This window comes from Alnus glutinosa, chromosome 8 (assembly GCF_958979055.1).
Source record: "Alnus glutinosa chromosome 8, dhAlnGlut1.1, whole genome shotgun sequence".
NCBI lineage: Eukaryota > Viridiplantae > Streptophyta > Magnoliopsida > Fagales > Betulaceae > Alnus > Alnus glutinosa.
Genome location: NC_084893.1, coordinates 201,626 through 478,260, shown reverse-complemented (window position 1 = coordinate 478,260; position 276,635 = coordinate 201,626). Strand labels below are relative to the sequence as shown.

General features: G+C 36.0%; 29 protein-coding genes and 1 long non-coding RNA gene across 50 annotated transcripts; 15 read left to right on the top strand and 15 right to left on the bottom strand.

Moving 5' to 3' along the window:
• Nucleotides 1-3,408: 3,408 nt before the first annotated feature.
• Nucleotides 3,409-5,578, bottom strand: LOC133875224 (uncharacterized). The gene has a single exon (XM_062313270.1). The coding sequence runs from the start codon at nucleotides 5,382-5,384 to the stop codon at nucleotides 3,720-3,722; it is 1,665 nt and encodes a 554-aa protein (XP_062169254.1). The 5' UTR covers nucleotides 5,385-5,578; the 3' UTR covers nucleotides 3,409-3,719.
• Nucleotides 5,579-17,852: 12,274 nt separating this feature from the next.
• Nucleotides 17,853-23,047, top strand: LOC133875710 (long chain base biosynthesis protein 2a-like). 2 transcript variants are annotated; one of them, XM_062313918.1, is made up of 12 exons: nucleotides 17,853-18,121; nucleotides 18,220-18,285; nucleotides 18,865-18,953; nucleotides 19,216-19,361; nucleotides 19,432-19,556; nucleotides 19,653-19,746; nucleotides 19,873-20,036; nucleotides 20,430-20,591; nucleotides 21,002-21,128; nucleotides 21,222-21,388; nucleotides 21,550-21,657; nucleotides 22,713-23,047. In XM_062313918.1, the coding sequence occupies exons 1-12, from the start codon at nucleotides 17,996-17,998 to the stop codon at nucleotides 22,806-22,808; spliced, it is 1,470 nt and encodes a 489-aa protein (XP_062169902.1). In that variant the 5' UTR covers nucleotides 17,853-17,995; the 3' UTR covers nucleotides 22,809-23,047. The 2 variants fall into 2 exon arrangements, with proteins under 2 accessions (XP_062169902.1, XP_062169903.1); XM_062313919.1 differs by lacking the exon at nucleotides 17,853-18,121 and having other exon boundaries at nucleotides 18,247-18,285; nucleotides 19,172-19,361.
• Nucleotides 23,048-26,190: 3,143 nt separating this feature from the next.
• On the bottom strand, nucleotides 26,191-27,778 carry LOC133874876 (uncharacterized). Its single transcript, XM_062312763.1, has one exon. It carries the CDS (start codon nucleotides 27,352-27,354, stop codon nucleotides 26,386-26,388), a length of 969 nt encoding a protein of 322 aa, XP_062168747.1. The 5' UTR covers nucleotides 27,355-27,778; the 3' UTR covers nucleotides 26,191-26,385.
• Nucleotides 27,779-28,047: 269 nt separating this feature from the next.
• On the bottom strand, nucleotides 28,048-34,977 carry LOC133874875 (sialyltransferase-like protein 2). Of its 2 annotated transcripts, XR_009901401.1 has the most exons (13): nucleotides 34,800-34,977; nucleotides 34,660-34,733; nucleotides 34,066-34,155; nucleotides 33,775-33,852; nucleotides 33,371-33,471; nucleotides 30,965-31,157; nucleotides 30,784-30,874; nucleotides 30,639-30,703; nucleotides 29,999-30,153; nucleotides 29,829-29,910; nucleotides 29,139-29,248; nucleotides 28,776-28,920; nucleotides 28,454-28,592 (listed from the first exon to the last, which is right to left on the bottom strand). XR_009901401.1 is itself a non-coding variant. In XM_062312762.1 (12 exons), exons 1-12 carry the CDS (start codon nucleotides 34,885-34,887, stop codon nucleotides 28,382-28,384), a joined length of 1,338 nt encoding a protein of 445 aa, XP_062168746.1. In that variant the 5' UTR covers nucleotides 34,888-34,976; the 3' UTR covers nucleotides 28,048-28,381. The 2 variants fall into 2 exon arrangements, 1 of the variants encoding a protein (XP_062168746.1); XM_062312762.1 differs by lacking the exon at nucleotides 28,776-28,920 and having other exon boundaries at nucleotides 28,048-28,592; nucleotides 34,800-34,976.
• A 9,151-nt stretch (nucleotides 34,978-44,128) lies between these two features.
• Nucleotides 44,129-46,898, bottom strand: LOC133875581 (transcription factor bHLH137). The gene is made up of 8 exons (XM_062313756.1): nucleotides 46,300-46,898; nucleotides 45,972-46,160; nucleotides 45,766-45,831; nucleotides 45,593-45,661; nucleotides 45,409-45,495; nucleotides 45,127-45,306; nucleotides 44,867-44,995; nucleotides 44,129-44,742 (listed from the first exon to the last, which is right to left on the bottom strand). The coding sequence occupies exons 1-7, from the start codon at nucleotides 46,669-46,671 to the stop codon at nucleotides 44,903-44,905; spliced, it is 1,056 nt and encodes a 351-aa protein (XP_062169740.1). The 5' UTR covers nucleotides 46,672-46,898; the 3' UTR covers nucleotides 44,129-44,742; nucleotides 44,867-44,902.
• A 16,969-nt stretch (nucleotides 46,899-63,867) lies between these two features.
• LOC133875365 (uncharacterized) lies at nucleotides 63,868-69,510 on the top strand. Of its 2 annotated transcripts, none has more exons than XM_062313477.1 (14): nucleotides 63,868-64,176; nucleotides 64,282-64,381; nucleotides 64,513-64,614; nucleotides 65,049-65,146; nucleotides 65,479-65,562; nucleotides 65,731-65,864; nucleotides 65,989-66,061; nucleotides 66,155-66,200; nucleotides 66,363-66,472; nucleotides 66,570-66,677; nucleotides 66,755-66,814; nucleotides 67,469-67,530; nucleotides 68,612-68,924; nucleotides 69,289-69,510. In XM_062313477.1, exons 1-14 carry the CDS (start codon nucleotides 64,087-64,089, stop codon nucleotides 69,481-69,483), a joined length of 1,575 nt encoding a protein of 524 aa, XP_062169461.1. In that variant the 5' UTR covers nucleotides 63,868-64,086; the 3' UTR covers nucleotides 69,484-69,510. The 2 variants fall into 2 exon arrangements, with proteins under 2 accessions (XP_062169461.1, XP_062169462.1); XM_062313478.1 differs by having other exon boundaries at nucleotides 64,075-64,210.
• Nucleotides 69,511-71,938: 2,428 nt separating this feature from the next.
• On the bottom strand, nucleotides 71,939-75,041 carry LOC133874658 (mitochondrial phosphate carrier protein 3, mitochondrial-like). The gene is made up of 6 exons (XM_062312532.1): nucleotides 74,478-75,041; nucleotides 73,308-73,669; nucleotides 73,173-73,216; nucleotides 72,579-72,793; nucleotides 72,348-72,472; nucleotides 71,939-72,218 (listed from the first exon to the last, which is right to left on the bottom strand). Exons 1-6 carry the CDS (start codon nucleotides 74,766-74,768, stop codon nucleotides 72,161-72,163), a joined length of 1,095 nt encoding a protein of 364 aa, XP_062168516.1. The 5' UTR covers nucleotides 74,769-75,041; the 3' UTR covers nucleotides 71,939-72,160.
• Nucleotides 75,042-77,302: 2,261 nt separating this feature from the next.
• On the top strand, nucleotides 77,303-88,156 carry LOC133874657 (coiled-coil domain-containing protein SCD2-like). Of its 2 annotated transcripts, none has more exons than XM_062312530.1 (17): nucleotides 77,303-77,815; nucleotides 78,241-78,410; nucleotides 79,572-79,647; nucleotides 79,822-79,863; nucleotides 79,963-80,025; nucleotides 83,005-83,054; nucleotides 83,135-83,162; nucleotides 83,531-83,605; nucleotides 83,727-83,837; nucleotides 83,916-83,976; nucleotides 84,245-84,361; nucleotides 84,470-84,588; nucleotides 84,891-84,960; nucleotides 85,572-85,613; nucleotides 86,643-86,683; nucleotides 87,236-87,362; nucleotides 87,787-88,156. In XM_062312530.1, the coding sequence occupies exons 1-17, from the start codon at nucleotides 77,441-77,443 to the stop codon at nucleotides 87,921-87,923; spliced, it is 1,704 nt and encodes a 567-aa protein (XP_062168514.1). In that variant the 5' UTR covers nucleotides 77,303-77,440; the 3' UTR covers nucleotides 87,924-88,156. The 2 variants fall into 2 exon arrangements, with proteins under 2 accessions (XP_062168514.1, XP_062168515.1); XM_062312531.1 differs by having other exon boundaries at nucleotides 77,676-77,815; nucleotides 78,245-78,410.
• A 1,437-nt stretch (nucleotides 88,157-89,593) lies between these two features.
• Nucleotides 89,594-95,919, top strand: LOC133875954 (dual specificity protein phosphatase PHS1). The gene is made up of 11 exons (XM_062314242.1): nucleotides 89,594-90,036; nucleotides 90,306-90,386; nucleotides 90,467-90,609; nucleotides 91,125-91,329; nucleotides 91,731-91,907; nucleotides 92,048-92,208; nucleotides 93,011-94,100; nucleotides 94,390-94,536; nucleotides 94,649-94,876; nucleotides 95,199-95,356; nucleotides 95,441-95,919. The coding sequence occupies exons 1-11, from the start codon at nucleotides 89,998-90,000 to the stop codon at nucleotides 95,805-95,807; spliced, it is 2,796 nt and encodes a 931-aa protein (XP_062170226.1). The 5' UTR covers nucleotides 89,594-89,997; the 3' UTR covers nucleotides 95,808-95,919.
• Nucleotides 95,920-98,403: 2,484 nt separating this feature from the next.
• Nucleotides 98,404-106,276, bottom strand: LOC133875446 (chaperone protein ClpC, chloroplastic). Of its 3 annotated transcripts, none has more exons than XM_062313587.1 (10): nucleotides 106,119-106,276; nucleotides 104,384-104,977; nucleotides 103,769-103,884; nucleotides 103,529-103,651; nucleotides 103,244-103,429; nucleotides 102,681-102,896; nucleotides 101,607-101,824; nucleotides 100,608-100,683; nucleotides 100,432-100,521; nucleotides 98,404-99,824 (listed from the first exon to the last, which is right to left on the bottom strand). In XM_062313587.1, exons 2-10 carry the CDS (start codon nucleotides 104,958-104,960, stop codon nucleotides 98,655-98,657), a joined length of 2,772 nt encoding a protein of 923 aa, XP_062169571.1. In that variant the 5' UTR covers nucleotides 104,961-104,977; nucleotides 106,119-106,276; the 3' UTR covers nucleotides 98,404-98,654. The 3 variants fall into 3 exon arrangements, with proteins under 3 accessions (XP_062169571.1, XP_062169572.1, XP_062169570.1); XM_062313588.1 differs by having other exon boundaries at nucleotides 105,985-106,241; XM_062313586.1 differs by having other exon boundaries at nucleotides 106,028-106,241.
• Nucleotides 106,277-113,613: 7,337 nt separating this feature from the next.
• On the top strand, nucleotides 113,614-117,891 carry LOC133875000 (transcription factor ICE1-like). Its single transcript, XM_062312966.1, has 4 exons — nucleotides 113,614-114,964; nucleotides 116,257-116,481; nucleotides 116,696-116,866; nucleotides 117,599-117,891. The coding sequence occupies exons 1-4, from the start codon at nucleotides 113,846-113,848 to the stop codon at nucleotides 117,680-117,682; spliced, it is 1,599 nt and encodes a 532-aa protein (XP_062168950.1). The 5' UTR covers nucleotides 113,614-113,845; the 3' UTR covers nucleotides 117,683-117,891.
• Nucleotides 117,892-119,638: 1,747 nt separating this feature from the next.
• On the bottom strand, nucleotides 119,639-125,195 carry LOC133874999 (auxin response factor 2A). 2 transcript variants are annotated; one of them, XM_062312965.1, is made up of 15 exons: nucleotides 124,592-125,195; nucleotides 124,381-124,493; nucleotides 123,973-124,068; nucleotides 123,779-123,835; nucleotides 123,530-123,685; nucleotides 123,363-123,447; nucleotides 122,947-123,037; nucleotides 122,697-122,861; nucleotides 122,322-122,441; nucleotides 122,151-122,226; nucleotides 121,901-122,072; nucleotides 120,842-121,791; nucleotides 120,572-120,762; nucleotides 120,271-120,465; nucleotides 119,639-120,009 (listed from the first exon to the last, which is right to left on the bottom strand). In XM_062312965.1, exons 1-14 carry the CDS (start codon nucleotides 124,725-124,727, stop codon nucleotides 120,315-120,317), a joined length of 2,559 nt encoding a protein of 852 aa, XP_062168949.1. In that variant the 5' UTR covers nucleotides 124,728-125,195; the 3' UTR covers nucleotides 119,639-120,009; nucleotides 120,271-120,314. The 2 variants fall into 2 exon arrangements, with proteins under 2 accessions (XP_062168949.1, XP_062168948.1); XM_062312964.1 differs by having other exon boundaries at nucleotides 120,283-120,465; nucleotides 124,592-125,194.
• Nucleotides 125,196-136,748: 11,553 nt separating this feature from the next.
• Nucleotides 136,749-139,446, bottom strand: LOC133875563 (uncharacterized). The gene is made up of 3 exons (XM_062313734.1): nucleotides 139,159-139,446; nucleotides 138,588-138,776; nucleotides 136,749-137,101 (listed from the first exon to the last, which is right to left on the bottom strand). The coding sequence occupies exons 1-3, from the start codon at nucleotides 139,408-139,410 to the stop codon at nucleotides 137,018-137,020; spliced, it is 525 nt and encodes a 174-aa protein (XP_062169718.1). The 5' UTR covers nucleotides 139,411-139,446; the 3' UTR covers nucleotides 136,749-137,017.
• A 1,092-nt stretch (nucleotides 139,447-140,538) lies between these two features.
• Nucleotides 140,539-144,720, top strand: LOC133875948 (pentatricopeptide repeat-containing protein At5g61990, mitochondrial). 3 transcript variants are annotated; one of them, XM_062314238.1, is made up of 3 exons: nucleotides 140,778-140,915; nucleotides 141,029-144,106; nucleotides 144,218-144,720. In XM_062314238.1, exon 2 carries the CDS (start codon nucleotides 141,063-141,065, stop codon nucleotides 143,760-143,762), a length of 2,700 nt encoding a protein of 899 aa, XP_062170222.1. In that variant the 5' UTR covers nucleotides 140,778-140,915; nucleotides 141,029-141,062; the 3' UTR covers nucleotides 143,763-144,106; nucleotides 144,218-144,720. The 3 variants fall into 3 exon arrangements, with proteins under 3 accessions (XP_062170220.1, XP_062170221.1, XP_062170222.1); XM_062314236.1 differs by having other exon boundaries at nucleotides 140,539-143,992; XM_062314237.1 differs by having other exon boundaries at nucleotides 140,539-144,106.
• Nucleotides 144,721-146,835: 2,115 nt separating this feature from the next.
• On the bottom strand, nucleotides 146,836-159,174 carry LOC133876541 (ADP-ribosylation factor GTPase-activating protein AGD1). The gene is made up of 19 exons (XM_062314830.1): nucleotides 158,925-159,174; nucleotides 158,224-158,300; nucleotides 158,007-158,107; nucleotides 157,510-157,580; nucleotides 156,173-156,235; nucleotides 155,204-155,248; nucleotides 153,999-154,064; nucleotides 153,824-153,871; nucleotides 153,639-153,734; nucleotides 153,504-153,545; nucleotides 152,007-152,222; nucleotides 151,708-151,839; nucleotides 151,381-151,605; nucleotides 151,120-151,206; nucleotides 150,707-151,045; nucleotides 149,581-149,726; nucleotides 149,411-149,504; nucleotides 147,423-147,916; nucleotides 146,836-147,329 (listed from the first exon to the last, which is right to left on the bottom strand). Exons 1-19 carry the CDS (start codon nucleotides 158,967-158,969, stop codon nucleotides 147,206-147,208), a joined length of 2,511 nt encoding a protein of 836 aa, XP_062170814.1. The 5' UTR covers nucleotides 158,970-159,174; the 3' UTR covers nucleotides 146,836-147,205.
• A 10,151-nt stretch (nucleotides 159,175-169,325) lies between these two features.
• Nucleotides 169,326-171,915, top strand: LOC133875019 (uncharacterized). 3 transcript variants are annotated; one of them, XM_062312997.1, is made up of 2 exons: nucleotides 169,326-169,674; nucleotides 170,990-171,915. In XM_062312997.1, the coding sequence occupies exon 2, from the start codon at nucleotides 171,040-171,042 to the stop codon at nucleotides 171,913-171,915; it is 876 nt and encodes a 291-aa protein (XP_062168981.1). In that variant the 5' UTR covers nucleotides 169,326-169,674; nucleotides 170,990-171,039. The 3 variants fall into 3 exon arrangements, with proteins under 3 accessions (XP_062168981.1, XP_062168982.1, XP_062168983.1); XM_062312998.1 differs by having other exon boundaries at nucleotides 169,978-171,915; XM_062312999.1 differs by lacking the exon at nucleotides 169,326-169,674 and adding an exon at nucleotides 169,766-170,548.
• Nucleotides 171,905-173,457, top strand: LOC133875021 (uncharacterized). The gene has a single exon (XM_062313000.1). The coding sequence runs from the start codon at nucleotides 172,064-172,066 to the stop codon at nucleotides 173,231-173,233; it is 1,170 nt and encodes a 389-aa protein (XP_062168984.1). The 5' UTR covers nucleotides 171,905-172,063; the 3' UTR covers nucleotides 173,234-173,457.
• Nucleotides 173,458-174,001: 544 nt separating this feature from the next.
• Nucleotides 174,002-183,047, bottom strand: LOC133875018 (uncharacterized). The gene is made up of 13 exons (XM_062312996.1): nucleotides 182,836-183,047; nucleotides 182,553-182,619; nucleotides 182,305-182,415; nucleotides 181,576-181,771; nucleotides 181,086-181,171; nucleotides 180,679-180,874; nucleotides 178,637-178,748; nucleotides 177,433-177,560; nucleotides 177,098-177,301; nucleotides 176,852-176,961; nucleotides 175,584-175,713; nucleotides 175,167-175,313; nucleotides 174,002-174,377 (listed from the first exon to the last, which is right to left on the bottom strand). Exons 1-13 carry the CDS (start codon nucleotides 182,924-182,926, stop codon nucleotides 174,156-174,158), a joined length of 1,800 nt encoding a protein of 599 aa, XP_062168980.1. The 5' UTR covers nucleotides 182,927-183,047; the 3' UTR covers nucleotides 174,002-174,155.
• Nucleotides 183,048-187,819: 4,772 nt separating this feature from the next.
• On the bottom strand, nucleotides 187,820-197,815 carry LOC133874814 (probable alpha-mannosidase At5g13980). Its single transcript, XM_062312676.1, has 30 exons — nucleotides 197,478-197,815; nucleotides 197,310-197,393; nucleotides 197,068-197,156; nucleotides 196,685-196,859; nucleotides 196,387-196,506; nucleotides 196,209-196,301; nucleotides 196,052-196,123; nucleotides 195,426-195,539; nucleotides 194,867-194,967; nucleotides 194,677-194,770; nucleotides 194,375-194,542; nucleotides 194,201-194,290; nucleotides 193,889-193,954; nucleotides 193,720-193,776; nucleotides 192,814-193,033; nucleotides 192,555-192,694; nucleotides 192,313-192,387; nucleotides 192,109-192,168; nucleotides 191,962-192,033; nucleotides 191,517-191,564; nucleotides 191,290-191,409; nucleotides 191,060-191,125; nucleotides 190,177-190,289; nucleotides 189,945-190,029; nucleotides 189,745-189,855; nucleotides 189,569-189,664; nucleotides 189,229-189,276; nucleotides 188,538-188,606; nucleotides 188,244-188,443; nucleotides 187,820-188,167 (listed from the first exon to the last, which is right to left on the bottom strand). Exons 1-30 carry the CDS (start codon nucleotides 197,676-197,678, stop codon nucleotides 188,164-188,166), a joined length of 3,051 nt encoding a protein of 1,016 aa, XP_062168660.1. The 5' UTR covers nucleotides 197,679-197,815; the 3' UTR covers nucleotides 187,820-188,163.
• Nucleotides 197,816-198,526: 711 nt separating this feature from the next.
• On the top strand, nucleotides 198,527-200,265 carry LOC133874815 (magnesium protoporphyrin IX methyltransferase, chloroplastic). The gene is made up of 2 exons (XM_062312677.1): nucleotides 198,527-199,196; nucleotides 199,641-200,265. Exons 1-2 carry the CDS (start codon nucleotides 198,630-198,632, stop codon nucleotides 200,046-200,048), a joined length of 975 nt encoding a protein of 324 aa, XP_062168661.1. The 5' UTR covers nucleotides 198,527-198,629; the 3' UTR covers nucleotides 200,049-200,265.
• Nucleotides 200,266-202,614: 2,349 nt separating this feature from the next.
• LOC133875986 (protein MHF1 homolog) lies at nucleotides 202,615-205,236 on the top strand. Of its 2 annotated transcripts, XM_062314278.1 has the most exons (5): nucleotides 202,615-202,838; nucleotides 202,966-203,037; nucleotides 204,017-204,097; nucleotides 204,723-204,917; nucleotides 205,019-205,236. In XM_062314278.1, exons 1-4 carry the CDS (start codon nucleotides 202,718-202,720, stop codon nucleotides 204,869-204,871), a joined length of 423 nt encoding a protein of 140 aa, XP_062170262.1. In that variant the 5' UTR covers nucleotides 202,615-202,717; the 3' UTR covers nucleotides 204,872-204,917; nucleotides 205,019-205,236. The 2 variants fall into 2 exon arrangements, with proteins under 2 accessions (XP_062170262.1, XP_062170261.1); XM_062314277.1 differs by having other exon boundaries at nucleotides 202,617-202,838; nucleotides 204,723-205,236.
• A 7,276-nt stretch (nucleotides 205,237-212,512) lies between these two features.
• Nucleotides 212,513-222,898, top strand: LOC133874620 (protein MEI2-like 1). Of its 6 annotated transcripts, none has more exons than XM_062312486.1 (16): nucleotides 212,513-212,528; nucleotides 213,014-213,083; nucleotides 213,729-213,882; nucleotides 214,058-214,103; nucleotides 215,344-215,688; nucleotides 216,259-216,689; nucleotides 216,785-216,943; nucleotides 217,110-217,226; nucleotides 217,306-217,457; nucleotides 217,770-217,852; nucleotides 217,948-218,373; nucleotides 220,212-220,860; nucleotides 221,531-221,615; nucleotides 221,703-221,771; nucleotides 221,922-222,101; nucleotides 222,190-222,898. In XM_062312486.1, exons 3-16 carry the CDS (start codon nucleotides 213,805-213,807, stop codon nucleotides 222,340-222,342), a joined length of 2,973 nt encoding a protein of 990 aa, XP_062168470.1. In that variant the 5' UTR covers nucleotides 212,513-212,528; nucleotides 213,014-213,083; nucleotides 213,729-213,804; the 3' UTR covers nucleotides 222,343-222,898. The 6 variants fall into 6 exon arrangements, with proteins under 6 accessions (XP_062168470.1, XP_062168471.1, XP_062168467.1 ...); XM_062312483.1 differs by lacking the exon at nucleotides 212,513-212,528 and adding an exon at nucleotides 212,600-212,917 and having other exon boundaries at nucleotides 213,020-213,083; XM_062312484.1 differs by lacking the exon at nucleotides 212,513-212,528 and adding an exon at nucleotides 212,600-212,917.
• Nucleotides 222,899-223,341: 443 nt separating this feature from the next.
• Nucleotides 223,342-226,272, top strand: LOC133874516 (APO protein 3, mitochondrial). Its single transcript, XM_062312352.1, has 2 exons — nucleotides 223,342-223,914; nucleotides 224,781-226,272. The coding sequence occupies exons 1-2, from the start codon at nucleotides 223,538-223,540 to the stop codon at nucleotides 225,673-225,675; spliced, it is 1,272 nt and encodes a 423-aa protein (XP_062168336.1). The 5' UTR covers nucleotides 223,342-223,537; the 3' UTR covers nucleotides 225,676-226,272.
• A 442-nt stretch (nucleotides 226,273-226,714) lies between these two features.
• On the bottom strand, nucleotides 226,715-227,816 carry LOC133875189 (uncharacterized). The gene is made up of 2 exons (XR_009901436.1): nucleotides 227,653-227,816; nucleotides 226,715-227,167 (listed from the first exon to the last, which is right to left on the bottom strand). It is a non-coding gene; the product is annotated as an uncharacterized LOC133875189 (long non-coding RNA).
• Nucleotides 227,817-227,919: 103 nt separating this feature from the next.
• On the top strand, nucleotides 227,920-233,691 carry LOC133875188 (uncharacterized). The gene is made up of 7 exons (XM_062313223.1): nucleotides 227,920-228,372; nucleotides 228,993-229,377; nucleotides 229,525-229,681; nucleotides 229,914-229,958; nucleotides 230,812-230,977; nucleotides 231,759-232,129; nucleotides 232,861-233,691. The coding sequence occupies exons 1-7, from the start codon at nucleotides 228,133-228,135 to the stop codon at nucleotides 233,177-233,179; spliced, it is 1,683 nt and encodes a 560-aa protein (XP_062169207.1). The 5' UTR covers nucleotides 227,920-228,132; the 3' UTR covers nucleotides 233,180-233,691.
• A 3,321-nt stretch (nucleotides 233,692-237,012) lies between these two features.
• On the top strand, nucleotides 237,013-245,269 carry LOC133874986 (protein BONZAI 1). 2 transcript variants are annotated; one of them, XM_062312948.1, is made up of 16 exons: nucleotides 237,013-237,406; nucleotides 238,058-238,105; nucleotides 238,567-238,715; nucleotides 238,812-238,860; nucleotides 240,995-241,051; nucleotides 241,337-241,525; nucleotides 241,620-241,742; nucleotides 242,247-242,308; nucleotides 242,391-242,499; nucleotides 242,587-242,701; nucleotides 243,513-243,589; nucleotides 243,673-243,810; nucleotides 243,907-244,071; nucleotides 244,326-244,439; nucleotides 244,597-244,693; nucleotides 244,788-245,269. In XM_062312948.1, exons 1-16 carry the CDS (start codon nucleotides 237,260-237,262, stop codon nucleotides 244,880-244,882), a joined length of 1,734 nt encoding a protein of 577 aa, XP_062168932.1. In that variant the 5' UTR covers nucleotides 237,013-237,259; the 3' UTR covers nucleotides 244,883-245,269. The 2 variants fall into 2 exon arrangements, with proteins under 2 accessions (XP_062168932.1, XP_062168931.1); XM_062312947.1 differs by having other exon boundaries at nucleotides 237,015-237,406; nucleotides 241,620-241,754.
• A 3,920-nt stretch (nucleotides 245,270-249,189) lies between these two features.
• LOC133874545 (ethylene-responsive transcription factor ERF114) lies at nucleotides 249,190-251,022 on the top strand. Of its 2 annotated transcripts, XM_062312395.1 has the most exons (3): nucleotides 249,190-249,271; nucleotides 249,348-249,663; nucleotides 250,291-251,022. In XM_062312395.1, exons 2-3 carry the CDS (start codon nucleotides 249,363-249,365, stop codon nucleotides 250,878-250,880), a joined length of 891 nt encoding a protein of 296 aa, XP_062168379.1. In that variant the 5' UTR covers nucleotides 249,190-249,271; nucleotides 249,348-249,362; the 3' UTR covers nucleotides 250,881-251,022. The 2 variants fall into 2 exon arrangements, with proteins under 2 accessions (XP_062168379.1, XP_062168378.1); XM_062312394.1 differs by lacking the exon at nucleotides 249,190-249,271 and having other exon boundaries at nucleotides 249,280-249,663.
• Nucleotides 251,023-254,450: 3,428 nt separating this feature from the next.
• On the bottom strand, nucleotides 254,451-259,286 carry LOC133874704 (mitochondrial import inner membrane translocase subunit PAM16 like 2). The gene is made up of 5 exons (XM_062312583.1): nucleotides 259,124-259,286; nucleotides 258,030-258,095; nucleotides 255,244-255,331; nucleotides 254,896-255,026; nucleotides 254,451-254,781 (listed from the first exon to the last, which is right to left on the bottom strand). Exons 2-5 carry the CDS (start codon nucleotides 258,030-258,032, stop codon nucleotides 254,653-254,655), a joined length of 351 nt encoding a protein of 116 aa, XP_062168567.1. The 5' UTR covers nucleotides 258,033-258,095; nucleotides 259,124-259,286; the 3' UTR covers nucleotides 254,451-254,652.
• Nucleotides 259,287-260,073: 787 nt separating this feature from the next.
• On the bottom strand, nucleotides 260,074-265,227 carry LOC133875694 (E3 ubiquitin-protein ligase ORTHRUS 2). The gene is made up of 9 exons (XM_062313899.1): nucleotides 264,646-265,227; nucleotides 263,886-264,418; nucleotides 263,098-263,223; nucleotides 262,355-262,454; nucleotides 262,208-262,269; nucleotides 262,030-262,132; nucleotides 261,620-261,764; nucleotides 261,145-261,359; nucleotides 260,074-260,862 (listed from the first exon to the last, which is right to left on the bottom strand). The coding sequence occupies exons 1-9, from the start codon at nucleotides 265,105-265,107 to the stop codon at nucleotides 260,365-260,367; spliced, it is 2,244 nt and encodes a 747-aa protein (XP_062169883.1). The 5' UTR covers nucleotides 265,108-265,227; the 3' UTR covers nucleotides 260,074-260,364.
• Nucleotides 265,228-272,234: 7,007 nt separating this feature from the next.
• LOC133875666 (uncharacterized) lies at nucleotides 272,235-275,300 on the bottom strand. 2 transcript variants are annotated; one of them, XM_062313867.1, is made up of 5 exons: nucleotides 275,081-275,300; nucleotides 274,865-274,987; nucleotides 274,664-274,735; nucleotides 273,849-274,481; nucleotides 272,235-273,087 (listed from the first exon to the last, which is right to left on the bottom strand). In XM_062313867.1, exons 1-5 carry the CDS (start codon nucleotides 275,201-275,203, stop codon nucleotides 272,824-272,826), a joined length of 1,215 nt encoding a protein of 404 aa, XP_062169851.1. In that variant the 5' UTR covers nucleotides 275,204-275,300; the 3' UTR covers nucleotides 272,235-272,823. The 2 variants fall into 2 exon arrangements, with proteins under 2 accessions (XP_062169851.1, XP_062169852.1); XM_062313868.1 differs by lacking the exon at nucleotides 274,664-274,735.
• Nucleotides 275,301-276,635: the final 1,335 nt, after the last annotated feature.

The window sequence follows — 276,635 nt, the reverse complement described above, 5'->3', positions numbered from 1 at the left end:
TCTGTTCAATTAAATAGATCGGATTATAATTGACCTATATAGTCTTATACTATTATCTCGACATAACACAACTTAAACCCAACGTGTAAACGTGAACAAGAACTCTCACTCCTAATGTTTGTGAATAGTTTCATTGTCGATTGGTTTTTTTTGGGTCATTATGCTTATCTGGACCACGGAACAACTACGGCCGAAGAGGCAGTAGTCTTCCTGTGATAAACCAGAAACTTCGATCCATGCCACCACATTAAGTCTACTTCACTCTTACAAGCTCGTGGACAGCATGGCCTCCCTTAACAATCACGTATCAACTATCAACAGCCTAGGCCTCAGGGCCGCACTAATTTCTTTCCTCCATCGTGAGTAGGGTTACCGTTCGCGTATTTGAATTTGAAAAATATCGAGATATGTTTATAAGACTATATAAATTAATTATAATCTAATTTATTTAATTAAATATGTTAGACCATCTCAACCATAGCCTATTAATTTCATGTCGAATTCGTATCAGTAGGTCGTGTAAAATATTTTCAGCCCTAAATGTTGTATGTTGAGTTTGAATCGTGTCGTGATCTGAATAAGACTATATAGATCAATAATAACCCGATTCATTTAATTAAACAAGTTAAATTATTTAGTCTTAATTCACTAATTTTATACTATATTGGTATCGGATTCGCAAGGTGTATAAAAATTTACCAACCCTAATAGGGAGTTATTATTTGCCTTGAAAATTCCGAAAATTAGTGCGATAAAACTTAAATTTATTATAAATGAGTCAAATAAATAACCTAACTCATTGGGTGAACTAGGGCCACCACAAATGGTAGTTTGAAGAGGCAATGTTTTTGAAACAAATTACCTACACAACAACAATTGTGACAAGCAAAAAGACGTTGTATAGCAAGGAAACAAGCACCGAAGAAAGTTATGGATTACACTACTTAAACAACTGAGTCGTAGACCCTATTTGAAAACTCTTTTCCCTAACCCCCAAAATTTTCCCCCCACCCGCTACTGAGCACTCGGCAGGCTTTCCCCAAATTTCTTTTCCATTTTATCCTTTTTTTTGTATTTTCTCTCACTCTGTTTTTTCAAAACATGAAACACCGAAATTCTATCTATATCCCTAAAATCCGTATGCATCTCCTTAGGATTGTTTTGCTGCAGCAGAGGAGGCTGATCACGTGGGAACAAAGACGCTCCATCAATGTCCACGGGTCCATCACCTACCCGTTTTAGAGTGCTGTAACTCTTTACTTGCTCAGCACTTTTTTGATTTCCATATCGACCGTGCGATACGCTTCGGTACTTTTTTTCATCCATCGTCTCACCCATCCCTCTATAATTTCGATTGGCTCTGGATTGGCCTTTTAAATTCATCTGACCCTGCTTTTGTGTAGGCATATTGGCATTCTAAGCCCAATATTCGTTTGCAGTTTCACTCTCTTTAAGTGCGCTAAAAAGTAGAGGATAAATAGGCACCAAGAGAAAGAGTGTATTTGCTGTATATATGCAGGATCTACTGTTGATCACATAATATTAATCTTCTAATCGATAATTGTTCAAAATATTAATCTAATAACCCATTTTTCACTACCTTTCTCATTCATGATTGCTTAATCCACATAACAATCCAAGGCTGCTTCATCCTTCATTTATAACATTATCCATTCAAACACATTTTATCTTCTCCTTGAAACAGAGTGGCACTGACGAACTATTTTCATATTGATAAGCAGTGGGTAATTCTGAACCATATGCACAACTTAAGGTTCTCTTTTACCAAAGACAGCCTTAATGAACCTAATATACCTTAAAGGTCATTTTCTTTTTTTTAATAAGTAACGCAATTCGTTTAAAAACCAAAAGACACACCCAAGTACACAAAAAAATATACAAGATAAGCATATAGCCAGAAAAAGAAAAGAAATCAAGAAAGGCATAAAAACTAGAAATATGAAAACAATCATAGACAATCATATATATATAAAGCATTTTTCAACTTTGCCATTGTCATCTCAATGTTTTCGAGGCTTCGATCATTTCTTTCTCTCCGAATACACCACATCATGCATAGCAGAATCATTTTTCAGATAACTTCACTTGGAGGATTACAAAACTTCCCTTTCCAACAAGCAGAGAGGTCTCTCACCCGTGAAGCATAACCCGTGCTAACTCAAATAATCCAAAAATGGAGCTCCATATAGTACTAACTCTTTTAACTCTTACATCTATATATAATGAAATGAAAATAAAAAAAATGGACCACTAATTTCTACGGTTCACCAGACTTGAGTTGTCTTATTTCATGTCCAACCAGGGGAGCGATATCTTCTCGTTTGGCATTGGCAGGGTCCAGGGAGGTCTCAACCAAACAATATTTTAAACACGCCCAAACAATATTTTAAACACAGGCGCTTACCTTAGAAGTGCAAATCAGATTTTGGGTAGATTTCTACTCCTTCAGGTAACTGCCAACACAATGAGTGCGATTCTGGGCAAAGCGTTGGACAAATGCACATGGTCAAGAACAAATGCACATGCATCAGACCCACAATTAGGTGGGCGGCAGAGGAGACTTATCAAATTACTAAAATAGTACAAATTACCAACTTATATGGCAAACCCATTAAGACATCAACGAGTAAATCACTTTAGGACCCAGAGCAAATTGCCAACTGCCAAGTAAGAAAAGGAGAGGAGGAGGTGACTAACTGGTTTCTGAGCCACAAAACTAATCAGAAATCATTAAACAACTCGTTTATCACATATGGGATATTTATGAAACATGAATTTTGGAAATGGCCCAAAAGCAAATTCGACCATCTTTTAATCTGACCTGAACTCGGAAGTTTGAGAAGCGCAACAAAACCGCTAATTATTGGATCCACCCCAATAAGAAAAAGGGGACTGATCCAGTGCAATGAAGCTGCCCATTGCATACCTCATCCGAAAAATGAGGTATGCAATGAAAATTGAAGCCTCTCTACAGCAGAGCAAAAGTAGGCAATAATTGACTAGAAGGCCTAATATTTCTTATAGATATCTGGTTTTAGTAAAACTTCTAACATTTAGCATCAATCATAAAACTAATCCAAAGGAATACAGAATGATTTCTTCATCAGAGCAAAAGTAGGCAATAATTGACTAGAAGGCACAATATTTCTCATAGAGATCTGGTTTTAGTAAACTTTTAACATTTAGCATCAATCATACTAACCAAAGGAACACAGAATGATTTCTTCCTGCATCAAGCATCTCATAGATAAAAGAAGAATCACAAAAAAGAGTGAGCAAGAAAGAGAAAGGAGCCCTGTCTTGTGAGTTGGGTTTAAAAGAACTCATCTAAGCCTTAATCCTTACAGATCAGTGTACATAGAAGAAATAGTACAACAAAAGTATGAGTTCACATATAAGACAGCACTATTATTTATTGAGTTTTGGGGTTAAAAAAACAAATAACTCCAATCCAGTTAGGTGATCATGTCTCTAGACAGAAGTATTCATCAACAATTAAGCTAGCAACATCTACATTTCTGCCTCAAATAAACATCGACTATGAACATTAAAACAGATTAAAAACAAAAACAAAAAAGTGAAAATAAATAAAGACAAACTGTTGTACATACAGATCAACGAATCATCCTCATATATTCCTATAAAAACAGATCTTGAATTGGTTTGGCGCCAATTCAAGATCACCTTCCATTCCATTGCTAAGGTCTGGAGAACACGCCCAAAATCTTCCCACGACCAAGGCTTTCCAATAGCTTCTTAGACCCCTCAACATCCATCTCAACAAGTTTCTGCAAGAACACACAAGCACCCGCAGCAACCATTTGTTTCCTACACGTCTTTGAATGCACAAGTGAGGCCAATAAGGAAACAGGGTATTTCTTGTCCAAATTCTGAACCAAAGGATCCAAAAGCTGGACTGCACTCACTACCCCCCTCTCATCCTTCCGGAAAACCTTCCTATTCCCCGCATACAACATCAAAATGGACAAAGCCTTGGCAGCCGCTTCTTTCTCTTCCACGGCCTTACCATCCAACATCTTGATCAAATGACCAACGCCCCCGCATTCACCAATCTCCTTTCGGGTTCTTGTGCTGAACCCCAGCTCGTAAACAGCACGAGCCGCCGCAACTCTCACCCCCAATACGCCACAATTCAAGACGCCCAAAAGCCTGGCTATAAACCCATCTGAAACAACAACTTCAGCGATTGGTTGGCACAAGGCTAAGTGCCTCAACAAGTCCACCGCGACCTCGAGACTCTGAACGGTAGTAGCCGAGTCCCAGAAATTCTTCAAGCACTCAACCCCACCTTCCTTGACAACCAAAAGCTTCAAGCTTTCATCATCAGAAACCAAATTGCACAAACACCCAATTGCGTTTTCTTGCGCTAATACAGTCCCCGAACTCGCAAGCCCCAAAAGAACAAAAACCCCATTTTCCTCAACGAAATTCTCTCTGATTTCGCTGAACACAGCGAGATTTCTCAGCACCCCGGCTGCGAAAGCCTGCGAACCGGGCGTGCCGGCCTGACAAATCTCTAATAGCGACGAAACCCCACCTCGAGACCCAATCGCCCTCGCGTTCTCCTTCGAAAAGGTCAGCGCTCGGAGAGCCACACAAGCTTGTTCCTTCGCGAACCCACTTCCCGAATCCAAAACTCGAAGCAACTGATTCAAAAGCAACAAACCCTCGGCCATCAGCACCGGTTTGCTACTGTCCACCATTGAAATCCTCGAGATCGCAACGACGGCCTTCTCTCTCATCTCCATGGAACTCGAATCGAGCAGACGAGCGAGCACGGGGACCATTCCCTGCGCCACAGCGATCATCACGTTCTTATCGTCCGCTTCGAGAAGCCTCAGCAACGAGTCTATCGCCGAGCTCTTGGAATCGGCGGTCCCAATCTGCAACCGGGTTATCAGATTCCTCGACTCGGCTCTCACGGCCTCTCTCTTCGACGAGGAAGAGCCCGTACCCGGAAAGCCGCCGTCTTGGAGAACCCCGCTCCTGATCAAAATATCGCCGTCCTTGACGTGACGATCGAGCTTGGCCAGGACGGAGTCGATGTCGCTCTGGGTCTTGAGCTTGCCTTCTAAGCAATCACGGGTCTGACATTTGTCGCAGAGCGAGACGGCGTCGTTCAGGGTGTGGGAAATTGAGTGAAGCAGGTCGAGGGAGAGAGGGTTAGTAGAGGAGGAGTCGGGGAACTCGGCGAACTCGGTGAGCTGGGCTTGGAGCTCAGTGAGCTTAGCTCTGATCAGAGACCATTTCCCTTTGAAGGCCTCTGCGTGTGGGATACTGTCTAGGAGGGACGAGAGGAGGTGGTTCGAGACGCTAATAGGGTGGCTTTCTGGTGCTTTCATGGCTGCCGAGGTTCGTTTTGAGCACACAGAGAAAGCCAGAAAAGAAAGGGATACAAGAGAAGAGAGTCACTTTTGTAGGGTTTAGAGAGAGAGAGAGAGAGAAATGTGTGTGTTGTCAGTTGTGTTTGGGAAACGACGACGGAGCAGCAAGGAAATAGTACGAAGAGAGAGAAGGAGAAGAGGAGACGCGACTTTCGAGCGTGAGCGTGAGTGGGGACTCGCACTTATACCCCAGTCCCTCAGCTCGCCCTTTGACTTGGTCTTTGGGTTCCCGCCGGTATTTACTCGTTAGTTTTTAGAGGATCATTTTCCTATCGATTAATATGGGATCTCAAATATTCAATCCTTAATTAATATCCTAAACTATCCTAAGAAGCTTGGATTTTGGGATTGAGAATAATAAAATATATATATATATATATATATATATATATATATATATTATTCTTATATGTATTTTTAAAAATGTAAATGCAAGTTACATATATTTTTAACTCATAAATTTTTTATAAAGCATATTTATATTTTAAAATATATATGATTTTTATATGTATTTTTAAAAATATATGTATTTTGGACCCAAAAGTACATGGTATCATTTTTAAATTTTTTAATTTCTCTACTCCTTTGCATTGTAAACTCGTGTCATTTTAATGGACTGGGTTTTATCCGTATGTGAATATACTCAAATATTTGTTCTATTTATAATTACTTCAAAAAATTTGTAAAAAATTTCTAACCCACTTACCCATTTTTTATTTTTGTTTCTATTTTCAAAATAAAAATATTAACAAACAAGCTAAACACACAATACTTTTTTTAAAAAAAAAAAAAAAATCACTTTGTCACATTAAAATAAATTTTCAAACAAAAAATAAAAAACACTAAAAAAAATATTAACAAACGGAATTATTATTATTATTTTCCCTACCATGTTCATTTCCTTTCAACCATTGGTGGGCCTTGATAAGCATTTAGCATAATGAGTGGACTAAATGCAAAGAGGAGTTCTTTTCGCAACTCTTGGGTATACTAAATAATTGGATGGATCAGTTAGTTTTCAATATGGATATCAACGTGTTTTGACCATTCATAATACAACTTTTTAACCAGAATTTTCCTCACAACTAGTAATGTGAACTTCGTTACATAATATTTTGTCATTTAAGAAATTTATATAATGTGATATATATTTATCATGGAACAATATATACACCAATAAATACGTTGAATATAATCTTGAACATAAAATAATTCATTTCCGTTTCAAGTGAAAAAGAGGAGGATCGTAATTAAACAATTTGTAAATCTGATGCAAACTCAACACGAAATTAATAGATTTTGAATAAGAGATTTGAACCATTTAATTAAATGGGTCGAATTAAAATTGACTTACATAAATATAATTCGTACTTAACACATAACATTTACGACTAACAAACTCGATACAAAATTAACGAATTAATATTAAAAAATTTAACTTTTATAACATTATATTCATGCATCCCCCAAAATGTGATCGGTGTTGCGGTAGAGCTAAGTTGACCGTGCAATACACGCAAAATGAATGCGCGTGAGAACTGGGAGTGCCTCTTTTTGAGCAAAATCGGAAATTGAGCCGAAAGGTAGTTAAGAGCTACAGTGGGGCCTATCCTTTTCTTTCAATAATACGTCGGGCCTTTTACAGGAGATGTATGTAGTGACAGGTCAGAGAGCGAAAGTTGCCAGGTACAAGTCCACCCTGCCTTTTCTCGCTGTCTTTCTACCCTCACAGGACACTTCATCACAGACCTCCCTTCAATCGTCGGATTACTGTGGTCCACGTTAGACAATTGGGCCGTGACCTGTCGGCGGTAGTTCTGAGTTTTGTGTTATGCATTTTCCGCTAGCCAACCATTTGCGTGGCATTTCCTTAGCGCGTAAAAGCACTGCGTCATGTTTTGTAAAGACAATTTCTTTTTTTTATTAATCTCTAGATTAACGTAGTAATCCAGATTTGATTGCAAATTAATAGGGTTACTTTTTTTTTTCTTTTTTCTTTTTTGACATGACCACGTAAGAGGGGATGAGGGATTCGAACTAGTGACCTCCGCTTCATGAGACATGGTCCTCAGCCGATTGAACTACCCCTTGAGGACATTAATAGGATTACTCAAATGATCACTATTCACTATTGTTATTAATTAATTAGTAGCTTATGTGAGATCTAAATTTATAAAAAGAATTGTAGTTCCAATTATTTTCCTTTGGTAAAAGAGTGCTAATAGCCTAATATCATATCACAACATTAATTATAAGTCTCTTCAAAATATATAAATAATTTTATCTAGACTTTATCTTATCAATCACTAAAATTTATATTATATTAACCATCCAAATTTGTATTGCTATTGACATTTATTTTTATAAAATGTGAATTTTCATGTTATTTTGTAATTAAAGAGAGGTAGTAAATCGTTGTCGATAAAACCTCCTTCAATCTTTCAATTTTCACCATTTATTTCAACCTCAAAGGATCTCCCATTATTTAATCAGAAAAAGACGAGTCAAATTTAAGCTCTAATACCCCAATGATTTTTCCTTGTACTTTGTATAACGTGAATGAGCCATAAGTAAACCTGATCGATGACTTTAATTAATGCACAATTTCGCGGCAGCAGTGAAGGAACGAGAAAGTGTGGTGGGATTTTATGGAAGGAATAATTAGGTTGGTTGGTCGGTCGAGTAATGTTACGACACATCATTATTAAATTTTAATATAATCATAATTTTAAAAATTATATTGTTTTTAGACCCAAAGAAAACTTCTAAAAGTACTCTTGGTATGTCAAGAAGAACAATACGCTAATCTATCAATTAATGAGAATATGAAGAGATCGAAACAAGGAAATATATGCTACGATTGATCTTAGTGCAAGGAGTTGAAATTGAAATCATGAATAAAATAATGAGATTACTTCATTTAAAAGTATCTAATTTTTATCATTTTTTATAAAAGGTACTTTAACTTCGAAACGTCTCAATTTATAGTATTTATTTTTCGAAAAATTTTAATTAGGGGTTATTTGATAAGATTTTTTGTTAAATCTTATCAAAATTCTTAAAATACTTCTATGTTTATTTAAAAAAAAAAAAAATCAAAAATCAAAAATTCAGGCATGGATTTTTTTTTTTTTCTTTCCAAATTCCTTTAAATTCTAAGCTCCTAGCAATTTTTTTTTTTTTTCTTCATAAAAAACAATAAATTTTTAAGAATTTTGATAGAATTTAACGAAAAATTCTAATGAATGACGTTAGAATTGAAACGTTTTTAAGTTCAAGTTCCTTCTATAAAAAATTGATGAAAATTTAATACCCTTAAATAAATATTTTTCAAAAACAAAGCTGATGCATAAATTTAATTATTTAATAATTAATATAACAGTTTTTATGAGTTTTGCGTTGACAACACGTCAGTTTTGCTCTCTCGTGAATTTATTTGAATTTTAGGCGTTACCTTTTTCAATGGATATTAAAAAGCACATATAATAATGAGGCAGTTAGCATGCATACGTAAATGTGAAGATAAAAAGCAAATTAACGATGTTGACCGTTTACGTACCAAAAGAAGGCGTTGAATACTTCCTCCTTGCGTTGAAGGTCAATGCATACAACCACGTCACCGTGATATTGATAAGACCGTTCGATCAATTGATTTTCTCTATTCATGATGGAGGCGTCATCACCTACTAAAGACAATTCACTCCAACGGTTTATTTGAATTATTTCTCTATTTTATTAAAATAATCAATTTTAAAATATTTTATTCATTTTAATTAAAAACTCATTTTACTAAAAATACATCAAATAAAACTCTAATCTCTATTTTCCATCACCACTAACACAGTATCACGGAAAAATCACCACAAGAAAACAAGTAATAATCATGAATCACAGGGGTTATTTTTTAGGATTGACGAAGGTATGAGCCAAATATCATTCCAAACTTAAAAACTCTACAAAAAAAAAAGGTTAAATAAAAATTAAATTTTGCTTAATGAAATAAACCAGTTGTACATTAGCTTTATATACAGGAGATGAACCCTTTTATTTTTCCTTATAGTATATTGTATTTTTTTTTACTGTCATTTTTCTTTTCAAACATTCTTTTTTGTTTTTTTTTTTTTTTCATAAGGACATTTTTCTTACGGTTGTATTTTATGATGGTCGTTTCATTAAAACGATCATTTTTCTAACTGTCATTAAAGTTCACTACTATTCTGCACCCTGCTATAAAAAGAATTGCAATTCTCGAACTGTTTATATTGTAGTGACAAAGTTTAATTAAAACTAATATCAATGAAATTTAAAAAAATTGTAAATGTTAATACAAGTTTTTTTTTTTTTTTGTGAAAAAGTAAAAAAAATAACTACTAATTAATTATAATCACAAGCAACCGTGAAAAAAAAAAAAAGAAAAAAAAAAAGGGAAAGAGAGAGGCCAAAAAGAAATATTAAAAAAAAAAAAGATGCATTTGTGAATAATATACCCATTAAAAAATCCAAGACAAACTTATTTTGCATTTTTAGTAGATAATGAGATAAACTGTTTTTTTATGATTTTGTTTAACTATTATAGCTAAAAGTGAGAGATGCATAATCCATTAGAAGCTAAATGAGAAAAGGGACATTGGAATATTTTATTTGTTGTTGTTTTCAATTCGATTAATTTTAATTTATTAGCAGTATTATACAAGGCAATCATGATATCTTTATATCAATTTTCTAGGGAAATTGTCTCATATTTTCTCAAACTTTGATCTAATTTTTTTAGTCAAGAGACAAGTAGATTATTCCGTTGTATTTTCTATCAAATTTTTAACAACAGAAATACCACCATTTCATCCCAAATTGTCACTTATCCAAAAAAAACAGATCCTTAATTATAAAATTAAAAACTTAAATCCTTATCTCTCACAAGACCAACACTTAGTGGGGCATGGGTGATGGGACAAATTTTTATTATTATTTTTTTTTCACATTTCTTCGTTAGATATAAAAAAAGAAAAGAAAAGAAGAAGAAGTAATTAAATTATTAAGCAATTAGTCCACTAAAATCTATGACAAGTGTTGCAAGAGATATTGCAACCCTCTTATAAATTTATATTGTAATTAGTGTGAAACTTATTACATCAATTTAGTCATTATAAAAAAATACAATCTCCTAACTTAAGACTAGTAGAGGGGTGCACATACCTTATGGTTGCCGTCCAATTGGGTGGAGACTATAAGTAGTTCATAAATTAGGTTTAAATTTTATCTTTAAGAATAAAGAGATGATATTTTGTTACCCAAAAACATAATTATTAAATTTTTTTTAAAAAAAAATAAAATACAAAGTCAGACCCCAATTTATTTACGGGGTTTTATATTTTGTTGTTTAATATAAAAAATAAAAAATAATAATTACATCACGAGGTTACAACTTACTACTATACATATCACATCTGGAATAGAATATGGCTGAAAAGACCAAATAAAAGACAACAAAATCATGCTAATAAATGACCCGCTTTTGCTTTAACTGCTGACCATTCTTTTTGAAGGGTTTTTTTATAAATCCTCTCTCCATCTGTCCATCATCACTTTTCCCTTCTAATGGAGAACAAACAAAAATAATGCCTTGCATTGGACATTTCCCACCATTCTATCAAAGTAGATCCAACCAAATGATCCCTCATTCCCTCCCATCATCATTTGTTTTAATTATTCAACCTAAAAATTGAAGTGAAATAACTGAAAAGTTTGAATGATACATGAAGTACTCCACAGCCGAGGGCCCAAGTGCACACTTAAATGATGTTAGAATATCTTAAGTAATACTCTTTTTGCATTCAAGTTTAACAAATATTGAAAATAAATATATATACATATAAAAGACATGAGAGCTCGGAGATGTGCGTGATTGGGTAGGCAGAATTTGCGATTTAAAAAAGTAATTTTTAAAAATGCAGTTAAGCGTTTGATAAAATTGCAGTTTGACCTTTAAATACAATAAATACATATACTTCATAAATACAATCAAATATATAAATATCCCATCGATATGAAATTCCTTAATAATTATAGATATTTCTTTGCCGTCGGAACAAACTTGATTGGAATGATGTTGCTCTTAACAAGCCCGGCCGAATAAACAACAATCCTAATGGCATTTGTCGGGATGTTAAAACCAATAATAAGTAGTACGAATTGCTTTATTTTCAGAATGATGAATAAGATGATGATGCATTAATGCATATTTACGCCAATTGCCTTTCAACTTGACCCTTCTTTTTTAAATTGATGCCATTTTCAGGAAATGATGAATAAGACTCGGATATATATATAGACAGGTTTTTGTAGCATCCTCTCACCATTTTTCTTCTGGATATTGTCATTTGTTTGTTTGTAAATTACAATAGAAAAATGCTAGAACTCATTCTACTGTTTTTTTGAGATTCTTTTTATGCTGATATGACACAATGTATTTTTTAATAAAAATAGGATAGAGAAATCAAACTGTAATTTTTATTTATTAAAAATAGAGTGTCATGACAGTATATAAAGACATTAGAAAAAGTTTTAACATTTCTCATGACAATAAAGGATTGGGATTTCCAAGAATCTCTTCCAAAGGGAAGAAAATTGTGAGAGGTTTATGAGGGAATCCACCTATTAGAACTAGTGTTCAGACTTGGGTTTGAAATTTTTGACATGACCCGTAAACTCGACATGAAATTAATGGGTTAAGTTTAAGGTTGGTTTTGACCATTTCAATTAAATGGGTCAACTTAAGGTTGACCTATATAGTCTTATTTTTATAACTTATACCCATACCTCAATATAATTCAAATCCGACATGTGATATTTATGGCTGTTAATTTTTTGACACGACTTGCGAACTCGACACGAACCTAGTACGAAATTAACAGGTTTGAGATGAAAAGTCTGACCCGTTTAATTAAATAATTTATGATTAATGTATATAATATTATACTCACATCTTGATCCAACCCAAACCCAACGTGCAAACATAGATTGTCTCCCTTTAGTTCGTATAGGTAAAAGCACTTATTCAAGGGATCCCTCAAGACTCAAGAGTCTCCCTGTCCGATTGTAGAGACACGAAATCCGAAAAGAAGATCCCAATCCCACAATAAAAGGGTAATGTTTCTTGTATATTGCATTGACCATTTTATCGTCGTTGGATGTGCCATATGTCACAACAACGTTAGTGTTGGGCAATTCTTGTTACTTGGTAGTCGGTACAATGAATCTTCCCACAGAAAGTTAATTTACTTAATTGTTTAAAGCTAGGTTGGAATATTGGAGCCCACTGGTGCATGGCAAAGTGTGTGAACAAAAACAAAGCTGGAATGTGAAAGTAAAACTTACTCCGAGGCCTTGGAATTTCTTCGTAACTTCTAATTGGACTTTCCGGCCTGTCCCAAGGCCTTTTGCCAGCTGCAGAGTGCAGGCATACGTACCTTCGTAGGCACGAAAAAGCTCCAATCACACGACAAAGCACGAAAAAAGCTCCTATAATGTTCACACATGGATGGGCGACTCAGGCCTTGACTTGTTTATAGTTCATATTTAATCATTTTTCAAGTGAATAATTAAGGGACCACTCAGCCAAATGATTGTTGAAAAGCCTAATACCTATTTGCTATAGCCTATAGCCTCACTGCATCGCAAATAATGGACACCGTCTAGAGATCACTTTCAAACAGTCTTGCATCAAAAGTCACTAAAAGCTTCAAAAAGGTAGGACTTCATAACCTCATAACACTTTCTATTGAGCTGTTGAGCATCTCTAGCTAGCTTTCATAGTACTATCTGATTTAACCATCGGTTCTCTCCGTCGGCACCCATCGCTCCATCCAACCGTGCAAAAAACTGTATCAACAAAGTAAAAATAAAATCTTAAGATTATTGGAAATAGGCCAAAAGATTGGCCTGACCAGTTAAATCTCGGCTTACCGGTCAAGAAAAATGTTGTCATAAACGGCGGTTTGAGGCAAAACTGCATGTAGGAACTCTAACTAGTAACTACAGTAGCAAATAAGCAAACTCGAGAGCAACAAAAGAAAAAGAGAGAAATGATAGAGAGGAAATACTTCGCTGTCCTCTCTCCCCCCCATTATTATTAAAAAAAAATAGATTTTAATTAAAAAGTAAAAGAAAAAAAAAGTGATAACAGGGTGTATTTTTTAATTAAAATTCATTTTTTTAATGAAAAGATGGAGAGAAGGGTCGGTCAAGTGTCTCGTCTCTATCATTTCTCAGAAAAAAATAGCACGAAACGGGCTAGATCGGAGCTGCTAGAGAAGGGCACCAATTCAGTGGTTCAGCTCAACATTTGAAACCCAACAAGGCATACGGCAACCAGCTTATAGGCCGGGTTTGTGACTAAGAATTTGGGCTCAATATGGTAGACAGCTGCCCGATAGATGAGCCAACGTGGGTCATCTTGGGCCAAGGCCGTGCTCGTCATGAGCTAATTGAGCTTCAGCGAGCTCACTGGAGTAGAAGACATACAATTAAAAACAAGGCCTTTTTTTTTTTTTTTTTTTAAAAAAAAAAAAAATGGAGGAAGTAAAGTAAAACAAGACTTGTCTACCCTAAATATTCAAATGTTAGACCTATTTTTCCTAAAATTGGAATTGGAATAAATGTTTTCAACTCATTCTATAAGAATGACATGTGCCATTTGAGCATGTGAAAATCGTATTTTTTTTTTTAAAAATAATAATAGGGGACAAAGTTAGAAAATTTTTTTTATTAAAAAAACATGTACATCTTACATGCTATTAAAAAAAGGGACATAGCCTCTAATGCCTAGCTAGTTTCTTTTAAAAATTTCATCTATGCAACTAGAGAGGTTAGATTATATAGGCCCAAGCCCAGTATTGAAACAATCGAGGGTATCATTAGAAAGAAAAGCACAAAAAAGATGTCATCTACAAGGGTGGAGATAATAGGGCTGATAATTTTTTTATACAACTTAGCAAATCAAATACACACTTAACACGAAATTAACAGGTTAAGGTTAAAGGGTCTGATCTGTTTACTTAAATAGGTTGAGTTTTTGTTGACTTATATAATTTTATACATATACCTTACACACAACTTAAACCTGACACAAAAACACGAATCATATCTCTAGAAAAAAAAAAAAAAATAGCGAAGGCAAGAAGTTTCTTGCACGCTAGTCTTACAACTAAAGCATGGGCTTTCTTTTTCTTTTTAGACTAATAACATTAAAATGGGCTTGTCAACTAAAACATGGGATTTCATTTATTAAAATTCTTGTTTTCTTTTTTTAAAGCAAAAAATTTAACAAACAATTTAAATATAAAATATTTATAAAAATACAAAAATAATTATCACATTTATGTTATATTGAAATATATATATATATATATATATATTTTTTTTCGAACTAAAAATAAAAAATAATCTCCAAAAATAACTTAATAAACATAGTGGAAATAAACAATGGTATTTTTTCTTGAAAAGGAGAAGAGAAAATGAAATAAAGTTGAATGCAAGTGAAAGAGGGGCTACTTTTTTAAAGAAGAAGCTTGGAATAATGCAAAGAATTCTCAAAGCCATGTGTCACTGAAAACATGATGTGAAGGTGACACAATCTGAAGTCAAACAGACAAAAGCAAACTTTTGTGCGGTAAAACTCCAAAAGCAGCTCTTTTAATTAGCAATGGAATAACGAGTTAAAAAGTGATCAAATAAAAAGTTTCCTATTATCTTCAAACCTCGAACCTTGACTGAATTCATTGAAAAAGAACTTTAGATCAGAGAATTTTTTGCATTCTTCAACATGGATTTTAGTAAGTTACACTACTTATGAGAATGTCAGCGAGCTACGCAGCTGGAAAAAGGATGGACATGGATATATAGGTTCCAGCTGACCAACTATTGGGTGCCCGGCCAAAACAACATGGAATGGACCACTTCGATCTTTAAACCCATTTTAAATTTCTGTTTTTTCTTTTTCATTTTCTTTTTTTTAGTTGGAGAAAAGAAGGTTATAAGAAAACAAAAATCAAGAGGACTAGGCTCGATCTCCAACAATAGGCACAATCTGAATTATTGGAAATGAGCTCCCCTTCCAAAGAAATTTTTTATAATCTACTCTAGCTATGTATTTTGGGTTAAACCCCATGAAATGGACAGCACAAAGCGAGATTAAAAACCACCAAAAGGTAGGCCTACTTAAGGTCTTCTGCAACAAGCAGCAAATTAATATCGGAGACTTAAAATTGATCTGAGTTCGTTGACGAGAATATTCGATTTGACATCCTACATGAGGGATGCCCGAAATTAATTAAGTTGAAACATGCTTTTACGTTTGAACCGTAAACAATGCTATCTTGGATTTTCAACCTTATTTTAATGCCGTTTAGCAATCGACACTATTCAAACGGCGCTAATCGAACAGTGTCATTTTTTTGGGCCATAAACAATACTAAACTTCCTTTTTTTTCTTTTTTTCTTTTTTTTTGGGTAGTGTCACCAAAGAATCCGATTGAAAATGTCTCAACAGCAAAAAAAAAGAAGAAGAAGCTAAGAAAAGGACACAGGAGAACCGATTAAAAGATAAGAGTATACTTCAATAAGAATTAGACTTTAATAATACTTTAGTAATTAAGAGGTTGAGGTCTAACGGGTCTACATGGAGAATCAAATATGATAAAATAAATGGTGAAAAGATGCGGATAATTAGATTGGACTTCGATGATCGATGAACAACAAGGTCAAATGAACTGATCATCCACTGTATGCAAGTTGCACGTGGGTGGTAACACACGGAGTCTTTCGCACTTTTTGACCCTCTAGAGGGAGATCTCTCTCTTTTCCCACAGTTTCCATCCATGCAGCAAACAACAATACAACATGTAGCAGTCCTAGCAGGATCAACATGATTGATGGGCATGGTTTTTGGTCCCTCGCTTCTATAAGGGAGAATATATTCCATCTGAATTTGATACGTACGGTGATAGTTGATTGTTTGCAACTACGAGATAACAAAAAAAGAAATAGGCAACAGATGAGGCAAATACATGGGCCGAGGGAAGCTAAATTCCTCAGTTAATTAATGGAACCTAATCCTCCACTTTTGGATGGCTATAAATACAGGTCTCCCAATGGAGCATTTGGCATCCAAATGAGCAAAAGAGAAGTCTAGTATGAAGATGAAAGAGCCATATTTGATAGCCAAGGATGACTTGCCTAAATTCACTGCATGGGGTGTATAATATATATTAGCCAAAAGCTAACCCTTAACGTGGTTTATAGGCGGTTTCCTTTGGCTAGTATGAATGACTCTTATCTTTCATGCAAGGCCTCTACTTCTGTATGGCTATGGCTATACATTTTTTAGATTTGCAAATGAAGAGCATTTGACCCTTCTCGTGAAAGGAAGAGAGGCCTTGTATGAAGATGGAAGTACCATGTTTGATAGCCAGGAATGACTTGCCTAAATCCACTGCGGGACATGGTTTCTAGGCAGTCTTCCTTGGCTTATCTGATTGGCACTTATCTTTCATGCTAGACCTCCACTTCTAGATGGTTGTGGCTATACATTTAGGTCAGCAAATGAATATCATTTGGCCAATCTTGTGAAAGGAAAAGAGGCCTTGTATGAAGATGAAAGTATCATGTTTGATAGCCAGGAATGACTTGCCTAAATCCATTGTGGGACATGGTTTCTAGGCAGTCTTCCTTGGCTTATCTAATTGGCACTTATCTTTCATGCTAGACCTTCTTCTTCCATGTCTTTATGGATGGCGCATGCACTTAGATCATGGCAAAGAATTAAGAAAGGTATGTATCTGAGTTAGGTTGAATGAGAATCATGTAGTTCAAGTAATTTGCACATTTTGAATGCAATACATCATATGATTTAACACTTATTACGGTAAGATACGTATATAAACGTTTTTTTATGAATTTGTAAGTCCGCATGATAGACGTATCAGTGTTACGTGGGTTGTTACATTAGTTTGTAAGAGATTGTAGTAAAAATTATAGTCCATCAAGCATTTTCCTACGCTTAAGTGCATGGTATGATCAAATGAGCATTTTCAATATCTAATTGCAATTTTTTCTTCAAATTTGATTGGTTCTTAGAAGCAATTTGTTAGGAATAATAAGATGGGAACATTGTTGGGACTTGTACCACAATGTAGGTGGGCCGAACACTTGTCACGTCACCCATAAGATCAAATAACCGGAATATTCCATATGGGCGGGCCTTTCAAGTGGGTCTCTCTCAGTCCGACCCAACCCACTTGTACTAGCCAGCCGAATTCCCCTCCTGCCCCGCCTGACCTTTCCAAGAACATCCGAAAAATACACAAAAGTCAAAAAGAAAACAAATTAATAACAAACAAAATTAAAAAATAAATAAATTGAAAGATCAAAACCGTAAGAGAGGATTGGTTCGAGCTGTGAATCTCTCTCTCTCTCTCTCTCTCTCATATTTTTGGAATTCCGAAAATCTCCCTTGCTTTCTCTTCCAAATCCAGCCATTGTTGGGGAGCTTGGAATCCAAAGAGAGGGAGAAAATGATAACCATACCGTACTTGACCGCGTTGACGACGTACTTTAGCTACGGCTTGCTCTTCGCGTTCGGCCAAATCCGTGACTTCTTCAGGAAGATCTTCGATTGGTGGCAAGCTAGCAATCTTCAGGTCTCCGTTATTTTTTCAAAGTTTCTGTTTGTAACGTGCTTAATTGAATATAAGGCTTGGATTTGATTGTCTGTGAGGTTGATTTTCTCTTTGTTCAGGGGTACGCGCCCATCTGTTTAGGACTCGAAGATTTCTACATTCGACGTCTGTATCTTCGTATCCAGGTAGTTATTTTGAATTCAATTATTCTCATTTCAATAATTTGTTCAAAATTCTAATTTCAATGTAAATTAAGTTTCTTCACGTCTCTGTTTTATAATGTGAATAAAATAGATTATATTTAGATTATGCGTTAGAAAGTTTGAAATTTGTTTACAAATTATTGGTAGCTGCTATTGAACTTGTATTGCAAAACCGTGTGGAAAATGGACAAATTTAAGTTAAATTTTTCTGTCAAAAGTAGGTCTTTTTGGATTTCTAACTAGAGTTTACAAAATTTAGACGGAATGAGGGTGCTATCCAAGTGGTAATTTGGCGATCGCATAAGTAATTTTTGTTGGGTAGCTCTATCTCGCAAAGTGTTACTAATAAGATTTGCAAGATTTGTTTTCCTTTCATTTGCTTCATAGACACAATCGGTAGACTTGCGCTGTTAATGACAAGTTTAGTATATCATTCTCAGTATTATCTCCTCAAAGGGATTTGTTTTTATTTATTTTTTATTTTTTAATATAATTGTTATAAAGGTCTTATATAAGTAGATTAATATCATACATATATTCCTTCTATCCTCCAATTCACAGGACTGTTTTGGACGACCAATAGCAAGTGCTCCTGATGCTTGGTTTGATGTGGTTGAGCGTTATTCTAATGACAACAATAAGACACTAAAGTGAGTCCTTTGTTATGTGTTTGGAAGCTTATAGGTTTATATCTAAAACCTGTTTATGCTTCGTCTTGTATTTTACGGTACACACGAAAACAGATGCACGATCATGCTCGTGCATGTGTGTGTTTTATTTTTTGCAGCCTTCAGCATCTAATACAGTTTGATATCATACAATGCATGAAGGAGTCAGTAAATTTTTTGAGATTTTTTTTTTTATTAAGATGCAGGTGTTTTCTGAATGATCTATTGATGGCATCACATGCAGGCGAACCACGAAGATAAGTAGGTGTCTCAATTTGGGATCATACAATTATCTAGGCTTTGCTGCATCAGATGAATACTGTACACCACGCGTAATTGAGTCTTTGAGAAGGTTCTCTCCAAGTACTTGTAGTGCTCGTGTGGATGGAGGTATGCAAATACCTCTGCAATATGTATCTGGTTATGTAACTGAGTATGCACTAAGGCCTTTTCTTATCAGGAACTACGACACTGCATACCGAACTGGAGGAGTGCGTTGCAAAATTTGTCCAAAAGCCAGCTGCCGTGGTCTTCGGCATGGGCTATGTGACAAACTCGGCCATTCTTCCTGTCCTGGTTGGAAAGGTTTGCACTTAAGCATTTGAGGATTATCCTATAATTTTCCTCTGTATTATTAGGTTGATATGGGGATTGCTTCTGTTAAATGCTCTTATCTGACAGGGAGGATTGATAATCAGTGATTCACTGAACCACAACTCAATTGTAAATGGTGCGCGGGGCTCAGGAGCAACAGTTCGAGTTTTCCAACATAATAGTAAGCTTTATATAGCACTGATTTTCCCATGAGCACTTCCTTGGAAATAAATGTATTGGTGTTTTCATCTTAATGATTCTATATGCCATCTTTTTGTTATTTGTTTTTTTTTAAAAAAAAATTTAGCACCATCACACTTGGAGAAAGTTTTGAGGGAGCACATTGCTGAGGGACAACCCAGGACCCATAGACCTTGGAAGAAGATTATTGTTATTGTGGAGGGAATATACAGCATGGAAGGGGAACTCTGCAAACTTCCAGAGATTGTTGCAATATGCAAAAAGTACAAGGTGATATTTTAGGCAGTATCATTTATACACCTGAGCTTAAACATTAGTATTCAATGTTTGACTTATTTGTAGAAAACTAAATTTGAATTCTTTCCCCTAATTTACGATGAATTACTTTGAATATTTTCCTTTTAAGTTTGACAAAGTTTGTAGAGAACTAAAATTTAATAACTTAACCTTTAAGTTATAAGTATTTACCTGGATTTTTGTGAAGTTTTCTTTCTTATTCTTGTGACGGGTAATGAAACAATTGGCTTCATGGGCAAGTAAATGAGTAATCACAATATGCAATTCATTCTGAATTTATTAAAATTCTACCTTTTTTTTGTCAAGGTCATCATTCTCATGAATAAAAGTTGTGTTTGACTTTAACTTTCCTTGTACTTGTTATAGGCATACGTCTACTTGGATGAGGCTCACAGCATTGGAGCAGTTGGAAAATCAGGAAGAGGTGTCTGTGAACTCTTGGGAGTGGACACTGCTGATGTAGATATCATGATGGGAACATTTACAAAATCCTTTGGGTCATGTGGTGGTTATATTGCTGGGTCCAGGGTTTGTTGCTTACACACCTTTCCTTGGTTTTGCTGACACGACTTTGACTAATTCAGTGTCAGGAGTCCTCATTAATAGGGGTAATAATCTAGTCGGCCCAAACTGACACTCGGGTTTTTTCCAACCCCATTGGATCGGGGTTTGGGTTCAGGGGGTTGGTAAACTCGACATACCCGACCCAACTAACTATATGTTGTATATATATATATATATATATATATTAAAAAAAAAATTAATACAATTTTAGCTTTTACCCCAACCCGAATTCGACAGACTTCTTTCATTTTTTTTTTTTTTTTGTGTTTCTTCTCATGGTTAATATCTATAAGCCTTGCAATAATTGGATCAAGCGAGTTATGGATGTTACTTGAGGCATATTAGTAGTTGTTTTTTTATTTGTCATTTTTCAGGAGCTTATACATTATCTTAAGTATACATGTCCGGCTCATCTGTATGCAACATCCATATCACCTCCAGCTGCACAGCAAATCATATCTGCCTTAAAGGTTATTCTTGGAGAGGATGGTACTAGTAGAGGTGTGCATTTGATTCTTGGTGTTTTCACTGGTGGACTTCAAGGGTAGATTTCTAATTCAATTACTTATGATTTGAGCCTTTTCTGTAATGTAGGGGCTCAGAAACTTGCACGAATACGTGAAAACAGCAATTTTTTCAGATCTGAGCTGCAGAAGATGGGCTTTGAGGTTCTTGGAGACAATGATTCTCCAGTAATGCCTATAATGCTTTACAATCCAGCTAAAATCCCTGCCTTTTCCCGGGAATGTCTCAAGCAGAATGTGAGTTTCTTTCTAATATTTGCATAGCTATCATTTCCAAACTCGTTAATCAATAATGTTTGTAACAGATAGGATTTTCTATATTGTGATTCTTTTTCCTTGTACATTTGTATTGCGTTCTTTTTGTTTTTACGACTGCTTATCAATGTTATGCATCACAGGTGGCTGTTGTGACAGTTGCTTTTCCAGCTACCCCTTTACTGTTGGCCAGGGCACGTATTTGCCTATCGGCCTCGCATACCAAGGAAGACCTTCTCAAATCCTTGGAGGTAAATTTCTATCTTTGTGTATGAAATTCATTTCCTTAGTTTAAAATATATATTCCTTTTGACCATGTCCCTAACCCCCAGAAGTTTTTTTTCCCAGAAACTGATAAGCCTATCTAAAGTGCACCACATCTAAAAAATCAAGTTGTGGTCGAATTGGAAGCAATGACTAATAAGATTAATAGTAGCACAGCATTGCTTTTCTTTAAGGCTTTGCAGTACACGAACTAAAATTTTAGCTTGATGTTGGTAACCATGGGGAATCTCCATTTCATTTAAATATTACAATTTTGTGTTGTTACTATTATTATTTTGGCCAGCTTATGTGTTTCTCTTGATATTTTTTCTTTTGTTAGATTGATGTTTCTCTTGTATACTTCTTGTGCGCTTGAGTTGTGCCTTTTGTACTTCTTAATAAATTGTTTGCTTATAATTTTTTTTTTCCCTTTTTTTTCTAGCTTGCATAAAGCATATTGATGAGCAATTACAATATAGAAGGCGAAGGGGTGGGTGGGGTCGGGGTAGAGGAGTTAGTTTTTGGTTGAATTGGTCAAAAAGAGTAATGTACGGTGGAAAAAATTGTGTAGCTGGCCCCTAATGCCAGGTTCAAGGCTTTGGTGATATTACTCGAGTAGCAGTAAGGAGTGTTTTAAAAAGTCTTACTAATTTGATGAAAGGGATCTTATACGGTTATATTTGCTTGTGCTTTGAAATTTTGTCTAAGATATTTATTGAATGACAAGTTCATGTTGGTGTTGTAATTCTTTCTACTTCTTGGGGTATGATAACGGACCGTGGGTAAAATAAAGAAAAAAAGTGTGCTATAATATTTATTTCCTGAAGGAAGGGCATTAATTAAACAAGGGATGCTGGAGAAAGAGTGTGGTAATGCATATGAAAGGATATTAGAATATCTTGAGCATGCTGTTTGAAGATCTGTTTGCTCATGTCTGCTCGTTTTATGCACGCACTATAGTTATAACTGTTCAGCGATTCAATGCATTTTGGTGTTTTCAGACTCTTAGCAATAACGTTGTTCTCTCTCTCTGTGGGGGCAGGTTATTAGTCGAGTCGGTGACATGGTGGGTATTAAATACTTCCCTGCGGAGCCAACGAAGCAGCAGCAGGAAAAGGGTATGATCAAGGTGGATTGAAGAGTTTGAAGTTTGGCTGGAGTAACATTGTTAAGCGTCTAAAAGCAGCTTTAGATCGGACTGATCGGACTGATGGTTAAGTATATCGTTGTAGCTGTTTAGTCGTGTGGAATCTGGAAATTCTTCCTTGTTTGTATTTATGCCCTTCCTTGAAGGGGGTCTTCTGAGTGTCTTCCTATATGTGTTCTTGATGGAATTTTGGTAATTTAATGTACAGGCATCGCTTTTAATTCTTCCCATTTGATTATCTCCACTCTCATCGATTCACATTGCGTGTTCTTGTTGAATCTCGAGGATATTTCCTTTCAGGTCTGACCACGACACAAGGACCTTGTAGACCCGACGGGTCATTGGTGGAGGCTCATTCCCTATCATATGCGGTTTGCGAAATGTTCAAAAGTACCTAACTCAGAAAAAATTTAGGAGCCAATCTTATGGTTAGAACTTAATTTTGTAGTTAACGGTGTAGATGACTCTATGGGATAAATATGTTGTATTTATACCGTTAGATGCAAAAACTTTAAATTCTAATTATAAAATAATTTTTTTTTTTTTTTTAAAAAAAAAACAAAATTTAATTTCAAATATAATAGTGAGGATTCTTGTACCAATACAAGTGCATAGTTGGCAGCATTGGAGAAAGGGAGTGGAGTTGTCTGTATGTAACGGTCCGTTTGGGTGTGCGATTTTGAAATTTGAATTCAATTTTTATTTGGTACACGAATTTCGAGGTAACGAAAATGTATTTAGATGATGAGTAGAATTTAAATTCTATTTGAAATTGTGTTTGGGTGAATATTATATGAAATTTTTTTTCATAAATAACCATAGTAAGAAATGATTGGAGGTATGAAACGTTGTGTATAATGATTAGTGTTATTAAAATTAATATGAAATAATAATTATTTATTATAAAAAAAAAAAATATGAAAAGTTATTATTTAATTTAAATAATTATTAACTTGTACCATTTTCTCCGTGCGTCAGACTAATGTGGATCTTGCCTTGGAGTTTGGCTGGTTTTTGAAATCAGAGAAAAAATGGGTAATTTTTCAGGTTGAAATTGGGTTGTTATTCAAATACCCAAATTTGAAAACAATTCGTATAGATTTTATTTTTTATTTATTTATTTTTCTTGTTTCACTTCCAAACAAACCATGAGTGCCTAAAAAGTACGAATAAATTGAAGAGGATCCAAATGCCTTCTATTAAATAGGTTTCCTGTTTTGCTGACACCTATTAACTGATATCCACCATTGAGTAGTGCTACCCATAAGGATGTATGCCTAACCTACTCAATCCATAAGGATGTACGGCTAACTTATGTGCCGACATCGAAGGTGGTGCGACCATTCCTAGAGGTTCGATCGAGGTGGTCAGCCACCACTAAGAGATGGGGGTCTTTTATTTTTGGTTGACATGATAATGTCGTATCAATAAATTTGTTTTTTTGGCTGAGATGACAATGCCATGTTAGCATTTTCAGAAGTCCACCAAGTGTCTCTACCATAAAATATATATATATATATATATATATATATATATATATATTATACTGATCAAAGCAAGTATACTTGTCACATACACCGTATACACGGTAAAACATGCCATTGCTTCATACAATACTAGAACAGCAAAATATATATATATATATATATATATATATATATATATATATATATATATATATATATATATATATATATATATATATATATATATATATTATACTGATCAAAGCAAGTATACTTGTCACATACACCGTATACACGGTAAAACATGCCATTGCTTCATACAATACTAGAACAGCAAAATAAAACATGATGACAAAAGAAATTCTCTTTGTCTAAAACCTACCTTTTAACTCATATCAAGGCCAATTCAACGAATTCGGATTCCAGTGATTGATTAACAATTCAGACAGAAAATATGAAAGAGTCTTGTAAAGCCTATTGGGCAGCCCAAAATTTGTTGAGGCAAGTAGGCCTTATATTAGCTCTCTGACATCTATGTCTCTATCCCAATTTTAAAGATAATTTAGACAAATACAACTTCTAAAATGAGAACTGAATTGCAATTACCACTAATTTACTAGACCAAGATAAAACCCAAGTTTCTTGATATGCAAATTAGAACCATAATATATGTATCTGCAGTTAAGTGCTTTTCACGTGTGACACTAAAAAATTAAGATGACAGGCGTTGCAAAGAAAGACAAGGAAACATGAGAAACAAGAAATTTAAGGAATATGGAAAGCATAAGATTCAAGCCTATCTTTTACGCAATACACTATTTTCTCTTTTGCAACTACTCAACATTTTTTTTTTCAAGTTCAAAATGCATATCATCAAAGGGACAAAAGAGCTATAAAATGATAGAAAAATAGTTTAAAATCAAGGATTACTAACTGAAAAATAAATACAAAATTGCATAACCAATTTTATAAAGTATAGAATTTTATTTTTTTTTAATTTTTTTAAAAAATAAGGTGTTCTACATTGTCTTCATTGTTAATGTGATAGCCCAAATTATGAAGGGATTATAAAGGCATAGTGTGCATATATATGCTAAGACCCATATTGGATGTGTTCTCTGTGTATATAAGCTCTATAAGGAATTCTAGGGCTCTCAATAGTCACGAATCCTTTTTGGGGGTATGCACAGATATAGCTAAGGCGTTCTGCATCATGACAAATAGTATCAAAACCAACTTATTAAAACCATGTAGAATAGGAGCACCACATTGAAACGTTGGCCTGTACAAGGAAATCTAGAACTATCACGTCCCACATCGGCAGTATAATAGCTAAAACTGGATAGCATAAACTAATGCGCCCCTAGATCAGGACAAATAGTATCAAAATCAACATAGTAAAACCATTTGAACAGGAGCACTGGAGAGCCAGCTTACTTAAGCCGAGTGAGCAGGAATACTGCAGTTCATTGATGGCTTGACGGGAACATCAACGAGGACGTTAAGAATTTGAATAGAAGATATTGTGATACCATGGATTACGAGGGGATTGTGTGAATGTGAACTGTGAAGGCATAGCATGTGTATATGTTAAATCCCACATTTGGTGTATATAACATGGAAGTGGACAATATATGCTATTCTAAGGGAGTCTCAAAAAGAGCAATGCTATTTTTCACACCAATTCATCACCCGGAAGTTGCTTAAAACATGCAAAGTCGGCCGGTGTGATATGGGAGTGAAGAGTAGCATTACTCTTGTTTGTTCTTTTCAAAACCAATTGGCACTGGATATTTTTTCCACATACTGTCTCACGCTTATCAATAATAGCCAGCACTTCTACGGCAAAATCAACAAGGCAATATATACCAGAAAAATGCACTTGATTAAAAAGGCAAGGCAATGGATACCAGAAAATTGCACTTGATTAAAAAGGCTGACAGTGCAAACAAGAAACACTAAACAACCTAATCATACTATCTCTCAAGAGTCAAGAGGAAAGAAACTAAAAGGCTCAAATTGGTTCAGATGTAATCTTACACTGCCATGGCTGAGAATTTTCCTACATTCACCAATACACATGCGCAGAAAGAACATTAAACTCAGGAAAACCCCTTTCCAAGCTTTTGAATTGCACAATACATTTTTCTTCTAGACCCGACGGCATTGATTCCCATATCCTTGAGATCCTCTAATGTCAACATGGGCAAAACTTCGTCGTCAACCTCATGGATTTCGAACACCGGTGCATACCGACCTAACCCTAAGCCGTTGAGCCAAATCCTCACCGCATCTTCTCTTCCATTCCCGTTCCCATGCCTATCACCACCACTCGTCCCACATTTCCAATCCGTATCTGACGGCCCCGATAACTCCACCCCATCATGGGGGCCCTCGGAAACCACTCCCCTACCCCTAATGGTTCTCCTGTAAAGCAAATCTCTCTCATTTCCATGCCCATCCAAGTCCACACCCAAATTCTCAAGGGAATGAATCGGGCTTTGCTCTTTCGATGGACTTTCAGAGTTTTCGGCATCAAAATCCCGATACCCATCATCGATATCCTCACCGCCGCTATATTTGTCATCCCCTTCAACACCAACAACAACACCACCGCCACCATCATCAACCCTGGAAACCCAATTGGATCGAACCCTTTTAGCCGTGGAGGCTCTTTTCTTGGAATCCTTTACCTTCCAGCTTCCAATTGCAACACTATCTAAGTTTCCCTCTTTGTCCTCCCCGTCTAGGGTTTCGGCAGAGCTCAAATGAAACAAAGGTCGAGTCTTGGAGGCTTTACCTGAGCCAATACTGGAGTTGTTGTTGTTGTTGTTGTTTGGGTCCTTCATCGCCAGCTTCCACTGCTTGTTGCTGTTGTTGTTGTAGGTGGTGATGGTGGCGGTGGTGGCGCTCCTCCGCATGTGCGACTCGTACGGCTGATCGCCCCCGATGTCGCCCAATCGGACGCTGGGCCTCCGCTGGCGCTTCGATCCGAAGGCCTCTGAAGAAACCACCGCCACAGCTCCGACGCCGTTTAGCTGATTCTCTGCTGACGGCTGTATCTCGGGCATTTGTGGATACACACAGAGAGAGTTCGAGAGAGAAATTCGATCCCACCACCGACACTGTCTATCTCTCTAACCCCAGTAGACTCTCCCTCTAGGGTTTGGGTATGTTTTTGTACATGGAGATAAATGCGCTGTGCATATACATCCAGAGACAGAGGTCACAGAGCGAGAGAGAGAGAGAAGATGCAAAGGGCTTCTGCCTTCTTTCTGCCCTCTGGGAACGTGTTTCGGCGAGACAGAGAGAGAGAGAGAGAGAGAGAGAGAGAATGGGACTGTGTGCTGTGGCTGTTGGGCGTCTGACGCGTGTCCCAGTTATGTGATTGGTATTTTTGTGCCTCCTTCAAAATTAGAATTAAGGGGGATGACTGATTGAGAGGAGTCTATATTTTTATTCCTATTTCCTCCATTCTGCCATTCCGGGTCACTTGTCCTCTTTAACTTTTCTCGTGGGTCACAGCTTCAAGGTCACAGATCAAGATAGATTTTCTCGTGGATTTTATTTCAGCCAGCTTACAACTGGCTGAAATAGGAAAGCGGGCACAAAAATGCAGCATCATGTACTCTGGAAGATATGTTGACAACTGATATAAAAGTTACAAATAAAAAAAAAAAAAAAAAAAAAAAATGTAAACTAATACAATTGACAAATTCGTTCTTTGCTTTGCTTTCATTTTTTTTAAAAAAAAAAAATATATATATATATATATATACATATATATATATTCCTTCAACACTGAATGTTACAAGATATATATATAGAGTTCTTTCCTGTCTCCTCACCATCTCATAAACATACGTTTGGTTGGACACCACCAGAATTAGAAGAAAAGCAAACGTATTCTCGACCTCCAATTGCCATTTCTGACTCTGGGGAATATCAAAACTTCGTTTAAACATGGGGGTATGATAAACCTTCATCGCCTTTCAACAAATTCTTCCATATATTGAATGATGCAACGTAGATTGGTCAGCAGCCATTTCTTCGTCCAATTGCAAACGTGTGGAAATAAACCAAATCACAGATCACTAGTCAGCTCTGTGTGATTCGATTTGCTGGCACTGTGCAAAGTGCCCCATGTCCGAGACTGTGCTCCAAAGGGTACATGGTTGTGCCCTTCACAAATTTTTGATGGTTAGCAGCAGCCTTTCTGAGGTTTGACAATGCGATAGGCTTTCTCTCAACTCTCTCCTTAATAATTGAGCATGCAGCTAATGGGTCTCCAGACCCTGCTCCAACCCTCCTACAGAAAATTATAAAAGAAGAGAAAAATATCATTCACCACATGTCCGATACAATAATTTTTCAACCGTAGAAATCTGGCTTGGGATTATCCTTAATCAGCCCCATCTACTCCTCCTTCAAATTAATGCACTAGAGAACTCAACCAACATTGTAGATAAAGATGCGAAAGTCGGAGTCTCACATAAAGTTATAAACTGGAGCATTAATCATATCATATTGGGTTGGGATCATTGAATGTTGTCAGTCTTCTCTACTTGGTGAGACCATTTCAAACAGAACCCTCTCAATACACAAACATGCCTCTCAAGTACTTAGCCATGCTGTGTCTGCAAGGTTGTCTAACTGTTAGTTGATGTATATTCCACTAATCATATAATGTGCCATAGCTTGCAGGACCAAGTATTGCAAAGGTTTATCAAATTATGAGAGAAAATAGAAGTAGCACAACTAGTTCATGACCAATCAAGCCAATCAATTATGGCAGCCTGTTCTCAAATACTGTATTCTCAAATTTAGAAACAGACTATAAGTTCAGTTCACTTACGTCAATAATTTCTCTGATGTGATTCTAGCGGCTCTAATTGTGCCACGGCTTGGTACCCATTTTACAACACGATTTGGATCAGCTCGCATGGGAGAATGGATTTTGATAAGCTTAACAAGCAGAAGAAAAAGATAAAAAGACAAAGTCAATGATAAAAAATAATAACCAATGAGAAGATTTCACTCATATCAGGAAAGGAAGATTGGGGTGTTTATACAAGTTGCAACGAGGAAAATTTTATTTGCAAAAATGATATTAAAATTTAGTTCTGGATATCAAGCAGTCACCATGATTACAATTCAGTAATCAACATATAACTGTTTGCTCGGTTACAGCATTGGATCCCAGATGGCACTATCCTATGAAAATCCGGTATTTTCTTTTATTACTTAAAAATATATATATATACAGCATTTTCCTAGGAAAGTGCCATCTGGGATCCAAAAAATGGGGGTCATTGACCCTATACACCACATAAGGAAAAAAACCTCCACCAATGCTCCATGACCTCTTAATTAGAATTTCTTCAAGCCTCCTTAACAGGTATTGAGCATTGGTAGTCTTTCTTCTCTCAAAAAAAGAAGAAGAAAAAGAAAAGAAAAGCTTATTCCGGTACCATTTTTATGAGGTTAAGATTAAAAAAACTACAGAAGTATCAGCATATAGAGAAAAGAAAAGCTGAAGACTTACTCCCAAACACTCCATCATTTGATAGTAAGCTCTACCATGCAAAGGAGTATGACCTTGTCGAGATTCGGAGAAATATCTAGTCCTGAGAATATTATAAGGCTCCCTGCTCAGGTAAACATTATCAAGTATATAAAATTGGAAATACCGACTGCTGAAAGAAATTTTTATACCATTCTTTATAACCGGGATCCACAGTGAAACCATACATATCTACGGATTCACAAATAGACAGAGCAAATTCAAGAGCCTTGAGCCCAGTTCCTTTTGCTGCTGAACCAAAGGATGCACCTAACATGAGATATACAGGATTTTTTATTGGAATTTCCTGCATAGATAGCCCCCAAAAAAGAAAACCCAAGGTTTCAGTAAGATAATTATCCCCAAAAGCAAGGAAGTAATGTCTCACAGTCCTATCGAGCAAATGCCAGAGCAACCATCTATTCTAGAGGGAATACAAATGAGCCAAGTTTCTACAAGTAGATGCAAGCAGAGATTTCGAAAATTGGTTTCCTTTTAGCAATAAAACTTTTCTCTCTGGGTTAAATTCATCAATTAAAAGCAGGGTCCTATAATATGGAATACATGTATGAACATAGATAAATATATGTAATTTTTAAGGGAAATCAATGTACATATAGCTATCATTTTCAATTTACAAGAACAATTAATTAATTACATTTGTAATTGATGATTTACGGCAACAAGAAATGTTTAAAAGGAAAAGTTCAAACTTAAGCAACAAAAATAGGAGACCAACTTCGTTTTTGTTTTGGTAGGATGAGCAAAACTAAAAGGAAACAACATACGAACCCGAATCATTTTGTTCATAATGTCATGAATTGTTGTTTTAATGATCAAGGCCTCCTTCCTCATTTCTGCAGAACCCATATCTTTAGTGTGCTTCTAGTAATATGTGACAGGCTTCACAAGTTACAACAAAGTATGGTGCTCATACCATCTAACTCCACAACTTTATCAAGAGCTTTGGCAGATCCCCTATTGAGGAGACGAAATGTACTCTTCTTGCCCACATAGTCTGAATAGTTCTGTAATAAATCAAAAATTAGAAAAGGTAGAACATTCATTAAGTGAAGTAAGCACCAGAATTTCTAAGATCGACATAGGAGCAGCTTAACCTGAATTGGAGCACCATTTTCTCTAATAACAGCATCATAACCATCTATCTCCTTCCCAAACCTAGTTTTCAGAAGATCTCCCGAGTTACCAATAACAGCGCACCGGCCAAATTGCCGTGGAAGATATGGAGGCATTTCAGGGAGTACCAGTGAAAGTTTCTCCATGCAAAGAGTCTTATTCTCACAGCGGTTGCTGCAACAGAGAATAAAACACATCATCTTGCATGTGGCTGTGAAGTTTCTCAGCAGCTTTAAAAACCCAATTTACACCAGACTATAAACGGTATATCTAAACCAAGTACCAGACTCCAGAGAACTTTCTATCAAGATTTTTCTTTTGTATTAATTTTTAACTTCCTCATGATTTATAGGTAAAGTACAAAGTAAGATGTCATTACACACATAAAAGTTAAACATTCTTTTTTTTTTTTTAGATGAATAAGTAAGCATATTATTAACAAATAAACCACCAAAACTGAGCAACTACAAACTCAACAAAACTAAACAGCCAACTGCAGCTAGACTATCAAAAACAACTCACAACTACAACAAACCAAGCTGCACCAAACAACAAGAAGCTAACACAACTAACTAGAGTTAGTTCAAAACAGAGTCATCTAAATTCCAAAGCTGACAAATCTGAACATTTTCTCTAGTCTTCTTGAAAGAACCTTTCCCAGAAATTCGGGTTCTAGCTTCCCAAAAGATCCTCTTGAGAATCTGCTCCTCAGAACTAGGAACACCACAATACTGAATAGCATTCCTAGCTTTCCATAACCCATACATTGCAGATCCAAAAACCAACCTGCAAAGAACCCCCAACATGGTTTTCTTCTTCCAATTTCTGCAACCCTCTGTCAACATAACCTGCCAGTCAAGCAAACAAGGCACACCAAGACACCTCTGCATAGAAGACTTAGGGTCTGTTTGGGTTTGCGATTTCAAAAAGTGCGATTTAAAATAACGATTTTAAAATGTATGATTTGAAAAAAATAATTTTTAAAAACGCAGTTAAGTGTTTGGCAAAATCGCAGTTTAGTCTTTAAAATCACGAATTTATCTTTAAAATTATGCGTTTTCAAAAAAGCATCATCTTATCTGCGATTTGAAAAGGCGGATTTTCTGCGTTTTCAAATCGCAATTTTTAAAAACGCAGTTTCCAAACGATCTATATTCTGTGATTTGGTTTAAAATCGCACTTATTGTTTACGAAATCGCAATCCCAAACGCACCGTTAAAAATTCTCGAGCTAAAACTACACTAAAAAAAAAGATGATCTCTATTTTCAATAACATGGTGACAGAAACCACAAAGAGGGTCTCCATTAAAACCCCAAACAAGAAGGCGATCACTTCTTGTTAACCGGTTTTGCACTGCCAACCAAAGAATAAAGGCATGTTTTGGAATAGCATAAGGAAACCAGATCAAATGCCACCATTCAACTTCAGATTTCTTATCCCTCAAGAAATCCCAGGTTTCAGAACTTACAAAAGAACCCTTCCTAGCAACCTTCCACATTGGATTATCAACAGCGCCCAAAGGAATTTCTGGTAGGCGACTTTGAATATCAACCAAATCCTTAGACCTGGCCAGCTTCCAGCACCAAATCCCATTACTCAAAACAGAAGAAAGTTTATAGTTTAACCCACTGCTTGCATCGTAAACAACCCGAAAACCATACCTCTCAATCAACACACCACAAGGATGCCAATTATCAAACCACAAATGAATATTCTGACCATCGCCAACTTCAAAAGAGATAAAGTTCCTAGCAACATTCCGAAGTTTGAGAAGCCTTCTCCAACACCAAGAACAATCCTGAGGAATGTTCACACTTCAGAAACTCCTACCTTTCAACAAGCACATTTTAATCCAAGCAACCCATATGGAACCAGCACAAGCAAATAAATTCCAGATATGCCTCAAAATAGAAGTTCTATTCCAAACTTCTAAATTCTTCAAGCCAAGACCCCCCTCTTTCTTAGGAAAACGAACATCACTCCAAGCTACTTTAGCTTTAGCAGAATCACTGCCTTTCCCATTCCACAAAAACCGATTAAACCTTCGGCTAATATCCCTAATAATCTTCTTTGGAAGGATAAAAATCCCTGACCAAAAAAGTTAAACATTCTCCACTACATGTAAAAGTCTCATACTATACCACATCATAGTTTTACTAGAAATAGTAATCCATGACATATTCACACAGCTCATGGGAATAATAAGGTTTTCATCATCATTCAAATAGCTCATGACTGGCTTAAATGAAAGTATACCAACTGCATCAATATTACATACTTCATAATACGGGTAGATACTTTCCTTTCAATATTTTCTTCTCATTTTTCATTTCACACAGAGAATAAAATAACTAACTGCAGTACCAGTCACTTTTAAACTACTCACAGAAGTATTCCCTTATTGATCCTGCGCCATGCGTATTCCTCCCATCCATTTGGTAAAGCATTAATGAACTCCTTGGTGAGTATTGTGGTACTATTCCGCACCTGAGCAATCAACTCAATTGCAAATCAAATGTAAAGCATACAAGGAAATCCTAAACAAACAAATTGAATAAAAAATAAAATAAAATAAAAAATCACTATCAACTTGACAATAATCTAGGTAAAGAGAAATGGGAACAACAGATTTAACATTGTTACACCAAGATGTCAGTTAACTAAATGAAACAGCAATTAAAAAAAATATCTCACTAAGTCTATTGTAAGCATATCTTGTCTCCTTCAAAATTAATGCATACAGTTAAATGGTAGGATCACATATTTTGGAATGCAGAACCACAAGCTCACCTGTTCCCATGTAGCGACAGCTTCGCACAAATTAAAATCAAATGATAACCCTTCTAGTTCACCAGTTTTAGGATCTCTCTGTTCACATACAAAATTTCCAAGAAACTAAGTCAGAGGAGAACAACATGCAGTTAATCAATAAAATGAAATACCAAATATCATGAAAATAAAATATTAAAAAAAGTTCATCGGAAAAATGACTCACATATTCCATATCATAATTTATACGTTTACAATCATCACCAGAAAATAAAGTAGCAAATCTGATGAAAATCTAAGAGAAGAACCTACCCATTTGGGGACAGTGTCGCTTGAGAAGTTTATCGTGACTTCACAATAATCTTCACCACCCACAGCTTGTAAACCTAATCCATTTGCATTCTGAACCAAGAATCAAGTTTCAGCAAATATAAAATTCACACCAAGCACAACTTTCCTACACTCAAAACATGTAGCTCACATAGATTTCTTCTTTTCTTTTTTTTCTTTCTTTTTTTTTTTATGATGAAGAACCCTCCAAGGCAGAACCACTTTGTATCCCCACCCCTGTCAGATAAACCTCATAACCATCTAAAGCGACCAAACAGATTTCATATCTACTAAACACACTTCACAAAGAGTGTAACCACCCAAAAGTCGAATTTTACCAGAATGCTTCAAGCTACTATAATTCTCACAACGTAACCTCATTTGCAACTAAATTCAAATGAAACGATTCCGTATCCAAACCCTCAATTAATCCAAAGACGATTTTAACAAGAAGCTAAACGAATTAGTAAAATCATTTCATTTCCCGGCACTATAATAATACAAATTGAATCAATTAACACCTAAAGCAATGCCATAGATTCATCAATATTTATTACCAAAAAACAAAAACCTCACCACACACTTCTGGAAATCGCTCTGCAAAGACTGCAAGGCTTCAAAATCTTCATCGGAAGGCTGATACTTGCCGTCTGTAGATAGCACATTCATCAAATTTGCACAAAGAATTAGCATACAAATACAAATGTCTTACGTACGGAGAGTGGAGAAACCAGTGATGTAGACGACGATCGCAGCGAGACCAGAAGTTAAAGACAACAACAAGCTCAGCCGCAAAAGCCTCATCAGATGCTAATTCACTTGCTAAGCTTCGAAAATCGAAGAATTTGAAGCTAGTCGATGAAGCAGTGGAAACCCTAGTTTTAAATTTCTGGATTGGAGAGGAAGGAGGTGTAAAGAAATCGGAATGGGCCATAGCCCATAAAGCTATTCACAAGCCAGACGATTATGGGCCCGCATTTGGTAAGTGGCAAAACGAATTCTTGTTGGGCTGGGCTGTTGGAGGATTCTCCCATTTTAAAAGAGATAAATAATTTTTCAACATCTCTTATATATTTTTTATATATATCTTTCTAAATCAACCATTAAATTTATTAAATCCACGTGTGAGTACATTTTATAGGACTAGAAGAACAAATATATATATATATATATATATATATATCCTACTTAAAATTCAAAATTGAAGGAGCCGGTCCTGTACTTGTGGTTGTGGTGCATGCCTGAATGGTCAAGTGGGCAAGTTGGACACGTGCAGGCAGACAGTACATTTTTTTCTGGCTTCTAATTCACGAGCATAAAGTTCTACTTGTGTTTTAGATTGAATTTGATTATTATATTGACACGACAATAAAAGACATAAATAAATCTATTGCCCAAAGGTAGATAGATGTATAAGATAATGTATTTAGAGCTCTTTTTTTCTTTTTTTTCTTTTAAATGCCTTTCAAAATAGAGTTTAAAAAACAAAAAAGTTACATTACCAACGAGAGTAATGCTACCCCTAAAATTCTTTTACAAGTTATTAATACGTGCTAACATGTGATTCGAACCACAAAGTTGCTAAACACAAAATTAACACCCTTCAATCAAGTTGTAAAAGAATTGTAAGGCTATTATTTTTCTAAAAAAAAAAATATGTGAAAAGATGGAAAGTAATGGCCATCATGATCATCTTTAATTAATGATTGAAAAAAGTAAAATTCCCAAATTCTCCCACATCTTGATTTTATGGATGCAATTCCAGAATTCCTCAAATTATAGATCTATTTTTTTATTTTTTTTTAATGAGATTTTTTTTTTTTAGTAATTTTTATGTCACACATTTATCTCACTATACATAGGATCTAGTAGTAATTGATTTTTTTTTTTTTTTAGCAATGACTGATCCAATGGTTATTACACCCCGTCACATCAGCATAATAGAATAAACAAGTGTGATGTACGTATAGCATTTCTCGGAGTTTTTTTATTTTGAATTTTTAGCAATACTACATACTAGACTCTAATCCAACCTTCATTCCATTGGGCAAACGTAGCCATGTCCATCTGTCATTGAATTAGTTCTTGTTAAAAAAAAAAAAAAAATCAATGGACTGTCATTTTAGCCCTTAAATAAGAATGTAAGAAGGTGTAAAATGTCGCATTAATTTTTTTTTACATTTTTTTTTTTTATTTCCGGTCTTCTCAAAAGCTAAAAGGTATGTATGAAAACAAGTGAGTGAGTGAGTGAGACCAAAAGTCCCCCAGTCTATTTTGGGGACAGCCCATGCTTTAGTTGCAAAGAGAGACATGGACAAAGCATCATATAAAATCAGTGTCACCTTCTACCTATCTCTCTCTTTCTCTCTCTCAACATGACCAAAAGGGACAAGGCAATTCAATGGCGATTCAATTGGGGCCCTGCCATATATACGGTCTTGGACGACCCCTTCATCTCCCGGTGGACCACGGCCCCACCGGCCTTAACCGTGGCATGCACCGCCCCCAACCATCGTGCCCATCGATGGTCCCTCCATAACCGTCTCCTGCATGGGACGATATAATTAATGGATGCGTATCAATATCATAATCCTACGTCGTCCTTATCTTTTAGCTAAAGCAACAATATACGAGCTAGAGATCGAGCATGCAAGTAGTAGATCGAGAAGACCTCCAGAAATTAAAATTCATTGTTTTTTAGTGTACTTAAGCTCAATCAAAACAGCTAGAAATATTACCTCAAACCTGGTTTTTTGTCTTCTTTCTGATGTTTCCGAGAAGGAGGACGGTTGATACATATATTATATTTAAATTCCGTGGAATGTATTAATTAAAATTCCATCTTCAAATTTGGAAGAAAATAAAAACTAGAAGGTTGTGATCAATAGATATCTATGATGTTCTGTACGTTGCATATATGGTACAGAAACTAATTAAAAAAAATAAAAAAATAAAAAAAAATAAAAAAAATAAAATAAAATAAAAATAAAAAAAGAAGAAGAAAGAGAGAGAGAAATTAAGAAAGAAAAGAAAAGAAAGATGGTATGGATATTTGTGAAGTCATTTTCCTTGGAAATTGCTTCAAGAGAAGCCTTAATATTCAAGTAATGCAACTGGTTCAATATTCACTTGGCTTTCTATGACTGAAAATGACTTGTAGTAGAGTTTGCTAGCCCATTACGCTATATGGAACCGTCATCAAGAAGTGATAATGAAATTAGAAAAAAAGAAAAAAAGAAAGTGATAATGAAAGTATCATTCTAAAACTATTCTGATGATTTTTCCTCCAAACAGTGAAGTAGTCATAGTCTCACAAATTAAATCTTAATCATTGCCTTGCTATAAATTTGAATTTTTTATTTATTTATTTTTTTGTCAAATACATTTGCTAAAGAACTATTACACAAAATATTGTGACTCAAGATACATATCAAATTAATTACACATATATTTGCATAGCAAATTATCAACCAACATCTCTTTGAAAAATGTTTGAAGTAGTACTGCAGCCTACAAATTTTTTACAAACTCGCGTAATAGCTAGTTTATACGTATGAGTATCATATGGCACAATCTGTGTAAAAGAAAAAAATAATAAAAAAATTTGACAGATAAATTTAAATATTGTTTAGTGAATAAATGTCATAGACCGCCATTTATAAAAGACTAATTGGAAGTGTTAGGGAAAATATTAGTTTTCTCCTAGTCTCGTTAAAGCCCATCAAAATTCATTTGGGCTCGGCCCGGTTCGAAAGACCCGACCACTCGAGCCCAGTAGATGGGTCGGGTTATCCGAATAACCCGCGTACGCGGATATTTCAGGATCACCGGAGAACTTAGACACACGACGAACGATGCATACCTAGATCGTGGGTCCAAGCCGCATCAACCACGCGCTTTTCATGACGGGATCATGCACCCGGATCATGTGCCCGAGATAATCGGACACGAAGCCTGGGGCGTCCGTACACCCGTGACTACGCCATCCTCAACTGCCGACCTCCCCATAAACCGGGAACTCTGAACATCCCAACTACTCTCCAACCCTTATTAATAAAGGGGTTTTCGCAAATGCTAAAGTAATTTTTATACTTCTAAAAATTACTCTGCTCATATTCAAACTATCATCTGATTTAATTAAGCATTGGAGCGGGATTGTCGGCGTCTCCCAACGCAGTTCTTGTTTGCAGATTTAAGAAGAGGAAGTACTCTGACGAATCATTGATCGACATGTCACCTACCGAAATACTGTATCAACAAGAAGTAAAAATTGTCACGCTCTATCTATCTCTTAAAAGAAAAATGTGTGATGATGTTGATCGATGTGATTTAATATAAAATTTAATGAATGGTTTGTTATTAAAAATTGCTAGAGAGTCGAGGGGTATATATATAATTGTATTCTTGTCAAATCGTTAATTTAATCAATCAATTAAATATCCTTCCAAAAAATTTGTTTGCATCCCCGACAGTCCGTGACCATGGAATCAGACCAAAAGCGCCAGAAACGCAGGGAGAATAAAGCGTTGAATGAAAGATAATCAATCCAAATGACTTATCATTAGCACTTAATATGCTGATTGTTTATATGATTAGGGTTGAAGTAACCTTTTCATCAACGTCTAATGGGTTGGTATATATAATTAATGTCGGATTAGAGCTCTAGTTATATTTTATTTATTTAGTACACTTGAGAGAGAGAGATCATTTTAGAAAATGCTTTACTCTTATAATATTAATTAAATTATTAAGTCTATTATTTTATATTAATTCAAACTTTTTGGATGAATTAACATAAGAAAAAAAAACTTTTTGAATAAGTGATAATTTATCATGCATGGTATTAGAGCAGATGTCTTGAATTCAAATTTTGTCTTCGTAATTCACCTCCAATTTTAATTAAACATTTCACGTGTTCGACTTCACTTATTGAGAGAGAGTTTGGAGTCACACGTGAAGGAAAGTGTTAAAATAGTCTTTAAAGGATTAAATCTATCATTTTCTATTAGCTTAAGCTTTTGAGATAAGTGATAATTTAACATTTACTATAATATCCTCAAACTTACATGTATAATGGCATGTCGGGGCAGTCAACATGCATAATGGCATATTAGCATGAGATGGTGACAACAAAATAGATAGATTGATGTACCATAGTCCATATGGTCCTATATACTCTTCTCACGTTGACAAATAAAAGATAATTTGAGGTTATAAATACATAACGTAGCTGTAATCCAACTAAAGACTTTGATGTATCATGTATATATATGTTTGTCATGATAAATCAATTGAAGTCTCTCCATAGGGATGCTCGCATGGCAAACACCCATTAATTTGATGTACATGTATGTATGTCTGTCATGATAAAGTCAATTGAACTCTCCAGAGATATTGCTCACTTGGCAATCCCCCAACAAATTGAGAGACCTGACATGGGTGGGTAGAAAAAGCAAATTAATTTACCCAATGTTTTAAAAGGCTCTTTAAATTATTATTTATTTTAAAATTTTCAATATATAAGAAATTGTGAATCTAATTATTTAATTTAATAATTTAGAGATCATTTCACACGGTGGGACGAGATAACACGTATACTATTTTAATTGAAATAAGAAGTAAATTGTAAAGCCAACATTCAAGATAAGGACCTTGACTTTGATACTATATTAATTAATTAACTATATGAAAAAATAGCACAGGGTTGGCCAAGGTAATGGTTACGTGAACAAAATGATTAAAAAAAATAGCATTAATTATTGTCTGTCTTCCTATATGATAAAAATGTATGTGAAGAAAGCTAGCACAATAAAGTGTGATTTAGAGCCTGTTTGAAATTGTGTTAAGAAGCTTAAAACACACTTTTAGTACATAAAAAGTTGTGTCGAGCAAAGACGGGTCCGTTTGTAAAAACTTATAAAACATTCATTTTTTTGCTATAAAAAAAGCCTAAAACTGTATTTTGGGGAAGCTAGACAATGAGGGTTTTTTTCTTTCTAAAAAACTATTTATAACTTTTTATATAGACAAAAGCTCTATTTCCTAACATAATCTTAAACAAGCTCTTAGTCTTTAATTGGCTTTTGTATGCATGTGATGAACAGCCTCCCTCAATCATGTGTGGGGTGAAAAAATGTCTTGGTTGTGAAATTTTACTTTATTGAACAACCGAAGAATTTGTCAGTTACACACTGAATCCTAAATCGAAAGAACCTACAAATAAAAGTACAAAGTGTCCCGCCGAGATCCAATGAGAGGTCACTTTAATGTTTAAGTCAGTAGTGTTTGAAAAATGTAATGAGATTAAGAAATTTGCATAAGAAAAATGTTTGTCTAGAATTGTGTGTACTCGTGAGTAAGCCCATTCTTTTCTCTTTATGGAGTGTTTAATTACCCGCACTTGGTTGTTTAGGGAGGGGGTCTATAGGATAATTGACTTGATTTTGTGGCCTCCATTCTGTTATGCAAACGTCTCCTAGCCCCCGAGAATAAAGGGGTGTTAGGAGTCTAGGTGGTAGTGGTCCGAATACTGTACACACAACGTCTCTCTATTGCTTGTACGCCCGTCCATCTGGGTTTGGCCAAGTTCAATCGATCCATAGGACTTATAATCAATAATGAGCCTCTTGAGGTTAACGTTGAGCCAGGGAGGCTCATTTCCTAGATGTTTATTCTTGGATGCACCAAACATTATGTTTTAGACAGTTTTTCTGCAATTTCTTCAATCCAATCTATTAAAATAACATGTGTTTGAAATGCATATAATTTTCACTTGCATATTACATACATTTCGTACACACATCAATATAATATAGTGGGTTGGATGAATTTTTTTCAACCCAAAACAAAGAAAAATTTTATCTTTATATATATATTTTTTAAAAATGTTATTTTACATTCTTTTAGCATATATACTTAGCTAACATGGCATACTCAATTCATCATTTAATTTTTTTTTTTCCTTTTTAATTAAGATTGGTCTGTGGGTGAATTGAGCATGTCCCATCATCAAAATGTGGTGGGAGAATGTAAAATAACATTTATCTCACTACAAAAAAAAAAAAGCAAATTCTAGACGGTTTAAAACCGTCTAGTATATAATGTCGCTAAATAAATTTCTGGACGGTTTGGACAAAACCGTCCGTAATTCTAGACAGTTTGGTCCAAACCGTCCAGAAGTAGTTCTGGACGGTTTTGCCCAAAACTGTCGAGACTTAATTTTTTTTTTCCTATTTCGTTTTTTTTTTTTTAATATATTAATTAGTTTTTTTTATATTTAAACTAATTAATATGGTCGATCTGAATGTTTCATACACCGGTCGGCGACAGAGAAGGCGAGAGGAAGAGAGATCTGGACGGCGACAGAGAAAGAGAGAGAGGAAGAGAGATCCGTCACCCACGCACACCGGCCGGAGACAGAGAAAGAGAGAGGAAGAGAGAACCGGCCGGATCTCTCTCTGTATCCGGCTAGAGAGATGCCGAGCATGGGTTTCGGCCGGAAACCCAGATGACCTCACCAGATCCAGCCGAAAATGTTGTGACAGAAAAGCCACGCACACCGGCGTGAGTTTGACATATACGACACTCCATCTCCGGCACTCTCTCCCGTCGTCTCGATCCTGCCGTTCCGTCGAGATCCCGCCGTCATGAGGGTTGTCGTTCGGCCGGTTGGGGTTCAGATCGAGGGGCTGGGGTTCACATTTGCATTGTATGTGGGGTTCAGAGCTAGGGGTTGTACGCCTTCTTCGCTTGGTGAATGTGCAATGTGGGGTTCAGATCGAGGGGCTGGGTTCACATTTTACTCATTTTCTTCTCAATCCGCGTCATTTTCTTTAGATGCGTTTAAGCCGTTGATAATGTTTCAATCTACAGCTGAGGGTGTCGATCCGCGTGTGACTACCTTATGAATTTCCATACGGTTTTTTCCAAACCGTCTGAAAATTTACATTTCTGGACGGTTTTTTTTCAAACCATCCATAATTAATATATATATATATATATATATATATATATATAATCCATTCAATTTTTGTCACCATTTTTTTTTAAAATATCATTAATATCAATAATTCCAAATGGTTTGAAAAAAAAATATCATTAAATATCATTAAACATCATTAAATATCATTTTTTTTTTTAAATGCATAGACGGTTTTTTTCAAACCGTCTATACATTTATGGACGGTTTACTCAAACCGTCCATATTTATTTATTTACAGACGGTTGTTTAAAAATCATCTGTAAAATTTTAATTCTAGATGGTTTTAGAAACCGTCTAAAAAAAATCGTTCATAATTGTCCTTTTTTTTTTGTAGTGTCTTATCCATATTTTTAGGGTTAGTTAGTAGTTCGCCCTGGTTGAGAGCAATAAAAGTAGATTGATGGTTAGAAGATAGCAAGTAATATGTTTATTCTAACATAATGGCAGGAGACAATGCCATTATGTGACTAATTAATCAGCATGGTGGACCCTAAAGAGAAAAACATGCATGGGCCCGGGGGACCCTAAAGAACAATATGATGAGTTGGTAGCCTACAAAGCATGGTTACAGCATTTAAGAATATGCTTACTAAGAATACTTTTACTCTTGTAGATGCATGTGTTCTATTGCAATCCAGTTTGCAGTCGGCAAATGAGAAATGTTTTAGATATAGATCATCACATAATTACTAGCTAGTTTAGCGGGCCATACGTCTCTTATTGACTTACTAGTCATGATTAAACAAAGAAAAAAAACAAGTTTAATTAAAGATTGAACCATCAATATATTAGATCTATGATTATTATCCCTAACCTTTTATGAACAGTTTAACATCGTCGGCACCCACTTTTCAAAGCTTTTGGAAGACAAAAATACGTTTTAGCTTGGGGGGATGCATTTTTTATTTTTTTTAAAAACGTGTTCTAAATGTGAAATAAAAGTGAACAATTTTAAGTATTGTGTGTCTTAGATTATTTGTTAATGCCTTTGTTTTGAGAAAAAAAAAAATTAACAAAAAATAGCCGACAATCGGATCAACCTGTGAAAGAGATTGGACTGGATATTGCAATCAAAGATTGAAATTTTATTTTATTTTTTTATTTTTGGACCGGATATAAAAGAAACCAAGTTAAATAAATTAGCATACATGTCTCCAATTGAAGAGCACACATGCAAATGATGGTCCCATTGATTGGTCAGGACATCGAAACATGTGGGTCAAACGTTAAGAAAAAGGGTGGAACATAAAACTCACATGGATTGTAATTATATACCGTGGTAGCTTAAAATATTAATGTACTTCCTATATATATATATATATATATATATATATATATATATATATATATATATATATATATATATATACATATTCCCCCCCCCCCCCCCCCCCCTCTAAATGTTGAGAAAGGACGGACCCCTCCTTTGTCTAACTACCTCCCTCGTCTATTCATACTTCTTATCATATATATATCAAGCAATTTAAATATGTTCATCTTGAATTCATTGCCCTTTATTTTACTAATATTATTCAGGACAAATTTACGTGCATATATATATGGCAGTATATTTTGTATTGATCACGTCATTCATATCATTCTATGGCGCTATAACCAAAGACTCACAATCTGACCATGGGCTTCAATGGTTAGAGACCTATGCCCTGAATAGTTCAAACGAGTAGGATGAGATCGACAAGGTGATTGTGTCGTTAGTGCAGGTGCGAAGGCAAGGCAGCAACAAAGGAGGTGAATTGAGACGCGCGGCATATATAATGAAAGATTTGGTGACATATATGTAAACAGTAAACTGTTATATCAATTTGTAAGTGAATTATAACGGCACCTAATGCACACGTACGTACTGAGTTTTGAGTTAAAGATAAGTTGATCATTTTATGACATATTCTCCCTATCTCGAGTGAAAATTGTCCAAAAACTCATTTTTACTTGGAACGGGCAGTTCTTTGTTAGCAGTTAGCACAAGTAACAAGAGAAAAACCAAACGAAAGGAGTGGCTGTGGCTGTGGCTGTGGCTGTGGCTACATATCATTCACATAATAATTAAGGAAGAAGAAATACTATATATAATATTTAAAGGAGGGTCCTTTCCACAACGGTTACATAGATGGGTAGGGGTAACTCACCCATGCAGAAGCATCAACCCCATAATAGTACAGCCAAAACACAGAAGATTCCACCAATAAATGCCTGTCCCAGTCATCTCAATACAACAGGAACAGAGATAACGGTAAAAGTAACTGTAATAACAGAATAACTGTAACCCACAAGAATCACTAGCTTTAATGACAAATGTTTATTTTATACATATAAATATATATATTTTTTCTGATGTCTCTAGCGTAACCACCACAAGCTCTTGGAATCTGTGCATGAGAGAGTTGGGAGGAATCGAATTAATAGACAGGAACAAATTAAGGATCTATAAAAGATCTGGTCTTATTTTGTCGGTTGTATACGTCCTTCATGTTCTTCGTCCATTGATTTTTCTACCCTTTATTCATCTTCAGACATCACTTTAATCCGATCGACATGGAGCAAGAACTTTTGGGTGAAGAAGGGGCCGGAAGGGCCCTCCTTTGGAACTGATGCTGCTGAAGAAAAGAGGTTGCATTTCTTCCTCCGGTTTTGGCAGTTGTTTGGATTTTCTTCATTATCTGGAAAAGATAAATCCACAAAAGTATAAATATATATTTATAATATTGCAAATAATTAAATGGAGATATATATTTTCATTGCTTATAATATTAATTTTCTATGAGACAGGATTTGAGGGCATACCGATTGTTGTAGGGCAGTTGATGTGTTTTACATTAATTAATGGAAGAAACACAAGTTGCTGAACCCAGATGGATTAAGAAACTTTTGTCTTTGGTCTTCCACATGATCACAGAATACACTAGCAATATCCTGAAAATGATGTGTTTGTCATTGTTAGGAAAATTTTAAAAAATTAAAAAAAAAATTAAAAAAATAAAAAAATGGGCTTTTTCTTATCTCATATTCTTTATTTATTAACTTTCCAATTGTAAAATATGTACCTGATCAGAGAGGCCATTTTCGAGTAAAATTGAAGCCGCAGAACTGTTCACAATAGGATAGTTATTTGCTGTTGTAAAGGCGGTGGGGGGGGTTGTATCAGCAAAACCTGTGGGCTGCAGGGAGGGGATGCATTGTGCCACAGATGGCAGTGCTGATGCCATGCTCGTCAAACTCTGAATCTAAATTCATGTCAAAGACGAAAATTTCATCAGATTTAATGGAGAAAATTGGGTAATTGCTACTCCATTAATGAAAGGCTAGATTTTCCCATCTATGCATACCTCTGGCCTGGCCATGAATCCACCATCTAGGTCCATTCCAAAGTCATAGAACATGGGATTCACCGAAGCAAGCTTCATTGAAAGGAACTGGTAAAATGACAAAAACAACATCGATCGGTTTACGTTTTTTTTTTAAGGGTGTTAATTAGTTAGGGAATAGCAAGAGAATTCGGTTTGGTGTTACCTCCACTTGATTTTGTAGGGACTGAACATAATTGATTATCTCATCCAACATGAGGGCCTTTCCAGCTACCTTTTTTCAAACCAAATCACATGAAGTTGTCAGAAAAAAAATACTTCTCATATAAAGGGGAAGGAATTAAAAGACAGAAATGAAGACAAATAACTGAAATCCACCTTCTCACAGCCAGGAACGAGTCGTTGTAAGATCTTCAGCCTCTGACTTATTTTCTCTCTTCTTACCTGAAATCAATTTACAAAGAAGATTTAAAATGAGACGTGTATATATGGTCATAACAAAATATATTTACTTTTTTGTGGGGATAACAGGCAATTGGCAATTGGCAATTTCCAGGGGGTGTTTAAGAATGCATGACTTGTACCCTTTCCGCAAGGCTGTGACTATCTGTTGCCTGGCCCCTCCTTGCTCTTACATGGATGTAACCTGTTGGAGGCTCTTCAGGAACTTTCTTCTGATCTTTCTTTTCAGCTTTTGGCTGCTTCTCCTCTCCAGCTTCTTTCAGGGCACCATTGCATTTCTTTTGTTTCTTGTTTTTCCCTTCTGTCGGATCCTAATAAAATGAGCATATAGTAAAGATCAAAAACCATTTTGATTAACAAAATAGGGTCAAAAGATTCAAAATCTTGAACAACAGTCAGAACCCACATGCGCAAGAATTGAAATTATATGAATAATTTGTTGTGGCCTACCTTAGATTGAGCATAAGTCATGGAAGCCCTGTTTCTGTTCTTCCTCTTCTTCTCAATGGGAGTCACCTTCTGAGTAACCTGCTCGCCACTATCAATCTTATCCACCACTGTTGAGGACTCTGTACTTTGTTTTTTGGCCAGAGAAGGCTCATTATCACTAAAAGCAACCTTTGAGCCGTGGTCAAGACAGCTGCTTTCATGGATTTTAACTTCAAAAGGAATCCCCTGCATAGGTTCAAGTGGATAAAGTGGAGAGAAACAGCTAGTGTTGATATTTTCTTCCATGAAGCTAGACATCTTAATATTAGGGGTGTTTGGCAAGAAAATTGAATCAATAGGAAAAGGGTGGTGTTGGTATGAAAAGGCTGCCATTTAAAAGCTCTGGATTAAATTGGAAATGGAAGTTATCAAGAAAGTGATAGAAGAGAAAGCTTGGCAGATGACACTTGAAGGCAGACAGAGGTAGCAGTCAAGAAAAGTCGGTCTGAGTCTGGCAAACTAAGAGGCAAGGTTTATTTATTTATATAAAGATCAGGAGAGGGAGAGAGAGAGAGAGAGAGAGAGAGAGAGAGCAGAGACTCTTTGCTAGTTCATTCCCATGCAAGTGTCTGAACATTTGACTGGTCTTATCTCAGCAATCATCTCTCTTTCTTAAATGAGTGTCCCCCCCCCCCCCCTCACTACCCCCCACAAAAACTGATAAAAATAAAAAAAAATGAAAAAAATGAATAGTTGCTGGGGAATGTGGGGTACCAAAGATCCAAGACTTCATTAATTTGGGCTAAGAAGCCCATTACTTTTCTTATTTTCTCATAAAAATGCTACACACATCCTCCTTCTACTCTCACATTCTTACTTCTTACGCTTCTTGTTGTAACTTTTAAAATTACTATTAAATCAAAATTTAAAAATAATTCACTTCAAATTCAATAGTAATTTTAAAGGCTACGCCAACAAATGTAAGAGTGAAAATGTGTAGCAATACTCTTTCTCAAATAGTGACTTGAAAACCTATCAAAATTAAGTGCTCGTTTGATTCACGAAATAGACCATTGGAATGCAATGACTATCCCATAGAAATAGTTATTACTTTGTTTTGTATGGTCCACAGGATTGGTCGCAGTCACCCACGTTTTCAAGTTTTTTTTTTTGTTTTTCTTCTTTATAATTTGAGTTTTTTTTTTTAAAAAAAAAAAGTAATATAAGGTTTTTTTTAGTAATTTTGATTCGATTCAATTCCAACTAAAATATATGTGTTGTCAACAAAATCTTAACTTTATAAAAATAGATGAATTCAATTATTTAATCTATATTTTAACAATAGTAGCTCAAACACACCCTTAATAATTAAGTAAGCTCTAACATATAAAATATTTAATTAAGATGAAAGATAAATTATACATAAATAAAGTTAAACTCAATACTTTTACTCCAATATTATATCAAATTAGCAGTTGTCTAAAAAACATGAACTTATAAAAAGTAATGTGTCGGCTCATAAATTATAATTATAGCTGGCTCACGACAATCATGAGTTGCAGACCCCTGTTTCTGGTAAATGGGAAACTTACTTTTGCTATGCTACTTTTTAAGGCTGAAAACATGCTAATTTGAAATTGGATTCTTGTGGAGAAAATGAAAAATGGTCCTAAAAATTAACAGGAAGCATCCTGGGAGCAAGCATTCAGGATTCAGGAAGCATCCCTGCCGGCTCCTAATAAGAGTTAGGAGAAATATATATCGCTCCTTCCCTCGTTTTCCAAGCTTGGCCCAACTCCACTCCAACTATAGATTTGACAGCCATGCATATATTGTAGATCCAGGAGGAAGCTTCTAATTAAATAGCATATTTGCATTGATTTAAACATAATTAGTTGTTAAAGTCTTGCATCAAATAATTAAAAATATTTAACATGTGATACCAGACAAAATTAACTGTTTTTCTAAAGATTATTTTTTAGGTAACTTTCATTTGATATATCCATTGAGACAAAGGTTAATTAATTTAGAAACAATTAATTAATATATCTCCATATATATTGCAAAATTCTATCAAAATTTAATTACTGACTATATATGGAGAATAAAAGGAGGATGAAAGCGTTAAATATTAATTAATTGACCCTTCTAATGAGAGAATATCTAAGACTCTTTTTGGGTAGAAACTATTTTATGATCTAAATTGTACTTTACAATATCTAACGATATACATTGTTTCATACTATTTTAAAAAAATAAATGTCATGGCAACGTACATAACATACATATACACGTTAATTAGATGCCATGAAACATAACCTGGCATAGATCATGAAATGGTTCAAAATACTTGAATACTTGACCCGATCAAATTGAACCCAACCAAAATTAGTCGGGGGCAAGAGTTGGTTTTGTGTAATCAATTTTATGACCGACCACAACCAACCAACTCAACCTACCCTTTAATATAATTACACATTTTTAGTCTTTACCCTCATTGATTCCTCCTACAAAACCCTAATTGCCCATAATATGATTTTCTTTATTTTACGGTTAATTAGCCTTATGAGCGGCCTCTCCACATCCCAGGTTCTTTCTCAAACACAAAGGTGATGGCATACAACTCTACATACGCTGGTAATTGTGCTGTCTTAAAACTCACCGGTCTTCTTTATGAGATAATTATTTTACGAAACTAAATTCGTAACGGGATAATTTAGATTCTTAAAGATAATATGAACCTAATCACAACACAAGATTGATTTTGATTAATGTTTCTTTTCCTTAATTTACATCCCTAAGAAAATTAAGGCCGAGTCATCAATCAAATGACTAGAATTAATTTATACTATTTCACGTGAAAGCAACGGCTAACAATGAAATAAAAAAAAATAAAAAAAATACTATTCTTAACATATATTTATTTTCACAAGTAAAAAGAGAACTGGAAAATCTTAATTCTACGGCCTTTTCGTGATAACAGTAACTCATAGAAATGAAATGGTTCAGAGGATGTCAAAAAGTGTAACCATTATAATTATATATATACATATACAAAAGAAAAGTAAGCCTGAGTCGATCCAATTAAAACATGTCACAAATTTGCTCATATATATTTGAATTTTTTTCCTTTTTTTTTCCGTAGTACCAAATTAAGGTAGCTTATATATATATATATATATATATTTCTGGAGCCCATATGTGTTGTCACGTCTCTTATAAGATGGTGTCCTATATATATATATATTTATATAATTGATACATGCACCTCGTCAAATCCGCAATATATACACGTACACCAATACCCAGATATAGCTAGCGCGCGTAGATCGATTGAGACAAATCACAATTCACAAATACGGATTTGAATTGAATGCCCTTACCCTTACTATGCATCGCGTACGAGCAATTCTCTGTTTGAACAGGTACTCCAACAGGTGCAAGGTTTAATGGATCATATATTTCACATTTATTAATGGATATGCACTGCATGCATTGAATGTGAAGTACAATTAATTACATCGATCCGACTCCCTTTTTTACAAATATTAATTAGGTCTATATTAGAGCATTTTCATCCTCTTACCATGATGTTATTTTAGCTACTCGGGATATTAAAGAGGGCAAATATAAAAAAAAAAAAAAAAATTTATACAAAGCAAAAACACAACCAGCAGACAATAAGGAGGAGATGAAACATGGAGGTAGATAGACGGATGCATAGCATAAATGTTCAAATTGCTTATCTGCTCCCTCCTTTCCTCATATCTGTTTTCTTAGAGATTTGATCGAAGCATATTTGCTAAACCATTCTCTCATTCATTTTTCCTTTCTAGTAAAAAAAAAAAGTCCAAACATTCACTTACAACTTTTCTTACAAAACATTTTTAAAAAAATAATAATAATAATACCGAGTCTTCTTTATCGTTATTTCATATCACTGAAGAAACTACCTCAATCTTAAAAAGATTTATCGAATATAGTTAACTTTCTTTTTTTTTTTTAAAAAAAAAAAAAGTTAAAATAAAGAGAAAATTTGTTGAATGGAATGGAAATGCGCATGGTTTAATTTGCTTAAACCAAGTCAAAGAACTGATACATATTTTTCTACTTATTTGTGTGCTATAAACATTTCACTATATATTATCTATATATTTCACAGAGAAAAAACATGAAAAAAATTTTCATTTGGTCACAGGAGAAAAGAACAGAGAACGGAGGCTACCATGATATGACACGTGCTCCAGTGAAAAAGTTGGAGGGTCCTCCCGTTCCTGTTGGATAACTGCCTCGTCAAAGTAAGTACGATCAAGTGTCGTTCACTGATCGTATGGTATCTTTCGGGGGGCTCTCTCTCTGTGTGCCATGAAAAGCAGCACCCAAGCTACGATTCAGACATTTCAAACGTCCTACTTATTAATGAATTAGGCCTCGTTACGAAAACTTTTGTTGTTTTTGACATTTCCACTGTCCTACTTGATGAATTGGGCCATGTTAGGAAAACTATTCTTTTTTTTTTTTAATAATAATAAAAAGTAATTGATATTTGATATGATATAAGTAAAAAAAAAAGTTTTGAATTATTTTGTAAGATAAAATAAAATAAAATAAAAGTTGTTAAAAAGTAATTGATTTGATATAAAAAAAAAAATTGTCAAAAAATGATTAATATTATATAAAAAATAAAATATTTTGAAGTTTAGTTTTTTTTTTTTTTTTTTTTTTTTTTTTTTATTTATATATATATATATATATATATATATATAGAAAATGAATGACTAGAAGAGGGTTTCTAAACATGGCCTTAGTCTCCACCGGCGGTGGCAGTGTAAGAAAATTCAGAGGGGGTCAAGACTAATAAATGTTGTGCTCATACATGAAAATCATAAAATAGAGTCGTATTAATCATATATATATATATATATTAATTATTGTAATGATATTAATCAACATATTGATTTCAAGTTTACAAATTATTGAGTCATATTATCCTGCTAATTTTAAAAGAGAATTTAAACAGGATAAAAAACATATTTATTATTATTTAAAAAATATATTTGTAAAATGGGAGGATAGAGATTATATTCAATTTTATAGGGTTTTTTTTTGGTTGTTGAAAAAGTGGCATAAACGTAAAAATAATTTTAAGAATTTTGTATTTAGAGTTGTTTTAATGCTTATTGTGTTCAAACATGCCATTTCTTTTTCAGAGAATTTCAATTAACGTGTCCATCAATAGCAATGACTATGGTTAAGAAATGTAATTATTTATCTGATCAATGAATGTCTAATTAAGATCAATTCTAAACATTTGGAATAAAAACTGATCTCATGACACCTTAATTTGTGATCCTAATACGTTACTCGCCTCATTTAGCAAATAGTACAAAAAAATTTCACTTTATTTTTACATTTTTTAATAACAATCAACATCAAAACATTCAGACTTTATTTCTTTTTTATATCACATCAATAATTTTTTATTACTATTTAAATAAAAAAAATACACTATAACACAAAGTTTTTTTTACTTTTCTATACAAATTTTTTTTACTTTATATAGCATCTATCACTTTTTACTAATTCTAAAATTAACAATCAACTATAAGGGTCTGTTTGAGTTTGCGATTTTTGAAAGTGATTTTTAAAAACGCAGTTAAGTGTTTGGCTAAATAGCAGTTTGACATTTAAAATTACAAATTAGTCTTTAAATTTTTGCATTTTTAAAAAAGTACCTCATAATATGCGATTTGAAAAAGCAGTTTTCTTCGCTTTCAAATTGCAATTTTTAAAAAATACAATTTTCAAACAATTTATTTTTTATAATTTAATTTAAAATCGTACATTTTATCTATAAAATTACAATCCTAAACATACTTTAGCTTGGCCAAACAAAGCCACTATTACATAATAAAAAAAATAAAAAAACCTAGAGCACCATTAATTTGCTACTAATTACGTACTGTATTCATAGCTAGAGTACGCATGGGACCAATGCGTGTCAATTGACTATGTTAGCATTAATCTCGGCAGTCGAGAACGGTATGGGACCAATGAGTGTCAATTGACTATGACCACAATTACCTCTATTCATAGCTAGCTAAGTAGACTAGTCAATTATATACACGCCTTAATTTGCGTTAGGCAGCTACTATACTAGATCAATTATGGGCTTTAAGAATTTTCACAATCCCTTGCTCGGATTACAGCCTGTCCCATCACGAACTCTCTCAATTGTCAGGAGATTTCCAATATATAGCAGGAAATTCCCGTTGAATTAATTAACTTCGTTTCACATGGAACAGTATATATATATATATATGGGACCATACCGCATGCGATTAAGCTAGCCGATGGTCAAATACTACGACTACGTACGTCCCACACCGATCAAATTCTACCTCGATCACCAAGTACCGACAAACAGCCAATGATCATTAATAACGGAATTATCGATTTTAGAGGAAAATTTGTATACCAACTCTACATTCTTGGTAATTAACTAGCATTGATGAACGCATTTTTGTTATGATTTTTGCATGTTTCCTGATCAGATCTCCATCTCCTCCTCCTTCTGAAGGTCCATGTAAAAGGGTTCTAAGATATTCTCTTATCGTACGAACGATGACTCATGAAGAGTTGAAAAGGTTTGGTGGGCGATAAATTTTGAGTTATAAAACGATAAGTTTAAGTGATGTAATTTTTTTATATTTAAATATTAATAAATTAAATTTATTTATATATTTATATATATTTTTTTAATGTGTCAATTAAAGCACATTCTTCTATTTGTAAAATGTATTTTAATTTTTTTTTTTTTTTTTTAGCTTATTAGATATGGAATGACTTATGACTTGTTTTAAAGACATGAAATAATAAGATTTAAAGAAAAATAGAAATAAGTAATATAATGATTGATTTGTAATAGAATATAATGAGGAAAAAAATTGTTGGGTATTGAAGACGCATCGAGAGTGTAATTCTATCTATTATGCACAACGCAAACAATGAGAATTTATACACTTTGAAGACTTTTCATATTTTTATAAACATCCAATTCAAAAAAATAAACGTTGGAGAAAAAATTATACACATTGGACTAATTTCATGAATGTGAAGATGGGGCTTTTAAAAAGAGTAAATAAGTGGAGTAATTCTATTAGTACATTAAATGTCTATCAAGTATCCATAAAAAAAATGAGATGACTTTTAAAATCACCATTGGACGTGTGATTGATCAAATGGTGATTTTAAAAGCCACCTCATTTTTTTTTATGGACACTTAATGTATTAATAGAATTACTCAAATAAGTGAGATTTTCCAATAATTTATGGATATTTTTTGAGACTTTCAATTTGTAATTACTTTTACCATGATTGAGGGCCTTAATTATAAACTATGTATTGAATTTTTACCATATTAAAGTCTTAAATTTTTTTTATGGAAATAACCTTTAATTATTGTACAATTTTTGAGTGGAGGTCTTAATTAAAGAATATTTTATTAATTTTTTTACCATATTAGAACTTTAAAATATTTTTTTGAGCTTTACTTCTTATAAAAATAAATTATTAATTATGAGCCTTAGACAACCGCCTAAATCACCTTAGACTTAAATCACCTAAAGCTCGAACTGCCATGCATGTGGGTGGCCATGGGTACATCAACGACAGTCAGCATGCATGCTTTGTTACAAGATGAAGACAAAAGCACTTCTCGAGCCTTCAGTCCAGGCAGGGTTCAATAATTTAGTGGAGCCTATATATCTTTTGAGAATGACAAGTCGACCACGCGCGTAAGACGGGTTGTTTGTTGACCCTTGTCCTGCATTTTTTCGGTGGATCCTATCTATGTTTCGATCCCTAGCTAGCTTTAATTAATTGTTGCTTGTTTTCATGTTTTAATGTGGAAATTAATAAGCCTAGCTTGGATATATATATATATATATATATATACATTTTTCAAGGCACTCGATCGATCGGTTGTACGTGAACGTGCAAAGAAATAATTAAGATGATTATATTAAAAGTCACGTCGTTTTTAGGTTCCAACTATACCTCTTCAACTAGAGGATCGGAACTAACTGCATGTGCATGCCAAAACTCAGAAGGATCCCTGGAAAGGTGGTATTGAAAGAAAGAAAAATCAGATTTTCTCTTTCAATGTTATTGGCCAGGCTTCTATCTAGCTAGCTGGCTTGTACTTGTGGGGGCGGGGGGACGCTGGCATGGCATGAATCTCGTGGAAGCTTTAACTTCGATCCCTTGCCCCTAATCGATCGCCGCCGGGACTTTGTAATGGATATGCTCAAGTACTCGATCCTGTTACTTTCTCACGCGCATTGCATGCATTGACTTCACATTTTTATTGAGTCAGAAGTTTGATTTCAAGTTCCTCAATCATGCTTAAGGAAAAAAAAAAATTATAACCCTAGCTTTGTTGTTGAGTAGTACTTTTCGACGTTGACAACTCATGAGTTTCCGATTTGGTGAACTTTAAATGTGTTTCAGGTGTTTGTATATCAAGACCTCCGTCACTGCCTCTTCCCAAATAGGTCGATAACAAATATGGTATGAAAATGTAATTATGTCATTCAGATTATAAAATAATGATAATAATAGAAAACTGTTAAGCTATTGGAACAAAAGCTAAATAGATTTCTTTGGTGCGGGAAGGATGCTAGAGCCAAAGCTAAAGTGGCTTGGGACAAGGTGTATGTTCCCAAGAAGGAAGGTGGGTTAGGTATTAAGAAACTTCATATTTGGAACCAAGCTTCCATGCTTCACCATGTCTGGACTCTCTTTGCGAAGTCTAGATCCTTATGGGTGGCTTGAGTTGAAAATAATTTGTTGAAGGGGAGGAGTTTTTGGCAAGTATCCATCCCCCAAAATTGCTCTTGGAGTTGGAAAAAATTGTTGAAGCTTAGAAGTATAGCTGAGCAATTTCTTAGCTTCAAAGTTGGAGATGGACGAAAGATATTTATGTGGTATGATGTGTGGCATCCTGGGGGTTGTCTCTTTGACATATATGGTTATTGGATGATTTATGATGCTGGCAGTGCAATTGGTCCTAAAGTGTCTTCCATTATTCAGGAAGGAGCTTGGTATTGGCCTAGTGCCAAATCGGACAGTTTGGTGCATGTACAGAGTGTTAAAAATAAGGAGGAGAAAACAGAGAGAAGGAATAAGAAGAGGAGAACACAAAGTAAATCAAAGGACTACATCTTGTCTGAATTCATTACATTCTTCAGTTACAAGAGGAATAATATATATAGAGATGTAAAGGGAACAATATCCCATAAGACATGGAATGAAATATGCTGGAAATATGGAGTGCGTGAATCAAGGGAGTTGGGCTGCTGTCAGGCGTGAAGCATGGAGCTGTTGTCTTTTGTCGGCTTGGAACATGGGTAAGAGCTGCTCAACTTGAGACGGTCTAGGCTGCGTGTAGAGTAGGGCCGGCAATTTTGACATGACACGACAATCCGACACGAACACGATACGAAATTAGCGGGTTTGGGTCATAAACGGGTAGACTCGTTTATGACCCGTTTATCTCATTTTGGCGGGTCGGGTCGCGGGTCACCCGCAGACACGATTACCTTTTTTAAAAAAAAAAAAATTTATATATATATATATTTTATTAAAAAAAGAAAAGAAAAAGGAAATGGGATTAGTCTGATTAGGTTGCCCTAACTTCTTAACTTCTTCGGTTTTCTTTTCTTTCTCCTTCACACCGCGCCGCCCCGCCCCGCCCCCTCTTCTTCCACTTTCTTCTTCTTCAACGCCGCGCCACCACGGCCGCCACCCCCTCTTCTTCTTCCTCTCGCTAGACCCACTCGATGTAGAGACGCTCTCTCTCTTTGGTCTCCTTCAACGCCGCCTCTTCTTCTTCAGCAATCTACATGTTAATTTTGCCATAAGTGGAAAGAAAACAGAGCAAATATTTTTCATCTGCAATGAGAATCTAGGCATCAGTTGCGTCACAGGAGATTCGTCGTGAAAAAGTGATGTTTTTAGAAGGAAGTAATTTTTCCAATGGAAATCTTGGTCTTGGGCCTTAGCTCTCTTTGCTCTAAGCAAGGGAGCAAAGGAGTGAACCAAAGACGCTGCAATTCTCTACCAGGTTTGTTGATGGTTTAATCTCTCTGTTTTAGAATTTACTTACTTTTCATTCCCATGGGAAAAAAGTTTACTTCTCATGCATTGGGTTTTTCTTTTTTCTTTTTTTTTTTTCCCAGAAAATTCAGAAGCATTTATGATTTTGGCAATGAATTAGGTCTCTGTATGGTGCTAATTATGAGTGTATAATAATATTTTACGCCATGTTACTAAAGATAAATTCGACCATATATACAACACAGCTGAAATTCAGTTGATCATGCATGGTATATAATCTCGAATTTCTTGGTAAAAATCAAAGAAAGTTATTTTTTTTTGCTATTTTTTTTTATTCAGCTAATAACCTGGTTCTCTGCCTGCAGTTTTTCTGAGTAATTGGATGACATGGTTCTTTAACTTTCAATGACAAATTTATAGCTGATTTTCATTCTGACTGCATTCAATTGTTGTATTGATTTTGCATTTATTCTCTTGATTTTGGAAGAGGTTGAGTTTAAGACTTTAAGTAGGGTGATATTTTTTTTCTTTTTCCGTAATATATGTTTGCAGTTTTTTTTTTTTTTTTTTTTTTTTTTTTTTTTTTTTAAAAAAAAAAAAAAAAAAAAAAAAAACGGGTCAAACGGGTCGTGTTGACCCGATTCAACCCATTATGTTAACGGGTTTCACGGGTCGTGTCGGGTGACCCGTGAAATTACCGTGTTCGTGTCGTGTCTGGAGCCCCGACTCGTTAACATAAACGGGTCGTGTTTTGGTCTATGCTAAACAGGTCGCGGATCTTAACGTGTCGTAAACGGGTCGTGTCGGGTACCCGTTTTGCCAGTCCTAGTGTAGAGTGGAGTGAATCTTGGATTGAGGGTCTGCTGTAGGCTTAATTTCATGCCTATCTTGAGAGTCATTTCCAGACGATATATATCTTATCCTCTAACACAGAGTAGACTTCTTGAAATCCATATTGGAAGAGAGGATATTCCTGTTTGGAGGTGTTCAACTGGAAAATACTCTTGTGCTTAGACCTGGGATCAACTTCGACATAGAATGCCGGAGGTTCAATGGTATAAGTTTGTCTGGTTTGCTTTGGCAATTCCTAAACATTCTATCATTTTGTGGTTGGTGTTTAGGGATGCTCTTATTACCAAGGAAAAGATGTGCACTTGGGGTTACTGGGGTCCTACCTTGTGCCTCTCTTGTTTTGCTTATCAAGAAAATCGAGACCACCTCTTTTTCAGGTGTAGCTTCAGTCGGTGTGTTTGGAGGAGTGTTATGGCTGAATGTTTGATATTTGACCCTCCTATGGATTGGGAAGCCATTGGTAGTTGGAGTGAAGTTCATTTGAAGGAAAGAAGTTTGCATGCTACCATCTATAGGCTCTGTTTTGAGGCTACTATATATCATCTTTGGAGGCACCAAATTAAATGACTTGTTGCATGGTAATACTCCTCGTTCAGAGGAGCTCTTGGTTTAGCAAGTGAAATGGGAGGTTAGATCTAGACTGATTGCTAGATGCTCGGCTAAGAAGATTGTTAATAGCATGTTGTTGGTTAGGAAATAAAATTTACAGCAATTACTTTTTGTGTAATTCTGTTTGCTGTTTCATTTGTTGGTTGTAGCTATTGTAAATAGTTAAAGGAATCCAGCTCTGCTAGAGTGTATTTTTTCGTTGTGTTTGGTTATAAAAGGTCTTATTTCATAAAAATTAAAAAAAAAAAAACAAAAAACAAAAATGATAATAATAACAAAAAAAAAAACAAAAAAAAGGTTGGGATGCTAATTAGCTAGCAACAATTGGACATGACCAACCATGGTTGGTACGGTCATGTCTCAGCCATAACCGTGGAATTGGGCATGACAACTTGTGGCACTGCAAAACAACTGTGAGTTGTGTTCACAAAATTTCAAAAAAAAAAAAAAAAAACAAGAATATTGTTTTATAGATTCTTAATTAGTACAAATCAATCACAAATTTGAGAAAATACAAAAATGTCGCTACAAGGGATTGGACAACCTTTTTAGTTGATAAATGGTGGATAAATTTAATTATCCCCCATTTCAATTAAAATTGCCCACATATTTTTTTTTATCTCACACGTAAAAGAGAATGTTAAAATGTTTATTTCCTATCATCCTAAACTTTTAAAATAAATAGTGATTTAAGATAATATCATTCAAACTTTGTTTATGTCATTCACCTCTCATTTTAATTAAATATTATAGGTGTTGATTCTCACTTATTAAGTGAGAACTTTGAGCCCATATGCAAAGGCGAATGAATATTAAAATATTAATTAAATGACTGAATTAATCATTTCTTATCCTCTTATCAAGAGTAGAATCAAACATTTTAGGAGGAGTACGTGTACTCCCTTCCTTTCTCTTTTCAATTATTTTGTTTTTTCTAATTAAAAAGAGAGCAACGTAAGTGATGACCACAAACACTCTCAAGTAAGACAAGATCGATCGAGACCGTCGATTTGAAGTGATAACAACAGCTTATTAATCGATAGATTGCGCAATCTCCAAGTTTTGTCCTCCATTATATTGCAGATATGCTCATGAAGGTAGCCGAGATACGTACACAAGTCCATCGTAGCTAGCCATGTTTATTTGGAGGTCGGTTTATCACTTTCCTCACATTTAATGTGGCCCCGGCCTCTAAATTGAGACAACAGATCGATTTGGTGTACGTGTGCTAGCTAGCTTCTAAAAGTTATAAAACAAAACGGACCGGATCGGATCGAGGAGGGCTAGCTAGCTAGCTGTGTTTTGAAGACGTTTTTGTTTTTGTTTTTGATTTGAAAAAGTGATCTGATCTGACGAGGGACATATATTGTAGCATGCATGCTCCGCCACCGAAAGAAGATAAAGTAGGGAAAACAAGCATGAAATTAACTAATTAAGAGAGTGAGTTGAGATCGAATGAGGTTAATAAAGGCAATAGGATCGAGGGAAGCATAAAAACAATTAGGAAGGTCTTCCAGGAAGTTGCGAGCGGGAGAATATGTGCGGGCATCGAGAAAGGGCACAAAGGAGGCTACGTCATTTTCTTCAAAGTCGCTTTCAATTCTTTGATCAGGGAGATAGAGTGGATCCAAACTTTGACGCGGTATCTTTTAACGCGTAAACACACATATATATATATATATATATATATTGTTGATATTCATATGGTGGCTGCTGATATTGATGACAGTTGATTTCCGAAAATATGAGGAAAAATTCCGTGGCACATCAAATTCATTCAAGGACGGCATGCAGCCGGCAGTACTTGCCTAGCTACTTGGGGTTCTTGTTTTCTGTACGAGTGTGTCTTATTTAATTACCTAAAACAAACACGTACACAACAGTAATGTGTGGTCGCCTTCGAAAACTGCGATAAATACACACTAGCTAGAATGAATATATTCTTAATCCCAGGGAATAGAAATGACAAATTTCAATCAGAATTAATTGAAATTTCAAGATTTGAAAGGGAATTACATGATCGATGTGGTCCATGAGAAGAGATCGATCTCCACACTCCAAGTCTCCAAGCATGCGAGCTTTCTTTTGATTCCTGCAACCCAAACAATTTGTGTGGTTTAAGCTAGCCATTAAAAATTATGGGTGCCCAAATTTAAAAGTTTTCATTTTTTTCAAAAAAAAATTTTTATTTTTTATTTTTTATTTTTTTAAAAAAGAAATTAAAAATCTTCGTTTTTTTTAATTAAAATTTTCATTTTAAATAATCATTTTTCGTTTTTTTTCAATTTTCTAATTTATAGGGATATTTTTATTTTATTAAAAAAATTCTACGGTCATTTTGTCCTTTTGCTGGTCGTAGAAGGACATCGACAATTTTTTAGTAATTTAGAAGGATATTGTCTCAATTGAAAGTGTGTAAAAATATTGTCATTTAGGTGATAGTTTGAAGGGCGTATGTAAATTTTTTCCTAAAAAAATTGAAGATGGTGGTTGAAACTCAATAATAAATGTTAACATGCAATTTGGTCTAATCATTAACGCTACTATCTTCTTTTTCTTTTTCTTTTTCTTTTTTTGTGTGTGGGGGTGAGGGGCACGCTTTCAAGTTCACTTGCGATCTGAATAGGCGTTCTTCCAAGCAACTTACCCACCACAATATCTTAAAAGCTGTCATTTATAACTGCCTCTTTCTTAGCCATTTTCTTGGCCCATTCCCAAATATTGTTGGATTTTATTTTACACCAATGTTTGTAGTGGAGTCTATGTTAGGGTGTTTCACCCATTTCTTTTGTATTATCATTTCTTTTATTAATACAATCTAATTTGTTCAAAAAAAAAAAAAAGGAGAGGATAAACCGGTCACTAGTTGGATTCGGATTTATAGTAACTAGCATATGACTCGCGTCATGCGCAGGTTTTTATGAATTAAAATTGTGTCATGTGCTAAGTAATAGGTAATGTACAAAGTAGTTTAACAAACCCAAAAGAAAATATTGTTAATAATTAATATATTTCAACTAATAACTAATGAATAATTAACAATTAATAAACCACCAAACATGAAGCCAAATATTATATTGCCGATATTATAAATATTGTTACCTTTAAATGGAAGTCAATATCAAATTAACTGCAACTTACACAACATTACGGAGGTTTGTATATATATATATATATATTGTATTGCACGTATAACATAAAAATAAATAAATAAATAAATAATAATAAAAAAAAACTACATTTAGAACAAAAAATAAGGACAAAAAAATGGAAACGTAAGAATTATATTTTTTATATACTTTTTCGGTTTCAATGAAATTGATAGGTATATGAAGAAGTCTGACAAAAATGAGATTTTTTTTCTTCTTTTGACCGTCCTTCACATGTATATCATAAAAGAAAATACTTTTAGCACAAAAATCAACAATAATATATAAATTAGAACATAAAATAAAGACAATAAATGAAAACAAATGATAAATGAAAAAAAGAAAAATACTCATATAGTATAAAAGTAATTGTCTTTTCCTTTTTTGTATATTTTCTCCGATTCCAATGAATTCATAGCTTTATAGGTATAGTAAGAAGTTATTTCTAATAGAGATTTTTTTTCCCGACCATCCTTTGAATATATAACGTTTTTTTTTTTAAAAAAAAAAAAAAAAAAAAACTACTTTTAGAACATAAATAAAATAATATATAAATTAAAACAGAAAATAAAGACAAAATATGAAAACGGACAACAAACAAAAACTGGAAAAATATTCCTATAATAGAAAAGGAACTGTATTTTTTGTATATAAATTAGAACATAAAATAAGGAAAAAAAAAAACTACTTTTAGAACATAAATAAAATAATATATAAATTAAAACAGAAAATAAAGACAAAATATGAAAACGGACAACAAACAAAAACTGGAAAAATATTCCTATAATAGAAAAAGAACTGTATTTTTTGTATATAAATTAGAACATAAAATAAGGAAAAAAAAAAATGAAAACGGACGACCAACAAAAAACGAAAAATACTCATATAATAGAAAAATATTTTTTTTTGGTATATTTTTTTTTGTTCCAATAAAATTCGTAGTTATAAGAATAAGTTCCGTCAAATAGAGAGTTTTTTTTTTTTTTTTTAACGATCATCCTTTGCATATATAATATTTAAAAAATTGAAATATATATATATATACTTTTAGAACATAAACAAAAATAATATATAATTATAACACACAAAAAAAAAAAAAAAAACCGATAACAAACTAACATGACCATAAAAAATAATGAATAAAAAAACCAAAAAAAAAGAGAGGAGAAATTACTCAAATAATAAAAAATAACTATTTGCTGTATATTTTTCCGATTCCAAGAAAGCAAACAAAAAATATGAAGTGAATGGGTACTCCAATTTTTGCTATAGGCAAAAACAAAAACCACTTATATGATAGAAAAAGGAAGTAAGAGTATTATTTATTCCAACGGAAAATAAAGACAAAAAAAGGAAAAACAAAACGCACTAATAGAAAATAATTGTATTTTATGTATAGTTTTTCCTGTCCAATGAAACCTTGAAAGCAATGTTGTGCATCAATTAAGTCTGTAAACAATGTGTAATAAACATTCAAAAAAAAAAAAGAATAATAAAAAAAAAGTAACGGTTTAAACTAAAAAAACGTTTTACCTCGTACAAAAAACAGCAACATGAATTTTTCTCTCTCACCATAATTTTACTGAATTCAATGTAAAATTTACAAAAGAAAAAATAATATATATAAATTAGAAGGAAAAAATAAGAAAATAAAAATAAAAACGAAAGGAAGAAGAAAATTATCGAAAAAAAAATAAAAATGAAAAATACTAATATACTATAAAATAAATATATTTTCTATATACTTTTCCCTATTCCTAAGAAATTGATAAGTATAAGCAGAAGTCCTATAAAATAGATATATATATATATATATATATATATATATATATATATATATATATATATATATATATATATATATATATATATATATATATATATATAACATAAAGCTACTTTTAGAACAAAAATTACAAATAATATATCAGCCGATGTTTACAAAGAGGTTACCTTCCTTTCCTGTTTGACTTTTCTTCACTGCAGTTCTTGAGTAGAGTAATCAATATTTCTTCTTGCCAATATATATATGTGAAATACAAAAGAAAATTTGTACGGTTATTTTGTTGTTTGCAAAAAACTCACTTCAACGTTTAACTAATAGCGTGCTTCAACGTTTCAGTAATTAAGAAATCCAGACCAACTGAACTCTGGAAATGGTTAATCATGACCTTGACCACTTTTCACGTGCCAAGGCATATCTTCCTCTATTTTTCTGCTCTTCTGTTTGGGTTTTTGGGAGGGATCAATTTCATGAGAGAGAGTTCATAATATCAAAACTGGAACATGTTCATTGCATGAAAATGACGTTCAGTCTCAAATTTACGTTTAATGGGAAGGGAAGCAATGTTTCAGGGAAAGTGAAAGTGTGAAACATGGTGTATTAAACCAAATCCGAAACTGACGTCTTGGGAAGAGAGAGTTTTAGCTGTTTTTAATTTAAGAACATTTGTCACATTTTTAATACGCCACTTGTCTCAATATTATGCATTCCTCTAAATGATTCATCTATTATATATATGATTTGTTGCCTAAATTGCTAGCAATTCTAACAGTAAATATGAGAGAGAACTCTTATGAGGTTCATCTGCACGAATAGGAGGACGGGCTGCCCTCAGACAAGTAAACCTTAAAAAAAAAACTATCTCACATTTACTATCCAAATTCTTAACAATTCTAGCAATAAAATTGTTGAGTATCTTTATTCTCCCTTGTTACTCATAGCCCATAGGTTTACCCCAAATGGTTTTCTTTTTGGTGAGGGGATTAAACAATCAATTAGAAAGAAAAGAAATGGATAAAATTCATCAGAATCATCGCAACCCAAACCCAAACCCAAACCGAGTCTTGGGTCTAGGTCACAGTGGGCCTAAAGTAAGGTCGGAATATCAATGTTCTGATAATAATGTTCCTACTTCCTAAAAATGCTAAAACCCTTGTGTGCCTCTCTCTCTTACTGTTCTTAAACCCTGATTTTTTTTTGATGAATAATTCTTAAACCCTAAATTCACGAACAATTGCATCCAATTCTTTTGTGGGGTTTAAGCCCATCATCACATGGTGAATTAGTGCCTCTCCAATGGCGATCTCGGGCTTAGGATTCGCATGCAGACCCAATTTCCCTCTCCGTCTCCCTTTCCTTCACTGCGTCCGCTTTCGCGTTCGCAGGGTAATCCTACACACATACTTCTATATATTTATCTGTAAGTATGTATCTTTGTATGTCCCATTTGTGGGTTTGCTTGGTTAATCATTGGTTTGCATTTCTGTTTAGCTTCGACTGAGTTCAGTGGCGGCAGTTGAGGCGGTTGATGAGCCGGAGTGTTTTACTACCCTCAAAGACACTCATACAGCCAATTCGGTTCATGGAAGAGGCAAGTAAAGCTTTTTGCTTTCTTTGTGAATTTGGGTTTTGTTATAGTTAAGAATTTTTATGAATTTCTTATTGCTTTATTCTGTTTTATGAGAGGTTTGATTTTTTTTTTTTTCCCCTTTTGGGGTGAAGTGGGTGGAGACTGGAAGAGGTTGAAGTCTGAAGAGCTTGGAATTAGTACTTCGATGATTGCTAAGCCTACGATAAAGGTTATGAATGGGCTCAAGAGAAAGGGTATCACTTTGCTTATAGATGGTTTTTATATAGAAGAATTGTGAAAGAGTCACATGTATGCTTTTACATTTCAAAGTGAATTTGATTTGTGTTGCTTTTAATGGAAAGTATTTACATTGCAGTTATGGGCTTAGCCATCTTGTAGTGGTTTCCTTGAAAGTTAACATTTTGTGAACCATAACCTTGGATGCTAAATGATATCCGCACAACATATATTGGTTATATTTCTCTTGTTTAACTGCGTTATGATTTTTTTTTTTTTTTTTGGTGTGTGTGTGTGTGTTTTAGTGGGAAACATTTAGATTTTTTTTGGGGATAAGACTTATGTTTTGGTTAACATATTTGTTAGGTATAATCCGTTATTATGAATGCGTGTTCCATGCGAATGGTGTTTTAACACTAGTTTTTTTGTTTTGTTTTGTTTTGTGTCTTAGGTTATGAGGTTTACCTTGTAGGAGGTTGCGTACGGGATCTTATCTTAAAGCGAACACCAAAGGATTTTGATATAATAACTTCAGCTGAACTTAAAGAGGTTGGTCTCAATTTCTACTCTCATCCTACACTGCAATGGTGTTGATGTTTTAAGTTATAACTTGCTTCGAATTTGATGCTTCTTGCTGCATGAAACTGTTTGTCATATACGGAGTGATAAGTTTCATAAGAGGCTAAGTATTAATTATGCATGGAATTTCATGACTTACATATATAGAGGATCTGTATCTTTGGAATTATGCAATCTAGGAAGAAACTAATTTTAAGTTGTGATTTCATTGTTCTTAAAACCTGAATTATGAGTGTAATTTAATGATAAAGTTTACAACGTAGACTTTAACATACAAAGATGAATGTTGACCTGATTTGCAGGTTATGAGAACATTTTCGTGGTGTGAGATAGTTGGCAAATGGTTTCCTATATGCCATGTGCACATTGATGATACCATTCTGGAGGTTCGTTATTTTTGTGTCATTCTAATATATCTTTTATTCACATGTTGAGAAGTTTGCTTAACCAGATAAATGTTTAACATGGTACCTGGCTGTCTTAGCAGATTGTATGTTATTAATACCTTGTTTTGCTTCTTATTTTAATATAACTTAATTGCCTGCCCAAGTTAGGTTTCGAGTTTTAGCACCCGTGGACGAAAGTTTGATCGGGACTTGGGTGATGATCTTGAAAGACCTCCTAGTTGTGACGAGAAGGATTATATTCGTTGGAAGAATTGTTTGCAGCGGGACTTTACAATTAACGGGTTGTTAATAGGACTTGTAACTTGAAATTCAAACCTTTCATTTCCTTTCTGTCTTATGGCTTTGAATTTATTTTCTTTAGCTTATTTCTTTTCATTACGTTAGTCTGCCTCTTTCTTATTGCAGGTTGATTTTTGATCCGTATGCAAGAATAGTATATGACTACACAGGAGGAATAGAAGATATTAGAAAAGCTAAAGTATGCATGTATTTCTTAACAGTTGTGGTTTCCTGAATTACTCTAGACTAGTTGGAGAAGTACTTTGTCTCACGTAGTCTTCTCTGGGTATAGGTGCAAACTGTGATTCCTGCAAGTTCTTCATTTCAAGAGGATTGTGGTGCGTTGGTTGTAGTGTTTCCTATTAATGATTTACTATATAACATGGAAACTTCTATACTTTCTGTATTTTTTATTTTGTGTCAAGAGGTTTGCCGGGGGTGGGGGCACACACTTTGAAGTGCTTGCTAAGAAAATGATGTCTAATGTCATATCTCTGCAGCTCGCATTCTGCGTGCAATAAGAATCGCTGCTCGTTTAGGATTTCGTTTTTCAAGGGAGACAGCTCATTCTATTAAAAATTTGTCTTGCTCAGTATTAAGACTTGATAAGGTAGCTAAAGAGCTCTTTACTTTCTCCTTTATCATTTCCTTGCAATTGGTGTACATGAAATTGTTCCGGCCTAACTTATTACTCATTCAATGTTTAGGCTAGGCTTATGCTGGAAATGAATTACATGCTAGCATATGGGTCTGCTGAAGCTTCTTTGAGGTTACTATGGAAATTCGGACTCTTAGAGATACTTCTACCCATTCAGGTATAGTTTGAGAATTAAATTTCTTTTGCTACTTGTCAGGCAGAGTATTGCAAGTTTAATATAGCTTCATATTGCAGGCAGCTTATTTTGTTCACCATGGTTTCCGAAGACGTGACAAGAGATCTAACATGCTTTTGGTAACTTTCAATGTGTGCCCTTTTGCGTATATGCTTCATGCTTCTTTTTTGATTGGTAATAATGCAACTTTTGCGTATGTGCGTCATGCTTCTTAAGAATATCAAATAAGTTTGTCTTGGGAAAATGCTAGAAAAACACGGTCGTTAGAATTTAAACACATTCTCTAGTTTTTACGTACTTTTTACAAATATCATAAACTAACAGCCCAATAAAGAGCTTCCCCAAGTTCCAATTACGAATTCAACTGATGACTTCCTCCACATGGCAATATCACTGCTTCATCCTTTTTATTATCAATATTGTCATGCAAGTGTCACAACGGGTTGCGATTACATTTTATGAAGATTTGCACGCTACCTTATTTGTATTTCTTGTATTTTCCAGGCCCTCATATTTCCACCATCAATAGTACATCCTGGATGCATGTATATTGGTTTTCTTATATTTTATTGAATCATTTCGTGCATGCTCTGAACACTCCTATTATGATACACAGAATGGGTTTGGAGTTTCTCTTCCTTCAAGTTTTGATTTTTATAGTATAGCTTTTAGTTGCATAAGTATCATAATATATGTTACTTGGATATAAATTCAAGAGGCCTGGAAGCTGAATAGCATGTAACTGACCCCATTTTTTGGTATTTCATTTGCAGTCTCTGCTTTCTAATATGGATAAACTTCTGGCACCTGACCGGCCATGCCACAGTAGCTTATGGTAAGCTTTTACAAAAGCAGAGTTTTTTTTTTTTTTTTTTTTTTTTTTTTTTTTTTTTTTAATATGTTATCCATATGCCATAAAATAGTGATACAAGCCATGAAGTATTCTTTCAAATGGCTGAAACACTTAAAATCATATCTTTTTTTGCCTGTATTCCACGATATGCCATTGTATTTGCATACAAATATGAAGCTTTGTGTATGAAGTTTGCATTTGTTTATAGCAAATTCTTTGCCAAATATTGTAGGTAAATTTTAAGAGAATTGCTTTTGTTATTTTTCCAGTAAGCTCTTGGGGCATCCCAGCATAATAGTCCTATAGTTTTAGGCCTTCTCCTGCACCATTTTTCAGACTTCCAATTTGACATATTCAGTATTGAAGCTACATTTTTTTTGCCTTACCATTTATATAATTGATCATATAGAGATTTTGTTGTTATATGCCTATAATGTTTCTTTTTTAAAGAACATTAAGGTGCCTATGCTTGCCACATAATCCTCTACAATGTAAAATCTCAGTTCCTGCAATTTAGACTCTGGCAATGGAATCTATCTACCAAATGTAGTTTCATTCCCTTGCTCACTGACTCATATTCTTTTAAAAGAAATGAATTTCTGTGGTGCTTCATTGTTCCTGGTGGATCTTCCACTAAATTCAATGATAACTGTGTTTCTCCACACTTTGAATGGTTTTTATTTAATTCTCTGATCAAGTGTGGGTTTTTTTTCCTATTTCTTTTTTTTTTTCCTCATTTGAGGTTATAAAAAGGAGATTAGGGAAATGTGATCCAAGTAGATTATGATATATCTCCCGTATGAGTAATGCTAGATACTATATTGTTATCTTACAATTGTCTAACAATGTTGATGTGACACTCCCTATTAACCATTGGATCTTTTTTCTATTTAATAAAGATTAATCTAAAGGTTAGGTGGAAGTGCCACATCAACCTTATTGAATAGAATTATAGCATCTAGCATTTCTCATCCCATATATATTGGGATACATGGAAATTCTTAGAATCTGATTAGAAGTTGGACTAACCAAGTAAAGACTCATGATGGGTTTACGCTTTCAGGGTTGGGATCTTTGCATTCCATAAAGCACTGTTCGATCAGCCTAGGATTCCTTTGGTTGTTGCTGCATTTAGCCTTGCAGTCCACAATGGCGGAGATATGTTGGAAGCGGTGAACATAGCAAGGAAGATAACTGCACCACATGATTCTAGCTTTCATGAACTATCAGAACCACAGAATCTTGACTCTCATGCATTAACAGATGCAGTTATGGATCTTGCAGCATCTGTTAAAGGCGCACTCTGTAAGATGACTGATGAGCATTTTGTATCTCAGGCAATGGCGGGTTACCCTAGAGCACCTTATTCAGATCTGGTGTGTATTTTTCTCTGTTCTTTTTCCTTTTTTTTTTTTTTTACTTTCCAGTTTTAGGGAATGGATTGCATTATACAGACCAACACTAGGATTCTTCCAAGCTTTGCAACTCATTTATATAACAAACGAGGAAGATCCCTTGTCCACGTTATGCTCTCATTTGACCTTATTCCTAGTTTCCCCCATCACCTCTACCAAGAATGTCAATTTTTAAGAGAAAGATGGCCTGAGACCTGTCACTTGGGTCCTTTCTTTACTTTTCTTTTCTTTTTTGCGTCTTGAGGAGCTTGGTGCGTTTGGACACATCTTAGTTTATTGGGCGATTCTAAACGTACACCTATTCCATTTCAATCTCAATTTGCAGGTATTTATCCCATTGGGATCATATTTAAAGGTGTGCAGGATTTTTGAGTGTGTGAAAGCGGGTCCTGAGAAGGGATTTGTGGCAAAGCAAGGCAGCAAGATCGACTATGAGTCCTTAGCTTTGGGAGGGATGCAAGAAGTACGGCATGTTTTTGCAAGAATTGTATTCGACACTGTATACCCTCTTAAGACTTAAGTAAGAACATAGTCATACATAAATAATAGAATAATGATTCAATGACTCCTAAATATACAACTTTTCACCACCTTGCCTATGTGGCAAGGTGGTCCCCCACAACTTTTTGAGTTTTTTTTTTATTTTTTTAAAATAAATTAAAGTGGGGACCACCTTGCCACATAGACAAGGTGGTGAAAAGTTGTATATTTAGGTGGTAGTGAATCACTACTCTTTTTTCCACGCGGAAAATAAGTCGTTTGGATTATAATAAACTAAGGTCCTGATTTTAGGGTGTAAAATATTTTGACTAAATCAATTTTTTTATTTTTTTTATTTAAAAAAAAAAAAAAAAAATGGCTACGTTTAGTCATTTGTTTGCAACCCTGAAAATGGTTCGAACATTTGGCTCGTATGAAAAATCGCTAAATATTTCTTATATCTTCATATAGAAGATATAATCTGAGAATCTACGAGGAAGAGAGAATGACAGCAAAAATGAGTTACTGAGGAAGAAAGTGTGAGACTAAAAGGCTTTCAGGGGTGAGATTGATTTACTATTACTTGCTCATATTGCTTGCAATTTGGGAATGCAATTCCGAGAGGGCTCCACACTTGTCCGAGCAGGTGTTCAGACAGCTCAAGACCTGTTCGAATAGGTGGGTTATACAAGTAGCCCTCTCATAATTACCTGTCCGGGGTGTGGGAAAGTAGCAGAAAATGATTCATGAGAAGCATAAACTATGTTACATCCCATAGATGTTATTTTATTTGGTCAACTGAAAATATTTTTAGGTTAACTATTATTTTAAGCTGCGCCAAAAAAGAAAAATCCAAAAAAAATTTTAGGCCAAAACAAATAGGGTCAAGCCATTCAAACTTGTATACAGATAGACACCACCGCAAACTATAGTTCCATTCCATTCGGCAAAAAAATAAATAAACTTGTCTTACTTGTCTATGCATGGTGTTTCGCTAACCTTGTTGTAGTACTTAATTAATTTTGACCAAAATTAGATAAATTATAAAAAAATATGGATCAATATTCAAAGATTCAATGACACGGCAAATAGTCTCACGCGAGTAAAAATCAAAATACTGAATTACTTGAAATCTAATTAGATAGACAATATAGACTATAGTTACATAAAGCATCACCGCCTTTGCACTTCACTAGCAGTAGCTACTAAACCCTAACATAAGCAAACCAGTGTGTGATAAAGCTTTCAAGCAGTTTAAGAAGCCTTACACATTCAATACCATCATAATGAACAAAGAAGAGCAAAGGCCTTTTTACTTTAATCAAAACCTAAGAGAAAAATTAAGATATATATTAAGGTCAGTTTGAGTTTGTAATTTCAAAACGGCTTGTGATTTAAAAATGCAATTTTTTAAAGACATAATCCCAAACAATACAATTTGTTAAGAATCACATGCAAGATTTTACTCACTTCATGACTGAAGAATGAAGTGGGTAGAAAATTGCTGATGAGTTGTCTTCCATCATTGCTTGAACTGCCATCATGAGTACTGGGAGGATTGGGGTGATCTCCTAGCCATGGTGAAATGAAGGAGTTATCTACTTTCAAGAAGGATGTCAGTGGTGGGTAATCCACCGGCTGTGGTCAATACCGATGCCGTTGCTAGTCTTGTTGGAGTTGATACAAATATGCCCGAATAAGTGCGCCGTAGTCGTCTTCTGTGCTGATTCCAGGACGTTGGTACATGGTGTTGCAGCCGACCGACATATTGCTATGTGTTACCGTGTATTTCGCAAAGCCTCAAGAATCACAACACGTACGGCATGTGAACCATTACGTCTGTACTGTAAGGGTGGCAATTCACTTTCTCGGAGTGTGAAACTTTGGATCATGTCGAGACGTGGATATAAGACTATATAGGTTAACTTTAACCCGACTCATTTAATTAAACGGATCAAACCCTTCAACCCTAACTCATTAATTTCTTGTTGGAATCGTGTCAAGTTTGTGGGCATTGTAAAAAATTGTTAGCCCTATTATAGGGAGTACTTGTTTGTATTTGTATTTTCTTTGTCACATTAGTAATTTGAGAATTGTAACCTCAACTCCTCAAGCCTTCGACATAAGGCTTCCTACCCACCCTAGTAGAGTTGCTTACTGGATTTTAATTTTTGAACCCGGGAACATTTAATTTTAATATGATGTTTTAAAAAACACCTTTGCATTTCGACAATATTAGTCACGCATACCTATTCTATTGCGAGGGACCTATTTTCTTTTCTTCGTGTTCGCGAGTTGAATTCAGACATTGTTGATGTATGGATATAAGACTACATAGAATCATAGACCAATCATAATCCGACCAAAGTAATTAAACAGACAAACCCTTCAACCCTAACCTACTAATTTCGTGCTTGGTTCGTGTCAGATGCATGAGTCGTGTAAAAAATTGACAGCCCTACTGAAAATGAGCAACAATAACAAACTTGGAAGAGTAGTGCAAAAACCACTCACAAAAAGTGGCATATTATATAAAATATACTCCTGTAAGGGAAACTAATCCCCAAAATTACCTAGTACCAAATAGGTACTATTGAGTTTGAGGATGAAATCAAAACCATCCCCGCGAGAATCAAATAAGGCAGGCATTAGCAACACAAATATTATTTCATCGAAAAAAGAAAAGAAAAAAAACCCCTTTTGTAACATTTGACTGTTCATGCCTTTGCAAGCGCTATGGCAGCAGGTGCAGGAGCAACACCACCAGTAGTTGACCTAAAAAGAATAAGTAGACACATGTCATGATTGACTTCCTTCGAGTGAACTATTCAAGCATGTTAGAGAATACAAGGAACATAGCAAAGCATAAATTAATCTCAGCAAATGCAAGAAAAAGAAACTTACAACCCAAAAGAAACTTTGACAGCATCATAAATTCCCCATTGGGCACCCGTGAGGGTTCCAATCATGACTATACGAAGAGGAAGGCCACGGGTACAAAGACCCCACAATCCCATCTTCTTCACAGCCTGCAACAGACAAATACAAAAAACAAAGTGAGCACATGAGAAGAGAGATATGTGCAAACATGTATATATATATATCCTTCAAGTCCTATGCAAAGAATTCACGCACATCACCGATAGTTGCATCCTTGGCATTGTTGAGGAAAGACACCAGATTGTCAGCAGGGTGTGAGACGATAGCACAGAATACACCAGCCACATATCCGCCAGCAAAGCTCACCCCAAGCTGCAAAGTTTTGCTGCACTGTTCTTTTGGGGTTGGGATGGCATACTTGTACATCATCTCCACAATAGTCTCAAAGGATACAAATTTCATCATGGTATCTGCAAAACACCCACGCTGATCATCAAAAACCTCATAATGAAAGGAATTAATAAGATTCAATTCTTCTTACAACCAAACCAATTACATAAGTGTAGTTTGATGGAGACAAAGAAAAAAGACATATAAAAAACTATACTTGCTACGGCTGGACACTTTTCACACAATAATCACTCTTGGATCATGCATCACATAAGAAACATTTCTTAAACTAGAAAACTACAAAATGTTTCAACCAATCACAGAACAAAAATAGCAATTGCACATATCAATATGTCCAAAGACCAATAAAACCAAAACTTTCTTGCATTCCTGAGCTGATAGATAGAATAAACCAGAAAAGTACAAGTAACACGAAACAATGGAAATGCTTCAACTTACATGGAATCTGACGACCCCAAAGAGGAACAAGCCCTTTGTACAAGCTGCAAAATCAAACAACGATAAAACTAAAATTCCAAAAGCGAGTAATTCCATACACATAACAAAGCAAAAAAGTTTTGCATAGTTCCATACCCAAGAACTCCTTCAGACTTGACGAACTTGGGAAGCCCATCTGATAAACCTCGGGCGAACCCAGGCTGTGTTTGGACACGAACTTTCACGGCCTCCATGGGGCAGAGGGCAACATCAGCAATCAGTTCAGCAGATGCTGAACCACTAAGATAGATCAAGGTTTTGTACTTGGCTGCAAACTCGGGCCCAGCAATGTCCGAGTAGGACTTCTTAAAGAACTCATAAAGTCCATACTTGAAGGCACCTTGCGCACTGTAACCAAGCAAAGTGGGCACCCAACCTCTAAAGAAACCTCTAACTCCCTGTTCCTTCAGCAAAACCCCAAATCCAGACGAGATGCTCTTATATTTCGCTGGGTCAATCTGCAAATTTTGAAAACACCAATCTAAGTCCAATTTCCAATGAGGCTGAGGGATATATTCATACATACGCTCAACCAACTCAACTAAGATATATAATATTATATATATATATAAAATATCTTTTCCTGCTTTGGGATTAGAATATTAACGGTCTAATTCAGATTCAGTAACATCACTTGGAACTTCAAAGTGTGACAACTTAACCCGTTTGACCCATAAAAAGAAAAGAAAAGAATAGAATAAAATAAAATTCTACGGCCTTAGCCGCCGCCGCCGCCGCCGCCGCTTCTTCTTGAAAGTTCAAGGGTAGAAAGAGCCTCATTTCAGTCTTCAGCGTTCAGAGGAGGCCAAACTTTGTGCAAATCCTATGATGGGTTCAACGGGAATTTTCAAGCCACCAACCAAAATATTTAAGAATCATTTACATATTATAGATTGAAAAGTCAAAACCCATTGAAAGATGCAATGCCCCTTGAAAGAACAACACCAATTTCACATACACACTCGCTTTCTTTTGTAAATTCGGATCTGATCACCTTCTTATATATGGGAGGACACATATCAAAGATTGTAACATAAAACAATAAATAACCGAATAAAGTCGAACCCAATCAATCTAATAATTCAGAATTGCATTTCCAATCACAAAACAGAACTCAAAGTCACAGATGATCCCATTAGTGACAAGTTATGAGTTTTCCTAACAAAATTAAGAAAAATAATCAATGAGCTAAAGCACATGTTTGAGACAAATAATTCATTAATTAATTAAAAATTAGTGGAAGAAAGAAAATGAGAGAGAGAGGACCTGCATGTTGCACTTGACCACGTCGAGAGGAGTGAGGAGCGTGTGGGTGAGACCACAGCAGAGGCTCCCACCGGCCGTACACACCGCGTAGAAAGCCGGCGAGTACATCTCGATCTTCTCCTTCGGTGCCGGAACCACAAAACTCTTCGAAGACGATGATGATCCATGAGGGCTCGTCGTCCTCAACGTGTCCAAATCGAACGGCCGCGTTTTCTTCAACAACGAAGAAGAAGAAGAAGAGTAGAGGAACGTTGGGATGAGAGACTTGCGAGAGTCATTGTGGAGAGACATTTCTGGGTATATATAGATTTTGGCGTTCGAGTTTCTGACTCTCTCTCTCTCTCAAATGGGTATGGTTCTTCAAGACGCTTTTCCCAGCTTCGCGCGGTTTCTCTTTTATAGCGCTTTCCCGGGAGAATTCGCCCTCCTGTGTTTAGTTGATTTACGGCACTGGAGCTCTCCCGGGAGAATTCGCCCTCCTGTGTTTAGTTGATTTACGGCATTGACTCGGTGACTCCTCTATTTAGGGAAAGAGAAATGCTTCTCCAAGGTTCCCCCGTCGTTGACTAGCTTTCGTTTCCTTCCCGTTAAATTTAGGAGATGGGGTTGTTTGGCAAAGAACATAACATTTTGGGTTGTTAGTTTTGAAATTAGTAAAAAGTAATGATGTGATATAAAATAAAAAGAATTTATATAAAAAAGTAAAAAAATTTGTATTGTAGTGAATTTTTTTATTTGAATAGTAATAAAAAATTATTGATGTGATATAAAAAGTGAAAAAAGTAGGAATGTTTTGATGTGAATTATTGTTAAAAAATAAAAAAGTGAAAAAAAAAAAATACAAAAATGTCCTATAAAATTTTTTATAAGACAAAAATATCTTTTTAAATTCGAAAAAATAAAATAAAAATAACAAGCATATTCCACTATGCTGATAGCGTACATGACCGGATCAAATAGCCATTATAAATATATAACAATGGTTGATCAAAAGATTATTATATCCTGTCACGTCAGCATAGTGGAATTAAAAGTAAGATAAATGTGTAGAGTAGTACATTACTTATTCCTAATTAAGCTCCACCAACATTATAACAATCTACAACGCTTTCATGTTGACGTTTACGGCACCTCACTCTATTACAGCTTTCACTTCGGACCTAGTAGTATTTTTTCATTTTGTGGCGGCTTCGCTAAGGCACCTGAAATATATTTTCACAAGTTTGCCCCATTTGAAATTTGAACACATGACAAAATGCATATTCTAATACCAAATGTTAGATGCCTAATGACCAATATACAAAGAACTTTAAAACTGATGGTTGAAAGTTTGCCCAAATCTAGCGTTTATATTATAAATTGAGCCCCAACAATATGATAACAAACCACCGCAGAAGATCGTGATTTTGATTATAATATTGCAAACTCAGGAAGAAGAAAAGAGAAATACGTATAAGTAATGATCGATTTATGTCAATTTAGGTAAGCAAAGACGTAAATCATCGTTCAAAGAACCTTCCTAGGCTGTTTAGCCTATCTGATTCTGACCCAATCTAATTCAATTCTTCAGTTCCACGTTATTTTGAAGCTTCCTAGAATCCTAGGCTGTTTGGTGTGGATTATATATATATAAAGAGAGATCAGTTGAATTCTTCCGGGTAGACTTTTGACCAACGCCATAAGCAATTGCTTGCTTCACGTAATAATGTTGCTTTTACCCATTGCCCAAATTAAAACTTCAACTCATTCAACTTTTTGGCAATTGCTGTCTGCTTCAAGCAACGGATTGATGGCTTGACTGTACATATGTAATCTTCGCTACACTCAACAAATGTATATATTTTCTTTAAGACATAATTTTAGGGGTGATATCATTTATTAGCTAAAGGCCCCTCGTGTCCGGTTAAACCCATTTAAACCTAGCAAAGCCCGTTACTCTATAGCTTATGAAAGTTTTTTGCTTTTGGGCTGCGTTGTGCCCGATGGATTTGCACTTATCGAGGGAGTCACCGATTGCCTATCAAATAAACAATAGGATCACTTTGATAATTGCATTAAGAGAGGCCACCACCCATGTCACAATAATTCGTATTGAGGATGTAGACCATCCGTGTAGTACATTCCGTATTGGCAGCATGTTTTTCAACTAGATGGCTCCACATGACATGGATTACTCATTACTACTCCAATTTGAAGGTAAACAGTATGAACCCTTATAATCCTTATAGCTTTTTTATTCTCCTTAGAACTCTTCACTGCCTTAAATATCCAAGTGTTCTTTGCCGATATTTTCGACAAGTTATTTTTGCTTGTTTTCTTCTTAGCATGTCTCGTTGACTGAATTACTGTACTATACAAACATTTAGTATTTTACTAATTATGGTGGTCCTATAAAAAAATCTCAATTCAACCCATTTTAGCTAACAAATAAGAAAATCCTACCCCTAGATGATATTCCCAACTTCATCCCAGCGAAGAAGAGGGTTGAAATCAGAAATTAAAAATTAGCATCGGAAATCTATATATATATATAAAAAAAAAAAAAAAAATTAGCATCGGATTTTCTGTTATTTTGACGCTGTTGTTTCGTATGTACTACACGAGTTTAAACCGTTTGATGAATATTCAAAGTTGACCCAACCGTAGTCACCACGCTGCCCCGCCACCAAATATTTCGGACCCACGCCTACTTATTTAACACGTCATCACATGCTTCAGATCCAGCGATGACTGGTGGGCCCCAATCCATCTGTCACTCATTCTCGCCCGCCCGCGGAACGCGCACCAGTGTCAACCCAAACAAAACGTTACCGTTTCTTCAACCCCACCCCACCCTTCCAAATCACAAAAGCCTCTCTCTCCCACTCCGATATTCCTTCGGCTTTATCGAGAAAATCTAGCTCCGATAAAATCTTGGCCTCACTCAAGAAGTACTACACACACATACATATATATATATCTATATGGATCGGAGGAGGCCTGCGAGTCCGGTGTACGCGCGGCAGTGGAGCGGGGGTTCGAGCAGCACGGGGTCGTCATCGCCGGCGATGTCTCCGGCGCACCCGAACTCGCGGCTGGGGCCCTCCGGATTCTCCACCGTCAAGCGCAACCAAAACGCCGCCGCTAAGGTCGCGGCGCAGCGCCTGGCTAAGGTCATGGCGTCGCAGACCACCGCTGCCGACGACGACGACGACGAGGAAGACGATCTCGACTTCACATTCGGAGCTGGGCCTCCACCTGCACCCTCATCTCACTCCAGCGCCAACTCTAATAATAATATTGGTAGTTCTTTTCCTGCGATTTCGGTAGCTCGGACTAATCGATCTCCGTCACCTGCGGTAACTTCAACAATCTGTGGTTCCTATAGTGTGTTCTTTAATCCATATTGACTAAATTGTTTTGAATTTGGATTTAAATGACTTGAAATTTTTAAGAAATGAAGTTTTCCATACAATTATAGTATTTAAGTGTGTTTTTCTTCGTCTTTTATTTTGAAGATTTTTGTTTTTGGAGATCCGAATGGTATCAACCTGAGGTGTTTCAGTGTTAATTTTACTAAAAAGATCAATTATGATCATAATTCTGTGTATGAATGAAATTTGAAATCTTCTTGTGATGGAGGTTAGGTATTTGTTCTTTGATGTTTGCAAATCTCTTTTCGAGTTGAACTTATGAACTCGGGCTTTGGTGGTGTGTGGTTGAGTTTATATGGTAATAGTTGGAGTGCGTAGGAGGCTAATTGGGTTTCTGGTATTTTAATTAGTTAGGTCGGAACTTAATAGAGCATGTTCCTCCGGTTCGCTCCACATCGACTGGAAGACCATCAATGTCAGTTCGTTCTACGAACTTGGTGCCACCCAGCAGATCCTCACTTAGAACTCCGATGAGCATACCTCCGATCGATACTCCTACTAGCAGGAACAGAGAGAAAAGGTACGTACGCTGTGTGTTTGTTGCTTTGGTGTTCTTGTACCATAAATAGCGAAAGGTTTCTTTAAATCTCCCTTGATTCTATTTGAACTTTGTGCACAGGCTGGTTATTAATATTTGTCATCAGTGGGGTAAAATCTCTGTTGAAAGTAATTCAGTGGAGATAGATAATGCATGGGAAACTTTGTTACTTATGTCATCACTCTAGTTCTCATTAATAATGTATTTTTTGTTTTCTACGATTGATGTCTTTTGTTTTTTGACCGAGGACTTAATTGTCCCAAGTCCTTGTCAAAAAGTACTTACTTAGGTAGTTGTTGCGGATGCTATAACATTGAGTTGGATGCGCTACCCTTCTCTCAATATGTCTTATACATGTTGATGGGTCAAACATCACTGATTAGTTTGTGCTAAGGCTAGTATTATTTCCACTTTGTCCGTTTAATAGATGAAAGTCTTACCATCTATTGTTACCATACCCTTGCTTTCTCTCCTAGTTTTAGTAGAATTACATGCTTTGTTGTGCCTTTGCCTGTTGGAATATCATTCTTTTGGTTGTTATCTAGTCGTAGTTATGTATCAAGCCTCAAAATGTTCCCCACATTTTTGTAAAAAAATCCTTATAATTTTTTATTTTTTATTTTTTTAAAAAAAAATCAAAATGATACCCCCTTAATTTTATTTTATTTTTTTAAAAAATATCATCCACCCACATTTAAAATCCCAGTTCTGCTCCTGCAGTCCGGGTTGCAATAAAAATTCAGCAACTGTTGTTTTCCCCTGCACTAATACTTTCTGATCCTCAACTCTGGTGCACATTACATGAGTCAACTTTTACAGCATCTTTGCTTGTCCCAAAAAAATTGTATAAAAGATCAGTTCCTTATTGTGATACAAATTATCATCTGCCAACTTTCTCTGCACTCTCTTTGTTGATTCTGGCCACCTACCAATGGTAGGTTGGGATCAACTTTTTCTATGTATCAATCACATATGTGGCTGTGCCCATGCTTATTTTATGTATGGAGGTGCTTACATATGTAGTAGGTGCATTCATCTGCTGTCTGATAAGAAGTTGACGAACTTTGTTTTCTAGGGTCTTTTGGTGGACAATTGATGTTATGCATTCTGTTGCTTAATGTTATTACTGGTCTAATAATGCAGGTTTACGCCAGAGATTGGACAACTCAACTTAAAAGATAAAGGAGATCAGCGTGAAGCTTCTGCAATTCGTGATGAAGTATGCCACTCACATCCATAAATTTCTGTCTAGATAACAGTAACAGATATCATTTGAAATATATTAAACGAAACCGTATATGGTTTACGCCAACTTTAAACTCAGTATTTTGTGGGATTTGAAATGTAATTCTTGAAGCAATAGTTTCAACGCTAACATGTATCGAAATTGCAGCTTGATATGCTTCAAGAAGAAAATGAGGATATAATTAACAAGGTATGCAAACTAAACTCAAAAAAAAAAAAAAAAAGAGTTGATTTTTTTTGCATATGTCGTATGTGACATATAACATTGATGCCTGAGAATGCTGTACAGCTTAGACTTGCAGAAGAAAGACGTGAGCAAGCAGAGGCCAGAGCTAGGGAGCTTGAGAAACAGGTCAATTGTTTTAGTCATTAATTGTTATTATTGTCATTTTAAATCAGTTCACCTTTATTTGTAAATTTGGTTTCATATATGTGGCATAGATTTAATTTTCATTATAACAGAAGGTTTAATTCCATTGAATCTCTGTTAGTTGATGGTTCAACTTCCACTGGCCAGGTAGAGATTAGTGAGCATATTGTACAATTTTATGACAAACTGTACTGCGAGCAATTCATTGGCGACCTAAGTTGGACGGCCTCTCTTTTGACTCTATTGGTGAGGTGGAGGCCAATTGGGTGGAAAGAGTGTTCGAGGAAGGGGAGGTTTTGGAGGTTGTGAAAGCTATGAAAGCCCCAGGCCTTGATGGTTTCTCTATGGCTTTCTTTCAAGCCTTCTGTGATGTTTTAAAAGAAGATATTATGAAGGCTTTTCATGATTTCCATGCTAGAGGGAAGTTTGAAAAGAACCTTAATGCTACTTTCATCGCTCTTATTCCGAAGATTTCAAGGGCAACTTCAAGGGCAACTAGCTTAAGGATTTTTGCCTGATTAGTCTAGTAAGCCGCATTTACAAAATCATTACCAAATTGCTTGCTAATAGAATGAAAATGGTATTGGAGAAGATTATTTCCAAGCTTCAGAACGCTTCCATCTAGGGAAGGCAAATTCTAGATCATGTTCTTATTGCTTATGAATGCCTTGATAGTAGAATCAAATCTAAGAGCCAGGTGTGCTTTGCAAATTGGATTTAGAAAAAGCTTTTGATCATGTTAATTAGGATTTTCTGTTGTATATGTTGAGAAGCGGTTTTGGGGGAAAATGGTGTTCATAGACAACTCATTGTATTTCGTGCACTCTTCTTTAGTAGTTCTTGTGGCTTGAGACAAGGGAATCCTCTGTCTACATTGCGGTTTGTCAGTGTGATGGAGGCTTTGGACATCTCTACAGCTATGAGAGTAGGTTTGTTGTCTCGATTTTCTATAGGGACTGAGAATGTAGGTGGGATTGATATTTCTCACATTTTGTTTGCAGATGGCACTTTAATTTTTTGTGGGGCAAATCCCGATCACCTCCGTAATTTGCTTTCTTTGTTTTGAATCTCTTTTGGGCTTGAAGATCAACTTGGCCAAATCAAAATTGGTTCTTGTTTGTAATGTCAATAATGTAGACGATTTGACAGGGATCTTGGAATGCAAAGTCTCTTATTTGCCTATGAAGTACCTAGGCCTTCCGTTGGGTGCGTCTTTTAAAGCCAAATCTATTTGGAATGGTGTTATTGAAAAGATTGAGCATTGGTTGGTTGGTTGGAAGCGATAGTATTTGTCTAAAGGGGGTTGGACTACTTTGATTAAGAGCACTTTGTCTAATTTGCCTACCTACTTTATGTCTTTGTTTCCTCTCCTAGTTGGCGTTGCCAATTGCATTGAGATGTTGCACCAGGATTTCTTGTGGGGAGGTATGGGAGATGAGATCAAATTTCACTTGGTTAGCTGATCCAAGGTATGCTCGCCACTCTCTGAGGGGGGTCTGGGGGTTCGAAATTTGATCTAGTTCAACTGTACCTTTTTAGGTAAGTGGTTATGACATTATGCTTATGAGAGAGCGGCACTTTGGAGATTGATTGTAGATTTCAAATATGGTAGTTAGTGGGGTGGATGGTGATCCAATGGAGTCAATGGGTCTTATTGGGCGGGTCTCTGAAAATTCATTAGGAAAGGTTGGGAGGTATTTTCAAGGCACAATAGATTTGAGGTGGGTGATGCTCCAAGATTAATTTTTGGCATGATGTGTGGTGAGAATCACCCCCCTAAAGGAAATGTTTCTAGAGTTGTTTAGCATTGCCTCCTCCAGGAATGCTTTTGTGGCTGATCACCTTCTATTCTCTAATGGCTCCCCTTAGTGAACTGTCAACTTTGCTGGAGTGGCGCATAATTGGGAGTTGGATTTCTTATGGTCATTCTTTTATAAGTTGTACTCCATCAGATTGAGGCAAGACAGTGTGGACAAGCTTCGTTGGAACCCCTCTAAGAAAGGATTGTTGATGTGAGATTGTTCTATAGTGTTCGAACCCCCCATGATAGCACTTCCTTTCCTTGGAAGTGTAATTGGCGAAGTAAGGCTCCTTTGAAAGTTTTTTTTTTTTTTTTTTTGGCTTGGCTTGGCTGGCTGCTTTAGGTAAGATTCTCCCTTTGGACAACCTAAGAAAGCGGCATATCATTGTGGTAGATTGGTGCTGTATGTGCAAGAGTGGGGAAACCATTAACCTTTTTCTCCATGACGAGATAGCTAGTGCCTTATGGAGCTCTCTTTTTGGATTATTCGAGTTTGCATGGGTCACGCCTCGTTGGGTGAGAGACCTTTTGTAGTCCTCAGAGTGAAGCTATTTGGAAAATAATTCTGCTATGCATGATGTTGTGTATTTGGAGAGAGAAATGACCGAAGCTTTGAAGATAGTGAGAGCACGCTGGCGGAGTTAAAGGCCCTCTTTTTCTATACCCTCTTCCAATGGACAAGTGCCTATGATTGTTTTCATATTTTTAGTTTTCATGACTTTCTTGATTTGTTTTCTTTTTCTAGCCAGGTGGGGGTGCACCTTTTGTTTTTTTAATGAATTTCTTGGCATAGGTATCTGTTCTTACCCTTTATTGTCGAACATATTCCTTGAAAACAGTTCAACATTTTATATAATACCAGCTGAATGCAAGTAAATTTGTTGGTTGTATTTTTTGCTGTTTGTATGTCCTGGAACTTGATATGCATTACCCTACCTATAAGGAAAGTGTCAACTTCTTGTACGTTAAGTATATATAGTGTATTCAAGTAGCTATTTGTTGGGCTGGTTGCTGTGTAAGTTGTCAGTCAGTTTATTTTGTCATCAATTTTAGTTCTTGTTCGTGTGTTCGTGATGTTAAACAAATTAGCACTGAAGTAATCTCTCGAAAAAGTGTTGGTGCTGATTTATCTCTGTTCATGTTGAATTCTACTTTTACAGGTTGCTACTCTTGGAGAGGGCGTTTCCCTCGAAGTCAAATTGTTGAAAAAGTAAATTTGGTTTGATCTGCTTTTGCCATTTTATAGTTTAATATTCTTGGTTTATAATTCTATGCATGATTTATCTGCAGGAAGGAAGAAATTTTGCGTCAAAGAGAGGTATGTGTGAAGAATGGATGTGGCATAAATATGACATTGGCAATGGTTGAGCATTTTATTTTCTTTGGTCAATAAACTTGATTAAACTTGCCGGTGGCCATTGGACCGATGGCATCTTCTCCCCCAAAAATAAGAGGTGGAGGGTGAAGTCATGGGTTTAATGTGTTGGAGTGTGACTTGTTTAGTACCTATTCAACCCCCCCCCCCCCCCCCCCCCCCAAAAAAAAAAAAAAAAAAAGGAAAAAGAACAAGTCACCATATGAGCTAGTTCAATTTTTACGAGGGCTGTATTGACATTGTGTCATAATTTGGGATACAATGAGCTCTTTGTGGCTGTTCTTAGACTGCAGAATACTTTTTTGTCACAGGCTGCTCTAAAGGCTGCAAAACAAACCAAGGATGGGAGGGATGATGAGATTGCAGTTCTTCGTACAGAAGTTGAGGTAATTTTTGCCGATAAGTATGCTCAGATGTTCCCCCGTTAAAATATGTATTCCTAGCCTTTCTTTTTTTATTTCCTGATTTAACTAATAGTTTCACGCCTTGCAATTTTGTTTTTATTAGAACTTAAAAGATGACGCTACAACAGCTCTGGAACACCTCCGAGAAGCAGAATCTGAAGCTAAGGCTCTTCGGACAATGACACAGAGAATGATTTTGACTCAAGAAGAGATGGTTTGTCTTTTGATAATCAAATGAGATTTATGATCATCTGTCCAGACTGCTAACTCTATTACTGAATCTGTTTTGTAGGAGGAGGTTGTTCTTAAGAGATGTTGGCTTGCTCGCTACTGGGGTTTAGCTGTACAGCATGGTAATCAACTTGTTACCATCTTCTCCTGATTGAAAGAGGAAATGAGTTGCACCTTACTTCAATGTGTCCTTGCTTGATGAGCAAGGAAAATGTTAGATTTACAACAACTGCACAACAACCTCTCACATGAGGGTGGGTCCCACACATTGTGGCCCACCCTCATGTGAGGGGTTGTTGTGCAGTTGTTGTGATGGTGTAGTGCAAGAATCAAATCCCGATGAGCAAACTGGGATGCATGAGCTTGATTGTAAAATTTCTTGTTTTGTAGGCATATGTGCAGATATAGCACTGTCAAAGCATGAGCATTGGTCGTCTTTAGCCCCTTTACCATTTGAAGTTGTCATTTCTGCTGGACAAAAGGCTAAGGAGGTTTCGTTGCATAGAGGCTAGTTTTCAGCCATTGATAACATACATTTTATTTCTGTCAATATCCATTATTTGATTTTTATAGCTCCCATCGAGTTAGTCTTTTACATTGTCTGAATTGGAGCAGGTGGCGATGATCCCGACAGGAGTAAGCTTGTCAGGGATATAAATGATCTCACAGGAGAAGGAAATATAGAGAGTATGCTTTCAGTTGAAATGGGCTTGAGGGAACTGGCTTCTCTAAAGGTCTTTTTTTTTTTCAATTACTATTATTGGTTTTAAAGCTGTGTTCACTTTTCTATTATTTGCTATTTCCTATGTAATTTTCCCTGAGATGTATTCTGTAAAGATAAGGTACATGTCGTGTGCCTTAAGGGTTGTTCCTTATCTAACATGGACTTTGAGACTCTTTTTCATTTTTCTTGTCATCATACGTTTTACAAGAGTTTTTTTTTCTTCCCAATCTATTCTTTTTGCTAAAAAAGAAAGAAAATAAAAAGGAAGGCCTACATACTTATAATACATTTTTGTATCACTGCTGTTTCAAGGTTGAGGATGCTGTCGTGCTAGCCTTGGCCCAACACAGGCGTCCAAATTTGGTTCGGCAGTCCACTTTAGGTATGGTCTTTTTCTATTTCATTTCATTCAGATTTTTTTTTTTTTGGCCTCAATGATGAATTCGGTTGCATGGCCTTCTTTAACTGCTCTATCTGGTATTAACCTTCTGTTGGTGTGTTTTCTTTTGATTTCAATGCTTCCTTAATTTCTATTTGAATTTTATTTTTTATTTTTTATTTTTTTTATTTTTTTTATTTTTTTTATTTTTTTTATTTTTTCGGTTTTTTGTCATTTGACATACGTAGGTTTACTTTTAGGCCCCTAAGTGGGTGTTTCTCTTATATATTCCCCGTGTAATTGGATTGCGCCCCTTTGCGCTTTTTAATAAGATTGATTTACTTAATAATAATAATAATAAAAAAAAAATTAGGCCCAGTACTGGGCTCTTCCAACTGATTAGCAGTGTTTTAGTTTCATATTATTCATGGCTTTTGTATTCATTTTCAATTTTCTAATCTAGATGCCATGTTTGGGGTAAAAAAGAATTCTTAATTAGATGCAAGTCTTTCATAGTGGCTACTTTGACAGAACTAGCACGTCATAAAAGATGACAGGGATAATAACATTGACATGATCCAGTGCTTATTTATCTTGTTATTTTTGAATTTCAGATTCCAAATCACCTGGTGATCCTAAGTTTATGGAGGCATATGGTAAGAGATGCTCTGATCTGTCATTACAATTACTTTGTGTTACACAATCATGTAAGAGAATATTTGTAATGGTACTGGCAGCGCTCATCTCCATTCCGTGATATCTTTACCTACCATTGATGATTTATTATTATTTTCTTTTTTCTTTTTCTCTTTTTTCTTTTTTTTTTTTTTTTTGGGGGGGGGGGTGGGGGTGGTGGGGGAGGAAGGCCAGCTGACCACAAATTTTATGTCAAATTGAGAACATATGTAGGGGAGAATTATGGCCTTGATCCTGCATTATAACATATACTGCATGTGCAAACATATTTTCATCTTATGGCCCCTCATATTCTTGAGAAGTGATTGTCCCACCCTTAACAATTGATTGGTTGTTTTGCATTTTCTATCTACACCAAACCAAAGTGATGTTGAGCAGACATTTCTTTGGTTGAGTATTTAGGACATGCAAATAGGGTTGTACAAGCGGTGGCAGGTAGCGGTTATTGCCTCTAATTGCTAACTACACCGCCTTAGTCGGTTAGCAGTTTTGAGTAATCACCAGTTAGAGGTTATTTAGTAACCACTTGTCAGGTGTGGGCCTTTTGGGCTTATTTTATACAGTTTTGAGATTGTTTTAGGCCTGTTTTAGTGTTTTGGTACGAAACCCTATACCAAAATGACGTCGTTTTGCTAAACTTATATATATATATATATATATATATATATATATAATAACTGCCTACCCTACCACCGCTAACCACACCGCCGTAGGCAATTAGCGGTTAATAACTGCCTATCTGTTCATTTCTACATACAAGTTTTCTAGCCCTGCAAGGGTGCATTAGTACGTCTTAAAGCAGTTCATTGACTATCACATGTGCGCATATTTTGACTATTTAGGCTTATATGTTGAACAGTGCATTGATTGTTAATTTTAGATTCTTGCATTTAGATCACAAGGTTATTTCATCATTTGTCCAAATATTGGTCGAACAGTTGATTGAAAGTGATGATGTTACAACTAATATTTGCTTTCCTCTCCTGCAGAATTAAGCGAAGAGGAGGCAGAAGATGTTCTTTTCAAAGCGGTAAGCTGCCTTTATTTATTTTCTTATGATTTCATTTGGTGCTCATCTTCACGATCACATTCCTTATCAAATAGTTTTTTTTTTTTTTTGGGGGGGAGGGGGGGCTTGTTGATAAAGAACCACTGAATGTGCTATAACAATAGTGCATAGACCACCATAGGTACTTAATGTTTAGAAAATTTTTGGGTCCTTTGGTGGAAATATTAATAATTTATAATTAACAAAATCCTTGACAACTGCCATTCACTGGAATTAATTTCCTTGATCTGACAATTTTTGAACTTTTTCTTGATTTATTTGTTACATCGAAGGCATCATTGACTATCTGAAAACTTGGTTACAATGTTGTAGAACTTGTGAGTTGTTAGTAGAGCTATTCACCTGCAACGCCTTGAAATGAGTTAGTTGTTCTTCAAGTGAAGGCTCCAATGTGATCATGGTTTCTAGACTTGTTACGTATTTTGGTTGTTGGTTTGTAAATTACTTCTATTTTGAATAAAAAACAATGTATGTGAGTGTACATTATTTTCAGAACTTAAATAATGTGTGCAGGCTTGGCTGACTTACTTTTGGAGAAGAGCTAAAGTACATGGTGTTGAAGAGGATATAGCAGAAGAGCGGCTTCATTTATGGATCAACCGTAGTGGGCAATCACCCACTTCACATGATGCTGTGGATGGTGAGCTTCATCCACATCATCACCCTCATTATCATCACTTCTTTGCTACCATGTTATACTACTTTAAACAGAGTAACAAGCCTAAATTTCACGTATAGAGCCCTATAACTTTGTGACGTAGACAGGCCGGGTTTGGTGCTTCTTCCTTATGAAGGTTGTAAGCATGAACAAAGTTGTTAATTAATCTTTTGGATTCAACAGCAAAAAGCTATGACATACTTCATTGTCACATTTTTCTTCGGACTACTTCTGGTTATACTATGAACAAATGCATCCTCTAACCTGTGTGTTAAAATTTACTTGTGAATTGAGAGTGTTTAATTCCTTTTGAAGTCAGTTATGCTTCTCTGTATATGCATAAGCTACACATAATTTGTCAGCTGATACGCCTAGTCTAATCACTTCAATGTGTGGTTCGTGGCAGTGGAACGAGGTTTATTGGAGCTGAGAAAGCTTGGGATAGAACAGCAACTTTGGGAAGCATCCCGGAAGGAGATCGATCAGCCTCTTTCTTCTGCAGCTGCTAATCACAAACCCAATGGAGATTCAGGGACCTCATGAAGGGTTGCACCTTGATTTATGGATTTTGTCAAATTTTTCATTATTTTTTCTTTGTTCTTTTTCTTTTTTACATATAGTTTTCACCCAGCTTGCTGTTATAGTTGGTCCTTATTCAAGATAACTAGAGACATTATTGTGTTACCGCCCAAGAAGAAGAAAGAAAGAGTGACAATGTGTTACCAGATGTAGCTGTGGGATTGTACTTAATAGATCAAGAAAAGATAATCAATCAAGTCATTGTGTGGAAAACCAAAAAAATAAAAAATAAAAACAGAACTATAGATCTGTGTCTCTGCCAGAAACATGATACGATTGAATGTTGACCGTGGCCGTGTGTGTCCTGAATCCAGCTATCTTGTTTGCACAGGGTAGAACGCAAGCCGAATTCCCCAGAAATTCTCCTTGCCATGTTGTCCCATACATAATCTTTAAGGAAAAAAAAGAAAAAGAAATCAAGCATTGAATAGGATTCACATCTAATGGCTGATTTGAACAAAAGATGGATGGGAGATGTACCATAACATAATAACATTTCTCTTCTTTTAAAGATCCAAAAAAAAAAAGAAAAGGCATATGGGATTTTTCTAAATAAGCACTTAAATGACTAAAAATATGGTCTTTTACACACTTTTAGCTATTTATGAGAACTAGAGAATATGTAGGCGAGTATGTTACTATACTTTGAAAGACAAGATTGACTAACCTCGCCGGGCTTGACCATCGGCTATGTTACTGATGCTTTTATTTTTTGTTCAATTACTAAAAACAAACAGACAGAAATTTTCTACAAAATAGGTTTTAGGAGTTGCTATAACTCAATCTCTAAAAAGTGACATGTCATTTAAGTATATGAATGTGATAATTGATCAAAAAATGTTCTTTAACACATTTTTAACATAAAATTTCAGAACCTATAATTTTCATATTTCACTTATTTTTTACATGGAAATTATGGAACCTTTTGCTAGTTAACCAGAAATTAACCTAGTCAACATCATATGAGTAATTTTTTTTTCCTTCTACTCAAATGAGGAAAGGGTTAACATCATATGTGTAATTGGTTACATTTCGGTTTGTTTTAGGTGTACGAAACGACCTCTAAAGTTTTAAACCTAATCCAAATTTAGGTGTATAAATCAGTTTTTAAATTATTCTTTTTTGTGAACATGTATGAGATATGATACATTGACACTCCAAGACATAATTCCTTACCACATTTATTTACATGGCAACTTTTACTTTTACTTTTTTTTTTTTAGAAAAAAAAAAAAAAACCCTAAAGCTAGCTAGGAGACCACATTATCACATAGACAAGATAGTCAAAAGTTGTGGCTTAAAATAGCAAAAGTTCACATCACCGCTACTTTTTTTTCTTTCAATTTGGCCTCCTAAATTGTAAAAGCTGGCTCTGCTCCTGTGTAATTGGATCAACTAATTGTATGTCACCATGTTTCTCTTACGAAATCATAGTGAATGAATTCCCAAACGATGATTGATAACTCTATTTTGATGCAATCATAGTTTTAAAGAAAATAACTCTAATAAAATAACTACTACAACATGCAATACGTGTTAAATTATATATATATATATATATATATATATATATATATTTTTCCCAATCTATTTGAATCCGATTTTTCAATATGAGAGCATGTGCGTATGTGTTTGCTTTCTTTCTCTCTTTCTGTATGTCGGCAGTATAATATATAGTTAAGAGGCTTTCTGATTAAAGAAAGAGGAAGAAAGCAAACGAATTAAGAGAACTCCGTGATCGACATGATTGCTCCGACGCCGGCTAGGCCAAAACGGAACCCCATCTTTCTTCTGCAGAGCCGGTGACCTCCATTCCCACCTGCATCAAGTCGCAGCCTCGCTGTATTGTATTACTTTTAGGTACGACTACGAGCGTGCACTGTGGCCACCACGTCCTTGGTAGTCCCCCTGAAAAAGCGTCACAACTCTCTGTCTCTCTCCTTCCCCTCAAAAAAGCAACTAGTACTGCTTTCCGTTCCTCATCTAAAGTTTGACTTCCCCAACCCAAAAACAAAAAGGAAAAAACAACCTGACAATTATGGCAAAAGAGCAAAGGCTGGACTCTCCCCCTCTCCAGGTAATATTACTAAACAAAAGAAAAACCCCACCAAAATGATAACATCTTGATGCAAAGCATGTGGAAGAGAACTTTTTACAAACACTAAAAGGAAATGTCCATAAGTTTGATCAAGTGATCAATCTTGGTTCATATTCGAAATTGCATCAGATCTCTAGTGTATAACTGCGTGTGGATCTAAGAGGTTTTCATTGCATCTAGACATAGACATATAGACATACCGAGGCTGTTGGATTTGGGTTTTGCTTGCTTATATGTGGGAATTGCAGGACAAGGAGGAAGAGAAGGAAGAACTGGACCCGGCATCCGACGAGCCTGACCCTCCACTGCCCTTAACAGTCACTTCCCGGGTCTGTCACGGATTCAATTGTAAAAATATGTCTTTTTTTTCTTCTAAGATTGCTAAAGAGAAGAATGTGATGAAATGCAGGTATTGTATATGTTGGGAGACATAACGGCGGGGCCGGCATTTAGGTTCAGCCAATGGCTAGATTTGGTTCGTAAACGCAGCGCCAGATATCGCTCCTCTGGCTTCCCCCGCCTCCACTCTATGCCTTCTCTTTCTTCTTCTAGGTAACTCAACTTCCTCTGCATTTTCATTTTCTCCTACTGCCTTTTTTTAGTTTTATTTAGTTATTTGTGTTAGAATTCGATGAGAATGTGATTTTATTTCTGTCGCAGAAGTATTGGGATTTTTGGGGAATGTCACTGACATAAAATAAGAAGAGAAGAATTTGATTTGTGGCAAATGAAGCATTCATTTTTTCAAGAGGCTAATAATGTTCATAGCAAATGTGGGGTTTTCAGGAGCAATGCAGAATTCAAAATTGGAATATTTTATCTTTCTTTGATCTGTAGTATATATTTGATTCTCTTTTTGCCATTTCATATCACTTTCAGTTGTAGCGAGTACACACTACGACTGAGATTACTCAATTAACAAAAAGAGTTACTTGAGACTATTTAACAAATTAGTAATGAACTAGCAATTTTCTCATATTAACTAGTTCTGTCCGTTTCTGTGTTTCGAGATGTGATCTATATATTTTTTTCTTCCTTACGTAGTAGTCATCATGATTGCAATTCAGTGCAGGGGAAGTTATTGTTGATTCAAAGAGTCCTCTGCATCCTGAGCAGACCACAGAGACTAGCTTGTGGGAGAGGCTTGGCAAAGTTGCTATGTTGGACATCGAGTCGAGTTCTTTCTCTTGGGACAGACTTTCTTCACTTCACCACACCGAACATGGTAGTAGCACCGAGCATTCTGAGGATGAAATGAACAAAGCCCTTGAGGTATGTGCATCTGATGAAAAGGATTCTTTCTTTTGTTCCCTAACTTTGTTTGTATAGAGTTTTCTCTTCTACTTTTTTGTTAGTGAAATCCTTGATTTACTTCCCTGGGAATTTGTCGTGGATTGAATTACCAAAACATCCCAACTATTAATAAAAGCTAGTAAAAGGGTACTTTCAGTTAATTCAATCGTGCCACCTCATGCTAGTCCAACTGTATGCCAATCTTTTCTAACTAGAAGAAAGCTATAGCATTTCCATTGTACGAGTTTGCAATATCTAACATGAATTTGTCTTTGTTCCACTTTTTCTTTTTCAATGTTAAAAATTTGAGGAAAAAGTATGTATATAATTGTTAATTTCTTATCTGCTACCTCAACTTCTCTTTAGTTTTGTGCATATAGGTCACTGTGAATTCTGGAGGAGTTGTCTTCTTTGCCCTGTTCAACCAGCCAGGGAATGATGATGCTTCTTCAAAGGAAGCAGCAGCTGTTATAAAGATATCATCATCAAGGATGGCCACACAATCTGAACGCCTTGGCTACGAATTTGCAAAGTGGTTAGGTGTCCGAACCCCACAGGTTATGCCTTCTCACTACTGTAGTTATGAGATATTAACCATCTTAGGCAATCAGACTATCCTTGCCTGAAGTAATTCTATAGGAAATTTCCTTTTTCTAGACTTTCTTTTTTGAAAATGCATTTTATTGGTACAATGTAGGCCAGAGTCATTCATAATTCTAGCCCAGAGTGGCTCCAGATAAGGGAAGCTGCAGAGAAAGCAAAAGATGCAGCAAGTTTAGAAGGAGACGAAGTTGGTGAAATGACTTGTTCAGAACTTTTGGAAGCACTTGAACTAAGCCGATGCCTCTTTTTTATGAGGTGCAACTGGAACTTGGATTAATTGTGAATGAGTTGTTATAGTGTGGCAGCATGGAAGATGTTTCTTTAGCAGGCTAAGACAAATAAATTGCACCTATTAAGTACTTATTGACCTAATTACAGTCTTTTTAAGGGTAGATTCGTTTTGACTCACTTGAGAGACTCCATGCTCTCTATCACGAGCAGGTTAGGTGGTGCTAAAGTTATGTGTTGAGCTGTTTCTTAGTGCACTCTGTCATCAAGGTGGTCTTTTTCTTGATTTTCATTTGAGCTTGAACTAAAAAGAGCACTTTCATGATGTGTATTGTAAAATCAGGAAGTGTCTTCCCAGATAGGGTTAACTGGTTCATGAATCAATTCTCTACATGTGCACAACATAATTAAAAGTTGGAGCCCTAGACAAGTGGTTTTGCTTGCTGGCTTGACATATGCTGGCAACATTTACCCTAGATTTCCCAGATGGAGTTCTCTGCTCCCCTTTTCCATATATCATATTGACAGCCTTATTTTGGATCCTTTAACCTGCTATAGCTGTGTTGGCACTAGAAAATCGTTGATAAAGCAGAGGAATCCTACACTTGGAGAAACAACTGTACACAATACCTATGCTGGTGTCTATGTAACATAGTTGACTGCAATTTGAGGAGGATCTCTTGAATAGAAAAAAGAAAAAGAAAAAGAAAAAAGAGAGGAGAAATCTCTTCATTTCGTAATGAATGGCAATGCGGAATATTTCCTATAAGATGACAATATATATATTTTTAATTTGGTTTCATTGAGACTGAATGCTTGGTTTTTGCAGTTACGTGCATGGATCTCCCTTACTAGAGAGCTCTAGTGCATTTGAGTCACGGGAATATGCTGAAAAAACAGCAGCAGCCCTTGGTAGGGTGTTGATGTTGGACCTTGTCATTAGAAATGAAGATAGGCTCCCTTGTCGTCAGCTCAGATGGCGTGGAAATTCTGCAAATTTTCTGTTGGCTGACAAAATGGCCTCTGCAAATATGGATGTGCTGGATGAAGCATTTGATTCTGCAATCAAGCGATACAGACCAAGGGTGATTAAAGCTCTTCAAAAGGAGAGAAGGGCGACTTCTGTTGACAGCAGATTGAGCCCTCATAATCCAGGATTGGTATCACAGGCCTCTGATCTTTCTGATATCATGGAATCACCAAAATCTAGCGAGATTAGCCTAAGAAGTCAGACATCAGACGAATTAGTTTTTTCTGATTTTCAAATTGTGGCTATTGACTCTGGTGTCCCTCGTCGACCTCCTGCTGGAAAACGTGCAAATGACCAGGCCAATTATCCTAAATTGGTTGAGTTACTACTTAATAGCTCTCAGTACTCCTCGAATCTACTACATGAAATAACAGGAGGGAAATTGGGATCTCCTCCATTAGAGGACGCCAACACAGCATCAGATATATCGGCAAATGAAATGCGTTCCGTTGTTCAAGAATTCCGTAATGGGTTCCGAGCTGCTCTTAGGGATCTGCAGGGGTTTCATATATTCCTACTAACACTTCATCAAAGACTGGACAGCTTGTTACGAGCATTTTTGAACATTATGAATAAAATATCATTAGGGGAGTCTGACAGAGAGGATTTAGTGGTTCCTGAGTCACCTTCACACGCTGCTGGAGCTGTTCATTGGCCATCACTGCCATGTAAGGAACGATTTGTGAATGATAACCATCCAGATTTCAGTGATCCAGAATTGCAGAGAAGTGCTCCAAGGCCGTCAACTTCAGGAAATAGAGAAAGCTTAGACTCCTGTTTTCCCATGTCACGAGAAAGTTGGCATGGAAAGTTTTACAAAGGAAGTGGGGAGCCTGTTCGTAGCCTTCGTTTGACCACAAAGCTGCGTGACTTCCATAAATTTGCCAAGGTTGGTAACTACTTGAAGCAAACTGAATTCTGCTTGATACTTGATATAGTTCTAGTTGAAATTAATTGGTTCATGATATGAAGCTGATACTTGATATAGTTTCCTTTGAATGTAAATAGAAAATATTTTGTATCTATATGCTGATTGACAAATAAACAAATAGATACTAAAAAGAGGAAATGAAATAATATTTTGTATTATGTGATATATTTGAGCTTTTGTTCTGTTTTAAGAATTATTTTGATCTACCTAATCCTTTATTCCTTGATTTTGCTATAACTATGCCCAGATTGATGCTGAGTCAAATAAAGAATTGGAACAGTGGAATGAAATGCTAAGAAATGATGCTGTTAGGCTCTGCCAGGAGAACAATTTCAACACAGGGTTTTTCGAGGGTGGTGATAATAATAGTGTTGTTGATGCTTACGAATTGAAGGTAATATTGTATTTAATTTTTTTATATGCAGACGTGAAATTATTTATTACTTTTGTTGATATGAGAACAATTTCCCCCTCCCTTTTCTTTCTCTCTCTAATGTAACTTTCAGGTCAGACTAGAGCATATTCTGGAGAGAATTGCATTGATATCTGAGGCTGCAAATACAGAGAAGCCGTCTTCAATTACAAGTAGCCTGTTCATTGGTGGGTCCTTGGCTGCAAGATCTGCATTCACACTGCAGCATTTAGGAATTACTCATATATTGTGTTTGTGCTCAAATGAAATTGGACAGTCAGATTCTCAGTATCCTGAACTATTTAAATACAAAAATTTTTCTGTAAGGGCCCTTTCCTTGCTTCTCTATTCCAATTTTTGGTCCAAATAATGTTACTGGCTCATTTTGCATCCAGCTAGATGCTGCTCTCTATCCCACTAAATACAAAAAAAGTACAAAATAAAAAAATCTTTTCTTGTTGACCCGTGTTCAATATATGACGCTTGCTGATATAATATGAAGTTTTAATGTATTTTAAGAAGCTTCGGTTTTGTGTGTCAGTAAGATCAGAGGCTAATTCAAAGTCTATGTTGATTATAGAACTCGATTTCCAGATGATGTATTGAAACTGCTTTTTAATGATTGACTACCAACCTTTAAACAGATACTTGACAGTGAAGATACAAATATTGGCAGTATCTTTGAAGAAGCTTCCGATTTTATTGATCATGTTGAACAAGTAGGCGGGAGAGTTCTAGTGCATTGCTTTGAAGGGAGAAGTAGAAGTGCCACGTTGGTGATAGCTTACTTGATGCTCAGGAAGTAAGTGAAAATTACTTCCTGCATGTTCTCTCGTTGTTTGAAATAAAATACGATTGTTGAAGGCTCTTCTTTTCTGTGATGCAGGAACTTAACGCTGTTAGAAGCATGGAATGCCCTCAAACGAGTTCACCGCCGAGCACAGCCCAATGACGGGTTTGCCAAGATCCTTTTAGATCTGGACCGGAATCTGCATGGGAAGGTTTCCATGGAGTGGCAACAACGAAAGCCGATGATGAAGGTTTGCCCCATTTGTGGGAAGAACGCCGGTCTGAGCAGCAGCTCACTCAAGCTTCATTTGCAGAAATCACACAAGAAGCTGTCATCAGGGAGCGTGGACAGTGCCATGACTATGGAAATTCAAAAGGTTTTGACGGCGCTCAAAATTAGCAGAGGGGGAAGTGTCAGCCCTACACAGAGGCAGTCTCATTCAATAATGGATGAATCGGACTAGCAAGCCTTTATATCAGAGCAGGCGAAACTGTGGAGATTAGGATATGTTTGTTTGTGTCTTTGTTTTATATCTTGGTTTTTTTTTTTTTTTTTTTTTTTTTTTTTTTTTTTTTTTTTTTTTTTTCCACACATACATTAACAAACATCTCAAACACTCTTCAAAATAGCTGGAAATACTATTTTTTTTTTTTTAGATACGTGAAAAAGAAAATACATCAACTAGGGTCAGGCGACCCAAAAATAAACACTATAAATACAAGTACGCGGAGGCAATGCTTCCGAAGATGTTGGCCTAATGTGTCTTGGCACAAATGCTAAGAAACCCCACTAGTGAAGGTTGTTAAAGGTATAATCGGTCTCAAAAACCGTAACACCAATTTCGTAATAATTATATGGGAAATACACAGCAAAACACTCGGAAATACAAAACAGGGAGAATAAAAACAACACAACATCTTGAATTCGTCAGGGAAGGGGCTGGGAGTAGCCAGTGCCGGCGTGTGTAGACCACGGGTCAACACTGGCAGACCTCTCCCAAGCCGTGAACGCTGCAGGCGACTGAAAACCACCAACAGCATAGGCGGGGATGGTGGGGAGGAGGAACGTTGACATCACGTGCCAGCGAGTGAGATTCACTTACTGGTGCATACAAGACACGCTCTGGTGCGTGGGTATCCGGAGGGGATGCGACTGGTGTCGGTAGAATAGGAGGACAGTGGCGATCACAATGGAGAGGAGTGTGTAGTGCTGAGGCTGAAGGAGGAGCAGAGATCTAGGTTTAAAAACTTCAACCTTTGATCCACACCAAACCTAACAGAAAACATGATGGAGAGCACGGTGGAGGATGGAGAAGACCCATGAAAGCTTCGTTGATAGGTAGAAAAGCAAAGAAACGGACATGGATAAGGCTAGAGCAAGCTCCAACAAGATAAGGGCCTCATCGGCAGTAGAAGCATGGGAAATAAGGGGGAGAAGAGGAGGAAAGGGAGGGGAGGGAAAATGGAGGAGAGAGAACGGAGAAAAGAGATTTTGCAAAGAAAATATGATTTATAGTAGGAAATGCTATTGAATGAGGGAAAAGTATACATACCCCCCTCAAACTACTATCTTATTGTCGATGTCTCTCCCAAAATAAAATAAAATATTGATCGAGTCAATATCCGTTCTAAACTAGCAAAAATTGTTAATGTCCTCCGAATGACAAATATTCTTCATTCAACTAAAAACTTAAACTCAGTACTCGTTATGTACAGTAAATCATAGATCTAGGTTCTGTTCTTTTCTTCTTCTTTTTCTTAATTTTACAGTCATCATGATAATCTGAACATCCTAGCTTTTTCTGGCCTTCATGGCCACAAGTTCAATTGCTTCAATGGGCATACAGACGTACAAAATTCACTTGGAAAAGACCAAAATCACAGCGTCAGATGATACTCCTGGAAATGCCGGTACGAATTTGTGATTGATTTCATGTCTGAGATCTTATTGAAGAAGAAAAAGAAACATCACCCCTTGAGCTTCTTTATATCTATGAGACTACCATTTCTGGTTTTTCCGTCCAGCTCGAATCCTTGAAACAGCTCAACGGCTTTCTATTCCTCATGAAATACTAAGCCTCCACGCCACGCACACCCCTCAGTTCCTTTGGCCAAAGAATGTCTTATTAGAAAAAAAAAAATTGCACTCATTTTTGTTTTTCTGACCGGCTTTTAGGAGGATATTGGCAATTTTTTATATATTTTTTACTGGCTTCGGAGAGGACATCGACAATTTTTTATCCGTTATTCTATGTCAGATCTTATTTTTACTTGTCCCAACTTTTTCGTGTCGTCGACGGTGTGTTTTTGGCCAGATTTTCATCGTCTTTTTCTTTGATTTTTTAAGCCAGATCTACACACTTCCGCCGACTTCTGCTAGACATGCGCCACCCAGCCGCGTTCCCCATCGTCCTCCACTCCTGTTGCCAAAAGCATCAGTCGTGTTGGTCATCGGAGCTTTGCGCGTGATCATCACATATTAGGGAGCCTTTGCTCTTTGGCATCACACGCCGCTTTTCCAGCAATTTGCAGCTTTCCGGCCATCTTCCTTGTCGTTGGCGTGGCCATCTTCCTTGTCATTGGCATGGTATTTTTTCTGGCTGTGCGATCTTCTTCACATGCTCTGTTAATGTCGGATCTTTTGCCGATTTTTTCCTTTAGTTAGATCCGCATGCTGCCTTTTTGATGCATGGATATTATTGGACTTTTTTACTTTTTAGCGTAAATCAACCCTCTTTTAATTCTAGTAGTGGTGCTTATTTGTTAAGAGTGGCTTCCAACGTTTGTTCTTATAATCTTTGAGCGTTTTTAGGTAGTTTGCTCTCAAATCAAAAATTAGTTCTGATTTTGTGTTTATGGAGTCTTTGTACACCTTAACCACTATAATCGGACCTTTGGATCCCCTTTTTTATCTGAATGCAGGTACTCTTTGTTTAAAAAAAAAAAAAAAAAAACCCTTAAAACTACCCGGCAGGAGGAAATGGAAAGAGATGTATCCTAAAATGAAAAAAATTAATGGCGACCAAGAATTCATTCATCAGTCTAAGTAATAGCAGATGATTTAATAAGAAAATCTAGATCCTTCATTACGGCCGGCAATCACAATTCTACCAGCACCCTTTGAATGCTTTTTGAAGGCTAACAACTAGTAGAGCCTAGAAACAGCAACAAATTGCTCGACAGCTTCCACTTTGCACTTACAACTTTCAAGTAGTCTTTTCTTTCAAGAAAAATAGACTACAACTATGATTCAAAAGAAAACAAGTACAAACATCATATCGGAATAAGTTGGTGAATGAGAATAAAGAGGCCTACTTTAGTGCCAACTGCTCAGGAGCACCGGTGCTGCCATTGAGCACTGTCACATTGCCATCTGAATCAACGTCCACAATAACTGAATCACCCTCTTTGATCTCTCTTGCAAGCATCTTCTCTGCCATGCTGTCCTCCAGAAGTCTCATTATGGCTCTTCTCAGAGGCCTCGCCCCATAGCTCGGATTATATCCTTCATCCACCACTCTATCCCTGAACCTCTCTGTCACTTGAAGCTCTATTTCTTTGGTCTTCAGCCTCTCAAACACCTCTTTCAGCATAATATCTGCTATCTCCTTTACCTCCAGCTTTGTCAGCTGCCTAAAGACAATCATCTCATCCAATCTGTTTAGAAACTCTGGCCTGAAATACTGTTTCAATTCCTCAGTGACCAAGCTCTTAATACGATTATAACTGCTGTCCTTCTCATCATAATCCAGGTCAAATCCTATCCGGCGGCCTCCTTTCTCAATTACACTACTTCCCACATTTGATGTCATTATCAGAAGAGTGTTCTTGAAGTCCACAGTTCTGCCCTTGCTATCTGTCAACCTTCCATCCTCAAGAATTTGAAGCATCATGTTAAATACGTCAGGATGGGCCTTCTCGATCTCATCAAAGAGTACCACTGTATAAGGACGGCGCCTAACAGCCTCAGTCAGCTGACCTCCCTCGGTGTAACCAACATAACCAGGGGGTGAACCAATGAGTTTGGAAACTGTGTGTCTTTCCATAAACTCACTCATATCCAGCCTAATCATGGCCTCTTCAGAGCCAAAGTAGTATGCAGCCAATGCTTTTGCAAGTTCGGACTTCCCTACACCAGTTGGACCAGAAAAGATGAAGCTGGCAATCGGACGGTTGGGATTCTTGAGTCCAACACGGGCTCGACGAATAGCACGACTAATGGCTTTGACTGCCTCATCTTGACCAATGACACGCTTGTGGAGGGTCTCTTCCATCTTCAGGAGGCGGTCAGATTCATCTGTTGACACTTTCTCAACAGGAATGCCAGTCCAAGAGGAGACAATATGTTGAATATCCACCTCAGTCACCAGAGGACCTACATCCCCAGCCTCAGTCTCTGCCTTGGTCATTTCCTTGCCTTTGTCCACAAGAGCTGATATCTGTGCCTTGAGGTCCATTTCTCTATCCCGTAACTCTCCAGCCTGTTCAAGATTTTCAATTGTTTGTAAGCTCAGGTAAGCCAGTAGATGAGAAACTAAGAAGGTTTTATGACTTAGAAGACAAGAAACTAAGAAGGTTTTATGACATATAAATCTCAAATATTCCATAAGTGTGACAATCATTTATATGGAAATACATTTAGGCAACGGTCAATATGCGGAATGGCTATTCCATTAGAAAAATGGAATACCTTCTATTGAAAATGGACAAAAGTTGAATGAAATCGCCTTGGAATAACCATTCTCATGGTCCATGAGGGAATAACTATTTCAAGTGTTAAGAGTATATGTATACTCTAACACCAGGGCTATTTTTGTTCCACCTTCTTCCATTCTTAACAAGGCTATTCATTTTTCCTAATAGAATAACCATTCCGCATACCAAACGTATCCTTAAACTATTCAGCATCTATCAGACATTCACTATGCTTACAAACCATGATATAATCTCAATTCTGGACATATTACAATGATCATATTTTCAATTTGGTTCACATTTCAGGGAAATAGTTGCAATATGCACGGTCATCTAAAATCTCAACTATGCAAAAAAATGCAGAAGTACTAAACCACAAAGATAACTTTGTACCTTCTCAAAGTCTTGGCTGCGAACAGCTTCATGCTTCTCCTTTGTGATCTGCCTGAGCTCTTTCTCAAGTTCTCTAGCTTCTTCTGGTAGCTGCAAAGAACATATCACATCAAGAGTCAACATAAAACGAGTGGAAGACAGGATGGATGGTGGCGGAAATGATATACACGCCATACCTGTGCATGACGGAGACGAACCCGAGAACCAGCTTCATCAACCAAATCAATTGCTTTATCAGGCAGAAAACGGTCACTGAAGTGTAGAGAATAATGTCAAAAATAAAATAAAATTTTAAAAAAAAATGTCCAACACAAATTTATTTTCTTCCATTATGCTATACAATTCACTGACAGGATATTCCTAAGCATAACTGACAATCAACTCCAATACCATCAATCCTTTTTGTTACAGGTACACCTCAGAAAAAATTGAGAATTTGAGGTCCTTAATTTGGTTGACAACCTCCACAATCATTACAAGCATACAGTATAAATCATAAAATAAGGTATATTCCCCTAAAAGTTCTCTAAAATTGTCAACTCAAGTCGTGTTCCATATTTGATATTTGTTTTTAGAGTAACAGTAAACAGCAGGGACCTATCATTCAGGCTACTTATCTCCGCCATAAGGCCCAACATAACATGGCAGTTCACTACAAGAATCCAGATTAAAACAATAAAATAGAGTGCAGTCAGCCCCTTGTGACCTCACCACATCAATCGAGAAGAAAACATATTCTGTAAGTAACTCTCATAAGCACATGCTAGTAATAATACCTCCCACAAAGCTTGACATAGCTTCTGGAGAGAGAGAAGAGAAAAGGGAGACTGAGGCAAGGACAATGTTGTTCAAATGCTAAAAATATGAAGTACAGCAGAAAAGCTGTCTAGCAAGCAGTTGGGCATATTGGAGGAATTCCAAAACTAATTTTCTTTCAATTAATGCTCCAATAGAAATGCCACATCAGATATTTAATGTACTTGCTAAAATCGGTGCTGCTTCAATTCATCAGCGGGTGTCTCAATTAAACATATAACAATCTTCATGACAAACATCATACTGAATTATGGTATTTCATTTGCAGCAACTTTTCAGTGGCAGTAAAATCATATTTAAGAATGAAAGCGCAGAACACGATGCTAATCCAAAATGGAATTATTCTAAAGATCAGAAACCTGATGTACTGGTAGGACAGCTGTGCAGCAGCCACTAGTGCTTCGTCTGTGTATCGGAGCTTGTGATGAATTTCATAGCGCTCCCGTAGCCCCTTCAAAATTTGTATGGTTTCATCAACAGTTGGTTCCGGCACTTTGACTGGCTGGAACCGTCTTTCCAACGCTGGGTCCTTCTCAATATGCTTTCTGTATTCGTCTAGTGTAGTGGCACCAATGCACTGCACCAAAAGACATGAAACTGACCAACTGAGACTTTGTGCTATACATCGAAGATATAAATTAGTAAGCTAATTTGAACATACTAATAGAGATGGGAAGGAAGCGCATAGTAACTAGTTCAATCTGACTGTAGTTAAATCTCCTGTAATAGTTGAAGTTCGCGATACTTCACCTTTTGCACTCAATGCAAAAGACAAAAACAAGTCCTAGCAAAGAAAAAACAAATCCCAACAAATGTGATGATAAGCTAATTTGACCACACTGACAGACTTGGAAGGAAGCTCAATTGTGACTAGTTCAATTTGAGTGGAGTTAAATCTCCTATAATAATTGATGTTCGCGAGACTTCTATTTCACCTTTGCAATCAATCAGAATGGCAAAAACGGATAATCATATTATAGACTTTTTTTTTTAAAAAAAAAAAAAATCCCAACAGCAGTAATGATCAGTCTCTGGCTCCATCATGTATGGTAGTATGTCAAGCAAACATATCATCTATATGAATATAAACTCTGACAATCTGGAAACCCAAACCAGTTCTAGCACCATAGCAAAGGAAAAGCCCAGTGCTCCACACAAGGCATGGGCTCTAGCACCATAGCAAAGCAAATCAGAAAAGTATAACTACAACATCTACACAAGATAGGCACCAATGAAGAAGTTGGCAATGACTTAAATAGTCAACATAAAGTCAATCTGAAGCTTAAGCCTATATAAGATACAGGTAATGGAGATCACCAATTTCTAGTTGCTTCCTCAAATAGATAATATATAGCACCCGAGAAGCCAAACCTATTGGAGGAACTTGATAAATAAAGAAACAAAGTCGATACATTCATTGACTTCCCATGTACCTGCAGTTCACCTCTTGCAAGAGCCGGTTTCAATATGTTTGCAGCATCAATTGCTCCTTCTGCTGCTCCTGCTCCAATTAAAGTGTGAACCTCATCAATAAAGAGTATTATCTCATCGCTTTGTTTGATTTCCTCCATTAGCTTCTTTAATCTCTCCTCAAACTCTCCACGATATTTTGTGCCAGCAACAAGAAGACCCATATCCAAGGTTATAACCTAAATTATACAAAGAAAAAAAACATATATAATACATTGTTTTCATGATAATGAGGAAATCAAAAGCAAGGTTAGCTTCTTGAACTGTTCTGCCTATGTATCAACAAATTTCTATGAATCTAGTACCCAACTCCATTAATTCATAAAATATCAAATTAAAAAACTAATATGCTTTCTACACAAACCACTTATACATAGGCCAAAGAAATTGCAGTCTTAACATGCTAAGGTGAACATGTTGAACTACATTTCTAGTTGTGCTCCACACCAAATACCCTAATCTTAATGTTTTTTTTTTTTTGAATGAATAATCTTAATGTTGTTAAGATCTAAGTGGGAACACTCACCTTCTTCCCCTCTATTGTTTCAGGAACATCACCAGTTGCAATTCTTTGGGCAAGTCCTTCAGCAATTGCTGTTTTTCCCACACCAGGTTCTCCAATAAGACATGGATTGTTTTTAGTCCGCCGGCCCAAAATTTGGGTGACACGTTCTATTTGTTGTTGCCTTCCAACAACAGGATCCAATTTACCCTGGAAAAGCAAGAGATGAGATTAGAAACTACCCTCTATATGAAAAAGTAGCACAATCATGATATATCAGAAACGAAATGAATGAGTTGTATAAACTACCTCCTCTGCTAACTTAGTCAGATTAGTCCCATATTCCTCCAGCGTTGGCATCTTATTGCCACTGCTGCCTCCTCCAACACCAGCACCAACAGCTTCTGTGCTCTCACCAACCATACGAATAACCTGCTCATTCCAGTTAAAGTTTTCTCACAGTTAATTTTTCTTTTTGGAATAATAGTCAGGGAATTCCCACAAAACAAACAAAAATGTGTTTGATGTAAATGAACATGTAATGCTTGCCTGGGTGCGGATGTTACTTGGGTCAGCACCTAAATTTTCAAGAACACGAGCTGCTACACCCTCACCCTCGCGAAGCAGTCCCAGAAGCAAGTGCTCCGATCCAATATAGTTATGGCCTGAGAAATTCATGAAATGAGTCGTTTTCAGAAAGCTCAGAATTATTCTAGATAAGCCAGTATTTACTAATCACGAAATTACCTAGAAAACCCTAAACCCCATTAGAGGATCAATTTAAGAAAGGGGTAATATGTTCCTGACACATACAATTACAATTGAGCTATTAGTTCCCAAAAATTATATTACTTTTCCATTTGGTATAATCATGTTAACAGCTGACAATTTCTGCATGATTGCACATCAAAAAAAATGTTTCATACACAAGTTAAGGTTTTACAAATTGAATAATAGCAGATTGACTCATTGAGGTTAAGGTTGACGAACAAAACCACATCCATTGCCGCAATTACATACAAAAATCACTGGAATTGAAACAGGGGCTAAAAGAAATTATAACAATTTTTGTATTAAAAAATAAAATAAATAAATTCCGTAAAAGTCGCTTGTGACAAGATCTAAAGGTGTTATAAGACACCCGAAGGAAGAAAAAAATGCTACCAAGTTGGCGGGCCTCCTCCAGAGAGAGTTCCAAAACACGCTTTGCACGAGGAGTGAATGGAATTTCCACAGCAACAAATCCACTACCCCTTCCAATTATCTTTTCCACCTCTACACGTGCATCTTTAAGATTGATTCCCATGGATTTAAGAACCTTAGCAGCAATGCCAGTGCCTTCACCAATCAGACCCAACAAGATCTGCTCTGTGCCAACAAAATTATGACCAAGCCGTCTCGCTTCCTCTTGCGCAAGCATAATTACTTTAATTGCTTTTTCTGTGAAGCGCTCAAACATTGCTCTTGCTACACATCTGCTACCCCTTCCTCGCAGAGAACTGATTGAAATTGACACCTTAGAAAGAAAATCTAGCTCAGGTCTCATCATAGTATCTAAAGCATTAAGACTTCGCAATCCTGAGAAGCCTGTCATTCTCAATCCTGGTGCTTGTAAACTAGACATCATTCTGACAGACCTTTTCTCTTTTTCAGATCCTTTAGATAGGCTAGACCTCTGGCTAGCTCTTAAACAAGGAATACTAGTATGAGTAGATGTTGATTGAACCAAAAGCCTAGCCATGATGCCGAACCACTACCCTGCATTTGGTGACGACACATGTCAGTCGACAATTTCACACGCTCATGCACACACACAGGAATAGAGAGAAGACGAAAGAACATATTTTCGGAATTCCAAATTTCCAAGAAAACTTTCACGATATAGAATATAGGATCCAACAGGCAGTCTGTTTAATAATGATTTGCGTTAAACTAACATGAATATCAGCTTTCCTCCAAAATATAATATGAGAATACAAACACTGCTCATAGTTCATGATTAGCAACCAAAACTCTTTTTGACAAATTGTAAGCTTATGCCATCAACAAAGTAATTAACTACAACGCCATAATAGAACCAGTTAAAACACATCAAACCTCACAGAAACTTACTGTTTAAGCACACCAGACTATGGTCAAGAAAAGGTAAGCAGTGATAAGGAACTGCGATCAATATGTTACAGAGTTCGCGTACTAGCCTTATGCAACATACTACCTTAACTCATGATTTTCAAAAAGGGGTCCTAGGAAATGATGATGGAAAATGCCAACAATGATGTTACACTGTAAGTAACAGATAAAGATAAACACCGTATAGATGAATAACAGAGATTTTAACCAACAAATTTATAAGCAAACATGTGCAGGCACTCAATCCAGTAAAGTTATTAGGCATTAACGACCACATAAGGAGTCTCTGCAGCTCAGGTGCACTCCAAGTTCCAAATCAAACAAGAAACAACTCTAAATCAATAGTTAGATCATGTGGCTCACGGTAACAACATACTTGTGAAAATAGCAAAGTTCGTCGAACGCAATGAATAGATGTAATTACAAACAATCTCATAAATAGAGCAAAATTAAATTCGAACAAAAGAAGCACACACCAAAGAGCAAACGTGTAAAACGGTAAACAAAGCTCAAATATCTACACAGATAGAGATATAACCAACAACATGAAGAAAACCCTAAAATTCCGAGGCCGAGAAAGGATCCAATTAACAAAGAGACAAAGACACAACCAAAGCCCTAATTCTGAAACGCACCGAATGAAGCAACCAACAACCCCCAGATTGATAAAACTCTCACCTTAAACCCTCTCAATGAAGTTCAAAAATTAATCTTTTCGATGAAAAAAGGAAACGAAAATTTGATATCAGAGAGAGAGAGAGAGAGAGACCTAAAACGTGTGTTTCTGTTTGGGCAGAGAGAAAAGGGAGAGGCAGGGAGAGGCCCTTTTCCCAAATGGATTGGTCGGCCAAGGTGAGAGAGAAAATAGAGATGAGGTTCGCGATTTGAGTGAAGCTACCAGCTCTTTTTATCAACGACGGTCCATCAGCATCCATGCACCGTCTCCTACCGAAGAATCTTCGTGATACTACTACTCTCACGGCGTTTCACCTTAACTAAATCACGGATGCCTTTGAGGCGTGCGATCCAAATACTAGTGAACGGTGAAAGAAATGATTTCCAAGTTGTGAAGAAATGATACCTGTAGCGTTCCCCACAAGCCTAATCTGTAAGTCAAGGCTGATTTGGGTCCCCATCGTGTCCCTAGATATTTTTTGTTGGTGACTATCTTGCCCTTACCTTGTACGCCTTGATGGCTTGATTCGTGGCCATGTACTAATGCATGGAGTTGGAGTTGGAGTTGGAGTTGGAAAATATCAAAATAGCGGTTGGTGCATTGGAATGTATAAGGTACACGTCTCTGTAGCACAGCCGTATACGAGACCGGTTTCTGAGATTTTTCTCTTTCTTTTTTCTTTGTCTATTACGGTCACTTTTCCGTCAAAGAGGAATAATTGTTACACTTATACTGTATAACTCTTGTACTCACACCAAAAACAAGGAAGTGGGGCTCAGTGTGTGGGTCTCGCTTCCTTATATCTGGTGTGAATGCACAAGTTATACAGGTGAAGTGTAACGATCATTTTCTTAATTTTTATCTTTATATCCCATCATAATACTTTTGTTGAATTCAGAACAAATAAATAAATAAATACCAAAACACTACTTCAATGGATAATAATCATTGATGCCCTAGGTTTTTTTGTTCACTTCTTTTTAAACAGAAAACAGGCCATTTACCAACAAAAAGGATTATGGAAGAGATCATCAACCTTGTAGAGTTGGAGTTTGTAGGGCCCCTCAATTTTGGCAAAAATCAATGAAGACAATATTGTGCGCAGGTTGGCAACCTTGAATTTGGCCTGGTTGTCATCGTAGCCACCCTGTTTTAATTTCTCTCCATTATATATTTATATTCCTAGGTTTCCATTCTTTTCTTTTTTCTTTTTCTTTTTTTTTCCAAGATTTTTGTTTCCCCCATTGACCTTTAATTAATTATAGCCAGAAAGACATTGATAGAAGATGTAAGCTGGGCCTGACCATGGGTCAAAATTTTGGAGGCCCACGACTATTTTCTCGTCTCAAGTCAAGTGGACAGCTGTTTTGAATCATGTACGTTGGTGGAGGAGTGGTGAAAGTTAATTAGGAAAAAGGAGCAAGAAATATAGAAAAGATTAGCTTTGCGTGTAGTCGATCTATAGCAGTCGCCGGTCAGTACTGATTAGAAAGTAATGGAATAAGCTGTTGACGCCGAAGACATACATACATCTAAAGAATCAATTAAGGAAAAGAAAGACGCATGTTTAAGTCGATCAAAGAAGTCAAGCAACGCATGTCAGAGTTTACTACACAAGTTTCCAAAATTCCGTTTGTGTTGTTCTTCCCTTTATATCCAGGCCAAATCGCAAGATGCTCAACAGCTCAAGCCCCCCAATTAATAAGCCTTGGGCTCGAGGCTTTGGGCCCAATTGACACCTTAAGGCCTATTTACTAGAAATGCCAAAAAGCTTTTCTCTTTACAAATGCTCTACTAACCCGAGTATCGGAGGCTTTTGTTAATTAGCTCTTAGCAAGCACCATTCTGATAGCTGTTTTCTTGTCTTGCAATTGGCCCGTCGTCAAGTCTTGCCGTGGGAAAACCCGCCTTCTGCTACACTTATATAAATATCGAAAAATGATTTCTACCGTCTCCCAGCACCCCTTGAGATTAAATTTTTTTTTTTTAATTAAAAAGTTGTCTCTGATATCATATCATAGACAACTTTTTTGATTAAAATCAAATATTTTACTTAAAAAAGGCCTGTTGGGAGACGGTAGACCGTTCCCTCCATATCAGGCCTTGTAGATATCATGCTGTTAATTATCTCTGCAGGCTTGGCTGATGTCTCTGCTTCCAGACTTCAAAGTGATAGTAGTAGCTTTTCTTGTCTCTTCGATCTCTTGCTTCTTGCTTATTGTGTATTTGTTTGATTTCTTTTCCTTTCTTCTCTGCTACAAAATAGCTTGAAGTAGCTCAATCCCAACAATTTCAACTTTCGAATGAATGCTGTCGCTGTCATTATTGCTATCCTTTTATTCCTTCTATGCAGCAGCAAAAGTGACTAAAAGAATTCGGGTGCATCGATCCTGACCATTGGACATTGAAATGGTTGGCATGCATGGCTAGCTGTAGCTCAAGGCAGGATGTTCGTAATTCAATTGTGTTTCCACAAAATTTAAGGGTAAAAAAAAGTTGTTATAGGAATATTCCACACACATATTTTAGATATATAGGATTTGGAAGGACGATAAGATGGGTTCAAGTTCAATATCTTCAACTCTTTAAGTGATAAATCGCCAATCTTGTTGTTCATATGATTCAGAATGAATGGCTCTAAATTGATAATCACTCAGTCCAGCTTACCTAGGTCATTCCTCTTTTAAACCAGAGCTATATCAAATAACTTACAATCATCATCATTTCAAAAATGTCGTATATCTTTGAAAAATAAGAGTATATATTGAATCACATTGAAATTTGTACAGGAATGGCTTATATATAGAGGCTATAGCTTGCAATTTTTTACATGACTTATGAACCCGACACGAAATTTGTGAGTTAAGATTGAAGGGTCTAACCCGTTTAATTAAATGAGTAGTTTTATGATTGATCTATATATATAGTTGTTATGTATGTTTGAGACATAACCTAACGGTTATGTTTGATAAAGGGTGTCAATGACCATGTTTGCTAAAGAATATAGAAAAGCGGCGGCTAAGGTTGCTAAAGAAGAAAGAAGAGGAAGGAAGAGAAGTATATTAATCACGAAGGAAGAGGCGTGGAAGAGTCTGGAACTTGCGGGATAGCTAGTGTAGAGATAATGCAAGACAGTCGTAGACAATGGCTGACTAATAATCCGTTTGGGTGTTGAATCCGAATATTATTATAATTTACTGTGAGAATTACGAGGTTTGATTTTGTGAGATAAAATTTGAAATAATTTGAAAAAGTTGAATAAAATATGATTTATTTTTGAAAAAAGTAGAATATTATTCAACTTTTTATTCGAACCAAGCACACCATAATAACACTGTGTTTTGGGAGGAACATGTGTGGACTAGAATTCATGGGTTGTTAGTTAGAATATGTTGAGTACAACAATAGACAAGCTAATTCTTTGCTTTTCTATGCTTGTCAAAATGAGAAGGCAAATATGAGAGGAGGGAGCTCAAAATGAGAAGTCTAATCTGGAAGCTACTCCTTTCTCCTCTCCCTTTCTCTTTCTACTTCTCGCTCTTACCCTCTTCTTTTTATTCTGGTTTTTTTGTTTGTTTGTAGGTGTTCTCTGACCAGATTAGCAATTTTGGCATCTCCGATATGCATTCGTCCATCTACTTCCATGTTATGCTATTCATCTTTCTCCCTGGCCGCTATTACTGTTTGTTGGTTGTGTTTTTACTTTGAATAAGAGTTTTCTTCTATTTAGATCTGTCTTCGTGGGCGATCTATGGGATGGAGGTTAGTCGGGTGTGAGGGGTTATCTCTCACAACCTAGATAGTCCGGTGTAAGGAGTTATCTCTCACGTCCAGTTTAAATAAAATTTTCTAGGATTTTCGGTTACCCTTGTTTTATATCTAGTCTGCTCAGAGCAGATCTACTCTTTAACTATTTTTGTACATAGGTTAGTGGAAGATAAAAGTTATAGATAGCTTTTTATTGTAAGAATTTTGTTCGTATTTATGATTATGTAACCTCATAGTATATGGCTATGATTTTGCATAACTTTATGCTTTGTGATGTAAAAGTTTTGTGTTCATGATCTTTGATTAATGAAATACTCAGATCTTTAATTCAAAAAACAAAAAGTTTAGAATCTATTGAATTGGTTTGGGAACATGCGTGGGCCTTAAATGGTGGTTTGTTCCTTAAATGGTGGTTTGTTAGTTAGAATCTGCTGAGTAGGTTTGGGCTTTATATAGCATTTAGGAAGTATGTTATGGGTATGAAATGACTTGAAGCTTGTTTGTATTTTTCTTTAGAGAATTAGGGATTCTCAAATATCCTCTTATGTTACTTATTTGCAATTCAATGATCAATATACAATCATTCATACAGTTTCTTCTCTTATATTCATAAATACATATGTGTTCATTAGAATTACAGTAGAGGAATATAGTAAGTTCCTTACAATAGTCTTATATACACATATTTTGACAATTAAAACTTGAATCCAATACACGATATTTAGAGCTGACAATTTTTGACACGATCTGTGAACGAAACACAAAATTAGCATATTAAGATTGAATGATACGTTTGATCCGTTTATTTAAATATGTCGAGTTATGATTTACGTATATAATTTTATACTCATGCATTGACATAACTCGAACATAAATTAGAGCCAACTAACCTAACTATATAAGGGTTAAGCTATAATAGTTTTTTTTTTTAAAAAAAAAAAAAAGGTACAATACTCTGCATGAGCGTATATAAACTAGCTAACACTATAAATATTCACAAGATGAAGGTCATGCTTATAACTTGTGGCCCTTGTTTTTGGATAATTCCAACCAGATGTGGAATCAACTTGCTTTATCACATCATAACAAGAGTACGTAGTACCACAATTTCATTAGGTAGCCAGGAAACAGTCATTTTCGCAAAGTGTCTGTAAAATTAGTTAGCATATATAAATATATATTCAATAGTACTGTTGCGTGGGGTAGCCCTTAAGCTCACGAGGCTAGACAAGAAATATTAAAGACAGCTTCCCTTCCAAAGCAGCCGAACTGCATCTCATTTAAGGATTCTTGTCACACCCCTCTTCGCTCCAGATCATTCTTTATAGTTAACATTTACTGCACTTAAAGGTGCATGGTACAGATTTCCACTTGTAATATTAATTAATGTGTAATATTATTATAGATTTCCAAACGGTGAGTGACAATATTTTTCCAAAGCAACGTACAGATTCAAATGTTACCGAGTGCAAAATGATGAACTTGAGTAAGGAGATGGGATGGGAAGTAACTGTCGAACAAAAGGAAAAAGGAGATCGAGGGGGCAGATAAAGAAAAGAAAGAGGGTAAGGTTTTGATTGGGTAGTAGGTGCGGTGAAGAGAAAGGCATCACGAGAAACTTGGGAGCCCCTCTAAAGCCAGCCAGCTCGATCTAAATGTTATTCCCAGGGCTGGCAGAGCTGCTTGTTCAATGCAGTCTCTCTCTTGAGCCTTGACTAATGAAAATCAAGTTGCACCAAGTACCCTTCACCTTTAACAATGTCTCAATCTTGTTAGGTTCTTGACACTGTCACTAATCTCCATCTCCAAGAGCTTTATTATGAATTACTGTATACTTCTTTTTTTTTTTTTTTTTTCAAAAATCGAAAATTTTAAAAGTTGCCTTCATGCACTAAACATAACAACAGCAAGAGTCAATTTCTTCCATTACTATATTATGCAGCTCGATCATTGTGACAATTCATATATGAAACATGAAAGCATATATGCATCCATATATATATAGTTATTGCAATGGAACCAGCAGCTGCCTCTATTACAATTTGTGATTGTATCCCATATGCTTAAACCCTAGCGACATGCAGTTGAAGTTTTTGGAATAAGTGATGGATATATTAACATGGTTTGAGAGCATATATATATGTCCTCAAAACTTCAGTTAAATATGGTAAGTACTGAGCCTTCAAACTTCGAACCAAAACGAGCGCTAATTAACCTTCAAGTCAGATTGAGAAAATTCCGAAATATCCTGAATTGGCCCCCAAGCCCAACAGAATGTAGCTTTGGGTTGAAGCTAGCTCTTAAGATGGAAATTAATTAAGCTCTTTGTTCCTAGCTAGCTCGTTTAACATGTGATTCTAGTTCTACTCACAAGGCATGCACCAGCAAAAAATGCTCATTATATTGTTTCAAATGAGCAAATGCAGAAAATGAGATTTATCATGTTGTGAAGAGGATAGGTGCTACTTGGGACCACAGCTTAAATACTCTTATGGTACGTACAGCACATTTTTGGCTTTTACTGAAATACAATCATGAAGATGCATGGGGTTATCAACATCTAAAGTCTACTGCTCAGAAGAAGAAGAGGAAAATTACTACTAATTAGCTAGGGATGGAGCCTGGAGGCTTCTGCATGGGTGAAAGCCAAATAAGAGAAAATAGTTAAAATCATATATATATATATATATAGATCTTCAGGATATATAGTCACATGGTGTGTTAAATAAAAGGGAAAAATCATTGTTATCATTTATTTGGCCGGATTCCAAAATGAACATGGCATCATTTGGGTTGTAAAAGAAAATGTTTATCGTCTGTTATTTCAAATATGTAAAGATAGATTTGCCTTTTGTCAACAGTACCCAATTAACCTCCAACAAAACCGATCCAATATTGAAATATATATATAGGTTGTAGTCTCAAAGATTCAAAATAGAGCCAAACAAATTATAAGAGAGTTACTTGGATGTAAATGCACATTGTGAATTGTAATCGAAGCCAAAGAGGCCGGAGAAGGGAATATAATTAGGCCGACATAATTAATTTGTGTACTTGAAAAACCTTAAGAGAGTTTATTGATCTGTCTTTTGTTTTGTTTTGTTCTTAACACAAAAATACTAACAAATAATTCAAAATATTCTTAAAAACATTAAAATAATTATTATCTTTATATCATGTCAGAATATATTGTCGAACAAAAAATAAAAATACATTTCATAACATATTGACTAAAAAAGCCAAAGCTTAATTCTTTGAGAAAAACAGTTAAAAGATAATATATATATATATCCGGGAGTGTAAGAAGTACTGCGCGCACCATGAATATTGCACCGATTTACAATAAGCTTGTAGAATTGAAAAAGTAACTTAAAACTTAATGTGGTAAGCATAAATAACAAATAATTTTCTGGTCCGAACTTTCATTTGAAATTAATTACGATGGAGAGTACTGGTTGGATCACTCTTAAAATTTTATATTTATATATTTTATATTTTTAGATGGAACATATGTCCTATTATTATTTGTTCAATGCGAGAGAGTTAGTTATTTGCCATTTATGATTTTAAGTCTCCTTTTAAATCTTAAGAAACTCATTGCAAATCGGTACATTTATAAGGACCGATTTTGCTTTTGAAAATATAAATTATTAAATAAAATAAAGATAATATCTTTAAGTTGTTTGTGTATGTTCCACGTGTGGCAATACAGAGTTAGAAGCACCAATTTAAAATGAAACAAGGGGTGGAAATTGAATACCCATAACATGATATGCTTATCCTAAACAATAACCATCAGATATGCATACAAGCAAGTATGGAAAAGCAGTGATTAGTGTAACGTTCGAGGGTAGCGTGTCGCGAACACACAGCCAGCCGGCCGGCCTTGTCTGAAAATCAAATCATTTGTACAAAAAGGCAAAGTCCTTTTCTTTTTCCAACGTAACCCATTTCTCTGCTTTAACTCCCATCCCCACCACCTCATTTTCCTTCAGTCTCCCGAGAAAAATCCCAAGCAAAGAAAAACCGCTGAAACTTTTGAAACAGCCAAGATGCTGTCCAGAGCAAACGGCATCCTGTGGATGGACGATAGAGAGGACCAAGACTCTGCTTCCTGGGCTAGAACCAACAATGATACGAACACCAACAACAATTGTGGTGTGGTGGAGAACAACAAGGACGAGATGGGTTCGCTCTCCACCTTCAAATCCATGCTGGAAATCGAAGACGAGTGGTATAGTATGGCCAATAATACCATCCAAAACCACACTGATATCAGAGACTTAACTTTCTCTCCCAACCTGGCTGACCAGCCAGAAAGCCTTTTGCTGAACCCAGTCGACTCGTCCTCTTCTTGCTCTCCATCGTCCACTGTTTTCACCAACCTGGACCCGTCTCAGGTACACTTCTTTTTGCCTCCCAAACCCACCTTGTCTTCGCTCATCAACGGCCTCCCTAGCAACCCTTTAGAGCACGGATTCGACTTGGGGTGCGACGTGGGGTTTCTTGAAGCCCAAGCTTCCAATGCTTCCTCTTTGCTGAACAGAGGAGGTGGGGTTTTGAGCAACTTCACTGATTTGAGCTCGAATTCTCATATGAACACTCCAAATTTATGCTTGGATCCCCAATTCCCCACGACCCGTCTGCTCAATATGCCCGAAACTGGTCCCGGGTTTGTGGGGTTTAAGGGTTTCGATGAGGGCTCTGGGAATGCTCTGTTCATGAACAGGTCTAAGCTTCTGAGACCCCTCGAATCTTTCCCTTCAATTGGCGCGCAGCCCACTCTTTTTCAAAAGAGAGCGGCTCTGAGGAAAAATTTGGCGATTACGAATGCGGTTGAAGGGGACAAGGGGAAGAGGGAAATGGGGGAAGAGAATGAGAGGAAGAGGAAATTGAGCAGTGGGGATGACGTGGAAGATGTAAGCTTTGATGGGTCGGGTTTGAATTACGATTCGGATGATTTTACGGAGAACGATAAGGCGGAGGCGAGTGCCAAGAACAATGGTGGAAATAGCTCCAATGCGATTAGTAATGTTACCGGTGGTGGAGGAGAGCAGAAGGGTAAGAAGAAGGGGCTGCCTGCTAAAAATTTGATGGCTGAGAGGCGCCGCCGGAAGAAGCTCAATGATAGGCTCTACATGCTGAGGTCCGTGGTTCCGAAGATTAGCAAAGTAAGAATTTTGTTTTGTTTTTTTTTTTTTGTTTTATTTTTGCAGTGTCTTCTCGTGAATTCGGGTATAATAAATTAATTTGTTTATGCTTTAGGTGCGCAGATTCATCCATCAATTTCTCTTTGTTTGAATGTAAAGTTAGCTTCTTTTTTGAGTGTTTGAGTAAGAAGCATCTTTTACAAGGCTCATAGAATTTGAATATAAGGTTGGCATTAATTTTTCTCACATGGACTCTGGTAGCGCTGCGTTCTTTTATATTTCTGTCACAATAATTTGTTGGACCACTGCCTTGAAATAAATTATTCTGTCATGTAACGCGTCTGTTGAAAGTGATAGAGAACAATCAAAATCTTGTGTTATTCAACAAAATTTTATTCATTTGATGAAGAGCGAATGCCAAATAGAGCTCTCTTGTCTCCCCTTCGGTGATCATTTCCTGTCCATTTCCTCTATCTTCCCTCTTCTTTGTACTCCCTCCAATCTGTTCAAATTATGTTCTCTGATCTAAATATTGTCATGGAATTTGTATACTGAGGTTCTTGATATCCCATGTTATTTTAGAGTTGGGGTTTGTAATTTGAAGTCTGAATTTGTTGGTTTCCTCTCCAAGGAGATAAATTTTGACCATTTATGGGTTTCTTTTAGGATGCCATTTTGAAAATGAATCTGATGAGAGAGAGAGAGAGAGTACACCCAATTTTAGAAAATAAATGTTAAATCACCACTTGTTCTAAAAGCTTAAGCTCATAGGTAGGGATAAATTTAATTATTTAATCAACACAATAAATAATGAAAAATGAACCCAAAGCTTCTGGATTTGAAAAGTCTCCGTCATCCATTCCATAAATTTGATGGAGCATAATGGCAAACTCAAATCTTTTGGTCAATTATACTGGTTGGTTCCTAGAATAGTTAGCAATTGTTAGTTAAAATAAGATAAATGATAGACTTGGATGAATATTTAAAATTTCCCGTACCTTTTCAAGTGGACTACTGGAATGAACCTAGCTTCCAGTATTGTTAAGATCTTAATCATAAAAAAATCTTGCAGTTAGGATGGACTTGTCTTAGGTTTCTATGCTAAGTAGACTTCCTTAAGATTCATTTGGATTGAAAGGCTTAATGGCATAGCTTCGTGAAGTGCTTAATCAAAAGTTGAGCCAACTTAAGTGAAAGATGGACCACACGGCTGTTCATAAGATCAACATAATAGATGTTTTTTGAGCTTTTTATTATTTGTGGTGCTTCATGAAGATAATATGATTTGATGTATGTTGTACTTGTGTTTACAGATGGATAGGGCTTCAATCCTTGGGGATGCCATTGAGTACTTGAAGGAACTTCTGCAGAGGATCAATGACCTCCATAACGAATTGGAATCAACCCCTCCTGGCTCTTCATTGACGCCTACTACAAGCTTCCACCCTTTGACGCCCACTCCACCTACACTACCCAGCCGTATCAAGGATGAGCTTTGCCCCAGCTCATTGCCCAGCCCAAATGGCCAATCTGCAAGGGTAAAAGCCTCTCTTTGTGATTGCAAATTTATTACTTTCTTATTTGTCCCTACTCCTAATGGGGAATATATGGTTCACGCATTCTTTTCTTCTGCTTTATGGATTTTATTTTTTTGGTAGTAATGCAGATGGGATGAGTTCATTGAGATACTTATCTATTATGGCTCATATAAGAACTTTCAGTGATACAGTTCTAGTTCTTCTGTATACACAGGTGGAAGTTAGGGTGCGAGAGGGAAGAGCTGTAAACATCCACATGTTTTGTGGCCGCAGACCTGGTCTCTTGCTGTCCACCATGAGGGCTCTGGATAATCTTGGGCTAGACATCCAACAAGCTGTCATAAGCTGTTTCAATGGTTTTGCTATGGATATATTTCGAGCTGAGGTAGAACCCCTTTCTGTCATAAATTCTTTAGCTAGCATTTAAAATCAGGATTCATAAAATGTTAAAAGGCAGCCCCACTTCCTGGTCTCGTTTTAGATTAGTCATATTCATCCAAATAAATTGAATTCAATGCCTTCCATCCAACTGGTAGTCTGACTCTTGCATGTCTCCATTAGGCCCACCTTAATTAAATGTGCACAAGGTGAGATGCTGGTATATTTTTAGCTTCTCTAGGAACATGCTAGTAATTTAGAATTATGGCTCGAATGGGATTCTCTCCATGGGAGCCATTTCATGTAAGGATTTAATATTGTTATATCTAATGATGTAAATAATGCCACATGATAAGTATGTTGGCACGCCATTCAAAAAATTTAAATGATGTGGCATCATTTATACTGTTATATGCCACAATACTAGATCGTGACTATGAAATGGCTCGTCTCCATTTTAAGTCTTGTAGTGCCTTAAGAAATATGTTAAAGGTGACAATTCATGTTCACGTGTCAGATTCAAGTTGTGTCGAAGGATAGGTATGAGATTATATAGGTCAATTATGACCCGATTTATTTAATTAAACATGTTTGACTTCTTAACCCTAACCCGCTAATTTTTTGTTAACAGTCATGTCAAAAATTATCCCATCCTTGCTATATTCTTTAGTAAAAATGACTTAAAAATTGTTGCTTTATAAGCACAGATGATAATGCTCATCTTTCACTTTATTTTCAGCAATGCAAGGAAGGGCAGGACGTCCATCCAGAGCAAATTAGAGCTGTACTTTTGGACTCAGCTGGCCTCCATGGGGTGATGTAGGTCGCAAATTACAGAAGTTCAGTTGTTTCTCTAAGACTGCAAATGTAATTTGTATTTCATTGCCCATAGTTTAATTAACTCCTACCTGTATTGGGGGCTAACTAGTAGATTAGCCTGTATCAGCAGGAAAGTTGGCCTTCAATTGCACCTTCATTGACTGAAAATCTGTAGCCACCCTTTCTCATCATTGAAATAATGCCCCTTTTTTATCCCCTTGTTTACTTAAAACACCAGCTGACATTTGGGAATCGGACCAATCGGTTCATATGCATGTTAATGGGCTCAAGAACAATAACAGTGCTGTGAAAATCTGCAAGCTGAAAGCGCGATTTTAGATAAAATTGTGAGAAGTGTCTTGTTTGAGAATGTGTTTTAAAAAAATGTCGGTTTGAAAATGTGTTTTCAAATTGTAGGTAATAGGAGCATTTTTTAAAACGCTTTTCGCCAAGTTAATGAGGTCCAGCTTGATCATTAAAAGCATCTGTTAGAGGTGGTTCTCTGTCTTAAGCCCGACGGTATAGGAGTTGAATCATCCTCTCTTGCTTGGTGGTTGTCTACCGACTACCATCGTTCACATTATTCTTCACAAAACTTCCGATGTATATTAGAAATGTTTACACACACTTAGAAATAATATTACATTAAAAGTAATAATAACAACATTTAGTGATTAGTATTATTAATATTGTAATATTGTACACCCAAACCAATAGACTTAAAACTTGGGGTAATGCGTAACATGTTATATCGGATGTCTCACTTAAAAATTTCAAACTTCATTGTCTTTTCAAATGTTGTTTCAACCGGCAAGTGGATATACTCTCCATATTGTTAGTCGAGGGTTTAAATCCTTTGATTTACCTAATCGGCTAATCCTAATGTATGGGAGCGGAACAACTCAAGTCAAGTGCTTAGAGTTTACAAGTGTGTTAATGTTACCACAGTATAATCCAATGATTAGCTCTTAGTAAGTTGTTACCCTTCTTTGTTATGGGCCTGAACAGGACTCCTTCAATATAAAACTGGATTGCAACAGTAACCTACAGGGTACTGTGAGGACCCAAAACAAAAAAGAAAGGCAATTGATCCCAAATTATTAGCCCCCCTTTTCATTTAGGCTCCACCATTAGCATTTTTTGTTAACTTAAGAGACAGAAAATACATCGTGTGACCCACATGTAATGTAAAATGTCTATTATACCCTCAACAAGATGTGTTAAATGCCAATATACCTTAAATTATTTTTATAAAATCCCTGGCTCTGGTCGTGACCCACAGCTTCCATATATGGAGACCCACAGTTTGGCCGAGGGTCCCTATGTGGAAGGGGCTAGTAGTTTTGGGAGTAAATTGCAAGTTTTTAAAGTTTAGTGGAGACATTGGGATTTAGGTATAAATTTGAGGAGGATAAAATTATAAATGTAGTTTTGGTAAAAATATATTTCACAAACACAATGAAGCTCCCATTTACCAAATAGATAGAGACTAATGAAAAAGGTAGGGGTTTCCCATTCACGTTGAGGATAAAGGAGTGGGAAATGTGTGCCCCAGGTTTAAATATACATGACCCACATCTAGTTAAACACTGGTTGTGGGATTAAGCCAAATGAGGCGGTCGATGGGTAACCAACCTTTGTAAGTGGGCACAGATTCCCTGGAGAATGTGACTCCCACGAACTGTCCCTGCAGTCCACATGCAAAGGACACAAGCACCTATCTAGAGACTAGAGGTGCTTCCAAAAGTGGCAGAAGTGGGGCGACTCTTCCCATCACCATCATACATAACCATCAATGCACTCATTATCATTTGTATATAGTACAATTTGAAAACATAAAATTTTTTCACAATCTGTTTAAAAACATTGATTGCATGTCAAATGCACTCTAAAATCAAAGGATACTCGACAGAAACGCACCCAGTAAATATAGTGCTCACAGTAATTGAAGATCAAAAACTTTAGAAAGCAACAGAATGAAAGCATTAGATAAAAGTCATCCGGCGCTGTATGTTCTTACTTCTTACTACTTACAGTAAAAGCTGGGGAGGCAGGGGTAATACAACTAACTATATACATGGTGGGGTGGTCTGAAATTGCAAGGTATACATATTTATGTATATATAACAACTGGACACCATAAAATACTAACCCCGCAACATGTTCAAAATTGGATACATATCTTTATATATTTATATATCATATGTGCCTTCTACTTCTGATTTCTGAGACAAAGGAGCGAGCTATCTAAAAAGTGGGTGAGACGCACATCCATCTCAATTAGTTCATATTTCCCAACTGGAATGGCTGTACAGCACTCTCCTCCAAAGCCTGCACCAAAAAATTGACAATGGAAGAACAAAGAACATATTATCTACCACCGCAAATCGGCAGAATAATCAGAAGCTTTGAAGTGACAGAAGTAATCACAATAAAATCTAATTGGACAGAAAATCGAGGCAAAAAGCGTGACCAAGGTCATTAAAGCATCCTTTTTTTTTTTCTGTGACACAAACATATTTCATTTTGGGACAAAGACGGCCTTGAGCACATCTATTTATTACCAAAGATATTAGCAAATTGAGCACGCACCAGGAACATTACCTAGAACCTCTGAGAGCCAGGCCTAACATTTTTCAAAGCGGCTGAGATTTCACTTCTTTTGCATCCCCGTCTTCAGCAACCAATTGATTCTCCCCACCCTTTGAATTTAAGGTCATTGGGTTCATCTTCTGGACCTCCTCTTTGGTGTAGATGAAAATCTTGCGAACCATGCCACAAAATTCCCTGATATAGACATAAGAAGCCACTAGTTATTTAAGACCTTAGTAAAGAAGAATGGCTTGATAGCATTCAGGAAGTCATATTTACAACAATAAAGAGAAGTCCTTACTGCCAGGGATCATCCCCAACGAGCATCATATCACCCTCATCATCCGTATATACAATCAGCCAATTCTTTTGGGGAGCCATCAATTCACCACCGAATTCAAACAACTGGTCTAATTCAGCAATCAGTTCTTCATAATTGTTAAACTTAGTTAGGTCCACTGATCGACCAAGTGCAATTCCCTGCTTGTGAACCTGAAATCAACAGGATTTGGTTGAACAAATAAGCCGAACTGATAGTTACAGATTGGGTTTTGGGTTGGGCGGGGATTACCTTGGTACAACTCCTAGTTGAACCGCCTAGTGCTTTGCCTTGCACCTCTCTTGAATGTTGCTCAAATGTTTGTACCGACTTCTGCTTCTCATTAAGAGGAAGTGGATTATCTGCCGATTTTGAGCCCCGTGACAGTTCTGACTTTTGATCAGATTCAATAGTATGAGCCTGGTGTGTATTATTAAGTATATGACCCACTGCCTCACTCATCATACTCCTACGTGATGCTACTGGTTCTGGTGTAACGGGATTACTGATGAGGGGTATGCCAAAGAGCTTGTAGTTCCCATCTTTGGGTTTCACAGATTCACATTGTTGTACAAACATGGGTTTTGGCATTAGCTCTCTTGAATGAGCAGGATTCTCAAAATGACATGGGGCTGGGGGAGGCATCAACCAGTTTCCTTGTGGGTGCTCCGCTCTTTGAGAATGAAGAATGGGATACTCTGTAATGCTACCATATCTAGTATTGCCTTGCGCTTGATAAGCTACATCACTACCTTGCACAGGACCCTTCAGATTAGAGTCCGACAATTTAAGCGAGAGACCAGAGGGCATTAAGGACCATGGGCTAGTAAGCAAGTTAAACTTGCCTTCCTGATCAAGTGTTTGTTTTCTTGTAACATTAACAGCTGCTGTAGCTTGATCAACAAATGATGCACGGGTACCATGCGAGGCATCAGCGTTAACCCCAAAGCCTGAAAGCAAATCCGTGTAAGTTGGCTCATGCCTCCCTGAGGACATCCAGTTCTCTGACCCAAATCTTCTTGATGTAGACACCACATCAATCTTTTCATCATCTAGTGATTGTGGCCATACAACAGACTTTTCAGCAGTGTCAGACTCATTGCTCTCTGCAAAATTGCCTCTCAAGGTCGAGAATTCTTGACCTTGCAAGACCCTTGAAAACCCACTTGTTGGTGAATGGTCTAGGGTCACTTTCGATGAACCTAATCAAAATGCAAGAGTTAAAATATATATATATAAACCTCGTATAACCCCCATAAAACTGCAAATGAAAAAGTAACTATTAGTTTCACATTGCAGATAAGATTGTACCTTCCCTGGTAAGAACAGAGGAGTCGGGAGATGAGGGCACCATGTTTGATCGCGGCCTCTTTGGCCTGGACATTGGAAGGGGATTTAGTGCAGCAGGAGCAAGTGCAGGCTCTATTTTCCAAGGCGACACTTTTTCTGGACGAGGTATAGTACTTGTTTCGTCCCATCTCACCTAGAAGAACATGGAAGAGTTCATTTTACCGTACTAAATGGCAGTAATACACACTACCATTAAAGACTTAAATACTACCTTGAGGCATCTCCATTTGGAATTTTTCCATCTGTTGGAGTCAGCATCTTCAACTCCAACTATGGTACCAGTAAACCTGTAAAATAAAAATTATAGGTCAGAAAACTTCATTCAGTCCCTAAACAGAGTAGAAATAGTGAAAAAAAGAAAGAAAAGAAGGACCGGCCATACCTTTGTTCAGGAGCTTCTTCACCTTCAAATTTCATTTTAAACCTCATTCCTATGGAGTATTTATTCTTCATAGACTCCATAAACTGGTCGTAGGGAACAATAAACTCAGCAGGGCTTGTCCTGTCAGAAACATTAATAAAAGCACTTCAATAAAAGATATCCAGAATTAGAAAGTTAGAACACAAGCAAGTAGGGTCAAATTTACCAAAAAAAAAAAAGTAGGGTCAAATTTAAAATCATTCCCAATTTTATGCATAATTAACTACAGCAGTAAATTTCATTCATTGCACCAATTCTGAAATGAAATAATAAGCTGTACAACATTAGAATAGGTAACCAACTTTCATGGCAAAGTGGACATAATTTAAACCACACCTGGGCTTGTAGTAAACAGTGAACATGGTTTTGGTCAAGATGGCATGCCACGCTGTGGCAAGGACACCAAGATGCATGCTGTGACTGGATATGACTGATGATGGAACATTACCCTGCTGTCTCATAGCACGTCTAACACCAACACGAAGCTCCCCATTCTCACCCCTAGAGGTAAAATATTAGTCCATTGTTAGACACAAGCAAAACAAGTGAAAAACTGGAATCTCATTTGCAAGAAGAAACAACAAACCTCAGAAATATAAATGCATCCCCAGCAACAAGCCTTTTGGAGCTAACAAACACACTCCAACCACTTTGAAGTAAGTGCCTTCGCGGTTGACCTGCCAGTCCGATTTCTCAAGTAAATCAATCAAGAAAGAGCTAGAGTACACAGTTAAGGACTTGTTACAATTTTATTTTTTTAATTAGTTAAGGGCTTGTTACATATACACCAAAGACAAACTAAATGATAACAACTTTTAAGTATGGTGTGAAAGATGTTCAAAGTTCAATCGCTACATCCAAAACCTTCCAAGCCCCCCTCGCCACAAGTAACGGTGCCACAGTGGTAATGGCAATGGGTACCCTAGGCAAGGTGGGAGTCCACAAATATTTATGAGTGGTAGATTACACTACATCATATGAAGCTAGAAATATAATTCTTACCACGGAAGATATGGCGGAATCGCCACTCATTTCCATGCAAGTCTTTGGCGACCAACTCCTGGGTCGGGGGCTGCCTTGACATGTCCTGTCCAAAAACAAGTACGATATAGTTTCGGCATATAAACTAATAACATAATAAGAATTATCAACAGATAATAAAGCCCAACCAATGGCGGGAGACATTCGTCCGCATGCCGTCTCAACACCGAAAATCCGCCATGAGTGCTCGTATCAGAGGCCGTCAGTGTCTTACAGAACGAGTGCACATGAAATCTTGGCATTGGAGGTGGTGGAGGTTCCTTCTCCACTGCATTCTCATCTTGCTGGCATAAAGAAAAAATCACATGTTAGAATGTCAAGACCATTTCACTTGCTCCCAAATCAATTTAAAGTTGAACCCACACCAACAAACTTACGTTTGCCTCGGGAATCAAGGTTACTTGTGCAAAGACCTCATCAGTGTCTGCTTCAGCCTGCAATTCGTTACCAAAAATAAAAGGAGACAAACAGTTAGCAAAGAAAAACTGCTTAGTACCAAAAACCCTCTAAGGCAGGTCCATAAAAGTGCAAAAGCAAATCAAACTTAAAACCCTAATGAGACAATCGCTACCTTCAGTTGCACATTAATGACCCGGCACAGGATCTTAGAAGGAAGATCGTACAAAGGCATCTGCTGGTCCGCCAATTGATTAGTAGACGCCTCCACCTAATTCAGGACACGCAAAAAGCCATCGATTATTACCACCTTCGAACAAAACCCAGAAACGGAAACACTAAAAACCATCAAAACCCCTTCAAATCACACCCATTTTCAGAAGGTACACAATTCTCAGCTGTCTCAACCGAAATTCAGCAGACCCTTCGTATAAATAGATAAATAAATAAAATTATGAAAGAAAAAAAACCCAAAGGGAAATACACTACACAGGAGAATGAAAATAATTTAACAAATAATTACTAGTACTCTGAATTAATTCCAGCTATCCCCAAAAATAGTAGCTCAGAGCTCGAAACTAACCTGCTCGATATGGCCCTGAGGAAAATAGAAGACACGCTCGTTTTCACGAGGTACGGTTACCAGTGGACCAGCACAAGCGTGCCAGAGCTCCTTGTAAAGCGCCGTCTCCGCATCTACAAAAACACACACACCAAAAGCATAGTCTGAGAAATCAAAACCAGATCATTACCGGTTAGGCCGAAATCTCAAACTTCTTTCGCCGGAATTTTACCTTTGCTGCTGCCGGAAAATGTGGAATGACCTTTGCTCCCTTCCGTGCTGTTTCTAACGTCGCTGTGGTCGCTATGACCTGAATTTCCTTTCACCGAAACCTCTGAAGACGCCATTTCCCTGTGCTCCCTCAGCATAGATCTCTCATCTGAAGAATTCTCAGCTCTCGCAGAATCGAAAATCTAATCACTAGAACCCCAATTCCTCAATCAACGCACAGATTCTTCGGTTCCACCATATCTCTCTGCTTTCTACTCGCTCCACATAAACACACCAAACCAACGCTTTTCTACACCAAGCACCACAAGTTCTTTCAATCACACCAATCTCTTTAAGCTTCCTAGCTCTGTCAACTCAATCAAAACCCTAGCTTCAAACCACAAAGCCAAGTTCTCTCAATTCACAACCAATTCTTTCGATTCAACCGTCAGTCTCTCCCTCTCTTTCTCAACTATCTTCCTGTCTCCCTAGCCAACACTCTCTTCAGCTACGAATCGCTTGCATGCGCCACATCCATCCCCTCTCTCTCTCTCTCTCTCTCTCTCTCTGTGTCTGAGCCAGAGGGACTTAACCAGAGTGGTCAAAACTGCTTGCAATGATTTTCAACCCGCGGTCAATTTCTAACCAGTCTCCGCGACCGGCATTCACCGGTGGATCGACCGGGTACAGCCGGTGGAAAAAGCGACCCACGATATGGGGCTAAATGAATAAAGGCGGCTCGGACAGTGGAAACGACGTTATGACGTGTCGGATAGTGGTTGGTTGTGGCAGGTAACGGCGTCTGTCCCAGGCGTTAGTGGGAACCAAGTTTGTTCTGTTTTTATGGGGAAATGGCTTTGTCGTGCTCTGAACGGGCAGGGTTGGATGCATGTGAGGAGTAGGGCCGTAGTGGAAGGGGGGGTGCGTAGTTAACACCCCCCCCCCCCCCCCTCAATCCCCAACAACTTTTCAGACATCAGACATGGCGCACGTTAACCATGGTTACTTCTGTAATTTTCTTTTGTTTTCTTACTTGTACAAAATGTGTTTTCTGTGGAACAGTGTTTGTCTCCCATTAACGTGTTTTTTCTCTTATCGCTTCCTGTATTTCTCCTGGTCATAAATACATGGGACTTCCTTTTATTCTTTTTTATAGATACGTAATATTGAAGTAAAGTCTTTGATTGGACCTCGAGGTCATGACTCATGTCAATTATATTATATATCTCCTTATAACAATTCACAACCAATTATATATATATATATATTCACATTTAATAATACAAATAATTCATCCTTAAGTTATATCTTGTTGTTCATTATCCTGCTTATTAATCTCACATGGAAAGTCAGATATATAGAACCTATATAGGGTCTACCATAGAAAAACGAGCATTATAAAGAATCACATTATTTTATTTTAATTATCCATTTTCATTGTTCAGTTTAAAATATATATATATTATCTACTTTTACTATTCTCAAAGAGAATAGATAATTATATTTAATTTTTTTATTAGTTTAATTTATGCATTATTGATCTATGATGCTCAATAAATTTGTTGGGCACCATAGCAGCTAACCTTTTTTTTTATATATCTAAAATAACGAGTCGAATGAAGCAACTTTTTTGCCCCCTCTTACTACAAACCTAGTTAAAATAGGATCCGACTTATGTGCAGTAGTAAAATAATTAAGGGTCTAGATTTAACCCAACGTTTTTTAGGCAAATGTTGTCATCGTGGAGAGCTGCTTTCCTTCTTCTCAATCACATGCATTTTTGTCCTCTCAGACCTCTCGTCCCTACTATTCATCTCCATTTTTACTATAAAACTAGTTAAAATAACTTTTGAGTAGTTTAGTGAGAATGCTATCATGTTAATTATTCAATAATTAAATTTAATTATGACTTACGTGTCAAGTGTCACGTGGACCGCACAAGTATTTTTCCTCGGGAGTAAATGTAATAAAATTAGTAGAATCTATCCCTAGTGAAATTGAAATTAATGGCTAGTTGATTGAGGTAACCACCCTAGTTTGCGCTTGTTGGGAGTGGTTGGGATTTTAGCAGCAAGGTTTAGTTTGGGGAACACATATTATAGGCTATTATTTTAGTGTTATGTACGTATCATTATATGTTTATGGACTTTGTGACCCTATTTAACTAACGACCCTGCTTACCACATGATTAGGGCATGGTCAATCAGGTACAATTAAATCCTGCAGTCTATTTGACTTTCAAAACGTTAACGTACCCACTGCGACAAGATGCATATATATTGCCTTTGCATGCCCCCTCCTTTAAACCACCCTTGACTGCTTCAAATTGGTAGCTTAATTGTCCTCGTCCTCGTTACCAATTGTTTTACGATTAATTTTGTATTTTGTTGCGAAAAGGATATTGGTAATATTTTTCAATATTTATATAAAGCCCACGAAGACGTAGCGATCCGCAAATGTCGTCGGCTTGACACACAACAACCCCAGATAGAGGATATCCCGTGATGTGACTATCTTAAAACATCTCGTAAAGGATATTGATGTCATACTTCCCGAGAGGTAGATACACCCCGAAAAATCATGACCGTTAAGAGTATCACAAAATGTGCGAGATCTTACTCCAATATGTTATGAGGGATTCGCGGAAAGAGTCCGCTCCGAGATTTCATTAGTGTCATTGTAATGTCTTAATTCCAAATTTTACGAAAGAGACTCTTATTATACTTGATTTTGGAGAAGATTCAAATTAAAGACAGCCCAAGCTGAACAAGGCTCATTGCCTATAAATAAGTAATTCGTACTATCATGTATCACTCTTCTATGATATTTGTGTTTTTCTATTCTATACGAATTGCTCTGCAAGATTTTGACTTGAACATAAGAGTGGTCGTATTTTGCAGTTATCGAACAAAGCCTTATCAAAGGCCACATGTCACCAATTCAAAATATGTTATAATAAAGGATTTTAAGAAAAAAATTAATTAATTAAATTTGAATCATTTTAAAAATTACAAAAAAAAACTGGTGTATATATATATATATATATATATATTTTTTTTTTTCAGAGGCTGAACAAAATGTCGGCACATATAAATATCGTGAGATGTTGAACGGAGAAGTCACGCGAATGACGCGATGGCGCAAAGTTGTAGTGGAGGGCGTACTGACTACTGCGTAGAGAGTTGGGAAGGGAAACGGGCGAGTGGGGCCGATGCGAAATGTGTAAAGAGCAGTGGTGTATGTATGGTGTAAAGCAACAAGTGGAGGAATCTGTGTCCCGGAAAGGAGGTATCATTTTCTGTATCCCTTCGAAACAGGCAAAGAAAATTCAAAAAATAAAAATAAAATCAGCCAACTTGTTCTCGACCTTACCTTTTATGGGTGGAAGATTTTTTAGGTCATTCAATAATTTACTTTACGCATGCACTCATGGGTTAAAGAATCTCTACCCTCTCTCTCTCTCTCTCTCTCTCCTCTGTGGGCTCCAAATTTATATTCATCTCTTTTCAACAACCCCCAAGAATCAACTTATTGTGTGCTACTGCTTACTAAAATAATAAAACTTTATATAACTATGGCAAGATTGAAAAATAATCTTAATTATATATAGTTCCATTAAAATGCTGCTCCCTTTGTTTTGTAATCAAATAATTTAACTGATATAGGCTTACGTCTTGTATTTTGTGCACGAATGCAAGCTGAAAATGATACATTTGTAATTGAAGACACGTAATGTAATATTTCTGGTTTGTATACTTTATCCACAAGTAATGAATACAAACGGTTCGAAGCCTAAACTATAATTATATTTAGTTACAAGACAAAGATTATGATTGATTTTAATATTTGGTTTGTAAAAGCAGATTTTTAATGATCTGACTCACGGCGGGTCACCTACATTAAAAAAAAAAAAATAATAATAATAATAATAAAAATATGATATCATCAAGGTTCAAATTGGAGTTACTACGATTGAGTTAGACATTTCCCACGTATGAGTAAAGCACGATAAAAATGAGTTGGTGTAAAAGAGCTACAACACATATGCCGTACCTTGGAACATTAGACACAAACGTGCTCATGTTTCAGCCAAGTATCTGTTGCCTGGGTGAGAAACTGTGACAACCTAGCTAATTGATGCAACATAAATTATTAAGATGCTCATTATTTCTCAATCGGTTCAAAGTATCATTTCAAAATTATATATGGATTTAAATTCGGGAAAAAATAAAGAACAAAAAAACTAGGAATTTACCTAATTTTGGCCGGCCGACATGTAAATGGGAAGTGGCATCAGTTTTGTAGTCAATGTAGTAAAATACTTGTTTGGACCATGGCATCCAAACATATGGTAAGCTAAACTTGTGCCACGTACCGAATAATCAACCCGCAGTTAAAAAGAGATGTATGGTGATGCTATGAATGACCCAATATCAAATATCAAATAATGTTTTATGGTTGGTCCACTGCACGGTACGACCCCTAAATGTCGAAGACATCCTTTCTTTCTCACTGAATCCTTTTGGGATGGCTTGAAATAAAATGATTTTTTCTCTTTCGTCCGTTAAAAAGATAAAATCTATTTTCAAATTAGGTTGAAGAAAAATTTATTCATAATATATACAATTTATTAAACTAACATTTCTTTTTAGAACTATTAACGGATCTAACAAAGACGGGAGGCTCCCTCCACAAAAAAGAAAAAGAAAAGGTTAAACATTTTTTTAGCCTTTAAATTTGTTAAAAATAATATTTTATATCCTTCTTTTTCTTTTATTACTTTGGCCCTTCAAGAAAGAAAAAAGAAAAATTAATACAATCCGACCCCTCTCAAGTTAAACTCTCTGTTCCATCTTAATTTGTTTAGAACATGTACGTAATTTTCATATGCTTATATATTTAATAGAACATATATACATGCATTTAAAAAATGCGTGCGAGACGGCAACAAGTTAATTAGACAATGATCATAAGAAAAAAGTTGTTATTTGACTTAGTTTACGTACACAATATTATAAGATACAATAAGGCTGTTTTGTTTTGTAGGGAAGCTTCTTCCGTAATACCTAGCAACTTGCAAAGACCCTTTAATTTGTAAAGAAAATCCTGAAACAAATGTTCCAGCTGCGCGCCTTGGCCTTAAAAACAATACGTAGAACCTGGTCGTTTGGTCCCTCGGTCCATCTTTGACGTAAAATTATGCCAAACCCTAAACAGTAAACAATACAAACTGGTTATTAATGGCCTCCCCGATGCAGAAGAAATAGCTGAGCACACTAAACAAAATAAAACCAATATTTAATAATGTTTTATTTGTTACAACAGTTGACCAAGTGTTTGCAAGATATCATAACAAAAATGCTTGTGAGTAGACCGACAGAAATAACTCCTGTGCTTGTAAGTTAGTTATAGTATGAATCAAATACAATCAAATCAAATTTAATTTGTAGGATATAACAATAATTATAATAAATCTCTTAAATCAAATCCCTAAATATTCTCTAACAAGATAAAACAAAAATGAGACAATAGTCCATTTTTACTTGATGATCGTCTTTTCTATTATGAATATTCCCTACATCCCACGACTCAAATCTTGGAGACGGTTATTAACACGGCTTAAGAAGGAATTTAGCGTGAACCAGTTGTTCAACTGTTCTCGGATTGGTTGGTTGATGGACTAAAGACCATGTCCACATGCCAACATTTTTTTTTTTAACTATTATTATCATAATATTTTATTTTTCAAAACTTATTACGGTATATATAATTACGGGGTGGCGTTCTTATAGTCTAAATTACGGTATATATAATTTAAAAATTTTAAATATCGTAACAATATATTTATCATATCACAAAATATGCATATTAAATTTATAAAATATAATATAAACTGTAAATTGCATAATCTCAATTTCACCTGCGGATTATACTAATTAAAGTGAGACCACCAAACAACAACCCCTAACCTCCCATAAAAAGCCTTAATTAATATGTGTATTTTCTCTTTTTGTTGATGAAACAAAATAGGAAAAGTGGCAGTGAAAAAGTCTTCCTATTTGGACGCGGGAAGGACACACGTGTGGTGTGTGGACGGGGGGAGGAGAAGATTGAAAAAAGCATCAGCGTCGGTAGAGTGTGACCCACCGGTGAGGCTTCTCCAATCGGAAAGGATAGAAGAAGAACTGGCCTGCCCATCGATGGGCCCTACAACGTGTCCCCCTAATCAGCTGCACCAATCCAAGTCCGTGGGTCCCGCCCTCTCTCTGCCCCCTCTCGTCTCAGCAACTTGGACAGTCCCTTAATCCCTTCCCCCCTGACCCCTAACCCACAGACCAAACCAATCTGCCCTGACTTAAATACCTTTATTTTCTTTTTTCTTTTTTCTTTTTTCTCATATTGGGTTACCACACTTGTTACTTGTTAGCCACACGGCCCACACCCGCTGCCAGTCCACGTCAGCCACTCGCAACCAATAGCGGTTACGGACTTGAAACGGGATTCTACTGTGGTTTAGGGGAATAAATATTATATATATATATGTTTGAATACGTGGAAGGTGGAGCTGAAATGGGTATTGAATCCGGTTGAATAGCTTTACGAGAAACTGACTCTTGTTGATGGGCAAATGAGGTGCATCCACGTAGCGATAAAGTCAGTTTGGGGACACGTGGGTCTCGGAACTAAGTGCCAGAACGGCCTTGGACGGTTTCGGATTTATTGGGTTACGTCCTAATCCGATCACGCACGTTGCGTGACCATGGTTAGGTGGGGGATGGAACGTTACGGCGTCTGACATCAAATACCGCCCTAACATTCTAACAACGTCATATTTATTTACTTTAAAACCAAAACACTTTTTTCTTCTTCTTCTTTAATTACGTTACATTAATGCTATAAAAACACTCTCATTTTATTCTTTCTCATCAAATCTCTAACGTGACAACACCACTTGCATTATTATTGTTATGAAGTAGAGTGAAAGAATTAAAATGAGAGTGAGTGGTCGGTATTAACAAGTTGGACGTCAGGGTGGTTATGGTCACTTGATGGTGGTGTAATCACCTTCAGAAATTTAGTTGGGGTAGCCAATAAACCTCAATACGTAAATAAGTAAAAAAAAAAATGAGATAATCGAGAGAGAAATATAGGAAGATGATTAGCATTTTTTTATTATTGTTTTCAAAGTTGCTAAAACAAAACAAAAAAAATGGTTAAGTGAACCGTCTTTTTCTCTCTACTTTTGTCATTTTCGTGAGAATTCTGATTGGCTATGTAGGGAAAAAAAAAAAAAAAATTATAACAACATACATGGTATTTACTCATAGTTTTTGGCCTCATTGTTGGAGGTTCGGTACTAATGATTTTGAAGTAGTGGTTAAAGTAATGATAATAATGGAGGCAATCGAAGCTATTTTAATGAATAAAAATAAGAAGGGGGCGACAATCCTCATTGGTGTTAGGAAAAGCAACAAAAAGAAGAGGCAAAGTAGTGGGCGTGAGAGGGTGAGGAGGGGTGCACAAGGATTGGTGTGGAGGGGTTATAGAGGACCGGACACTAATCTTGGCGATAAGATTCTTAATTATTAATTATTAATTATCATGGGATTAGAGGATTAAACTATACAAGTGGAGGCTTGCACGTCTGGTTTAAGTTGTAGGATAACAAATTGAGACAATTACGCCCCCTGGTCTTTGGCTACCCAATGTAATGTAGCTCCATCTAATTAGTTATTTTAGTGTAAAAATTAGTGATTCAGTTGTTTTTACAGTGTTCGTCAAATTTGAAAAAAAAAAAAAAAAAAAAAAAAAAAATCATGAAGAGACATGAACCGGACTTTAGAATGTAAATGCTTTGAAAAAAAAAATATTAAAAAAATCACTTTTTTTAATTAAAGTGGAAAAAAAATAGTTGAACAGAACATAAATTTTGGAATGCCACAGCATATGCTTTCTCTTTTGGTGGGTGGACTAGTGGGGAAAGACCAAAGGACTGCGTCAAATATGTCATAAAGGGCTAGAAAAATCAAGGAAATGGGCCTCCGTGGGTCCCAAAATTTTGGTGGGTGAATAGACAAAACCTAATATGGGAAATAACGAAGCTCCCTTCAAATTTACAGCCTCACCATATTCAACAGACTGGTGCATGCATGATGCATGTTCATCGCTTTGTGCTGTTTAATTACAATATGTATATATTTTTGTCAATTGATTGAACAGCCTGTGGAAAATAAATCTCACAATCTGGATTAAGTTGGAATCTTATCTGTTACTGTAATTAATTAAAACGACAACAATAAGAATATCGCGCTGACTAGGCTGAACATCCAACCAAACCGGGGCATATATGTCTACATGAAAACTGTTGTGAGTAATTCTACTTCAAGTCGAATTGTAGTAGTAGTCTTAATTTTGGGTTCAATAAGAACTTTGGTCAACAGTTCAACTCTTAGTTGAATGATGATATGACTCTCGGACCAAATCAAATTTCATGTACTCTTAGTTTAAGTGGGAGTAGAAAATCTAATTCATGGTTGCCTATTTGTTTATAAATAGACTCATACTTCAGCTATAAACTACAGACAAAATATTTTATGCATAGAGCATACTTTTCTCTCTCAAATACTGACTTAAGTATCAGAGTAAGATCCTTAAAAGGATCTCAAGAATGTACTGTTCACACCATACCGGAAACTGTCTTCCTTAATGAAGATAAAACCTTACTATTTCTGAAGATACGTAGAAAGTTCACAGTATTTGCGTATCATGTCACGTTCAAATTAATAAAATTTAAGAATTTTTAACCATCGTAACACACTTTGTACAATAAAGTTGATGTGAAAATGATTTTTATTTTTACTTTTTCTTATTTGCATATCAGTTTTACTATACAAAGTGTGTACAATTATTGTGCTGAAAACATTAGTCTATATGAATAGCACCCGCATTTATGAATTCTGACCCACATTAGTCGATATGAATAGCACCAGCCTTTATGAATTCTGACCCCGGCCGCCAACGAGATTCTTCTCTTTAAAAAAATTAATCATATTCCGAATCCATGGCATCATATATTCCTTTTTTTTTTTTTTTTTTTTTATATAAATAAATATTGTATCGATCTTCAAAAAAGGCTGAAACAAGCTATAAATATATAGTTATGTAAAATAATGAGAAAATGTCACCCAATTAATGCCCTAGCTTAATGTTTAATTAATTAGGTTGTGAACGTCGGAAAGAGAGAATTTGAATTTAGATGCTTGCGTGTCAAATTTGTGATAATAAAAGTATAATTTGAAAATAATTAAGCAACGTACAGTTCCCATAATTAATCTTATATATATATATATATTTGAAGCCGAAAACTTCAAGATTTAGATAACTAGCTAGACGTGTAACACACATTATTGATGCTTAATTAATTCGTTTGTACTAATTAATCAAACATTGACGGACGTGTTTTACTAGGTTTATATATATAATTATCTTGACTGGATTGCAACAACGTAATTCCAAAGAACGGGGCAGGGCATGCTTTTGCTTTGCAATTTGCAAATCATGTTTGTCTCGTGATATTCCAAAAAAAGAAAAACCCTAGAAAATATGAGAAGGATATCTTCAACTGATCGATCACCAAGCTAGCATGAGACAAATTAAGCAAATTAAGGCTGTGTATGTTAATGACTTTGTCTACTGATTAAGTTAATTAAATGACACCTAAAACTATAAAATTAATAATATTTGATCGATTTTAACTAATCAAATAATTTTGATTTTGTAAATAAAATCATAGAGAGTGCTTTGACATGTTTTAATATTGGAGCGAAAGTCAAGCCGAATTAAGGCACCAAAGGTTACGTTCATAAACCATGTACATATATATAAATAAAAGCTCACGTGTGACAAATGGAGGCACTGTCCCAACAAGGAAAACAGGTCAACAACAATGGTGTTAACGAAGAATGCTAGAGCATCTCCTTGTGTTCTCCTACAATGGCATAGATGTAATTTATCCAAAAGGACATAGATGTAATTTTTTTAATTACATCTATGTCATTCCAGGAAAACACCAAGAAAATACTAAGAGATGTTCTAGCATTTCTCGATTAATTCGGTCTTTAACCAATTTTCACATCAAATCAAACTCATAGGCTACGGTCATTAATCCTACACACCACGTGCTTATCATTTTCTGTGCTCATTATTTGATTGGGCCCGGTGGCTCAAGAGCTCGCTCCATTTATATTATTTGATTTAAGTATTTGTTTATTTTTTAATTCTTTAAGTGATTCGTTAGCATGTAAAAAAAAAAAATACACGCTTTTTTAATAGAATATTTTTCAATTATGTTACTGCTATTAAAAAAAAAATACGTGTTTTCCTACATCAATTTTATAAATTGAATCGAAGAAGATTTGTTTAACCCAGAGAAATAAAAACACTGTCCATCTATTTTGAAAGGAAAATGGTAATGCTTTCTTCTACTCAACGAAGAAAAGATAAGCTCGATCACTAGGGGCATGAGACATTTTTATTATTTATTTTTTCCGAGAAGATAAGCTCTAAGACATTGAAATATATATATATATATGTTTTGGGCGGCCGTTGATAATTAAATATGTTTGTGACAATGGCTTGTTCAGGTGCATGGTCGCATTACGAGCACAACAGCGTACTAATAATGCACAGAATGAGGGAAGCACACGACTTATAGCAAGAATGACAACATTCTACACTTAAACTTGTTCCATGGAAAAACATATTCCACCGCCCTGCGTTGTGTTTCATATTTAAAACTTGGGTAGGTGTCGGCTCCAACAGCGGCCATTGACGAGTCCTCTTGTACTCATCAAAACAATAGCATGCATGCATCTACTTCGTCAAGATTTTCGATCAACATGTCAGGTGGGCCACTGAACTTGTCATGGTAGATACTATGGGATCAAGTTTGAAATATGCACACCAATTCAATGTATGGGCCAGGGGACATGCAATCACTAAAAAAAATTGGCTTACAAGGATGTCGAGGTGAACCGGCAGGGAATACTTCTGAGGTCTAAATCATTAAGGACTTGGAAAAAATTTCCATTCATTGGGAGGAGAAAGCTTTGGATATGACCATGTCAAGTATCGCCCTTCGATTGGGTTGTCGTTCATAGAGGTAGATCACCGGCTCTAGAAATGGATGTTCCCAGTAACTACTCCTTTGTCGTGGGTAAGGTGACACTAAATGTCAATTGCCCTTGTGATGAAGGCCAAAAGAGTGGTGCTTCTATACTTGCTCCATTGTAAGTTACCTAGAAATTAGGGATGTACATGCTATGTAGTTATTTGTAATATTTGCAACCACAAAATACGGATATCACTTTTAGATATCCGTATCCATATCCGCATCATAAACATAATATTACATTCGTACGGTTATTAAATGTGGTCATCATTCGCTATAGTTAATGGACATTTGAGCCTATTTTAGTCTTTTGGGCCTCTTCGGGTTTCTATTAGAGCTTATTTTAAACTTGAAAATAATTTGGGCCGACTTTTAATTTTTTTTAAGCCCTAATATTTTGAAAATATGTTAATTTGACATTATTTTTGACTTTTTGTCAAAGGGTTATACGAGAAAGCAACACAACTAATCAAACCATCTACAACACCTATTGCACAATATAAAATATATATTATATAGAAAAACATCCGCATACCTTAAAAAAGTTATCCGCATATACGGATAGTGACCTTTGCTATCCGCATCCACGTTCGCATGTTCAAATTGTGAATGGGTGCTCACAGTTAATATCAATATGCATGTAAACCATTCTCGGAAATTCTGCGACCACATCATGGTTTGGGCCCTTTTTAGGTGGGAGGAGAAATTTGGTACTTCATAGCCTATTATGTTTCTTCTGCTGGAATGGAGTTGATGAGCCAACCTGGGTCTGGGCTGGTCAGCTTTTGGAAAGGGCTTCGTAGGTGGCTGGGCCTGGGGGGAGGTATCGTGGAGATATTATTCTACATACTCTAAACATGAATCTGATATGAATGGTCCAGATTGCCAGAGGGTGATCACTGCCTTCTAGCAGCTCACCGTCCAACAGCCTGACTTTGATGGTTGCCCTGTTCATTGAAATTATGCACAAAATATACAATACATTTTAGAAAAATAAAACATTTCTACATTGGCTTAGCTGATGTTATTGCGATTGGAAGATCTTTGTAGAATTTTTCTAAATATGTTCCCAACATTGACATCGTATCGTGCATACAAATGTTGAAATTCCACTCCTAAATCAGCCTATTTATGGAATTCCGAAAATGGTGCCCAATCTGCTTCCACACAGATGCCAACAGGAGATGGCATGGTAACTAATTTGATGCCATGGCAACCCATTTCCCGTTTTCCGTTTCTATCAGATTCATTATGTACATCAGGCATTGATATTTTAAGTCACTTGGAACTCTGTCTAACAGTTTCTTCAGCTCTGGCGAGTGCATCTGTGAGCACATCAATTGTCCAATCCTTCAAATCCTCCTGCAGAAAACAGGTAAACAAACATCAAACGTATGCATTATCATGTTCGTGTCACTATGATAAGGTGAAGAAAACATATATTTTCTTCGTGAAAACTACACAGATAATATGACTCAGTACACGCACAAGCACAGTGAAACTTTATTCAAGACAAGGAGAATTATTTTGTTCTGTAAACTTTCAGGAAATAACCCTCATAAAGGGTCTAAATTTGAGTGATCATGCAGAATCCTACATCTCTCACATGGAAACCGCAGGAAAACAGTTCATGTGCCATGACACCCACATATACTGGGCGGATAAAGCTTCATGAGTAAACATAATTTGTTTCTTCTTGATGCTAGGGGCTTCCTTGTATGGTATTGATTCTGTTGACACAGAAATATAAATGCAAGAAGATCCAAAGAGAAAGAAGGGACAATATGCAGTCAAAGCTGTAAATTATCAATGTAAAACGTCTTATGTTGGTGTTTAAGAGACATATGGTCGGGGTTTTCCACTATCCAAAAGTTAGAGATGTCTATCTCAACCATACTACTATTTTTATCCAAGAGTTAGAGACGTCTATCTCAACCATACTTCTCTTTTCTTTTTTTTTTAAAGTGTCGGCCTACACCATACTTGTCACAACTTCGTGATGTGGATGTCAAACAGTTCAGCAGCTGTGTGATAACCATGATAAAATCAAAATGATCACTATAGAGCATTCTATCTACCTAAGCTACGGCTTTTATGGGCTAGGAGAGAAAAACAGGGTACATGTATAAACGGATAAACCCAAGGGAACGAATTAGACAAGACATGAAAGAACAATTTGATAATGACGTAACGAGTTCGCAATTCCTTATAGAAAGCAAAAATTAAAACCAAACAAATTTCTTCATCCATCAAACTACTTAATAACCATTAAATACTGTAAGATTGACAGTACATTGTTGCTTATATGTAATCATTGCAATCCAAACTTTTCTTGCAAACACCCCCCCCCCCCCCCCCCCAACCAAAAAAAAAAAGAAAAAAAAACCCAAAAAGGAAAAAAAAAAAAAAAAAACCAGTCAGTATCAAGAAAACCGATTTGGCAAATGAATTTAAAAGGACACTGGAAATTCTCACATTCTAATAATTCCAGGACAGAATTATCAATTATGTATACATAAGAAGATCAAAATATAGCATTATTGATGACTTTGTAGAAGATGTATTAACCTGTACAGGTTTAAAGTTTAAAGACTACATAAAGCACTGCATTGGATGGTAAACAACCGTAGAGTCATATACAATCTCCATAAACAATGGATCATATAAAAACTAAGAAATTTAAACTTTAACATTCAGCAGACTCATCATTTACTTGAATGACGATATGTAAAGAATAACAAAGCAATAAAGATGTGAATGTAAAAGCCAGACTATGAAGAAGAAAAATTTGTGCACAGATATATTGCCAAAAAGAGGATATTAGATTAACAACTAGAAAGTGCCTCACCAAGCGCAATGGTTCTTCGGTTCGAATTCGAGCATTTGGTCGAGCGAGCTTGGATTCAAACGGAGTCCTGGGTCTCACTTCTCGAATTTCTTCCCACTCCTCACGGGTCAGCATCCTAACCGTACCTTGCCCTGCAGGCGCATTATTTATTTTCCGCTCAATCGTTTCTTGCGACTTCGACTCATCGTACTGCCACCCAGACAAGATTCAATCACACAAATCACTTTCCAATCTAAAACACAACAAAAGATAAACAGTAACGTCTACGTGGGTATTTAATCAAACGTTAAGATATGCCAACATGAAACCTCGACAACAAAGATACTAATACCCAACGTGGGCGCAAAATTCAACGAAGATTCAATAAAACTAACAATTTTCACAGACTAACTGCCTGTCAAAACTACAACAAGAGATAAGAGCAACATCTAGTTTGGTACATAATCAAACATGAGTTATGCAATAACATGTAACCCTCTCGAAAACAAAGATCAAATCTTTTCAATTAGTGCGAAACGAAATGAGAAATGGGGGGTTGGGTTCTTGTGGAAAATGAAAAAAAGAAGAGTACCATAAAAAGGATCTTAGCGAAGAGGGCAACGCCGACGACAGTGAGAATCATGGGCATGGAGGCGGTGTCGAGGTAGGCTTTGGACTCGGGAACTTCCACAAAGAGCTGGTCCTTCTCCGGGCTCTTCCTCGCCTTCCTCGTCCTCTCTAACTCCGCGATCTTCCTCCTCAAGCTTTCGCTTGGGCCGTCGCCGGACAGCGTGTGCAACTGTCTACGGATCTCCAACAGCCTTCGACTAAACCCCCTGTACATGGTTGGCTCTGATCCTCGAACTCTGAAACTAGGTGCAGCATTGAGCCATTGATATTGGTACACCTTCTTGGCTTGGGTTGGGCCCAAGGACTCGTGTCTTTTCTCTTTCTTCAATGGAAACACAAAGCAGGCCCATATCATTTTTCTCTGGCTTTCACTCTCAACACCAAGGTTGGCAAATTCGTTTTCACATATATGGTTTGAGTTTAATTGACAATATAAAATTATATAAGTCAATTATAATTTAATTTATTTAATTAAATGAATTTGTCCCTTTAATCATAATTCGCTAATTTCTTGTTAAATTCATGAGTCATGCAAAAATTTGCAAGTGTTAAATGTTACGTATTGAACTCAAGTCGTATCGAGACATGAATATAGGACTATATAAGTCAATCATAATCCAATCCATTTAATTAAACGAGTTATATCCTTTGACTATAACATGTTAATTTTGTATTAATTTGTGTCAAAAGTTCTTGAATAGTGTAAAAAATTACCTCATAATCTTCTATTAGCATTCACAATAGAATTTGTAATATCATATTTATTATCTCAAATTTTTTTGTTTCCTTAATTTATTACATTTCACCAAATTATATATTTAAACGCTAAATTTATATTATTTCATTAAAAATGATGATTACAACTTCACGACTCTTTCTATATTGGTGACTTTATAAAAAAATAAATAAATAAATAGAGATCATATTTTGCACAAAAGGATTGGATTGTTCAAAACTTGATGAAATAACTCTGTAACTTTACTTTCAAAACAATCTACTAATTCCAATCTTAATTTTCATTAAGCTACAGAAAAAACGTTTATATTTGCATCCTTTACTTTCAAAATCAAGTTTTAAGTTTTTTGCTTTAAAATTAATTAATTGATTTTCTTTTGTTTACTTTTCCTATTATATATTTATATCTTATATAATAATAAAATTATGACTTTCATAACAAATGGAAATTTCTTTTTTACAATTTTTTTTAAAAAAATAATAATTTATTGATACATGTGATTGAAAGATATTAAAATATTTTTGTTTAATGTGGTTTATCAAGAATAAATAATAATAATAATAGTCTTAATTTCTTTCGTGCTTACCCAATATCGCCATTAGTTTTTCTTCCGCTCCTTAGCTTAACAACAGGTGAACAAGCGAAGCTCCAACTCTTATGGTGTTATATACCATATTGTCTGTCTCAGTGTTTCTCCGATCGGAAAAGAAAAAATGGGTTTAATTTCACTGAGAAATTGCTGTACATTTGCACACCGAAATCGAAATGTTATCGCAAAAGCAAAAGCAACGAGACATGTTGTTAATCATCCCAAATCGTTCAACTTTTGCACCTCTCAGACCTCAAAACAAAGCGAGGAGGATACTGTCAAAGAAATTTTGGCCTCTCTCAAACAGAGCAACTGGCAGTACCTCATGGAGTCGTCGGGCATGCCCAAGAAGCTGAACCCAGAAGTGGTTCGGTCCGTTCTTTGCCAGAACCAGGTGAGTGACCCCAAACGCCTCCTCCATTTCTTTGACTGGTCCGCTTCTGTAATGGGTATTCCTCAGAATCTGAATTATTTTTCGATTCTGGCTATTGGTTTGTGCAATTCGAGGCTCTTCGCGCTTGCTAATGGCGTCCTGGAGCGGATGGTGGGAACCCGGAAGCCGCCGTTGGAAATTCTTGACTCTATTGTTAGGGGCTATACAGAATGTGGTGGGTCTAATGTAGTGGTTTTTGAGATTTTGGTTGATGCTTATAAGAAAATGGGGTTGATGAATGAGGCTGCTAGTGTGTTTTTGGAAGCTAAAAATGGTGGCTTTTCCCCTGGTTTGGTATGTTGTAATTCTTTGTTGAAGGACTTGGTCAAGTGTACTAGGATGGAGTTGTTTTGGAAGGTGTACGATGGGATGTTAGAGTCTAAGATAAGTCCTGATGTTTATACTTATACTGCTGTGATTAATGCGCATTTTAAGGTTGGGAATGTTGAGGAGGTTAGAAGAGTGCTTTTTGAGATGGAGGAGAAGGGTTGTAGTCCTAATTTGGTTACCTACAATGTGGTGATTAGAGGGTTGTGCAAAAGTGGGGCTGTTGATGAAGCTCTTGAGCTGAAGAAGTCCATGGCTGGGAAGGGGTTGGTCCCGGATACATATACTTACTCTTTACTTGTTGATGGGTTTTGCAAACAGAAGCGGTCGGAAGAAGCAAAGTTGATATTGGAAGAGATGTTTGACCTGGGTTTACATCCCGACCACTTTACCTGTACTGCTTTGGTTGATGGGTTCATGAAACAAGGTAAAGCAGAAGAGGTGTTGAGAATCAAGGACGAGATGGTTGCCCGTGGAATACAGTTGACTTTGGTGACATATAAGGTGCTTGTTAGTGGGTTCTGTAAGGTTGGTGAGATGAAGAAGGCCATAGCTCTTTTGAATGAGATGATTGCCATGGGGATAAAACCTGATACTCATACTTTTAACCTTTTAATGGATGGGTATTACAAACAGAAAAATATGCTCAAGGCTTATGAGCTGCTTCTTGAGATGAAGAAGAGGAACTTGGCACCCACAGTGTTCACTTACGGTGTGATAATAAATGGTCTATGCCGCTCTGGAGATCTGCAAAGGGCTAATCATGTTTGGGAGCAAATGATTGATGCGGGTATGAAGCCAAATGCTGTCATATACTCAACTCTAATCAAAGGCCATGTCCAAGAAAGCAGATTTGACGAGGCAATAAGGATATTTAAAGGAATGGGGGAGAAGGGCGTTCTGCCCGATGTCTTTTGCTATAATTCTCTTATAATTGGCCTCTGCAAGGCTGGAAAGATGGAAGATGCAAAGACTTTCTTAGTTGAAATGATTGAGGGTGGATTGAAGCCTAACGCATATACTTATGGGGCTTTTATTGATGGATATAGTAAAGTGAGGAATATGCAATTAGCAGATAGGTATTTCAAAGAAATGCTAGGTTGTGGTATAGCGCCTAATGATGTAGTCTATACGTCCCTGATTGATGGGCACTGCAAAGAGGGTAACGTAACCGGAGCCTTTTCAGCATTTAGATGTATGCTTGGACGAGGGGTCATCCCGGATGTCCAAACTTATAGTGTCCTCATCCATGGTCTCTCTAGGAATGGAAAAATTCAGGAAGCGATGGAGGTTTTCTCTGAACTCCTTGACAAGGGTCTGGTGCCTGATGTTTTCACTTACAGCTCTCTCATTTCTGGCTTCTGTAAGCAAGGTGATTTAGGGAGAGCTTTTCAACTCCATGAAGATATGTGCCAGAAAGGCATTACTCCGAACATTGTTACATATAATACCTTGATCAATGGACTTTGCAAGTCAGGTGACATGGAGAGAGCTAGGGAACTGTTTGATGGAATCTCAGAAAAGGGTTTGGCTCCTAATGGTGTGACCTATGCTACAATTATAGATGGATACTGCAAATCTGGAAATTTAACTGAGGCATTTCAATTAATGGAAGGGATGCCATCAAAGGGGGTTCCACCTGATTGTTTCATCTATTGTGCCCTTGTCGATGGGTGCTGCAAAGCAGGAAACTTGGAGAAGGCCCTGTCCTTATTTCAAGAGATGGGGAAGAAGGGCTTTGCTTCCACGTCTTCTTTCAATGCTTTGATTGATGGCTTCTGCAAATCCAAAAAGTTGGTGGAAGCTAACCAATTGTTTGAAGACATGGTTGATAAGCATGTGACCCCGGATCATGTGACCTACACAATTCTGATTGATTTCCACTGCAAGGCAGGAGTAGTGGAGGAAGCTGAGCGGCTCTATCTGGAAATGCAAAAAAATAATCTCATGCCAAATATTCTAACTTACACTTCACTTTTACATGGTTACAACAGCATAGGGAGCATAAATAAGATGTTTGCGCTTTTTGAGGAGATGGTGGCAAGGGGGATTGAGCCTGATGAAATAATATATGGCATGATAGGTGATGCTTACTGCAAAGAAGGTAATTTGATGAAAACTTTAAAGTTGGTAGATGATATATTGGTCAAGGGTGTGATCTTGAATAGTGATGTATATGATGCACTGATAGATGCCCTGTGCAAAAAGGAAAATTTTTCTGAAGTGTTAAAGCTACTTGATGAACTGGGAGGGCAAGAACTTTTTCTAAATCTTTCTACATGTAGAACTCTAATCCGCGGTTTTTGCAAAATGGGAGATATGGACAATGCAGCGAAGGCTTTGGAGAATATGATTAGATTTGGATGGGTTCCTGACTCCTGTTTGAGTGACTTAATCAATGAAGGCCACGATGATGTAATCTCTAAGAAATCTGTCGATATCTTGAAGCAAGCAGTATCTGGAGTTGCTTATCAAGCATAAGCTTAATTACTTAGAGAACTGGAATTTCTGCTCCTAGTGCTTCCTATCTATGGGTTCATGTTATCAAGTGCAGGTTCTGGCCTGAGTCGGGTGCTGAAGTGAATTAACCCGAAATTTGGTATAGCAGGTTGAGGTGACAGCGGATCTCGGTATCCACAATTTGCAGCTTCGGTATTGTGATAATCATTGTGGTTCTTCTGACCAAAGCAGTGGATTCGGGGCTTGGAAAGGTAGCACTGTTTTGTATCCTCTTTTGTTAGATAAAATCCTCAGTGATAACATTTTTCTTTTATGGAATGGGGTGGGTTTGATGACCATTCTATATGTTTCTTAAAGCAACTAAGGTGGGTTCGTTTACTATATTACTATGTATATCTGCTATATTTGAAGTCCCTTCTTCCGCTGCTCCTGAAAACTTGGATATATTGCTCTAATAGCTGTTTGATTTGGGACAGGTGGAAAGATGAGAAACGGAAAGGAAAGAGTTATAATTGGATAAATTTGGTGGTACGGGGTGCCAGCAACAAAGATGAAGGCAGGCTGTGATGATTGTGAGGGAGATGGATTGACTGGTGGTGATGGCAACATATATAAAACAATGAGGCCGATGAATTTGCTAGCAATACTTGCAAAAGTAGCAGCCAAAATCAGGAGTTGGCTTTTTCTTTCCTTTTAGTAAGAAAAGCTTGTTGAATTTGTGCGCTGGTCGTTATTACCATGAGAGAATTGAGATTCCTATTGATCATTCCTTACTATGTAGTTTCTTCCTTTGTAACTATGGCTGTTATTGCTCCAGGGGCTGATGTTGTTCAGCATTCAAAGTCGGTACATTTTATTTTTGTTTACATAATCTGCTTATGGTGCAACTCCTTGCCTGTTGAATGTCTTCATCACATTTGTCTGTTCAAATTCCATGGATTCTACAAGAACATCAAATTACAGGTATTGAAGGTTTGTATGTTTCGGTGTAAAATATTTTGAGTGCTGAATTTTTTTTTTTTTTGGGAAAAAAGTTGATATTTTCCGTTATTTGTTTACAATCTTGAAAACGGTTCGAAAAACATTTTTCGACATGTAGTTCGTACAGAAAATCTCCAAATATTTATTATATTTTCATATAATTTGAGGAGCTGCTAGGAAGAGAGACGATGAAAAGGAGTTGCGGAGGAAGTGTATGAGAATAGAAGGTCTTTGCGTTTGAGATTGAGATTCAATGCAATTGCATGCCCAAATCGCAAGTCCTTATAGGACCCACCTGCACAGGCATGTGTTTGGATAACCCGAGAGTTGCTCGGGAAGGTAGGTCATATAAGGGACCCTTTCAAAATTGCATGCCCAGGGTGTGGGAAAGCAACGAAAAATTATTTACACAAATGAGAATCTATTTTACACCTCGTAAATGTTATTTTTTTTGGTTAACTGGAAATATTTTCAAATTAGTCAATATTTTATATTGTGCCAAATACTCTAAAATAAGAAAAAACTTTTACACTAAAACAAACGGGCGTTAACTGAAAAGTTACTATCTATCCATGTGAGCTAGTAAAGATACGTGAGAACAGTTAATTGAAAACTCCTTCACCTCCGTTTCTAAATATTTGGACGCAAAAGTTGAGGTAGCGGGTGAATTAGACAGAATAACAATATAAAAAGTGTAATTGTATCTGTGCCAACTCAAGCGAGTTGATATTTTCCATAATAACTAAGGGTATACATGCAGGCAAATACTTACTGCTCGCATCCATACATGTGGATGCGGATTGCAAAGAGCACTACCCGCATATGCGGATATGAATAACGGTTTTAGGGTATGCGAATGCGGTTAATAACCACATACTCTTTTATATATTATATTTAATAAATCCACCAAAACGACGTTGTTTTGGTGTTTAATACCCAATAAAATTAAAACTTTCCACTGGGAGTGGGAAGTCTACACATATGACCAAAATGTGTAACTGTGTATGGGTATGTTCAATAAGAGATTTACTAGCTTTTAGAGTATTTCTGATTGTGTTATTTTAGATAAATAGCTATGTTTTGTGTTGTTTGATGCTGATCTTGTTATGCACATGTGCTATAGATGGTTTGGTTGATTGTGTTGTTTTTTTGTGTAACACTTAGACAAAAAGACAAAAGCATGTGAAATCAAAATATTAGAGCTTAAAAAAAAAAAAAATTAAAACAAGGCCAAAACATTAAATATTGACCAAAATTATTTTCAAAATCTTTTAAAATAGGCCATCATAAGACCCAAAGAAGGTTCAAAAGACTAAAATATGCTAATTACCTAATATGCAAATAGCGGATAATAACCGTAATATCTGTACAAATGTGGTTAATAAAAACATGATGCGAATGTAGATATTTAAAAGTGATATCCGCATTTTGCGGATACGGCTGCAGATATTGTAAATAACTGCATTTACATCCCATGCACACCCTTAAATTAATAACCGTGTTCTTTTTAGGTACAATTCTATTAATATTACGAGATGATCAATGTATGGGAATTTGATTCTACTTCATATTCATCTACATCAGTGATAATTTAGACATCCTCCATACTCATCTTCTACTACCGATACCGATCAACGTCGTTGATGATGATTCATGAGATTTTCAGTGGCTCCCAAAGGAAATAGGAGTTTTCGCTCATGATATATGAGTTGTCTCTGGAAGTACTAATTTGCATATTTTGAGGGCTCCATGAATTTGTAAGGGATCTAATAATAGTGGTTTGGGTTGTTGGGCTATTAGCGTCGGTGAGTCAAATTAGGGTGGTTGAGATAAGTCCTTATAAATAAGCCCATCTAAAGTTGTAAGAAAACTCGATTCTGGGAGGCCAGGCGAGTAATTCTAGAAGTACATTAAGTGTCCATAAAAAAATAAGATGGCTTTTTAAAATCACCATTAGGCGTGTGATTGATCAAATGGTGATTTTAAAAGCCACTTCATTTGTTAATGGACACTTAATGTACTCCTAGAATTACTCAGGCCAAGCACCTCGAATCAACTTACTGTAATTCATTTAAATTCAATACAGCTCATCCATTTCATTCCATATTGATCATTACAGAACCAATCTAAATACCATTTCATTCTACAAAATTACGTCATTTCCATTACAATCAAATTCCCAAATATAAGAAAGAATTGGTAAAACCCTAGGTCTGTTACATGATTGAACTGAAGCTCCTCATCCTAGCAAATATTAAAAAAACTGTAGTTATATACAAAAGTCGACCTGACCTTGTTACAATGACCTTCAAGCTTCCTGATTAACATAGCCTATATTAGCCCTCAAGCGGAAAACTGAATTAATATACACATGACCTAGTAAGCCATACTTGCCAGCTCTATCTGGACAACTTTTGGCCCTTCCCTCTAGAGGGAACCGTTTCTCAGATTTGAGAAGTACGTTTACATAAGTTATGCTCTTACTAATTATCATTGCCATCTATTTTCTCTGTTAAGAGAGCAAGGACATCACCGTCGAAGTTTGATTCTGATACAAGCTTTAGAGGGGTATTACCTTCCCTGTCGACAGCTCGCGGATTTGCTCCCCTGCAGATAATATTGTAGACATAAAAAGTTTGATGTGAACTGACAACAGTGGAACAGACCAGCAATTGCACGAAGCAGAAAACAAGGAATTACCTTGTAAGAAGAATTTTTGCAATTACAGATCTGCCAGTGGCGATACAATAATGTAGTGGTGTCTGACCTCTCAAATCAGAAGCATTTATGTCTGCACCATACTGTAATAGTAACTCCACCATGCCAATATCAGCAGTTTGGCAGGCCAGGTGAAGCAGAGAACAGCCCTCTAGTCTGTTCTCCGTGAGCTGATCTTCACTTTTACGTTTCGAATTCGAACTACTTAAGGAGGGTTTGTCCGAAGAATTACCTGCAATGCAATCAAATTTGTGGTCAAAGCTTTCCTGCTCTTCCAAATGCATTACTTTGGCCAAAGGTATGGACGTACTAATTAATGCTTGCCCATGAATGACATTGACATCTGCTTCAGAATTGACTATATGATGGTAAACTGCTTTCTTGTCGTTAGCATGGACACATCCCCACACCTGTTCTGCCACTGAAAGGAGGTGGTGATTGTCCTTAATCTTGCGAACAAAAGCCTTCTCTGCATACTGCAATTAGAGGAAACATCAGTTATACGTCTCAAATGACAAAACCTATCAGGTTATTACCATAGAAAAGTTTTTCTAACCAATAATGAACATTTTTTGAGAGCACACCATAATTAAACGTCACAAGTTACAGAATATTAATATGCACATTAACTATGAAGATATATGCGCACCAGATGAAAGTTGTGGTGTAATCAGTCTGTAGAATTAAAATTCTAATTCACAGAGGAAGAGAAACATTAAAGATGAACGAAAAAAATGAGTGAAGACAGCATCTTTACGCTAGATTTATCTATTTATCTAGAGTAAACAGTAAAAAGAAAAGAAAGAAAAAAACTAGGATGGATTAGAATTTAGAAGTCAAATGAGTGTAGGTAACCATGACCTTTGAAAGAGGCAACAGAATTAACAATCCACATTTGTAGAGCATAGGCCAAAAAAAGCACACAATGTTGACAGATAATACTGATAACTCTTTTGGTACTGATAATAGCATAGGAATAACGTCCACATTTATCCATCGATTACACCCAGAAGTGTTAAAATCAAGTTACAAATGCAGTTTCTTAACTCTCCCTGAGCAACACAGAAGATTGCGGGAAAAAGTTTACAAACTGAAACAAAGAATAATACAACAAATGAAGTACCTTTCATCAGGGCACTACAACCATACTTGACACAGGGCAGAGACCCCAAAGGCACTGCTTAGCCCTCAGGTGGACTACATGGGCCCTGCATTGGGTGGGGTCCAAAGACCTGGTAGAGACTCCATATGCCTGCCTTGGAGCCAAACTGGTCAAGCACAGTCCCTAAAGGGGCCGCCTGGTGATTCATCGGCTCTAAGAGCATTATAAATGATTAAATGTTGTTTTCTTTGAAGCAAGTTTTCTCTTCAAGAAGTGGGAAAAGTCTCTTCAAGGAGAAACATGGAGTGAAAAGAGAACTTCCAAGATTTTTTCTCAAGTTTCTTCTTCTTTTGGCTTATAGCTAGCTTTTTTTTCATATCTACTTCTCCTAGATCTACTCTTGCCACAAGCAAAAGACACGGATATATTGGTGTATTGAAGACTTAAACCACATTCCAGCGGTGGGCCCATGACAGGGCTTAAGGCAAGTATGGAAACTTGCTAATAACACTCATATGCCAATGCCATGGAAGTGATAGACCAGAAAATTAGTCATCTCACAAGGTTTGGCATCAGACAAATCCATGATCAACTTGATGTTCCAAATTCTGTGTCTCTCTTAAAGATCTCAGATGTAATTTCTTTTAGATATAAATGTCCTCTAGGGAGTGAACAATACGGAGGGTCACTTAATCAGGAATCACGTTTCCATTGCTTTGAGAGACTACTGCAGAGGTTTAAACGTGTAAGCTATTATAATGGAATATAACTACAGTACTCTAACTTAAGCAGCTCCGCAAAAAGTAACTAGCCATGTGCCATTTTTAACAGTATATAGGCCGAACAACTGAAATTGTCAGAGAATTACCTTTGTGTGAATGAATTTCTCTTTTACTGAAATAGGATCATCATGTCTGGGTTTTCTCAGAAGAAACAGGTCCTTTCTATCAGACTTGGAAACGCTACATGAAAAGAACTAGCAACATATTAACATACAAACAAATTTGTTTCGGTTGAATCAAGTTATGCATTACATACCCTTTACGCATTTCATCAGCCTGAAAAGTACTTTTTGAATGCAATAATTCCTCCCAAATTGAGTTTACATAGACATTGCCCAGTGACATGAAAAGATTTAAGACAGAAGGCTCCCAGACTTTTACATCAAGTGTCAATGATCTTACCTGCATCACAAATTATCCGCAAGAGCTTCATGAATGATCGAATGGAAGAAAGCATAACATCATTAATGAGAATGTGTATAAGACACAATTGAGATGAAGCCTGACAAAAAATAAGCCAAGTCCAACTCCTTCAAAATTACTTCCCCTGGATTATTTAGTTAACACACTAGGATTTGTTCAGGAATAATACTCTCAAGCTTGAAATATGTATGGCCTACTATATTTGTTAGATTTTTTTATTACTAGGGCATTTGTTCATATGAAGATGCTGGAGCCAGAGTCACAAATTACCTAGATAAGAAAATATCCAATTTAGAAGCCCAGAACAAGGCCTCTGGGTCCAACAAAAATTACGAAGACATTTCAGTCAGGGATAGTGAGCCCATGGTAGTCCTTCAGGTATTTAATTGTTATGCTACTGCAGCAGTAAAAAAATTAGTGCACTTTTGTCCTTTTGGTTTCATATAGCTAGATCAAAACAACAGTTCTGATATATTTTATCATAGGCTTGAGATTTAATATCGTTCAAGCTGTTGATGAAATTCTCTCATTGGAGTGTATGGGAGATTATTGGGGATTCACAGCTTATAAGTTTAGCTTGGATTGGTTGTTCTCTCGCATTTTTATTCTAATTTGCCTCTTTCAATCTGTTGTTCTTTTTTTTTTTCAAACCTATTTATTCACTGTGAACTAAACCAGACATAGAACTTTCATATAAAGCCACAAAAGCCCCAATGTTTTTCCCCATACTCCCACTATCAAACCCTAATCGGTCCTGCCATTTTCCACATAATAGTGCTGGAGGCAGGATCCTTCTGTGTGTTTAGTAAAATAAATTTTACAAATAGATTTTGGGCCACACACAAAGGTTCATAGTGCCTAGCCTCAAACTTCAATTTAGAACCACTGCAGTGAACATGACCAATAATCTTGCGACATTAAATGAGGTAACATTTTCAATGCAAGCCTGGACAACTTACCTTTGATATGTGTACACCAAGATTACGATGAACACCAGAACATTCAATGCATATAAGAATACCAAGGTTTAAGGATGCCCAATCTGGTTCAGGTGTGCCACAATCGGCACATTTGTCATTCCCGCGCACCCTTCTGAGCACATCAATTGGCTTCCCATTTCTCATAATGTTCTTATGATTTCGCAAACTTCTAGATTCACGTAACTGATTATTACAGGGGAATTTCTTAGATGTATGTCCCACAGTAGCTGTCTGATCAAAATTAGGAGAACTTTCTAATGAATCACTCTCACTGGTGGAGCAATGAGCATCCATTTCCAAAGGCCAAGTAGACAGACCCTAACATATAATGGGTTTATAATCATTACAATGACTATAGAAACGCAAATGTTTGCAAAATTATGAATATTTACCTTCTCAGGCGCCTGAGAACTCAGTAAGGAAGCAATTACTCCATTTATTTTTTCAATCCAGTCCATTTGATCCAGTGCATTCTCTGCCTGCATTGCCAAGCAAATAAATGGTGAAAAAGAAAAAAGAAAAAAGGAAAAAATAAATAAATAAACTCACTAGCCAATGAGTTAAGCAAGAATAAAGGTAAGGTTATATTAGTACCATCAGATTAAATAACGAGAAAGCTAATTATATGTTAAAAATGAATTTAGAAAAAGTACCTGCAGAGTGTAGTTCTTTGATGGTGAAATAATCCTGAAGCAGAACCTTAAATCCGACTGCTCTGCATCTACCTTAATTGTTGATGTCAGCAGGTTCACAGTGTGACGTGCAACAGACTTTTCATCATGCACACCACCATGGTAGTGAGAAGAAAGCCACCGACTTAGAAGCCCAGAACCACCTTCAGATGAACTATTCCTATGTGCAGAAGTTGGACTCCCAGACTGAAACAGTATTCTCAACATTTAACATGCTGTAAGGAAGACAAGAAGAGAAAGCATATCAAGTTCAAACCATCATAAGTTATCTTCTGGCTAGTGACTTACAGATGGCCAGTTCCATGGTTTGCGATAGTAATACAGCATCCCTCGACTATCAAGAACAAAAAACCTTCTTTTCCAATCACCCCTCAAGTTGGAGGATCGTTTTGAAAGATATCCTTGTCGAATTGTTTGAACCTGAAAATTTGTACTCTTCAGCTATAGAGATGCAGAACAAAGAAACTTTAAAAGAAAAAAAAACAAAAAAAACAAAAAAAAAAATTGTTCTGGAAACATATAGCTACTTACATTCATTAACAAAAGCATGTAGAAGACAAGTGAATAAACAACACGTCAGAAAATACCTTTCCCTGTGCAGCAGATTGCATCACTGTCTCAATCACTTTATGTGATGTCCTAGTGAAAGGTTGCATACCATCTCCATTAGAAGCACCATGATAGACATTCAAGGACTGCCTACATTGTCGATCAATCTGCCTTTTGTACTCTCGCATCCTTTCACTGAGAGATTCCTGCTCATAGTTAGAGCTTTCTCTTGACTGTTGTGCGTAAGCCAAAACCTGACACAACAGAACTGAACTTTGACATTTTTCCATAAAAAAAAAAAACAATAAAAGTGAACAGAAAGAAAACATATAAACCCTGGAAGAGAACCTTGTTGCTGCTAGTCAACCATGAAAACAAATCTTGGCCACTAATAAGAGACTACCATCATCCACTCCTAATCCATGTGGCTAAATATTGTGACTGAGAGGTTGGAGATAAAGGGAGAGTTTAATATTATCTTGTGAAGCTGGAGAAGTTGTTCTCCTGTCAATGTCAAGATTTTTCCTGTGCCAATCATTCCCTCATAAAAAGTGGCATCTGAAAACTCTTTGAAATTGGAAAAATTGTGGCAGTCTTTTCAATGCCAAGTGGAGGAACTCTTGTTAGTAATGCTACCGACTTATTACTATGGTGGCTCGCTATCAACTATAGGGCTTGAGTGCACCCCATAGTTCTTTCACATTTTAAAGCTTCATGAACTATTGAATCATCTACTTCTATAAGTTTATTAAGCATCTTGCTGTTATCCACTACAAAGGAGAAAGATGGCAGGATGTTCTCAAAAAGTAAAGCAAGTTCTCCTTTTTCCATTTTTGAAAGGACCTGGAGATTGGATCTAGCCATAAGAAGAATGCTTGGCTGATATATATATATATATATATATATATATATATATATATATATATATATATATATATATATATATATTTTACAAGTTCAATTAATGATTTTTCCATAAGCTTGTGCAAACAAGGTTTTTGGTATTAAAGGCAAGACTTTCAAAGCTCAAAACCTTTGGCTGTTTGTCAGGAATTGTAGAAAGAGAAGAAGCAGGAGAGACCTAAGACTCTAATATTTAGAGGAAGGAATTCCATCTCCTTAATGGGTTTCTGTATTCGAATGTTCTTTTAGGCATTTGGTCCTAAAGGAAGATACTTAAACAGCCTTCCGCATGCCAAGTTGCCACCACCTCAGAGAAGTTATGTACCAAGAGCATGTGTCACGTCAAGAGTCTGCCCAGCAAAATAGATGAAGAGATCTAATTCTAAACAAAATAATTAATATCCATTTTTTGATTAATCTTCCAGGGAGTGTACTTGTGTGATTTGTGAGGAAGATAAGCCGTAAAAATGATCCTGAGCTAGCATTGTCAAAAACAGGAGGGGCGTGATGTCTGTTGTAGCTACTTGATTCTTTTCTTGAAAGTTTTAACTAACAAACAACGCTGTGTTTATTATGCCAGATAATCCACATTTACTCTCAAGTTATAGAGAAAATATTATTGATAAAAGAACCTGATTAATAAAAGGCTCCATCTGCTGCAATAGCTCGAATCCCTGCAAGCAAAGAAGTAAAAGAAGCAGCAGCATAAATGTCTTTTTTCCACAGACGGACTAAATCAGTTGGTATCTTATAGTAATCTTATAGACCTGTTTGAAGTATCGAAGATGAGCATCCATCACACCACTAACAGCCTCCAAAAACTCAAACCTCTTTTTGGCCTCAACATTGGAAAGGACACTGACCTGGGAATGGACGTATGCTATATTAGTAAGCCTAACTGCTGTATTGCAACTATTTTTGAATCAAATTAACCTTGTAAAAAATAAGTTACCAGATTGAAGCGGGCTTGCTCAAATGAAGATCTTGCAACACGCGATTCCTGGAATGTCTCTCTACCAAAATTAGATTTGAAAGGATAACGGTTACCCATAGAAAATTATTTGATCAATATATGCGCCAGAAGGAACAGTACTATAAGTCAGAGATAAGAGTAATGTTGGATATACCTCCTCTATGCCTGCAGCAACATCCATCCTAGTGCTCTTCCTCAATGCCAGAAACTTCTCACGTGCCTGTGGCACAGATGAGAATTGGCATTATATCCACAAATAAGATATACAAGTATGAATTCAACAGCATCAACTTCATATAATTCTCCATACAAGTCAGCCCTCAATTTCTTTTAGAACACCTTCTGCAACTCTCAATTGAACCTCCAAAGGCTTATATAACTCATTCAGATGTTGAGTAAAAAATTTATCCATTTAGTAAGACGAGAATTAACTTAGGAATCAAGTCATTCAGATAAGATGGGAGGTGCGATCCAGGATTTTGGCTAGGAAAACGGTTCAGATTGAGGCAAAGGATAGTCCTCTTATTCACTGTTGGAACCTTCATTCACTTTTGTAATGCTTGGTTCTGTGTTGAGCTCGTGTGGGTGTCTTATTTTTTGCTGTTTGTCTTTGTTTTGAGATCTGGTTTGCTGATTCAGTAGTAGTTGTTGCTGCTTGCTGTGTTTTTAATTTGGTTGCTGGGTAGGGAATGTGATTCCAGTGTTTACTGGAGAGACTTTGTGTACTGTTGAGATTGAGCTATAAAAAGTCTATATTCATCCAAAAAAAATCAAGTCATTCTACTTCCTGTGAGGAAAGTAACCTGTAAAATAGTTGAGTATTAAATATATATATCAAACTGGAGTCGGGTCCTTTTCTAGCAATTCCTTCTCCATTTTTTATACTGGTTTGTAAATAGTGGTTTTTGTTCCGTAGTAAACAGTCTCAAAAATCAATTGTACGTAAATATTGCCACTGACTGGCATATTCAATATTCAGGGGTATCTGTAGTGGCTTGAGATGTCAAAATGTATACCAAGCTATTCAAGAAATCAATTCATATTTTTAGTTATTCTATAACAAGTTTAACTAAACAATGAACAAAGAATACAGTGATTCCTAAAAAATGACCACTTTAGATAATCATAGTCACAAAACCACTTTGCATAAGAAGATGAAAATTTGAAGAGAAACGACCCTATTATGAAGGGTAAAAGGCACCTTGCATGGCTGCAGACATCACGTCTTTAATGAAAGTAAAGATAAATCGAAAGGCAAGAATTACATTGTTTCAGAAGAAACAGTCAATAAGAATATAATATTCTAATATTGTGAAACTTGTTTAATGTTATTGTGAACTTTTCAGAAATGAAACCCACCTGATCATATGTAAGGGAAGTCTTGTCAAAGCGCTTTCGGGCTTCCTGCATGAATACAAGATTAGTTATTGCAAAATGAAAAATTGAATTTGCTCAGACATGTGATGCAGATAAGAGAAGGCGACTTCAATGGGTGGGCAATGAAAACATGCTGTTGAGCCAAACACCGGGTAATCTGAAAACCAAGGAAGGAATATACTCACATGCACAGAGAAGCACACACATAAACAAAGAAAATTTTCCCAGTGTTGTCTCATGGTAAAATTTTAGCCACATTGCATAAATGCACTAGTTGTGTTGCCTCTGACACCTCAACATCACAGGTTACCCACTGTTCTGATCAATGTCAAGTTTGAGAATGCCACACTCAAGTATAACACCATCCCAGAGTTTGTTGGTTATTGTGTGTAAGCTAGTCATTAAGAGAGTGGCATATTAGTAGGCAAAAAATGACTACTTAGTCTTAAAACATGATGAGATGTCATGGAAGACTATCAAATGACCAAGAAATCAAGAAGAAAAAAGATGGGGAAATTATTTAGTCAATTTGCAGTGTCCGCTGCCTTGAAACACAAGACACAACTACCAAGAATGCCATTCAGGCATCTGCTTTGGCCCTCATCTCCTATGGTCTGTCAAGTAGATGCAGATGAGACATTTTTTTTTTTCCCTTTTAAATCTATAAATCTTCCAAGTATAGGAGCAATTCCAATATATAGGATATATTTAACTGTAGAATGAAATATAAAATTCTTTAAATTTGTATTGCATGTATTCATATGCTAAAGCTATTACAGCAAACCAGTGGAAGTATGGCATCTCAATGGGAGGGGTGGGATTAGAGAATCAGTTCTTAAAGAAGGGGGGGTGGGGGACCCTTGTCTAAGCAATATGTTATGAATCACTCTGCTCGGATATTGATCAAACATGTCATTATTATATAAAGCACGTATTGTAAACAAATTATACCTTGACATCATGGAGGTCATCATTGACAAAGTTTACTAACCGATCATTTAGCATGTGCTCTACCTGGCAAAGCCAATTAAAGATGGTCAGTGAAGCACTATCAGATTCCCTATATCCAAGAGAAAAAAAATAGCAAGCAGTACATGTCTAAGATCACCATATCCAGATGACCACAAGGCCATAATCCTATAAGCTTTTGTACTCAGCAAATATACAGAGAAAGCATCTGTAAAATAATAATTAAATAGTGCCTCTATTTCTGATATCCTGGGACACAGTGATGGCGCAACCATTGCTTGGTTATGGAAGAAACATCCTCTTTGGAAGCCTAAGACCAAGCAAAACCAAACAAGGCGCCTTTTTGGTCCAAGAGCACGTGTCCATGGTAGTTAATTAAGTCAATAATATTTTGTGAAAAATATAAAAAAAGCCCCCTCAACTAGCAGTTATTTTCAAAAAAGCCCCACAAAGTGACACTTTGATACATCAAACTACCATTTTGTGGCAAAAAAGCCCATCCGATAGCGTTGACCGTTAGAATGGATGGAAAAACAACATTTTACCATAATCTTTTGAAAATACCCTCACTTTGGCAATTGAAAAAACCAAATTAACCCTTTTTAATTATTAATACTAAATTTAAATTAAAAAAATTAAGGTGGCCGAACCACCCTATGAGGGGGTGGTTCGGTCACCTAAATGAAAAGGGGGGGGGTGGCTCACTGGACACCCCCTGCAAGTTGTTACTTCAAGAAACAGTCATCATCACCATTTAACCCTATCTTTTCAAACTCTTATTCATACAAAACCTAACATTCTATAATCCAGATTCTTTACACAAACTCAAAAGATGTTGTCCTATGATCCATTGCCCTAAAATCCCAACTTTCAGCCCTACAGCCCACCACAAAGCACATAAACATATTTCTCTAAATCTGTCCTATGGTACTTAGTAAATGCAACTCTACATTGGCAATATGCGCTTCTCGAAAAGCATATCAAGGAAAGGTAAATAAGTAAGATGGTGGAAGGTAACTGGAACAAACATAAAAGTGCTGCTTGTCAAATTACTTTTGCTCTACTTACCTACCATTGCAAGAAATACCCACACCGTAAAACAATTTAAGACGGATAATTTTTAATGAATTTATGAGATAGGGATGACGTTATAAACAATAAATGGCATCAGGATCCTTCCATAATATTGTCCAAGTGGTAATTTTGGGCATACACTTAAATAGCATGTGTTAGCAACACAAGATTACATTACGGAAATGGGGTTAGAAGTGCGATGATAACATGCTAACAATTGAAATTACAAGCCCAAGAGTTACTACCTGTGACCGAAGAACTTCCTTGGATGTCCCAATTTCTCTCAAAGCAATTGTGAATTTTGTCATAACAGGGCCTAAGAAAACCAATATGAATTTCTCAGAATCAACAGCAAACAAACATATTGAGCTAATTACTATGCTTCTTGGAGAATTTTAGTAGTATTAGCAGTCGAAAAACCAGCACTATCTACAACAAAGAAATAAGGTACACAACAACCAGCCATAGAAGAATCCAGACAAACTTGGCCTCGCTTGTCAAGGGCTAGTGTAAAGCTCATTCACTAGCCTAAAAGTATGAAGCACAAACACAAGTCTTAGCTCAATCTCTGAATAATCCAATCTCAAGCACTGCAATGCAATGCATGGCTTACATAGGCTGAAAATGTTGATTAACTGCCAACATATATCTTCAGGAACTATTGCCTTAAGTTGGCAAACCACAAAAAGACTTTAGTTGTATAGCCATGTCCCGAGGCGAGAAAAGAAATCAAAGGACATACCTCCCAAAGCAACAAAAAGAGGATCGTAATGCCCTCCTCCAAAATTTTCTAGCGAACTTGCAAAAGCAATGTCCATATCATATCCCTCTCCAAGCCCTTCTCTGAAAATTAAAAACAGAGTTAAGCATATAGATCTTTCAAACCATGAGGCCTATGGAAAAGCTGTGATTTTGTTTAGTAGAACAGTCAGGGTAGAAAATTAAATTTTAAAACCCACGTATACTTTCGACATCCTTTGTAAAACTTTAAACATCTTGCCCTCAATAAATCCGCACTTTCTTCCAAGCATTGCGTCTGCATCACCAAACAATAATCTGTAAGTTCAGAGCTTTTAGCACGAACAGAGAACACAGACGCACATGGTACATGCAATGCATAACAATATCATAAGAAAAGGGGAAGGTTAGAGAAACTTAAAAACACAGAATCGCCGGGCTTCATACTTGTGAAACCGTAAGTGCCTTTATTTCACTGCTTAGCATTAGTTGGTCGTATTTTACCTTCTATATGGAACATATCATCCCCCTGCTTTAGGTTTTCTTACTTAGGGAAACAATTATGTAAAAGCATGACAATGAAGCATAAGGCTTTGGATAAAGCAATACTTGTCCTGGACTAGAAGCCCACAAGCTACATTGCCTGGTGAGCTACAACAAACAAGTTAAACCCATCAAAACCATCCTTATTCCTTCATGACATATCCCAATAACCACTTGTCTAGAGGAAACAAAAAAAAAAAAAAAAAAAAAAGGCTCTGCTAGCATCTAAAACCACACCATACGAGCGTTGAATCAACTCGCACCTGGGTATTTGTTATTTAGACAAGTATCGCAATAGGAGCCAATTTCTAAGAGAAAGAAAAATAAAATCGCCTAAAAATTGGTCAAGAATACGATTGAAGGGAAACATATGGAGAACCTGTTGGCGGAACATAGGCGAGTCGTCGAGCTTTGAGAAATGCATTTTTGGAGCAAATGGGAAATCTCTGTTTGCAGAGAAATGGGAATCTAATCTGGTCAGTTCAGACAGAGAAGAATGTTTGGTAATGGCGTGGATTGGTTTGTGGGGATTTAAATTGTAAAGAAAGAAAGGGAGGTAGTGAGAGGTGAGAGGTGAGAGGCGAGCGCATTTGGAGGACGTTTTTGGTGTTCATACTTTTAACTATACCGATTTTTAATGGCTGTCACTCCAAATTAATCTCGCCCGCCTTTTTTTTCTTTTTTCTTTTTTGTTTCTCTCTCTCTCTCTCTCTCTCTCTCTCTCTCTATTCATGCGACACGAGAATACAAATGGCATTGAACCCAAAGGTGTCGCTGCTTCTCTCTCCATTTGGAACTCTAATTGCTAATAAAGAATGGTATCTATATTATATTATATGTTAAAAACACAGTAAATTATAGATCAATTCCTAAGGGAAACTTCTTAACTTATAAATTATGGTGTTGATTTTAGATCCAATTCATTTGTTTCGATCCAATCTTATTTTTGGAACAAACCATAAAAAGAATAATAAGAATCACAAGAGAATGATGTATATCATATCTCTTAAATTTGTTAGTCTAAAACAACTTAATGCTGGTTTTAACTTTTAACACTACTAGCATGTAACCCGCGTCATGCGCGGGTTTTTACTACTTAAAACTGTATAAGAATAAAATTAGAAAGTAATAAATAATATTCAAAGTAGTTTTAAAAATAAATAAATTAGAATGCTACATTTAATTTTAAAAACAAAATAAAAATTTATGAATAAGAATGAAAATACATAAACATATATAGATGTTAATTCAATAGACATTTTACACATATATATAGGAATTCACAAAAGCAAAGAACAAAATAGTACACTCACATCATTAGAATAACTTGTATTCAATATTTATAAATTGGATAACCTGTATTAAAATGCTACATAAAATTTATCAAGTCTATAAACATGAAATTTGAGAATTTATAATAGAGAAATTGAAATATGTCAAGCATGATCGTCCTCATTGTCGGAGGACTCAGGCGGTGGTGAATTTGTCTCTTCCTGACACTCCAAATCAATCATGTGGTGAAAATTAATAACTTCATGCGTTTGATACAAGTGTTGGTAGCGACTTAGTGATATTACCCTCTTAGGATCAAAGGCACACACATGAGCGAGTCCCCTGTCTAATATCCCCTCTCGATGTGCCTGAACACGTCGTCCCCTCCCACGACTGACGCTAGGAGTCCTCACCGTGAAAGGACGCAAATGGAGGACTTCATATTTCTCGCAACATGCCCAGCGTACCAGACTGAGTAAGCGTCCGTTGGGATCTCGTTCATCTTTCTTATGATGTTTGTCTGCCATGCTGCAGTCCAAAATATAGATTAAAGGAACCTAAAAGAAAATGATTTCAACTAAAGAAAATCGCACATTAACCAAAATCGCACACTAACCGTAATAAAATAATGAATAATTAACAATTTATAAACTACTAAACATGAAGCGAAATATTATGAATATTGTTTTCTTATTATCGTATACATGGTACCTTCAAAATGAAGGGCAATATCAAGTTAGCTGTAACTCACAAAACATTATATATATTACTAAATTATATAATTATCAGCGTACATATTCTGCTTAATTTGTGATATGAAAATTGAATGACGTAAACTAAAAAAAGTATAAACACACGACTTCAAATTATTTAAGAATTTGCACGATTATTGCAAATTATTTTCAAATTAAGCAAAAGAAATCACATGTATTAAATATTTACATTTACTAAATTTAATTCAAGAGAACAATTACATAATATTGTAATGCACAAAATAGTGTAAAACAAAAAGAACTGGATAAAGACTAACAAACAAATAATTATCCATTTTATAAACTATTTTTTTTATTTATTATTTTATTTTATATTTTAATAATAGCCATCATCAAGCACACCCAATCCTTCTTATATATATATATATATAGACTTTCATAATATTAGCCGTATATGCATTCTTTTAAATTTACAAATTTAATGTGCCAAATGTAATAGTCATTTTCTATCTATCCAACAAAACTTAATTCATATAAATTTAAACATGTTAAAATATTTATTCCCGTAATAGTAACATAAAGGAATAGACAGACAAATACGATGTTTAAACATTCAATTGGTTTAAAAACTGAATAGACTGTTAACCATTAATTATCAACAATTCTAATGAAATGTTTTATACTTAAAAAGAGAAGCTTGACATTTTGCACCATGAAGTGACGTATGACATTTGGCATTTGCTTTCACAATTTAAAAATGAATAAAATAATAATAATAAAAAAAAAGTACATTTATTAAAACATTGATAGGCAACGAATATGAATCTATAATATTGTTGGTGTTATACCTATTACATTCCAAAACAATTAAAACCCATATATATAAGAACATTCGGAAAATGACAATACAAAGAAAAATAAATACAAAATAAGACAAAGTCTTTCAATCTAGATCTGCATAAATTGCATTGTGATCAAAGCTTGAAAGGAAGCATCAGATTGAAAATCAAGGAATTTTTTTTATAAAAAAAATTACAAAATAAAGCTTGACCCACCGCAATGTGTAATTCTGATTACAATATTGAATTAAAAAATAAAAAGTTTAAATGCATAATTAGAGAGCCATAAATAGGAAATGTGATTTTATAATGTAAATTTTATCTTGAAATTCATATAAAGATTATTCTTAAGTAGAGACCGGCCATTGCAATTTTGCAGAAGAAGAAGCCCAAAGGTCATTGGAAAAAAAAAAACAAAGAAAAAAATAAATTGTTCGATTAAAGATAAAAACAAAGTTTGTTTTCACTTTATCTAGTTTAATATAATTTAAGCAAAAGAAATAAATAAACAGACAAATGCGATGTTTAAACATTTAATTGGTTTAAAAACTTAATAGACCATTAATCGTTAATTAGCAACAATTCTAATGAAATGTTTTATACTTAAAAAGAAATGCTTGACATATGGCACCATGAAATAACGTATGGCATTTGCTTTCTCAATAAAAAAATTTTAAAAAAAATCCAAAAATTAATGCCTAAAAATTTGTGTAAATCATACCAATTGGTAAAAATTCCATAAAATATTCAAATGAATTAAAATATAAGACCATTGATTTTAGTTTAATCCACATAAATTAAAATACTTTAAAATCATAGTCCCAATAGGAGTAGTTTAACATGAAACGATGTATAGAGGGGAAAAAAAAAAAAAAAAAAAAGCAAGAAGAAAACCTGGAAATCAAGTGCATCACATAAAAGAAAAAAAAAATCCCATAAAACATTCAAATGAATTAAAATATAAGACCCTTAATTTCAGTTTAATCAATATAAATTAAAACATGTTAACATTATTGGTTTTAAATTAAAGGGAAAAGTACACATAACCCCCTCAAACTATCACCTCATTATCAATGTACCCCACAAATTACCAATTGTATCAATGTCCCCCCTTAAACTATAAAAAATGTCAATGTCCCCTTAATGACAAAAATGCCCTTCATAAAATTATTAAAAAAGAATTATTAAAAAAATAGAAAATAACAAAATTTTATTCCAAAAAAATAATAAAAATTAAAACTGTTTTTTATTTATTTTATTTAAAAAAATAATAATTTTCAGTTTTTTTTCCTTTTTTTCTTTTTTAAAAAAATTGTTCTTTTTTCGTTTTTTTAATTTAATAAAAACTGGTTTTTTTTTCATTTGTTTTTTTAAAAAAAAGAAAAAAGAAAAAAAATCAGTTATTTTTTGATTTTTCATTTTTTTTTCTTTAAAAAAATTGTTCTTTTTTGTTTTTTAATTTAATAAAAACTGGTTTTTTTTTTTTTCATTTGTTTTATTTTTTAAAAAAAATAAATAAATTTCTGTTATTTTTTGTTTGCTTTTTTTAAAAGAATAAAAAATTTGTTCTTTTTATTTGTTTTTTTTCGTTTTTTATTTAATTTTTTTAAAATAATTTATTTATTTATTTTTTTTTTTTTGTAAGTTTTTTAGTTTTAGTTTTAATTTTTTGAATTTATGAGGACATTTTTGTCTTATTCAAAAAAAATTAGGTTATTTTTGTCTTTTTGTTGATCTTATGGGGACATTGACATTTTTTGGTAGTTTAAGGGGGGATATTAACACAATTGGAAGTTTGTGGGGTACATTGACAATTGAGTAGTAATTTGAGAGGGTTATATGTACTTTTCCCTAAATTAAATGAATAGCAAGAATAAAACCTGGATTATGATTATCAAATATTAATAGACAATTAGTTTGAATATTTGATATTATTGGTGTGATACGTATTATATTTCAATATTAATAAAATCAATATAATTTTGAACATTTAAAAAATACAAAGCAAAATAAACAAAGTATTTTTTTTAATGGATACAAAATAAAATAAAATAAAATATTTCACTTAACATCTCATTTGGTGTTTGGAAAGTATTTATGTTCATTTGCTGCATAATAATGAAATAATTTTGTTCCTTCTTTTGCTTTTAAAAGTATAAAAAGTACTTACAAAAAATGCCTAAAAATATGTCAAATCACACAAATGAAAAAAAGAAGAAGACAACATTTCAAATAAAAACACCTCAACCAAATATTTCACAAACATAAAAGACATATTCATGTTCATGAGAGGGAATGGAGAGAGAAGGAATACCTTCTTTTAACATAATTTCATCGGAAAGGACGAAAGTTTTTGGTTCATTGAATTGTTTTCTGCTATAAGAAGCAAATTTTGGCGAGAACTACCCTTCAGATAAATTCGAAACTGACGTCTTGGGAAGAGAGAGTTTCTGTTGTTTTTAACTTAAGGACACTTGTCACATTTTTCAGATACAGTTATTAGTAGGTAAAAAAAAAACTGGTCGCATCTTTTCCTTTGTATTTGATTTCAAAAACAGTATTTTGTTTTATAGAATAAATCTGCACGCATGACGAGGTGGGTTAACGTTTTAAAGAGGTGGGTTATCCATGTTTAACACAAAAATAGGGGTTTTATTTTTTTTTTAGAGAAAAAATAGGGATTCAATTTTTTATTATAGCATGCAAATAGGGATTGAGTTTACTATCACATTTTAACACAAACTTAAACTCACCGTTTAACTTAAAATGAATATTTGGCAGCATTTTAGGACGCCACTTGTCACAATATTATGCATTCCTCCTACTGATTCCTCTATTATATATACTAGCTCGTAACCCGTGCTATCTGCGGGATTATTCTATATAATTTTAGTTTCATAATAATAATAAAAAAAAAATGGAAGAAGAGAAGCATAGAAAATATAGATAAAAAAATGAAAAACTGAAAAATACTAATATAATATAATAGGGACAAAAAATTTTTATAAGAAATTTTCTACAACTCACATTTTAAAAAGACACGTATCCTTTAAACATGCGAGAAGCACATGTTTTTTTATTGATGCTATTTTTTTTTCGTACATGCTATTTAAATAACATATGTTTCTCACATGCCAAATGACATATATCAATCTTATATGTGGATCGTAAGAAATTTCCTACAAACCGGTTCGTATGAAATTTCTGTTCATATAATAGTGTTATCTTTTTTGTATTACACAAAGTAATAAAAAAGTACTCAATAAACATAATACGCTAAAAAATCATCATATCCCGTACAAAAAACAACCATAGGAAACTCTTTCTCACCATCATTTTCTTGAATTTAATGTAAAATTTACAAAAGATAAAATAAGCGATTTGAATGAAAAATAATATATTAATTACATAAAAAAATAAAAAAAAATAAAATAAAGAAGAAGAAGAAGAAGAAGAGAGGAAATGAAATAAGAGAACCATAGAAAATATAGACAAAAAAAATGAAAAAAGAAAAATAATAATATAATAAATTAGAGTTTTCTTTTCCATATATTTTTCTGGTTCATATGAAACCTTGAAAATCAATATTATCTATTAATTAAGCACGTTAACAATTTGTATTATACATGGAAAAAAAAATCAATGAACAATGTAAATTAAAAAATCGTCATACCTCGTACTCAAAACAACAATTAATGTAAACTCTCTCTCTCCATGGTTTCTTTGAATTCAATGTAAAATTTAGAAAAGGAAAAAAAAAAAAAAAAAAAAGAAAAAAGAAAAAAGAAAAAGCAATTTGAACAAAAAAATAATATAAGAAACTCTCATATCTCACCATCGTTTCCACAAATTGAATGAAATTTTCAATAAAAAAAAACAATCAATTTGAATACAAAATAATATTTAAGTTAGAACAAAAAATAAAAATAAAAAACAAATATTGTATACAAATGGGTAAGAGATAGTTAGAGGATAAATGCTTAATGTACATGTCCCTATATTTTAACTCAACAGCATAAACAAAACCCAACCAACAAAACAATCCATCATATCCCAACCGTATATAATACCACTTCCTCTCAACTACAAAATGCTTTGTTCTATCGAAAATTATTAATAATATTAATATGGTTAATACTCTGTACCAAAAACAATGTAGCTCTCTCACTCACCATTATTTCTTTGAATTTATTGTCAAATTTACAAAAGAACAGAACCACAAACAATAAAAAGCTAAAAATAAAAAAATAAAACTTGAAAAATACTAATATATATATATATAGAAAAGAAGTTCATTTTCCATATACTTTTCCCGGTTCCAATAAAATTCATAAGTATAAAAAAAAAGTCCTATCATATAGAGATTTTTTCGACGTAAAATAAACTATTTTTAGAACAGAAGTTAAAATAATTTAAAAATTAGAAGAAAAAGGCAAAAAAAAAGAAAAGAAAAGAAAAGAAAAAGGAATTTGAAGAACATAACCACATAAAATAAAGACAAACAAATGAATTATTTACCATTCTCTTAGAACACTACCCCTGCAAACACATTTTCCAAAACCCAATCAAAATTAATACAAATTTAACAAAAAATTAATTGTCTTTTCCATACATTTTTTTTTCCAATGAAATTCATAGGTATAGAAAGAATTCTTGTTAAATAGATATTTTTTCTTTCAATCATCATTTCCATATATAACATAAGAGAAAATACTTATAGTACAGAGATAATAATTAATATAAAAATTAAAACAAAAAAATAAGGACAAAAAATCTGAAACACAAAATCAAAAAAAATAAAGACAAACAAACAGATTATTTACCATTCTCTTTTACATTCTAATGAAATTTATAGGTATAAAAATAAGTTTTGTCACATAGATTTGTTTTCTTTCGACAATTTTTCGCATATATAACGTAAAAGAAACTACTTTAGAAATAATAATACATAAATTATAACAAAAAATAAGAACCAAAACAAAAAAAAAATATGTAAATCTCTTTCTCACCATCATTTTTAGAATTTAGTGTAAAATTTACCGAGGAAATAATATATAAATTAGAACAAAAAAGGACACTAAAAAACAGAAGAACATCACTCGTAAAATAAAAACAAAAAAGGAAAAGATGAAAAATAGTAATATAATATAAAATAAATGTCTTTTCTGTGATCTTTTCTCAGTTTCAATGAAAAGAACAAGAAAAAATTGAGAAGTAGCGGATAAGAAGAAAGAAATAAACGGATCCGGCTTCCATGCTGTAGAGAAAAGTACCGGATGTCTGCTGTAAAATAAATAAACGGCCCAGATTCATCTCCAACATATTTTAACTCAAACGACGTCGCAGATAAACATTTAATAAAACACGCCTTGACGCCGTTTAAAAGGGAAGGAAAAAATACATTCGTTGCCTCCTTTCAAAACCCACAACGTCACTCTGTTGTCCCCTGTTATACCCAACCTAAACAGAGGCCACGCATGAAGTGGCACAATAACTTTCCCCGTAAACTACATATCTCAGGTCTTCGGTAGAGGCCAACTTTAGTTGCTTAAAACTCTCTGCATGTTTTATCTTGCTCCTTTTAACACATAGGAATGGGTCTTCGAATCTCTTCCAAGTTAGTAACCCTTCCATTTTAGTCAAAAGTCTCAACAACCAGACACATATATGATATAACATACCAAACAATTTTAAACCAAGAAACAACCTGCCCTCTCATCCAGAGAAAGATGAACCGTTTTCCCGTCCTCAAGAACGACCTGATTATCATACCCAAAAAGCTGGGTATACCCTTTATCAAAGGCCATGATTAGCAAATTCATGTGTGACAAGAAGCACTTGTAGAAAGCAGAAAACCATGAGAAGAAAACCCTGCTGAGGGCACCCCGTCTTCTTTCTGATCTTTCAGTCTATTTGGTAAACAAATCTAAACAAATATTATGGGTTGGTTCTTATTTCTGTGTTTGAGCTTGAAATATATATAGTTATATAACAAGGAACAAAAGGAAGAGTGTTGGGGAAGAAGAGAGAGGCTAATGTGAAGGAAAGACGAAAGGGAAGACTGAAGAGGAAGAGGTCCCTTTTATTGGTGAGTGACAGAGTGAGAGAGGTGTTGAGAGCTATTGAGCTAGCATACGTAGACAGATTTCTCTCTCTCTTTTATGTTCTTCAATTCTGAATCACAGTAATTGAAGTTTTTTATATTTTAATTCTTATCATTATCTCCTTCATTTCCTTTTTCTTTGTGATGGGTTTTGTGTTAGCTACTTATTAAAGTGAAAAACAAAAAAAGAAGAGTATAATTTTTGGGCTTGGTAAAGCAAAGCTTCAGTGTCAATGAATTGCTTACCAAGTATAAAAGAGGTAGACATGTTTGAGTAAGTTATTGATCTGTTGTTCAAAACGAAAACAAGTATTAAGGGCTTTTTGGCGGGTGTAAGTAAGTGAATACTTCTGTAAATAAGGAAGAAAATTCCATGAAAAGCTCTGTTGACAAAGGACGTGAAGCATGAAGTTGCAGCTTCATGCGTGCCTATGTCTGGGTTCTGTAGAACAACGTGGATGTATTTTTTTCTTCCCTTTGAAACGGCGTTAAGGTGTGTTTCATCAAACGTTTTTCTGGGACGTCGTTTGAGTTAAAATATGTTGGAGATGAATCTGGACCGTTTATTTATTTTACAGCAGATATCCGGTACTTTTCTCTACAGCATGGAAGCCGGATCCGAAATAAACAGGCCGTGAATATTGAACAAATGGTAAAAATATGTAACAGTGTTTTTATGTATGCAATGTTTACAATTAAGTGTTTACAAATGGCAGTTATGATAAAGTTAATTTTTATGGGAAGAAAAACAAAAAAAAACTGTATTTACACACAAATATGATACAATTACAAAAAAAACTAATAAATAACAGTGCAAACTAAAAAACCGTTATACCTCATACAAAAAATAACAATAGGAATCTTTCTCTCTCACTATAATTTTACTGAATTTAATGTAAAATTTACAAAAGGAAAAAAGGGTAAGGAAGAAGAAAATCCCAGAAAATAAAAATAAAAAACAAAAAAATGAGAAATACTAATATAAAATGGCAAAGTAAAAAGAGTGGCAAAAGCACTACATTCTTCTTCACCCTTTCCTGTTTGACTTTTGTTCAGGGTAATTCTTTGAGTAGAGAATATTTCTTCTTGCCAATATATGCGAAATACAAAAGAGAGTTAGTACGATTATTTTGTTGTTTGCAAAAATCTCATTTGAAACGTTTAACTAATACGCATTCCTCTGTTGCAGTTTTTGGAAGCGTTTTTTTTTTTTTTTTTTTTTTCAATGAGAAGCAGTTGAACTAATAACTAAACACATGAATGACACTTGTCTGAATAATAAGATGCCACTTGTCACAATATTATGCATTCCTCCTACTGATTCCTCTATTATATATACTAGAATTCTTGATTTGGTAACAAAGATAATTACAAAAAATCATATGCAAGAACACAACAAATTACAAATTAAGCAAAATAAAAATAAATAATCATATAATCTTGAAATACATATGATCCTCAGAATCTACAGACAAAGAAAACTCAACAATGTACAAAGACAGAGAGAGAGTACCTTTTGATAGATCAGATGCTAAGATAGTAAGATAGCAATGGAAAGCAATCAGTTTTTCGATGTATAGAGTGGTTTTGTAATTGCTATGGTAGAGGTTGAAATGATCTACACCTTCGTAGCCTTTGCCTTTAAATGTTTTAAGAAATAACCGCTTCAGTTTTTGAAACAATAGTGAATTTGTCTGCATTTTAAAAGGCGTTAAACTCACCTGTTGACATTGAATGGACATTTGTCTGCATTTTAAAAGGCCACTTGTCAAAATATTATGCTATGTTTTGAGTGATTCCTCTATTTTATATATATATATATATATATATATATATATATGATACAGGCTACCGATAGGAAGAGATATATATATATTTCCCTTTCTTGATTGTCATAATCTATCTGAAGGGGAAAAAACAATCTGATTATTACATTTAACAACTTATATATAATATTATTGACAAAAACATATATAACATTAAATCTACAAAATCTAATTATATTCGTATTTTAAATTTTTTACCCATACTTTCCATGACGTGGGAGTGCATGGTTCGCCATTGGAATAATTGTAGCAAATGCTACCGCGCGGTATTTTCAGAGTACCTCCATTGATTCCCTGTTTGACAGCTGGGCGCTGTGTACTCTTACATTTACTTGCGAGACGAGAAAGATCGAAGACGAGCTTGAAGATCAGAAAGGTAGGTTCCACCTGAGTTGCAACAGGCATTTTCTCTTTCCTTTTTGATGGGACTTTTTTTTTGTTGTTTTTTTTGGGTTCTTTTGCATTGCACTTCAGTTTAAGATTTCTGTTCTACTGTTGCGTTTTGGACAAGAAAAATCTCGTCTTTTTCATTTTTTGCAGTTCTTTTCTAGGACTCAATCGATTTTTGGTTCTCTCTGGGATCATTTGTATTAACTCTAGCCTCTAGGAGTTGGAAGTTATTGAGGGAGAACATTGCAAGGCGACCCTCATTCTTTTTCCTTCTGTGGGTTGTTTGCAGAAGTGGAGGATTAGGTTTAGGAGGACCCTTTGCGTTGAAGTCTGTGGGGGTATAAAGGTGATGATAGCTGTGTTTTCTGTCGGAGTGGAAATTATGGAAAGCAGACAACGTTTGTTTTTCAACTGTAGCTACTGTTTGAGAATATGGAGGGAAGGCATGAACAGTTCAATGCAATGTTCTTAATTCTCCAACTGACTGGGAGGAGCTGGTTGAGTTGGAAAAGCGGGAATGGAAGAATAAGTCTCTCAAGGCTAACATCTGTAGATTGGTGCTGAGTGCTACGGTGTACAATATTTGGAGAAACCGTAATGAGCTTAAATATGGCAATCATCCCAAAACAGAGGAGCAACTGATGCAAAAAATCTTCTGGGAAGTTCGTACTCGAGTCCTGGGAAAAGGCAGATTCAAGAAGATTACTGAGAATATGGATCTTTGTAGAAATTGTAGTATAAAGGAAGAGATCTTGGTTTGATTGTGTTAGATGCTGTCTTGTCCTTGCCTTCCAGTAGTTTTGTCTGGTTTATTCTGTAGAATCAGCTTGGCTCGGTTTTTCTGCAGTTTTACTGTTCACGTGAGTTTTGGCTTTTGCTCATGCAGTTTTCTGTTTAGAACAGTGTTTTGTTGTTTGTTGGGTGGGGTTTTGTTTGAGTAGTTGTTATGGTGTTCTGATACTGTCTGTAGTATCTTTGTAGTTCAGTTGTTTTGCTGATTTGTGTGTAATTGGTTTAGTTGTAATGAAAAGCTTATTCATCAACAAAAAAAAAAGAAGTTGGGCTTATTGGGAAGCTTTTCTCGTGGGGTTGCTGACAGGCAATGTAGACTGGTTCTTACTCTTACTTTTTCTTTTCTTTTCTTTTTTTCATTTGTTTTAATCTTTTTGTGTTTGAATCCTTTGGAGCCTGGTGGGGTTTAAAGTTTGTAATGCTGTGGTAAGCTTGCAAGTTGCAATGATTCATAAAATTCCATGTTCATTTTCTGTTTTCTGGGGTTTAAAGATTGATTTTCATTGCAGTATCGATACTTGGCTCATTTGGAATCACAGAATTTGGGGATATTTGGAGGATGCCAGACTTGGATCAAGATAAGGCGAAGGCTCTTCAAGAAAAGGGAGAGGCTGAACAAAAAATGATGAGTGGTGACTATAGTGGTGCGAGGGATAACTTACACAGAGCACAACAGCTTTTTTCAGCTATTGATGGCATTGACTCAATGGTGACTGTCTGTGACATACTGTCTGCTGCCAGTAACAAGTTTTCTGGTCAAGGAATTGATTACTACTGGGTTCTTCAGCTTCCGCCTTCATCTAACTTCTCTGATGTTAAAAATCGCTACCAGGGGCTCCTTGCCTTGTTGCAACCTATCAAGACAAAGTTCTTGGGCACCCAATTGGCTCTGAAACTTGTAGAAGACGCATTTTCCATTCTATCTAACCATGAGAAGCGTTCCATGTATGATTTGGAAAGGGCTGCAATTAGAGAAGATTATGCATCTTTGAATGTAAAAGATTTATTATGTCAACATATGGCAAGTAAGGAAACAAAAACTTTGGGTGGAACCAGCAGAGCAACGACGATATTTTCAGAAGGTATTGGAACTCTGGAATTCAAACTCCAAAACTTTGACGTTGATCAACAACATGGTGGAGTTATTTGTCGACAACCGCTCAGTAAGGTTTCTGCTGACTTGCATTCTAAAGGGAAAGTTGGAGCAGACATAGATATGTCTAGAGACAGTATAAATTCGTCAACAACATCACAACCAACGAATTTTCAGGAGAATTCATCTTGTTCTTCCATAGCTTTGGCACAGAAAAGCCATTGTCAGGACTTCTATAACTTTGAGAATGATAGAAAACCCGAGCATTTCAAGGCCGGTCAGATCTGGGCAGCTCAATATAGAGCAAATCTACCTAATAACTTTCGGTATGCTCGAGTCTGATTCCAATTCTGCAGGAGCAGTTCTCCTTACATGGTTAAAGCCAATCCCTGTTAGTGTTAGCGAGAAAAGATGGTGTGATGCAGGCTTACCTGTTGCTTGTGGGTCATTTGATTTGAATCCAGAGTTGTATAATGAGGAGAGCTGGCCAATGGTTCCATCCTACAAATGTTCATGGGTTCGTGGTGGGACAGATGAACAATTTGAAATTTATCCAAAAAGTGGTGAGATTTGGGCACTGTATAAGGATTGGAACCTTGATGAGTGGGTCTATAATCCTGGTTCTGTGAAAGGATGCAAATTTCAGTTGGTTGAAATCATACATTTTTCAAAATATTTAGGTTCAGAAGGTGCATGTTTGGTAAAGGTAGACAGTTTCAAAAACATTTTTGAGAGACAAACAATTGGAGGGAGTTCTGTCACTTTCCATATCCCTCCGGAAAATCTGTACGTATTCTCTCATAATGTCCCAGCATATAGGTTGAAGGGTGGAGAAATTGATAAAGTTGTTGAAGGGATGTTTGAGCTTGACCAGTTGGCTTTACCTGAAATTATGATTCAGGAGATTGACTCCCCAAAGGCACCAAAGAATTGGAATGCCGGCAGTTTTTCTAGCACTAATCCATTGGGAGACCATCCTTCCTTGAAGTCATATCCAGATGAGCAACTCCTGAAGCCCGGTTGGTCTTCAAACGATTTTGCCATTGGTCAGGTATGGGCTCTGTACAGTGGAAAAGATTTTTTGCCTAGGCAATACACCAGAATAGATAATGTGATTTCTGAGAGCCAAGTATGTGTGACTTTCTTAGAAGCTCTACCCACTTTTGACCATGAGATTGCTTGGAAGAAGGAAAAGCTACCAATTGTATGCGGGATGTTTGAGGTCAGTGGAACTAGTGTCAACCTTGAAATGTCACAGTTCTCCTGTTTAGTCGACTGCCAAAAAAGCAATGGCCAGACACCCTACAGAATTTACCCGCTAAAAGGTGAGATTTGGGCAATGTACAAGAACTGGAATAGCAATTGGAAGCACTCTAATTATGAAAATCACCAATGTCAGGTTGTCCAAATTGTATCAGACTTATGTGAGGGGGATGTGATAACAGTAGCTAGGCTGACAGAGGTGAAGGGTTGGCTTACTTTCTTCCATAGGCAACAAGTTGATGGGTTTGATCTGATTCATGTAGCTTCCAGAAAAGAGATGCTCGGTTTCTCTCATCGAATCCCTGCATTCCGAGTACCGGGAGTTGGGAGATATGGCATTCCAGAAAGCTCTTGGCATTTGGAACCAAATGCTCTACCTCCCAAGCGCAGGAACTGATTCCATGAGAAACCTCTTGGCATTGCAACACATGGTCTTAAACATGATTTCCAACCATGTGATGTGCTGTTCTCTCCCTCTTGTAACTATAGCCTCCGTAGATAAAAGGATGAAATGTGAAATAGGTGTCACCCCTTAATAGTATGCGGAACATGTTTTACTTTGAACAGGTGTTCTATGTGGACAGGTTTACCACTGATCAAACAACTTTACAGCGGTACAAATTCTCTGAGCTGTTGCAACTTTCTCAGCGACAAACACTACTGAAACTAAACTCTCAAAGCTTTTGCTTGCTTCCTTTTAGGCTCGTCTATGTCCTCTACAGAGCAAATTCTAAGCAATTCACCTATAGAAATTGGTAAAAAGCCCTGATTTGATCATTTTCCTGATCAGCCGAGCACTCTTCAAAACCAAGGATGAGCAGTTCCTGTCTCACAAAACCTACACAACAGTCGTGAGACATAATTGAAAAGGTAGAAACAATTTTTATTTTCTAGAAAAAGTAACTTCAGCTATTCCTGTGATCAACTGAGTTCTTATAGAAAGATTTACCTTCTTTTTTCCTTTGTTCTTACAGATAGAATCCAGAGAAAAAAAAAATTCTCTCCACAATTTAAAACTGCTAATAGAACCCATTTAAAAAATAGTTGGGTGTTACAGCCAATACAATAGTAACAATTCATAATATTTCAAATTTTATTCCCTTTTCCTCCACAGCAGTCAAACAATTGAAAGGAAGTTACTGTCTTTTTTGTTAACCACTGTTAATTTTAAAAAGTAAGAAGCCCAAAAATTTCATTGCACAATGTTCCAAAATTCAGCCAAAAAAAGAAGAGTAAAAAAAAATCTCAATCCATGTCAAGGCTTTAAATACAGTTGCAAGATTTCCTGAAATGTGAATCTAGTATAACCGGACGACAATTCATCGCCATAGCCTACTTATGAAGCCCTTCTTGTCTTTCTTCATCCTATTGTCAAGAGATGGGAAATCGATATAATTAAAGGCAAGGTCAAGAACAATCGGATTGCGAGGGATTGCTTGGAAGGCAGGAGGGAAGACTTCAATGCGCGAAGCACCTTTGACATTTGAATCACCAACTGCTGACTCATAACTGTCCAGTTTCTCAAGTAGGTATTTCTCCAACTGAAACAAATTGAAATCAGAATGTCACACCTATGCTAGAATATACAGGCCTACAAATAGTAGCATGTTTTCTTATACAGGCACTTCAAATATACTGAAGTATGTCCTGTTTGTTACACACACACACAAAAGAATATAAATAATTCACCTATCGCAAACAATTCTAGATAATATATTCCAACTGTCCTTTGGGTATCATTTGTGAAGGAAAACAACAATAGTATCAAAACAATCATTAAATGCTAAAAGAAATTCGTCAGCATAATCCACATAAGAGATGGTCCACACGCAATTGTTATAAACAATTACTAATTGCCTAAAGTTTAACTTGCTTTTAACAAGTTACTGAAAATCATAGATGCTACTCTTGTGCAAAGGTCCATTGTTCAAGGCTACTTCAAGCATAAGGACACCGGAATGGGATTTTACTGCTGTAACCATCCAAGATAAGGCCACTTCGACAACTCCAGATGGACCATTATAATGCACGAACCATTTTCTAGGGATTACATAGTTATTACAGAGAACTTCAGCATGTTACCATTGGTGAGAATGACTCAGATTTATGAATGCATACAAGTTTCAAGATTTCTTCAGAAGCCTGATTATAAACAGACAATCTCCTTATTGAGATGGAGGACACTGAGTATACAGTTCTCAAATATAGTTGACAAATGTAGTCCTCTACATAAAAGTCTGGCTGTCTTCTGAGAAAAATTAAGAAAATAACTAAAAAAAAAAAGAAAAAAAAAGAGAGAGAGAGAGAGAAGAGAAGAAGCTTAAAAGTACCTTCTTGTCAGCTACTGTTATTGACATATTAGAGATTCTTTTTGAGAGATTCTCAGGAGCCTTCACCTCCTCCATGATCCCTTTTGCATGCTCTATACAACTGTTAGATCTGCACTCGTCACACAACATCTTCAATTCTTTGATCATCTGTTATACAAAAGATAAAGAGGTATTAGATAGGGCATCAATAACAGAAAGATTGGTAATTTCAGAACAATCTTTTCATCTTTTAGGTAAACTGAGAGCAAAGGCCCAGGAGGAAACCAAATGGGCAAAGCCACCCAGAGACATTCGAGGAAGAAAGTAATAATAAGTTACATCAAAGTGGATGACAGCATTTGCATTTAAACAGTATAGATGTCAAGCATTTCATTCAATCGATGCAAGAAAGATTGATACCCAGACATATACACAAACCTCATCACTCTCATTCAAAGTCCGGAATTTCTGTAGGGCATCCTCAGCAAGAGATCGAGCACGAGAGTATAATGCATAGGCTTCCGCCCTCTTTCCAGCCAAGCTGTAAGATTTTGCCAAGTAGAAGCACCTGCCAAGAAGATGAGAGGCCCATGAATTAATTGGAGCTGGGAACAGCCAAAAAATGATTTCCAAAATCAATTAGAAGTGTATCTCAGTTATGTTAGTGAATCAGGCACAGCCTTATTAATTTTGAGCAGTAAACTGTCAACAGAATAACATTACAGGATTTCATATCTTCCAACTCCTAAAAGAAGACAAGGACATACAGACAAATTTGGTATTATAAATAGACATACAAGTCATTCAAAGTGCCAACTGCACTAAATAGTATGAAGAACCAATTTTTTACGTAGAATCTATGAATATTACCCTCTGGTTTAAGCTACGGCAGAATAGGGAAAACAGCGGCACAAATAAGAATACAGATCATGAATTATGTTCATAAAAAAGAATATTATAGTTGAATCTTTCAGAAAAACAAAATTCAACAAATACAAAATTACATGAATACCTTAACAATACCAAACAGTGCCAAACCAAAAATATGACACTCAGAACAAGACACCCTAAGCATCGCTCTCAATCCACTTAGAACTGATAATTGAAGGATCTAGACTGGCTCAATGGTCTCCTTATGCATGCTTACAAGGATAAAGCCTATGTTTCATATAAATATATCACATGCTCAAAAATTGTAATGCAAATATTTTAATATGATAGAGTGTTAAGAGGTTAAGAAACAAGTCCATCAGAAGAGCATAGCTGTAATGAGGATGCTACTATGGATGGCTCGAAAGAAAATGTCACAGTAAAAAAATAACCCGTTAAAGCAAAGGTTTACAACTACATCCACAAAAAGTTAAGTTTTCAAAAGAGCCTACAACAGCAAGGCAAAGATGGTGGGGATTATTGTCTTAAGACAAGATTGCATTGAAAAGAACAATTTCAAATTTTAAAAAGACATAGGTGCAACCCTTTAAATGGTTGCAGGACCAGCAATTCATTGAATCTTGTAGATCTTGTAAAATTTTTAGATTGTAGAAGCTTATAGGGTGATTGTCTCTCTTGTATACTTTTCGTGTACGAGAGCTTTGCCCTCTTCTTTCAATAGAATTATTATTCATCAAAAAAGTTGCAGGACCAGCAATTGAACTAAATAAAGCATGTCCAAGATCAGTAAAACAAAAAGCTCAGAGAAAGCAAACCTTTCTGCTCGGAAGGACAAGGTTTTGAGTGCACACTCTTCAGAAAACACCAATTCTTCAGGTTTTCTATCTCTTCCAGAACTGACTAAGTCTGAAAGATCAGCTGTATTCTGCCAAATATAACATCAATTATTCACAAGGTTTCTATTAATTGGAGGCTAGCATCTACCAACTTTAGTTGTACATTTTAAAGCATCATTATATGAAGAAAGCCTTGTCAAAAACAAATAAATAGAGATAGTTAACCTGTAACAAAAGATCATATAAGCGAACAAGCTCTTCAGGTTTAGTAACTTTCTCATTTTTGTCGTGACGCCTAGTAAGTTTACTCTTTGCCATGCTAACCAACAACTGGTTGCGCTCAATGGTTCTTTGTCCTAATACAGCACTAACAGCTTTATCGAGACCATTTAAGTCATCCTTCACGTTTTCAGCATTACCTGCACTGACCTAGAATATACAATGCATCAGGGAAGCAGTCAAAAAGATATAGAGTAGGATAGAATCACGTGTAAAAGATTAAACAAATGGACCTCACTTTTCGACAAAAACACTGACATCAAATAAGTAACTCTTCATACCAAGTCACTACGAATGCAGCTCCTGGCCTCATGATATGCGGTAAAAATTTTGTCAAAGATGGCTAGTCTTTTCTCTGCTGGGAGTGAATCTGCTGCTGGATCATGTAACTCTTTCTCCAATTCTTGAGCTGAAAAAGTTTGTCAGATAAAACAAAACTTGAGACTGTTTGAACTATAAAAGTAAACCAAATTTTGAGGGGAGAAAAAAAAACACAGGCATATAACCATATTTTGCACATATTTCATAAAAGTTGCAAGAAGCACCAGTTAAGAAAGACAAAAAGGTACAGTTTTGACAAACAAGATGGTTATGTAAAATGCAATCTTCTACAAGAATCCAATTGTGGCGATCTGTCAGAAGACTTATCGCAGTTTAAGTCAAAGAAGAAAAGTGATTGGACGCAGGCAAACTGCAAGAATAACGACAAGAGGCTAGTCTCAGGTTCCATTAACATCTGGAAGGTTCGCAGATTTCATACCAACATGAATCAGAAATACTCAAAAACAGCAAGCTGAATTCTTTATGACTGAATTTCTACCGGGTGTCCTAATCAATGCTTACTTCAAAACCTCTTATAGGCCAATTTCTGTAACTGAAGACTGCCAAAGAACTCAACCAAATCTTCTGCTATAGTTAAAAGCATAAAAACATGCAATGCTAATTCAACTTTACCAAACAGTCCAAACCAGACCTTGTCAAACACCCATACCGAAATTTCCTCATCAATAAACTTGTTCCAAACAAAATCACTTCAAAAAAAAATTCAATAAATTAAAATCTTAGAATTGACAATGTTTTAACGGAAAATTTTAACTTCAGCATGTCTGCTGAGATAACCTGCAAGCATATGGTTGTGGTGGTGCTCTATACATTTCACTCATGAGCCTAATAACATCATTTCCAGTGTACTACTAGTGGTGCAACAATGTATTAGTATTCCTAGTTATGACCATTCATTTGAGCACTGAACCAGCTAGACTCTCCTGTTCAGAAAGATTATCAACTAGACTTATCAGTTACCAATCAATAAAGGGAGACTACGAGAGCAAGCATAAACAACTAGTCATAAATCTTTTCTACTACATCATGAAGAATCTATACTCATGCAGGACATTTGATGAGACCAAGAGAGAAGACCATATAACAATATAACAATGTATTTACTCCAAAAGTATGGCACCATTCTCAATTGTTCTCACTTACCTTTTAAAATGGCAACCCGAGTTTTCGCATTGGATATTGGAAACCTATGACCAAGCCAATGAAACTCTGTCATGGAAGCAGCTTGTTGAGATCTTGCCTCTGCCATAACAGCCTGAAATCGAGACAGTGACAGGATAAAACAGATACCATTTTAGAAAGACTAATATCAATAACTGTTTTTATCACAAAAAGTTAAATCACCATAGCCCTTGCTCATGTTGAAATGAGGTGGGGTGGGGTGGGGTGGGGTTGAATTAGGTCTTACTTCCTATAAGCAAGCAGCTTAAGGGTTTTAATTTAATAACCGGTCTTTGATAACAAGTTACTACAAATTATTTCTTCCATTTCCTTCTAAAAACAAGTTACCGTAATTTATTAAGTTCAGCTTCTTCTTTTTTTTGGATAAGTAATTGACTCAAGGGGAGGGGGAAGAGTAGATTCAAACTATTAACCTTCACTTCATGAGGCGTAATCCCCATCCGATTGAGCTACCACTTAGGGTATTAAGTTCAATTTTCTGAATCAAGAAAAGAGAAGTGTATGCATCAAGTCCTTTATTAACTTTAAGAAAAACAGGATCACTGCCTTCTAGAAAAACTGAGGTTGGGAGTGCTTTAAAAAAGACCAAGGAAGAAGCTTAGAACACATTATCCAAACTACTTTTACAAAGAGGCATGTTGGATCAACTTATCAATCAAAAATCAGGTAAAACGGTCATAAATCACATTATGGTCACACTAAAAGGTGGCAGCGACCAGTATACTAAGGGTGGGTAGAAGTCTGCATATCAGAACCATGAAAGCTTCTGTTTTCTGATGAATCTGACTGCAATTGGATGCGGGGAAAATAAGCCAAAACACAGTAAACATAAAGCAGTCTGCCCTCAATACATCTAACAAAATTATACTTATATTGAGTATAGTTGATGCGTGAAATTTTCAAGGGATCATTGGAGCTCTAAGACCACTAGGTCCAGGGTATATGCCTCCCAACTCCCAAGCTTTAACATGATTCCTTATACAAAGTTTTATAACTAGGTTAGAAAGTTAAAGGGAAGCTCGACCGGATGATGCTGCACAATAGTGAAGGGCTGGACTCTTTTGGGCTGGGTTCTAATAAGCCCAAGCCCACTAAAGCAACAAAAAGAAAGATTTGAGTACTAAAAGCACAGACACAAAAGGAGGGGGCAAGGTCCATGGGTCCAGTTTTAAAGGTAAGGTTTTGATGGGTAACCGGCCCAAAGTCAATTCAGGTCAGTCCATGGGTCTGGTTTCAGAGAAGGATACGTGTTCTGGCCAACCTGGTGTTCCCGCAATATCATGCACAGCCGATGGGTCTGGTCCAGCAGTGTCGTCTGGTTCGTCTGTCGGTGGGCCAGTGACTGAGTCTTGTGGTTCAGACCAACTGCCTCAGGTGCATTAGGTTCAAGCCATGAATAGGCAAGGTACAGTTGGGGGTGTCGTCAGAAGGGGTTTTTCCTTGGCTGTGTTTCTGTAAGGCTGGTTGCCCTGGGGTTTTGGGGTGTATTGGGGTTGATCTCTCTTGGTCGTGAGAGGTTTGTTTGGGAGGTTTCTTGTGGGTGTCTTTTTTTTTGTGGGTTTTTTTTTTGGGTGGGTGTTTAGGGTGATGGAGCATCCTGTGGGGTTTTCGTTTGTGGCTGTTTTTGTTGGGTTTTCCCTGTTTTTTTGCTTTTTGTTTGGTGGTCCTTTTGTATACTCCCAGTGTACTTTAGGGGTGCCTTACGCTTTCTATAATATTTTTGTTTACTTACCAAAAAAAAAAACTAATGTCTAGGTTAATGATAAAGATAGACATTTTGAAGTTTATAACAGGGTGTGATAGCTACATGGGTGCAAGAGCATCTTGATAATCAGACCGAGTCTTGTCAACTGTTATATAAGGTACCAATCTTCCTGAAAATTAATCAATTTTCAAATGGGCAACAAGACACTTGATTATAGCCAAAAGCCACTGCCTAGATGACATTGAAAGAACTGAATATGCATCATTCATGTCTTACTTTTTAAGATAATAAAACTCACCTCCAATTTCGCTTTGAAAAGATCCAGGGCAGGACCTTCCATCTCTCCGATGTGTAGAAGTTCAGAGGCTTGTAAATTTGATTCGCCAATTTTGTGTAGGCAGTAACGAATACTAGGCTCTAGCTCCTCAACACGCTCTCGACACAAAACTTGATTTTCTAGGTCTCCATATTTGCCAAGTTCCTCATAAACAGCCCTATAAGATTATTACTAAAGTTAACCAGCCAAAACATGTATCACTGAGACAACAATAGAGAAGGTACAAAGTTTTGAAGTGACCAAAAAGAAACATCTCAGGGGATTTGCAGGACAACGCTCAACTCAACATTAAATTGATGGTCAAATTTGTTTCTAACAACAAAGTAGCAACAGTATATGTTGGTACATTCACAAAGACAAGGATGCACCTGGCACTTTTGAAATTCAGCAATGCTGTGTCCCAGTTCTGGTCTTGTTCAAACAACAAGGTTCCTTTCATATAGGAGGCATAAGCCTACATATTGGAAATTAAAAATTAGCAAAATGAAAATCGGAGAAGTCACGTAACACTTGATTAGCTGAAAGATAGTTCTCAAAACACAATGTATAAGATAGAAGAACCAAAGCATTCACAATCCAAAACAACTAGGCAGCAATTTGATGATCAAGAAAATATGGTAAAGAATTGATAGACAGACGAGAGTACATAGACAGCCTGTAGTTTTGAATTCCTGTATGGCTCACATATCATGCTCCCTTACTCATGACATTTTCAAAATCTTGTCCCCCCACACCCCCCCCCCCCCCTTTCCACCCCAACAAAATAAATAAATAAATAAAATCGAGATTTTCAGCTTTTAGTTGTTCACAAGCAACATTGTAAAGAAACTTGACAGTGAAACTATGTTGCAGACAGACCTCAGCTTCTAATGATGTTCTGGAATCTCCCTTGATTGCACACAACTGAGAAAACAGCATAGCCCATTTAACTGCCTTCCTCATCCTACCAATCAAATAGATGCGCTGACGTGCATTTGGACCATCTGGAAGCTGTCTCTTCTCCATGGCATGGCTCCAAGCTCTCTCTGCCGTATAAAGAACGACATGAAGAAACCTATTTTGGATTCAAATAATGTAAACTGTTAAACTTGGAAAATTTATTTTAAAAAAATAAAATTGAGAGTTCCCAAATTTTGTTTTTTCAACTGTTATAGGTTTATATGCTAGACTCATAGAGATAGAGCCATAAAAGTAGAAGACATCAACAATCAATCTACAGAAGCCCGAAACTAACGAAAGTTGTTTACATGTCATCAAAGTAAGCGCATGCCACTTTCTACTACAATTTTTTAATGGACAAAATAGTTGTTTCAAATTAGCAGAGCAAGCAACCACCATTAGCCCATTACATTGATTTAAGGACTTTTCTCGAACAACTTAAAATAAGTCAAATAACCATATTAAATTCAGTCAAATGTTTGAAAGTCAGTATCTAAAACTTCAATTCCTTCTCCTCGGGGACTTCTCATATCAACAACCAAAATAAGGGATTTATGAAAAAATAATAAACTTTCAAAAGCAAGCATTTTGAACCATGCGACTTTCAAACTAATTCCATTCAATGTAAACGATAAGCAATGTGCACACCTAACTTCAGTCACAGTTGATTCAGTTATGGCTCTTCGGGTGTATTTACCACGGCCATGGGTGAACTTGAGTGATTTGCACAATCTCCTCAAACGAGCCGTGCAATACCTCCTGTAAATCCAAAAAGATCATTCCAATCACCAACTTTACCCAGATTGATAGCCACAACTTCTAAGTAAATAAATTAGGAAAATACTGGCAAAAAGATCCTAAATGCCTGAAATCAGAAGAATCTTAAATGCATGTACCGATAGCGAGTGTAATCTCCGTGCCGCAATCCATGCTGCATCTGAGCAGATTTCAAGAGCTGCAACACTGAGAACAAATATGAGTCGAAGTCAGAATTTTTCTTATGTCACTATGTGTTTGGTTGCTGAGAAAATTAGGCAAAAGAAAACGAAGTATCAAAATGTCGAGCATTATATTGAATTAGATTAATTGGGGCAGATTAGGTTTTCTATTAAACAAATTTTGGGAGTGGATAACCAAGACGTTAAGTTTCAATCTTTTCTTGAATTGAGAAAAACGAACCGTTGATTGAGAATTTGGGGCTGATTTGATCGGCAACGTTGGGCTTTGAATTGTCGATTTCCATAGCCGACGCCTCGTTCTGCTTCCCCATCAAATTCCCTTTTGCGCGGTATGGTTGCTCCGACGAATCCTACGAGTAGAAAAAACCAACGTTGTTCCCTTACCAAACGTAGTCGTTTCTCTTCTCGTGGCCGAAACCAAACGTTAGGGTTTTGTTTTTTTTTCGAAATTCCCCACATTTAATCTTCTAAAATCTCTTAAAATAAATAAATATATATATACATAACTATGCAACAATATGGGGAGATATTATTTAAAAATAATATCACAATATATACCTTATTTTATAATATATATTATTAAATTTTATAAAATATATTCTTAAACGAGAATCGTGATCCCATTAATGTGAATTTATATCAATATAACATTGAATTTATATCAAAAAAAAAAAAAAAAAATTGCATTCTTTGTGTAGCGTTTGTGTTTCACAATTTATATCGATTAAACATAGATATATTCGCTAGAATGTGATGGTTTGGTTTTCCAACAACTATATTAAGAATAATACGGCTAGAAATTACATGTTTATACAATAATTATTTTATAACGATGTTGTGTCAGTCTCAATCAACTTTTAAATCAATTATTATTTTTAAAAACTCTTAGAAAACAGATCTAAGATAAGGAGAGAACATATATGCTCACTCCTCCTCTCCATTTTCCTTTATACTTCCCGCCCATACCTTCTCTCTCCCATATTGGTCTTTTCTTTTGCTTGCAGGTGTTCTCCAATCAAATTAGCAATTTTGGCATCTTCGCTGTGCATGCATCCATCTACCTACGTGTTGTGCCGTTCATCCCCTCCATGGTCGTTGCTGCTGTCTTTACTTTCAATAAGAGCTTTCTTCTCCATAGATCTGCACTCATAAACGATCTATGGGATGAAGGTTAGTCAGGTATGAGGAGTTATCCCTCACAGTCTGGATAGTTCGATGTGAGTGATTATCTCTCATAACCAGTTTAAATAAGTTTTTCTATGATATTTTGCTACCATTGTCTTTAATCTAGTCTGCTCGGAGCATATTTGCTCTTTAACTATTTGTACATGGGTTAGCGGAATATGAAAGTCATAGATAGTACTTTATTGTAAGAATTTTGTTTGTATCTATAGCTTTATAATCTCATAGCATGTGACTATGATTTTACAGAGCTTCACGCTTTGTGATGTATGAGTTTTATGCTCATAATCTTTTATCAATGAAATACTTATATCTTTCGTTTTTTTTTTTTTAAATAAAAAAAAAAAATCCAATAGTTGGTTAAGACTGCTATAACAATATTGTGAGACAAAAATGTGAGTCTGCAAATCCTGAAACCGCTCCTGGAAGATTGCCTTGATTACCCCTAAAGCCACACCCGAAAATTGAGCTCGAATCATCGTTACAGCTTCGCCGAAATCGGAGGATCAAAAAACGGCAAAACCGTTGATTCCCTTTCACCCTAAATCGTCGTTCCAGTGGAAATCCCTAGACCGGCACCGCTGCAAACAACCACGAAAATCATCGGAGCAAGAGATTTCGTCTCCAGCGTGGCCATCCAAACCAGCAGGGGCGGATCAAAGCCTTCTATTCAAAATCAACACTGTCAAGCCAGAATATCCATAGAAGAAACCAAAATCTTGGACCAGTGCGATTACATCACTGGCGTGACCATTCAAAACAGCAACGGCTTATCACGAACTCCTCGTAGAAATCATACACCATGCGCCACGAATCGAGAGAAAACATCCGCCTTTACGCCCTACCGATCTAAAAAACCACGTCTCCACCCCTGACCAGGACGAGAAAAAAACAACATTTCACCTCTTCAGTTGCCTAAAACCCCTAAAGAGAGAATGACAATCATTTATAAACAAGAAAACTACCACAGCCTACTAGGGAGGAGGGGAGCAGAAGCTCTTCTCCTCCATTTTCACGCTCAAAAGAGGTATTTTCCCAAAGAGGAAAAAATTGCCGGAGAGGGTGTTCTTTTCGCTTATCAACAATTAGCAACTTGTTGGCATTGCCACATTCTTAATCTAAAACTATAATAAACATTTTATCAACTGATTTCTAAAACTAAAGCGGCAGATTCATAATTATGGCAACGTGGCACTCTAAAGTTGGCACTTAACATTTCATATCTAAAACATTTAAAGGGTCTATTTGGCAAAATTCTCTAAAACAAATTTCTCTTCTTAAATTTGAAAACTCTTATAATATGTTAATTATTCCAACAGATTTTAAAATGTAACTCCACCACTAACGCATTTTTCAAAACAAATTACAAAACTCCTATAAAAAAAATATGAAAACACTTCTCACAAATTATTATTCCATAAATAAAATACAAATTATTTTTCAAAAAAATAACTAAATACATGGCCATTTTTTGTAGGTATGGACATTCCTTATTGCATATTAAAACAATTTAAATTTTCTATAAAAGCACAACATATGGCATGGTGGTTGTCCACCCGGTGGTGGTGGCTGCCACCGTCTAGGTCTTTAATTTGCCTGGCGACCACACAATCGTTGCCAGGTGATGCAGGTCAATTTACGAACAAACTAGTTGTAATAAAAAAGGTTATATCTTGTGATTCTTATATCGAATGGAGGCAATTTTTGTGACATTGAAAATCTTATTCAAATGGCTAAAAAATCATATTTCATAAAGATGTTTCAATTCCAACGTTTACTAAGTCAAAACATAAATATCAATAAAAGTTGAACAATGTGGTTCCATAGAGTCTCAGTCAGTTCATGGTTAAACGAATTGTCCAAAAATGAGACCATCATTGAGAGTTGACAATCGCATCCTATTCAACCGACTACTAAGTTTCGAGGTGTCTGGTCAAAAGTTCAGTTGGAGCTCATCCGACCGGGAGTATTCGTAGGGTTTCATCGCATTTATCATTCAAACAAAAAATAATATTGTTCGAATGAAATTGCGGCCGAGTGTTTTAATTTCATGTTTTACTAGGTTTAGGACTTTATTTTCTACATAAACCCAATAAGAACAACTTAGGCTGCAGGTTATGTTGTATTTTCATAAGTTTTCAATACCAAAACTCCATAAGATTGGGGTTTCGTATATTTTCCCTACAAATCATTGAGTGCTCTTCATTTGTGGAAGAGTTGTGATTATTATGGTTATAAATTATACGGTATACTAAGGCATGCTGCATCACTAGGGCCACCGAATGGTCTTGTGGTGGCCGTCCGGCAGCCCCAAAATGGGGTTAATTAATCTTGTCAGAAAAATAGTGGGGGTTAATTGATTCGAATTTTTGTTGTTGCAATAAGCACTAGGGGCAAAAGGTTTACAAACAATTAATCTTGTAAAAAAAAAAAATAGTTATATGGATAAGGTTTGATCTCTTGAGGGCCGAGGTGATAAGAATCACCTTAAAACTATCTCGGTAAGAATTATTTGCAAATAACCCTACAGAAAGTTTTTTTTTGGGTTTGTGAGTAACCCTACAGAAAAGTTAATTGCCTTACATATTCTTTACCTCCTCGCTTGCAATATTTACTAAGAATTCCTATTGGGTTGAGTGGTTGACATTAGGTTGGACATATGGATACCGGATATTTGTGCGGTTACTTCCGATATCTGCACCCGCATTCACAAATTTTTTACCATCCGCATTCACGCAGTTATTAAGTACAGTTATTATCTGCTACCAACAAATAAGTAACGGGCAAATTTTAAACGCTTTTAAAAATGATTTTGACCAATTTTTAGTCTTTTAGGCTTGTTTTAATGCAACACCAAGAATATGTAGAACCAAAAAAAAAAAAAAAAAAAAAAAAAAAAAAGAAAGAAAAGAAAATGATGATGCATACGACCTCTAAATATTCATGGTAATCAATGCACACTAGAAACACCCTTATGTTTTTTTATCCATGACTTAATGAGCATAACAATAAAACGAGCAAACATAAAAAACCATAAATTATAAATCCAAAAAAAAAATTACAAATTCATAACATAAAAAACATAAATTGTCTAAATATTACACATTCATGAGTAGAATATATATAAAAATATTAAAAAGAAAAATTATATATATTAGATATATTTAGGGTATGCTGATGTGGTTATTATCTACAATTGCGGATAGTAGTTGTTACTATCATCATCTGCATCCACATGTGCAGATAGTGGATACGAACAATTAATATTCACCCCATGTACACCCCTAGTTGACATTTAGTTTCTTAAGGCGACAATTGAAGTTTTAAGATATTTTTCGTAACACTTATTTGCAGTTACAGCTTCAACAAGCATCCGCCCTTGACTGCAAAAAGCTTAAGAATCTGTTTGAGTTTGCGATTTCAAAAAGTGCGATTTAAAATAACGATTTGAAAAAAATGATTTTTAAAAACGCAGTTAAGCGTTTGGCAAAATCACAGTTTACCCTTTAAAATCACGAATTTACCTTTAAAATTCTGCGTTTTTAAAAAAACTCTTATCTGTGATTTGAAAAATCAGATTTTTTGCATTTTCAAATCGCAATTTTTAAAAACGCAGTTCCCAAACGATTTATGTTATGCGATTTAGTTTAAAATCGCACTTATTGTCTAGGAAATCGCCAAACCCAAACGAACCCTAAGTAGATAGCAAATGTGAGTTTAATAATTTAATTAATATTTTAAAATATCTAGCAAGAGAAAGTAAATAAAAGAAGTTTTCACAGTGCATTATGTTAGGAAACCATACATTTTATTTCCTTAATAAACTGTATCAACATATTTTAATTATATTTCCCTAATAAGCTAAACCCTAGATTCTCTTACCTAAATAAACCCGCTTTATTCTATAAATTCAGTGTAAATGCCATATGACAATTCAGTGAAAAAGAAAAATAATTTTTTGGCCCAATTAGAAGTTGATCCCCCCTTTATCCTTTTATTTTATGATTTTCAACCAATACAAATTAAAGCTCAATCACATTCGGATTTTCAATAGTTTGATTTAGGTTCTAACAACTTGCATCATTCATGTGATAAATTTGTCAGTGTAGAGTCATGCACTCTCAATGGAAGATCTTTGGCACTTGCTGAGACATTTAACGTCTCTGGCAAAACCTTTTGCAAGTGCACAAAGCTGAGATAATCATCTAGAAGAAGACAACCTTTTATTGATAGGCAGCAACCAAGTCATAGGATTGATTTCACCATATGAGCAGCTTTGCAAAAAAGACATATATCTTCTAGCAAACTCAAAAACATTTGGTGTCCTCTTGGCACCTTGGGGGCTTGGGATCCACCTGTAAGCAGTTTATCTGCAAAAATAAAGCCAGTAAGTAGAAGCTGTTTATGTTCTCTAATTTGATAGAGACTAATTGGAGCATCTCTTACCTTTTGTCGTTGAACTCGACGACGAAGGTGCGGATTTCCATTGGAGCAAGTTCCACCACTAGCTTTGCTGCATCCACAGGTCCTCCCCTCAATACCTTGGGTTCTTTAGAAGAGCCTTCTACTTTCCAAACTAGTCTCTTCTTTTCCATTTCTGTTCTTTCTTGGTTAGCAGATAAACTCATCTCTGTTATTTTCTTAATCTGAACATCACGGAAAGACAGAACATTAGGAAAACAATAAACATTCAACAATAAGGGGACCCTTTCACCATCATCCATGATCTATTGCTTTTACCTTCTTTTTTGGGAACACCTTTTTCAACTCTACACTTGTCATAACTGAAAGATCCTTGTCTTCTCCAATCTTGCATTTTTAACAACAAAAGAAAATCACAGTTTTAGAATAAATCGCCAAATTGGCAAAGATGGGGAAAAGAATCTGAACAGAAATTTCAGAATGAGATGAAAAATTCATTGAATATCCAAGACCCTTGAGCGAATGCCAATTTGATGCACAAAAACAATTAATTGGGAGAAGAAATGCCAAGTCTTTCATATAATGCCACTGGTCCATTTAGATTATTTGATGTTCCAGTGGCCCACTTGAAAAAAAAGGAAAATTGTTTAGCAACCCATATTTGTCTTGTTTCAATCACACTCCCATACTCGCCAGTGATAATGTTTATTAAAAAACAATTGAAGGAAACTCTAATGTTTACTCTCAGAGCGGAAAAACCAATACAATTCGTTTAACCATGTATTTGAAGTAGTTTGTAAGACATGGTGATTTGTTTTTTTAGAACTCAAAATAATCTCAGGAAATTTGGAATATGATTCTAGAAAAACTTCAGTGCCTTTTTCTTTAATAACAGATTTTAATTTTCTGAGTGAACATATCAATGAACAAAAAAAAAAGCATGACTAGAAAAGGAAAACTCAAAGAGGATACTTAATTAACAGGCACATAGAAGAAAGAAACTACATACCTCATATAAGTGGGCCAACCGAAGAAGAGCTTTTCCATTTTCCAGTTCCTGCAGAGTTCAAGAAAAGGAACAAAGCTTAACTCGGAAAGAAAATATTTAGATTTTCATTAGGTGCTACTTTGGTAATATTATAACGAGTATAAAGATCAAACAAGTATTCCTGATAAGAATTTCAATTAGAGTGACAAGTTTGACTCCATGAAGGCAGTTAAGTAGTGGTCATACATTTCCTAGAAAGTTATCAGGCAAAAGTTTTGGTGTTCTTCACATTCCTATCTCTTCTCCAACAACTCGGGAGAAAAGGATAAAGTAAGTAGTAGTTAGGATGAAAGATACGCACTTGGAGGGTAATTATTGCAATATTATCAGGCAAAATGTAGGAGGGGTCCATCCCTGAAAAGGTTGGAATATGAGACTTTGTCCAATCATCTCCATCCTGCAAAAAGATAGCTAATCTTTTGTGAGCTACAGATTTACCAAACTGAGTACAAGAATGTTTCCACTTCTTTCTTTCACCTGCTCTGTGAAGGCTAAAAGAAATGGAGAATACATCTCCTGACCAAATGATCGACGCCATTTTGCACCCTCTCCTAAAGGATCAATTCTGAGATAATACTTTCCAACGATCTGTGGAAGTATTTTATTAAGCAAACTACTTGTGAGCATTATGGTCATTGTGAAACTTAAAGACCAGGGGTCAGTTAGTACATCCTTACAGTTAGTCCTGTGCATTCGGTAGGAATGCAAACTGTCTCATTTAGTGCCTCTCCAACACCTCTAGAATCATCAGCAACCAACCTCCTACACAAAAAGGAAAATCTGATATTATTATTCTGAAATTCTGTTATAGGAGGAAATAATTATCATGGTATCCATCATTGATAGACATATATAATTAGGCATGATGCAGAAAACGCACAAACAATGGAAAGGGAAGAATATGTAGACCTGTGAAGCATCAGTTCTAGTTGCCCATCCACAATGCTGGCTCCCCCCACAGAACGATCTACTAAGACTGAGAGCTCTGTACTGTGATCTTTTATATAAGTTCCTAGATTAATCTGAAAGGACAATAAACTGGGCTGTAATGTGATGCCTAAATCAACAGTATGCCTAAATCAAAAAAGGAAGGTTGATGAATCACAAGCAATAAAATGTAATTGAGTCATGTTAAATACTATATTTTTGTCCTACAATTGTCCAACAATGTTGATTTGGCACTCCAAATCAACTAGTGGATCTTTTTTTTTTTTTCTTTTTTTTTTGAGAAATACAATTTAGTAAATTGCCATACAACTGGGATGACATGATAATGAAAATAACCATAAATTATTTTGTTTCTTATAAAACCCTTATTGATCAAAATGTTGATATTCATTGTTACATCATCCCAGTTATATGACAGTCTACTAAATAGCATTGCTTCTTTTTTTTAAGCATCATACGAGTGTGTATAGAGTGTTATCAAAGCTGCCCCTCTCGCCCCCCCCCCCCCCCCCCCCCCAAAAAAAAAAAAACTCCTAAAAAAAAAAGAAAAGAAAAGAGAAAAGAGTTCTTCCAGTAATGAAAGGCAAGATCATTGAATGTAAAAGGCTCTCTCTGAATGAAAAGAAACACAATCAATATAATTATACATCAATTTCTCATAGCTTGATATTCGTTACTCTAAAATCATAGAAGCAAATAGTTTTTTTTTTTTTTTTACATCTATGGGAGCATCAACCATGAAAAGATATATAATAGCTTATAATTTAATAGAATAATCAAATTTCGAGACAACTGAATCCAATGCTTCCAATTATGATAAAAAAAATAAAATAAAATAACATACCGGGTAATAATTTCCTGCAATAGGTTGATTCACTTCCAGATTCCAATCTTTTCTATAATCTCGAATCTGCAAAATAATAATATCGCAGGACAATATAAAACTACATGTTAGACTTACAACATGCAGACATTGAATAATGCTACTAAAAAATCATCTAGCCACCATGGTCAACATAAACTATATGATGCTTTCAATATCATATATCATATATGCACAAGCATGCAACCTACCCTTTCAATAAAATCGCGCCCGCTAGAATCGGTATAGAATTTTTTATTACTTTTCAGCTCTGTTGTAATCTGAGTTACAATCTCCTTGCCAATTCCATCATCAATAGGTATAGGCCCAATCTGAAAACAATAATTATTTTTTATTAAGTAGCTACGACAGTATATTTTTAACTTTTAATTGGCGATGGAAAAAACGTGTTCATTTTGGAATGAAAGCAACAACTTACCGTGAACTCAACTTCAGCATGCTCTTTTACCTTGTATACTCTGGTGATCTATTCATGTGTACAATAATAGTTACTAATGAGGTAAACAATGAAAAATCGTACACATATTCTATTCCAGAACTGTTTGAATTATTAAATTAAAATACAAAAGCGAGTATATAGATCATTTGAAAATTCTTTACCTGTCCTATTGCACGAGTTCCAAGCAAAAGCACATACCTTTGAAGTATTTTGCTAGATCGATCTATTTAATCGATAGAACGTAAATTTAAAATTTAATTATATGCTGTCACAATCCACATCGATTCTTAATTTACTTTCATGTGTATTATTCTTTTTATTCATTAGTACAGTTTTTCCAACTGTAGTATTCTGATGCTGTAACTAATGAAAGAAAGCACAAAACAATGACAAGTTTCATCATTCATGTCTTAGGCTAAACCACCTGATATATCCATGGATTGATCCTCTGATGTACTTCGTCCAATAATGGTCCCCGCAAAACAGTCAAAGGAACCTGAAATTTCTAACAACTCTTCAACTTCTGTTGCCATGTAATATAAGTCGCTCAAGTTAAGTAGACATCATTTACCTTGCCTTCAGATTTGATAGGATATGTACCATTTGGCCGAAAGATGTATGCTCCAGAGGCCTTCACCAAATTAAAATGTTTCTTTTTAAGATGTTACCCTATACATTCTCAACTCAAATCTATAACAAGTGCATAACAGTAATAACTGATGGATATAGGAAAACAATAACAATAAAGATTTTTAGAGCAGATATTTTGTTTTACCTGAGAATCTGCCTTCCCATCATGTGAATCATGTCCAGAGTAAAAGCTATATGATTGCTGTAGAGAAGCTTTGACCTTTAATTGTAAACAAAGATCAAATTAGATGCACATAATAATCTAATCTTAAAAGAAGAAGAAAGAAATCTGACAGCAAACATTTGAAGCTAAACTGAGAAGGATAAGTAATTTCAACACTCCATAGAGAGAGAGAGAGAGAGAGAGAGAGATGTCAAACAACATACCAAACTTCTGCTGTTAATATACTGTGTAAGTTTTCCTTCCTTTCCAGTATAAATAAGTTTCAAGTTTCCTGGACCTACTTCTATTGTATCATTCTGATTGCTCTCTGACTTGTACTCTGTTTGTCTCTCTGAAGTAGCAGCTGTAAGTATAAAATGGGAGAAAAGAACATAAAATCTGCGTTAATAAACTGGTAATGTGACCCTCTGATTTCTCCACGTTGTATTGTAATTTATTTTAGGAAGGAATCAAATGGTTAACCTGCTCGTTTTGTATATGAGACGATGTAAGTGCTGAAACCAAGAGGGGGTACAGTTGCTGAAAATGCGAGCCAATAACTAGGCCTCACACTAGGAGGTTTACCCAAATATGCCGTAACATGGTAGTTTCTTATGGCCACAGAGACATTAAGTAGAGGCAGGAGCTGTGATTCAATTTCTTTTCCATTGGAATCCCGAACAACCACATTCTCATTGATAACCTGTAGCAAGTTGGTAAGTGCGAGGAGATACATGAAATTAAACAAAAGACGTATCAAGGAGTGGTCAAGCTTCATCCAAAAAATATCAATAAACGTGCATTAACATTTCAATAGGATATGAAAGTTCATTAATTGAAAGAGAATGACTCGACTCAACTCAATTAAATTAATCTTTAATCCCAATGAATCGGGCTCTTACATAGATCCTTTAATGGCACATGGCCCTATAGAGGGCCAATGTCCCCCATTTATCTCTCTCTTTAACTATTAAAGCATCAAATTTAAAAACTTGAGTTATTAAGTGGAGAGACCTAACTAGTATATAAACCCATAATCAAACACGTCAGACCAGCATGATTTTCTTTACTCCCGTTTTGCCCTTTTTGTTCCTCCATCAATATAGTCACTCTTTTGCCAATTGAACTTTTATCACATCTTATGAATTTCAATCCTATTCTGCAGTATCACATTGGCATCTGAGATAAGAATGGTTAAAATATTTCACTTAATTTAATGCATAAATGTGTTTCAAAGGCACATGCAAAGACAAGAAAGAACACAGATGCATGCACCAAAACATCGGCATATAAAACCATACACATCAAGTACGTGCCCTCATGCATGTGGCACATAGATTGCACGTTGTTCATATAGAAAAGAAAAAAAAAAGGAAGAAAAACACTCACGGGAATCCTTATAACATCCTCTCTTATCCATCCTTGAGGATTGTAGACAACAATTACCTACAGAAGTTAATAAACCACGAAATGATCAGTCTTAAAGGGCACAAAACTTTTATTTTCCTAATGAATGCATAAACCATCAAGAGATAAAATGTTAAAGAATTCTCCTCACCAGGTTTTTCCCATTTGAAAAATCAACTTCCGATGGAGGACAATAACTTATATTCAGAAGTGGGCACTGGAATAAAAAAGGGTTGGAAAGGCAAAAACAAAACAGAAATAAAATCAGCATACTAAGGATTAATGGTTGAAAGCACATAATTATTTGAACTATCACTTCAAAGTTTCAACAACTTAAGCCAACATGAATACAATTATATCATATATATGATGATAACAACCCAAAATGTTCAATGTTAGTGGGTCATCTAGATATGAAGTGAAATCTGCCGACTAGTTTGGATAAAGGGTCATTATTATTTGCCTGTTGAAACTTAGTCTGCGGATTCCTGCAACCAATTTTTGATGTTGAGTCTGCAATGCAGGCAAGTGATGCTGCAACTACCTCCTCAGCCTGCAAGACATGAAATTTGGGAACACAATTGATGTGAGGCATAAGGAAAGCAACCACAAGGAGAACGGACATATCAAGTCTTACCTCCATGTAACCAATTGAAAGTCGTTTTGCATAATCATTAGCCACATGCTGCTTCTCCGTACCAGTAACTGCATCATGATGTTGAACAATTGCTAAGGCATCAGCCAAATAGTCTGTGTTGGGCCCCAATTTACTCCTCCCCTTAAAAAACTCCAATTGCCTTGCTGCCTGTTTTTAGATTGAAGTAGAATGAGTATCACAAATTTCTTTTTTTGGCGGGGGTGATAAAAAGGATGGGAAAACCCCTGTAAGAGCCTAAAATAATTCTCACTGGCATAAACTAATATAGCCAAAGACTTTACCAAATAGTAGGCACCCATCTTTCTAACATAGCCTTTGAGGGCTGGCCTACTAGTAAAATATCCAGTCCAGTAAGCATTTACACGGTCTGCATATCTGATAAGTACATGTATCAACTTATAGATGCAGGTAACCAGACTAATAAAACTGGGTACGCGTAAGTAACTTCGAGTTTAAAAAATTTGAACTCACGGGAAGAAGTCATCAGTCTTGAGCGGCCAGGACTCTTTTGTTGCATATTTTGCGTCAGTGTATATTGATGGGGTTGAGTAGAGAGCATTAACACGGCCATCCTACAAGCATGGATACCATTACTTCATAAATATGGAAAACATCAAAATGATTCGTCATAAAAATAAGGACAATCAATTTGAAAATGAATTACAAATGCCAGAGGAACTTGTATATATGGAGGTAGCTTAATGAGATAGACAAGAAACAGGGCACAGCTACTAAGCTTCTTCGAACCTGCAGTATATGACATTCAAATCCTTTATCTGCCCAGGGGACATATGATCATGCAGATTTTGTGATGGAATTCAATGACAGGATCACACTTACTTTGTAATAGGAGGTCACATCTCTAACCCAATAACAAATTGTAGAGGAGTTATTCGGACAAAAATTTAAATATTTTTCCTTCCCAGTTGGCTAGGCAGGTTCAAACTTAATTTATTAAAACCTAAGAAGTCCTAGGAGGAAAGGACAGAAGTTAAATAAAGCATAAATAATGATTCTGAAAAGCACTAACTTGATTGACGTAATGAATAAACTTGTCCATTTGCCGGAACCATGTATGTGCATATTGGTACTTGAAATCTGTTCCCATGGTCCACATGATATGATTTGTGCGAGTAATGTTAGCCTGAAAAGACAAAATAAGAAGTATTTCAGTAAGCTGTAACAAACTTGGACTCTCTTGCACAAAAATAGTGGCAAAAATTCTTCTACTGAGCTTGCTATCCAACTTCATAATTATGCAATGGCACAAAGGAAAAAAATTCAAAGCGTCTCATACAATGAATTGCTCCTTCATATTCATATCAAGAATCAAGACCTAAGTTTTAATATGTTAACTTAGGTAAGTAGCTGCATTTAAGAGAATCTAATGCACATAGAAAAAATTGGAATGTGTAAAGAGATCGTGCCTATCATTAAGCAAGTTTGTTTATATTATAAGAGTTTCGTCTTGAACAAAAATATACGAGTACAAACAATACTCAGAAGCTCTCCAATTCTTTTTTTTGCTTGGGATTACTGAAGTACAGATCTTTCTTGCCAGAATTATTCAACTTTATATTTGAATCTGAGGAGTGAGAGTTAATGATATGACAGATTTTGCATGCACAAAGCACAAGATAACAGCATTCATCTTACTTGTGATACTGCAGCGGCTACGAACTCGTTAATGCGTTGAGGGACATTATAGTCAAACAATTTGATATCATCCTTCAAGTCAGAACAACTATATCAATTAAGTTAGCACTCAAATAGTGTTCTACAGCCTGTCAACAATTCCTGATTAAGGTTTCACCTGAACAATAGGTGAATCAGTAGAATCATCATTCACTTCATAGTAGAAATTACCGGGAGGTTCATAATTCTCTGGGAATGCACCAGCAAAAATCTACAGAAAAATTAATCAATGATTTAAGATCCCTCTCTATCCGATTCCAAAACATATTGTGAAGCATAAAATGAACAAGACTCACCTGTGCAGATGAAGCAAGACTCTTAGAGCCCCGCCAGATAACCTCAAGACTTTTCTCATTTTTCCTTTTAGTTCTGTCTTGGTAGTCAATACGCGCAAAGAACAGAGCGTCAAATCCAACCTACATCAACAAAAGGGCTTGCACACAATAAAGCAGTCGCAAAGGAATGTAAGAGAGTGAGGAACTTCAGTTGGTCAATCAACTTCTAATAGAAACAGTCCAAATTGTGCCCCCCCCCCCCCCCACAAAACAAAATAGTGGATGATAAAGATATACAAATTAATAAGGTAAGCCACACCTCTGCCCCTAACAGGTAAGCCTGCACCGCAGAATGCCCAAATGGATCAATTTGCCAACCAATTCTTGGAGTTACATTGAATTCTTCTTTGATAAATCTATGCCCAAGAGTTGTCTGGTCAATCATGTCAATATAATGAGCAGTAGCCTCATCATGCATGCACATACCTCCATTTCTACCAAAAAAGAAAAAAAGAGAGAAGAAGAATAGACTATCCGGGTGAAATTTTGATGAAAAAGAAAACAACCAAATCAAAGGCATAACAACAAAACAGGAGGATCAAGGAGGATACGTGGTTCCCGAGGCAAAACTTAAATTTTTCCCCCTAATATGAAGGAATTTAATTTGTAGAAAAATAAAAATGAAAATGAAGAGCGTTGTACATTAATTCCAGCTGACCGGAGCTGACAAAGTTCTTGACAGTATTTTGGACCTCCTCACTCTGGTCTCTCCACCAACGCTGAAAAAATGCCTGTAAAATCAGCAAAAGCATTAGCGTAATTTCACAAAATCCTCGTTGGAAAGATGAATACCCGGGAGTCTAGGGACTTGACAATAGCAGCTCAATTAAGCGCAAATGAAAAGAGCAACGAAATTGAAAAGGCATAGAAAATGCTTTGATTGCCTGTTCAACATAGATGAACTTGCGGTTCTTATCAGCCAACAAAGCCGGAACTAAAGAATCCAGCACATTTTGAACACACGCTCCCTGCCCATTCATCCATGGCGGTTAATATGTAAACGAGGAATCCTAAAAATGAAGGGAAAAAAACACAACTCGGAAATTAGTAACCTGAATGGAATTATTGGAGCCAATGTAGTACTGGTCAATGGTCTTCAACCATCCGACGTCGTCGTGGGTGTGAGGGACCAAATGAACATTGAGCTTGCCGGGAACAATGCCCGACGTCGTATTGTACACCATGTACTTGGACTCCGCGCATAGAAAAACGCTCGCTAAAAATACCAACAAGCACGCTCTTTGAACCGCCATGGATGAATGTTGCAAGAGTGAGCTTTGAGCTCAGTCAGAAGACTTCAAATAGGAAGAGCAAGAGGAAGAAGAATCACAATTTCATATAGGTGGTAGGTGCGGATATCGATGTGGATGAATGCGCACGATTTCCTTGGCGTGGTGCATCTTGTTTGGTTTTTTATAATTGAAATGATTCAGTGAGTCGCTGTCGGTGAGGATATTTTATGAAACCAACGAATATCTTCGAGATTACAAGGCCTTGTCTTTGGCTCTTTGTGCGGACTTTTCCTCACAAAGCTACTCACAGTGACTCCAGTAACAGTAACTTCGAAAGCATAGCCGGCTTTTCGCCACAGTTTTGTGCCTGGGGTTGCTGTCGGAGTGGATGGCAAGTTTACCAAAGCTAAGACAGTCATAGCTGTTCTGCACAAACAAGGTTGTCTACGAACAGGGTCACAGGAGGATATGGTAATTGGCAAAATTGATGATTGCATTCCGAAAGCTCACTCTTTCTTCTCCATCATAAAATGAAATGCAATGCATTTCTGTGATAAGATTAGCACCGACCATTTCTTATACACTTTGCGAATTCGATGTGAATAATATGTTAGACTTAATGGTCTGACCGTTTAATTAAATTAGTTAGAGGTATCGGATTAAGACGAACACGAATCCAAACCCAAAGGGAGGGATCCCGTCGGTCATGCCAGTGCTGGATGGGCGCCGACGAATGAGAGTTCAAGACGAGTCCCTTGAGCTACCTTCTTTTTTTACCTTTGACGTTACTGGGGATTTTACTGGCTTGAGTAGCTCCTACAAAAAGGCGGGACCCGCGAGAATCAGAGGAACTCCCGCGTTCTATCTTATCCAGGAATCAGGATAGCCTTATCAGCTGCCAAAAACCTTTACACGTATCCTCCACCGAAACTCTCTTTGTCTCTGTCTCCTCTCCGGTCCGGAGAGACCAAAATGGCCTTCTCAGCTTCCCTCTCCGCTCCAGCTCGCTTCCACAACCACCCACACCTTCTAGCATTCTCTCCTAAACCCACACCAACGATAAGACCCACCAAGCCCACAACCCCATTCGCCATCCCACCTCTCTCCACCGCCGACGTCGCTGCCACCTTCGACGGCACCACCGTCGCTGTTATAGGAGGAGGCTCCGTCGCCGCCCTCGCTGCAGCGCTCTCCCTGACGGACCCAGAGAAGCGGCGCCGCCTCCAGGCCGAGGAGGTCGGCGGGGACGACAAGGAGGTTGTGAGAGAGTACTTCAACAACACGGGATTCCAGAGGTGGAAGAAGATCTACGGCGAGACTGACGAAGTGAACCGGGTCCAGAGAGATATCAGGGTCGGCCACTCCAAGACCGTCGAGAATGCCATCAAGATGTTGACCGATGAAGGTTCGCTTCGAGGTGTCACTGTGTGCGACGCTGGTTGTGGGACGGGTTCTTTGTCAATTCCGCTAGCCAAGGAGGGCGCCATTGTTTCGGCCAGCGATATTTCGGCTGCTATGGTTGCTGAAGCCGAGAAGCAGGTGAGTGTGTTGGCTTTGGTTTAACCGTCGTAACGGCTTTTGCAGTTGCGGCCTTGCAGTTGCGGGTGAGGTGGATTTTGTCTGTGTGGTGTTTCAGCTTTCAATGTTATTTTTTTAAGAATAAATATGTGTTTCAACTTGGTAAAAAAGTGAGTTATTTGGTCATTTTGGTGTTTGGGGGGCTTCAGTGAGAGACGAACTTAGACTAGATGCAACTTTAGAACTTTATAATTGTTAGGGTGGATCAAAATCCTTCTATTTTGACAAGGTAAAGTTGGATTCAGATCTATTTCAGTAGGACTGCTCAACCATGGTGCTTGAGAAAATGCATCATAATCTACCCATCATCATGTCAGCTTTCTGTTCTTGTAGGAGTTCTACAATTGGTCCAACTGATGCAGCACTTGCAAACCTTATTTGTTTGTGTTTTAAATTTAATGGCAGGCAAAGGAGCAGCTTGTAGCAGGCAAGGATGAGCTCTCGCCGGCACCAGTGATGCCAAAATTTGAAGTGAGCGATTTAGAGAGCTTAGATGGGAAGTATGACACAGTGGTCTGCCTAGATGTTTTGATTCATTATCCACAGAATAAGGCAGACGGGATGATTGCCCACCTTGCTTCATTGGCAGAGAAACGATTGATTCTGAGCTTTGCACCAAAGACATTTTATTATGATCTACTGAAGAGAGTGGGAGAGTTGTTCCCAGGGCCTTCAAAGGCAACGAGGGCATATCTCCATTCAGAGGCAGACGTGGAGAGGGCATTGCGAAAGGTTGGGTGGAGGATAAGAAAGAGAGGCCTCACCACTACACAATTTTACTTTGCAAAGCTTGTTGAGGCTGTTCCTGCATAATGAGGAAGAGAGGTTAGATATAAGTTTTGTCGTAGATCTATTTGCTCTGTTTCTAGGAACAGTTAGGAACTTCCTCCAACTATGATGTAAAGCCTGAGTTTTTCCGTGTATGTTTGTTATTCTCTGCTTGTATTAATGGATTCATACAGTGTATAGCAGATGTCAATGTATTAAACTTTTGATGCAATTTGGCAAAATATTGTGGTGTTTATCTGAATCGTCTATCCTATCATTTGCTGACATTCCAAATACCTCAAACGCACCCTGCTTAATTATATGCCTGAAAACTGGTGCTTATATTTGTTGTGGTCATAATCCTACTGGCCTTTATGACCCTGTACTTGAGTACACCTCTCCTCAAACGCACCCTGCTTATTTTTGTTGTGGTCATAATCCTAGAGGGCAAGACATTTACTACCACCAGAATGTAACGAGTCTTAAGATGAGAGACGTCACTCAACTCAATCTCCTATGGCGCAATCCAGTGGTAGAAGCTTGAGGATTGTCAAGGAACAATAACAACAATGTCTCGTCGGAGGAGATTAAGTACTTATTCTTCAAAATTTTGTATATGTGAACAACAGTCTATTTGTCTCATAACTAATGATTTCTTTGTTCTTTTTGCTCATTCTAGTTAGGTATTTCTTTTTATATACATCATATGTATTTAATGGCACTTTACGCTTTTAATAATGTAGAAAAATTGAATGGTCCGTCCCCTTGAATGTTTTCGGAGTATCACATTTCCTTCATATAAAAAAGAAAATGATACAAATTCATTCCCTACTCATCTCATTTTCAAATCCTTAGAATCTATATTGGGTCCCATAAATTCAATTGTAGATTTGAAACTTTGTTGTATGAAGATAGGTAGGACTTTAGGACTGAGGTAGGACTCAGTTATTTCGTGACTGGTGTTGAGAATATATATGACTGTTTACACAATCTCCAAAATTGAAGGACTGTTGCGGTGGCCGCCGTTTTACGTACACGATCTCCATGATTCAAGGGTTGTTGGTCTGAGTCATCCTGGCTGATCATACTAAGCTGGCTTACAGATACGTATCGATTACTTACAAATAAAAAAATAAAAAGTCTCTAAACCTTACAAGACTCTGGATCTCATAAATATAAAGGGAAAAGGAAATAGGGAGCCTCAATGCATTCTAACAGTTTAGCTAGTAGGAAAATGAAGAAAGGAAGAGCGGAAGGAAGAGGTTCTTGTTGATCCATGTGATGAAGTATTAAAAAGCAGCCTGAAATCTTAGGGAATGGATAGAGTTCCAACCTTAGCACTCCAAGTAGAAGACGTACGTGATAATAGCTAGCTGTTCACGTTTTCTTCTTATCTTCTTTAGTCTTTAGGCCAAGTCCAAAGTCCCAAGTTCTATTTGTCAACATATTTATCTTCTTTTTAGTGTTTTACGTTACTTTTAGTAGTTTAATTGTAGTAGTCTTTGCTTGATATGTTGCTTTCATAGTCTGAGTCTTGGTAGTGTTTCATTTATGTATTGCATTAACAATTCATTTATGAATTGTTTTAGTGTTCGGAGAGTAGTATAAATATAGAAAAAAGGGTAAAGAAGATATCGTAGAGAATTATTAGACAAAGGAAAAAAAAATTATATTTAGCCCCTTAGTTTTCATCTAATTTGGATTTAGCCCTTAAGTTTTCAATTTAAAAAATAAGGTATTTAGGTTTTGTCTAAGTTTCAAATTGATCCATCTATTACTTTACCATCAAAGTTAACAATTTTTCATTTGTCACATGCGTTTCATTTGACACTCTAAGTTTCATGTTAGCACCCAATACAATGTCAATGACCATGTCAGTATTAAAGTTAACTGTTTTCCATCTAATGTTACAAATCTAGAAGATTAGGATGACGAAAGAGATGGTTTTTGTTTTTAAAGTTGGATCTTTCTTTTTTCTTTTTCTTTTTATGGCCTGAGGGCTTGATTCTTAATGATGTGATATTGATATTAGGTGCTGATATGGATGCTGATGTGTCAATTGAGACACACATAAATTATGACAAACTATTAATTTTGAGAAGAAAAAAAAAGTGACAAAGGGGCCTATTTAAAATTTGTGCAAAACCTAATGACCATATTCTTGAAATTAAAAACTCAATGAGTAAATTCAAATAAGTTAAAAATTTAAGAACTAAATATAATTATTCCCTTAAACAAAAGCTTTTTTGGAATTTGTCTTCAGCCCTACTTAGATTTACTTGTCGTCTCTCCTACCAGAAAACAATTAATATTATCCATATATTTATGTTATTAGTTGTGGGGTTCCATCACTTAGCATATTCTACGACTAATTTAGCATATTCTATGATTAATTAATGATGATATCACTTGATTACATAAGTCAGATAACAATATATAAGAAATAAAGTGTTCTAATTCCAACGAGTCGTGTTTAAGTTAGAATTGGACCCAAACCGAGTTTTTGCAATTTTTCCAGGGTATGATTGGGCCCATCCTATAAATCTTACTGGGCCGTTTAAAAGAAAATGGTGCCTCCAGATCCAATTGAAGGGCCTGGTCAGTGTGCGAGGCTGTGATGTAAAGAGAACGGTGCGTTTCGAGGGCCACTCCCATTCCGCGCGCATTTCCGCAGAATAAATTGAAATGCAAAAACCCTAGCTTTGAGTTAAGCAATGGAAGGAGGTGGTGGTGGAGGTGGGAGCGACTTGGAAAGAGAAGAAGAAGATGACTCTGTGAGCGAGGTCTTGAGAGATCGGTTTCGCCTCTCCACCATCTCTATCGCCGAGGCCCAAGGTTCTTTTCCATTTTCCATCCCCCACTGTTTGCTTGCTGAGGAAACTCGGCAATTGAATCGTTTTTGTGCAGTGACTATACGGTGCGTTTACTAAATTTCTGTGTTTGATTTATTCATTATGTTCAGCCAAGAGAAACGGCATGGAAATATCTGAACCCATAGTGGCTTGCATTGCCGATTTGGCCTTCAGATACACAGGTTTTTTTTTTACCACACAAAAGTCCCCGTTTCCAAGCTAATTACCGTAGTTATTTATTTATTTTTCCTTAACTTTGTCTCTTTAGTAGAATCCGTGATATTTTCTCATTTTATGAAATTTAATTCCATTTTCGCACTCGTTGCACTAACACTGCCATAAATAAAGTTCATATAAAGTTACTCTAATGACATTGAATTCTATTGATTCTATTGAATTCACCATGAAGCTCTTCTTGTCAAATTTAGTTGGGGAATTAGGATTTGAGTGTTTGATTGGAAAGGAATTGTTGATTGAGATATGGGTCTACTGAGAAGAATGGAGATAATTTTGCTTTTACTAATGACATTGAATTCTATGGATTCAAGAAAAAAAAAAATTGCTGACTTGGGTACACCATATATTGAAATGAATAATATGAGCATGTACCGGATCTATTCTAATTTGGTTTGTTTCACTAATGAGCGCTGCAACTGTATCATACATAAGTATCAATTTTCACCTGCTCTTTCTTGGAGTAGTGTGAAATGGTTTAGGAAGTTTTATCACGTTATTGAATTTTGTCCTGCATCTATATCATTCTTGAGTATCTAGTCTAGGGTATGCTTATTAGAATATTAATTAAATTATTAAATTTATTATTTCCTATTATCTTAAGCTTTTGAGATAAGTAGTAATTTAACATGGTATCAGAGCCAATAGTCAACCTTGTCTCCATCAACCTATCAGCTGAAACTTTTGGGGACAGGTGGTGATTTAACACTACTAGCTTAAAGAGTAGCATTAACTAATTGTGTTACAAAAGAAACAGTGAAATGAACCTTAGAAGTCAGAACAAAAATCTATTGGTTGCATATAATTCACCTAGAACTCTTTAGGTGATGCAAGAATGTGTATTATTCTTGTTATTTATGTGCTTTAATCATTTTTGGGGGTGCAAAACGTAATTTAACTAACGAGAGAGTTACTTCTACATAGCAGAGCAGTTGGCGAAGGACCTTGAGCTATTTGCTCAGCATGCTGGTCGTAAATCTGTAAACATGGAAGATGTCATACTTTCTGGTGAGTTTTCTGAGTCCTGATTTGCAAGGACTACCAGCATCACTAAAATGAATTATATTTGTTGATCATTTTCTTTTATAGGTTGACTATCTATATAACCTTCCAATCTGCCTGAACTTTAGAACTAGAATAGAAGTCTCTGCATTTTTAGTGAAATATAAATGATTCGTTTTATGTCCAAATTAGATTTAAAAAAATATAATAATGTACAAAATATAATGTAGACCATGAAATGAGGATCCCGATGCTTTAGAACTTGGTGGCATTAATGCCTAGCCCTCTGCAATTTGCCACAAGATTTTTACCCCGCCCCCCCCCCTTTTCTGTTATTAACTAAGAGGCCGTTTGGCCCGACGATTTCGCATGCCAAAATTATGTTTTTAAACAAGATCAAGGAAAATGCATTTTTAAAAAGACACGACTTTAGCAAACGTTTAACTGTGTTTTTAAAAAGCGTGTTTTCAAATCGCACGTTTTGAGACAGCAAAACCAAATGGACCCAAGTTCTTTTCCCCCTTATGGCTTCCTCTTTTTTCTTTATTTGTTGTGTGTGGAAAGGAGGGGGGAGAGATCACGTTTTAAGTTCTTTGAATGTGCTAATACTAGTACCTCAATTTGGTTTCAGCACATAGAAATGAACATCTAGCTACCTCATTGAGGTCCTTCTGCGATGATCTGAAAGCTAAAGAACCCCAATCTGAGAGGAAGCGGAAGAAGACGTCAAGAAAGGAAGACAAAGCAACTACAAATGTAGTGCATATCCCCGATAACTAAAATCAAAGCTCAAGCTTGTCTGGATTTTGGAAAACACCTTCCTTGTGTAAATGCTCATAGTTCCTGATTAAGCGCATATGATAGCTTAGCTTGAAGTTGAAAGTCAATTAGGTTATAAACTAATCATACCATTATCATTCTCTGCAGAGAGCTGTTTGATGTATCACTTAGATTTTTCCTATAAAGCATGGCAATCGGCACAGATGGGATGGTTAGGAAAAAGTTGCACTGGGCCTAACATGAATACATTCAGATTTCATGAGACGAGTCATGGGCAGAAAAAGTGTAGAAGGAATAAGATAGGAAATGTAAAGGGGCTTTTCGATAGCTAACAAATCAAAGGACCATGATGTTGTTAATGTTCTCCTACTCCCGTAGTTGAAGAAAGTTGATGCAAGTGGGGTATATACCACCCTGGACCAACTGAAAACGATGGGCCAGTAACAACATATACTATAACCTATTAAGATCATGTCTGGCCCAATACAACACTAGAAGTCTGGATCGGTAGAACCATTTTCTTTAATGCCATTTCCTCTCAATTTATGAGACAAATCCTCCAAAATAAATTTTTTACCTTCCTTAAAAAGTCCTTTTTTTAGTTTTGTCTCGTGGTTCCTGGTTGTGGTCTTACTTTTTAGGCCATGAAAAGTTGTAAATGTTTTGGGGCGAGTCCAATGGCAAGGGCGGGAATATTTTCAATTTAGCGTTTGGTCACGGTATGGAATCTTGAAATTCGAAACAGAGAGAGAGAGATGGCGTAATTAGCTGGTTGGTCGGGATTTGGTCAGGGGGGGTGCGATAGAACTGGAGAAATACTTTTTTTTGGCGGGATCATGTGATAGAGCAGACCAATCAGTCTGGAGTGGAGTGGAGATAGTGTGGTTCAGTTTCTCAAAGCCTTTTCCAGTTCTGACAAGTTACACCCCTTCCTTTTACAACAGGTGCCACGTAAGTATTCTGTGTCTGGCAAAACAAATTCCCAAAAAATATGTTGGAGTTTTATCTTGTTAAAAGGCAAACAACATTGTGTTTTTTTTTTTTCATGTCAATTTTAGTAGAAAAAAAAAAAAAAAAAAATTCAATTTTTGGGGAAAAACTGTCCCTTTGGCACGCACATTAAACAGTAGTTGAGACTTGGCGCTGTTTTTCCATGTTTTTGTGTTTTACCTCTTCAATGTATATTTTCTTGTTGCTTGGCCTAGCAATTTCAGAACCTAAACAGCACTCAGGACACTTGAATTCTTGTCCCGTTTACATCTGGGTCCCAATGTACAGGGAATTCCATGATCCACAATCACGTGGCCTTGGTACACACAATTCTAAATTCTACTAGGGGAGTGGGTGTTGGGAGTTGCCACGATTGGGATGAGAAGACCTATCCATGTTTCACATGTAGCTGAGCTAGCAAGGTCTCAATCTGTGGGGTTAAGAGTCTCTTTGGCAACAGAATATCATTCTGATTTTATTTTTTTCAAAAATAAATATATTTATTTAATTTTTTTAAAAAAACAAATTATATTTTATTCTACTTTTTTTAAAAAGTTAAACCTAAATAAAATAAGAATTCAATTCTGATTTCAAAAATTCAACACCCAAACGAACCATTTGGTTGGTTCACATGAACTCAGGATTTGTATTTTCAATAATTTATTATTCAACTTGTTGATAATTAATAAAAAGATAAATTACTTGAGATCTGTTCGAATAAGTTGACACTATAAAAACTCTTACATTTTAATCAGCAAAATTGTTAGTGATTGAAACATGCTCAGCTTTATTCGAAAATGAAGCATGAAACATGTTTAGGTCGTGCCAACTATAACTTCAATGCAAATTTTAGTTTTGTCTTAAATATAAATGAAGCATGTTAACTTTGAATCGAAATTTTTTTACCGTTAAGACTAAGATGTTGGAATTACGGTGCAATTCAAACATTGTAAGTGTAGGGATTATGGTTTAACGTTTTTTGCTCGAAACCTGTTAAGAATTAAGAGCCACGACATTAAATTAAAACGCACCTCTCCATTATCAAATTTATGCACGGGTGGTCCAAAAATACTGCCTTCCTCCGCCTTTTCAAATGAACCACTTCGACCATGAAAGCCCATGCTTCGAATAATAAAGCTCCCACTGCAAGACGACACGTGGCCGAACACTTTATGGTGCCAAAGAAACTTGTCCGGTTGTCCCTCCGCCATAAATAATGCCCATTCGCCTGTCACTCTCATGCATACAACAGCTGTGGATCTAACGGCCACGATCCCACCCGTTCCACGTGAACCTTTTTTTTTAAAAAAAATTTTTAACCAACCGCATTCTCTACTCTCTCTCTCTCTCTCTTTCGCTTTCGCTTTCGCAACTACCGTCCGATTTGCCGGAAATTTGCTAGAAGCTGCAACGCTCAACCTCCTGGCGTACGTAGCCGAAAACTTACAAAACCTTTTTTATTGCTGAGTTGCTTCCAACTTCCAAGTAAAAATGTACGTGAAGTCATGGCCACTTTATATATGTGGTGGCGTTTTTTAACGTTTAAACAAGCATTATTTGGTCGGTTTAGATTTTCAATTTAATAACTCGATACTTAAAATTACCGAATTTAAAATGTGCGATTTAAAAAATATAATTTTTTAAAATATAATTAAATATTTGGTGAAGTCAAAGTTTAACCTTTAAAATCGTGTGTTTATAAAAAGCACTAAATTGCATAAAAATCTACATTCTTAATTCGCAATGTTTTTAAAAATAAGCTCACAAACGACATATTTTCTGTGATTATTTGGTTTAAAATCGTAATGCCACACATAGTCTAGTCTTTTTTTCTTTTCTTTCTATTTTCTTTTGGGGTAGGAAGTGGAGATCGGGATCCTCTCAATTTCAAGTGAAATTGACATCGAGACTTAATGGTCCATATTAAATTTCAAATTTATAAGGACAATTTTGTCTTATTAAAAAAAAGTCATTTTTGTCTTTTTGTTGGTCTTAGGGAGATATTGATTTTTTTTATTATTATTATTATTTATTTATTTGTAGTTTGAGAGGAGGATATTGATAATTAAGTGGTAGTTTAAGAGATATATATGTACTTTTTCTAAAAATTTACATTTTTAATTCGCAACCTTTTAAAAACGATCTTACAAACAACACATTTTCTGTGATTATTTGGTCTAAAATCGTAATGCCAAACATTATCTAGTCAATTTTATTTATTTATCTCTCTTTTGGGTTAGGAAGCGGGGATCGGAATCCTCTCAATTTCAAGTGAAATTGAAATTGAGATTTTATGGTTCATATTAAGTTTCACATATTAATGTTGTATATATTGTCACATGGTAAATATATTAACAAGCCATTTAAAAATTTTAAATAATATAATATCATGTATATTATTAAATCCAACAAAATAAAATATAGACGATATACCACCTATATATTGGAGAAGCAGAGCCATGATTGTATTACTAATCGGAAAACCTATGTTTTATTAAGCTTCACATGTGATGATGAAGTCTCATGTTTAATAAAACCAATTATTAACATAATTAATATAATAATGCTGTACCCAAATTCATGAAATTAATTTCTGGACCAATATAATATAAAATACTCAACTGATTCGGATTTACAAATTCTATAAATTTATTTGGATGGTGACATTAATAGAAGAAGCAGATATACCAGAATTTACCTAAACATATGCAAATTCAGAAAAGCTTGTGTTGATAATATCCAAAACTAGGGCAAGTCTTTTTTATAGCAAAATTTTGGTTCCAACCAGAAATTAGGGATACGAATATGCCTTATTGGGGGGTTACGTGTCCCCTCTTTCTCTCTCTCTCTCTCTCTGTCTCTCTCTCGTATGAATGAATATGAATGATTAGATTAGATTTATTTTGTCGTGTACAACATTGTCACATGGATCATTAAGCATATGCTCGACGCGTGGGGCCTATTCAGCTCCAGCTATTTTATGTAGCTTGCGAAATAAATTGAACCCACGTGGCATCCCTTTTTTTATTTTATTTTATGCAACTTAAACTTATTTAAGTTATCTATATATATAAAAAAAAAAATATTAAAAAATAAACTTATTTAAAGTTATCCTCCCACCCATTAGTGGCCCTTTAATTATTCATTAGAATTTAAGGATGGGGATTAACATAATATTTTTTTTTTTAAAAGAAGAAGTTCTTATTATTTATATTTAGTATTTGTTATTGTGCATCCTGTAAATCTACGTGGGGTTGATATCTCTTAAAACATCGTACTCGAATTTTCAGAAAATGAGATAGAGGATCCTAAGACTCGATAGACTCGGAGCTTACATGTTTGGACACCTTAAAATTTAAGCTCTCAATTTCTCTAAAATCCAGACAAATAATTAAAAAAAAAAAATCTCAATTCATAAACATGCATTATTTACTGCAGGAGAACTCGATTGCATCATATGTTTTGATCGATCTCTAAAATGTAACCTTCCTTATCATAACATAGCCGAAATTCACTTAGTTTGTAAGATTCAGTTATTTTAAGCAATATTTAACTGTTGATGCTTCTCTTATGAGTCAAATTTTATGAATGGCTACCACTCCTTTGCGAATTTCTTACCTCAATTGCTTATTAGTTTAATCAATAGTCCATTATTGTATTTTTTTTTTTAAGAACATATTCCATTATTGTTTGTAGTATAACTATTGAAAAGCATATGAATAAGCAAGTAATAAAACCATCACTTCCGACCAACAGTATTATACTACGAGTATGATTAAAATTGGGTTATGAAGCTTAATATATAAAAATTTACACCAAACAAAAAGTTAATTTGTTTGGTCTAAAATTCTATGAGTATTTCTTTTAACTTTTTTACTGAACTAAAACGTATTTTTTGGAAAAAAAGAAAAAAGAAAAAAGAAAGAAAGTAAAAAGTAAAACTTTTAATAACTTTAAAGGTCATATTTTTCAACCCAATTAATCTCAATCCAACAAGATGTTGATTAATAAAGCTAGCTCGTCGACCATTTGACTTGAGAGGCATAACTCCCCAAATGGTGCGCATCTCTAATCATTGTATGATAATGATTAACACCGAAAATTAAACCGGAGTTTTGACCGGAGCGGCGAGGATGGTGGTAGGCTATTGGGTGAAAGAATAAATAATAATAATAATAAGCACGTGGATATTCCAAAATTATTTTACTAATAAAATTCTGGTAGTTTAAATAAAGTTCACGAGTCCCGGTGAAAATACAAAACAAAAAAAAAAAAGAAACTCCCAGGTCCCACCTCTTATAAAATAAGTGTTATTAAATACGAGAAAGTAAAAGTCGTTCGATCATTTTTTCCCTTACAAAACTTAGAAAAGGTTGTAGTATATCGGGACACATACTATCATAGCTCTGAAGTTTCTGAAACAAAGCTTTTGAAAGCCCAACTAATCGCTTGAGGACACGTGTGGGTGCTTTTTTGAGTACAGCGAATAAATGCTTTCCCAACACCGTACGCTGCAGCGTTAGCAAACTTAGCATTCAAATTCTGGTGTCACTCTGAAGAAAATAATGGCTCGGCCTTTGATCGGCTCGGCTTGCCGACTCCCCTTTTTAGTTTTAGCTCATTTTTTATTACATGCGGCCGGTCTCACTCATTCTTTTGTTTGTTTTGCTTCATTTTAACTCTTTTTTTTTTTTTTTCTAAAATTAATTAATATAAAATAAATGCTTTTCTTTGGTTGGACTTGGACAAGTGACTTATTTTATGGCCTGCCACTAAAAATAATTACGTAATTTGTAATTTTAATTTGGCTTCTCTTCAAAGCAAATTTTAATCTTTGCCTATTTGAACAATGTGATATTTTTGGTTATTTAATCACCGAATGCACGTCAAATTCTTTTTCCATTAGAAAAACAGGGGTTAATATATGTCATAGTTTTAAATTCCGACTAAATTTACGTCGAATAGAGAGTCTAACAACCTATGATATATTTTACGGATTGTTTCTTAGGAAGAAAAAAACCTATAATATATGATCGGAGAGTAACAAATTAGGTTAAGGTATTGCGACAATGAAATGTATTTGTGTCCAAATTTGAGGTCAGGATCATTGACCCACTTAATGCTAATTAAATGTGAAAAAAGAAAGAAAGAAATTGTTGGTTGAAATCGAGAGCCAATTTCCTCAATCAAATCAATATAAACGAATGGGTATTTTGCATTTGATTGAAGCATAAAAGGAAGAAGAATGACGAAGACGGCATTTAAAAATACAATAAAGTTAAAAATGAGAAAAATAATTGTCAATTGTAAAGGGGTTAATCTTAAATTAATTAAATCTCTCTCTCTCTCTCTCTCTCTCTATATATATATATATATATATATGCTTCAATTATAATTTATTCTTGGAGTAGACAAGTGGAAGGACCTTTAACCTTAACTTGTATTAAATGGAACATGTTGCTATTTTGTTCACAAAACTCAAACCATTTCGTACACGACACTCACCTTGGAGAGTTGGAGTATTCGGAAGGATATGAGGCTGCACTACATTGTATCCCAAATTTGTCCAAATCTTCCTAAAACTAATAACTCCTCCATATTAATGCAACTTTTGTACGAATACCTTTACCACTCCATGGGAAAACCTTCTCCCGAAGCTATTACCACAACCTCTCATTGAGCTTATGGCCCCTGACCAAATTGACCTTCTACAAATCAATATATATATATATATATATATATATATATAAACTTATTACATTTGCACTATTACTTCGAAATAAATACTCGATTTAAAGTTATGTAAAATTATTTATAATCTCGCATTGTTCATTTTGAATGATTGCTTTAAATAATGTGTTGAGTAAATTTATTAAACCAATGCTTTACCTTTAACCAACTCATAAATTAAACAAGTGGCATGAAATTGATTTTTTATTTTTTATTTTTATAAAAAAAAAAATCACCTACTTCCAACCTTATACTAGATAATTTTAGAGTTTTATTTTTTCCACCCTACAAAGAATTTGCTGTTAATTAGGAGAAACTTTAGGCTTAGAGCAACATGAGAGGTGGGTTTTTTTTTTTTTTTGTTCTTTTTTAAGAGACCACGAGGCGATGTTTTAAGATAGGAATTTTCTACAATTAGTTGTTCGAATTAGCAATTCGGTTAACCTCACATAAAAAAGCTCGGCATATTTGAGATAGGTGAATCTAGTAACTTTTTTTTTTTTTTAAATTAGAAAATTTGGTGTCTGTGTTATTGTCAACTCACCAACAAGCAGTTAACTAGCTTTGTTTCCTTCACAGCAGTAAATATATATATATATATTTTTGTTTTTCAACAAAGTTACCCAATAGGGAACAATTAGCTGGTATATTAATCTTAATTAGTTCATATTTTATTAGAGAAAAGTGACTGGGCAGAAAAGAATAACGGATGTAATTTGGTGGGATTGTGATGCAATCGTGGGGTAGCGAAATTTTCATATATATATATATATATATATATATATAGATGACCGAGTCGAGCGAGCCGGAGAAAAAGAAAGCGAGTCCAGAGAGGAGAGACGAAAGGATAAGGCCCTGGAACACCTTAACACCGTTCTCCTCCGAATCAAAAAAAGTCTTTGGTTTTCGAGGAACGGGTCAGATTGATTTGTTTCTCGTAAGTACTAAACTCCCACACACACACGACCCCCGCGCCTATTTCTTTTGTCTTTTGTCTTCTGTCTTCTTTTTCGAACCCAACTAACATCCTCTCTCTCTCTCTTTTTCTAAAACTCTCTCTCTTTCTGTCTCTGTTTCTACCTCTAAACGGACCGGCGAGCGAAATCTCGCCGGAATTTCGCCCATCCCTCGTCGGAAGCTTCGGTTTTTTTTTTTTACTACTACGACTCCGAACTTCTCCGGCAGAGGAAATAATTTATTTAAAAATTGAGGTTTTAACAGAAACAAACAAAGTAAATATTCGGCGTCTCTGTCTGTCTCTCTCTTTTCAAATTCTCCTTTTGTTTGTGGTTGTAAATGATAGCTTGCAAGCAATTGCCAGTGCAGGTTCTAAGAAAAGCTGCTCTCAGATCTCTTTGTTTTCTCTCTCCCTCTCTCTAGCTCCTTTACTTTCCCTCTTCTGATTTTTTTTTTCTTTCCAAGTTTTAGAGAGAGAATGAGAGCGAGCAAAATTGGACATGGCAGTCAATGCTAGAGACTTCTGTGATATTAGGTGAAATTCTGTTCTTAATTGGGTTTCCTTCTCAAAGCTATGTAATTTTTATTCTATCTGAATTTTCTCGAAGCCGCTATGCCTGATCTTCATATTTTGTTGTTGATATTCTCTCTTTATTTTTGTTTTCTTTATTTTTTCTTGTTAATCCTTAGAATTTGAGGTGAAGACATGAAATTCAATTTTAAGTTTGATTGTGCAAAAGTTATTATTATTATTATTATTATTATTGTTTTGTTTTGTTTTTTTTTTTTTTTTTAATGTGGGAAGAGTTGAGTGGTAGTTTTTGCTTAAAGTTTTAATTTTGCTTAACTTCTATTCCCCCAACTTTTCTTGGAAAACAAACGAGGCAATTACGTTTGGTCGTTGGTAGGTAAGCAAGAGGTTTTCGGTCTCTTTCCAATTGTCTTTTTTTTTTTTTTTTTTTTTTTTTTTTTTTTATAAATAAAAAAAAGGAGAAAAGCCCCTAAGAAATTCCCCCTCTTTGTTTATTCCACTTTTCCCTCCCTTCATTTCTCAAATCATTCCCAATTTTGATGGGTGATTCGTGTTTGTGCCAAATTTCTGATAATGGTTTTTGATTCTGCTTTTATAGTCTCATGAAATAGCATCTGTGGAGTAAATGACCCTTGAATTGTTGTTCAGATGAAGAGCCATCCGGCCTGAGAATCTTTGGAGTTTTTCTTTCTCTTGCGAGCGTTTCTGTTTTGTGAGTTTCGGTATGCCATTTGAAGTAATGGATCATCGGGGCGTGTCTGCCTCGCCTCACATCTTTGAAGAAGTTTCTTTTCCTTCGGAGGTATTTCTTCTGAACATATCCAGAACTTTATGCCACTATTTATTTATTTATTTTTTCCAAATATGCTGCAAGCAATTTTGCGTCATTTTCCCCCCCCTATTCCAGTCATTTTCTCTTTTTTATTGTTTTTTCTTTTGTTTTGTTTTCTAACTTGTTGCCAACTTGTATTGGACAGAGAGAAGTTGGATATCAGAAACCCAAAGGCATGATTCATCACCGAGGTGAGAGCCATTCAATCATCTATATATTACTAGTCAGGGCAATCTCTTGAAATTCACGTGCGAATGCAGATGAACACAATTCACAAATTTCCATAAATAGTTGCTATTATTGACTGATCGAGTTAGATAAGACAGAAACTAGCATGTCCCATCGCAATCTCTTGAAAAATTAACGTGTGAATGCAGATGAACACAATTCACAAATTTCCATAAATAGTTGCTATTATTGACTGATTGAGTTAGATAAGACAGAAACTAGCATGTCCCATAGATTCTCGCATTGATTCAGTTGGTATACAACAAATCACAAGTTTAAACTGAAAGTTCTTTGCAGTTTAATGAAAAGTTGGGAGTTTTGCGGACTTGTGAGGTGGTCTTTGATGTAAGCAATTACAAGGTCAATAAAGTCTATCAAATGAATGCAAGAACTTGATCCATCATGTGGAAATAAATGTGTTGCACTGCCATGCATCTGTAAATTGACCCGACTGTTTTTATTTTCTTGAGCACCTTGTCTGCTCCAAGCCTTGAATTGGCCATTTGGCCTGTTAATGAGAACTGTAAAAGTGTGTTTTCCTCGATGAAAGATGATCTTTTCATATTATTACAGTCTTCCTCATTGGGAGATGATCTTTTCTCATACACTACTATTATGCTACTTTGCTTAACGAAGGTAACTTGGACTTCTTTCTGAGAATTTTTAATTGCATCTGCATTGATTTATAAAATACGTCTAAGCAAATTCAATTTGTAATTTTTTCTTGAGCAACGATTTTTTTACAAGATCTGAATTTGGGGAGTTCTATGGTCAATGGCTCAGTGGCATATATGTCCCAATATATTAGTATTTTGCTTCGAGATTAGTGACTATTAATTTTAGTTTTAGATGCCATGCAAATCTAGAGTTTATGAATCTGTTAATGGTTGTGGGAATAAGCAGTCTTTGTTAATTCTTCTTCTTTTTTTCTCTTACTCGTATGATTGCTTTATCTAGTCCTTTTTTATTGATCCATATTTCATTGTGGTGTAGTTGTGATGAGAGTTGTATTGGAAGAGTTTAGCTGACAGCTTGGTATCTGATTAGAGCTCATAGTTGTGTGCATCTATAGCATGATCCAATTGATATCTTGTTGCTTTTTTTGTTCAGAGTGATTAAATAATTAACTAAAAGTTGCTCAATGCTTCCTGAGCAAATTTTTGAGCATGCTGGTGCTCCTCTTACTGTTGGGTATTTGTTCAGCAGGAACTAACGGAATGGTAGCAATGCCTGGAAACATGTTGGATGCTTCATCACGCCTGGAAAAACTTTTGCCTATTGGGGCACACTTGGTGGATTGTTTGAAACTGCCACAGTCAAATCTACTCAGAGACCAAATGGAAAAGCTTTGTGTTGGTGGAGAAGAAGGCATTACTGGTTTGTCCAATGCTTCACAGAAATCTATGCATCACCAGATGGAATCATGGCCAAATGTGTGCATGCAGCCACCTTCTCTTAGTTTGAATGGAAAGAGGACTGTTATTAATGGCAACAAACGTGAAAGTGTTCTGTTTTCAAGCTCATTGTCTGAAATATATAGTAGAAAGTGTAAGGTTGCTTTTCATGTTTATCATATGCAATTCATACTTTGAATGTGGGTAATAATGCATCCCCCCCCCCCCCCCCCCCAAAGTTTGGTACTTAATTAGTCATAACACCATAGCTTCATTAATTGTTGGTTTAATTATTCTATTTCTAAACATATACATAAAAGATGCTATAAACTTCACTGTTATCAAGAGATATTTTTTCGATGAATGAAAAAAGAGAACACAAGAAAAATAGAATATGAGGAGTTTAGTAAGGAATAAGTTGATGAAGATCAAAGAGATCACACAACTGGTCAGTTGACCTTTGTCGTAATAAATTTTGCTATAAGTTCCACATTTTACTTGTTTATCTTATCTTATGAGAAAGTTGCCGCTTGTTCATAAACTACGTTCAAAACCTTTCTGAAACTTCCTTGGACTGTATGATTTTGCACGTTTTTCTAGTTCTACTCTTTTTGTTTTTGTTTTTGTTTGATTATTATTATTATAAATATTTTTTTAAGCCAATGACTGCTTTTGCATTAGCTTGATATAATGGATATATTCCTTTGTGCATACTATCATGCAGTGGGATTGTTCGGAAATGAAGTTTCATCTCATCAGCCTGCTAATGCTGTTGCTTCCCACCATCATGAAGAACCATTTGAATCTCTTGAAGAAATTGAGGCCAAAACGATTGGAAATCTCCTTCCTGATGAAGATGATCTGTTTTCTGGTATGATTGATGAACTTGGATGTAATACTCATGCCAATAGTGGTGATGACTTCGAAGATTATGATCTGTTCAGCAGTGGAGGAGGCATGGAATTAGAAGGGGATGATCATATGTGTGTGGGGCAAAGAAATCCTAATTATATCAGGGGACTTTCCAATGGCCAGGGGGGTTCTAATGGCTCAGTTGTTGGTGAACACCCTTATGGTGAATACCCATCTAGAACACTTTTTGTGAGAAATATTAATAGCAATGTTGAAGACGCTGAACTAAAGGCTTTATTTGAGGTGCGTATTACTCCTTTTTGCCTCAGTGTTCGATTAGGACTTCATGCAACTGAGTCACAGCAAGTTCAATTGACAACTGCATTTTTTTTTGTCAGCGACATGGAGACATTCGAACCCTCTATACAGCCTGCAAGCATCGTGGGTTTGTTATGATTTCTTATTATGACATTAGGGCAGCCCAAAATGCAAAGAAAGCGCTACAAAATAAGCCACTGAAGCGTAGGAAACTTGACATACATTATTCAATACCGAAGGTACGGTGATGGCTTTTCTGCCACTTCTGGTGTATGCTTCATGCTGTTTTGGTGGTTATAAACACTTCACACATTATCATTGATGTGATCATCATCATTTTTCTACTTGCTTTTGCTTTTTACAATTATCTGATACTCTGTTGCTTGATATTTGCTGATGCTTTAGGTCAATCCTTCTGAAGGAGATATTAACCAGGGTACCCTGGTGGTATACAACCTTGATTCTTCTGTTTCAGATGATGAGCTTCGCCAAATTTTTGGTTTTTATGGAGAAATCAAAGAAGTAATTCATTGTTGCCTCCTTCCTCACTTGTATAAAGGGTGGTACGATATTTATATCATATGCATTTTGTGTTTTGCAGATCTTTGATACTCCACATAAGTGTCACCCCAAATTCTTAGAGTTCTATGATGTTCGAGCTGCAGAAGCTGCTCTTCGTGCCTTGAATAAGAGTGAAATTTCTGGGAAACAGATCAAGATTGAACCAAGCCATCCAGGAATTGCAAGATGGTGGTACTTTCTATACACACTCAGTTCCTCTTATTTCTTAATAGCCATCATTAAAATGATATTAATTTCTGAGGGGGATGGGGATCCTGTATCTGTTTCCCCTCAATGGCCATCAACATAGTTTTTGTGTTATATTACGGATTTGTTCCATTGTGATTTTCGTACTATGTTGTTCTTTAAGTTTGTGACCGATGAATGGAGGGATAATATTTTTCTGGATCTTCTTGATCCGTTGTTACTGCATATTATCTGTTTTATGTATTTGTTCTTTGTTTCCTGTGATAGTATATATATGAACTAAAATTCTTCTTGCAGTTTGATGGAACAGTCTGAGCAGGAGCAAGACGGACTTAATCTTTGCCCAAGCCCTTGTGACAAGTCAACATCTGGACGCATGGGTATGATTTCTGCCTTTTAAAGAATTTCTGCATCAGTTAGGGTCTTCTTAAAACAGAAATACTTTTTCTTGCCCTAACTCAGTATTTTTTTACAGCGACCGGTTCTCCTGGGGTCATAACATCTAACTGCGTGGATAATGGATCTATCCATGGTTTACATTCTGTATCCCGATCACCTGCGAGTTCATTTATTGAAAATGCATTCCCTCATAGGAGTTCAAGCGTCCCGAACAACTTGCCCTCTCCGGTTGGAGTGGCATCCATTGGAAAACAATTTGGCCTTTGTGAGTCCAACCATTCTCTGAATGAAATGAAGTTTGCTAACCAATGCATTCCCAGTTTCCATCCTCACTCCTTCCCGGAGTATGATGATAGTTTAGCCAATGCTATTCCATGCAATTCTTCAAGCAATATTGCTGATATGGCTGTCAATCTCGGTCCTAGAATGACAGAAGGAATTGACAGTAGGCAAATTCGCAGAGCAAATTCGAACATTCACCCATTGGAACTCAATGGAGGAGGTAAGTTGATTATATGGTCCTGTTGTCTGGTTGAAGTATTGACTTTTGCTGCATATTTTAGATTTTGGTATCTGGTTGACTTCTGTTAGGGTAGTGACGGGGAGTCGTCAAACATATTTCTGAAGCGAAAAATTATGAGCCCTGCGGGAATGTAAGCACGGAACAAATTACAATATATAGGTTTTCCACAATGCATGATGTTTTTGATGCATCCCATATAAGAAATTTATAAATCAAATATATGCGTTAGACATGCCCTAATCAAATTATCTTTGTATGCAACTATTTTTTTAATTTTAATTTTTTGTAGGTATGCAACTATTTTAGATTACCTTGTGAATCATTCAGATTAAATTTAATAAACTGACAGCAAGTCTTCAGATTACATTTCTTCTTTGCTTGATTTTGGGTGGTTTGAAGCTTGAACTGATAGGTCATCTTGGGTTGCAGTTACTCTTGTGGTTCGCATTTCAGATTTATGCAATTCTAATTGCAGTTACAATTGGCAAGTAAATTTAGTAATCTTAAAAACATTTCCTGGTTTCATTTCTTGTCAGTCCATAAGGGCTTTTGTCAAACATGCACAATATGGATTTGCTTTTGTAGCCTCATATTGGTGATTGATAGCTCTTATAGATACTTTTTTTTTTAAAAAAAAAAAGAAAGAAGAAGAAGTTAGTAAGATCCATTAGAATAACTTAGTGGTGTCCTCTTATTGTTGCTATTAACCTCGAAGTGCCTGTACCTAGCAATTGGCAAACTGGTCTGCTTGAATTTGACTGTTGCAAAACTCCATTCCCAGTCGTTTTAAATCTGATTTTTCGAGGCTTTTCTCGTTATATTCTTTAATTTTCTTTCCTATCACCAAAACATCCAGACATAATTAGAATAGTGAGATTTTTAGGGATTTTTTTTTTTTATAAGCATTTCATTATCATTAATTAAGCCCAAATGGGCGCAACCCTAGTACACATAGAGTATACAAAGAAAACCCCTAACTAGACAAAAAGAACAAAAATTAAGCAAATTTGCAAAATTAGAAACAAGCAAACTATGATAGGCAGATATCCAAGTATATAAAGCGTTGAGCACAAACTTCCGCAGCTCTATCACCAAAATCTCTACATCTTTAAAGCTCCGAGCATTCCTCTGTCGCCAAAGACACCACATTAAGCACAATGGAGCCAACCTCCATACGCCCATAATTGTACCACGCTCATCCTGTCCTCCCCCACTAACCAACAAATCAATCACCCGTCTAGGCATAACCCACTCCACACCAAACAGGTTAAGAATGGAACTCCATAAGTCTCTTGCATTACTTTGTCATGTTAAAAGCTCTTGAAGTTAGATTGAGTTCTCAGTTCCCAATTGTTGTGGATTTTCAATGTTCTGACACTATTGTTTGTATGCTTATTTTAACAATAGAATGATATAAGAAATGGGAAAAAACTTACATGAGAAACATGTTTTAATGTGGTTCAGCATTTTGCCTGTCAACAGTTGAGATGAGAATTTAGTATAGTAGCAGACTAATTATGTAAAGAATGCATGATAAAGGCTTGCAATGTCTGATATCTGAAACAAAGCCTTGTTAAATTTGCTTACTGTTATTGTCATCTCTTCCTAGCCTAACATCATGTTAGCACTCTTTGGTGTAAGTCTGATTTGCTACAACGGAATTTAACCTGTAGTGAGTTCTAAATCATTACAAACTGAAGTCGGATTTTTATTTAGTTTTCTTAACATTTTGGATGTAGGTTGGTTGTGATAACTGTGTTTTAATTTTATTATTTATCCTTTTGGTGGTTGGGTATTGACAAAATGTTTCTCTATAGTTTTTGGTTCTTCTGGAAATGGGAGCTGTCCCCTTCATGGACATCAATACACGTGGAATAATTCCAACTCATATCAGCAACATCATTCTAATCCCATGATTTGGGGGAATTCACCATCATTTGTCAATGCTCTTCCTGCTCATCACCTTCCACAAATGCCTGGATTTCCTAGAGGATCGCATCAATTGCTGAATACGTCCCCTATGCATCACCATGTTGGATCAGCTCCGACCGTAAATCCCTCCCTCTGGGACAAGCGACATGCCTATTTAGGGGAGTCTCCTGAAGCTTCTAGTTTTCGCTTGGGTTCTCTTGGGAGTGTGGGTTTTCCTCATGGTTCTCTATTGCATCCCATCGAAATTTCTTCTCGTAGCACCTTTTCTCATGTTGGTGGAAATTGCCCGGATGTGTTGACAAGTGCTGGGCAACACTCTCCCCAGCAGATGTGCCACATTTTCCCTGAGAGGATCCCGATGATTTCAATGCCAACATCTTTTGATTCTCCTAGTGAACGCGTGAGAAACCTTTCTCACCGTAGAAATGAAGTGAATTTTCATGCCGATAAGAAACAATATGAACTTGATATTGACCGCATATTGCGTGGGGAAGACATCCGCACTACACTGATGATAAAGAACATTCCCAACAAGTATGTGAATGATCCTTAAAAATATGTGGACCTTTCTTTTCAGCATTTTCTTCTATCTATTAATTAATTTCGCTGCATTTTGTTCTGATGAATCTTTCCTTTGCTTGAACAGCATTTTTAGTTTATCTTGATGTTTTTGTAGTCTATAAACATACTCTGTTAAGGCATCTGTATAACCAGTTTGGCATTTTATTGGTGCGTTTGGATGTTGAATACGAATATTATTCAAATACACTGCGCGAATTACGAGGTTTGACTTTGTGAGATAAAATTTGTGAGATAAAACACACCATTATGACTCTGTGAAGTCTTCATATACAGTCTGATATATATATATATATATATGATATACTGCTAGTGTTTTCCAAGCAGAAAAAAGAGGTGACGACCAAAAGATTAGGGGCCAATAGGGGGCAGAATATATATTTGGGTGTTTTGGGAAAGGGTATGTTTGTTAATGTGTTTTTTAGGGTGTTTTTTGTTTTTGGTTTGAAAAAGTGTTCTTATGTGACATAAATGTGAAAACAGTTTTGAGTGTTTTTTATTATTTGTTAATGTTTTTGTTTTGAGAAAAGAAAACAAAAAAACAAAAAAAGAAAATTTTAACGAAGGAAGTGTTTCTCTCTCCCTTTGTTCTTCTTTCTTTCGGTTGACTTCATTTTTTTTACAGGTATACTTCTAAGATGCTTCTCGCTGCAATAGACGAGTACTGTAGGGGAACCTATGATTTTATCTATTTGCCAATTGACTTCAAGGTAAGTAAATTTTTTGATGCATCAACTTTTTTGGGGTGATAAACCTCGTTTATATTCCTTATCAAATTTACCAATACTTTTTAACAGAACAAATGCAATGTGGGCTATGCGTTCATCAATATGATTGATCCTCGTCAGATTATTCCATTCCATCAGGTTTGATTTATGAGTGATTCGACTGTATTTTGTGCTACGAATATGCTCAGAATGATTTGTTCATACGTAACATCTGGAACAATGTGTTTTCGTATGATTCTATTAGTTGTTGGCAAGAACATACAGGATTGAAAAGCACATCTTTTGCAGGCATTCAATGGCAAAAAATGGGAGAAGTTTAATAGTGAAAAGGTGGCATCCCTTGCATATGCTCGAATTCAAGGAAAGGCTGCTCTTATTGCTCATTTCCAAAATTCAAGCTTGATGAATGAGGATAAACGTTGCCGCCCTATTCTCTTTCATACCGATGGTCCAAATGCGGGTGATCCGGTAGAATATCATGATGCCACCTTGTATATCATGGTTTTTTGGTTATTTTTCTTCATGACCGAACTGACTTAATTTCTTGCATCTGCAGGAGCCCTTCCCCATGGGTACCAATATTCGATCAAGACCAGGCAGGCCTCGAGCTAGCAGCACCGAGGAAAACCACAACCAAGGGAACCCTTCAACTTCTGCAAATAGAGAGGAATATTCCAATGGATCGGATTCTTCAAAGGACTCCGATTGAGCAAGCCGATCTGCCTGAGGCACTAACTTTAGAACCCTGTATTGGAGTACAAAATCACATTAACCCCAATTGTTATATCAGACCTTTTCTGACAACTTCTGGCTGTAGAGAAGCACTTGTGCAAGATTTTGGAAACCAGTGCACACAACCAGACCCAAGTGACTTACTTCCTAAGTTTCTTTGTTTCACTAATTTTTTCACATTGGGGGCCTTATATAGAGAATCCCTTAAGCAGAGGCTCCAAATTTTGGCTAGTCTTGAGTGAACAATTTTACTATGGACATAAGTTCCCAAGGGATGTTTGCCCACTTTTATGTGCAGTTCGTGGGGGCGCTTGGCTGTTTTTGTTTTCAATTATTTATGTTGATATTCCTAAATTAATCTCCCTTTTGTTTTCTTAAATTTTTTGTGTCTTTGTGAGATCTGTTTTCGGGTCTACCCCGAGTGACGAGTGTGATTGCTCAAGGAGAGAGAATGTGCAAAAAACGTATTTGATTATTGTCATTGAAATTTTGAACTGCTACTATGAATGAATATTCTCTTTTCTACCTGATTATCTCCTGCTTTTCAACTTTGACTGTTTGCTAGTCTAGTTCATTGTTGGATCAATTGTTCCATTGGTTGCAGAAATATGGAATCCCAGAGCTGTACTATGTAAAGAAGTAAGGGGTGTCAATTTGTGATTGCGTGCCAGTTTTGAAGTGTTGAGATATAAATATAAGATTATATAGATTAATATTAAATGACTAATTTAATTAAACATGTTAGACCTATTAACCTTAACTAGTTAATTTCGTATTAAGTTCGAGAGTCATGACAAAAAATTATCAGCTTTATATGCTGATAGTTGAGTTCGGATCATATCGAGGCATAAGTATAAGACTATACAAGTTAATTTTAACTCAACCTATTGAATTAGATAAGTTAAACCTCTTAATCTTAACCCGCCAATTTTGTGTTGAGTTGGTATTGAATTTGTGAGTTAAGATATTGAAAATTCCTTTTGGAATATATATATAGAACATTCCAAACAAGACAACCCTGTTATTCTGGGCCTTTGCTAAATGCGACCCAGTTAAACTAGGCCCATGTCCCAGAAAAAAGGTACTACAAGTACCAGGTACCTAGGCAGTAGAAGCAGAACGCATGACGGTGTTCCTAACATTTTCCCGGCAACCAAACAGAACAGAAACAGATGAAGAAGAGGATACTATTATCAGAAATTTGTATTCTAAAGAAGAGACTGCATTGCCGATTTAATAAAAGCCTGAGTTTATCATCGGAGAGAATCCCAGGTGACGATGATCCGCTGTACGCGGACGTGCCAAAGCCCCGGCGTAAGAAGGCAGAGAGGAAGCCGTATCCGACGCCAATGAAGGTTCTGATCGCGAGGGCGAAGGAGGAGACAGCAGCCCGAAAGGCCCAGCCCTGTCGCATGCTCGAAGACCCACCTGACAATGGGTTATTGGTTCCCGAGCTTGTCGAGGTCGCCCACCGAGTCTACCGAGCCCGACGTTCTCTTCTCTTTGGTCTTTCGAAACTTGTACAACCCATTCCTCTTCAACGCTGCAGGTACCACGTAACATTAAGCTTTTAGTTTTTATTACTCAAAATCTGGTATTTTTGTTTTTTCGTTTTCAATTTTCTGTTCATATTGATATGGGTATGAGCTGGTTTGCATATAAACCCCAATTGGCTTCGTGGGTGCTCACTGGAATGTACTTACAGTAATCGAACTCTTAGATTCAGCCAAAAATGCCCAAATATTCGTTTTTTGTCCATACGAAACCCCAAAGTATTTAAATCTGATCAAAAGCATTAACCAATTGGTTCTATTATTTGATATGATGGTGCTTATAACAAAGCAAGTTTTTCTTTGGTGTTAACTTAAAAAGATGATATCCCCATGTTGTCCTTATGAAAGGAAACAAAGATTGTAATGTTGTTGAAGCTTTTTCCTGATTGTTTCTACTCTCCGCCTGTAAAACTTACAAGTAAACCAGATATAGAGATGGCAACTAAGGTTGCTATTTCCATTATTTTATAATTTTAAGACCACAACGGATCTATGATACGATCATATTTTTACAATATAATGGTATACAATGTCAATGGCTCTCAATGAATACAAAATAGGATTTATGGTTACACAAACCGTTGAGGATAGTTCTAGTACCCTATGAAAGTAAGTTTCATACAAAGTAGGATGGAAACATTGGAACTATTATTGGAAGACAAGTTAAAAACAAGGAGGATTAACTGAATGAATCATTTTAAGTTATCTGGGGCATGGATAACAGTCCACTATCTTTGCGCTACTTCTCTTTTGTATGTTGTTCTTCTTGTCCTCTGTTGAAGTTCTCAACTAAATATTATCATTGTATTGCTTTTCTCTAGAGTGTAACGAGTTTTTGTCTTTTGCCTTCTGTTTTCTTCAGCTACTGCTCGGAGGTTCACATTGGCCATGTTGGTCATGAAATCCGAACCTGCACTGGCCCCAAGGGTGGTTTTCGGAGTGCTACTCATGTTTGGAGGAAGGGTGGAGTTCAGGACGTAATTTTTTCCCCCAAATCCTTTCATCTTTATGATCGTGTTGGGAAACCGAGGATTGTGCATGATGAAAGGTATAGTGTGCCGCGAATCCCTGCCATTGTAGAGCTTTGTATACAAGCTGGTCTTGACCTTGAAAAGTTACCTACGAGGAGAAGAACGAAACCCGTGTATAGTATTGAAGGAAGAATTGTAGATTTTGAGTCGGTGACGGAGAAGGATGGACTGGGGAGGAGGAACTTGTATCTAAAGAATGTTGATATTGTAGTAGATTCCAAATTTGGTACCAACACTGAGATGGCAACAACTTCAGTTTTGGAAAATGCTAGTGATCTTCTGGATCAATCGAATGACGGGGAAGGGAAGAATTTAAGGGATTTAAGCATCCGAACACTGGACTCATGGTTTGAGATGATATCAGGGGCAAAGAAGATGATGGAGAAGTACAACGTGATGACTTGTGGATATTGTCCTGAGGTTCAGGTGGGTCCAAAGGGGCACAAAGTGAGGATGTGCAAGGCGTCAAAGCACCAGTCTCGTAAAGGTTTGCATGCATGGCAAGAAGCAACGATAGATGATCTTGTGGGTCCCAATTATGTTTGGCACGTTAGGGATCTGAATGCACCTGCTTTGGATAACAACCTGAAGAGGTATTATGGTAAAGCTCCAGCTGTGGTGGAGCTGTGTGTGCAAGCAGGTGCACCTGCTCCAGATCAATATAGGAGTATGATGAGATTAGATGTGGTTCCTCCTGCTCGTGATGAAGTTGATCTTGTTGCTTGAGATGGTGATTCTTGATGCAGATGGTCTGCAGATGTTGAGATGAAGTTGATCTTGTTGCTTGAGATGGTGATTCTTTTATGCAGATGCTAAGCTGAGATTCAGATCTCCTGAATTTACCCATCAGTCTGTATTTCTGTGTACCACTTGGTTTACTGTGTGTTGCTTTGGGTAAGTTTGGTCCCTATGCCCTCATATTGATTCCCAGGGCCCTCACAATTGTGGTTCCTTGAGCTTGCCAAGTAGAAACAGAGGTAAAACAGACGACCACTGGAGACAGACAATCATGGCCCTGGTTCAGAAGAAACCATATCTTAATTAAGTAGGCAGCCTAGCAGGGCAACAGGAAGAAGCATTTGTGGTTTTATGGAAGCGTCTTATTGGGAAGCATTTCTGTTGGTGTACTTCCCTTTACCAATTTTTAAGTGGTTTAGAACTAGAAGTGCCCTTCCCTCAGCTCCCTTTAAGCTCCCGAATTGTTTTTGTAATGAAACAAAGTCACAAAGAGATGTACAGAAACCAAAAAAGATGACCATGATCTTGTACCTAATTTTCACTTTTGTTGCTCTGGAATTTGAAATCCATGTAGTTGTTTCTGTATATGTATGTATTGTATTGTATGTCTTGAAGTGGTCATTTCTGATTCCTTGCATTTGCAGCATTGGGAATAAAAGAAATTAAAGTATCATATAAAATTAGATATTCATGATCAATTTGCAATTCAAGGCAAAGACAGGGAAGCAATCTCATCTTGGATGGCTAACGGTTATGCCTGTTTATATTATCTTTTTTTTTTTTTGAACAGTAAACTTCACCTTCATTGCTTGATAAAAGTCCCAAAAGGGATTACACAAGATTTCAAGAGACCAAAAGGTCTACATAAATACAACAGAAGGTGTTAACACCGCCCTAAAGGCGGAAACACAGGCCGAAGGCCATGGCAGTGAGTAGAGATAAAGAATCTCTACCCACAAAGTCAGGGGAAACCCCGACTTAAAGCAGCTATCAATTACAACAGTCTAATATTATATGAACATACAAATTGGACCTCACAATACAATGAAGCACAACCCAACTAAAGATAAGAGGCCTGGTCTAACATAAAGCCACCTAAAAGCCCATACAATATTAGCCCATTGCAAAGATACACTGTGAAAAGACAAAGAATATACAATCCAAAACAAAAAACTCCACTGCCATCGCCGGAAAGGGCCAGTCACTGCCTGAGTCGGTGCGTGCGACACACGCGCCATATCCCGAGACTCCAGCAACACCCAACCACCACAGACCACCACCAAACAGCCACAAGAAAGGTCGGAGGAGCGAAGCACAGCCCTCACGCGCCAAACCAGGAACCAAGTTCCCAGTGCGTGCAGGCCACGCGCCGGTCAGGGAATAACGACGCGACCTCCGATTGTGACAATCGGACTAGAGGACGACGGCGGAAGCAGCTGCGGAGTGCGTGACAGGATAACACCGGTGGAAACGCACAGATCTGGCACTCAAAATAAAACAGAAAAAACACAGCCAGAGAAAACGAAAACCACCGAGGATTCAAGAAAACAACCGGAACCAATCCAACAACACACAGGAAGTTTCATGCCGAAAAACAGAAAAGAAAAACCAAAGAAAGTAGAAAAAAAAAAAACTTCCCAACCCCGAAGAGTCGGAAGAACAACAACACCATCGAAACCAAGTTCGGGGGAACTAAACTCCCTACCCTAATGGTAGGGAAAAAAATCAACCCCACTGGTGAAGCCAGGGAGGGACAAAAACCTCCAAAGCAAGAGCTTGGAGGACAAATGGTTAATTTTTTTGTTTCTAAGTAATTGCGTCTAGTTGGGTGAATGATTGATCAGATTACATGGTGCAACCCGTTCCTCATCAATGCCCAAACTACCCAAAATCAATCAATCAATCAAACCATAAATTTGTTTTGAGTACAAGGGCATTATATAGACTGCTGAACTGTATCTTTACCTAATTGCATTGTTAAGTAGTAATAAGTTAATGGATTGGGATGGGTTGAATTGCTTGCCCGGATTGCAGCGTGCTAATGTTTGAGAGAGGCTTTCAATGGAACTCGCTTGAACCATGTTCTAAGGCAGCTCGAAACCTACTTGGCGCGTGTGCCCCACCGGCTTGTCTGCCCAATTGGACAACAATTTAGGTATACAATTGCAGAGATCCAGATCTCCAGCATTTATTATGTATCCGAATTGAAGGCAATTGTGGGAAGACCGAACTCCGAAGACTCCCTCTAAAGCCCATATGCCCGACTGCCCAGTCACTTGCCCAAGCAAATGGCCTCATAAAAAAGGCACTCGCAATCGTCCATAAAAAGACACATACAATTGTTTGCCCTATTTACACTGGGACATGCTAACAATTCGGGCAGTTCTGTCATGTCCTGTGCAGCCTCATTGTCTTCCCTAGAAACGGGAAAAAGGTGGAAGACCAATGAGCGCGCCTCCTCTCCCGGCTCTGAAGAAGCCGAAGGTGGAGACCAATGATGATAATCAACCAGAGCTGCTATCGACAACAACCACCACAAAGAAAATGGACGATAACTACCCCGACTACAACAGCAACGACATCGACAGCAGACAAGAGCAAGAAGAGGCACTAGTCGCCCTGATCGAGCACCGTACCAACGAAGTCAAACATCTTGGGCAGCGCATCGCCTATTACAATTCTCAGGTTGCCTCGTTTATATTACTTGAACATGTCCTATTATCACTCATTGATTCTCCTAACCTCAAATTTTGATTTTGTTTTTCTAGAATGCTATTTGGGTTTTATGTGATTGTCTGCTTATTGATGCTGTGATGTTATAGGATGCGTGGTATTGGTTTTTGGATTTTCCACCCACTCTTATTGCTCAAAAGTGATTCTTTCTTCTAAACTTTGAATAGATTTCCCGAAATCGGTTTTAATTCTGAAACAGTCCCTCAGAGCTACATCGAACAAGTATCATATCATTGGGAGCGATCTTTGAGTACAGAAGTTTTGTTCTTGAGCTTTTAATAATTAGTCTGGTGAAAAAGAAAAACTGTATCGATGTTGGGTTTTGTAGATTATATGGATTAAATTCAACATAGGTGGCTGTGGACTTATTTCAATCATCCCATGTTTTGTGTACCGGTGCTTATCATTTGGGTTTCAGTATTGCTTTGTGAATTGCGTGGGAGGCAAACTGCTTTCGGGAAAATTTATGTCTGATTCTGACCTTTTTTTGGTTCTAGTTATATTTTCCTTGTAATTCTGAAACCTACTCATGGAAATTATGCACTAATTATTTCTTTGAAAAAGGTGAGCAGCTTGAGGAAGCAGAGAAGAGGTTGCATGATTCTCAATCCAAATTAGCTCGCCTTCGAAGCCAAAGTAAAGCTGTGGCATCTAAAGCTTCTTTGGAGAATGGAGTGAAAAATGTGAAGGTGGAGCGGAGATCAACTAGTCCTATCCCTATAAATGAAGCTTCTTCTAGAAACCTGCCTCAATCTAAGCCAGCACTTTTAATTCCTGCTGTAAATCCAAAAATTCCTCAGGTGATAAAATCTTCAAATGGTTCTGGTACTCAAGCCAGTCCATCAGTTTCCACTCAATCTAATAGTCCTATGAAAGTAAAAGGGAACAAACCTTCTAGAGTTTCTTCTCAGCTGGAAGTTGTTGAAATTGAGGATAAAGGAACAAAAAGAAAGTTTGGTGAGATTTGCTTGTTTAATAGCCTTGCATGATTAGTTTTTCATGTTGTGATTGTGCATGTCTATAATTTTTTGCCTGACATGTTATTCAGTTCCTCCAATACAAGATACCTTTTAGGATTCATTGAACTTTTATTTTGTATTTCAGAACAGAAAGAACACAAAGAATTGATTCCATTGATCCGCAGAAATTCTTCCCCGTGCATAATCCGCTGCCATGCAAGCACTCACATTTCCAGTCAACACAAGAGAAAGTTGAGATGTCTTGCGTTGTGTCCAGTGAATGATCAGCTTTTTGTGACCAGGTAATTAATGTATTACTAGATCGATGAAATAAATATTTCACTTATTAAGTGAAAATTGGATTTTCATGCCATGGCATGAATTTTGCGATATTTGTAAAATATATCATGGTACTTTTTTTGTACTATCCTTTATTCTGTAATTACATAACAAAGTTTTGGTGTCAATGAACTGTTATCTTTCCTTAAGTTTCTACAGAATCTGACTATTGGGAGTGTTTTGAAATATATACAGTGCTTTGGATGGATTCGTCAATTTGTGGCAAGTTCAGTCCAGGGGGTAAGTTTTAAACTTTTGTCTGACTGCATTTATCTTCACTCGATTGTATCTCGTGTGAGTTGTCAATTATAAAGTGAGTATTATAACACATGATGTTATACAGATTTATCCATAAAGCAACCTGGTGGAATCTGAACACTTTTCTTATGATAAGTTAAATGATGTAGAGCATCTAGATGCATTGCGAAGGTGTCTTAGGTAGTCCATTCATTACCATATGGTGCCATTGTCTAAGAATGGGACGTACACTTCCTGATTTCCAATGTATTGTTCAAGCTTTGAATTTTGAGATACCTTGTACTTGTTGTTCAATTTACATTCTTTTGGTGAGCGAAGGGTTGGACGGACAGGGAATGACTTTGGAGAATGTGTGCAGTTGCTATTCATTGGCTTATGGGGTAAACAACAAAAGTTTTGATAAATTCAAGATCACCAAACATAGCATTATGTCTCCACAGACACATTCTCTTTTTTCTTTTTTTTGTACATATAACCTTTTTACTAACATGTAGAGGTATCTAGTTGGACGGATTATTAGTGTTATTATCTTTCTGATGATTGGACATGGAGCTTTAGTGCCTGCGAATGATACTAGGTAAAACAATTCCTTGGTTATTCATATAGGTTTAGTCTCCCTCCATGACCACTTGGTTATTCAAAGTAGGGAATTGGATATTTGGTCCACCACACAGAACCTCATTTTCTATGCCTTTAAGCAATGTTAGAATTATATAAATCTTATTTCCATTTGTACCACTTATATGCAGCTTCAATTTCTAGTTTCAAGTGTCATGATATAAAGTCCTTCAGCTGGTGTTTTGGTCCCTTTTTTTTTTTTTGTCTTGAATTGCAGGTCAAATGCCTCTCTACTTAGCTCTACTGATTGTGTATCCCCAAAGCAGAGGAGATGGCCAGAAGATATAGCCTGGCACCCACAGGGAAACAGCCTATTTTCTGTTTACAGTGCTGATGGTGGAGATTCTCAGATATCAGTTCTTAATCTAAATAAGACACAAGGGGTACGAGTTATGCTTGAGATTAATTTTTGTAATAAATATAGTAGTGCCACTTAGATATAATTAAAATTTATATGAATATGCTTGGTGGAACTAGCATACCCTGTGTCCTTAACCATATGTACACTAGCATCCAACTTTCATTGCAAAGTAGGTTCCTTTCTTTTCTCAACCAGTAAATAGGAGGCAAAGAGCTGCAAGGAATGCTAGATATGGTAGTAATTCTAGATCACATGGAAGAATCCCCCTCGCCCCCCACGTTTTGCAATGAAATCAGTAAACAAGATCTTATGTATTATTTATTTATTGTTGAAATAACCACAGAAAGTGCTGTGTTGATAAACAAATTTTTGATCTAGGAGAAGGAAATATAATTTTTCTTTTGTAGCATAGTAGAAATATACAATCACCCATTCCATTAATATGTACAAACATACGCCTGGTGGAACTGGCATACCCTGTGTCCTCAACCATATGTGCACGAGCATTCAACTTCCATTGCAAAGTAGGTTCCTTTCTTTTCCCAACCAGTAAATAGGAGGCAAAGAGCTGCAAAGAATGCTAGATATGGTAGTAATTCTAGATCACAGGGGATAAATATAATTTTTCTTTAGTAGCATAGTAGAAATATACAATCACCCATTCCATTAATATGTATATACATACGCATGGTGGAACTGGCATACCCTCTGTCCTCAACCATATGTACACGAGCATTCAACTTTCATTGCAGTAGGTTCCTTTTCTTTTCTCACCCTGGTTTTAAATGTTTGTGTATTGACAGAGAACTCGTGTAACTTTCTTGGAGGATAAGCCTCATGTTAAGGGTATTATTAACAGCATAGCGTTCATGCCCTGGGAAGATGCCCTTTTTGTCACCGGCGGTAGTGATCATGCCGTTATACTTTGGAATGAGAAAGATGGGGAGAATTCATGGAAACCAAAGGCGTTGCACAGGAATATGCATTCATCTGCTGTTATGGGAGTTGCAGGGATGCAGCAAAAGCAGATTGTTCTGTCTACTGGGGCTGACAAGCGAATTATTGGGTTTGATGCACAAGAAGGAAGAGCACATTTCAAGCATCTAATAGAAAGTAAATGCATGAGTGTCCTGCCAAATCCATGTGACTTCAATTTATTCATGGTTCAGATGGGGTAAGAAAAATTTCATGACCAGTAGAATCATTGTCAATTTAGAAATAATCTCAGCCTCATTTGGTATTTTGTTAGCAAAAAAAAAAATAAAATTCACCTATTAAATAGGAGGCAAAGAGCTGCAAAGAATGCTAGATATGGTAGCAATTCTAGATCACAAGGAAGAATGCAACCCCTCCCCCAGGGGCACGCGTGGAAAGCCATTTGAATTTGGAGTGGCAGAATGTTAAGCTGTCAACGGCATTTTTTGTAGTTAAATCAGTGAACAAGATCTTATTTATTTATTTATTTATTGTTGAAATAACCTCGGGAAAATTAGGAAATGCTATGTTGATCAGCAATATATATTTAGGAAATATAAATTTTCTTTAGGAGCATAATAGAAATACGAGCTAAAGAAGAGAGCAAATAATGGCATTGAATATTATATTATTATTACTATCATTTTCAAAACCAACTTGAATTGCATGTATAGTGGATTCCGGCATGCTGCTCAAGTGAACATAAAACAAGGCCTGCAACTGAACCATGTTTGGTTCAGATGTATAATGTGAATCAGTTCCCCAGAAATTTGAGTTTAGTTGTGTAATTGTAAATTTGAGGCGAGTTGTATCATTGTATGATCCAGAGGTTTGAAATGTAGAATTTATTGTCTATAGTATCAATCGTGTTCTTTTGCTCATTCTGTATTTTCTGGTTGAAAGTTTAATATTAACATGTCTTATATGCAGAACTCCTGGGAGGCAGCTCCGATTGTTTGATATCAGATTGAGACAGACAGAAATCCATGGTTTTGGGTGGAAGCAAGAAAGTAGTGAGTCTCAGTCGGCACTGATAAATCAGGCTTGGTCTCCTGATGGTTTATACATAACATCTGGTTCAGCAGACCCCATGATTCACATCTTTGATATCAGGTATACTGCTAACAAGCCTTCCCAGTCAATAAAAGCCCATCAGAAACGTGTCTTCAAAGCGGAATGGCTCCACTCTGTCCCACTTCTCATTTCCATATCTTCTGATCTCAACATTGGATTGCACAAGATCACTTAAATCCTCCATCCTGGCGTTTACATATATGTCCATAAGAAGAATTTTATACCGCACTCCTCATGTGGCTTTGGCACTGAAGTTCCCTAGCTTCTTCTTGAGTGGAAAAACTTTTTTGAGGTCCATTTTTGCACAATTAAGCAAAAGTTGCTGTTGGTATGGCGGGAAAAGATGCAAGCTTTGGGCTTTGATATTTTGATCTGGTGGTGGCCATTTATGATCTTATGGCACCCCTGCCATTGAGTCGAGCTAGTAGTGTATGGCTCATGATAATCGGTTACAATTTTTTTTTTTTTTTTTGGGAGGGAAAATGTAGTGCAAAATGTAGTGCAACTTGTTTTATGTGTTCCAATGTTCGTTTTGTCCACAATCTGATGCTGAATTCTGTTTGGTTCACTTTCACGTTTATTCTAAGAGAGTGAATCGTAATTGTTGGAGACAGAAAATGGCTTGAAAACTTTGTAATTAGACTAAACTTCACGAAGTAATGTTATTTCACCTTGTTTTTTGCTCCATCTTTCCATATTTTGTCGGTTCAGATGCTATTTTATGTAAATATATATATCACCCGAACTAGCATGATGAAGATGCATATGATGAATTATAGCCCAGTGAAGGAAGCACAGAAGAATAGATATGGCTTGCTGCATACGAAACCCAGGAAGAGATGAGTGGGGGAGGGAGAAATGCAACACTGGTTTTCAGTTTCACTTGCAATTTCGAAAGGATTGGATGGACAATACAATTGGACATGATGGGTGATGAATTTGCCACTTTTGGTGCCCCCCGTTGGTTATTATTTTTGAGGCTAGTATAGCCTGTACAGGCCTATTCTTAACGTGAATGGGCTTGGATATTTACTCTTTTGAGTCTTGATATTGGGGTGGACCTGGACCAACATTGACTCTATCAAATCATGCCCACAAAGACTTGAAGTCAACCTGCTTGCGGGTGGATATTTTGAAAGGAAACATCTTCTTTATGTCATTTTAACTATTTTTTTTTTTTTTTTTTTCATTTTAAAAAATTACTATTACATCTGTGGGGCCATATAAAAGACCTACACAGATGCTATAGTAATTTTTAAAAGTGAGAATAGAAGAAAAACATAAAGAAGAAATGAATCATTTCTCTTTTGAAAGAACCGAAAATATATTGGAAAGCTATAGTTTGAAGTGGCCGGATTTGCATTTGCTGCAGGATCAGATAATATTTCCTATTTTCAAAACCATTTAAGTCATGCGTCTCCATGGTCTGAGGCTTGCCGGTAATGTGATGGGACTTAGTTGCACCCATGCACGTCTCCCACACCACCATCCACTCCTTTTAGTGGGGTTGACCTCATATGCCTTTGTGCCCGTGGACTCCATGACATTTGTAAGACATCAAATCTAATCTTCCATTTGCTTCCGGCCACTGATATGGAGTCATGCATGGACCTCTTTAATTTGTGAGACATCCTAATCTCTCAAATACGGGTCTCAGAGATTCCTAACAATTTTGTCCTCCAAACTCCCCAAAATAGTGAATATTATATTTTCCCGCTTTAAACCGACTCTAATCTCTCATCAAATAACAAACAAAATTACACAATCAGGTACTCAAGTTATTTGGAATAAAGGTGTCCTTTCTTCCATGGGTATGAATGGAATGGAAGCCTCTAAAACCATCTTTCCAACGCCAATGTGGGGTGCAAATTGACATTAGGGTTACAGGGTAAAATGGGTGAATTATTACGGTGTCCTTTTAAGAGGGAAGTAGCAGCACTTCGCCGCTGGGACCCCAGTCCATGCCACTTAGCAGCAGACAGAGAAGCCTTTTGCTTTAGTTTGCAACTTTGCATGTCAGCTTGGGGTCCCAAAATCTTTTTGCTATCCTTTAATGTTGTCTATCTACTAAGTGTGTTCCAGCAGGAAATGCTTCACGTTTCATATAGCTAGCTAGCTAGCTAGTGTCCCGGTTGAAAATTATTTTCTGAAAATTTAAGTTTTCTTTAATTTTAATATTTCAATTTTTCTTTTTATTTTTTTAATTATTTTTTTTGTCTCACATTGAAAAGTTATGAGTTTTTTTTTTTTTTTTTATGTACTTTATAAACATTTATCTTGCTCTTATACTAGATTAGATTTTGAATACACATATGCTAGTTGTATCAGCCAGTCCAAACACTGGCCGTCGCACGCACGCGCGTCGCTTTAGACACACTTAGCACGTGATCGTCTACATTCTCTAACATATTAATATTCGTCTTACTATCCAAGCTAGAAGTCAATAAATTTTTCCTACAAATCTTATTTTACTTTAATTTATGTAATTTCACATCTTTATTTCTAACATCCCCCACAACAAAGAAAACTATATGACGCCCATGATTACGATTTACGACCCATATTTTCCAAGCTATATCAGCATTTTGTTTTTCCCATTTATTCATCATTATCTTCCCTGCACTCTTGTTTTCTCCATCTATTTTATTTTCTGTACGTTCGAGTCAAAACACATTATTAACAAACAGCCCGAAACACTCTTTCAAAATACGTATTTTACCCGTAAAACAAGTTTAAAAAAATAAAAAAATAAATGACAACGTCGGGATAATCCTGTCGAAATACGATGACAAAACACCCCGCTTGATGGGGCTGATCTAGGAATGGAATTTTATGGGCACGCTTTAACGTTAATACGTTAATAGGAGACCAATTATTGATTTCGTAGCAGACACGCATTGCGGAGGTCACACACACACAGACACAGCAAACATTTATCAGCACTCCACTTTCATTTGATTCCACTATAAATTTTGAACCGATCCGAGCCGGATTTGGATTGACATTATAATGACTTAAGAGAAAAGCGTTAATTACGTGTGTATTATTACTCTCAAATGACTAGTTAATAAAATTTAATTTCATTTAATAACTAAGTAATGTGAGATTTAATACTCATAATTATTTTTATAAACCACATGTTATGAGACATGGCGGTGTCCATTTTAACCTTTGTTTTGAAATAAAAAAAATAATGTTATACAATATACACACCTTTATCTTGCTTTTATCTCATTATACTGGAGTTGCAGTGTTTTAAGTCTAATAGTCATTTGATATATATTTTTAATTATTGTTAATCCAAATGTTATTGGACGATGCTATGTCAGCAGCATTTTTCAAATGATAATGGAGACCGTTCCATCTGCTGTGAAATAGAAGTAGGGTGGTGGGGTAATAACAGAATTTCTGAAAAGAGAAAATTTACATGCATTTTAAAGTGCACAGTTATTAACGTGATAATAAAAATTATCATTAAATTTTAAATAAATTACTAATTAAATTTTAAATTCAATGAAAATTATTCAATAATAATTTTTATTGTTACGTTAAAAATTATGGAATCAAAAGAGAGTGAAAAAAATAAATGTGCGCGCAAAATTTCTGTCTACCTCGTTTTTTTTTTTAAAATTTTTGATGTGGCGTGACTTCGTCACATTTTTCCTTTCTCTCTATTAATAATAATAATAAAAAAAAATTCTGTTCTTAAAAGAGATATAGTTCTTTATCACTTTGTCTATGTGGCAAAGTGATCTTATATTTTATTTTTTTTTTAACGAAAAAAAGAAAAACTCTAAAACTAGTGAGAGATCACTTTACTGCATAAACAGAGTAGTAGTAAAAAATTATATATTTAAGCGGTGAAAATCACAACTCTTCTCAAAATACTCTTTGCGTGGTCAACATTGCCTCTGGTGGTCAGGACTGCAGCAGTCACGAGTCCACACGATGGCTAATGGGTATAGAAAAAATAGGAATAGAAACGGAAAAGGTGTATAAATTTCCTGGCAAATAAAAGCAGCGCATAGGATCCAACCTTTTTCCGATGAATCGAAAATGGTCGAAAACAAAACGCGCTTTTATTTAACAGCTAATGGCTGCCGCCTGCCTATATATATATATGACTAATATGAGTGATTTCTAAGACCAGAAAAAGAAAACACGGATAGATCCATTTAAGTGGGGGCCATGGTAAGAATTTAGATTCGTTGTTTGTCTGATAACAGAGGCAGGCAGCTGAGGCGGGTTGTTGGGCATGGGGAACTGCTGCTCCGACGAGGCAGGCGGAAGGACGGCCGTCGGCGGAACCGCCGCTTCTCTGGGCAACCTGAACAACGCTCCCAACGACGCCATCGATCAATTCCTCAAGTCTCGCGGCCACGCCCTCTTCTCTCAGATCGAGGTTCTCGCTCTCTGTCTCTCTCTCCCCCTTTGGTTTAGCTAATTCCCAATTAATTAAACACCCCCCCCCCCCCTGTTTTGGAGTTCCTCATTTCCCCCAGGGCTGCTTTGAATCCACTTGTTTTAGAACATCTTGCAACTTCTACGGCATCTTAGAATTCTAAGTAATTTTTTCTTCCTTAGCTTTCGAAATACTCAGTGTCTGCTAACTCTGCCAAATTGTATTGTCTGCTGATTCCAAAGGCGTTTATTTCGATCAGGATGTGAACTCAATTTCATTTCACTTCTACTGGCAAGAGAGGCCTAATTAGTTGGATTCTTCAGCTTGAATTATTGTAAATCGAAAATAACGTTTTCTTCTCTGCTTCTTAACATAATTTAACTTCTCAAATGTGGAACCTCAACATGAATTAGTATCGAGACGAGCCTACCTAAGCTTTGTGCATGATCGGCTAGTGGTGGGCTATTTGACCCGTACGTGTTCTTGTAAGGATTTCATGTACAGCTAAAACCATGACAGCTCCGATGAATAAATGATGCTCATATTTTCCCTTCTAATTCTTTTTGTTTATTTTCATAGAACGACTTGTTAATTTAGCTTAGCTTTCCCGTCCTTCATTGACTTTTCTCTGTGAAATTTTTTTTTATGCAGTTATCATACTCTGCTTCGGACTTGCGCAATCGAGATCTGCTCTCCAAGGTTTGTTGCTTTACTTTTTAATGGGTGGGGTTAGATACATTCATCAGCATTTTTTTCCTTCTGATTTACCTGTCAATGTGCCTCTCGAGGTGACTTCTCGGGTGCGAGATGATGTTAGATAGATTCATCTGCTTAATTACATGATCACAGACCATAGCCTTACACTAATGGCAATCAGAAGAAGTTGTAATTGTGGACAATTTTATTAGTTAGAAGCTAATTAACTTACCGAACATACTATTTCTCTTTAACGGTGATGTTTTGAGGCTCAGTTTTTTTTTTTTTTTTTTTTCTCTCTCTCTCATAACATTGTCAGGAATTTTGATTCTGGACTCCATGTTTCTCATGATTAATAATGCCTTCTCCTTACCATGTTATCATGCTTTCATCTTTTTGCCGTGGAAATATTTCTTTTGTTGCAAAAAGTTTAGCCAGTTATTTATAAGTTTTGTGTTTTATAGAGTGATCCCATGGTGGTTGTTTATACAAAAGCAAGAGATGGAGTACTTGAAGAGCTTGGCCGCACTGAAGTAGTTCTAAATTCTTTGAATCCCACGTGGATTACAAAACATATTATCACTTATCATTTTGAAATTGTGCAGACTTTGGTGTAAGTATAATTCTAACTTCTCTCTAGTTTATTCACCAAATGTGCACTTTACTGCTTTCACTGTAAGTTACTCTTTGAAATCACCATTTATCACAGGTTTCGTGTGTATGATGTTGACACTCAGTTTCACAATGTAGATGTAAAGGTATATATATCTTTCACCATGCTGTCTCTGCTCCTTTATTTTTGTTCATTGGTTCAAGAGTGATTCTCCGGTTATCATATAGCTTAAATACAAGCAGAATGATTGGAATTTTTTTTTTTTCAATAATTTTCATGTTGGCGATTTCTGATGTGAATTCGGCGGGTCGTCCCCCCTTCCTACGGGTTCCCCCACCGACCCAATGACACACCAACCACGCCCCCTCCCTTTCTCCGATCAAAAAGCCCCCTGACCCCTTTCTCTGTCTTTCATCCCCCCTGAACAGAATAAATAAGGCTGGCCTGGCATTAACTTCTTCCTTACTTGTTATATATATAGGTCACTGTGTGTAACAACATAGTAAATTGTTTTAGCCTTTTGATTAATTTGTTAAAGTGGTGAGAAACAACATGAAACCTGGTCAGCTTGACCATTTATCCAAAGTGAATGATTTAATTCAGGAAACTGAAAGGAGTAATTCAATTCCTGTTATAAATTTTCCACTCTTTAGCTTCAGCTTGGCTGATGACTAACGATTTATTATAATTCTTAGTTGTTTAAATTTAGAAGGATATATCAAATCTAGGAAATATTATAAATCTTTCATTGATAGATGAAATTTGCCTTATCTTAGCATTGAACATTATGGAAGCACAATCTCAGATTCTTAGAGATAGTTGTAGTTTTATTTACCTTGCTCAGGGTTGACAATTGATCCTTCATTACTTACAAGAATTAAGCACATATTATGTTAGTGTTACTTAGCTAGTTGTTGATAACTATATTGAGCTATTTGCAGCTCATGAGAATTATGAAGCAAAATATTTCTAAAATATGATTCTCTCGTAATAAAGTATGATGACTTTATAAAAAAAAAAAAAAAAAGTTTTATTTTTATAAGGGCTATGTGATCTTTTAATCTCTACAGGGTGATTAATATATCCTTATTTATCTATTTAAAATGTAAAATGATCATCTAATAAACAAGAGTGTACTGGAGTAGAAGTTGGGATAGCTTTTTTTTTAACCCAAGCAGCGGTAAATTGATCTTTCTATCATTTATTCCATCGAAGTTCTATTTTCTCGTGTATCATTTCCTTTTAATTTTGAACTAGTTGTTTTCCTCTTTTTTATTCCCACTGCCTAGCTGGCATGTACCTATTTCTTTGTTCTTTTGCATGCATCTCTTAATAATCTTTATTAATATTGGTAAAATATATGTCTCTTGGTCTCTCTTCAATCTGATTGTATCAAAACTCGAAGCTTTGAATTGACCATTGTCTACTTTTAAATGTCATAAACTAGAGCAATAAATCTTTAATACATAAATGGCCAAATCTATAAGCACATCTAGATATTTGACACAGTAATTCTAGATCTCCTACTGCCTGCCCCCAACACTACAAGCATAAGGAGAAAGAGAATTATAGGAATGTTTTTTTTTTTGATAAGTTTGGAACTAGGTTGAATTATAGGAATGTTAGATACACATTGATTAGTTGCTTAATTTTTCATCTATTTTTTTTGTCTGTGGACCATGTTCTTCATTGTGGCGTGGTTTATGCTTTTCGCATTGCCTTTTTCAGTCATTTTGAACTATCTTGGGTTATGCCTAGACGTGTAGTCAATCTGTATGCTTGTTGGTGGACCTCCGGAAGTCCGTAGAGTGCTGCTGTGTGGAAGATGGTGCCTACGTGCCTTTTATGGTGTTTATGGAGGGAAATGAATGATAGAAATTTTGAGAACCATGAGAGGACTTTGGAGGAGATTAAGTCCTTATTCTTCAAAATTTTGTATTTTTGGACAATTGCTTATGTGTCTCCTTTGACAATTAGTTATAATGATTTCCTTGTATTTTTGCTCCTTCTAGTTAGCTTTTAATGATATATGTCGATTACTAAAATCATTTGTTTTTTCTGAATAGTTTTTTGTACAGTATATGTGAAGAATGTGTTTGCTTATTTGTTTGCTAGAGTCACAGCCATATGTTTTTGTTATACTGATGTCATGAATATGATCTCAATGTTTTGAGCAAATGCTCGTGACCCACAGTACAAAATTTTGCTATATATGACTCTAATTCAAGTGCATGTAAGCCTAAAAAATAAGTTCATAATGGATAATTTAACTTGTGCAGATGCTTAAGCTGGATGAGCAGCAATTTCTTGGTGAGGGAAGTGGTGTTTTGTCTCAGGTATAACATAGAGACAACGCAAGCTTAAGTCTTCCTTCACTTTTGGAGTCACTGAACAATGAGAACCCTCACATGAGCAGCTGTCAAACATGTCAAAAGTTGATCCATAGTTCTAGTTTTCTTTTCTTTTTCCCCTTTCACCTTTGGATATTATCCCACAGATAATACACTTGTTAAACTTGTATATTTCCAAGAGGCCTTAACTGAACCTTGAAGTTCATTGCATTTAGTGATAGTCAAAATTCCAATATATCAAACCTTCAATATTTTTGTGTCTCTGTGCAGATAGTCACTAGATCACACAGGTCATTGACTATAGATCTTGTACATAGAGAAGAATCTACGGGATCAAACCGTGGGAGTAACCATGGAAAGCTTACTGTGCATGCTGAGGAATGCGTTAGTTCCAAAACCACAACAGAGATGATATTTAGGTGTTCGGATTTGGAGTCTAAGGATCTCTTCTCAAGAAGTGTATGGGCTGCAAGTTGTTGATCTCTTTATATATTATTAGGTATTATGAGGAACCTTAGTTATGCATCTCTCCGTGTTTTGACTAAACTTGCAGGGCCCCTTTTTGGTAATATCAAAAGTTGTGGAGAGTGGGATACCAATTCCAGTTTGCAAAACAGAAGTGATAAAGGGTGACCTCAAGCCGACTTGGAAGCCAGTATATTTGAATATTCAACAGGTTGGAAGCAAGGTAGAAGGGATTTTACTTTCAGTAGCTAGAGTCTGCATCTACTACTAGGCAGCTGGCATCCTTTGCTATAGCTTCCTTCATTTTTTCCATCCTAGGTATGCTATGTTATTATTAGATGGACGCTCCAAGTTTGCTTGGTTATTGGAGCTTGGCGGCAGGCACTGGCAGCTCTGCCCTAATAGGACAGTAGTAGTTGTCTCATGTGCAACTTTTTCCTTTCTTATAGGTTTTTTGCTCCTTTTTTTTTTCCTTGCATCTCTAAATTGAGAGTGGTAGAATTGAGAGTGGTAGAGGTGTCAAGTTGGTCCATTGTGGGGCTGTCTTTCATTATACAAATATACTCACATTGGTGCTCCAGTTGGCAACCATCTGGTAAACATGTGCTGATGTTGTTGTCAGATTTAGATTTTGCAAATTTTCCTGTAAGATGCTACACATCCTGGTCTGTTTATTGGTTGTCTTCTCATTTTCCTTTTCCAAATTAACTTGCAGGACAGTCCACTAGTAATAGAGTGCTTTAACTTCAATAGCAGTGGAAAACATGATTTGATTGGGTAAATTGAGATCTTAGCTCTGTCTTCATTTTCTCCCGATATCTGTAGACCATAATACTGACTATGCTTGTTGAATTATCAGAAAAGTTCAGAAATCTTTAGCAGATTTGGAAAAGCTACATTCTAGTCAGCAAGGCGAAAATTTATTTTTACCGACTGTTATTGGGGTTGGGCATAATTACCAAAACAAGGTCCAGTTATGTGTATGAAGTTTATTTTGCATCCTGTGTTGCCCAAAGTCTTCTCCTTTAGTTTGAAGGTTTCTGAATATTATGCAGGTACTAAAGAGCCAGCTATTTGTGGAGACCTTTTCCCAGAGTACCCAACACAGTTTCTTAGATTATTTAGCTGGGGGGTGTGAACTGAATTTCATGGTGGCTGTTGATTTCACTGGTATTCATCTATGCAATCAACTTGTTTACTTTACCTGAGATTTCTTCCTGCAGACCGAATAATTTTCTCTTTCTTTATAAAGATTAAGTATGAAATGCATGTTGGTATTTCTTTTTGGGCACTGCAAGTTAGGCTGTCATTTATACCATATCCTAATACACGTTCTTGTCTTGCCTTTTATTCCTTTCAACATCCTTGTTTCAGTTATGCTTACTTCATTGACATTTTGTTTCCTGATTTCACAACACTTTATACAGTCTCGGGGCAAGATTGTGCTTTTAGTAGGTCTAAACACTTGGCATTGTTACCCAAGTGCCTCTCCTGAAGTATGGTGTCACTTTATCCGTCCCATTCTCCTCGCCTTTCTAATGGCTACTTTGTCAACGTCCCTATTTGAATGCCTGCTTATATATAGGGTATATCATAAATGATAGTGTGAGTTTCCTTGTAAGTTGAAGATATCTTTGGGTGGTTCATGGTTTTGTTATATGATAGAATTGCCAATTGTCGCGAGAGCAGTTATAGTCCTACAAACGGAAATCCACGCCTCCCTGATTCCTTGCATTATATTGATCCCTCAGGACGGCTAAATGCTTATCAGAGAGTGAGAAATTGGTCCCTTCTGTAGTTATTATCTTAAAAATCTTTTTGGACATATCCTTCTGATGGTGGTCCATTGCTTTTCAGGCAATCGTTGAGTTCATAGTTTTCTTCTTGTAAATTAATTCCTAGTTTCCTCGTAAAATTTATTCTCATCTCTCTCTTTTTTTGTTATTCTTATTATGAACTAAGTGTCCTCCTTTTCTATCAGCTTCAAATGGAAATCCACGCCTCCCTGATTCCTTGCATTATATTGATCCCTCAGGACGGCTAAATGCTTATCAGAGAGTGAGAAATTGGTCCCTTCTGTAGTTATTATCTTAAAAATCTTTTTGGACATATCCTTCTGATGGTGGTCCATTGCTTTTCAGGCAATCGTTGAAGTTGGAGAGGTGTTGCAGTTTTATGATTCAGACAAGCGCTTTCCTGCCTGGGGATTTGGAGCACGACCAATCGACGGTCCAGTCTCTCATTGTTTCAACTTGAACGGAAGTAGTCATCACTCTGAGGTATTATTGTTGCAAAATGTATTATTGTTTTCATTGCATTAGATATTATTGTTTTGAAGCCTTTATATTAAGTATATATAAGCCTATTTCTCTCAGGTTGAAGGAATCCAAGGAATTATGATGGCATATACAAGTGCCCTCCTTAACGTTTCTCTTGCAGGGCCAACTCTTTTTGGACCTGTGATTAGTAATGCTGCACTAATTGCCAGCCACTCTCTTGCAAACAGTGGACGAAAATACTTTGTTTTGTTAATAATCACGGTAAGAATTATAATTGGGATCTTCACATAATATTTTTAATATTCACTTATGGTTAGTATGGATGATACTTTAACTTAGTTACCATCTTCCTTTTTGTTAGTGGCTTGTTCTGCACTTGCTTTTCAGGGTATCATAAATTCTTCCATGTTGTAAAAGAATCAAAAAGTTATGTTTTAATTGATCAATAGTAATAGTAATATGTCCTTTCAATATTAAATTTCCCCCTTTCCTTAAGATCCCACTGTTGTTCTTAGGATGGAGTAGTAACAGATCTCCAAGAAACCAAAGATGCCCTTGTGAAAGCGTCTGACCTGCCATTGTCGATCCTTATTGTTGGCGTTGGAGGAGCTGACTTCAAAGAAATGGAGGTATTTTATTCTCCTTTTTTCTTTTTCTTTTTTTCTTGTTCTTTTTTGTGTGTGTGTGTGTCTTGCTTGATTGTCCCTGCGTATTTGGTACAGGATTGATTAGAGCTTTGATTATTCAATGTAAATAATTTCTCGATCAACTCCCATTGTTATACAGATTCTAGATGCAGATAAGGGAGAGAGACTTGAAAGTTCAACAGGACGTGTTGCTTCGCGTGATATAGTCCAGTTTGTTCCGTTCAGGGATGTGCAGAGTAAGTCAGACACCTTATTTTTATTTGGTTCACATCCACAACTGGTAGCAGAAATTTTAGCAATAGTCTGTTTGGGCTGTGATTGCATTTGCAGGTGGAGAGATTTCGGTTGTTCAAGCACTTCTTGCGGAATTACCAACGCAATTTTTAACCTACATGCGGACCAGAGATATCCAACCAATTTCCTGAGAATGTAAAGAATTGTACATAGGAAATCAAATTTTCTATAATTGGTTCACCTTCGTTTCGGCCACCTTCGTTTTTTCAGGGTTTTAATGAGTGGCCCCATTCATATTTTGCTTAGAAGGGGGTATATTCTATCGCATCATCACATCTGCGCCAAAGATTCATTACAAGCCCTTTTGTCAGTTAGCTGTAGACGGCTGCACAATCCTTGGTCAAAAATTCTAAAGGCTTGTCTACAGAAACTACTGGCTTGAGCGCTCGAAGCAGTTCTTTTTTTCCTGGGTTGGAACCAACACTTTCTGAACTTGAAAATAAGCAGAGTTGAGCAACAATTGTATCTTTCCAAGACACTACTCAATGACAATGGAGAAGAACGAGTTTTAGAATGCACTTTTATCTCAATTTTTCCACTTGCTTAGATGTCGTGTCTCTTGCCTTGAATGCGATACCTGGCTGAATTTATAGATTATTGGGCCCTAGGTTCCGGGATAAAAGTGGGTAGCAATTCTTGTTCACGCGTTTGCAGGTCGTATCAAAAATTGTCACAGCTCTAAATGTCTTGTATTGGGTTTAAGTTGTGTTAAATAATGAGTATAAGATTATATAGCTCAACTATAATTTGACACGTACTCTATAACATTAATTTACAAGTTTTGTGTCGGATTTGCGGATCGTATAAAAAATTGTCGGTCGTAGTTATGTAGGTAATCCGGCCTAGAAAAAATAAAAACTAAAGACTACTAGAAGCTAAAAAAGACTTGGTGGAGGGTTACTTGGCTTTGGATATATATGAATTATAAGAAGGCCCGAAACCTGGAGGCTATGGATTTGAGGTGACCCATTTCGGCAGTACAATCTACATCCATGGCCACGCGCATGGATCATATATAAACGTAGACAGACACTCGATCACCGCCAACCAAAGGTGAAAATCTGTCCTCGCCTATGACATTGATTCAATGTTTTTGCTATGGACGAGGGTGATGCATCTACTTTTTATGAGTACTTCAATTTCTTTCGGCGTCTAAAGATGAACAATGTAGAAATGCATGCAGCACGCGTATGCTTAATGTTTATCCGTAATTGGTCTTTTGAAGTGTTGATTATTTACAAATTTCAAAAAAATAAAAATAAAAATAAAAACACAAAAAGTTGTATTCTTTAACTCCAATTGTAGCCTACTCTTTACTTTGTTCTTATAGAAGAAAAGAATCCCTTTGTTACATATCATATGAGACAAACTATGAGAACAAAAGATTTCTCAAGCAGTCATGTGTCTTTGTTATTTAGTTATTATTTATCTATTAGAGTCTATTTTTAAGTAGGTAATAAATGAATAGTATGTTATCCCTTAATAGTTTTGTATTACCTTTATTAATAATTGTTGGATAGTCATAGGATACATCTCCATAAGAGTAGTTTATGTTTATCGCCTTTCTTTATAATTCTATATAAACCTATTGGGTTGATGAATAAAGAAAGAAAATATTATTAATATTCAACTCTTGAGTTGATTTGGGAGGTATTAGGGTTCATCGAACTACCCTTACTTATCCGTTATGTGTTTGAGTAATTAGCTAGGCACGTAACACCCTTAAAAAGGCGTTTAAGAGAATGTTTTGGCCCGTGATTTCATAGGTCAAACGTATAGTTTTAAGCAAAAGAACAGAAAGTATCTTAATGTTTAGGATATTTGAAAAAATAATAACTTAAAAACGTAATTTTTTTCATGTTTTCAAGCAACAGGCAAGAGAGTACAATTTTAAAGGTCAAAATATAATGCAACATGTAATAACAACGACATCCGATGCATATTCAAGGATAACGGTGGATCAGCTTTGAACAAGAGGGGCTAGTTTAAGAGTGACGCCAAGTATATTGGACATTTAAAGTTTGTAGAGGGCAAAGCAAAAATCAGGTGGCCCGTTGCTATCATCAATGCGCGCCGACCTTGATCTTTGTATAGTTAGTGGAGGCACACCATCTTAACTGAAAATTTGTCAAACTGCAGTACGTGGTCCATGGAAAACTTAGTTTAGTGATGAATTTAAACTAGTAAACTGTTTCCTCATTTAAAACAAACGAAATTGTAGTCTTAACCCACATCTACTTTCGGTGCCTACACTACTATTATGCACCTTTTCTTTTCTTTCTTTCTTTCTTTTTTTTTTTTTTAATAGATACTATTACGCACCTTTTAAATTGTGCTACTCAATCTAGTTATACTATTAAGATGTTACAATACATGGATTAGGCATGCCAAATGACATCTTCTGTTGGCCGGGCCAGATGACCCAATATCTCATCCGTTGATCAATCGACCCTAGTATAGTCATAGGATATATACCACACTGGATCACCTCATTTAGCAAGTCAGCAATTGTCTATGTGATCCTAGCACAATGTGATCACTTATAAGAGTTGCAGAACCTAGGAAACACAGTAATAGGAGACCTTCCAATGAGGACTTGCCATGTCGCTGATCGACGGTTATGGCAAACCAAGTGGTAGACACTAGGTAAAAAGGAGACTTCCGTCTCCTTCCCTTAGGCGCTACCTTTTGATTAATTTCTTAAAATTATTCTCCTTGGGGTTATACTAACTTAAACATCGAAGCTCTTACATATCGGCTCACTTTGGCAAGCTCTTTTGCTAAGCTCTTCACTCATTGCAAGTACTTCTGATCGTCACCTCAGCACGCGGTCAACTGTTCTAACATTTTTGTGCAATTTGTGAAAATTGACAACAATTCCTTGACAAAACCAAAATGCTGACTACGCAACCGTAGAGTGTTCGTATCAATAATTGAGTCTCATATTGAAAAGATGTCGCAAGTGTAAATAGTTAACATGACATGGTTAAAATGGTTTCAAATCTCCCTAACAAGTTTCAACTTCTTTTTGATAAATTTCAAACTCGTTTAAATATGTAAATATATAGTATGCTACTTCGTTATTGCTTTTGTGTCTATATATATATATATATATATATATATATATATATATATATATATATATATATCCTGTGTATGACACTAAAATTCGAAGGGGCATCAATATTCTTTTCATTTACGGAAAAAAATAAAAAATAAAAGAAAATAAAAATCTCCTTTAATTCCTATATATATCTGCCTTTAAACTGATCACTTGTATGATCTCCACACTATATATTGTTCTCTCTCTCTCTCTCTCTCTCTCTCTCTGTCATATGCATCATGCATGACGATCGACCTCCGTTTCTCCACTAGTAAATAGTAATGGCAATATTGATATTAAGGTTGTACGTGGAGCATGCATCTATCTAAAAACATATCAAGGCCAGGACTTGATAAAAACATCTATCATTCTCTACCCATCCCGCCTAAAATTCCAGGAATTTGTTGGTAGTAAATAGTAATTGGAATAGATTTTTGTACGTACGTAGACACGGTCCACTGAAATTATCAAGCAATATATAATATTATTCTCTCCGGACTTTCAATTTGTGCGATATGATGTCCTCCCAAATTATCATCGAAGTGGTAAGGTCTCCTTTTTACACAAAATAACAAAATAAAAATGACAAAATTACCCCTGATAAAAAAAATTAGAAAAAAATAAAAAATAAAAATAAAAAAAGAAAGTTTTTTTTTCTTCCAATTTTTCTAAATTTTTTCAAGGGTATTTTTGTCATTTTATGCACATAATAGTAGTTTTCTTTCTTCTTTTTTTTTTAGGTGGGGGGACGATTGTGCAAGTGGAAAATTAGGAGGAAGATATTGTAAATTACTTGATAGTTAGTAAGGGGTAAATGTATTTTTCCAAAAAATTAAATTAAATTTTGTTTACCTATGTAGTTCACACCAAATGAAAGATAATTATCTACCGGAATTGCCTCTTTTTTCTTTTCTTTTTAGGTGTGGCTGAGAAAATTATACAAGGGATTTACCGGCCGATTGAGTTGGTTGAAAAAGTTGATGGCAAAGTTTGATAAGAGGAATGCTAGATTTCCTACTCGTATTTTTTTTTGTATCCATTTGAAAGAACATAAATGTAATAAAAAAAAATTATATCTATATCTTTTTTTTAGATGACATGGATACAATTTTTAATTTTTTTTTTAATTATATTTATATCCTTTCAAATAAACACTAAAAGAACATTAGAATGAGTTCTAACGGACTCGTAAGATAATAATTTTTTTTTCTTTTTTGACATGTCTACACAAAAGAAAAAGAGAAATTCAAACTAATAACCTCTATAAGTATGATCCGAAACCAACTGAGTTATACCCTTAGAGACATTAGATAATAATGTTAATTAAAGCCCAGACACCCACAGCCCACAGCCTGTAGAGGAAAAGAAAAAAGTCAAAAGTTGAGCAGAACAGTGTGTCAATGTTCACACCAAACAGGTACGATGGTAGTAGATATAAACCCTAACTTCCTCTCGCCTCCTTTCTTGTTCACTGGTTTCTTCTCTCTTTCTAGGTCTGCTTAGTCTGCATGATTTGGCCAAACAATTTACACAAGACGGCATCGTATATAAACGTCAAAGTGGATCGGAAACATGGGAAGAGGCCCCTTCCTTCCAATGAACAGGAGGAGAAAGCGGAGGAGGATCACTTCCCTGTCTACTCCGCTCGATCCCAACAAGACATGTCTACCATGGTTTCTGCCCTCTCTCAAGTTATTAGTAACAGAGACCAAAACCCACTTCATCAACTGCATGGAAACCCGTTGATCACATCCCTGCCCGCCACAACGGAACAACATCAATCTGATCAACCGTCCACTCTAGATCAAGGTATATATATATGTATATTGCACCCATAAATTAATAACCTATGAAATCGTTTTCTGTTGCACTGTTAATGGATGATGATAATCATATATATATATATTTGAACACATGTTGATTGTTGATCATCACAATCTCCGCTTAATAAGAATGGATGTTGCACTCACCACTGAAAATTGGTTAGGCCAGGTTTGAAACTAGCTAGAAGCCTATTTTCCATCTTTCATGTCTTTCAAATATAGATTAATTTTCCTTAATTTAATGTTTCATTTTTCTTTTCTTAATGTTATAATGATAGTTTCCTTCTATATTTTTCGGTGCATTTATACCTAATTAATTAACCTAACCATATATATGTTAATACGATTCCTATATCTTGGCCGTTGGAATATCGATCGGTTCTCTCTCTCTCTAAGATTTATCTTTCTTTCATTCAAAAAAAAAGATTTATCTTTCTTTTTGTTCTCACTTTTAGCAACAAAGATTACAAGCATTGTTTTAACTGAAAAGTGAAAAAATAATAAGGGTTCTCTTCCAATCTTGCAATCTTCTCCGTTTATGGTATGAATGGTCCAGATTTCGTAATTTATATGTGTGTGTGTATATATATATATATATACAATTTGTGTGAAGGGAATACAAGGAGAAGACACTATAGAGGAGTAAGGCAAAGACCATGGGGAAAATGGGCAGCCGAAATTCGTGACCCACAGAAAGCAGCAAGAGTTTGGCTTGGCACTTTCGACACAGCTGAGGGCGCCGCACTTGCTTACGATGAAGCAGCTCTCAGGTTCAAAGGAAGCAAAGCTAAGCTTAACTTTCCGGAAAGAGTTCAAGGAAGAAACGAAATAGGTCACCTTACAACTCGTCAAGACTTGCATTTGCCGACCGAACAAGTTCCTGTCGACCCAATTAGGCTTCATATGCATCATGCTCCTCCTCAACAATCATATGATCCCAATCTTTTTCAATATGCACACCTTCTTCAGAGTGGAGACAACAACTTAAATTATGCTGTGCCAAGTCCGTACCGGCAAGAAATCTTTGATTCACAGACCTCGTCAACTACATCTTCATCGTCATCTTCCATACCTTCTCAACAACAACAACAGCAACAAGAGGTTATAAGATTTTCGACGCGGTTTGGAAGTAGTTCGTCTTCTTCTGGCACTAATCCTCATAAGAACAGGAGAGACTTTGACACCAGTCACTCAAAAGGATAGTACAACGCATGCAAGTTTGCTCAAGGACATTGAGGTGCATGAAATTAAAACTTATTCGGGGCTCTGTTATGCCCTTTCCCTACCTTTGTTTTTTTTATGAAACTTTCTTCAAGTTAAGAGTAATCAAGAAGTGTTTGATGAATTTTTTTGCATAGATAAACTGTAGTGCAATGTGCAGTTTAACCCCAAGGGTTGGGTCGAGTGATTAATCACTTGTTTTAGTGTCTTATGAAGCATCAGATTTAAAGTTCGACTCCCATTAGTACAAACAATTCTTGAAAATCATGTCCATATAGAAAAAAGCATCACTTTTACCAAACCTGTGTGAAGAGCTAGCACTTTCACGCTGTCTTGAGGATTTAATTGGGGCAAAGACCCAGATATCCGGTTATCCGTACGTACACACACACACACACACACACATATATATATATATATATATATATATATATATATATATATATATATATATATATATATATATATGCAGTTTCAGGTGAGAGTTGCGATTTATACACGATCTTCTATAGATTTGGATTACTGATGCATGAAGAAAAATGAACCATTTAGCAGATCGAGATTCAGCTCGATCTATAGGTTTAATTCCATGGCGCGCGATGACAAGCTGCAGCCTCTCCAGATGTAAGTAGGTACGTAGGTGGCCAACATCAACATGTATTGGCAAATGGCAATAGATGCATTAAATCTAGATAGAGTTTGTTGAGGCAATGGCGGGAAGTGTTCGACCATATCAAGTACCAACCTGTAGGAAAGTAATCAAATAAATTAATAAAGATGAAACAAGAAGTAATTAAATATAAAACGATGGAGTTTAAAAAAAGCATGCATGCAGGAATCTCTTGGAAGATAATGAATATTTGATATATAATATATAGTTGAGAGCATGGGATTAGGTGTGAATGAAAGTTATAAATGCCTTTCCAAAGCTGATCATCATCTCATAGAGGCCGAAAGCAACGTACCTTTAGCCATTTTTAGACAGAAGCGAAGGAAGTTGATGATATCTATATATCTTTTGGTTTAGAAGATGAAGGCCAAGGCCATGCCGGTGCTGAGATTAGGTGTGAATGAAAGTATCTGAACTTCTAATGTAGCCGTCCGACGACTGGTCATGGAATTCGGCTATTAACGACAAAAGCTGAGCTCAAATCACAACAAACTGAGGTTTGAGCTATTGTTGATATGGTTTGGACTTTATTTGGCGCCATTAATTGGTCTGACTCCTTGGTCAGTCAGCTCTTCATGCCAACCTATTGATACGGTTTGGTGCCATTGATATTAATATTTCCGTTTAATTAATTTTTTAAAAAAAATTGTGTTAGACCAATATTAATGTAAAAATTTATTTTGATTGATGTGTTTTGGAAGGGTATTTTTGTTGTTTGAGAAGATGGAGTGCATGTTGTAATTTTTGTTGTTTGAGAAGATGGAGTGCATGTTGTAATAATATATATATATATATATATATATATATATATATATATATATATATATATATAAGGGAAAAATAGTATTTTTGTATTTGAGTTGCATGTTAAATTGTTGATGTTTTTGCTTTTAGAAAAGAAAAGAAAAGAAAAATAAATAAATGGCCGGAGCCTTAATACATGTTGAGAATGGAAAGAAGCCTAATATTTGGTAATTCCTTTGGTCAATAAAGATTGTTTTGATAGGGAGGGAGCGGAAGCATCGAAGCCACGTAAGTAAAAAGACAAATCATGGGTTGAATAGAAAGAAGACGACTTTATTATATAGAAAGATGATTAAATATATATATATATATATATATATATATATATATATATATATATATATATGTGTGTGTGTGTGTGTATGATAATGAGTATAGAGTATGGGTTTGAAGAGTGGAAGCCTAATATGCCATATTTGCTGATTGAAGATTTGCGTGAAAAAATATTATATGCTTAATGAAGCCAATAAATAAAGGATCGACACGATTTGACCGTGCCGTAGGCACTACGCAAGTGGGGAAGATAGTTGGATTCATTATGACTTCGGCGCCTGTTTTTATTTTTCCTATTATTTATATTATATAGATAGCCGATTTCGTACAGGTGCTTTCAAACTTTGCGGCCGTTGGTACACAACTCTCCCATCAATCTCCGCCTTCGATCTCACGTCTTCTAGATTCTTTAATTTCTTTTTTTTTTTTTTTTTAATTAAAACCTTCCACACTTTCTACCTTCTCTTTTTACATCTTTCGAGGAAAACAACTTCGACTTGCATTCCATCTCCTCCCCCCTTTATTATGCAAAAGATGCAATGCAACCTATCTGCATGTGGCCCCACCATAAAACCATTTTTTTTTTTTAAAAAAAAAAAAAAAAAAAAACGAGGAAGAACGACTCTAGCTTGTTAAAGTAGAAGAGGCGGCCGAGAACATTGACAGTGAATTTTTTTTTTTTTTTTTTAATTTAAAAAAGAGTAAGGGGAAGAAATTAAACCAAATGCTGGAATTTCAAGCTTTACCACAATGGTACTTTAGTCTTTGTTTGATAACTTTTTAAATTTTCCTTTTTTAGAAGCAAAAATATTAAGAAATAACTCAAAATACTAACAAAAAAAAACTCGAAACTATTTTTACCTTAAATTTGGCTCTAATGCTGTTATATATATATATATATAAAAAAAAAACACAAATTATAACAAATGTTTCATAGTTTTTTCAATGGTATAAATCTAATTCCACTCTTCTTCTTCTTTTTTTCATGAAAAACTTGAGAGTTAAATCTGGACCATTAAAAAGTATTAACAACCCACTCGTATGGTGTAACACGAATGAGAAAAAGCATGCATAGATGGGTCCGCATTGCAGGGATCCGTAGACTCTCCCTCTCATTAGTCAATAGACTCAGAAGAGAGACTCGAGAATTGAAAATATCATTAATTGGCTCACTAAGCGAATCACTGACATCATTCACCAAACGCTAGACATGTTCCCTTCTGATTCTTCTTGGTCAGCTCAGAAAGTCAATAGAAGTGCAAATTTCGGTGCCCACTATGTGGCACATTGGGCCGCAGCTCGATTTTCATCAAGCAACATTCCCACCATTTCCTCTTCAACTTATTCCCCTACTACTCAGTTTGTCAGTGTCGCGCTTGATCTTGATCAAAAGAACTCTGTTGTTTAGAATTTAGTTATTTTCTTTCCTTGTTTGTACTTGTTATTCGTATCTATATATATATATATTAAAAAAAAAAAAAAAAAAGTGCTTTGCCAGTTGCCACCAAGTCAACCCTTTCCCACGTTGACACAAATGAATAGTAAACGAATTGAGAGCATGTGGACCACTAAAACTATGACTTCACCCTCTCCGTGTTGGGCTCACTAGGGTGCAACTAATTTTGACCATCACCTTCACTTCCCGCGTGGACCCTGATTTGTTACAACAATCTCTTCTCTCACTTCTCCCCACCAAAACTACATATATATATATATGTGAATCATCAACAATTCTGAAACCAAACAAGAAATCTTAATTCACTACGCAGATGGATATTGATTAGTAAATGTTAATTAAATCAGCATTGCATTCCACGAAGTCAAAATTTTCATTAATTGGATGTATTACATTAAACAGTACAACGCCAAAAAACAAAAAAAAAAAAAATTGCATCTCATATTAATCACATGACAACTCATGCAGATCAAAAAAGAATTTGGATAACAGCAGGAATTCAACCTTAGAATCACTAGATTAATTAAGGCAGTGATGTAAGCCTCGAGAAGTCATGCATCCATGGTTCCCTGAGCTTTCTTTTGGTGAACTCCTTCCAGGCACTCTTTAGCTCTATGAACCTTTGATTGAAGGTAAAAGCTCCCATTCTTTGCATTCTGCTCAAATAGGTTATTGTACTTCTGCAGACAGAAGATTGTCAATATGCTGTTAATTAGTAGCAACCAGAAAAGGATGCAATACTACAATCTTCAAGACAACTAAATGAACAGTAGAAATGAAATATGAAGCAAAACCTGTAAGATCTCCTCCCAGGATGAGTGCTCAGCGACACCTAGTACCTGCCTTGCCTCCGGTTCAGCCATAAATTTGCTTGCTCTACCAATATTCTGAGCTGTTTCTCGAGCAACGCCTGATTTTGAGGCATCTGGAATCATTCATACGAAGCTCTTAGTGAAATATTGCAAGATGTTTGGAAACAGCACCACACAATAGACCTGAAAGTAACTTCAGACAGAACATACGTGGACTGACATGACTTATACGAGTCCATAACCACTAATACAAAAACCAACAATGCTGAATTTGAAGTGGAAAAACATACTCTCTTTTTTTTTATATATAAGTAAAGTGGAAAAACATACTTGTAAGCGCCTGGCGATATGCCTGAACAAAAGCCCTTGCCAAGACTCCAGAGCCCACCACAATCAAGTTGGCAAGAAGTCTTGCAGCCTGTACAACAAGTAACAGACAATAAACTAACATAACATTTTTCTTTCATCTTTCCTTTTTGCTTATATAGGGCTTGTGCCAGAATCATGCCTACAGAACCCAAATAGAAAACAGTTGCGACAGTTCCCCAGTCAAACGGAAATACAGGGTTCTCCAAGGAAAGGAACAAACTTGCAACAACGTTCTCGTAAACGAACGTTAACTAAAGGTCACAATAACACTAGCCCATGGCCTAGCAGCAGGGCTATAATAAAAAGGCCAAACTTCAAAACCAGCAAAGCAAAACCTAAGTGTAACAAAACGACAATGCCAACAGTACAACTAGTTAAAAATACCATAAGTAGACCTAAACCTTCATAAAGTTTCCTAAGAAGTAATGCAATTAGAAATTAAAGTCTCTTTATTTTAGTACAACATGAAAGTGCCTAACATTTTTTTTTATAAACAATCGAGAAATCATTAAAAGTGTAAGGTGCCACTAGGTACATAAAAAGCATACAAGAGAAGCCACCTAATTAGTAAGTGCAAAAAGAACAAGAAAATCATGATAACTAGTCATCAAAGGAGAAACAAAAGCAGTTGTCCAAAGATACATAGTGTTAAAAAATAAAGACTTAATCTCCTCAAAAGTCCTCAAACAGCTTTCGCGCTAGCGCGCTTGTTCGCTGCTTGTTTTAATGCGCAATGACATTCTAGCGTTGGCAACTCAATATGTTGCTTGCTCTAACGCACAACGGCTTTCTAAAGCTCAATCCCTTGCTTGTTCGTTAGGCTTTACTAATATATTATCAAGTAAAGGCTCTCCTCATTGAGAGTAGGTTCTTTTCAGGTACAAAAATAAAATCAACATTTGATACCTCTTCTAACTTTCCGTTTTCCAACAGAAATTACACATTCCCTCGGCCTCTGATTACGGTCAAAATGCCATTGGGCAGCCCCAGTTCCAGTATTGGAGGAAGCACATGGCATGGAAAGCAGGGTAAGTAGGACAGCCAATCCTTACGAAAGCTATCTCGCCAGGGTCCGATTGGTCGACCTAAGCTAAGCACCGTTAAAAATGAGTAGAAATGGCTTTTTAAACACAAAATGCTAAAGCGGCAGATCGGGAAGAAGTTCCTTATTCCGGGGAAGCTTTAAAAAATAGAGATATGGATATTAAATATTATTCGTAGTTAATAAAAAAAGGGCTTGCCTTGCTCGGATGTTATTGCCAAAGCCCCCCACACCAGCTTGCTCTCTCATGTTGAAAAATAAAGCCTTAATCTCCACAAAAATCTTCGCATGGTCCTCAAAACTTCTATCATTCATTTCCCTCCATAGACACAACAAAAGGCACGGATGCACCATCTTTCACACAACAGCACTTCGAGTGCTGCCGGCAGTCCACTAACAAGCATACAAGTCGACTAACCCGTCTAGGCTTAACCCAAGACAATCCAAAACGACTGAAGAAAACATTCCAAATGGCATAAGCAACCTCAAAATGAAGAAGAAGATGGTTCATGAACTCCCAATTCCTTTTACGCATACAACACTTGTCAACCACAATAATGCGTTGCTTCCGAAGATTTGAACTCTTCGCCTAGCCCACCTCATAAGAAATCAAGTTGAAGCTTCTCAATACGGTTTGCAACACTCATAGGGAGAGGATAGAGGAACATGAAGTAGGTAGGTAAGTTGGATAGGGTATTCTTGATAAGGGTAATCCTACCACCCTTAGACAAATACTATATTTTTCAACTAGCCAATTGACGTTCTATCTTCTCAATAACACCATCTCATATATGCCTTGCCCCCAATGCCAAGATACTTTTTGGGCAGAGACACAACCCCACAACACCCTGAAGTGCCTAACATACCAAAAGAAATACATAAAAGGAAAATATAAGCCCAACCTAATCAATACAAGTCAGGCATCTATAATCCATTCTGCATCCTGACCATTCACACCCAGTTACTTGATTATTAGGTTGTTGGCACATTTAGGTCATGAAAGATAACCAATGCATCTGCCACTAAGTTAAACCCTAAGCAATGAAGTGCTTTCCTATCTTTTTCATTAATGAATTGGTAATCAGTGTACTAAACTCGTAAGCAGTCCATAAACAGCTACAAAATTCACAATAGTCATTTCCAAGGCACCTCATAAATTATATAGAAAGTGCTACATGGTAAACTATAAAGCTAAGCAAAGACCCCTTTTGCAAAGGTTATCTTTCAAATGTTTCAGAAGCAATCTTCTACTTCAAGGTAATGCATTGGTTCACAAAGTGGCTTCCAATATGAGATGCCACCCTCACACCCCTAGGTCACCCCTCATGCCAAGAGGGGCCAGCTGGCCACTCCCAGAGAGTACCTTCGGAACTCAAGTAAGCCCATTGCTTGCCAGTCAAGAAGCCCATTAGGTTGCTCATTGATAGGCCTAAATTCTAGTGAAAACTTCATAGAAAATCAGGAGAAAAGAAACTTTATATTTCTGGTTATAATAAATATCCATGATAATGCATGAGAGAGAGAGAGAGAGAGAGAGAGAGAGAGAGAGAGAGAGAGAGAAACTCATTGACAGGCCCAAATTCTAGTGAAAACTTCACAGAAAATCAGGAGAAAAGAAACTGTATATTTCTGGTTATAATAAATATCCATGATAATGAGAGAGAGAGAGTTTGCATGTTTGTGTGTAAGTAATAAGCATACATACCATCACTGCAGAGGGGAAAATAAGATCCGGGAAGCACCAAAACAATTACTTCAGAATTCAAGAAACCTAAAACAGCAAAACCAACATGTAAAATATGTCATTAAATAATAGAGTAATGCTAAAAACCATATTTTTATCCCACAACGACCCGCAATGCTGAAATGACAGCCCCAACCAACCTTTGAATTAGTCATTTAAAAAAAAAAAAAAAAATCAAAGATTGGTTGGGACTGAGCATTGTGGGATAGTTATAAGAGAAAAATGTGGTTTCTAACATTTCTCTAAATAATATCTTAACTTTTAGTGCTCTATTATGTATGAGTGTGCACATCAAGAATACAGAAACACACGAATTAGAATCAAGCATGCCAATGTCAATAGAGCAGGCGGAACAACAAATTCCAATCATGCACAACAGTATAACAGAAGTTTCATATAAATTTTATTGCAAGTAATAAGCAATAAACCAAACACAAATACTGGTCTATAGACAAACTTATCGTCTTTCAACTGTTCCAAGTAAACAAGGATAATCACTAAATCAATTCAAAAGTTCACCCATAAGCATGCCAAATGGTATATAAATTCAAACTCAAAAAGCTCAACACAACCTTCCATAGCAAGCTTTATTGGCAATGTTAAACAATATCTCCTAAAAATTCGTTACTATCCAATGTATCCTTTCCACAAGGCAAAGTGTGATTATCGTTATAATAATGGAGTAATTCAGTTGATTGTGTCGTAGAATCCTGGATGAAAAATCTGGATGTCTGAGGCATATAACTAGCCACATAAATTTTCTAAGCATAATGAGTGCAGCTGATGGAATCTATCTTTAACATTTCCCAACAAAATCTACCATGAAACAGAACATCCGCAACAAACTAACACCATAACCAGACAAATAGCCTGGCTATTCTGATACAAAATCTCGAAGAACAGGATAACGTAATGATCACCCAGAAACTTAGAAGTGATAAAACATTGGCTAATATGACCTATGAGCTATGACTAAAACCAACTGCTGAATTAAATTTATCTTCAACAACGCAGAAACTAACCACGAAATAAAAGGATGAAACAATGGTACTTACATGAAATTGTCAGCTAATCAATGGGAATTGGCGCGTGCCTTCTTCCTTCCAAAGAAGAGGGATAGGGTTTTCATGGGGGGAGAGAGAGAGAGAGAGGAACGGAAGGGAGGGAAGTCGGCTTTGGAGGAGCGAATATGGGCACTCTGCCACTGCGATTGCACGGCACGCAAGACCGAAACCTACCCAGTATTCGACGGGCCAGTTACGTTGGGTTTCTAAAGCCCAACGGGCCCAAGTTTTGTATTGGCTTGCATTAAAAAGCCCGCTGGATTTAACCCAATACAACACTTGCCCAATCTCAAATCAGAGTTGCATCACTTGCGACTCTAAATAAATCCAGGAATAAGCTGCGCGGGCTGTGGTACATGCACGTGCACAACCTCAAGTTCCACTTCGTTGTGTTTTAAAGTTGTGCAATTATTGTATTTTTAGCATTTTCCAAAATCTGCACTGAGTTCAAAGCTTTTACACTTCCACAGATATAAGCCTAGCTATTAGCTAATTATCGGGATGGGAGATCGGTGCAGTAAAGCTGCCCAAAAAAGTTGGATGTAGTCCTATATATATAGAGGAATTAAGAGCCTGACTAAGATTTTGTACTTTTAACACATAAAAAGTTGTGCTCGGCTAAAATAAGTTCATTTAATAAATTACTTAGAAGGCATTTATTTAACTTTTCGGCTCTTAAAAAAAAAAAAAAGGCCTAAAACTACATTCTTGAATAAGCTTGAAATGAAGTTTTTTCAGGCTTTTTTTTTTTTTTTTTAAACAGAAAAACTCTATTTCCTAATGCAATTCCAACCCCCTCATTTAGAGTAGAATAGCCTGACATAGATGACTGCTCAAACACTTCCTCAAACAAAGTTGAGCAAAATCAACGATGAAATATCATCCGACCATCCTGATTATTAATTATATTGCTAACTAATATTCACTCAGCAGTCGATCAATTATCAGGGCATCAAGGCATTGCATTCTCAAATGTTTTTAAAAATGAAGTACAACCATGAAATATTACTAGTTCTTAATTTCTACAGTCTATATCAAATGTGACTAAGCATTCACAAAAAAACCATCTATTATATAGATGGTTCAACTAAGTCAGGCATCATCCAATTTTCAACCCCATTCTCATACAGAAACCCTGAAGTCACCACAAAAAGCCTACCAACATCTCTTTTTCCCAATATACTCCCACCCAATGAAATGAGTCAACCTGACGATCCAACCAATAACATTAATCATTCAAAGTCATCATCAGATTGCACAACGAGAGGACTTGATGGAGAATCATTTCCTTCATCCACCACTTTCTGTGATTTCCTGCCCCTGGTCCTTACACCAACATCAATATTTTCATCCACAGCATCCTCCTCAGCTTTTCTGCTCCTGGTCTTTCGACCAACACTCTGTCTCAATGAGCAACCCTCAGCATTAGCTTTCTTCGAACGAATCTTGTTTTCCAACCCATCCTCGTTCTCTAGCAAGCATTCTCCAACATCAACTTCCTTTTGCTTCAGGCTTCTTTTAGGTTTGCTTTTGGTTGGAGGACTCTGCACACCATCCTCTGCACCTGTAATTTCTGGATTTTCAGTCTTCGTTTCACTGCTTGTGGGTGACGGATCAACACTTGGCTCAAAGCCATCTGCTTCCTCACTTGACTCCTCAATAGACTTCCCATTCTCCTCTTCAGTCTTTGATTTCAGCGACTCAATCACATCCATTAATTCTCTATTCACCTGCAGCACTCAATTCCACAAGCTAATGTAAAAGACATCCCCATTTGTATCAAGAATGGTTCATACATGAAAGATTAAGAAATCAGTAATGCCCCCATCTGGCTGCTGGAAGACAAGAAGAAGTTCAAGGCCGTGCATTCTTAAACAAGCATTCAGTCCATATTGTTTCAGGATTACCAGTGGTAGTCTCCCTTCCATTTTCTTAGGAATTAAATGCAAAATAAAGCACAAATAAAGTTCAGTTGTAAGAAATCAGAGAAAATGTGCATATACATGACACACCTGAGGATTTTGGAGAAAATCAGAGATGTCTGTTGGACACGACGGACAGCTCATGACATTCTTTTGGGATCGAAGCGCCCGTCCACCCCTGCTTCTCTCCCTCATAAAAGTTTTACCAGCAAATGCACCTTCCAAACACAACTTGCAAAAATTATGTGCACAAGGTGTTGTTATTGGTAGAGTCATCACCTGCCGACAGATAAGGCAACTGAACTCTGCATATGCAACATATATAAGTGAATATAAAATTTATAATTGTATATCATTAACACATGGTTAATCATGCACACCAACCAATAATAAAGTCGTGTTTGGTTCACTACTTAAAAACAACTCCAAGTTCATAAAGAACCAAACAATTGACCAAACCTACTTCTGTTTCTAGATTCACATTTTTTAACCGCACCCTACCCAACTTGAGGGTCAAAACTAAAGAGCTAAAGACAAATGACCCAAGATTGGATAGAGAACAGACCTTTTAGGAGCTTCTCCCTCACACTCATATTCTGAGCTCGTTTTATTGCTATCCTTGACCTCTTTATGTCCTCAGAATTCACTGGTTTCACCCTTTTTCTGCTGAGGGGCGGAGGTTGCTTCCACTTCCAGCAACCCTCTTCCTCCTAATACACGCAGAGGAAAATGCTAGAGCTTAGCAGTTACAACAAGAAAAATTATTTTCCAAGTGAACAATTATAACAATCGACACCCAACTCTAGAATTGCTTATCAAAATTTCTTTCTTGAATATCATCAACGACACCATCTATACTGTCATGATTGGTTCATTACCATGTAGCTTTCGGATCGAGCAGAACACAATCTCCAAGAAACATAAGCAATAAAAGCATAGATATTATGTTGAGGGGGATAATTTGAAACCACTCACATCAAAATCCCACGATGGACTTTCCTTCCTCTCCGTTATTTCCGTTGCCTTCTTCAGCTCAGAGATGACAGGCAAAGATCTAGGTCGATCCCCATGTTCATCACTGCAGTTCAAGTTAAGAATATTTAGTAGAGATCAAGTAAGAATAAGCCAATTAAATAATTGACCAAACACAGACCTCGTCCATGGGGCAGGTTCATTGTCACATCTAACAAATAGATACCTGCAGACCTTAAATCCCTAAATGAGGGAAACCAAATCAGTACATCTGTTAGCAAAAACAAACCAGATGAGCAATTCTAAAAAACAGGATAGCACATTTTACCTGAATACCCACTTTTCGCCAACATTTTTCAATTCTATAGACTCCATCATACCGCACCCCTTTTTCCGGGGCATATGAAGAGCGTTTTTCTTTGTGGGACCTGTTCATCATGAGAAGGGACAAAGCAAAGCAAAGCACTAAGATACTGGTAATTTCCTAATTTGTTTTTTCCAATTTTGTTCTAAATAATAGCTAGTTCATTGAATGAATTAATGTCAAAGAAATAGAAACCCTCACAAGCAAGAAATTAGTGTTTCCTTTTAGGAAACGACTTTCCTTTAAAGCCAGTCTCAAATCTTTCCTCATCTAACAAGCACTATTGCCAGATTACAAGCTATTTAGTTGGCTATTTATATACTTGGAAGAATGAGAATTAATGCTTCAGCCTAATGTTATGCAAACTCAAATCTAAAATGGTCTCAAATGGACAACATCAATTTACACATTCGGATAAACATTCTTTCAACAACTAAAGAGACACCTATTTAAAGAATTTCAATACCACTTCTAGCCATCACAAAGGATTTTTTACAGCACAAATTGTACAATGCAGAAGGCAAATTTTAAGCAGTGATGGTGAATATTTGTGAATTTCTTATCAAATGAAATGGAAAATTAATAATAATAATAATAATAATAATAAAAGGATCTAAATGATGAGAGAGAGAGAGAGAGAGAGAGAGAGAGAGAGAGAGAGAGAGAGAGAGAGAGAGAGAGAGAGAGAATGAATCATTAACACTTACCTGACAACTCGAACAGGATACCCTTTTAAGCAGCTAACTTCAAGTGCCTTGTTCAGTTTCTCGAACTTCTGATCAAAAGACTGCTCCTTGTTCGTCCGTTTGTTCCCACTAAGATCTCTGCCTCCACTGCCATCCACAGATTACACACGCACATGCAGAAGCAATTAAATTTAATAGATGCTTAATAAGTGAGGAGACCAGGAATAGGAGATATATTGATTATATTTACTAGTAAAATATGCTTGGTAAGTGGAAGATTTGAATAAATACAGTGGAAGATTTGAAGCTTCGCTGGATAGGACAAAGAAAGTGAACAGTGAAACAACTTAAGTAACTGTTGCATCATAATATTATCCACCGAAGGTGATCCCTGTGTACACGAGACATACTCACTGTAGGAAGTCTTAAATGCATTCCCAGCTTGAAGAGTTGTGGAAGGGGAACAAATTTTTGAAACAGGCAAGCCCTACGGCCTACAGTGGGAACATTGGAATCTAAATATTAAGGCCAAACATAGCCTCATATTGTAAATCTCCACATAAAATCAGTTAGCCCTCTTCTAAAGCTGAGCCTACCAAGATGTATCCAGAGATCCTCAAATTGACTAATCTTACAAGAATAATCAAATGGCAATCAATCACCAACAGCAGCCAGAATTATCAGTAACATATTTACTTTGCTAGCTTTGAAAGTAACCTAGCAATTGATGAATAAAAATAATAGATTCAATGCAGACTATTGCATCAAAAACCAAAACCATTCGATCGAGCAGCAATCTGAAAACAAACCTCCCAGTGTAGAGAAACCACTCTCCATGGTCTTCGTCATCTTGGTAGCCTCCAGATAGAGCCACTGACTGCGAACCATAGTCTGCTTGTCCAGCAATGCCAGCAACATGTGGAAGGTGGGCACCCCATTGCCGGCATTCCAGTCTATCTTCCCAGGTCTCCCCAACAAGCACACCTTGATTCCTTACGGGGTCGTTTTCGGCAGGGATAGGACCAAAATGATCGGGGGAGACACTAACAAATATCTTTCCACTGCAAGCGTTGGCCTTCCCATTCCTCTGTGCACGCTCGGTGGTATACGCCTTGTCAGGCCTATTCTGGTTTTGTACGAAATGATAAACTTTCGAAGGCCCTCCATCAACAATTGACTTGGACATCTTTGCCATACGAATGGCTACTACAAGGGTAGAATTGATGCGGGGTTGACTCGCCATTTTTGAAGGAATGGAGCTGCGGCACTTTGCACAATTACGCTTCCCTTGCGCAACCCATTTCTGGAAGCATTTTAGGCAGAAATTGTGCCCGCATGGCGTCTAGGAGAAAAAAAAAATCAACAAGAACCAACTTCCATGTCAATGAAGAATTCAGGCAATTTCATTCCTAAATTGGCAGGAAAAAAATAAACATAAAAAAGACAAAAATACTACAAACTGGCATTGGACGGAGAACAATAAGCATTTCAAAAGTAATCGAAAATGAAGTATCAGAGTGATTCGACAAAAGAAGCTCAGAAAATGAAACGAAGGAAGGGGAAGCGCACCGTAACAGGTCTCTCCGGTAGCTGCATACAGAAGGAGCAGTTGAAGCTCCCACCCAGAAGATCCAACACATCTCCTCCACTCGCCTTCTTCTTCTTCTCCTCCTCCTCCTCCTCTCCGTCAACGCAGGCCTTTCCGCTCACCATCAACTCCTGCCGCCTCTTCGCCTTCTCTCTCTCCGTCAGGGAGGCATCAGCCTCGATTGCCCGGATCTTATCGATTAGGTCGTCGGAGACCCCGCCGGGCGCCTTCACCGGCGGGAAGTCTCCGGCGGAGGTGCAGCAGTCGGGGCATTCCCATTGGAGAGCGGAGGCAAGGGTCTCTGGACGACCGCACGAGAGACAGCTGACGTGCCAGGGGGTGGCGCACGTTCTGCAGGTGAGCTTCTCTTCGTCGGAGGGGGTGGCCTTGCAGACCATGCAAATGCCGTCTCCGTCGCAGGGCAGTTGGGTAACGTTCGCCATTGGCCGATAACTGTGCTCCCTGATAAGACAAGGCGAGAGTGGGAGACGTTTGAAAGGCTTTTGAAGGGTTTAGGTGAGAGGGCGTCTCTGCTTTATGGGAAAGAGGGAGAGAGAGAGAGAGAGAGAGAGAGAGAGACGGCGGGTTTTTGAAAGCAATGAAGAAGTGGAGCGGATTTGAATTTCAGAAGTTATCAGAGGCGCTCGGCTCTAGCTTTCTCTGCTTACGTGGCGGCTAATGACTGCTTCATTACATGATAGGTCAAGGCACTCCTTGGCGAGCTCCCATGCGCCTGACTTGTCTGATTACGGCTCTTTTTTTTTTTCGCCTTTTTTTTTTTTTGCATGAATTGTTTTATTGAGATACTGCCCAGTTTTTTCTATTCCATTTTACCCTCTTGCCATCGTCATTTGAGAACATCGTGGCCCGAGACTATTGAGTTGAGTACCGATTAATTCGGCTCTAGTTTTGTTGATTTAATAAACGAGTTGGGCCGTCACAAGGTAGATCAATTGGCTGGGATCACGTCTCATAAAGTGGAGGTCACTAATTCGAATCTCCTCTTCCCTTCTTATATGGACATGTCAAAAAAATAAATAAAAACGAGTTGGGCCTAAATAATAAATAATCTCAAATTGAATAATAATTTTAAAAGTAATATTATATTACGAAGGATACAAGGAAGACTATAATCATCAAGTTCTTCTTATAAAATTACTCATAATCTAAACCCCAAAATTAAATAAGTTGAACATGTTAAAGCTCAGCTAAGTTTTAATTAAACTTACGAAAACTCGCATAAACTCGATTAAGTTAGTTCGGCTTATACATATATACAATAAGTTGTATAATTTTTGAGTTAGTACTATATATCTTATATATTAGAAAAAAAATGTAAAATCGGTCTCTATAATTTCACTTATTTGCAATTAGCTCTTGAGGGTAAACAATTTGACTATAAACTTTTTGTGGGAAGTTAAAAATATAAATAAGTCATTGCACTCGACTTCCTTACAAAATGTTGGCTAAAAATGGTAGTATCACTTCAATTTTATGGTTTATACCCTAAAAGCCAATTTCATTTATGTAAAATTTTTATTTTATTAATAAAGTTGTTTGTTTTCTAAAATTTATTAAGAGTAGTGGGCATATCATTTTATACATGTGCATATTATTCTCTCTCTCTCTCTCTCTATATATATAGAGAGAGAGACATTAAGTTATATTGAATCTGGATTGGGTGTGTTAACGAGATTATCACAAATAATATCTAAGACATAAACCTTGTAACTTATAAACCGAGAAAAAACTTTATTTATCACCCCTGATTTTTCATCACTTTTACAATAATACCCATAAACTTTAAAAAGTGTCAATTTAGTGTATTCATCTTTCATTTTTTTTAAAAAAATATGTATATATATATATATATATAATTTTTATTTTCAACTTCACCCCTCTATGACAACTTTCCATTAAATCATAACAAAGTGATGTCAAAATTATTAAAATACCCCTTGTTGTTTTTAGGAAAAAAAAAATTGCAATGATTTAAGCATTGGTCAGAATTTAACGGAATTTGCAAAAATACTCATGCCTTAATATTTGAAAATTGTTTTATTTTAATTTTAATTTTATTTTTTTAAAAAAAAAAACATTGGCATTTTGTAAATTTTAACATTATTTAACGGATAATCTTAACGGAATTGTGAAATTGACAAAAAAAAAATATGAAAAATTGATACACTAAATTGAAACTTTATAAAGTTTAAGGGTATGATTGTAAAAATGATGAAAGATCATGGGCGATAAGTGAAGTTTTCTCTATAAAATATTATAGTTCATAGTCGGTAATAGAATTGGACATTTCATTTTATAAAACTACAACATATCAATATTGATTATGGGAGTATAGACTTCTTATTTATATTTTGGTGTGGTTACAATGTGCCGAACTGAACCACATGAGTTGTTATTACTTGCAACTATTGTCAATATCAGTAACTTGAACTTACGACTGTTTATGACATTGACTCTCAATCTTGAGAGGAATGTGAACTCAAATGTGATGATCAAAATCTTGGTGTGCTGGGTAATCACATATTACATATAGCATTGTGGGAACATTAATTCTCGAGAAGAAGTCCACAATATCTTTGATTTTAATCAAATGTATATGAAATATTTAATTGATATAAATTTAATATAATTTATTATTATTTATCTCGAGCTTTAGCATTTTAGTAAGGAGTTGCTAAAATTAAATATGATTTCAAAAGTACGTAAATAATCAAGAGATTAAATCGGAAATCAAAAGACTAAGATATAGTGAATTAAAGTGACTGTTTGATTTATGACTTTAATTCAACTATTTATATTTTAATGAATGGTCAATTGTAATTATAAGATGTTGCTAGAAATTTTGATTAATCAAAATAAAGAAAGTGCAACTACAATTTTTTAACAGAATAAATGTTAATTAATAATAACATAAGACAAGTCAAGAAATCACAAGTTTCCTAGACCTATTGAAACTAATTTTATTTTCTCTTTTAAGTCCCTTCTCATTTCTTAAGATGGTTATTATCCCTTAAGGGGGTTTACCTAATCACACAAGAAGAATCCCTAGTGCTGTGTGTACTATGATAAAATATATACTTTGTCGTATATATTCATTGAGACAAACTTAATGGGAATTGATTATTCTAAATCTATAACTTGAGCATTTTATTAAAGACTTACTAAAATTAAACGTATTAATCAAAATATTATTTAAGTAAAAAAAAAAAAATCAATGGATTAAGGAAACTTAGTATTACTTTCACTTTGAGACATATGCCTATTTAAAGGGGTATTGTGTAGGCATTAGAGCCCATACTGTTTGTCTTATAAAAAAAAAGAATTGAGAATAAGATTTAAAGGTTTCAAGACCATAGTCCTATACATGCAAAGTGAAAATGAGCATTATCTCTACCTTGTGGGGCATTATCTCTACCTTTGTATATTTTTTATTTGCATGATATAATGCTATGTTATCTTGATACTTTTTCCTCTGTATGTTTTGATATATATTTAATAAATTAGCCAACAATCATATTGTGACACGTGTCATTTACAATAATAATAATAATAAAAAGTAGTAATAACAAATACAAAAAAGAAAAATAAGGAAGCGTCGCTTTGGCAAAATTAGGGGTAGTTGAACTACCTGAATGACCATGGATTCTTCAAGCTCAATGATATTATGATATTATTATCTTTCTTCCTTTATTTCATCGATTTTGCATTATTCGTTATTTATTTATTTTATATTTTATATATATTTTTTTTACTGTAAATGACATATATCATAATATTATTGATATTGTCGTGACTCTAACCGTTTTCATCAAAATTTTAAATAAAAATTAGATACATGAACCTATTTCTATTTTTTGCTTACTACATAAAGTTTTCATCCAATTTTTATACACCATAAACATATTGTAAATAGGTGAAACCACCTTTTCAATGGCATTCACACAGGCCAAGACTCCCATTCAATGCGATTAAATTTGCCTTACCACTTGGTAATATGATATATATATATATATATATATATATATATATATATATATATATATATATATATATATATATTTTATTTTTATTTCAAGTCAAATTGAGAGAAGCATTAATAAATTTTGCATATTTAATTCCGTATATATTGTTACATTTTTAAATAATTTAGATACCACTTGCTCTTTCTCCGTTTCGGAATTCACGGTTATTTTATTTCATTCTCATTTCTTTACTTAGTTTTTAATAATATTTTTGGGAACCAAACCTTCCATTGAGCACGACGAAGATAGGATAACTGCCCCGTAGCTATGCCCTTTGTTAATAATTTGGTAGCTGAATAAGACGTATATCAAATCTTTCAACGGAAAGTGGAAACAATAACAATGTCGATCCATAAACACGTGTAATATTTCCATAACGAATATATACATTTAATCCTATAACTAAAATCTGACTACCATATTTATTTACTATCATTAATTGCTTGAATTTTAAGTTAAACATAAATCATTTTAAAGCCGTGATTATTATGATCATATTAAAATTCTGCAATTAAACTTGTTTTTGCAATATTAGTATTAAGATGAATGACCTCTTAAGAAGTTTGATTTTAAAAGTCAAAAATAAACGATGGGTTAGTTACATTTTGAACAAGATAAACTAGATAGCAAAAAGCCGAAACAAAATTTACTCATTACCTTCCTAAATTAACATATCTTTTTTTTTTTTTTTTTTTTGGGTACTTTTACCGATGTTGCTTTACCCTTCTCTGTTTACCTGCGTCTATTCTATCAACTTGAATTAAATTATTCCATTAGCTCAACCCGACACATATACGAATGATTTGATCACTTTAAAGTATTTATAGAAAGAGTAATGTTAAAAAAATACAAGTTACACATTATGTGCACACTCATCCTCTCACATGAGTAGATTTCACATGTGTTGTGGGACATGCCCATATAATTAAGAGGGTGAGTGTGTTCATAATGTACAACTTGTATGTTTCTAACACACCCCTTAATGAAATTTAAAATGATAGATTTTGTATCCAAGCTATTAAAGTAGGTAAAATCTTTAGAGAATCCATCAAATCAGGAGAGCATTATTGAGATCAGCCACATTATGACTGCCAAATTGCCAATTACTCCGCCACTTTTTAAGGGGGAAAGTGGTAGTGTGAAGAAGTTAATTTAATATGATTGCCTTCTTTCTCTTTTTTTTTTTTTTTTTTTTTTTTTTTTTTAATATATATATATATATATATATATATATATATATATATAAGCAAGCTCTGACAGCCATATATCCATCCTCCTACTCTTGTCGCCATCCATGATCCACCCACCCCCTCTCCACTCAGTATGGAGGAGGGAAAGGAGTTTACGAAACGAGCAACACGTGTTTCCTCTCTAGTGATGGGCTTCACCAACTGGCAACTGCCACAGATTCTGGGGAAGAGGAAGAGGGCCTCTTCCCTTTTATTCCTCCCCAACCCAAGAAAGAAATGGCTCTCAAGACAGTGGGCCACTGCAACTTTCAAAATTTGAACCTACTTTTGCCACCTCAGCACAATCCATTGTCGTCTTCTGCCTCCGACAATAATTGGACCAAATAACCCAAATTTATGGAACTTAAGAAACATGTCAGACAAATTCAATTATGCCCCCCACTCTTTTCGTGGGTGGTGGTGGCCATCAGGCCATCTGTGAAAAGAGTAAAATAGCCTCATCTCTCTTTTATTTAATATTTTTTTAAAGACTGATGTAGCTTAATTTAAGTTGTTTATTTTAATATCTTTTTAAAGACTGATGTAGCTTAATTTTAGTTGTTTATTTTGAATATGAGTAAGGTTATAAGCTGCATTTAATTTATGTAAAAAAAAATTATATTTTATATTTTATAATTATTTCATAATTCTTATTTTAAAAAATAAAATTTAAAAATAAATGTAATCATCATCATGAGACAGTTGTAAAATAAAAGTTTGATTTTTAAGATTATTATCTTAAATATACTTGAATACTTACCTTAAAAAACAAAAAATTCGTTTGATGTATACATTTTTACCGCGCCTATTCTATTATCTATGCAAGTATTAAGATAGGATGCACTAACTATGGTTATCTTTATTAGTTAGGTGACCACATTTATCGGTTAAAACACTCTAAGTTATTTGTTGTTGCCTACAAGACTGGTCTATTTAACTGATTTAAAATAAGGTCTAGTCATTTATGAGCTAACCATAAGCATAGATGCTTCACTTTTCTTTTTTTTTTTTAAAAATAAAAATAAAAAACTTATACAAGAAATAACTGAATTAAAGCTTTGCTCGACCAACAATAAATCGCCTAGATACCCTTGATGTTATTCTATGAAATTAAAGAATTATTCTTTAAAATATAGAAGTACCTTGGGGAAAAATTAGACAAATATTTATTCTTGAGACAAGTAGGAAGTATAATCCTTTTCAGCAAATAAGTATTCTTATATCATTGTGATATTTTTATTTGGTAAATATTATTGTTATGGGCTTTAATTTCTATTATCAAGGGATTTTGGTCGAATTATGAAGATATTTGTAATAATTTATAAAGAATTTTATTTTAGGCTTTTGATTTTCTTAAGGAGGATTTAAAAGTGTCAAAGGATATTATTTGGATTGAAGAGGATTTTAGAATTTTATTTTTGGGAAGATCCTCAATATTGAGCGTGCAACCTGAACTTTTAGGTGCTAAGCAAGTCTCGGGGCACCAAAGTCGTGGCCATGCACCATGCACCAAACCCATAGTCCTGTGCTAAGCATTAAAGCCCTCGTCTCGTGCCAAGCACCAAACCCTCAATCTTGAATAAGCACCAAACGACCAAGAAAAATGTTAGATTTACAACACCAATACAACAACTGCACAACAACCCCTCACATGAGGGTGTGCCCCTGTGTTCAAATCCCAACGGCCAATGCCTTGCACTCTGAATTAAAGTCCAAGAATAACCCCAATTGGTAGTGAAGACAAGATTCTTGGTGTTCGACCAACTAAATAGATAGGCCATGAGAATGGAGGGTAATTGCTATGAAGATAAATAATCAAGGGTCCACTCAAACAAAGAACTGAAAAAGCTTAAGAGTTACCTGTCTCTCAGACAGCTATTGCACAATTACAAACCTATTATGTGATAGAAATTCAAAGGTCACCCGTCGATGACCACCTCAAAAGCATCATTTCTTATCATTAGAAGGGTCACAAATCCCCCCACCCAAAAAAAAAAAAAATTAAAAAAAAAACCTCTATTGAATTTTATTATCATAAACCTTTATTGACTTAAACACGGAGCGCTTCTCAATCTCCTGGGCCGGAGTCTTTCCACTGAAAAAACCATCCCTTCGTAATTGTTATAAGAGCGAAAACTAGTACCAATTTGTTGAATTAAAAGCATAAAAAACGCATTCCTGCAAGCAGTAAATCAACAACATACACACAAGACAACGGTATTATAGTGTGATTTATTCAAACCGTGTCCACGAACAAGACGAACTAAAATTCACTGTCAACGTTATATATAACTATATAAGATAACAATCATATTCAATCAACTCTTATACCTCACAAGCAAGAACCAACTGAAATCTCATTACTTCAAATTAGACTCTCAATCTCACCACAAACCACTTACTAGTGCTGTCAAATTATCAAACTCACATTCAACTCGAAGTCACGGCCATTGTTCACCCCCAAAATCTATTAAACTAACCTTTTGAAGAAGTTTGCTCTCCGCTTTTTTTAAGGGATCAGGATCCCCTCAGATTCTAAAACATTTGAGATTCTCAAATCTTGACCGTGCTTTGCATCTAACGGTCCAAAATAGGCAGGTCCTTATCCTAGCCGTATAACTCCTCACATGCATAGGCAGACCACCTTAGCCCGAAGTCACTGAATCCTACGACGCAACGCAACGCAATACTTGTACTTAATTATTTTAGTCATGCATCAGTTGAAGTTGACAAATATAGAGCACATTAGCGTAAATATTTGAGTATGAAAAGGTCTACTGGCTCATAGACAAGTGCAAAATTCATGCTCATCCATATCGAAATCATTGGAAAGCTTGCCGCTTTAAGCATGAACTCAGGGAGCGATGTGTTTGCGTGAAATAACTTGCTAAATGGCCACCGAAGGTGAGGAGCCCAACGGTATCCGAGGATCCAAGAGTGGGCTGTGTGGACCGAGTCCCCTTGAAAGAGTCCTAGTAATTGGCCTGTGACTGACTGAGGGCATCAACGTTGTCGATTTATGGTGCTTCTTAGAGAAGAGAAGCTCTTTTGGTCCCAGGGGACTCTCAGGTGTTTGGTACTTTCTTTTCCCTTTCAACAGCTCCCACAATAGCTTCTCATCTTTCGCATGAGCTTCTTGCTTACTCAAGAGCTTCACAGAGGAAAAGCAAAGAGAAATATCAACTTCGTTTCACCTTGTAATTAGTATGATTAAGCTGCATTGTGATACCCACAACTTGTGTTTGGAGACGAATATCATAAAAGTCATGAGAACCAACCGCTTAAAAGTTAGTATCAATTCTTTTTCAAACAGGAGTGCGTTGAATATTTTGAGCGTTGTAAAGCATAGAGAGATCATTCATCTAAAAAAAGAAAAAAGCATAGAGACTCCATTTAGAATATCAACTACCAAAAATGAGGGAATAATTGTTGCAATAAAACAAATGGTGATCCAAAATGCAGGACAAACTCCAAACCATGTGACCATGTCCTTTTTAACGTTCCAATTTCGCATAAAAATGGGATCAAATGGACTCACTTTTGCATAAAAGTGATGTCTTAGAAAAGCACTCGGATCCAGATATGAATATTATTCCAACTAATGCTAGAAAGTGGGGTAATTTAAAAGAAGTGAGAAAGCCAGGCCAACTCCTTGGTAATTAACAGAGTGATAGAAGTCAATCATTGTAATATGTTTTCCAATATTGCAGAATTGAGAAAACATTAGAGGGGTGGTAATCAAGGTGAACACTTGTTAACCCAAAAGAAACCGTACGTGCCACATGCATGCTCCAAATTAGAGCATCAAGCCAATGAATTTGTTCATGTCACTACTACAGCTTGTGACTCAATGCAGAACAAGATATACGAATGTAATAGAGAAAGTTCCAAAAGGGGTTCAAAAAATATCACCTTATGCGCAACAGGCCGTTGCATAGATCCCCTCGTGTTGGGTTCTGCGAGAGACCTAAGGTACTCTTTCATTTTCTTCACTCTTTCTTCTGATTCTGTCAGCCTACTCAAAGCCTCAAATTTCCTCTCTTCCGCTACCCTCACCTTGTTCCTGGCCTCCTCCAATTCAAGCCTTCCGTCTCGGATCACTCTTTCCATCTCCTTCACCATGGCCAACAAGCGCACAGATATCCCATTATTCAAGTCATCCCTGAGGCCCTTCACATACTCCACCATGGGATCACACATTAGTTGAGCCAAATCCTGCATCAGGTCCTCCACACTGCTCTCTACTGAGCCTAGGACAGTACCGACGTTGTTGAAGGTGGCTCGAAGGAGCTTTAGCGTAATGCCGAAGGTGGTCTCATGGTGTTGAGAGTAGTGAAGGGTGGATAAATATACAATGGCGTTTTGGAAGAATTTGTGGAGGGAGACATGGTGGTGGGAAAGGGTGTGGAGGATGTCGTTCTGGCGAGAATTGACTTGGGATTCAATTTGTTTGAGGATTCGGACAAGTTGCACTAGTTGCGTTTGTTGCTTCTGCAAGAGCTGTTTGCCCGCCGCCATGGCTGCTTTAGCAGCGTAGTTTTCTTCCTGGTGTGCGTGAGTTGGAATTGATATTAGAAGTCCAAAATACTCCAAATCAACAAGATTTTAACTCACCAAAAAGCAATTACGCAAATGTCCCAGTGACCTGAGCTTGCTAGACGCATTAAACTAAAATAAGATGGATTATTTTATTTTGAGTGTTTTACAAAAACAAGAGAAGTTTTTACCCGATCACCTCCTTCCAAGGCAGATGATGATTTTGGCAAGGATTCGGCTCCAATTGTGTTTCTACGGCCTTCCTAATTACCACATTTTAAATTTTTAATTAATTAACCACCAACCAACCAGAAATTAGAATGAACTTGAATCTATGCGTGTCTTAATTAACTAATTGAAGTAAAATTTAGAAATAAGAAAAAAAGATTTGCCTGATCGAAGTCGTTGTTGTTGATGATGATGGTACTGAATCGACCCTCTTGAGCCATCTCCTCTGTCTTCAGACCGACCAGCTTCATCAAGGGAATTGCGAGCGATGCGAAGACTTCTTCTGCCTGAATTTTTTTATTAGTAGTAGTGTTAGTAACAAATAAGATAAGATCATAATCGAAAGAGCGAATGGAAAAGGGGAGGACTAGGGTATATACTTGAAGCAAACCGACGTTGATCTGAGACTTGAGGTCGGTGAATGCAGTCTTCATATCTTGGTGGCGAGCCACCACGCTTGTGAGCTTCAACCGAAGCTCCGCTTCGGATTCACGCCGATGCATCTCTCAGATCTCACTCGCCCATTTCTGTTTCTTCGCGGGAGCCTTTTGAGTTTGAAATGGAACGAATGTTAAGAGACAAACAGACACTGATCAGTCTGATCGGTACAGTTCGTTTGTTTATTATCGAAATAAAATTGAACAATGGGTTTCTGTCTCTCTTTATCCAATCTGGGCCTTAACCATGGCCCGCTTACCGCATTTGTTAATTAAGGCGCGGCCCCAAGGAGGAAGAGAAATTTCGGGTGAGAATTCGTCTTTCTGACATTTTAAGGTACGAGTATAAAATTATTTGGGTAAACTCTCAACTCATTTAATTAAATGGGAGAACCCTTAATCCAACACAACGCATTTAAATAAGCGGTGATCTGACCCAACGTTTGTAACCATTTAATTAACAAATTTCTTAATTATTGAGCATAAAAATGCCATTTTAAACAAATATATTAGCACAATAATTCTTAACTAATGAACATGAAAATGAATTAACCTACTCAAAGTTATATCTTTACAACTTAGGATGACATGAAGGGTTTTTTTTTTTTTTTTTTTTTTTTTTTTTTTTTTTTTCTATTTTTGTTTTTCTGTCTTAGCTAGACTTTAGGGTTTTAATTTTTTAATGGTAAAAATTAAAAAAAATGTTTTAATTTATATACGTTATGTGGGTGATCACTAGTGTGTTAGGCGGGTTGGCATTAAATTGACCCGTTCATTAATCATGTCTAATCAGGTCGATCTAGTTAGACTCAAATTTTAGTTTACTAAATCATAACCCGTTGGATTCATGTCAGAAAGGACGACCCATTTATGTACTAAGAGGGGCCATGGCTCCATTATAGTATCCTATTTAACATTTTCTCTTGTTTTACAGTACTCCTATCCTGCCATCCTCGTGTAGGCAGGATTGGATCTTTGATTCCCATATCCAATGACATAAACTGATCACCAGCCGAACTACTTAACACTGATATCTAAAACTCATGATAATATAAAAAAGGATTCTTTGCATTTCTTATGGTCTCTGATAGGGTAAAATTGGAATAAAAGTTAAGAGGTAGAGTTGTAATGAAATTCTAACTCATCAGGATTAGATTAGTTAATATTAAGATTATAGTATATTTGAATTTGAATATTAAGTATTATCACTTTAAATGTTATCTACTTGTAAAGGCTATTTGATTGTTAATGAGAGAATAGAGAATTAATATAAACTTTTGTCTTTTGGTTTGTTTTTAGTTTTAATTAAATTCATTTGGGGTTTGTCTCTGGCGATTAATTAGAGTTCATTATCGATACAATTTTTCTTTCATTTTTATATTTCTTCATTGTTCATCTCATAAAGTACCTATCCATCTCATTTTAGTATTAGCACCCGTATTTGTAAAACTCCATGAGTGATTGGATTTACACAGAATATGTTCTGACAAGATATTAG

Excerpts from the sequence above, each read along its gene's own strand:
- LOC133875224 (XM_062313270.1), bottom strand. The coding sequence starts at position 5,384 with ATGAAAGCACCAGAAAGCCACCCTATTAGCGTCTCGAACCACCTCCTC.
- LOC133875710 (XM_062313918.1), top strand. The coding sequence starts at position 17,996 with ATGATAACCATACCGTACTTGACCGCGTTGACGACGTACTTTAGCTAC. Across the intron at positions 18,286-18,864 it reads GTCTGTATCTTCGTATCCAG|GACTGTTTTGGACGACCAAT; the intron begins GTAGTTATTTTG and ends TCCAATTCACAG. Across the intron at positions 18,954-19,215 it reads GACAACAATAAGACACTAAA|GCGAACCACGAAGATAAGTA; the intron begins GTGAGTCCTTTG and ends CATCACATGCAG.
- LOC133874876 (XM_062312763.1), bottom strand. The coding sequence starts at position 27,354 with ATGCCCGAGATACAGCCGTCAGCAGAGAATCAGCTAAACGGCGTCGGA.
- LOC133874875 (XM_062312762.1), bottom strand. The coding sequence starts at position 34,887 with ATGAGGCTTTTGCGGCTGAGCTTGTTGTTGTCTTTAACTTCTGGTCTC. Across the intron at positions 33,853-34,065 it reads GCGACACTGTCCCCAAATGG|AGAGATCCTAAAACTGGTGA; the intron begins GTAGGTTCTTCT and ends GTATGTGAACAG. Across the intron at positions 29,249-29,828 it reads AAATGATGGAGTGTTTGGGA|CTTATCAAAATCCATTCTCC; the intron begins GTAAGTCTTCAG and ends CTGCTTGTTAAG.
- LOC133875581 (XM_062313756.1), bottom strand. The coding sequence starts at position 46,671 with ATGGCAGCCTTTTCATACCAACACCACCCTTTTCCTATTGATTCAATT. Across the intron at positions 45,832-45,971 it reads GTCACAGCCTTGCGGAAAGG|GTAAGAAGAGAGAAAATAAG; the intron begins GTACAAGTCATG and ends AATTGATTTCAG. Across the intron at positions 45,307-45,408 it reads GATTCATGGCCAGGCCAGAG|ATTCAGAGTTTGACGAGCAT; the intron begins GTATGCATAGAT and ends ACATGAATTTAG.
- LOC133875365 (XM_062313477.1), top strand. The coding sequence starts at position 64,087 with ATGGCGATCTCGGGCTTAGGATTCGCATGCAGACCCAATTTCCCTCTC. Across the intron at positions 65,865-65,988 it reads CGGGACTTTACAATTAACGG|GTTGATTTTTGATCCGTATG; the intron begins GTTGTTAATAGG and ends TTCTTATTGCAG. Across the intron at positions 66,678-66,754 it reads AGATACTTCTACCCATTCAG|GCAGCTTATTTTGTTCACCA; the intron begins GTATAGTTTGAG and ends TTCATATTGCAG.
- LOC133874658 (XM_062312532.1), bottom strand. The coding sequence starts at position 74,768 with ATGTCTCTCCACAATGACTCTCGCAAGTCTCTCATCCCAACGTTCCTC. Across the intron at positions 72,794-73,172 it reads TTGGGGTCGTCAGATTCCAT|ATACCATGATGAAATTTGTA; the intron begins GTAAGTTGAAGC and ends GGTGTTTTGCAG. Across the intron at positions 72,219-72,347 it reads GTCAAAGTTTCTTTTGGGTT|GTCAACTACTGGTGGTGTTG; the intron begins GTAAGTTTCTTT and ends TATTCTTTTTAG.
- LOC133874657 (XM_062312530.1), top strand. The coding sequence starts at position 77,441 with ATGGATCGGAGGAGGCCTGCGAGTCCGGTGTACGCGCGGCAGTGGAGC. Across the intron at positions 80,026-83,004 it reads CTAGGGAGCTTGAGAAACAG|GTTGCTACTCTTGGAGAGGG; the intron begins GTCAATTGTTTT and ends CTACTTTTACAG. Across the intron at positions 83,163-83,530 it reads AAATTTTGCGTCAAAGAGAG|GCTGCTCTAAAGGCTGCAAA; the intron begins GTATGTGTGAAG and ends TTTTTGTCACAG.
- LOC133875954 (XM_062314242.1), top strand. The coding sequence starts at position 89,998 with ATGGCAAAAGAGCAAAGGCTGGACTCTCCCCCTCTCCAG. Across the intron at positions 90,610-91,124 it reads CCTTCTCTTTCTTCTTCTAG|TGCAGGGGAAGTTATTGTTG; the intron begins GTAACTCAACTT and ends ATTGCAATTCAG. Across the intron at positions 94,877-95,198 it reads TTAAATACAAAAATTTTTCT|ATACTTGACAGTGAAGATAC; the intron begins GTAAGGGCCCTT and ends ACCTTTAAACAG.
- LOC133875446 (XM_062313587.1), bottom strand. The coding sequence starts at position 104,960 with ATGGCTAGGCTTTTGGTTCAATCAACATCTACTCATACTAGTATTCCT. Across the intron at positions 102,897-103,243 it reads AAACAATAGAGGGGAAGAAG|GTTATAACCTTGGATATGGG; the intron begins GTGAGTGTTCCC and ends TGTATAATTTAG. Across the intron at positions 100,684-101,606 it reads CTGTCCTACCAGTACATCAG|TGACCGTTTTCTGCCTGATA; the intron begins GTTTCTGATCTT and ends TCTACACTTCAG.
- LOC133875000 (XM_062312966.1), top strand. The coding sequence starts at position 113,846 with ATGCTGTCCAGAGCAAACGGCATCCTGTGGATGGACGATAGAGAGGAC. Across the intron at positions 116,482-116,695 it reads CAAATGGCCAATCTGCAAGG|GTGGAAGTTAGGGTGCGAGA; the intron begins GTAAAAGCCTCT and ends CTGTATACACAG. Across the intron at positions 116,867-117,598 it reads TGGATATATTTCGAGCTGAG|CAATGCAAGGAAGGGCAGGA; the intron begins GTAGAACCCCTT and ends CTTTATTTTCAG.
- LOC133874999 (XM_062312965.1), bottom strand. The coding sequence starts at position 124,727 with ATGCTGAGGGAGCACAGGGAAATGGCGTCTTCAGAGGTTTCGGTGAAA. Across the intron at positions 122,073-122,150 it reads CCAAATGGAGATGCCTCAAG|GTGAGATGGGACGAAACAAG; the intron begins GTAGTATTTAAG and ends ATGTTCTTCTAG. Across the intron at positions 120,763-120,841 it reads CAACTAGGAGTTGTACCAAG|GTTCACAAGCAGGGAATTGC; the intron begins GTAATCCCCGCC and ends TGTTGATTTCAG.
- LOC133875563 (XM_062313734.1), bottom strand. The coding sequence starts at position 139,410 with ATGTACAGGGGGTTTAGTCGAAGGCTGTTGGAGATCCGTAGACAGTTG. Across the intron at positions 138,777-139,158 it reads TCGCTAAGATCCTTTTTATG|TACGATGAGTCGAAGTCGCA; the intron begins GTACTCTTCTTT and ends TCTGGGTGGCAG. Across the intron at positions 137,102-138,587 it reads CCGAAGAACCATTGCGCTTG|GAGGATTTGAAGGATTGGAC; the intron begins GTGAGGCACTTT and ends TGTTTTCTGCAG.
- LOC133875948 (XM_062314236.1), top strand. The coding sequence starts at position 140,646 with ATGGGTTTAATTTCACTGAGAAATTGCTGTACATTTGCACACCGAAAT.
- LOC133876541 (XM_062314830.1), bottom strand. The coding sequence starts at position 158,969 with ATGCATTTCTCAAAGCTCGACGACTCGCCTATGTTCCGCCAACAG. Across the intron at positions 158,108-158,223 it reads AAAGGATGTCGAAAGTATAC|AGAAGGGCTTGGAGAGGGAT; the intron begins GTGGGTTTTAAA and ends TTTAATTTTCAG. Across the intron at positions 147,917-149,410 it reads AGAAATTCATTCACACAAAG|TATGCAGAGAAGGCTTTTGT; the intron begins GTAATTCTCTGA and ends CTCTAATTGCAG.
- LOC133875019 (XM_062312997.1), top strand. The coding sequence starts at position 171,040 with ATGCCAGACTTGGATCAAGATAAGGCGAAGGCTCTTCAAGAAAAGGGA.
- LOC133875021 (XM_062313000.1), top strand. The coding sequence starts at position 172,064 with ATGGTTCCATCCTACAAATGTTCATGGGTTCGTGGTGGGACAGATGAA.
- LOC133875018 (XM_062312996.1), bottom strand. The coding sequence starts at position 182,926 with ATGGGGAAGCAGAACGAGGCGTCGGCTATGGAAATCGACAATTCAAAG. Across the intron at positions 181,172-181,575 it reads GAACATCATTAGAAGCTGAG|GCTTATGCCTCCTATATGAA; the intron begins GTCTGTCTGCAA and ends TCCAATATGTAG. Across the intron at positions 176,962-177,097 it reads TATATGATCTTTTGTTACAG|AATACAGCTGATCTTTCAGA; the intron begins GTTAACTATCTC and ends TATATTTGGCAG.
- LOC133874814 (XM_062312676.1), bottom strand. The coding sequence starts at position 197,678 with ATGGCGGTTCAAAGAGCGTGCTTGTTGGTATTTTTAGCGAGCGTTTTT. Across the intron at positions 189,277-189,568 it reads TTGCAATAATTACCCTCCAA|GAACTGGAAAATGGAAAAGC; the intron begins GTGCGTATCTTT and ends TGAACTCTGCAG. Across the intron at positions 188,444-188,537 it reads AGGTGTTCCCAAAAAAGAAG|ATTAAGAAAATAACAGAGAT; the intron begins GTAAAAGCAATA and ends CGTGATGTTCAG.
- LOC133874815 (XM_062312677.1), top strand. The coding sequence starts at position 198,630 with ATGGCCTTCTCAGCTTCCCTCTCCGCTCCAGCTCGCTTCCACAACCAC. Across the intron at positions 199,197-199,640 it reads TTGCTGAAGCCGAGAAGCAG|GCAAAGGAGCAGCTTGTAGC; the intron begins GTGAGTGTGTTG and ends ATTTAATGGCAG.
- LOC133875986 (XM_062314278.1), top strand. The coding sequence starts at position 202,718 with ATGGAAGGAGGTGGTGGTGGAGGTGGGAGCGACTTGGAAAGAGAAGAA. Across the intron at positions 202,839-202,965 it reads CTCTATCGCCGAGGCCCAAG|CCAAGAGAAACGGCATGGAA; the intron begins GTTCTTTTCCAT and ends CATTATGTTCAG. Across the intron at positions 204,098-204,722 it reads GGAAGATGTCATACTTTCTG|CACATAGAAATGAACATCTA; the intron begins GTGAGTTTTCTG and ends ATTTGGTTTCAG.
- LOC133874620 (XM_062312486.1), top strand. The coding sequence starts at position 213,805 with ATGCCATTTGAAGTAATGGATCATCGGGGCGTGTCTGCCTCGCCTCAC. Across the intron at positions 216,944-217,109 it reads TACATTATTCAATACCGAAG|GTCAATCCTTCTGAAGGAGA; the intron begins GTACGGTGATGG and ends CTGATGCTTTAG. Across the intron at positions 217,853-217,947 it reads GTCAACATCTGGACGCATGG|CGACCGGTTCTCCTGGGGTC; the intron begins GTATGATTTCTG and ends ATTTTTTTACAG.
- LOC133874516 (XM_062312352.1), top strand. The coding sequence starts at position 223,538 with ATGAAGAAGAGGATACTATTATCAGAAATTTGTATTCTAAAGAAGAGA. Across the intron at positions 223,915-224,780 it reads ATTCCTCTTCAACGCTGCAG|CTACTGCTCGGAGGTTCACA; the intron begins GTACCACGTAAC and ends TGTTTTCTTCAG.
- LOC133875188 (XM_062313223.1), top strand. The coding sequence starts at position 228,133 with ATGAGCGCGCCTCCTCTCCCGGCTCTGAAGAAGCCGAAGGTGGAGACC. Across the intron at positions 228,373-228,992 it reads TCGCCTATTACAATTCTCAG|CTTGAGGAAGCAGAGAAGAG; the intron begins GTTGCCTCGTTT and ends AAAGGTGAGCAG. Across the intron at positions 232,130-232,860 it reads TTATTCATGGTTCAGATGGG|AACTCCTGGGAGGCAGCTCC; the intron begins GTAAGAAAAATT and ends TCTTATATGCAG.
- LOC133874986 (XM_062312947.1), top strand. The coding sequence starts at position 237,260 with ATGGGGAACTGCTGCTCCGACGAGGCAGGCGGAAGGACGGCCGTCGGC. Across the intron at positions 241,526-241,619 it reads AGGATCTCTTCTCAAGAAGT|GGCCCCTTTTTGGTAATATC; the intron begins GTATGGGCTGCA and ends CTAAACTTGCAG. Across the intron at positions 244,072-244,325 it reads TTGTTTTGTTAATAATCACG|GATGGAGTAGTAACAGATCT; the intron begins GTAAGAATTATA and ends TGTTGTTCTTAG.
- LOC133874545 (XM_062312395.1), top strand. The coding sequence starts at position 249,363 with ATGATTTGGCCAAACAATTTACACAAGACGGCATCGTATATAAACGTC. Across the intron at positions 249,664-250,290 it reads ACCGTCCACTCTAGATCAAG|GGAATACAAGGAGAAGACAC; the intron begins GTATATATATAT and ends ATTTGTGTGAAG.
- LOC133874704 (XM_062312583.1), bottom strand. Across the intron at positions 255,027-255,243 it reads ATATCGCCAGGCGCTTACAA|ATGCCTCAAAATCAGGCGTT; the intron begins GTATGTTTTTCC and ends GAATGATTCCAG. Across the intron at positions 254,782-254,895 it reads CCTGGGAGGAGATCTTACAG|AAGTACAATAACCTATTTGA; the intron begins GTTTTGCTTCAT and ends TTCTGTCTGCAG.
- LOC133875694 (XM_062313899.1), bottom strand. The coding sequence starts at position 265,107 with ATGGCGAACGTTACCCAACTGCCCTGCGACGGAGACGGCATTTGCATG. Across the intron at positions 262,270-262,354 it reads GGCGAAAAGTGGGTATTCAG|GGATTTAAGGTCTGCAGGTA; the intron begins GTAAAATGTGCT and ends TCCCTCATTTAG. Across the intron at positions 262,133-262,207 it reads GAACCTGCCCCATGGACGAG|TGATGAACATGGGGATCGAC; the intron begins GTCTGTGTTTGG and ends CTTGAACTGCAG.
- LOC133875666 (XM_062313867.1), bottom strand. The coding sequence starts at position 275,203 with ATGCATCGGCGTGAATCCGAAGCGGAGCTTCGGTTGAAGCTCACAAGC. Across the intron at positions 274,736-274,864 it reads ACAACAACGACTTCGATCAG|GAAGGCCGTAGAAACACAAT; the intron begins GCAAATCTTTTT and ends TGTGGTAATTAG. Across the intron at positions 274,482-274,663 it reads CCTTGGAAGGAGGTGATCGG|GAAGAAAACTACGCTGCTAA; the intron begins GTAAAAACTTCT and ends CACGCACACCAG.